At 40.7% G+C, this 244,425-nt stretch overlaps 1 long non-coding RNA gene across 2 annotated transcripts; it reads right to left on the bottom strand.

Moving 5' to 3' along the window:
* Positions 1 to 13,753: 13,753 nt before the first annotated feature.
* Positions 13,754 to 233,525, bottom strand: LOC118920300 (uncharacterized). 2 transcript variants are annotated; one of them, XR_005027856.2, is made up of 5 exons: positions 233,270 to 233,525; positions 231,511 to 231,622; positions 35,007 to 35,107; positions 18,636 to 18,788; positions 13,754 to 14,007 (listed from the first exon to the last, which is right to left on the bottom strand). It is a non-coding gene; the product is annotated as an uncharacterized LOC118920300 (long non-coding RNA). The 2 variants fall into 2 exon arrangements; XR_008997949.1 differs by lacking the exons at positions 13,754 to 14,007; positions 18,636 to 18,788; positions 35,007 to 35,107 and adding exons at positions 197,965 to 199,658; positions 228,106 to 228,172.
* Between the last annotated feature and the right edge of the window lie 10,900 nt (positions 233,526 to 244,425).

The raw sequence follows: 244,425 nt of genomic DNA on the forward strand, positions 1-244,425 counted from the left end.
GAAACTGTTTTACAGAACACTATGTCCAGGAGATACAAATTGATTTTATGAAAAATACATAAATGTGAGGAAAATATCCCATATTTTCATGTTTTGAAAATTTTATATACTCCACCATTTTCTTGAAGATTCTTAGCGAATAAAATGCAATTGGCAGAGTTTCCAAGTAGGCAGGCAGGAGAGGAAACTGAAATTTTGTTGAATGCAAACATTGCCAAATGCCGGTGATTTTTCCTTCTAAGGACCCACATAAATTAATATTCTACAGAATCTCTTTCTGTTGCTTATCAGTTTTGGGAATGGAGGTATAGGAGAGATAACAGGCAGATGCAAAGCTGTGATGTACAGCAGATCATGATCCATCACACGAAGATGTGCAAAGGTGAGTTTCAGAAGCATTCATCTCTGAAAGGAAGTCTCATAGTTGGCTTCAGAGGGAAGGAATGGTAAAGCAGAAGAGGACTTGCTGGAAATCAAGGTGAGGAAATTTCAAACAGAGTCAAGAAAATGTTGAGAAAGTTCTGGAAAACAGCAAAAATCCAACTTGACACCTTCAGTAGTGGGCATGAATGTGAAGAAGCACTGGCTGGAGATTTGGGGACCAGCCTACCTCTTTTTTCTTTTTTTCAAGGGCAGGAAGCATCCTGGGTTCATTTTTACAATTACGATGCCTAGGGCAGGACCGGGGACTAAGTAGGACTCAATAAATGTGCACTGAATTGAGACCAGATCTAAGTGGATGTGAAAAGCCATGATAAGGAATCTGGTGTATTTGGCAGACAGTGGGGAGCCGTCGAAGCTTGCTGCTCAGGGCAGTGACATACGCAGAAATGCACTTTAGAGAGATTGGTTTGGCAGCACATGGGGGAGGGGACCAAGGAGAAAGAAACTGGAGGCAACAATTAACTAAGAATCCACGCACGAAATCAAACAACTGAACTCGGGGATGGACAGTAGGAAATGTCAGTGCCAATGAAAAAGCAGCCACAGAGGCAGCCAATTAAGGACATTTTCTATACCTATAGTTAAATTTATTTTTGAAGTTAAAAGAAAGTTAACAAGCATTTCTAAATGATTTTATATTGTGCAAAAGGAAAGAGATAAATCTGGACGCATGGAGGCTTGGACCCTGGGAAACTGAGAGAAGGTTAATAGTGTCATTGGCAGAAAAAAGGAGGTAGAGAAGTTGGAGTTGATTGAGCTAGGGTGGAGGAGAGCTCAGTTTTGGCGTTGAGGCGAGTTTGAGCTGCTGACAGGGCATCTGAGGGTTCACTCCTCAAAATGCATTTGGGAGTGTGAAATGGAAACATGGAAGATAAAGTAGGAGAGGAGACATAGGTCTGGGATCCATCCGCACAGAGCAGAGATCTGCAGCTCTGGGAGTGCAGAGCAGTGTGGACTTAGAGACTAGAGGGAAGGAAAGAGAAGGTCTAAGACATGGGCATGGCAGACATCAGTGTCCACAGTGGCAGCCTGACATGGCTCGGTTCCTGCCCACTCATGATGGAAAATACTGCCCACAGCCACACCTCTGGCCAGTCCTGGAGTCAGCCTTGTGGGATGGATTTAGCTCCCCCATGGGTGGAGTCTGGACATGATCTTGCTTGTCTGGGTGGGAGGAGCCCAAGACACCCACCTGCCCCCTCAATTGAATGTTTTCCCTGCCTCTGTAGTTGTCTGAAGATGCAGCCTCTGGAATCTGACTGCTTGGATTTGGGTGATCTTAGTGCCAAGAAAGTGCAAGAGTTTTTTAGTCTCTGCATTCTTTTCTATTTTTCTGAAAATTTGAAATAAATATAGCATCTGTATGAAAGCATTTGAACATGAAGAGTAAATGTAAAGCATTTAGAAAATTCTTGACATATAATAGGAACTCAATATATTTTGGCCATTATTATTAGTGCCTTTATCATACCAGTCATTTGTCCCCAGTACTGATGACTGTACTTGGGTCTCAGTTTCCCTACAATAATTATAACCTTCCTGAAGTCCTGCACACTTTGCAGAATCTAAAGTGCTTAGTTTCCCTTGTCCTGGGCATCTGCTGACTCTAACTCTCACCACTCTACTCTTCTCTCCAGACAACGCTACTCACATCACCACAGTCTAAAAACATCAGTGGCTGCATCTCTCCCATTACTCACTCATTCATTTATTTATTGAATTATCTATTCAATTAATATTTATTGAGCTCCCACAGTGTACCAGGTACTCTCTCCACAGCCACCTCTTTGTTTTTCTGGATACTGTGACACTGACTTCCCACTGTAACCACTGATGCAGGAGGAAGGATTGGAAACCTGCCTCATATGAATTCCCAGCATGTTCTGAGGCTGAGCCATCAAAGTCCTACAGCAAAGTAACCTGCTTTCTTGGTTACTCTCCCCAGACTCATGAGCAAATGATGGGCACAGGGGAAAAGCCCAGTAAATTTGTGCTGATGACTTGGGAAGATACACAGCAAGGTCAGCCTTGCTTTACCCCAGGATGACTCAGGCTAGAAGGCATCCATTCCCCTGTATCTGTTGCCATCTGCCCTGACACCTCATAAAACCATCCCCCAGATAGTCATTAACGAGGTGGCAACGTGGATGTCAGGGGCCCTGGGAGACGTTTTGTTTGATGTTCTGCATGAAGGAGACACAGACTGCTCTTTGTGAAAGCACAGGGGTCACTCTGAACCCCTTCTTGAAGTCCCTCCCTGTAAGCTCAGACGCGGAGTCGGGGGAAGCGGAGCGGTGGAGTCCTGGGCTGGGGCACTGGAGGGCTCAAGTGCGGGAGTAGAAGAAGAAAAGCAGATGCAAGACGTCCACGTGTGGCTGACCCGAGATGGTGAATCAGATCCTCGGCAACAGAATGCTCTCTAGTCAGTGTGCGGGCCTGATCCCAGCTGCTGGGTCGACCTCCACACTTCCGACTCCCCACGAAGGCTGGGAAGGGGTTGGGCACTTTTCCTTCAGTAAACTTACACGCATGTGTAATGGCTGTGACCCCCCCACCCCCATTCTTACACAGCACTTAGCACTGTGCCTGGTATGTGCTGAATGCTGAGAACATGTGTTGAATGAATGATCCAAGAATGGACCATTTAGCAGGGAGAAGGGACCTACTTCCATGTTCTTTTCTGTCCATGACACCAGACTGAGGCAAAGCTTGGGGAAGAGGGACCGGGAAACTCCGCTCCAGATGGCGCGGCAGACGCCCAGGTGTGGACAGGCTGCCTCCTGCCAATTCTGGAGGTGCCCTTCCGCTGTCAAGACGGGCGAGCCCCCAGAACAGGCCGGTGTAGGGACACCAGACTCCTCCTTCCAACAGGTGTGGCAAGTCCTCTCTGACACCCAGCCCTTATCCGCACACACTCAGCAGTGGGAAGTAGGCCTTGCTTGGAACGAGGGAGGCCATGTTGTTCCACCGAACGGGGACCATCTAAATCAGATCAACAACAGCCCAGCTGGGACGGCTGCCCATACCTCAGGGTTCTCCTGAATGTATTAGAAACCAAGCATTTCTTTAATCTCTGGAATCAAACTGCAGTTTGGTGGTAAGATCGCTGATGTTGTAACATCAGTAGCAAATGACTTTTGAGCACTCATTTGTACGGGGCATTTAAAAAAATAATATTCTACATTCATTATCTCACTTACTCATCACAACAATCCAAGAGGCGGAGGCTCATTTCCTATGCTGAGCAGTAAAGCCCAGAGAGGTAGGTGAGCTCGCCTGGGGTTCCAAGCAGTCAGTGGCAGAGCTGAGCCCGCCTCCAGGCAGGCAGCCCCCGGCAAAACGCCCTTAAGCCCCACCTAAATGACTACACCCCTGTTCACATCTAATTTCGGCATCTCTTTGCGGTGTTCAGTCTGTTACACGCATTAGACTCTAGTTTTCTCATCCACAAAATGAGAAAAAAAAGTCTTGTGTCTCAAAATTGCAAGGGCGAGGTGTGCCGAGCCCCCAGCCAGCGCAGCGTACGGCGCAGAGGAGCCTCCCGTTCTCCCCACCATCTCGGCCACTGAGACAATCTCAGGACGGACGCTCTGCCACAAGTTTTGCAGAGCGAGTCAGCCTCTCCCTGGATCTAGAACCTTTTTCCTTGGCAAGGGAAGAGCTGCTGAGAAGCGGTCGCCTCGCAGGATAAGGGAGACACCCTCCCCAAGATGTGCCCAGGGCAAGTTCATTCACAAAACAAACATTTATGGAGCGACAGCAAGACACCGGGCTGCAGCCGCAGCCGCAGCCTCGGGGCTCCGCAGTCGGTTCATTAGAAGCCGAAGCCCCCCTGGAGGCCAGCGGGAGCGCGGCGGGTCGGGAGCGCTGCGCAAAGGCCAGCTGGCTCTCTGGCAACAAAGTCAACATCGCCCCAGATGTCTGCCCCGGGGTTCAGGCCATTAGCTCCAGTTTACCTGCTCACTTCATTTTTCAAAATTAGCCACAAAAGCCTCGCACGGAAACACAATGGGCGGCATTGCTCAGTGGGGGTAAAAAGAAAACAAAGCAGATCTTTTCCTAGCACTTGTTTGGAGTTTCTGAATGTCCCCCAGAGCCCTGGGGCCTCGGCAGGCTCCTTCCTGCTGCTGCCCTGTGAATGCCTCTGTGAGCCCCACTCTTCTTTCTGCTTCCAGCAAGGCCAGGCTGCTGTCCCTTTCCTGTCGCCAGCCAGCCTTGCCTGAGCACCCCAACGCTGAGCCCAGCAAGGCACTTTCTCATTTTCTCGCTCCTTTTCCTGGGGGATAATATTACAGTTTAAATTCCTAGGTTCACTTTGAGGGTTGCTTGGAGACGGTATTAGCTTTCAACCACCTGATTTAATCTCTTCTCTCACTCCCACCTTCCCCCACTGCTGCTCAGACAAGGCAGAGGGCAAAGGGGAGAGGTGAGGAGGTTAAACGCTTGTCTGCACTGACATCTTTTCATCAGGTTGTGTTGAGAGCAGGGCCAGACAGGAGTGGCTGGGTGTCGGTGGGCTGTGATGGGTTGTCTGTCTCTTGGCTGCCTGTGCAGCCCAGTGTGAGCTCAAATGGGAGAAATGCTGGGAAGGAGGGCAGAGAGAACGTCCTGGCAAAGGGAAAGAGGAACAAAAATATAAACACTAAAATACAAGACTGTGCAGTTGGAGATGTCTGGTGCAAAGTGCATTTCTGCCCTAGGAAAGTGATTCCAACCTACAAATCAATAGGAGATTATGCAACAACCTACTATGTACTAAAAACAAAAAACCTACTCTAAATAAAAAGGAGCCAAAAACGTTTGCAAGAGAAGAGTCATGTGCAACCCAGGTGATGAGCGAATGCCCAGCTGTGATTTATTGGTTTCTACTTTTCAGTCTCTGGGGAGTCAAGGCAAGAGAGATGCCAGAAAATTGGAAATTGGAGTGTTTTTATTTGCACATAACTTAGTTATTAATTAAGTGTATTGTTAACTGTCCCAGCGGGAAGGCAAACACTGGAGGACAGACTCTGGCTTTTATGTTCTCCACTGATGGATCCCAGCACATGGAACAGGGTCTGATTCACAGCAGGTTCTGAATAATATTTTTTGACTGAGTTAAGACAGGAGAAATGGAGATGAGCCCGTGGCTGCCCCAGTGCCGGTGTCCCTCAGGACTACAACGTGCCGGGTGGCTGGTTGTGAGGGTCCCTTCCGGGCTCAAGCCTCCACTCAGAGTTCCCGAACCTCTCTCGTCACCGTGTAGGTATGTTTGGGTGTGTGTAAAATATACTTTCTTCTATTCAATAAAGATGTTGATGGAAGAGCTTAGTACCCCCAACTCACCAACTTCCCCACTTCAGGGGAACTTTCCTCACACATAACCTTTGACTTTGGCTCAAGTCATTTTCGGAGGTATGGTAGGCTGAATAGTAACCCCCAGAGAAATCTGGTCCTGACTCCTGGAATCTGTAAATGTGACCTTATAAGGAAAAAGGGTCTTTGGGCATGTGATTAAGTTAAGGATCTTGACCTAGGGTCCATATCCTCCTGTATTGTCCAGGGAGCTCCTAAATCTAATCACATGGCTTTGTAATACCCAAGTACAGGAAATTTGATAAACACAGAGGAATATGGAGATGGAGGCAGAGGTTGGAGTGATGAAGCCATAGTCAAGGAGGGCTAGAAGCCACTAGGAGCCAGAAGAAGTTAGGACAGATTCTCCGCTAGAGCCTCAGTAGGGAGTGTGGCCCTGTTAACACCTTGATTTCAGTCCAGTGAAACAGATGTTGAACCTCTGGCCCCCAGAACGGTGAGGAAGTACACGCCTATTGTGTTAAGCCACCCTTTGTGTGGTATTTGCCATGGCTGTCCTAGGAAATGCATCCAGGGAGGAAGCAGGGCTCATGCACATTGGCCCCTCAGAGCAGAGTTTGCGGCTTGGTCAGGGGGAGGCTGGGCAGACCAGGAGAGAGGTTAGCACAGGGGACAAGGTGTAGGAAGGTCAAGTCAGCTGTTGTAAGAGATAAGCTATGAAATCCTAATGCCGTAACAACACACATTTGTATCTTGCTCTTATAAAACCCAGTTGGCAGCAATGGTGATGGTAGAATCCCCATTGCATGAAAAGAACTCAACTTGATGGAGGCTTGGCCATCATTAATGTATAATTTCTGAGGCTGCCTTAGGCATCTACATCCAGGAGTCAGATGGAGAGGGGGAAAATTTGCAACTGGTGGAGGGGGGAAGTTTACAAGTCAAGATTGTAAAATGGTGAATATCATTTCTACCCATATACCATTGGGTGTAACTTAGTCATGTTACCCAAGGGAGGCCAGGAAATTTAGTTCCTGATTGGGTAGCCACGCCCCAAAAACAACACTATTAGGGTGAGGCAGCATGAATTCTTAGTGGACAACTACTCCAGGCCTCAACAAAAAGGAGAAAAATACCTAGAAAGAAAGGCAACGGTATTAAAATAAAAAGTAGGTAATTTAACTCAAAATATGAAACCTCGTTTTTCATGTTAAAACTGACACAAAATCTTCTGAATTAATATACAAAATTCATGTTACTTCTTAACACAGAAAGAGATGTAAAGCGAACTTGCCTTTACTATGCCTTTTTGGGATGGCCTCGATCCAGCGGGCGTAAGTGTCCACTCCCCTCTGACTTGCACTGTTGAAAAATAAATGCAGATCTGGAATCAGAAAGAACAAGGCTCAAATTTTAGCTCCTCTACTTACTTATGTGACCTTGACAAATTATTTCACTGTCCTGAGCCTTCAGTTCCTTATATTTGGAAAGATTGGGATGACTGCAGGTCTCCTGATCTTCAGGATACAAAAACATAATGAAGAGAAGAAAGCTACACAATGTGTTTATTCCTGAACCTGCAGGAGTGGGATGAGCCAGGATCACACATGAAGTTTGATCAAATGTAGAGAGTGATCAAGAAAAAGTTGCACTGTATGCACCCTGCTTTCTGATGAACGGGCCTCCCTTCTGCACATGATGAGGCACTTGTACTCTGGTGAGCACCTCCTAGAGGATGTACTGGGGAACAGCTAAGGTACGGAGGAAGGATGAGATTGTATCTTCTGCTTATAGAACTAACTTGAGGCTGTATGCTGGAAAGAGTTCCTAGGTACTGTTTACCTTTTGTTTCTCCTACTACCTGGAGAGGCTGTAGGTAAGTAATCACTAAGTTGCACAGACACATTCTTTCCCCTGTTCAATTCATCAATGTGATTGCCTAGAAGAAATTGTGGTGTCTAAAATGAAAAAAAAAAACAGAACCCTTGCTCTCTATGGGAAGGCTAGCCTGGAACTGGAAGTATCTAGGCACTCTGCTGCCTGCACATATATTGCTTTCCCTCTCGTTATTACCACCCAAAAGGGGTGTGTTCTTCCTATGGGGCTGCGCAGAGAGCAAGCAGAACCAGAAGTCGGCCTAAAAATTCATAAGGGAGAGTCAATGAGTCAACACACACACACTATAACTCTAGGAATTGAAGATAATATGGCAATGTGAAATAGTCTATAAAATGAAAGTGTGTTAAATGTGATTAAAGATTAAATGTCTTACAGAAAACACAATGAAAATATGGTATAAAAATAGGTATATTGTAAAAGGACCAAGTAATACTTCTAGGAAAGAATAGAGAAAATAAATAGGAAAAAAAGCCTTCATGAACAAATTAAACACCAGAATAGACACAGCTGAAGAGAGAATCCATGAATGGGAAAGGAGGTCTGGATGCAGCAGTGAACAATGAAAAGGTGATTGGTGCCTAATCTCAAGTCCAAAACTGCAAGAGGTGACTGACACTGGTGAAAAAGTAATCCAATAAGAAGCCTGAGAGTATCACTGAGTAAAATATGAGGCATGATTTGGGACCTGGGACTGGGAATGTGAATGAGAGCTGGAGCTTCATTTATCTGTGGTTGCATAGTGATAGCTTTCCTTAACACAAATTCTGTGTGACCACGATCATTTTTCTGTATGATGTGGTCTCGCATGGGATTACTTTGGCTGGTGTTACTGAGAGAGACTGAAATTGGAATTGTTTACTCACTTCATTTTTTTCTTTAAACATAGATCTGTAATTGTTTTAAAAGAAAATAATATGAATAATAAAATTATATTGTACATGCCTCCTCATAGGTGTTTAGTAATGCCAATAATTAGGATAAGACGTTTAAGACTGAGTAGTAATAACTTAGTGAAAATTATAATTATGGCTATAATTACAATGGAAACTTCATAAACCTCCCCCTCTCTCAGTCCTCCAGCTGGCAAGTTTTCTCAGGGCATTGTAGGTGGGTGGAATAAGGGGACCAAACAACTTTATCTCTAGGAACAGGTCCTAGAAGAGAAGGTAGGGTACTCACCTCCTGGTGTGCATTTCCTTGCATATAAAAAGGTCAGTATATGGAGAGGGAAGTTCCTAGCCACCAGGACTTCAACTGGATACTTCCTGCTGAAAAATCTCAGAAGTCTCTAATCCCCATCTCACACTATCAGGGTGGCTATTTCCAGCACTCACTATGCTCTATTTGCTTTCATGCCTCAGAAGGCAGAGAAATCATAGCCAAAGCTTGAGCTAACAAATGGTAATAAAACTGAAGGACTCCCAGGCAGGATTTTGAGCTTGACCTCGGAGCTGTTGGTCAAGCTGCAGATATATTTTTAATGTAAATATTCCTGGTAACATGAGCTTGGGACTCATGCCAGCAAAGCTTCTGAGGGTCGGTTTCTCACCCAGTGTTCTGTGCACGAGTTTTTCCTTCTTAGAGCCTTTTCCTCTGTTTAGAAGCAAACTTTGTTTTATGAACTCTAAAGCAGCTAGCAACCCGATGACTTTTTCAAAGCCAAGATGGAAAGACCATAAAACAGGTTTCAGAGATTGAGTTGAAACCCTTAGGAAACAGTTTTTGGCCTAGATTTGACAAATGTTTGTGAACATTCAGTTCTAGACTGTTTTTAAACATTAGAAAAAGCTTGTTTGCTTATGCATAATGCATTCTAAAATGTACTTGAGCTGGCCAGAACATGTGGCATATAAGAAAGCATTAGAGATATATTCACAAAGATTCAGAATCTTTACAGAATTAAGTAAGTAAATGTGTTACACTTAAGAGTAATGTAGTTGTTAACATTGGGTACTATACTTGAGCTCCTTGGTGATCAGGGTTAAGAACAAAGTCTACCAAAAAGGAGGATATAGGTTGATTCTTAGGGAGAAGCACTAGGTTCCATTTTGTTCTATGTATTTTGCTACTTGTAAAATAAATATGTTACATGAAAGCTTCCAAGGAGGGTATTGATAGTTACAATGGAAAGTGTCCTTCTAGCAACATTAAAACCAAGACAAAAGTAGTTGATAAAACAGCTTTGATAAATACCAAGGGTAAAATGTTGAAGCATGATTTGGTGAAGAATGTCTTCTAAGGTACTGAGGTCACATGGGCTAAGTATACAATCTCCCAATGACAACATCTTACCAAATATACAATTTAGATTACTCAGAATAATGGATAATTAGGATGCCTATTGGTTTATGTTTCTTCAATGTTTTTTCTCCTAGATACCTTTCAAAAGAAATGCTGAAAAGACAGTCTCAACCTAAACTCCTGACTTAACAAAATATCCCATTTTCCTTATACTTTTCCTTCTCCTGTTCCTTCACTGGTCCTCTTCACCATATCTAAGATGTATTGATTTCTTCTACATACCAATCGCTATGCTTCGTGCTCCTCACAGATTATCTTGATCAGTCTTCACAACACTTTGGAAATAAGCAATGCTACGTGCATTTTTGGATGCAAAAATTGAGGCAGAGAGAGATTAAGTAACTTGTCAAAGGTCCCAGAGCTAGTAAGTGTCAGTAGTGGAATTTTCATATTGATAGTTGTCTGTCACCTCCATAATATTCTGCAACAAGCTGCCCCCAACTCTATAGCTCCAAACAATAACCACTTATTGTTAATGAATTTCAGAGTAGGCTAGCCTCTTTTGGTCTTGCCTGGCTCACTCATGTCTCAGAAGTCAACTGTGAGCTAGACAGGTTGGCTCTGCTAATCTTGGCTGGTATCTCTCATTTTCGGGAGTGGGGGTTTACTAGCTGTCAGGTGGTCTAGGATGACCTTGGCTTTTCTCTATGTGTATTTCACATCCTTCCTGGAGCTTAGAACAGCATATGCTCATGACATGGAAGAAGTGTGGAAATAAATAAGCCCCTGTAGGCAGGAAGGGAAAGAGAAACATGCATGTGCTTTCCAAGATGTTGCTTGCATCATGTTTGCAAACAACTCAGGGGCCAAGGAAGTCACACTGGTGGAGCCCAGAGTTGACCTGGGAAAGGACTACAAAGTAAGGGATAGAGGATGTGGATACAGTTAGGCCATAATGCAATAAGTCTACTTCAGAAATTCACCAAGTCCCAGCTTTTAATACCTATGTCTTTTGCCTATCAAAATTATCAATCTTTTGAGTCTTAATGTTGCTACAAGGGCCATGATCCATGGTCTTCCAATTGGGTTCTTTTAGCCAATCTATATTCATGTAGGGATATGGGAAAATCCAAAAATTTTCCACCTAAAAAGGAAGTGAAATGGTTTGGGGATGAGGACATATAGAGGGTGCTTATTTCTTAATTTCTTATTTACCTATTACAGTAAGTAATACTAACTGAAGTACAAACAACCCCTGCATCTTAGAGGCTTCATCAAATAGTGTTTATTTCTCGCTCACCAAAAGTTCAAGCAGGTATTTGGAAGGCAGTCCTCTATCCAGTTCTGGGGTCTGAGAGTCCTATACTAGATGTTCTTCATCACGCCAGAGGACAGGTGAAGAGGGAACGAACTTGGAGGACTGCATGGGACCAAACTTGGAACACCTACATTCCACTGGTGAGAACTCAGTCGTGGGGCTCTACAGCCTGAAACAGAAGAAACAGGCCGTGGTAAACACACAGCAGGCGCACCCATTCATTCAAGCCTTTCCACCTTGGAAGTGGAACGGGATCCTGCTTTGGATGTGCATCCCTTCTCCCTTACCCCATGTACATCTTAGAGAAGCAAGTTCTATCCCTGGTTCTAGGGTTGAAGGGTTCTCTAGAGAAAAGGTGTTCAAGCCAAGACCTTCAGAGTTACGCAGAGGGAAATCTTAGATAAGAGAATCCCAACCAGTGAAAAGATCATGTGGCACAGTCCTGGTGGAGGGGTGAGCACTGACTCTAGCAGGAAATGAGAAAAGACCTCCCGGTCCATGGAGTGGGAGACAGCGATGAGAATAGGGTCGTAAGCAAGGACGACATGTTCTAGTGCATGGCTGCACTGTGAGGCATGTGTTTGGCTGACAACATGGGGGGGACAGTTGGAAGCTTCACTGTGATGAGAAAGACCAGGTAAACATGTGTTATAATAATCTAGGAAAAAAGGAGAGATTTCTGGAATATGGGTTAGAGGCTAGTGAAGAAGTAAGTCTTAGGAAATGCTTAAGGCTTTGGCACTGACTAGACTTCAGAGGAATCTCAGTCATGCTTTTCATACATGGCAACTTTCCTTAAATTCATATTCCCAAACATAAAAGAATGGTATGTGGATTATCCATGGCTAGCCAACTCAGAACAATGCCCTATTGGAGCAGATAATCAAGGCTGTTCTCAAGGCCCCTCTGAAGGTACTGGCCCTTAGAGAATGACGGAGGATACACGAACCCAAGTGCAAAGGGAAACATGTCATTTTGAGCAGAATATTATTATGATTTAGTTGTACTTGAAGAGTAGAATATATTCATTGTAAGTGCTTTGACAATTGGAGGGAAATAGAAAATGGCCTTATTGGAAGGAGCAAGGGGAAAGAACTGCTAGCAGTTGCCTCCATGACATTTCAAAGCAAAGTCTAATATAACTCATGCCAAAAAAAAAAGTCATATAATTGTCCACACAGTGGTGTGCATACAGTGATGACGACTCTATCAAACCCAGATAAAATAAACTCTAAGAGGTTCTATATTTCTACCTGAGGCAGCTCCTTCATCTGTGCCCTGGACATCATTCATTTCTGCTGTTTCAATCATTTTACACCCTCTGGACTGTGGATTATTCTGGAATACCATTTGTTCAACTCTTCCCATTCTTAAAAAAAAATCTTCCCTGATTTTACTTCCCCCTTAACTTTTCTGCTGTGTGCCATCTTTTAATGGCAACATTTCTCAAAAAGACATTTACACAACTCTATCCATATCCTAAAATTGTACTCACTTCTGCAAACATGCCAAATTGGGCTTTCATTCCTATTACTCCAGAAAATAGTCTCTTTTCAATACCATGAGATGCTGCTACATTACTAAATAAAATGGGCTCTTTTCAATCTCTCCTCCCTCCCTTCGTCCCTCCCTCCCTCCTTTCCTTCCTTCCTTCTATAGGAGTGAAACACAATAACAGGCTCAACTGTTTGAGACTTCTCGCTTCCTGATCAAATGGGCTATCATCACTTGCACTGATCTTAAACACCTTTTGATTAGGAGACTGTATTATTTCAAATGGCAAAAACACACTTGACAGTAGATACAATTGAATTTTAGTTAAATCCAATGTGGATCCTTGAAAATTAATTTTTCTGTATGTGCAGATACATGCGTACACATGCAGAGGTGCAACCTGTTAAGCTTAAATTAGTACTATTCTTACTAAAAAAAAAAGAAATAAGGGCTTAAGAGTAATTTATGTTTTCAGTACTGATCCATATATTATTCCCTTCCATGCAAACAATGCAAAATTTCCCAGTTTCAAATCTTAAACTCTGCTGGGTAAAAGAGAGCAATGGAATTCTTCTATGCTTATGTTCAATGTCTGGGCACAAACAGAACATGTTCAAAGGGATCATTTTGTATAAATGTTCTTTTTTAGCTGCTGTGGTGTGGTGGTGTGTCCATCTCTGCTTCACAGCCAGTTTTAGGACAGCCATTCTTGTAGTCTCCAGAAGAATGCCCAAACAGGCAAATAAAGGAAGCTGATCACAGCAACTGAGAGCCTTAGTGTATCTTATAAACGGTGAGCCGTGTTGGGCTCCCCTCCCTGACTCTGTGTCTGAGACCCAGACACTGAAGGCTGCTGGAGTGTGCTGCCTGATAGATGATGGTGAAACTCTTCTTATTTAATTTACCTTTCCGTGGATACACTAAAATCAGAGAGCAAAGTTTAAAAAAAAATTGTGTTGGTTGCAAAAGTTTAGAAAGAAGACTAGAGCAAAAGATGCACTCAAGTGTTAAAGAATTGTGTACATGAATACAAGTCCATGTGGCTTGCAGGTAAATGACAAATGGCAGAAGTTCCCACTACGTGGCTTCTCTTCCTTCAGATTGCTATGGGAGACACACAGACCCATGAAATTACCTGTCCAGAGTATAAGCTCCTTGGAATGTCTTAAAACCATTGCATTCTAAGAGCCTTGCACTTAGTAGGTGCTCAGCAGGGGGCAGTGTGACACAGTGGTTAAAAGCTTGGATGATAAGCTCTCTCTAGACCTCCTCCTCCTCATTTGTAACTTGGAGATGATCAGTCTTTTCATGGAGTCCTGCACAGATTAAATTAGATAATAGATAGTTAGCCTGTGGCACAGAGTAAATATTCAATAAATGGTAACATTTGTTATTTCTGCTTTTTAAATTACAGTGATAAAATGTTCCCCTCCAGCCTAGAACTCTCTTCCAAACAGACCTGCCTATCTGGGAAGTCAGGGAAAGCTTCCAATTCAAAACGTCCAAAATGTAACTCGTGACGGGTCTAACCTCCCAGTCTGATACCTGTTCAGCTCTTCCTGCTTCAGTGAGAAGCATCATCTGGGAAGTCTTAAACTACTCATCATCCTATTTGTAAACTATTTACAAACTTTCCTCTCTCCTGCTCCCGCCTGCTAAGCTAACCTGAGTCCCTTTGATTTTGCCACCTAACTCTCTTGAACAGTCCATTTCTTTTCTTTGTCTCTGAGCATTATGCTCCCTACCTTGCGGGTCTGCAATGCAATCCCACCTGGTCCATATCCTCTCTTGCTCCCCCTCCAATCTGTTCTCCACATTGGCAGAGAGACCACTCTTTGAGGAACACATGCATGGCCCTCTTGCCCCCTGCCGTGAGCCCTCCATTGCCTCCTAGTGCTCTGAGAATGAAGCCCAGCACCCCCACAGTCCCTCCAGACTCAGCTCTTCAGCCCTCCTGCCCTTCCTCCCTTCTCTGAGCCGCACGCATTCCAGCCTGTTTCAGTTCCTCAAAGGGCATCCATTCTCCTGGTCACAGGACTTTAGCACCAGCTGGGCCACCCCTCCCCGTCACACCCGCCTTGGCCTGGTTAACCCTACCCACCCTGCAGTTTTGTTGTTTCTTCAGAGAAAGCTTCCTGAATAGGTCCAGCTTCTTTTTTATCCTCTCATAGCACTTGTCCCTCTCTTTAATGAATGTTTATCACTATTAGCATATGATATTTATGGTTATTTGATTCATATGTTTTCCTTCAAGATTACGTGCCGTGAGTGGTGGAAACACGAATAGGTTTTGTTCACCTTTGGCTCTGCATCGCCCAGTGAAATGAGAGATGCTCAGCATGTGTGTGTGCACATGCATGTGCACACACAGATGGATGACAGCTGCCGCTTACACCCCCAGACTCACCCAGGTTCTTATTCACTGATCTTCCTTCATCTTTTCTCCAGCTATTTGAAACCCAGGGAAATCACGAATTTCACTGTATACTGACGATAATTCAAAATCAAATGATAACTGGGGCAAACTCTTCTCTGACTTTGGGGATTTCTGTTCAGTAAAAGCCTTTAGCATGTACTACCCAAGGCCAGACTTCTTTGTGCCTCTGTCTGAATTCAGGCCCCCAGTGCTCCCTAACTCCCTAAAGATGACAGGCCCCTGACAAAGGGAAGGGATATCAACCAGCGAGAGAAGCTGGAAGATCCAACAGCCTACTCTCTTCAGTGAGTAGAATAGGGAACTGGTATTAGGGGCCCCATTAGCCAAATACCAGGAGCTATGTTTCAACCAGGACCAACAGCCAGGTAGAACTCCAATCCAAAAAAATGACTCAAAGAAGGTATTTATATAAACAAGTTAAACCAGTGATACCAGATGGTGGAGAAATGGAGAGAAGCTGCTAATTTAGAGGGCTTTGGTTCAAGGGGATGTTAAGAGCTTTATCCAGGTATCGATCCTTGGTGGGTGGCAGGCTGAAGGTTGTTTTCTGGAAAACTTCACAAACCTTGGGTATGAATTCCTCTTAATATTGGTGAAGAACAATGCTTCCCAAACTTAATATGCACACAGATTACTTGAGGATTTTGTTACTATTCACTTTCTGATTTGGTGGATCTGAGGTAAGACCACTGATTTATAGTTCTAACAAGCTCACAGATGGTGCCAATGATGCTGGCTGGAGGACTGCAGTTTGAGCACTATGTATGTAGATCACTTCTACCAATCTTGGAGCAGATTCTCAAAGTGAGTGATCATGGCCAGAGGATTCCAAGGGTGATATAAGTCATAGCCCAGGCTGATAAGTTTGCTGTCATCTCTCCTAATAGCTCTGCTATTAGACTCATTTGTGCTGCAATGTTCTGTAAGATGCAAGTCATTCTTAGTTATTAGAAAAAGCAAACTGGGCCACCATCAGCCTGAAATATACACAAGTTAGGAAAGGCTTTTGATAGATTCTGGTGTTTAGGACCTTGGTTGGCTCTATAGCCAAGACAGTGGTCAGCACTCTTTGAAACCAGCTGACAGGTTAAGGCAGAGGTGAAGGATGGAGATGGAGTAAGAATCAAAGATACTTATTAGAGTGAGATTTCTAGAACATTTATCTAATGAGTACTCTGCTTTCTCGACATGTGCCATTTCATTTAAATATCATTGCAGCTTTATAAGGAAGGCAGTTTCACTTTTATCTCTCTTTTATAGGCTGGAAACTGAAACCTAAAGAGACTAAGAAACTTTCCCAAAGTCATGCAGCTGGTAATTGAAGGAGCCCTAATTCTTTGACCCACTAAGACCCCGTTTAAATCTGCTGTTCTTAATCTCACATTAACATTTCTGAGGCTCTTTCAGAAAGTATCCATTTCTTAACCCTCAATAATTCTTATTTCATTGTTTTTAGAAAAAACCTGTCCAATCAATTTAATATATCTCCAGTGTTGAGTATTATTTCCCAGGACCTGACTCTTATCTACTAGGATTTATTTCCTCCAAAAAATAATTCAGCATTCAACCCAAAGCACTAGGAACACTTGATGGAATATTTTGAGAAGGCTGCATTTGGGGTAACAGAGCCCAATGCTAACTCTTGGCCCACTAAGCACTGATTTTATAACTGCAGGATGATTTTCACAGTCTATTTGCTAGGATTCTACATGATGATAGCCATGTAGTGTTTACCGTGTGCTGGGAGACACTATTCTAAGTACTTCACATATTCTGCCTCCTATAATCTTTCAAGACTGTCCTAAATTAGATACCCAGTAACATTCCCCATTGTACAGATGGGGAAACTAAGATTCTGGGAGGTTAAATGCCTTCCCTCATTAAAGGTGGAGCCAGGATTCAAACTCAAGCACTTTGGCCCCAGCCCCAGGGATCAACCTCTTTGCTATACTGTCTGCCACTTCATGGGCTGTACTTATTTCTTACTGGCTTAAATAATGCATATCTTTGCTGCTTTGCATGAGGTAGGAGCAGAAAGGGGCTGAAACAGATTTATTTTATCAGAGAAGGGAGTCCGTATTAGAGAATGGGGCACAGTTTATGGAAGTTTGGGAAACAGATTTCCACTTAAAACCAGGGAAAGTTTTTTATCTGGCAAAGCCATCCAGCAAAAAGAGGGGCCTGGGGCTGGAACAAGCCCCTCCATCGTTAGTATATCAAAGGTTTCCTGGGAACTACAGGATGGCGATGTTATTGAAGGGGTTCTAGGGTTGAATGCGGAGTTGGCATGGTGCTATCCGAGGTCTCTGTTAGGCATGAGTGCTGTGATCTTGTGATCTGACTTCAGTCCTCAGACACTCCATCAGCAAGTAAGGGCTTGATCATTTACAGTTACACAGTGAGATGTTTCCAGGAATGATTTTGCTGTAGCATTTTAATAAGTACTCTATAAATAATAATTTATTGAAGTTGCCTACCATGTTAGCAAAAGAATATATTAAAGAACCCTGGCTAATTGAAGCTGGCAGTTAAGTTCCCAGAATTGAAACCAATCGGTTTATCTCTATGATTCCCAAGATTTGGGATGAAAACTGCTCATTATATTCCAACATCCAAATATCCAAAGATCCAGATGTTTCACAATATATTAACATAACCTTCCAGGAAACCTATGTGCAACACTTGAGTTGAAAATGTTCTGATACAATTAAAAATAAATTGGGTTAGAAAGAGCCTTTCCTTGTCTTTGGGTGGGAGCTGAAGGAACTTGAAAGACACTGAAGGCTATTACCCAAGTCAGCAAGACAGCTTATTCTAACTTGGATGGCCACACAGCTTGAGCTGCTGGTGACTGTCTAATTCATAACTGCAGTCCCAGTGAAGGTTTAACTGAGCACCTTTTTCCTCCCAAAAGTGATGTTGGTGTTCACAGTGCATCAGCAAATATTTACTGAGTTGGATGAGGCAGGGAAAGGGGTAGGAGACAGTCCCTGCTACACGAAGCTCACAACGTCCGGGTGGAATGTCACAAGTCCAGCTGGTACAGAGAGGAGGCAGAATGTGGAAGTGATCCGAGAGGTATAAAGCCCTTTGGAGAGCACTGTGTCCCCTCAAGGAAACCATCAAGAGCTTCTGGAAAAGGGAACATTAGGGGTTGGTTTTGAGCGGTGAGAAAAGGAGAAACAGATAGAAATTGCCTGGCAGAGTGATAGTTCTGAATGGCATTGGCCTGAGGACTAAGCGGCGAGTCTTGGTTTTCAGGTAATCCGTTTGGGAAGGACTGCTGTGAAGGGCAAATGCCTTAATATGACTTTTATGGACTTCCCACCATGGCCGCACACTCTACTTCCCGTTGCACACGTCTCTCCCCTTGTTCTCTTCTCCAGCCACAGCTTTTTATAGTAGAGCTCTCTCTGCTGTGCTGTTTCAGTGTGATACCAGGCATGATATTCTTTCCTCCTGGAATACCCTTTTCTGGATGTTTTCATCTCCTTCATGATTGTTTACTTCAAACATTACTTCCTCAAGGAAGCCTTTTCCGATGTCCTGGGCCAGGTAGTTTCTCTTTACCATGCAGTTCAGTAGCCTCCTAGTAGGTATTCACTGCTATTCCCCAGGCTTGGGACGGAGCAGGAGCTCCAAACAACAAAGTCAGGTCATCTGGAAAGAGAGGCATAGATTAGAGACATGCAGCTTTGAAGCAGGGGTCTAGTCCAAAGATCTTCTAGAGTGGTCTTAGTAAGAACTTAGCACAATATCTTCAAGGATAGCATGAGGGCTCTGAAAGGATTGCTGAGAGGAAGTCCTGGCATGTGGACAAGAATCCCCTTCCAAGTAATTCAGAAAGCAGATTTAGGATGAGTCTACCTAACCTAAGAAATCTCCCTACACTTCTTAAATTTTCTTTTCAAGTGTTTGGCCATTTCTTCATAAGGGAGTTACCCTTGTCCCTGGAAAATCTATGCTGGGAATTGCATTCAGTCAATCAGTCATCCATTCATCCATCAAATGACTGCATGTGACGCACTGTGTACAACTTGATAGCACAGTACCAGAATCCAGGGATGAGCAAGGCTCCTTTCCTCTTCTAGGAAAGAGGGGAGGCTAGTAGAGGAGACAGATGCTTGAAACTGAGGATAAAACCTATTTAAGTACTGAGTCTCCTCTTTTCATTAGGCCCATTTTGGCCTCTGACAACATAGAGTTGACCAGTCAGTCTCCTTTTTTGTGGAACCATCTATCATCTCTCCCCAAAGACTTGCCTACAGGTTCTTCTGATATAAGGCAATTATTTCATATTTTCTGCATTAGTGGTGGCCACTGATAATCCCATGAAGATCTATAAAATGTCAGCTTGTTTTTTCCCAATGTACTTCACTAGTCAGTGTCTTCTTTAGATGAGGGTGTTGAAGTGGTGGTTATGGAGAGAATGTGTAATAGACAGAGGCAATGAGAAATTCAATAAGAACAGACAGAGTGGTCATGTTTTTCAATTATAAGTTTAAAGGCAGAGCCTTGGGAACTGGATTTTCTTAACTTTGGGGAAAGAGTGACATAATAACCTTCATTCTTTTTTTAAGAAATGAAGAGAAATGAGTAGTTTGTTCAGTTCTTGACACACAAAAAAAGTCAACTATAAAAGAATATTTTATTAGAACCATAAGTTTTGTTTGAGAAATTTTAAAACCCAAGGTTTATTTTCCATTGGTACTGCTGGAGAGTCAACAGGAATCGAGATAATTTTTTACTTGTATTTGTGCCCACTTATGAAGCACACATGTGAGGTTGGTTCGTTGCATAGGTGTGAAAGGGATTAGAAGGAGGAAAAAGGGTACAATTTGATCCACTGACCTGTTTCCCTGCCCTCAGGACTCTTTCAAACAGCTGTGAGAAAAAGGAGGAGGAGGAAGGAGGTAATTTAGCAATTCGTATCCAGATGTTCATTTCAAACACACCCTGAACAACTTTTGCATGGTTTATTTCATTTTCTGAAACCATTTTTCACAAGCCTGTTTTCTCAGCTGGGAAACTTCTGGTGTAGTCTTTTCAAACAAATATTGCATTTGGCATTACAAGAAAAAAAAAAAACTTTTGAGACATTCAAAGGACAATCTGTTTGCCTTGGTCTGCAGAAGCAGAACTAGAGGAATGTAGGCATTTTGAACCACCCAAAATATAGGTAGAGGAAAGTTCCGCTCTTACATTCCATTTACGTGGAAATTTGAGACTTCCTTGAGCTTGCTAATTGCAATGCTCTGCCATTTTTTTTTTTTTTTTTAGTTTGGCCTGAAGTGTCAGAGACAAGAAAACTGGCTAGGACAAAAAGGGCCAGTGGAAGAATATACCAGGCTTAACACTAAACCCAAAACTTCCACATGGCACTTCAAACACAGTGACTATTTCCACAAAACCCTGTACTATTCTAGTTCTACCCAGATTCTTAAGCAAAACTGGGAGGACTGGAAGGAAAATGGTTCTGAATGCTGGTGAATCTCTTAGGCAGACTCCCCTAGGACACCATCCCCACGGCTGGTCCCACACCTCAAGGTCTCAGTCCTGGCAACAGATTGTCCCACTAGCATCACAGGAGTTGGGGTCTAGGACAGCCCCTACCCCCACTGTAGAGTGAAGCTTGTCTCCTGACCAACCATGGGAGATAAACCTATTCCTCCTTCATAATTTCTTTAGGTTGAATCAAACCTGGGAAAAATCTCAGGAAGGAACAGACAACCCAAAAGGCTGAGTCCGAATGGGAACACTGAGATCTCTCTTTAAAGACAGGAAGTCAAGCCATGAGGATGAAGGGAATCAGAAGAAACAATGGAACAGAATTTTGATATGGCTGAAATAGAAAATTCAAGGTTTTAAGACCCAAAATATGTTTTGGGTAAGTTTCTTAACCTTTCTAAGGTTCAGTTTTCCCACTTGTGGAATTGGGCACCTAAGTCCTGAGACCCGAGTGTTAAAATGGGGACCAAGTACCAGAATGCCTCCCACAGTACAAGGCTTTCAAGAGGTCCTCATTATTGGTTAGCTCTTCACATACACTCCTTAAAAAGAATAGTAAGATAACACTAGAAGTCTGTATTTCTGTGATTATTTCTATCAAACCCTTGTGTGTGTCTCTAAGATGTTAAAGATTTCCAGGAAGGATAGTCCAAGATGGCAAGGAGGAAGATCATGAACTCACCTCCTCCCAGGGATACACTAAATCTATAGCTACACATGGAACAATATCCTCCGAAAACTAGCTGGGCAGCTCCTTCACTTGGAGCAAGAGTGAAAAGGGCTATGTTGAGGCAGGCAGGAGAGGCTGAGATGGTCTCCAGATAAACCACACCCAGGTATAGTGATCAGGAGTGAACTCACAAGCCTGGGGCTTCTCCCTGAGCAGCAAAGAGTTTGCATCCCATATCAGACATCCCAAATTTTAAGACTTGCATCTGAGAGACAAGCCCCCAAAACATCTGGATGGAGCTCATGTCCAGAAGACCCAAAGGGCTGTGATGAACTGAGAAACAGCTCTTAAACACACGGACTCACTCACCCAGTGCAGGGCCCAGTGGGAAGAGCCCAGACTTCCCATGCAAGTGATTCATTTGCTAACCTTAAAGCCTTGGATGGAGGGGCAGGGGCTTACTGGGACCATCTCCAGGATGCAGGTCCTTGGAGGCACTGTTTTCAAGCTCTCCCTCTATCTTAACAGTGAATGACTTTCTTTTCTATTTTTTCTCTACTTTGTTTTCTCCATTTCTTCTCTCTCCCTCTGTTTTCCTCCGTGGGTGCCCTCTTTACCCTCCAAGCAATAGGCACCACCTTTGTGTTCTCCCTCTGCCTTCCTACAGCTCACCAGTATCTTCCAGAAAGGAACATGTACAAACTCATCTGGAGTTCTGACTTTTGCAACTGTCCCCCAGGAGACATCTCCAGGTCACCTGGTCTGGTGGCCAGCAGGGCTCAGGCTTGGGGTCCACAGGAATGCACCACGTAATTGCATACTGTAAAGGCTGCTGCCTGAGGGTCTGGCTTCCAGTAAGTCTGAATCAAGGTACTGACTGAGACTGCCCCCCGTGGGGACACTGATGGGTCTTAGAAGCTAGTAAAAGCGAAACAGGCTGCGTGGACAATCAAAAAAGTTCGAGAGGCAACCAGGAGTCAGAGCAAGGTTGAAAGATAAGTTTCTCCTCATATATGAGGTCATTCTTTCAGGACCTGGAAAAGATATCCAGTCAGCAGTTGGTTATGCAAGTCTTGGTGTCAGGAGAGAAATCTGCTCTGAGAATATAGATTCAATAATCATAAACCCAGAGATGATGAGCAGCTGCCTGCTTGTGAATGAGGGAGCCTAAGAGATTGGGAGGGGAAAGGGGCGTAGAAGAGAGACCTGGGGACATCAGCTCTGGAGGAACTGCCCCATAAGGAGACCCTGCAAAGAAAATGGAAAAGAAAATTGAATAAGAAATTTAAAGTGAAAATGAATGCGAACAAGGCCAAGAATGTTTCTTATAAAACGAGAGGGAGGATTTTTTAACTTTTAAAATAACTATAACTAACTCAAGATATAAAGTAGCTTGGAAATAATAACAGTTGTCTAAAACTACACATTACACCATGAAATACTGGTAAGGAGAAAGAATGAAAACAAGAAAATGTGCTAAATTTCTTGACTGAAATAGGATAGAGTCAAAAGCTATTGTTTCTTCTTGACCTTGATAATTAGAGGAATATCAGATCAAGTATGTTATTTTGCAAAATTTAGTAGAAACAAAAACAGGATGATTCCTCCCAAATTACTGCAGGAGATGAAAGAAATCAAAGCAGAGTTCAACTCGCAAAAGCCAGGAAATAGAGGAAATGGTAGAAAAGCATGAAATACAGAAAACATAAAATAAGATCATTGAAGGAAGTGCAAATGTATCCCCTATGATGATAAATGTAAATGATTGTAAGACCACAGAAACCATCAGTTCATGTGAAAAACAAAACTACACCTCTTGGAAGATATAATTTTTAAAAAGTGTCTAGAAAGTTTAAACATTTGGAAGTATTTGGAAAATGTGTATTAGAAAAATGCAAATAAAAACAACACAGATGTGTCGGTAGTAATACTGGAGTCGAATCCTGGGTTGAAAATATATACAAAGAGGATGACTTAATTTACTTGGTGATATATTCCATTATGAATAAATAACTGTGATATACTTTCCTATTCTCAACAACAGAGCGTTAAGTAAATATGTAACTTTATCTTTTAGAAATTCAAAGGAAAATTTTTGGAGTATATATATTACTCTCAACTGGACATATCATATAGACAAAGTAAATAAGGATAGATAAGGCTTTATTAATGTGATAAGAATACACTAAACTTGTGCAGTACACCTGGAGAATGAGCACTCATCTGGCCAGCCATGTTTCAGTTTTTTTCCCTCTGAATTTCAGTGATCTCTTCCCAGGACCATCTTCATTTGCCTTAAGGGTGTGGTTTCCAAAAGAATATGAAATTATTCCTTCATTTGTCCTACCATATGGTCATACTTCCCTGATGCCATTCTGGACTCAGCACTGTAGATGTGCTCCCTTACATGCAAGTATCCAGCCTTTTCTAGAAAGATCTTAAACTTGTTCCCTGTGATTAAAGACAAGCTCTTGAGAGACTCATAGATTCTCCAGGTTCCCATTCTGTAAGTAAACTCTTGGGAATATTCATTTAATCCACCTTCACAGGAAACTCTAGGAAAACTGCCTTTTAATTTCTTGTTCTACTGCACATCAGATGAAGACTTAACTCCTGCACAGAATTTTAGAGAAACCCAGTCGTCTCTTAGGCCAGCATCCTATCAGTACCTTTGCATTGCTCCCAAATAATGAATAGGCTCTACCATCAGGAGTAGTGATTGGCTGGCAGTCCCCATGGGCACTTGCTAAGTCCATTTGGGTAGGTCCTCAAAATTGTAATCCTTATTTTTTCCTCCTGACCACAATAGTCTTAAAATACCTTTAGATTTCCAAAATAGTTATAAAACAGCTCTTCTCTGGCTCATTACCCACCAGAATGCCAGAATCAGGATAACTCCACTCAAGACTTTCTTGCTCTGATCAGAATGGTGTATTTCTGACAAGCTTTACACCATGATCTCCTCTTCCTATCACTATCCTCCTCCTCCTCCACATCATCCTATTTTCTGTAAACCATTACACACAAATTATCAACCATGCAGAGCACTTGGCATATACTGTATAATTTTCAAGGTGGATACTATTAAATTTTCTATTTTACTGATGAACAAACTGAGTCTAATGCCCAGGGCCAAAGAGTAACTACATAGAAGAGCTGGTTTTTCGCACAGGAGACACCTCCTTTCTCCAGTGATGTTTAGTGTGGATTCTTACTCAATTTCCAGCTACATGGGGTTCTCAGGTCATTTCAGGCATGCTTCCCTCTTCAATGGCTTCCAGAGTATGCTTGTAGTTTCCCCTTATTTCTGTTCTTCAATGTCCCGAGTGGTTAAGCAACTAATGAGAGAAACCACCCAAGCCCTCTCACTACATGTTGTTGGGAGAGAGACTTAAAGGGAGAATGTTCAGTGTTGTCCTCCATTACAGATTTTTGGAACTATTTTTCACTTAAAATCATTCTCTCACAGTACGTTATCACTAGTTTTTAGGGGCGGACGTAACCAAAATGCCCTCTGAATAACTCAACATGCTGTGTTTTATCCAAAATGGCCTCTCCTTTTATAAATAAAGTCATTTCCTTGGGTCAAACTTGTGAGCTTCTGGCTGTTTGTAACTTATTCATTCATTTGTTCCATGCATATTTATCATGGGTGTTCTATGGGTGAGGCCCTCTGTTGGGTACTGGATGAATACTAATAAAGTAGACATCCTTGAGGACCTCAGTGAATTTAGTATTTAGGGAAGAACCTACAGGCAGGTTAAGCTTAGTATAGTGTAGTTGTTCTCACAGGACTATAGGCCAGATGGGGGGAGAATCACAGGCTGGACTCCCACCCACGAGCCTCCTTGGCTAATGTCCTCCTTGCCTGGCTAACCCTCTGGGCAATCCCAGACATGACTGAACAGTCAGGATGTACAACCCTTTGGCTCCCACTCTAGGCCCCCTCTAGACTGGGAACATCACCAGGCTCTTCTGGGTTGGTATTGTTGCCCAAAAGAGGGTGGAAAAAGAGAAAGTTCTGTATGTGGCAGAAGAGAGATTTCATCCTCATGCTCTCCACTCCTTTCTGGGACTTCCCTGTCCATCCCTCACCTTTTGGGGCTGGGGATCCATCCTAAGCTAGAACCAGAGAAGTGTTACTGGAAAAAAAAAAAAAAGAAACAAGGGAGGCAGCAACCCTGTTATGATAAAAATACAGGGTAATCAAAGTCTAAGAAGAGGTAAATGTTAGCAGGTAAAGGATTTGCTGGTCTTGCATGATACGTCTTCAGGAGATGGGAAGGGAAAGTACATCTGATTTCCTTTGGGAAGGCTTCAGCCTTTTGAATGCCTTACCTGGCCTCTTCTCCTCCCAGTGCAATATGGTCCCTGGAGTGGAAAATTATGAAAACCGTAGCTAAATTTTGGATTTGCTGCTTGACTGAGCATGTATGTTCCAGACTATACTAAGCATTTTCTTTGTATTATTGCACTGCATCCTAAAAAACAACACTGTGAGGAAGGCACTATTTATTAGCAGGCCTGTTTTATAGGGCAAAGGAGACAGAAAAAACAAGGCGACTTGCCCAGGGGCCCACAGGAGAATGTGCAGTCCTAATTCCTATGTGCTATGTACCACATTTGGCTGAAGGAATAGCATTCCTAATTATTGATCTAATTTTATTTTTCAGTTCCTAGTAATAGACTGTATTGTACCTTCGTGTACTTCTAAGGTACGAACAAAAGTGTTACATGGAAATAAGGTGTCTACCTTCCACCATGACACATATTGTTAAAGGTACACCTTCAAAAGGTTTTGTTCCACAAGAAAACTTTAAGAAACATAGTACAAGAAGAGTAATTGAAATCATACAAAGGTGTGGATATCTAAATGTTGAGGTTTGTTTCTTGTATTTAGGATGGAGCTTCATCCCAGTGAAAGAATGTATGGCTCAGTGGCATTGGCCATCCCATAAATCCAGATAAATGCCCAGGATGTTCCTTGTGCTATGACACTGGCTAAGAGCATTGGATCTGGAGCTGAATTGGCTGGATCCGAATCTGGGAGCAACCACTGACTGTGTGGAACTGGGAAACTCACTTAACTGGTCTGGGCTGTCAAATGGAGATACTGACAGTATTGGGCATGTTTTAATTATCAGGACATAGTGCCAGCTGTGAGACAGGGCATGAATGTGAACAGGCAGGCACCCAGAGACAGGCGGAAGAGAGAAGGGCTTTGACACAGCCATTGGCAAGGTTTAAAGACAGGGCTCGGACGGGAGGGAGTGTGGAGCTGGATCCTCAAAGATGCAGGTGTGCCTCTGACAGGCAAGTGGGGAAGGGCACTGTCCATAAAGGAACGGCCATCCAGATGATGAGAGCATGGCCAAGGGTGGCCGCTGCAGGGAGATGCAAATGGAGAGCTGATGCCTGGACTTCGAGGCCTCCAGGGGGCGCTGTAGGGGAGTGAGCCTTCAGAGAGAGACGGCCCCATGGAGGAGGGCCTTGACGCCACACCAAGGAGTCCGGACTTCATTCTGTGGGAAGGGGATCCACCACCAGGCTTCAGGCACAATACATCGTCTTTTTGTTTGTCACTGTTTTTTGTTCATTTGGCTGGTTTGGTTTTTTTTTTACTATTTTTTTTAGTGAAAAGAACATTTCAAAATGTCCTTCCAGCCCTTGAAATATCGTGTAATCACCGTGAACATATTATTCTATCAAAAAATGATAACTAATATTTTTAAATTACCTAAAATCCTGCCACCTTGAGCAAATGACAGCATTTCACTGAACGTCTCTCAGAATGTAAACAATTTCAGTGAACTGATTAACAGTATTTTATAAATGTTTTCATCAATATGTTATGACAACCTTTCCATATCAATAAATAAAGGCGTCCATTTGCATTTCAATGGTGGCAGAGTGCTCTATTTGTGGAGGTAATGCCGTTTCTTTAACCCCAGCCCTCACTGATGAAGAACATTTCCTCTCATTTCTGAACAGGATAAACAGTGCTTCAACAAATAGCTCAGAACACAATGCAACAAAATGATAATGTAATGCATAAATTAGAAAACATAACAAATAGATACTTAAAAATTAAAACAAGCTGCTAACCTGCTGTAGAATGAGAAGAGAAGAGAAGGGAAAGCCATGTCCAGTACCTTGGGTGGAGGTGTATTTATTCAAAAATTCAATTCTTTACCTCTTATGTTTTGAGCATCAATAGTGTGTCTGGTCCTTTTCTAATAATGAGACACAATGGTAAACAAGTCAGAGAACTGCTTTTATTACAGCGTATACCCTTATATTATTGACAAACTAATAAATAAACAGGAACATATAGATTTCCAGAAGCACCATACAAGGAATTAACATAGGGTGCTATGACAGAGTAGGGGACTACTTTAGTTGGATCATCTTGGAAAGCTTCTCTAAGGAGGGGTCACTGAGGCTGAGAAATGAATGACTGAAGGATGTAGGCAGGTGAAAACCAGGAGAGGGGAAATCAGGGAAACAGCAGCTAGTGCAAAGGCCCAAAGAGGGAGGTGAGCTTAGCAGGTGCAAGGCAGAGAGACATCAGAGGCCCATGTAGCTTGCATATGTTCAACAAGAAGGAAGGTGGCATGAGGTGGGAAGCTCAGACCAGGTCAGGGAGCACCTAGAAGGCCCTGCAGGAGTTCAGATTTTACTCTTACTTAACAATGGGAGGCCAGGGAGTTTCAACCAGAGGAGAAACTTTATACTAGACTTTAAAAGTCCACTTTGGCTCTCCTAGTCTAGCAGCTTCTGTAAGGATAAGTTCTTGTTTTATTCAGGTCTACATTCACAAAACCTAGAAAACATCTGGGACACAGTAGGTGCTGCATCAACATTACAACGAGTCAACAAACATTATGTATGGAATCTGACACAGGGAAAATGAGAGTGGAAGCAGGGATTCATTTATTGATCTAACAGTATTTATTAGGCATTTAAAGTACTAGGTACAACTACTCTGCTAGGTACTGTGGTTATAAAGATAAGTGAGACTTAGTCCCTGTCATCAGAAACGAATAAATACCTATGTGAATATTTTACTTCAATTGTAAGCTGGACATTTATTTTTATTGGAAGACAGGGAATATCTTTTCTTGATGCTCCAGCCTATGATCCATTCATTTTTAGGTTGGAGACAGGCCATAGCTGGTAGCATCTATTTTTCATTTCAGGGAGCAAGTCAGGTCTTCTACTTGACCAGAAAGTCTACGAGGAAAGGGAGACTTAGGAGAAAAAACAATCAGTCTATACTGGGATATGGTGGCCTCTTGGTGGCTTTGGCCCTGGGGGTGCAGATGAGCAGTGCAAGTCAGACATGTTAATGTGGAATTCAGGCAGGAGAGTTGGAGATGGAGTCACAGCTATGTGGAGGATAAATAATAAACAGAAGAAAATGCAGTGTGTAAAATAATTGTCATAATTTGCCCTCTCTGTCCCAGTCAGATTCATTGCTCCTTCACCGTTCCCCCAGAGAACCTTATAGTACTTAAGGGAGCATGCACTCTAGAGTTGCACCACCCAGTTGAGCACCACAGTAGGATGCTTGTGAGCAAATGAGCCAATCTGTTGGAGCTTCAGTTTCCTCATCAGTAAAATGCAGATAGTAATAGCACCAATCGCATGCAGTTGATTAAAAGCTTTAATATATTTATAGCCCCTGAGTTATATAAGCGCTTAATAGAGATTATTTAATAGCTTTATTAAATTCAATTGGAAATATTTATCACAAGGTTGTAACTCCTCCTAGACCATCATTCATTGTGATTGTCTGTGTATTACCAATGGCAACCCCAGTAGTCTGTAAAATGTGTGCTTGATAAAATGTTCTTTTAATTAAGATTACTGAAGTCTGCCCTTACCTAAGTCTAAAAGAACCTTCATTATCAAGGATGTTATACACAAAGAGTGTATGGAAGTGTGCATGACGTGCTCTTCTGTCCTGTGTCGTGTCACCAGTAATGTTGGGATCCAATGTATCTGTTCAACAGGAGGGTTCAAGCTGAGATTTACAGAATTTGGTTCAATCAGATATTATCTGTGGGTCCAGGGAGATGGAATCCCCAGTGTAAAGCATTTCAAAGCAGGCCCAGGTGCCATCACAAGTCCTGTGGGTCAGACACTTATTGGGAATGAGACTCTCCCACCTCAACCTTGACTTAGTGATTCACAGCTTATTGTGGGGGGATGAGGGAGAGAACAGCCTGCCTGAAGCTACCTCAAGTGGCCCCCTGTATGTACCATAAAATTCTAAAAACAGAGGAAATCAAGGAGAAAAAAAAGGCATACTTATATTTTTGCTGATGGAAATTATTTCTAGAGGTCATGACACAGGCTGGGTCTGGGAGATCCTGGAATCGATGTTTGTCTTCGTGTAGCTGTGTTTCTTTTTTGAGAGGACATGGGAAGTAGGAAGCAGACAATGCCTCTTGGTGGCAGTCCGAGTTGGCGGGGAGCCCCTTGTTCTGGGCAAAATGTCTCTAGGGCCTACCGAGCCCTCTTTCAGCCTTGACCAGCACACCCATGGGGTGGAGCCTGTCTCTTCCTGTCTCTGGAGAGAGAGCCCTTGATTGATCCGACCCTTGGCTCTGTCAGGTATGGGGGGTGTGACTGAGTGGGATTCGAGAAGAATTTCTGTCTTCTTTTCTGTTTTTTTCTCTTCCCCACATTTCCTCACTGAGTTTCTGCCAAGGCAAAGTGGTACAAACCGACAGCATCAAGAAGGCTCGGGATGGAGCCCAGTTCTCTCCAACACTCCGTACCCAAGGGTATTCCTGCTCTAAATCTGTGTCCAACACTTAGTCAAGCACGGGTTCGTGTAAAAGTCTTATAAAATGAAAACGTGGATCAAAGACACTTTCAATGTGTTGTGTGGCATTGAAATTCTATGTGCGAGAAGCCAGTCACACCACCACCTCGAGGTCAGAACCTCCCGGAGATTCTTTATGCAGGGGTCCCCCAAACCCTTCTCCCCAGACCTCTGAGAGCCTTTGCCACCTCCTCAGCCTTGTGCTCTCCCATGAGAAACGGCAAGAGCAGCCCCCCCGAGGCCCTCTTCCTCGGCAGCACCCTGCATCAGCCAAGCGTCTCCAGCGAGCGTTTCTGGGGGAAGGGCTTCCATCTGGAGCTTGGCAGAGAGAGGAAGTTTCCTTTGAGGTTCTGCCACCCCACCCTCCAGCTCTCCAGAAGGTGCAGCGTGGGGAGGCCCCATCTGATTTCAGGGATGGGGCTGGTGTGCTTCATGCAGTCAGAACGGCTCTTACTCTTTCTCCTCGGCTAGTCTGGAAGGTGCTGAGAGAAGGAATGTTGTTTGTTCTGCCACCACCTCCCATCTCAGTGTGTAACAGGTCACAAGATGTGACAAGTTCATGCGCTAATTCCTTCCTTTTCAGTTAATAGAATAACACAGATGGGAACGTTTATCCTGGGATCAGACATAAACTGGAGTAGCAGCAGAAGGAAGACAGAGGCAGCTTGGACCATTCTCAGGCTTTCACTAAGCAGACATCTTCTTCAGCAGCCCCCTGATCTCAGCTGCGTAGCCCCGAGAAGCTACTCTCCCACAGGAGGACACCGGCCTCAGGCACGGGTCCTCGTCTGCAACCACTCAGCCCGCAAAATGCTCGCAGTGTGTTAAAGAAATAAAAGCCGCAGACAACTTCACTGCTTCCCAGGGCCCTTTGGGCAGCAATGCCCTCGCAATGGTTCTAAAACCACCTTGTAGGCTGTCTGAAAGACGACCAATGCCACACTAAGGAAAGAGGGAGGTTGAGACAGAAATAGAAGACCATGAGCAGTACCACGGCGACATCTCTATCTTGGCCACCGGGCACCTTGAATATTTAAGTACAGAACCAGTTTCAAACGTCTCACCTTTTTTCAGATCATGACCTCAGTTTTGGTTCAAATGTGACAGAGAACCTTTGGCGATACATAGTTAGGGCTTTGAAGTCTAAGAGATACCTTCAAATCCCAAGCGGCAACTCTTCCTAAGCCTCCGTTTTCTCTCCTATGAAAGACTTTGGGACAATGCTTTCCTCTTTCTTCAACTGTTGAGGATCAAACAAGATGTCTAGAGCTATGGCTGGAACATACAAAGAGTGGCTAGAGTTTATGGATATAATTCAAACATGTCAAGCATTGTGCCCACCACTTCATATAAGCATATTTCTAATTGAACTTCACTAAAGTGCTTTGGGCAAGTGCTATTTTCACCCCCTCCACCACACTGCAAATGAGGAAACTAAAGTTCAGTGACAAGATCCTACAACTTGCAAGTGGTAATACTGGTTGGAAGCCAGTTCTACCTATGATTTCAGAGTCCAGATTCACAGCCATACCTCAGGTGCTCAGTAAAGGGTATCTGTGATGCTTCCATCGTTATCACTATCACCAGCCACACTAACCAAACCATGAGGGGCCCTGCTAGACTGTTTGCACATCAGTATTTTAGCATCAGTTATGAGACGATATTAAAATAGATGATAGGGAACAATTCCAAACTTTGAAGAGGACTTTCAGAAATCAAGGAAGAAGAAGACCCCTGCTTCTGGGAATTTAAGTGAGGTTAGGTCCGAAATGTATCTTCATGGACATTCATCAATTACTTTCTGCTTTGAGCCCCTCACTTTCTTTTTATCATAATAGCCTACCCTCCCTCCTGAGAAATAACCTTTCCCCGATTCTCTATGGCTGTGAGGGGGACGACAGGTCATGCTTTCCCACTGCACCAGACCACCAGAGTGGGCTGCAGATCATGGGCCTTGTCCATAGAGATCATACACAGGGTGAGCCTGAGACCCAAGAGGGGCAACAAGATCATTCCAGAAGGTTTCATGTATTGATACTACATGAAATGCAGAAGAATGAAAGTGTCTGTGTCTTCTGCCATTGCGAGGCTGGCATGATGGAAGTCTGGAGTGTTCTGTGGCCATTTCTGTTTCTCTCTTGTTCAAATAAATGGACAAAGACAGCAGTAGAACAGAAAGCAACCAGTATGGGCAGAAGCAAAGGATGTAGGGGGCAGGCAGCGGGGAAGAGGCCACAGAAGTGAAAAAGGAAGGAAAGAGGAGGAAAATGGAAAGTGGAAAGACACAGTTATTTTCTTCTCAGGATCCACTTGTGTCTAAGAAAAATTCTACACCTTGGTTCCATGCTGAGTTTCCATCATTTTACACAGAACAGTGGTTTCCACAGTGTGGACTGGACATGTCAACAGTGGAGTCAGGATGAGTTTGGGGAGAGTGGCTTCAGTAGTCTAGGAGCAATCGGCATTTCAGGGCTTCTCAGAATTTCTAAGTCCCTGTCTCCAGAACCTTTGTTCTTGTCTCTACTGGGACACATGGAAGCACAGCCCAAAGAAGTTCCAATTGGTTCTTTATTTCAATGAGAATGAGCTTTGAAAGCAGACAGACCTAAATTCAAATATTAGCTTTGCCAGAACATAACTCCATGACCTTGGGCAAAATTATTTAAGTGCTGAGCCTCCAGTTTCTCATCTCTACATTGGATATGGGCACTTAAGAGGCATTGAGAATGGAGTTCATGGCAAGCCAAATGATGTAGGGTTAAAAAAAAAGGGCACCCCTGGCATAGTGGTGGGCCCAGCCCATAAAATGCACTCTGAAAATGTTTGTTGTCTTCTATGTAGCTCAAATCACTCAATTCTACTCTTCTCCCATGAAAATATTGCCTAGTGATTAAGGCTAGGTACCAGAAGTCTTTCTGGGAATCCAAGGACCTTCTGTAATTCAGAATAATGCTGTGTCTGTGTGTGATGGAAGTTGTACATGACCATGATATGTAAAATGTCAACAAAACCTCTCACTCTCAACTTTCAGAGTAATTTGCAAAAATTAGCAAAATATATGAAGTGTCTAATTTGTTCACTTAATAAACAATCACACTTCATACTTCATTATTACTTCTCTGGGCTTCCCTGTGCTGTGTAGTACCAGGTTCACAGCTCTCCCTGCCCCTGTTCCTGGGGTGAAGGAGGACATGGTCTGCTGGGCCTCCTCTGACCTCAGGATGTATCTAGCAGCATGTTTAACAGGGCAGGTCCCATGGCTTTAGGAGTGACAGTCCCTCCTTAGTTGATTTGCTTAAAGAAGGGAGGCAGAGCATCCCTGGTGACTTAGGGGATTTATGGTGGGGGTTGTCTGTATGCTCCTCTTACTTTCACATCCTCTACAGCAGTGGGTTCCATAGGGCTTCTCTCTGTTCCTGTCTTTCCTTCTCCTCACCCCCTGCTTCCCTCCTCCCTCCTTCTCTACTTCTTTCTCCTCTCTCTCTCTCTCTCTCTCTCTCTCTCCCCCTTTTATCTTTGTGCCCTAGTCCTAGGCAATGGGGACAAGGCCAATGAATATGACCGAATAACATAACAACATTCTGCCTCAAAGAACTCACAGCCTCTTTAAGGACACAGACCAAGAGAAGTTTCTGATCACTGTTTCTTTAGCTTGCAGCTAGGGAGGTGGAATCAAGAGCCATGCCAGAGTGCAGAGCTGGCCTCCCAGCCTGGGAGAGGGGACATGCCTCACATGGTGCCCAGATGCCTCCCTTTGTACCCTGTGAGCCAGTTAAGAGGGAACTATCTTCCTATAAAAGCAGAGAGCCTTAATGCCTGGCAGACCCTGGATATAAATTTCAAACACGATGATTTAAGTAGAACTTATTTAAAGTGAAAGTTGTGGTCACACTGAAGATACAGCCCATCTTGGTTTTTTGCCTTACAAAAGTTTATATGGAATTCCTTTCTTCCCCATTCTTGATGCACATTGGGTATAGGTATTCTTTTGGCTGACTCAGAACATTCATAGGGGAAATCAGAACCAGAGCCTCATCTCTTATCCTGAAAACAGTTTCTCCTTTTCAAATAAACCTGCTGGTAAAATGTTTACAAGTGTGATATTTCACACATGGAGGAAAGGATCATATTAACTGCAAGTAAAAGGGGGATCTGCCACCTCATTCAAGCAACATCCCTCATACTTTGGGGATCAGGCATATGAAATCCATGGGTCCAGGGAGGAGAGAGATTGGGTATGACTGCAATTTTCTAAGAAAAATTTCAGTAAGGAAGAGTTTGAATCAACTCTCCATCTGAGTCCCAACCTTTTGTGGAAGATGAATATCCATAATTCCATTTTGAATCCAAGGGTAATTTTTTTTTCCCGACCATTTAGGGAAAATAAGTTACTGTTTACTTAGCACCTACTGTGTTTCACAGGAAAAGAGAGAGAGAGAATATTCATGATTTACAGCACCCTATATGAGAGTCTACAGTTCAAATTCTCTTGGCAAATTTGCTACTGAAGTTTCATCTCTACAAAGGGATTTTCCTTACTAAGCATTTCCCAGGTCTTTTTCAGTCTCTGTTTTCTTAATTTCCTAATTTTACGAATTGTTCATGAGGGACCAGGACTGAAAGGACGAAGCCAGCAGAGTGAGGCCATGTGGGATTTGGTTGCCAAGACTCAAGAGGGTCTTGCTCTTACTGGAGCCTCAAGTTCAACAACAGTCTTAGTAACAAAACACAAATAGTTCCCTTGACACTCATTTGAAGGGGGATGGTTGGGTGCTGGAGCAAATGGCTTGTCTTTTAATAGGACTGAAAGCAAAATTCAAGGGAAGTCAATTAAATTTCCGAGTAAAGTAATTTTCGCAGGACTTACCCAGCAGAGAGGAGCAGTCACACTGAAGATCCGTCAGGGGAAACCGGAAGCCTTTCCAACTGGACTCATCAGGCCTCACAAGGGTATTTGAGATCCTAGGACTGGAGGGGATAGTAAAGTTCTATTAAATGTAAATGTTCTGTCCTAGTGAGTCTGCAAGCAATGGAAACTCCTGTCCCTATTCATTGGTGAACTGGTCCAGAAGTCAGGAGAGGGAGTGTGGCCGAGGCTGCACAGATGCTAGGAGAGAAATGGACATGGGATATTGGGAACGTGCCCCAAAGGTGTCTTCCATTATGGCCTCTGGGGTATGAGGACATGGTAGAAAGTTCAATTCAAGTAGAGGTGTGATGGAGCTTGTATAATTCTGGCCAGTAACCAAGACCAAAGACGAGCTGGGAGGGCGGATCTTTAGTCTGCGGTGAGAGGGCTAGCCCTCGAGCCTTAGGCGTACAGAGGGAGGACAAGAAGTCTTCCCCACCTGCTCCTGTGTCAACAGGGCCCACCGTATGAGCGGAGGAGGGGAGAGAGGAACAAGGCCAGCAGAGGTTTCCCAAGGGAGGCAGCTAAATCTGGTGCTGTGATTCACTATGGTATGCAGAACACACCAGATCCACTATCATGTACTAATTGCCTACTGTGGGCCAGACACTGCATAAGACAGTCAAGACTGGGCGAGAGACAAGCTAAGCAACAGTTGCCAAATTATGTTAACAGATAACATGAAAGAGAAGTGCAGAGAATGCTAAGTGCATGTCTACTTGGGCTGTACTGAGGAAGGCCTCCTTCCTACCCCACTGACACCACTCTAGTTTGGGCCATCATTTCTTACCTGGGCACTGCAGGTAACAGTTTTGCACTGGTGTCATCACAGGCACTCATTCACCTTTCCAACACACCTGCTCAAATCACAGGCCATGTTACATGCCTACCTAACACCCTTTAGTGGCAGCCCACTGCTACATAGGTAAGAACACTCTTTGACACAGCCACCATGGCTCTGCTACATCTGACTTGTCTCTCCAATTTAATCTCATTGTACTCTGTCATGCCATCTGAAATGAGGACATGCTGAGGTCAAAATGCCTATAGGACACCCAGGTAAAAATGTGCAGAAAAACATTAGTATTTCTAGAAGGAAGTAAATTCTACCAACAACTGGTGAGCTTAGAAGAGGACTCTGAGCATCAAATGGGAACAGTGGACCAACTCATCCCTTGAATCAGCTCCAAGGGACAATGCAGGGTGAGGGGAAGAAAGGAGTTACATATTCTGTCTGAAATACATGTTGTTGAGTTCTGTTAGGATGCCTGGTAGGCAAAACTTTGTGATGGCCCCCAGGATCTCCAGTCCCTGGCTTATATATAACTAATCCAAGTTAGTAAATCAAACACTAATTTAGATGCTGCTGTGAAGGGATTTTGCAAATGTAATCAAGGTCCCAAATTAATTGGTTGGGAAACTATCCCATGAGCCTGAACTAGTCACATGAGCCCTTTAAGGAAGAGTTTCTGCCAGCACCACAGAAGAGGATGTTGGAGATTTGAAGCCCAAGGATTCAGTGTATCATTGCTACCAAGCAATGTGGGCAGCCTCTTCAGTGAGTGGCCCCTGGCACACGGCAGGGACTTCCGAAGACAGATTTCAGTCCAACAACCACAAGGAAGTGAATTCTACCAACAACTGGTGAGCTTAGAAGAGGACTCTGAGCATCAAATGGGAACAGCAGCCCAAATGACCCCTTGATTCAGCCCATGAGACCCTGAGCTGAGAATCCAATCATGCTGCACCAGACTTCTGACCTATAGAAACTGTGGATAATAAATTTGTGCCATTTTAAGCTGCTACATAGGAATAGAATATTTGAGGCAAAAAGAAAATTCAGCTCTTAAAAGTCCTAGATAGAGAGGACTTGAGTTGCCTGCCATACTCTCCAGCATTAGCCAATGCCCCCTGTGAAGTTTTCCAGGCCGCTGCCTAAAGGGTCGAGGGTATGCATATCACAAATACCATTAGAAATAGTGCAGGGGTTATTTCTACCCTCAATGCAACTTGAAATTAAAAGACCAAATCCTTGAAATATTGGGATCTGAGTTATTCTTGATGCTGGAATAGGGGGAGAAGGGAGGGCAGATATTAGATTACCTTTCTGAGCAGCTAGGATGGAGTAAAAGAGGAGAATGGACTGAAGGCTGCTGTTACAGGCATGGGTACTTCTTCCCATAGAGTAAGTAAATGATGAACTTAATGAGTAAATAAATAACTTCTCAGGTCACAAGTCTACAAGCCCATGAATTCAATGTGAAATATTGGCCTACGCTGAGACCCAAAGTACTTATAGAGAATAAGGAAGAGACAGAGGGACATCCATGCTATCTCTCTTGACACATAGCACACATGGGAAGTCTACAATTCCCTATTAGAAGGGAACTGGGCTAATGTTGACATTTGACCTGTGGCATTGTTCTCCAAATATACACAGCCTGAGTCAAGAAAACTCCTTGCCAAATGAGAACTGCTGGCCCCTTGCCCAATCACCAGGCCCTGTTTGTTTTAGAAAAAATTACCACCATAAAAAAAAGAGAGAAATTATAAAAATCAGGATTCAGTGTTGAGAAATTAATTAGGCCTTTGGCCTTCTCTACTCAGCATTGGTGAAGAGTTTCCTTATATATTTAGCTGGTTCAGTGATAGGGGTTAAATGTGTGTACTCTGGAGATTAACACTTTTATTGGAGCTTTTTCAAGAGGGAAACTATGTTAGAATCAGGAGCCGTTTAGTATTTCCAAAGAACACATCAGGAGAAGGCAACTAAATTGGCTTGGTGGTCCTCAGGAAAGGCTTCCTACTGGAGGCAGCTTTGGGGCTGGGGAAGAATGGTTCATGCATCAGGCTGGGGAGAGACAGGGCAGGCTAGTGAGAGGATGCAGAAGGTACCAAGATGGTAGTATTAATGAGGGTGTTAGATCCAAGAAACTGAGAGGCAGATTGATCATGCCTGGCATAAAGAATCAAGCCAATGGCAGGAAAAGAGGATATGAATCTGGAGATGAAAATGGAAAAGCTGCTAAGTCAGAGAAGCACCTTGATGCCCAAGGTCTGAACTTTAACCTGCAAGTACTAAAGAGTTTTTACCAAGACATGGCATGATCACTCTCATTTTAAAATGCTATCTCTGAGGGTGGTGGTGTGGAGAGGGTGGTATGATATCCAATTTTCTGGCTTTGCCAATCAATGTCATGAATGGAGATAAGGAGTAACGTGGGGGATGGGGATATATTTAGTTAGCTTTGGACATGTTGAATTGCAGTTTCCTGCATTATGTACATGGATATGTCCTGCTGCTGTTAGCCAAAACCCAGACTGTTCTTGGAGACTCAGACTGGACAGCTGTCACATTAAGCAATGTGGAGGTACGAGCTCGTCTCACACACAGTAGTGCTGTTTATTACCTCTGTAAACCAGATTCTCCTTTAGTTCACATGGCACTGGCCAATCACTCTTGAATTTTTGTTGATAAATTCACTCATTCATTAATTAGTTGTCAAAGTTTTAATGCAATCCTACTATGATGGGCACTGTTCCAGGCATCAGACAAGATGGACCAAGTTCCTAGCCTTACAGAGAGCCCATCTTCAAGGAGGTAAAGACAATTAACAAATCACTGCATAAACACATGTCAGACATGTTAAGTGCTACACAGGAAAATAAAACAGGTTAAGGAAATCAAACACAGCTGAGATGATGGTAGCTCTATTTTAGGTAGATAGGCCAGGGAAATTTTCTGTGAGCTGACATTTGAGTAAAGTCCTACAGGAGTCAAGGAGTGAACAACGTCCAGGTCTAAAGGAAGAAAGAGCAAGGTCTGAGCCAGGAATGAGACATTCAAGCCAAAGACAGCCCAGTACATGAGAGGCAGAGGAGGAGAAGGTGAGAATCAGGTCAAGTCAGTGATGACATCTAATGCTCTGTTTAAATGCATTGGGAACCACTATGCATGGTAACTGTGCTAAAAGAGTAAAGCTTCATTATTATTGTTGTTATTATTACTCACTTACTCAATCACTCATTCATCCATTCCAGAAACATGCTCTGAATGCTCTCTCTACACTGGGCATTATGATAAATATTGGGCTCCCAGAGAGTAGGAAGAAGTGATCCCTTCCTTCAGCAGTTTGCAGTGTTACAAGTATATGTATGTACATTACACTTGGCACTCACATTTCTTTAGTGCACTGCCCACCTCTCCATTATGCCTCCATTACAGGAGGTAGGACTATTTAAATGTCATGGATTTGGCATGCTCTTATCATCCATGCAAGACCCCTCACTTAATTTACTTATTTTATTATTTGGTTTTATTCCCATTCCTCATCTCATGGTCCTCCCCTGAAGTTCTCACATACATACATGCATACATATACATATATATATATACATACATACATATATATATATATATACACACACACACACACACATATATATATATTTATGTGTGTATATATATATATATATATATATATATATATATATCGGTTTTTATAAATTCTTTCAAAGTACATGTTTCAGTTTTGTGGCAGCTTTAGGTTTTTTCTTCCAGAGTACACTTTCCAGAGCAGCAGTAGAGAGTACAATGCATTAGATTTTGTGCAGAGGCCAAGAATCTGTATTTTAGAAAAAAAAAATATCTCCAGGTATTGCTAAGGCCTGTCCCAGTTTAGAACTCTTACAAAACAGGACATGCTGAAGTCCAGCGGCATGCAGAAAAACTAACCCCTGGAGGGGAAGAAGGCCCAGACTTGTACTATGTGTTGATTTTCATGGTGTAAATACTCCCACCATGACCAATTCCAAGCCAAGATTCAACAACTAGGTTGCAAAAATCCTGATATTTAACAACCGGCTGGAACCCATTCCCACAGACTACTGTCAACTTCTCCATCCCACCTGAAGAAGTACATGATGAGCAAGCACATAAAGAGAAAGTTACATGGGTCCCAGAAACCCTGATAAGCCCATCTGGAGGTAACATGGCTACTTTTTCTTTTCATAGGTTGAGAAAGTTTGTTATTGGGTCTGCTGTGAACCCCACTGTCGGAGTCTCTTATGGGCACATGATATAAGAGAAACGTTTAATCCTGACTTTGTGAACAATTCTTAGCCAAATTAGAGGGATGGCTTGTGGCCATTTTAAATATTGCTTCAGAAATGTTTACAATTCTTGGGTTATAGAGTTTATTGGAGCCAGTATCAGTTATTGGTGACAAAAAAGCATGGTTGGGCAGACAATGGATCTTGAGAATGTAGAGGATGCTTGGTTTAGAGAGTCTATAAAGAAAGAAGCTGAATCATTTCTGGAAGATTCAACAGTGGTTTTGAGCTATGCAATTGACATGTGGGTTCTGACATCTTTTTCAAAAAATGGGTGTTCCTCCTCCTTTAAGGATATAAATGATGAAATGTAGCTGCTGAAAAGTAGAAATAATGATAATAATAATAATAATACTATGAACTGAATTGTGTTCTTCCCAAAATTACATGTTGAAGTTCTAACCCCAACTATGATGGTATTTGGAGATGGGGCTACTGGGAGGTAATCAGGGTTGGCTGGGGTCAGGAGGGAGGAGCTCTGACCCCGTGAGATCAGTGCTCTTATAAGAGGCACCAGAGAGCTTGCTCACTCCCTTGCCACCATGTGAGGACGCAGTAGAAGGCAGCTCCCTACAAGCCAGGAAGAGAACTCTCACCAGAAACCTTAACCTTGTTGGACTTTGGTCTTGGACTTCCCAACCTCCAGAACTGGGAGAAAATACATTTCTGTTGTTTAAGCCACCCAGTCTATGGTATTTTGTCATGGGAGCCTGAGCAGATTACTACAACTGATGATGATGATAAGCATCTTATGTGTACACTCTCCTGTAATCCTCACAATAATCTGATAAACTGGTTTTGGTATTTTCCTCTTCTCATAAATGAGGAAATAAGATGCAGAGAAGTTAAGGAACACATGTAAGGCCATACAACACGGCAAATGCAGCTGGGGTTTGCAACCAGACTGTCTATGCCCGGAGCTCGCTTCTTCATGGCTAAGCCACACTATTTCCCAATGGCCACATGGTGCCTGGAGGATTGCAGGCACTCAAAATACATTTTTGGGATGACTGAAAATGAATGAATGATGGTTAAACTTCCAAGACAAGAAACTGAGTTCAGAACATATTTTTGAAAATTTTAATGTTGTGAAAGACCATGCATATGAAGTCACAGAAACATTTTCTGATATAAACTTTGAATATTTAGTTCTTTCTTGGAAATCTGGGTGGGGGGGAAAGGAGTGCAAGCCTAAAGTAATTGTCCTTTTATACTGTTATACTTGTCATGGTGCCAGTATCCACATATTTCCCCTAGGGATGAAATTAAAATGCCAAATTTTCATGATTATGAGATGATTATAGAATAAGTGCTCAGAAAATAATCAAAAAGTAGAAAGAAGTTCATCCGCCTTCCCAACAGGTTGAAGGAGGATTCATGCTCCTATATTTCCTGGAGTCTTGCTACATGCAGGTTGTCTTCACATTCCTGCTGCACAGACTATTTATGTCCTGATCATCACAGCGCCCCTGGCTGGATGTGACATGTGTCCTTAGGAAGGAATGCTCGTGAATGCATTTAGCACCATTCAAAAGGCAGTTTATCCCAGCCGCACTCAAGATACCAGGAAAGTCTCACACTGGAGATCCATTGACTTTGGTAATATAAGTGCTCTGGATAAAAACACCTATTCTCCCACTACCACGAACTCTTCTTGGTGATTTGAAAGGGTTTTGCACAAGAAAAGTAGGACAGAGTATGAAAACAAGGCTTACCTTACACCTATAAATATGTGATTCTCTTATGAAATTTAACTGTCCAACTTACTTATTCATGATATGTAAAAGAGAAAGCAATAAGAGAGAGAAGATGAGGCTCTGACTGCATCAGTTTAATCCAGAGAATTTATTTTATTTTATTCTTTAAAAGCTAAGAAAGAGAATGGCAGGCGTAGAAGCCATCCTCTGCTGTTTTGTTTCCCACATCAGTAGGATGCAGCCAGACCTTTGAGGAGCGCTGCAAAAAGCTAGCAAGAGATAACCAGGGCCCACTCCTGGGGCTGACTTTGATTTTACCCTTGCTGACCACAGTTGAAGGAGATGAGAAGGATGAGCATGGTTCTGATGGAGTTCTCTGTTAGTTCTTCCTCTGGGACTGGTGGGAGGGGGCACGTCCATTTGTCCTGTTTAACAAGGGCAATGCTTTTCCCTCTTAAAAGGAAGACATTGCCACGTGCCATCTACCCCACCATTAGTCAAGCAGTGGAAAGAACTCAATATGGGCTAAAAGTACAATGCCCAAAGGGACACCATCAATCGCTTATTACTACAACTTCCTCATTCTCGAGTTGTTTATATTGATTTATCTTTTGCTCAGGTAGAGTGACTTAGAGTAATTTTCTCAGCAAGAGAACACGGATTGCCTCTGTTAGGGCCCATGCCTCTCTGAGAATGTTTCTCATCTGCCCTCTCACAGTAATTGTGCCTGGGATACTGGGACCTTCATCTTGTCCCTCAAAACTCTGTAGCTTCTGTTTATTCAGACATATGTATGGCAGATATCATGTTATGAAGCTACCATCATTTGGGGTCTATTTAAATCAATCTGCCTTTGGTTCTCACTTCCATTTAAGATGTATGCTTGCAGCATGTTACGCGGAAGACTTATCACATACGGGTTTCCTTCATTTTCCTGCCATAAGGACTATTTCTCTCCTGATTATCATAGAGCCCCTGACTGGCTGTGACTTGTGTCCTTAGGAAGGAACTCTTATGTGTTAGCACAACTCAAAAGGCAGCTGTGTGCCAGCATAATACCTGGGCAAATCTTGGGTTTTATCCTCTGTTATTAATTTTATCCAGGATTGGTGAATTATTTTAGTCAACACACTAAGTTACTTTCTTTTACTCAAAAATGTTTTCTTCTATTATTTGTTTAAGTGTTACTTCTGATCTGTCTTTTCAACCTTTAAAATATATCTTTTACATATATGAATATATGCATGAATTATGTGTATTTCACACGCATATACACACATTTTCTTATGAACATATATACTGTATTCCTCTAGGTATCTAATTCTTTGCTTGCTTCTAAGTTTCAATGTTCTTTTTCTATTTCCTCTCTTCTGACATATATTATTTTTAGCATAAAATCTGTCATTTACCATTCTTACCATGGATCCTTACTGCAAAAACCAAGAAAACAATGCATCACTACTTAATTTTCTCCCTTATCTTTCCTGTCGTTCAATCATTTCACTTAATGGATGCTTACTTTGATTTCATAAATTTCATGTCTTATAGAACACTAGGCAGAAATGTTCTAAAATTTCTATTTTGGAGAGTTTTCCTCTAATTCCTGGGGACCAGTAAAATGCAGAGGCTTGTTCTTGAACCCATCTGGAGATCCCTTTTTCCAAGCTTGGATTTGTTTTCACAGGAGACTGGAAGAGAGAGTTTACCCCTTTCCGGTGTCCTTATCTCTAGTATAGTTCCCCCTGGACTCTTTCTTGATACTTGTACAATTCCTGAGTTTTTATATAACCACTAAAATGTTGTTAGCATAGAGAAGGCAAAGACCCAAATCATTCCTCTGAGGTTTTATTTAGTTTAGTTTATTTTCTAGTTGGAAATAAAATCTTGGACTCGCTTCAAAGGAATTTACTAACTTGAAGAAGCCCTGTATTCCAGGGTATGAACTCCAGAAGCAGTCTTTCAGAGAAGAGATATTTTCTACAATAAAATACTAAATAACAAGCTGTTCATGATGCTAAGTGTGTCTACCTGTCACTTAGGCATAAACTCTGCCTCACTAAGAAAAACAGTTCCCTTCCTTTGAGATACACTCATTGGTCTGTACCACCATGGTAGTTGGTATATAACGCAAGTGTAAGATTATCATGCATTCGTTGATTTGTTCTCAGTCTTGCCTGATATTGATCTGCATGCTGTATAAATGAAAGTGTACTAGATAGACACAGCAAGTTAGAATGCAGTTTTAATAACTGTGGGCTTATAGTGGTATTTGCCTCCTGCTTTTTATGTAGGTAATGGTTCCAAGATGCTCTTTTTCCTTTTGTTTGAATAGTTTGGAAATTTATCCACACTGCTCTTCACCTCTAAGTTTAATCATCCACCTATACAATGACTCTTGCCATGGTCCACCCAACATACGGTGACCATTAACCTCACAATCAAAAGCCAGTATTATATTTTCAAATGCACTTTTACAGCCATCAGCACCTACTTTTTTCTGAGGACCTACTTTGAACAGAGCTTGAGAATTTAGGTCTTCTGACATCCAGCCAAGAAAGCTTTAAGTAAACAATGTTTAGGGAGAAGTTAGGCATCACCATTTCTTCTCTTTTTAGAAAATAAGGTGTTATTTGTTCAGAGGAACTTAACTTACCTAAAGTTCTTGTAATTTCTAAAGACACAGTTGCAAAGAGAACATATGAATACCTACCTAGTCCTGGGAAGCTCAGTGTCCTAGAGAAAATTCTGCTTTATCTCTCCGGCAATCCAGAGTGGGACACACTGAGGGCCAGGGGGTATCTGGCTACAGCCCAAACCTCCTCTTCTGACTTTGAATGCAGAAAGGACACATTCAACTTCCAACAGCCCATCTGACAATGATGAGACCATGGCTGACGGGAATTATCTCAAATTTGTCAGGAATGAACACACATTTGCTAATGGCCTACTTCCTTCCCCCACATGCATCCCTTCAGAGGAAGAAGGCAAGAGAGAGCGAGACCCTTGGCTCAGCTTATGCCTTTTCTCCTCTTTCCTTTCCCAAACACCCTCTTCTCTCACCTCAGGATCATTCTTGATTCTTGAATTCCCATCAGGTTTCAGGGGAAGAGGAAATACTATTTCTTGCACTTTTTGTTGGTGAAGAAATTGATGCTATCTGTCTCCCATTGTTCTACCCACCATCCGGTTTGGACCTGACCAAGGGCAGGAATGAAGGTGTGCATCCAGTTGTGTCCCATGTCCTTTGAACAACTCAGTCTTCACACAGAGATACCATGTCAGAAACTGTTCTTATTTACATGAAATACTGGCAGCAAATTTAGTGCATTACCCAATGAGAGCCACTAAAAAGAAAATCTCAGAAAAAAAATCCCCTATCTTGATTAAACTCGCGGATGGCTATAGATATGGAGGATAGGAAGTCATCAGAATGAGGAACAGGCAGAGGAAACTGCTCTCCACCAATGCTGAGGGTTTTGCCACACCATGTGAGTAGTATCTGTATACCACAGTTGAACCATCATACCCTTGGCACATAGTAGGTGCTCAATATATTTGTGAAGGTCAGCACCAGATACCTGGTATACCTGCCTTTCCAGGTGTATCTGGCCTAGAGCTAAAGAGAGGTAAACTGCAATATTTATATTTTGGGGAGGATTTTTAAAAATAATCTTTTTGTTGTGCAGTTATTTTAGACTTACAAAAATGTTCCTAAAGACAGTACAGGTACCCCTACAGCTCTCGCTTAGTCTCAATTTTCCCTAAAGTTACCATCATATATTACCATGGGGTAGTTGTCAAAACTGATAAACCAAAACAAGTACTTTATTGTAACTCCAGACTTCATTTGAATTTCATTACTGTCCTCTGTTGTTGCAGCATTGCGATCCCATCCGGCAAACCACCTTTCGTTTTGTCCCCAGGTCTACTCAGTCTACTCTCTTCTGTGGTACTTGCTTAGTTTTCCTTCATCTTTCCTCATCTTGACTGTTTTGGGGAATACTGGTAAGGTATTTTGTAGAATGTCCCTCACTTTGAGTTTGTCTAATTTTCCTCATGGTTAGAGATTTTTGAAAGAATTCCACAAGGGGCACATGATATTCACATGACATTATTGATGTTAACCTTCCTCACTTGGTTAAGGTCATCTTTACCACTTGGTTGACCTTGGTTGAGGTCGTGCCAGTTCTCCACTATAAAGTTACTATTTTCCCTTTTCAGGGGAGGGATTTAGTTGTGAGTAATTATCATTTCATTTTTCAGAATTTTGTGTGTAAGTCAAGAAATGGTTCTTTATTGTGAAATGAAAGATAAGTGGTTCAATCAGTGACAGAAATACCTTGCTGGAATCCCAGAGGAAGTTTAATCAGTAATTGATTTGTAGTACAAAATAACGCTGAGTATGAGGAAAATTAGAACTGGAGCTTGAATCTGATCCACTCAACTCCTCTGAGCTCTTCCCATGGGCCCCGGGGCTGAGCACTGCCCCCTGTGTAATGCAGCCAACAGAGAAACCCTCACCTGGACCTCTTCCATTTCGCTCTTTGCCTTCTTCTCAACCGTCCCCTCCCTCATGCTCCCAGTGTCCCTCCTACACACAAGGCCCCATCCCGTTGTGTTCTGGCCTCTCAAATGCATTATCGGTTACTACTGTGTCTAGCTCCTAAGCTTAAGAAAGGACAGTAGTGGGCAGGATGTTTATCAGATGCTGAGGCTGTAGAAGGAAGAGGAAAGTAGCCCTCTTTTCGGTCCAATATCTGCAACATAATAAGACCTTCCACTATGTGGAAATTAAGATCTCCACTAGCATATCTCCTATATATTTCATGATGCTCCATGAGAATCTGTCTCCTTACCTATCTTGTATTATTATGTAAAGTGTACCCCTGCATTGTGAAAACTACTTTTCCAGGAGTTGAGCACAGAGGTCTTAGGAGTTAAAATGAAACCTTCTATACATGTTAAATAATATATTCATTTTATCTTTAAGAAAGAAATCTAGGAAAAGCAGGAGCTAGTTTTCTACTCTTATTGGCCTCTGTGGTTTCAATACTTCTGGGTCTGTCTGACTGTGGGAGTAACTCCTTAAGGTTTCCTTGCATGAAGGGTCAATTTCCATCCTAGCTATGGAGAGGGGTTTGCTTAGTCCAGGGAAGAATTCTCAGGGAGATAAAATTAGGGAAAATAATTTCAGCAGCTAATGATTTTGCCATCAAAAATCAATACATAAATTATAAAAGAATGCAACTTTGCTGTGATTTGAAAAATGAAATTGATGAAAGGCATCATAAAATAAAGCAGAAACACGTTGCCATAGTGGAAAAATAAGATGTTTGAGGACAGAGCCAAGAAATCTAATTGGAATCATTGGATTAAGAAGAAGGGAAAAGGGAATAGAGAGAGGAAATAATAATTTTAAAAGAAACATGAAATAATTTATTTGAGTTAAAGGAGAACAAATTTGCAGTTTTAATTTTCTTATCTGGTTGGTCTCAAGAAAAATTCCTGAAAAAAAATCTAAACCTTTGAAATTCCTAAATTCTAAGTTATACACAAACCTTTAAAGTTTCCAGTTTTAAAAAGCTGATTATTTTTACCTATCAAAGTCAGCCAAGTATTGTATTTCTCTTCAATACAGGAAATTATTCTGCAACAAACACTATAGCCCCTTAAGAGTCCACAATGTCAGTACCTCACTCATGGGAAAATGTCATACATCAAATGGCAGGGAAAAAAGAAGCCAATCTTGAAAGGTCTCAGAGTAAACCCATGTCCATTTTCTGAGAAAAAAATCTATTCACTCTAAATTTCAATATAAGACCAGAGATTTCAACATATTGGAGGATAGTGATGGGAAATGACTAAACATACAGCAGGTAGGGACAGATGAAAAGAGAGATGGACACTATACATGTGTATGTAAATATGTCTCATATATATGTATATGTATATATAGCAATTGGATGATAGTAATGCTACTGTGAACTTGTAGCAGAGGTACTAAGTATTCTTGGAAAAGAAGACACGTGTAGCAAGGAAGACCTTTTAATAGAGTGCCCCCAAAATAAAAGCAAAAACAAAACCCAACTCCCAACTCTCAGCGAAATCTGGTAGTGGGACAGGGGAATGGGAGGGAGTAGCAAAGAGCATAATAATAAAATACGATAAAATTCCACCATCATAATAGGATAAGAGTGGTACAAATAATTCAATTGCTGTAAAATGCAGGCCCATGTATTATTAATTTAATGAAACATAGACTCCAGTGTTACTTGGAGATCTGTATTGCCAACAATCACAAAAGTAAAGATAGTGAGAAGTGCACTGTATCAGCTGAAAGTTCCCTGCACTGAGAGCCTCCCAAATGGTCACAATGTAGTTGCATTCTAACCACAACCCGCCCTGACAAAGGATGAGAACTTTAACCCACCCATTTGAGAACTGGAGCTGGTCAGAGGTCAGGAACTACTCGCTAATTGCTTTATCTCCAAATTCATGTTTGGCAGGATTTACTGAAATTCCGAAAGTTTCATATTGAGGTAAAAAGTGACACAGTTCTAAAGTGTTCATCTCAATGGGAGTTGGGGAGTCGGTACATGCAGTGCCAGTGGGACCAGATGAAGACAGGTTTAACTGTGACAATGAGAGGCGGGAATCACTTTCAGACTTAAAAACACAATAGAGCTTCTAAATTACCAAGAGAGAATGATGAAAACATTTATTATTGTGTGTTAGGAGACAAATATAAGTACAGTTAAGTGTGAGAAGAAATACTGATATCAGGACAAAGAAAAATCAAGGCCATATGCACCTAACAGGATAAAGAAGGGTATTCTATAATAACAAACTGTAACCGTCCATAAAAGAGATTTAGAGAGGATCTACATCCTTACATAGCAAACAATGTTGTAGCAAAATGGAAACATTGGATTACAACTCTCAAAACATGGTAATCTGTTAAAATTAATTTATTTGGAAATTTTCAGTGTAAACTATTTTAGGATATAGAACTCCATGTGGGTAAAAATAGAATAGTTGAAGAAATAGTCAATAGCACTATTTAACAAATTTATATAGAATGTATTATCTTAACAAAATATATGTCCTTTTGATGTTCTTGGAACACTGCAAGAAAAATAACTAATATACTTAGCCACAAAAAAACCTTAATAAATTTCCAAAGGACAGATTTTATAGGCCCTATTTTCTAATCCTGTCCTTCTCCTCCTCCCTGAAAAAAGGAAATTAGTAACAAATGATGTCTGCCCCTGAAAAACGTAATTAGCTCATTTCTATTTAAAAACATTTTTCAAACAACATCTGATTAAAGAGGGGAAAATGTAAATCACATATTATTTGTAAAAGGGTGAATGGGAAACTCATAATAAAGCCTGTGGGTCACAGTTAAAGCTGTATTTTTTTTTTCCAGAGGAAACATATAGCCTGAATTTGATTTTACAAATTATTAAAAGAGGAAGCCTGAAAATAAACAAACATCTATTTCAACTGTATAACATATAAAAAGAACAATGAGCAGTTTGCAGTGTCACATAAAGTCAGTATGAATGGTTAGGGAGTGATTAGTGATGGACAAAATGGACAAGGTGGTCAGGAAAGCCCTCTCTGAAGAGCTAACATTGAGCAGGAAATGTAAAAAGTAAACCAGATAAAGATCTGTTACAAGCCACTGACAGACTCCCAGATATTTACAGGGACTTCTCTTCCGTCTACTTATGATTACTTATTTTTGTTTCCTATTGAGGTAGCCAAGAAGGCTTACATAGACAACTGGGAGAAACAAAATAATTTTCTTTCTCCTAGTTTTTCAACAGTGAAACTAGCTTTAGGTTTTCTTATGATTATGTGGTGTGAGTACAGTTTATTGTAAAAGAAAAGGTGAAATACAGAAAGCAAATTCAATGATCTCTTGTGACTCTGCTGTACCAGGTTAACCAAAATCAACATGTTATTGATATTTTCATGCACTTTTTATATATGCATACATACAAATACTAAGATGTATCTTATTTTTGATATTTTAATACACTTCCATTTTTTCGATTTTTGTTATGTGCCTCCTACTTCCCTAGTTCCCCCTCCTCCCTGGTTAGCTAATATTAACCAGATATTGCTAACTTTCTCAAGCCCACCCAGTGCTCACAGAATCCAATACCTACAGTTGTAACTTTAACTGTTGATATAAAGTATTGATATGGATATAGGTAACAAAGGCTTGCCATTATCTTATTTTTAAAAGTGACCCACAGTACACACAGCTTCTCTACAACCCGATTTTCTCCCTTCACCACAGATTATGGAAATCTTTTCTCAAATCATTTGGTCTGAATCTAATATATCCTTTTAGTGATATTAGGGGTAATATGGAATATTTTTTTTTATAACAAGGATTGTACTTTTATTTTTATTTATATTTATTTATTTATTTATTTTTTATGATTTGTTATGCTCTTTTTTTTTTTTATTGAAGGGTAGTTGACAACAGTATTACATTACATTAGTTTCAGGTGTACAACACAGTGATTCAACATTTATATACATGATAATTCTAGGTACCAGCTATCACCATACCAAGTTGTTACAATATTTTGACTATATTCCTTATGCTATACATTACATCCCGGTTACTTATTTATTTTACAATTGGAAGTGTGTTTATATATATATATATATATATATATATATATTTTGTGAGGGCATCTCTCATATTTATTGATCAAATAGTTGTTAACCACAATAAATTTCTGTATAGGGGGGTCAATACTCAATGCACAATCATTAATCCACCCCAAGCCTAATTTTCGTCAGTCTCCAATCTTCTGATACATAACGAACAAATTCTTACATAGTGAATAAGTTACATGGTGAACAGTGCAAGGGCAGTCATCACAGAAGCTTTTGGTTTTGTTCATGCATTATGAACTATACACAGTCAGTTCAAATATGAATATTCATTTGATTTTTAAACTTGATTTATATGTGGATACCACATTTCTCTATTATTATTATTTTTAATAAAATGCTGAAGTGGTAGGTAGATACGAGATAAAGGTAGAAAACAGAGTTTAGTGTTGTAAGAGAGCAAATGTAGATGATCAGGTGTGTGCCTGTAGACTATGTGTTAATCCGAGCTAGACAAGGGCAATAAACATCTATGTATGCAGAAGATTTCTCTCAGAACATGAGGGGGGAGGTTCTAAGCCTCACCTCTGCTGCTCCCCATTTTCTCACCAGATGGCCCCCTGCAACTGTGCCTGTCTTAGGTTGTTCCTCCCTTGAGGAATCTTACCCGTCTCTGGCTAACCAGTCATCTTCCGGGGCCATACAGGGAAATGTTAAGTTGGTAAGTGAGAGAGAAGCCTTATTGTTTGAAATGGTTAGCTTTTTACTTCTTTGCATATTTATGCCCTGTGGCTTCTATGCCCAGCATTTGTCTTGAGGTGTCTTTACCACTTGGAAGAATTATGATACTCGGTAAATTCGACATGTGGCACGAGTTCTATTTAAAGGTTGTGATTAGGTAGGAAGAAGAAAAGCTATAGAAGTAGCAGGCAGAAGAAAACCTGGGAAGATTGATTACTTCTTTGACATATCTTCTTGTAGAGTAACTTCAGCATGGATAGGTTTTAAACTACTAATTAAATTGTGCACACACATTAACATAATAGGAATATAGTTACCTAACCAAAGCATACCTATAATTACCAGCCATCTCCAGTGAAACCAAGAAAACCAGTTAGGCACCTTAGGCATTTGTGAAAACTTATCTATGATATGGTGGATATTGTCCGACTGAACTTAAACAGTCTGAGAGAATTCAGATAAACTAGAACAACCCATTCCTGGGGACTGTTCATATCCCATATGTTCTTTTAACGATAAATAGTCTGTGGTTGTAAGATTTTGGAGTGCTACAATTTGCACTTCTCCTAATTCTTGGTTGAGTTCCAACAGTATAGATTCAGTCCAATTTTTGTTTTACTGTATGCACAGGCCAGCTTAGATATCTCCTTCATCATTCCCATGGCAAGTCCAGGAACTGGTGGGATGAGTGCATCTACACCTGTGACAGTGCGTGGATCTTTGTTGGAGTTTTTTTTTTTTTTGCTGATCATCTTCTGTCATGAGTCTTCCCGAGAGTGCTGATGTTGGAAGTTCTTTTTCATATCGTATCTTAGTTCATTTTCGGGGTAGCCAAATTAGGCTTTGATCCTCTGTATAAACACAAACAAACCCTTTGCCTGCACTTTTATATGCCCTTTATATCATTGTGTAGAATTCATTAGAGGTCACCACATAGGAACTGCTTTTTTTTTTTTTTTAATCATTAATCTACACTTACATGACGAATACTTTCTTTACTAGGCTCTCCCCTATACCAGGTCCCCCCTATATACTCCTTTACAGTCACTGTCCATCAGCATAGCAAACTGTTGTAGAATCACTACTTGTCTTCTCTGTGTTGTACAGCCCTCCCCTTTCTCCCACCCCACTATGGATGCTAATCTTAATACCCCTCTTTTTCTGCCCCCCCTTATCCCTCCCTACCCACCCATCCTCCCCAGTCCCTTTCCCTTTGGTACCTGTTAGTCCATTCTTGAGTTCTGTGATTCTGTTGCTGTTTTGTTCCTTCAGATTTTCCTTCGTTCTTATATTCCACAGATGAGTGAAATCATTTGGTATTTCTCTCTCTCTGCTTGGCTTGTTTCACTGAGCATAATACCCTCCAGCTCCATCCATGTTGCTGCATATGGTTGGATTTGCCCTTTTCTTATGGCTGAGTAGTATTTCATTGTGTATATGTACCACATTTTCTTTATCCATTCATCTATCGATGGACATTTAGGTTGCTTCCAATTCTTGGCTATTGTAAATAGTGCTGCGATAAACATAGGGGTACATTGGTCTTTCTCATACTTCATTGCTGCATTCTTAGGGTAAATTCCTAAGAGTGCAATTCCTGGGTCAAATGGTATGTCTGTTTTGAGCATTTTGATGTACCTCCATACCGCTTTCCACAATGGTTGAACAAGTTTACATTCCCACCAGCAGTGTAGGAGGGTTCCCCTTTCTCCACAGCCTTGCCAACATTTGTTGTTGTTTGTCTTTTGGATGGCAGCCATCCTTACTGGTGTGAGGTGATACCTCATTGTAGTTTTAATTTGCATTTCTCTGATAATTAGCGATGTGGAGCATCTTTTCATGTGTCTGTTGGCCATCTGTATTTCTTTTTTGGAGAACCGTCTGTTCAGTTCCTTTGCCCATTTTTTAATTGGGTTATTTGTTTTTTGTTTGTTGAGGCGTGTGAGCTCTTTATATATTCTGGACGTCAAGCCTTTATTGGATGTGTCATTTTCAAATATATTCTCCCATAATGTAGGGTTCCTTTTTGTTCTATTGATGGTGTCTTTTGCTGTAAAGAAGCTTTTCAGCTTAATATAGTCCCACTTACTCATTTTTGCTGTTGTTTTCTTTGCCCGGGGAGATATGTTCAAGAAGAGGTCACTCATGTTTATGTCTAAGAGGTTTTTGCCTATGTTTTCTTCCAAGAGTTTAATGGTTTCATGACTTACATTCAGGTCTTTGATCCATTTTGAGTTTACTTTTGTATATGGGGTTAGACAATGGTCCAGTTTCATTCTCCTATATGTAGCTGTCCAGTTTTGCCAGCACCATCTGTTGAAGAGACTGTCATTTCGCCATTGTATGTCCATGGCTCCTTTATCAAATATTAATTGACCATATATGTCTGGGTTAATGTCTGGATTGTCTAGTCTGTTCCATTGGTCTGTGGCTCTGTTCTTGTGCCAGTACCAAATTGTCTTGATTACTATGGCTTTATAATAGAGCTTGAAGTTGGGGAGTGAGATCCCCCCTACTTTATTCTTCTTTCTCAGGATTGCTTTGGCTATTCAGGGTCTTTGTTGGTTCCATATGAATTTTTGAATTATTTGTTCCAGTTCATTGAAGAATGTTGCTGGTAGTTTCATAGGGATTGCATCAAATCTGTATATTGCTTTGGGCAGGATGGCCATTTTGACGATATTAATTCTTCCTAGCCATGAGCATGGGATGCGTTTCCATCTGTTAGTGTCCCCTTTAATTTCTCTTAAGAGTGACTTGTAGTTTTCAGAGTATAAGTCTTTCACTTCCTTGGTTAGGTTTATTCCTAGGTATTTTTTTTTTTTTTGATGCAATTGTGAATGGAGTTGTTTTCCTGATTTCTCTTTCTGTTGGTTCATTGTTGGTATATAGGAAAGCCACAGATTTCTGTGTGTTGATTTTGTATCCTGCAACTTTGCTGTATTCCGATATCAGTTCTAGTAGTTCTGGGGTGGAGTCTTTAGGGTTTTTTATGTACAGTATCATGTCATCTGCAAATAGTGACAGTTTGACTTCTTCTTTGCCAATCTGGATTCCTTGTATTTTTTTGTTTTGTCTGATTGCCGTGTCTAGGACCTCCAGTACTATGTTAAATAACAGTGGGGAGAGTGCGCATCCCTGTCTAGTTCCCGATCTCAGCGGAAATGCTTTCAGCTTCTCGCTGTTCAATATAATGTTGGCTGTGGGTTTTTCATAGATGGCCTTTATTATGTTGAGGTACTTGCCCTCTATTCCCATTTTGCTGAGAGTTTTTATCATGAATGGATGTTGAACTTTGTCAAATGCTTTTTCAGCATCTATGGAGATGATCATGTGGTTTTTGTCTTTCTTTTTGTTGATGTGGTGGATGATATTGATGGACTTTCGAATGTTGTGCCATCCTTGCATCCCTGGGATAAATCCCACTTGGTCATGGTGTATGATCCTTTTGATGTATTTTTTAATTCGGTTTGCTAAAATTCTGTTGAGTATTTTTGCGTCTACGTTCATCAGGGATATTGGTCTGTAGTTTTCTTTTTTGGTGGTGTCTTTGCCTGGTTTTGGTATTAGGGTGATGTTAGCTTCATAGAATGAGTTTGGGAGTATCCCCTCCTCTTCTATTTCTTGGAAAACTTTAAGGAGAATGGGTATTATGTCTTCCCTGTATGTCTGATAAAATTCCGAGGTAAATCCATCTGGCCTGGAGGTTTTGTTCTTTGGTAGTTTTTTGATTACCGCTTCAATTTCGTTGCTGGTAATTGGTCTGTTTAGATTTTCTGTTTCTTTTTGGGTCAGTCTTGGAAGGTTGTATTTTTCTAGGAAGTTGTCCATTTCTCCTAGGTTTCCCAGCTTGTTAGCATATAGGTTTTCATAGTATTCTCTAATAATTCTTTGTATTCCTGTGCAGTCCGTTGTGATTTTTCCTTTCTCATTTCTGATACTGTTGATTTGTGTTGACTCTCTTTTCCTCTTAATAAGTCTGGCTAGAGGCTTATCTATTTTGTTTATTTTCTCGAAGAACCAGCTCTTGGTTTCATTGATTTTTGCTATTGTTTTATTCTTCTCAATTTTATTTATTTCTTCTCTGATCTTTATTATGTCCCTCCTTCTGCTGACCTTAGGCCTCATTTGTTCTTCTTTTTCCAATTTCGATAGTTGTGACATTAGACCGTTCATTTGGGATTGCTCTTCCTTTTTTAAATATGCTTGGAGTGCTATATACTTTCCTCTTAAGACTGCTTTTGCTGTGTCCCACAGAAGTTGGGGCTTAGTGTTGTTGTTGTCATTTGTTTCCATATATTGCTGGATCTCCATTTTGATTTGGTCATTGATCCATTGATTATTTAGGAGCGTGTTGTTTAGCCTCCATGTGTTTGTGAGCCTTTTTGCTTTCTTTGAACAGTTTATTTCTAGTTTAATGCCTTTGTGGTCTGAAAAGTTGGTTGGTAGGGTTTCAATCTTTTGGAATTTACTGAGGCTCTTTTTGTGTCCTAGTATGTGGTCTATTCTGGAGAATGTTCCATGTGCACTTGAGAAGAATGTGTATCCTGTTGCTTTTGGATGTAGAGTTCTGTAGATGTCTATTAGGTCCATCTGTTCTAGTGTGTTATTCAGTGCCTCTGTGTCCTTACTTATTTTCTGTCTGGTGGATCTGTCCTTTGGAGTGAGTGGTGTGTTGAAGTCTCCTAGAATGAATGCATTGCATTCTATTTCCTCCTTTAGTTCTATTAATATTTGTTTGAGGTATGTTGGTGCTCCTGTATTGGGTGCATATATATTTATAATGGTTATATCCTCTTGATGGACTGAGCCCTTTATCATTATGTAATGTCCTTCTTTGTCTTTTGTTACTTTCTTTTTTTGAAGTCTGTTTTGTCTGATACCAGAATTGCAACACCTGCTTTCTTCTCTCTGTTGTTTGCTTGAAATATCTTTTTCCATCCGTTGACTTTAAGTCTGTGCGCGTCTTTGGGTTTGAGGTGAGTCTCTTGTAAGCAGCATATGGATGGATCTTGCTTTTTTATCCATTCTATTACTCTGTGTCTTTTGATTGGTGCATTCAGTCCATTTACATTTAGGGTGATTATTGAAAGGTATGAATTTATTGCCATTGCAGGCTTTGAGTTTGTGGTCACCAAAGGTTTAGGGTTAGCTTCTTTACTATCTTACTGTCTAACTTAACTCGCTTGTTGAGCTATTATAAACACAGTCTGATGATTCTTTATTTCTCTCCCTTCTTATTCCTCCTCCTCCCTTCTTCATATGTTGGGTGTTTTGTTGTGTGCTCTTTTTAGGAGTGCTCCCATCTAGAGCAGTCCCTGTAGGATGCCCTGTAGAGGTGGTTTGTGGGAGGCAAATTCCCTCAACTTTTGCTTGTCTGGGAATTGTTTAATCCCTCCTTCATATTTAAATGATATTCGTGCTGGATACAGTAGTCTTGGTTCGAGGCCCTTCTGTTTCATTGCATTAAGTATATCATGCCATTCTCTTCTGGCCTGTAGGGTTTCTGTTGAGAAGTCTGATGATAGCCTGATGGGTTTTCCTTTGTAGGTAACCTTTTTTTTCTCTCTGGCTGCCTGTAATACTTTGTCCTTGTCTTTGATCTTTGCCATTTTAATTATTATGTGTCTTGGTGTTGCCCTCCTTGGATCCCTTGTCATGGGAGTTCTGTGTACCTCTGTGGTCTGAGAGGCCATTTCTTCCCCTAGTTTGGGGAAATTTTCAGCAATTATTTATTCAAAGACATTTTCTATCCCCTTTTCTCTCTCTACTTCTTCTGGAATACCTATAATTCTTATAGTGTTCCTTTTCGATTGGTCACTCAGCTCTCTTAAAATTCTTTCCTTCCTGGAGATCCTTTTATCTCTCTCTGCATCAGCTTCTCTGCATTCCTGTTCTCTGTTTTCTAGTCCATTAATGGTCTCTTGCATCTCGTCCATTCTGTTTTGAAGTCCTTCCAGAGCTTGTTTTATTTCTGAATTCTCCTTCCTTAGTTCTTGCATATTTCTCTGCAAGTCCATCAGCATGGTAATGACTTTTGTTTTGAATTCTTTTTCAGGAAGACTGGCTAAATCTATCTCCCCAGATTCCTTCTCAGGGGAAGATGTAGCAGATGCCGAAGCTGTCTGGGTTAGTCTTGTCTGGATCATATTTTTTTGCCTTTTCATGTTGACAGGTGCTATTGACTGTCAGCTGGGAGGGCCAAAATTTTCACTTGCTACTGGCCTTTCTTTACTGGGACAACTGCGACCCCTAGTGGCTTGTGTTGGGTAATTGCGTGTAGAGTGGGTCTTTGTGTCTTGCCTGGCCGGAAGGGAGAAATTTCCCTTTCTGTGGGCGGAGTTTGTCTCAGGCTGCTTCTCTGCTTTCGCAGCGCCCGGTGGGGTGATGGATGGGGGGGCTGCTTGACTGTTTGCCTCCGTGAGGGGTCTCAGAGCTGTTGCCCAGGGGGTTAGTGCACCCGGTTTTCCCTGTAATTTCCAGCTGCTGTACTGTGACCTGGGTTGTTTCCGTCAAGCTGTTAAGTCCCTGTCCCTTTAAGACTTTCAAAAAGCCCCCGCTTTTCTTTGTCACAGGGGCATCAGCTTCGGCACCCGCTCAGAGGTCTTACTCCCTGTTCCCCCAGTATCCAGGGCCCCCTGGGCACGTACTGTGTCTGCGCTCTGGCCCGGATGGCTGGGGCTGGGTGTTGGGCAGTCCTGGGCTCCGTCTCCCTCCCGCTCTGCCTGTTCTTCTCCCGCCGGGAGCTGGGGGGAGGGGCGCTCGGGTCCCGCCGGGCCGGGGCTTGTATCTTACCCCTTTCACCAGTCGCTGGGTTCTCGCTGGTGTAGCTGCAGTCTGGCCACTGTCCTGCGTCTTCTGGTCTCTCTTTTAGGGCTAGTTGTGTTTGTTGTATTTTCAAAAGTATATATGTTTTTGGGAGGAGATTCCCACTGTCCTACTCACGCCGCCATGTTGGCTCCGCCCTCTGGAATATTATGTACATAATCTATAGTACATCAATCTATAATCCATAATCTATTCAATTTGTGTACTTCTGATTAGGAGTCATTCCCCCACCCAGTTATTGTTACCATTACAAATTCTGCAATAAATATTTATTTCCATGTATGGATCCTTACATATTGTTATTTTTATTACTATAAATTGGATTCTCATGAGTGGGATTATTGGGTCAATGAGTATGCATATTTTCAATTTTTAAAGATCCTTCAAAAATCACTGTCCAAAACAGCTGTACCTACTGACTGATTCACACTGACATCAACAATGTATGAGCTCCATTTTGTCTACATCCTTATTAGCAGTAAACATTTCTTTTTTCTCATCTAGTGGGCATAAAGAACAACCTTGTTAATTTTATTTGCACTTTCCTTGTTAAAAAAGAGATTGGACACCCATTCTTTTGTTTATATTGGTCATTTATGTTTGCTATTGCCTATCCATATTCTTTGTCCATTTTTTCCTACGGGTGTCAATGTATTTTTGTTGTCAATTTGTTATCAATTTATGTTTTAATATCATCTAATGTTTAATCTAACACACATGCAGAATTTGTCCTATTTAATGTGCTTGAGTATTGATTTTTTAAGATATTTAAACAAATATTTAATTTTTATACAGTCAAATGTCTGCATTTTCTTTAATGCTTTTGGGGTTTATTATTTGCATTATAAAGTTTTCCCAAGCCCTTCGGTTTTAACATATTGTCTCCTAACTTTCCATTTGTACTTAAAAAATGTTTTGTTTTTAATCTCAATTAGAATTAAAAAAAATAAAACATGAAGTGGATATCTAACTTTTTTTTTCTTTCTTTTTGTTAAAAAACTGGTTGTGCCGGCATCATTTGTTAAATTTCTGCCGAACTGAAATAATACTTCTTTCATTTATTAAGCAGTCATATATACCGGAATCTGTTTGGGGGCACTCTATTTTGTTTCCCTGACCCCTTTGGAATTATTTTATGTCAATATCAAACTGTTTTTATCGCAGTGGCAATATAGTGTATCTCAGTATCTGGCAAGATAGGTCTTCCCTATTCTTCTGAGCCTGAAGCTGGGGGTTAGGGCTGCCCCTACATCCTGATTTTACATCCTGCAGTTTTCCCAGTGGTTTTGTAAGCTATCCAGTCCCTCCTATAAAGTCATTTTTGCTTAAAAACCTGGAGTGGTTTGTGTGTTCCTGGCTGAACCCAATGGATGCAGTAAGAATATAGCAAGATAGCTGCATATTTCAGTTAACACACAAAAAAAGCCGGCATCCATATAGCTGGCAACAGATATTTATAATAATTAATTTTCAAGGACGTCATTTTCAGTAGCAATAAGGAATATAAGTTGTCTAAGGAATATATCTAAAAAATGTGACAGACACTTTTGGCAGATTTTCTTAAATATATGTAATGAAAAACATTTGATATATTAAAGCATATGAGCATGGAAGTAGGTTGTACAGAAAGCAATGCATGAAATAAAGATATGACAAGCCACAGACTGGACAATGAGCTTGGCCAATCCAGTAACCTTCAGGGTTTTACTATCTAGCATTTAGTTTACCAGTTTGTTACCTTTATTAATGCAGAGCATACAGATGAATAGCCGCTGAGGAGGTACATGGGTGAGGTCAGGAGGGGCGCTAAGCATAGGAACTTCTTTCCCTGTGGACTCAGGGTGTACCACACTATGCCACACTCCTGGCCCACGGATGTGTTCACCGGCCCAGAAGCTCCCCAAACCCTCTATTTTGGGGATTTTTTTTATGGACTCTTCATCACATAAGCATGACTGATTATCAACTCAAACTCCTCTCCCCTTTTTCTCTCCTGGAGGATGGAGCGTGGGGCTGGAAGCTTCTAACCGAGCTGTCAGGGGACCAGCCCCCACCCAGGAGCCCACCAAGAGTCCCTTCATTAGAACAAAAGACATTCTTATCATCCAGGAAATTCCAAGGGATTTAGGAGTTCTGTCAGGAACCCGGGTCAAAGACCAAATATTAGAACAAAAGATGATCCTAGCACCCCTATCCCTCCGGAAATTACAAGGGTTTTTAAGAGCTCTGTGTCAGGAACCAGGGGCAGGGCCCACGTATGTATTTCTTATGGCACAGGGTATAATGAAAGCAGCAACTATTCCTCAAAAAATTCTCAAGACCAACATGAAGAGCCACTTAATTGTGAAATTTCACTGTAATCTTATTTCAGAGTGAGGAAACAGTATATATAGTTCCTTAGAGTCAACTGTTCGCCAGGAAGTGTTAACATTCTGTATCTGGATTTTGGTAGTTAAACGATACTTATTTTCCAAAACTCATACAACTGTGTAACTGAAGAAAGTGACTTTTACTGTATGTGACACTGGATTTTAATTTTTTAAAAAGTGAAGAAAGAGGACATTTTGAAAATGGTGTAAGCTCTTCCTCGTCACCAGCAGTCCATAGGGAGGGAATGGGTATCTCTGCGCCCGGCTGACTTCCCCAGCTTCCAGCTTGAACCTAGAGGTCACTGACCTGGTGAAGCCAGGGTGTGACTATCACAGTCCACCTCCAGGTACAAAATTGGAGGTGGTAATCAGTTATACAGTTTTAAACTGAAGCAGAAGTGAGTCGCCCAGAGTTGTTATCAAACAAATTCATGACCAGAACACGAACCCAAACATTTGACTGACATACATTTTATTGAGCTTTTTTACATTAACCCAACCCCATGGACCAATGGATAGAATTCAATAAAAATAATGTCTGTCAAAAGACTGACATATTTAATTTTAAAACAGTTAATCAGTCTTTCTTTGGACTCCCATAGTCCCCATGTATACCCCTTGATTGCAGCATTTATTAAAATGTGTTTTAATTATTTGTTTGTATCTCAGCCTTTCCCATTAGGACTTTGGGTTCCTTGGGGTCAAGGCTTTTAACTTACTGATTTTTGCACAACAGGTACACAGTGAAGTAAGGCCCAATGCTTTCTGTTGAAAGAATGGAAGGCTGAGAGAGAACTGATTTCTACCACTGCTCCACTGTCTGTCTTCTACTTCTCCATAATTGTCCATTTTCTACACATCTCTAAGTTGTACAGAGTTATCCTGCAAACCACCTGGCCTCGTTCATCACTGCCACAATAGCCCCGTGCCGCCCACGCCTGCTCCTCTTACAATCAGACATCCACATACCATACGGCGTATGGTGATCTTTCTGAATCAGACCCTGCCACTCCCAGGCTTACATCCACCAATGGTTTCCAATCAGGTCTAGAAAAAAAAGCCAGAATCCTTAGGTGGACTTTCCACATCCAACAATTTCTGGTTCCTTCTACCTCTCTGGCCTCTTGTCTAAGCACTCTGCCTCTGGCCAATATGCTGCAGACCGCCAGTTTTCTTTCAATGCCTCAAACATGGGGGGCAGGGTCTGCCTCGGAGCCTTTGTGCAAGCAGCTCCCTGGCCTACCGTGTCTTCACCCTGCTCTTCACATCACTGACTCCTTCTCATCATGCAGATCTTTGCTTCAACATCTCCTCCTCTGAGAGGTCTTTCCTGGCCAGGAACTCGAAGCCCGCTCTCTGTTACAGGGCCTGCTTAAACTTCTCCACGTGGCACTCATGGCAGTGGGGTATTCGCATCAACCACCACATCCTTGGTGATAATGCTGCCTCCCCTTTCGGAATGACAGCAAGGCCTCTGCATTGACCCTGGTCTCCCTGTATCACTGACACATAGTACATGTGTGATGACCGCCTGTTGCGGGATGGATGAATGGACGAACAGATGGATTCATGAAGGAACAGCATCTTTCACTGAAGCATGGTAACCTTCATTATTTTCTAAAAGATGGAGCACCCCATCAGTCTTACCCACACAAGGTTTCCCTACCCTGCATTACAGTGAAACATGTGCCAGACAACCCCCCTGATGCCTGTCATTATCTGCCGTGTGTTATTTGATTGAATTAATAAGAAGGGAAGAGCAAGGAATCAGACATAGCCTTCAGCAGGGTAAGGAAGGATTTTTTTTTTAATGGTAGGGACAAAAATGGGATGGTATCTACTTTATAATTCTTACATCTCCCCCTGATCTATACAGCTCTTAATTCCCTCTTAGATAGTAATTGGAGGCATCTGTTTTTCTTTTATCCTTGTGAAATGAATGCTCACCCTATCTTCCCAGCCTGTCTAGGCCACAGTATCTTCATTACCTTAAAGAAAGCCATATGGACTTTGACTTCATTACCCCTGCTTGGCCAGCCCAAAGCTGTGGTTAGGTTTGGCCTGATAGAGCAGCAGACAAATCAGTGTCATGCTGTTTCCAAACTGTGATTTGCTTTTCTGAGGCTTCTAGAACTTAATATGGTCTCATTGCTTCTCCTCTGTCCAAAAACAATCACTTCTGGATGTTTCATTGTAGCTTAAAAATCAAGGCAGACATATTTTTATTTTGTATGATTCTCTCTCAACAGCTCAGCTGAAGAACAAAAAGCAAAAAAAACCCCTCTGCATCTAACACGAACTGTAAGGGCACCTCGGCAACATTAAAATTAGAATTTCTTCAAAGCCAAACTCCAGGTGAGCAGGTGACCTGATGCTAGAGTTTTTCAGGATGCAGGTTTTAGAGTCACATTGCCTGAGTTCAAACCTCACCAGCTAAAGCTGAGCAAGGCACTCAGTATCTCTGTCTTAGGGTCTTAGCAGTGCAGAGCGTCACAGCCCCTTTTTCAAGCTGGTGTGGATTCCATGGGCAAATGCCATCAAAGCACTTTGTAGAGTGACTGGAATGTAGCATGTGCTTAGCACCTGGTATATCTGCTACAAGTAATCATTGTTGAGAGAAATAGTTCAGATTTTTATCCTTTTCTTCTCCAAATAACATGAACCCTATTCCCTGCTTTGAAGCATCCGTTACTGAAAATTATAATAATGCAGTTTTCTTCTTGGATGGCTCCATATCCTTCCTGCCCTGTGTGTTGTTTGTTTGTTTGTTTGCCAGAGCCTGGAGATGGCAGGGTGCAGGTAGGGTGGGAATGCTCTTTGCCTCATCCGCTAACAGCTGGAGTGAAATTCTAGCAGTCACTCCAAGTCTAGAGCTGGTGAGAATCCAGCAGCAAAGTCCTGCAGGCAGTAAACAAGTCCCACCCACACTACTTCCCTCTGTGTTACATCTGGGGACTCACAGCCACGTCCTGACTCCAGAACCCCCACCCTGCACAGCCAGTCAACTGGCACAGAAAACGTCCTCCACTAACGATGATGTCTTTGCTGCAGACAAAAACTGGTTGAGGCCATGGCAGCAACTTTTCATGGTGGTTCAAGATATCTAACTCTAAAGAGTCCTTGGGAGAAGCCAATGCCTTCTTCAAGGGAAGGGATGGCAAACTGTATGATTTTGATTCACATCCATGAATATCTCTGCAGCTGTTTGAGTTAATTCTGAAATGCAAGTGATCTCAGTCGGAGCCTGAGTTTTCATAAAACAATTCCCCACTGGGCCGGGGCAGCCAGCTCCACCCTAGCTCGTCCACGCACCTCAGTGATGAGGACATGTACAGGAGAGAGTTGTTTTTGCTTATTTACAACACTCACACAGTCTCAGAATAGGCAAACTCACCTTGGCATGATTCCTTCCTGCCTGAAACAAAGCGGAGCTCTACACCAGCATCAGAAAACATGGGTTGGCAGTGCACATCGAGGACCCTAGTCCTGTCCCACCTGGATGAGGTTTCTTTTAACTCTACTTCCCAAACTTCTTTAACTGAAGGCTAAAGGTTGCCTCTAAGCCCTTGTCCGTCCAAGGTGAATCACTGGTCCACATAAACCCACTGAACCAACAACTTCATCAATGTTCCAGGGGGAGTATAGCAAATGTGTCAGGCTCTCACTGAAGCAGTTGCTATGTACTCAGGGGTCCTCACCTGCAGACCCCTGAGCTTGGTCCCTGACTCCCTCACACTTATGATCTCTTCTCCAGGACCAGGATGCTTTACCCTGACATTTTTTTCATTTTTTAAAAAAATCAATGTACAATACACCTAACATAATATTTACCATCTTGACCATATTTAAGTGTAAGTACATTGCGATTGTGCAATTATAACCATCATCCTTCTACAAGAACTCTTTCATCTTGCAAAATGGAAGCTCTGTACCCACGAAACAGTAAATGTCCATTCTTCCCTCCCCACAGCCTCACAACTCTTCCTCTACTTCCTATATCTATACATTTGACTACTCTAGGTAGCTCATAAAAGTGGAATAATGCAGTGTTTGTATATTTATAACTGGCTTATTTCACTTAGCATAATGTACTCAACCTCCATCCATGACATAGCCTATGTCAATGTCAAAACTTTCTTCCTTTTTAAAGCTGCCTAATATTCCAGTTTATGTCCACACCACTTTTTGTCCATCCATTCATCTATCAATGGATACTTGGGTTGTTTCCACATTTTAGCCATTGTGAATAATTCTGTTATGGACATGGGTGGACAAATGTCTCTTTTGAGATTCTGCTTTCAATTCTTTGGGGTATACCCCTGAAATGGAATTGCTGGGTCATATGGTAATTCTATTTTTAATTGTTTGAAGAAATGCAAAACTGGTTTCCACAGGGGTTTTCCAATTTTATGTTCTCACCAAATGTGCACAAAGCTTCTAATTTCTTCACATCCTCACCAACAGTTATTAATTTCCATTTTTCTTTTTCTTTTTTTTTTTGATGGAAGCCATCCTAGGGGGTGTGAGATGGTATCTCATTATGGTTCTGATTTGCATTTCTCTAATGATTAGCAAATGTTAAGCATGTTTTTATGTGCTTAGTGGACATTTGTGTACCTTCTTTGGAGACATGTCTATTCAAATCCTTAGGTCATTTTTTAATTGGATTGTTTGTATTTTTATTGTTGAATTTCAGGAGTTCTCCACATATTCTGGATATTAATCCCTTATCAGAAGATTTACAAATATTTTCTTCCATTTTGTAGCCTGCTGTTTTACTCTGTTGATAGTGTCTTTTGATGAAGAGAAGTTTTTCATTTTCATGAAATCCCATTAACTTTTTTCTCTTGTTTCTTGTGCCTTTGGTCCCACATCCAAGAAATAATTGTCAAATCCAATGTCATAAAGATTTTGTCTTATGTTTTCTTCTAAGAGTTTTATAGTTTTAGCTCTTTCATTTAGTCCTTTGAGCCATTTAAAATTTTTATATGTAAGGTAAGAGTCCCCTAAGCCTTGGTATGTGTGATTTTGTTTTTGTTTGTCTCTAAGTATTTTCTAACTCCCCTTGTGATTTCTTCTTAAATCCACCAGATTTGCTTAGTGTGTGTTGTTGAATCTTCACAGATCTGTGAATTTTCCAGTTTTCCTTCTGTTATGATTTCTAACTATCTCATTGTGATCAGAGAAGATAGTTTGCATGTTATCTTTTTAAATCTACTGAAATTTTATTTGTGACATAACATATGGTTTACCCTGGATAATGTTCCAAGTACAATTAAGAAAAAAATATGTATTCTGTTGTTACTACTGGATATCCAGTTGGTTCATTGTGTTGTTTGAGCCCTCTATTCACTTTTCTTCTGCTTTATTATCCAATCCATTGAGAGTAAAGAGAGAGAAGTCACCAACTACTATTATTATTTTTATTATTGTCTATTTCTTCCTCCAATTATTTCAATTTTTGCTTCATATATTTTGATGGTCTATTTTTAGGTATGCAAATGTTTATAATTCATATCTTCTAGCTGTACTGAAACCTTTTAAACATATACTGTCCTTTGTTTCTTTAACCTGTTTGTTTTTAAAGTCTATTTGGTCTGATATTCATATAACCACTCAGCCCCACTCTCTTTCGGTTATTTTTTTTTATTTGCCTTTCATTTTCAACCAACTTATTTTGGGATCTAAAATAAGTCTATTACAGATAGTACATAGTTAGATCATGGGATTTTCCTTTTTTATCTAGTCAATGTTTGTCTTTTAATTGGAGAGTTTAATCCATTTACATTTAATTAATTACTAGGGAGGGACTTACTTCTTTAATTTTGCTGTTTTCAATATACCCTACAGCAGTCTGTCCCTTATTTCCTGTCTTCTTTTGGGTTTAGTTGACTTTTTTATAGTGAAATGTTTTAATTCCATTCTCATTTCCTTTTGGGTATTCTATAACTATATTCTTTGTGGTTACCATGCAGATTGCATTTAATATCCTAAAGTTATAATACTCTAATTTGAATTTGTACTCACTTTTTTACTTCAATAGCATACAGATATCAAAATGGCTGTGTCCTGCGTCCATTTTGTTCACTGATATCACAAAATTACATCGAAAACAAAATCTAAAGAGAGAAAGATGCTTAGAGTTTCCTCTAAAAGAGACAGGGAATCTCTGACTCAGCTCCTTCCCTGATAGCTTTGTCACCAAAAGCTGTCCTTGTTTCAGGACTCAAGCTATATATAATGTTTTTGAGAAATGATCTAATAACAGAATTAAGAGAACTAAGACAGAAGAGAGTTTTCCCAAATTGGTCATATAGAAGATGATGTCTGCGATAAGATACCAAATGCTATTTCTCCAGGCATCTCCAAAATAGCAGCGGCATGGGCAAGCGATGACATGACGTCATGCCCATAACAGAACTGGAATTCTGAGGATATGTAGCTGGGGTTTTCTCTTTCTGTGCTGGAAATGAAGCCTGCAGGTCTTAGCTGTCTCCCCGACATCATTATTTTCCCTCTCCATTACACTAATAAGAAGGTAGCATTCATTCTATTATAATTTTGGTGTCCTTCCCATGTTATTACTGGCACACTCTGTGCTTTACAACAACAAGAACATGAAACATCCCCCGAGAAACCCCAGGTTAAGTTTATTTGACTTTCTTTTTAAAAAAGATGAATAAAGCCAGAAACGAAGCAGTGTTGTGAGCAGGCGTGTTTTCCTGGCTGAGTTCAGGGAGGCAGCCTGTGGTGCGACCAGAGATGGGCAGGGCTGGCTGCCAGCAGGAAAACACAAGTGATGGCTTTTCTCCTAGGATCTGTGTGAAAATGGGCTGACTATGAAAATGGGCTTATCTGGTCTGGCACTGGGGCTTGGAGCCTCTCCTCCTCATTTTGCAGAAAATGCAGGAGGTTTCTGGTACCCAGCAAGCTCTCAAAGCTGTGTGGGTTTGGTGATTTTCCTAACCTGCTGAAGTTCACAATCTTTGGGGGCTTTCCAAGGCCAGGGAAATGACTCTGAAATGAAAGTTAGTTTAAGCTTAAGAGAATACGTTTGATTATGGCAACAGTTAGGCCTCATGCAATGAAGACAGATGGGGAGATATCCCAGATTGGACTGGTTATTAACACTGCTCTGTACCAGGAAAAGTTAGTTCATCAAAGCAAGCCAGGATTCAGATTCCCTGAGTGACCAGACAAGGGGATACTGGATTCAGGAAGCACGTCTAAATTACTCACAAAAGAGAAGGTCAAAGAGTTTGGGAGTCTACCAGTGCTTGGATCCTCACCACTTCAACAGTGTTCAATGTAACATAAGGGAGTCTCTTCTGAAGGTGAGGAAAAGTATTGGGAAAGGGTGTGATGGGGACAATGATTATGAGAAAATTCATGAAAGAGGTAACTTAAGTATTTGACGTCTCACCAGCCTGCTCCACCTAATAAACAGAGTCTCTTACATCTGGCAGCACCAGGCCCAAGCTATATAATTGGGAAGTTGCATGAATTATAGTCACATGATAAGAAAGAAGTAGAATGTATCAGTTCTGAAAGGGCAAGACTTCAATAGGTCGAGAAAAGTAAATTTTAAGTCAAAGCCACATGTGAATTGCAGGAAGACAAGCCATGTAAACAAAAGGTCAATTTGTTTTTTTAATTTGCTAAATACAGGCTCTATGCCTGGGAGTCTCTGATGATAGATCTCAAAAACAGGGCATTCTGAATTCTGACTAGAGCTTTTTTTACCTTCTCATAGCCATCAGAATGAGACTGGAATCTAAAGAGGAAAGAGAAGATCATTAGATTGCTTAGCTTTTGCTGCATAACAGGCCACTCCAAAATCTCTATAAACATTTACTTCTCATGATTCACTGAGATCCATGACTCTCTGGGTGGTGGGGTTCTTCTGGTTAGGGTTGGCATGGCTGAGGCTGGGTGGTCTAGGATGGTCTCACTTGCACATCCAGTGGTTGGCACAAAACCAGTTGGATACAAGGATTACTTGACCACATGTCTCTCATAACACAATAGGCTGGCTCAGGCTCATTTACACGGCCTTGGTCATGGGGTTCTCAGCTGTGGCCAGAGAGAGCCCAATGGGCATTCACTCTGAGCATCAGCTTGGGTCACATGGACGGACCAAAGCAAGCCATGAAGGCCAACCAGAGACAGCGTGAGAAGCACTGCCAAAGGCATGGGAGGAAAAGGGGAGTCATGTGTAGCCATTTTTACATTCAACCTCAAGTGTTTTCTTCCATCTGCCATCCCAAATCACCTCCTCCTTCCGTTTACAATGACTGACTTGAAATACATTCATCAAAAAGCAATTTCCCCAATGTGTGTGATCAATATTCAGAGATGTTGGCATCTTCAGTTAATAAGGGTCTCTCATGTGTCATGGATTATAGGATTGGTCAGAATGTTCCTAATACTCAACATTTAAACAGAAAGGGTGCACCCGCTTCAGAGTTAAGTCACAAGCTCAACACTACATTTTGCTTTCCATGGGGTAATTGCTGAAGCCACTGCTTTTCCAAGAAGAATCGTTCTGGAGGCTTTTGTTCTTTTGATTGAAACTTAATCAGCTTCTTGTTTGACAAAAATGACAGGCTGCGTGAAAGGGGAAACAAGAGTTTGGGTTCTACCGACCCTAATTCCCATCAAACATGAGAAGAAAATAAGCACTTTCTACATAATGTACTCCACTTCATATTTTAGACTTAATTTTATCACTTAGAAGAAAAAAAAAAACCTAACTGTTTACACTTTGAGGGAGAAAAAAAAGAAAAGGCACAGTTAACTTCCTGCTGGGGTTTTTCACATGAAGTGTTTTGTGACTTTGCCATTTGGTTCTGTGGAGTGAGAGACAGGGAAGAATGAGTTCAGAGATCGCTTGCAGACAGTGTGTCCTGAAGTGTGTCTGCCTTCTGGCACAGGGGATCCACTCACGAGCCAAAGCTCACGGTCTCCCAAGTCTCACTCAGCCCGTGAACTCTGACCCCAAACCCTAGCCCTGAAATTGATTAAAAGAGCAAGAATTTCTAATTCTGTTACTAGGAAAGCACTGGACTTGGAATTAGAAGACACATTTATTTTGGCCAGATACTCAACAGTCGTGTGATCTTAGGTAGTTTAGATTAAGTACATTCTCTGTGATTCTGTTTCTGCATCTACATTACGTCACTTGCAGCGGGTTGGGTGTTTACCTTAGACATCGGGCATCCACATACAAATTCAGGGACCAGAACTTCATAAGTGCTTAGCAAATATTGATTTTATACTATCTCCTTTCTTTTCTTCCTTCCCACTCCACGTTGTTCCCATTTTCCCATTCTGGGGAAAATGCAGCCTAGCATATTCCCTTTGAATGAAAAATAAAGTACAGGAAAGAACACAGTCGATAGTTCTGTAACATCTTGACAGATAGTAACTACACTAGTTGGGGTGAGCACTTGATAATGTAGATAACTGTCAAATCACTATGGTGTTTACTTGACACCAGTGTATTATTGTACATCAACTATACTTCAACAAAAATACCAAAAGTAAGTAAATAAATAAATAGGCCACCCTGTGTGTCTGTGTGATAAGGAACATGGCAGATATTCAAATCAGAGGCAGTTTTAGTACAGTGCCATGAAGTTTCTGGTGCTTTGCCATTGGGAGGTGTGTGGCTCTGTCCTACCTGCCCATGTTCCCATGACTAGGAAGGGGCAGAGCCTGTGTTTGAACCCCAGTGGTCCATTTTCAGATTCCATGAGCTTCTCTACTAAGAAGTCCTCCCTAACATAAATTAATCCACCCATTTATTCCTCCATTGCTCAAAAATATGTGTTATGCATGAATGGCACACATTACTGTGATTGGTGAAACAGAGAAAAGCCGTTAGGGGATTGCAGAGGAGGCTGCACTGAATTTTGTATGGGAGAGTGAGGCAGAACTGATTCAAGTCTTGGTCTCATTTAGATGGTTGTGATATTCTGTATGTTAGCTCAGCTCTATGAATTGCAGTCTCCATGTTTGTTTAATGGGTGGTACGGGTCTGATCCACCTCTCAAGTTTAGTATGAAAACACCTAACCCACAGCCTAGCAGGTGGTAGTCACTCAATAAAGGTTCATGAAGAGACTTCACTTAAGAGGAGGGTCACTGCGCACAAGGATATTTTTGGAGGACCTATGGGAGGAGAAAGAGCTCAGGTAGAGGACTGGAGGCAGGGAGAGAGAACAAAGCATGGGACCAGAAGTAAGCAGGTTGGATGCAGGGGACTGAGGCCAGCCGCCCTGAGCAGTACTGCCCAGCCCTCAGGGGACTGCAGTTGGATCTTCACCTTGACACTTCCGACCATGGGGTCGTGGCCATGTTGCTGAGCATCTGTGAACCTCAGCTTCCTTGTTAATATCATAGGGGTGAGAATGTCTCTTTCCAAGGAGGTGTGGAGGTTAAATGAGGTCATGCAGCCCCATGCAAGTACCATCTTGAAGATAAAGTTCAATAAATGGTGGCTAATATGTTTATTGATGGCAAGGCACAAGAAGAACGGGAGGGGGGCACACAACCTATACTTTGTAGGTCTTTAGAGTCACCATCAATGGCTCAGGCTGATATCACTGTCCAGCCCATTGCAGTAATGCTGGGTTTTCTCATGGCCTTACCCAAGGCCTTTGGACTCCAGGTGAAGGGTCAACCCGCTAGCATCTCTGCCTCAGTGTCTCTCTCTGATATGCCTAGACCCATTTGATGCCTGGCATGCCCTTCTAATAGCCTTCTCTTCTCACACACACAGGGAACTATGCTCTGCCACCTTGAAAGAGAATCCAGTCTCACAGAAGTCCATCTCAAGTTGAGAACCTAAAGCCATAAGGGCTGAAGAGGCACAATGCTCAGAAAACTTCCATTAGCACTTCTTTCTGCCATGCTCCTCAGGAATGTTCTACCCCTGGGTTTGACTTTAAGGCCACCCACTTCTGGCTGGCGTGACACCCTTGCACGGCCAGTCACACCTACCTCCCCACAGTCCACCCTCCCTCCTGACACGCCCATGGTGTCAGGACTTGTTTTGGGTATGTGTCCTCAGGCAGAGGGTGAGTTCTTAAAGAGCAGCTACTCTGTATGAACCACCTGTGGATTCCAAGCCCACACATTGTTGACTCTCTGCAGATAATGGCAACAAATAAATTCATGAATGTAAGTTGCCAGCCCCAGTGCCCCACCCTTGGGAGACACCGCCAGGGGCAGCCGTGCTGGAGGACACAGGCTCAGGAGGCAGGTTCCCAGGCCAAGGCCATTCCCCAGGCAAGGAGCTGAAAGCCTGGGAGCTGAATGTTTCCACCAAATAAATAGGGACAAAGCCATAGAGCTTCAGGCCAACCCCAGGCGAAGAAATACTGGGTCTTTCTAAAGAGCTGAGCCCCACCCAGTGACCACCGTCCATTGTCTCCTGCTCTGCAGGCTGCCTCACAGAACAAGCAGCGGCCCAGCCAGGAGCACCGGGCCAGTACGAGCGGCGCAGGCCACGTGGGGGTATGTGAAGTGAGCAGCCGGGGGTCTCCCCTTCCCCCCGTGTCCATGGGTGGGTCTCTGCCTGCAACCCTGTTACCAGACAGGAGGGTGGGGGAGAGGTGGGAACTGAGACAGGAGAATTTGGGGATATGTGATAAATTAACACCAGACTCTTGAATAAATGACACTGAGTTCTAAGTGGAAACTTTTGTTATGTACCAGCGTCGGACTTGTTTGGGCTTCTAACAGAGATTTTTTTCCTTTAGGTGAACTTTCAGATCCTAATATTTCTATTTCTCCTCAGATGAGGGGAAGAAAGGGAGAGAGGGCAGAAGGGAGGGAGAAAGAAAGACAAGGAGGGAATGAAGGTACAGAGAAAGCGTGGATCTCTCTCAAGAAGAGAAAAGAAACCACTGCAGCTGAGCCACTTTCCTCTTTCCTTTTTAATCTTAGTTCAATGCTCTCCTGGTAAAATCATTACAAAGCCTGTTTATTTTTGAAATTGAAAGATTGGGAAGAATCATAATGAGATATTATGTGTAAAAGTCGCACATAAATTTCCTCTTGTCATATTTTGGGCTTGGCTAACGTATCCCCTTGGCAGGAGGGAGGGAAGCTGATCACTTTAGTATAGATTGTGGGCGCCTCAGAAATATTGCCCTAGGAGAGAGCTGGGTGGCTGACTCGGCTCTGTGCTGATTGGGAAATTAGCTGGGCTTTTGTTGGCCACGCTAAATTGTTCTCGGGAAAAGAAATACATTTTTATTACAGAACAAGGGGCAGATGATTGAAGCAAGCCTGCCTTCTCCTCCGTTTTGAGCTGCGTTTTGGACCGTTAAGTATACTTTCTTCTCTGGGGTTCTTGCTGCTGTTGAATGGGGGCACACAATATCCACCAGCAAAGAAATGACCTCGTTTCCCTCAGTGTCCTCAGGGAATTCCTTATCCCGTAATAACGTTCTGTTTGAATGCTCCCGAGTGCGTGAGTGGGCAGGTGGAGGGAAATGCAGGCTCTGTACTGACACCCTCATCGCGAGGTTCTGGAATAAGAGGAGACTGGGGGTTGTCATGACCAAAGGGGTTAGGGGATGGAATCTGGCCACTGGCTCCAGATCTAGAGCCAAAGTAATTCCACAGAGACACACAGCTCCAATGTGCCACCAGAAGAAGCTCGTCACAGGGCCTACATGACGCCCTTGCATGTGAAGCTGAGCCAATCAGAAGTGACTCTGGATGCAAAGGGATTGATCGTCGGTGGACAACATCCTAACCAACCCTCACACGGTCCCCTTGTCCGGATGACCAGCCCAGCTCCTCTCTGACTCTACTTTCCGATTTGCCGTGGGGCATCAGGTCCTTCCTCAATTCTGGAAAGGCCCTGGAAATACTGTTGTGCCAACTACTGCTCTCCCACACCACTGCCCTCCTGATTCAAACAGACCATCTTGCTCAGAATCTGCTCCAGCTCCAGGTCCCATAACCCTCAGGAGGGATACTGTGTCCATACGGATGGAACAGCTAGTTGATTACTGGAAACTTTCTAAAAATTAGTTTCATTTCTTTAATGCTCAAAGCCAGTAATACAATCGTGTCCAAAGTAAATTTGTAGAGTAACACAGAGTAATCACTGTGTTTGAGGAACGGATTGCTCAGCCAACTGAACCATCTTACTAACCCTCCTAATGCAACCTTTTATTTTTTTAAATAATTCTAAAATGAATAATTGTACCTCCCTGTATTAATACACTATAATATGGAGGAGTCAAGATCTTGGACTCAAGGTCAAGTCAGAACTGAGAATGATATGTGTGCTGTCACACTCCAGATTTGAGTCCTTGGGAAAACCACATATATCATTTACTGACCCTATTTCCTCATCTATACGATGGGGATAATTGCAGTCCTACCGGTGAGGGTTAAGTATATATATATGCATATATATGCATATGTATTTACATATGTATTATGTATACATATTTATTACATATATATTATGTGTATAATACGTGTGCATGTGTATGTACATGTGTGTATGTAAGTATGCAGTAAGTACCATACCTGGTACTTACCAGTAAGAACTCATTAAATGCTAGCTGTTGTCATTACCCACCACCAGCGCTCCTTGGCTGAAAGGTAGATTTATTTCCCCCACAAGCTAAATTCTACAACAGGGCCAAGTCTCACAAGAAGTTAGTGGTTGAGCTAAGACAGAAAACATAACTTTTGATTACTTATCCTCCTCCACTAAACTTCAGACCACACTGCCTCCTATTAAAATTAATTTCTGTTCCCTTCGGGTGGAGATTTAAATTTGTCATGCCTCCCTAAGCCACCGGACCCCAAGCCCTATCAGTGATTGTTCCTTAGGGAAGCCAGAACTGCTCGAGGTAATTAATCCACTACAGGCTCCCCTACCAAGTCTGGGAAGGAAACACCAAATTCTACTTGGTTTCTTTGTAATTAGTAACAGAGAGTGAGAGAGGGAGACAGACTGAGGACGGAAAGGGGCTGAGCTATGCGGGGTGTGGTTCACATGTGTTCTCAATCATGACCACACAATGAAAATGTTTTCTTTCTAGGGCAATCAGGCAAAATCTTGGAAAAATGAACTTTTTTTTCCCCCTGTATGTACAATAATAACAATATCCAAAACTTGAAACATTTCTTTTTCTCCCCTGATCTTGGCACAATTTGGCTTCCAAGAGATTTGGAAAACTTCCAAGCTCTGACGGCCTGTGCACGACCATTTTCTCCAAGGACCAAGGCATTCATTTTGTAATAAAAATAAGCAAACATACATGTATATAATGTGTATTATGGGCCAGGCTCTGCTCTAATTGCTCTACATGCATTGACTAAAACTCAATCTCATTTAGCAGGTCTGCAGTTTGGCAACATTACTACCTCCATTGGACAGGGGAGGAAACTGAGGCAAAAAGAGGTTTAGCAACTTGTCCAGAGTTAATCAGCTGGTACAGGGAGAGGCAAGATTCACATTCAGGCCGGCTGGGTTTTAAGTCTGTGCTCATACCTCTTCCCATCCTTCTGCCATGCAGCCTCCTTGGTAGAGGGGTTAAAGCAGGGCCAGAGGAGCAGGATTTGATGGAAGAGTTAAAAAGGAGATGCAAAAATTAAGATGAGAACTCTCAGGAAAGACAGCCACACCACCAGGCAGCTGGGCATCAGTCCCTCTTGCTCTGGGGCTTTGCCTTTCAGGTTCTGCTCTTTTCCAGCTCATGAAACACACAGCTGTCACCGTTGCTGCTGTTCACTCTGTTTCCCTATGTTCTTCACTTTGATTGACATCCAGACTCCATTCTCTTACACTCTTGACCTTGAATTCCATTTCTAGCCTTTGCTTCCCGCAGGTCCTGACCTCCATATCTCCAGCCCTGACCAAGTACCCTGATCCTGGCACCTAATTGCTCCCTTTGCTTAACGGCCTAGTTTAAAGTTCAGACCCTGCATTGGCCACTGGCTCTGATTAATTGCAGCCTGGGGCTCAGCAGCAGGGGTATGAATCCTTTCCCAGTCACTGGAATAGCCAGACTTGACCTCTGTTGGCTAAGCAATAGAGGATGCCACACCTGTTGGATGTGGAGGAGACCATAAAACCTCCTTCATGAGTCAGTACACACGTCACAGGCACAACTCTGTCAGCAGGAAGACTTTCGGGAGCTGGCTGCCATCTGCTAAAAGGTCAGCATGGATGGGTGGATGGATAGGTGGGACACATGGTCTCTGATCTGCCCTGATTCATTCCAGGGTTAGGATTCTTAGATCATGGTATTCAGGGGCCTGGGGAACCCACCATTCCAGGAACAGCTGGCAGAGCTGCATTGTTGGAGCAATTGATGGTGTTTAGGGGCAGAGTTTAAGTTTAGGCCAGGAAGAGAGGCTCAGGTCTAGAATACAGAGCAGTGATTCAAAGATAATGGGTCTGAGTTGACTAAGGAGAAGGAAAAGAAGTATTTAATCTGGGAGGGATATTGATGGTGGAGATATTCCAGCATGCAGTTCCCAATAAATGCACACAGTTCAACTCAGAGGCCTGACCTTTCCCGTAATACTGGAGGGTATTGGGAGACATATTAATCTCTCAGGGCAGCTGGGAGCAGGGGCCTTGCTCCCTGGATTCTCCAGGCACATACTTTGGGTTAAACTCATTAGAAGTGACATGAAGAGAGAGCACAGAGAAGGTATGCATCTTATATATACTGACTGCCTGCTATGTGTTCAGCTGCTTTCAATGTATTCACTGGCTTCCTAGGTGAGGCTTCTAAAAAGACATACATACACATGCATCTGTCTATCTTCTAAATCACTCAGTAAAACATTAACTCATTGAATTTTACATCTCCCCTTTGAGGTTATGATTATTTTGATGATCATTCTCCAGTGTTGCAAACGAGAGAATTGAAGTACAAACAGGTAAGTGATCTGTCCAAGGTCAGTGGCAGAGCCAACACGTGAATCTAGTCTGGCTCTTGAGCACTACGGTATCCTGCCGTCATGACAGCCACGACAGTCACTGCCTTGCCCACTTCCAAACTCTGTTGCCTTCCCCAGTGGCATGGGAAGCCTATATAAGCAGCAGTGCCATAGACCATAATGGACACCTGGTCCAGCAAGATGAGCATGTGCTCTCACCTGGAATCCATAACTGATCCACTTAGTGAGCAAATGATGGGAGATGTGATGTACAGTCCGAGTAAGAGTTGATAACCAGATCATACATAACCATGTTTACCCCCAAATTCCTGGAGAAGAGGGAGCTATGAGTTTTTCCAAAAGAGCAAACATGGGCTCAGGGCAGAACTGAGGCCAAAGACATCTTGAAGAACCCAGGAGACAGAGGTAGGAGCCTCACTCCCTGATTCTCAATCTGACAGGGCTGTGGCCTGGCTGAAATTTGCTTCCTGTTGTTAGGTGGTCATGTAACTGATCATGCAGACAATCAACACTGACTAATTAAAACAATCCTTGATTAAGAGATGAGCTACTTTACAAATGGAGATTATACCCAAACTAGTGGGGCTGAGATAAAGAATATTAACAAATAATAAGAACTTCTTGACTGTTTAGCAAGTAACAAACATTCCACTCATACTTATATGTATCATCTCAGTAATTCTCATGACAGGCCTACAAAGTAATTACCATTAGTACTCACTCCTATTTTAAAGAAAAGGACATTGGGATTTACAGAGGTTGAGGAATTCGTGTATTCATTCCACAAATATTTACTGAATGCCTGCTATATGCCAGTCTTTTCTAGTGCTTGGAACATATCAACAATGAACTAGATAAAGATCCCTTTGCCCTCTTGAGGATTATGTTCTAAAAGGGCAATCACAAAACAAACAATAGCCACAACAAATAAGTGAACTTGGATAGGATATAAGACAGTGAGAAGTGCGATGGAAATGGAGTGGGAGATCTGAAAGAAGGCTGCCTGGGGGGTCAAGGTGGATGTGGGCTGTGGAGTGCGATTTTAAAAAGAGATTGGGGTGGGCTTCATGAGACAGTGATAGTTGACCAAAGGCTTAGAGGGGGTGAAGGGAAGACCCATGTGAGTTTCTGAGAGAAGAACATTCCAGGCAGAAGAAACAGCACATGTAAGGGCTCTGAGGCAAGACCCACAGCACAGAGGCCAGTGCGGATGGACTAGAAAGGCAGATAGAGAGCAGTAGGGAAGGAGGAAGGCCAGGGAAGTGACGGGGCCAGATGGCAGGACCCTGAAGTCTGTTATAAGTACTTTTCATTCTGCGGGAAATGGTGACCTTTTAGAGTTTTTTTTCACACAAGTGACTTCATCTGACTTCTTGAAAGGACTATTCTTGCTGCTGTAATGTGAAGAGTCAAGACCCCGATCTGTAAGGTCATACCAGCAAGTGGAAGAGCCAGAATTCAAGCCTATTTTACTCTTAAGCATGACACTCTTTTTCATTTTTAGTTATAAAGGTTCCGAAGCAATGAAGGACTATTTCAAATTATTTTCCCCTCACAATGATCTAGTATCTTTCTGTCCTTGCTTGACAAGAAATGCCTCTGCAGACCTCTTACCCCGAACTGCCATCAGAATATCAGTTAACACTGATGATGTATAAGGTCCTTGCTATTTGCCTGGCACTGAACTAAGTTTATAAATGCACTATCTCATTTGGCCCCCACAATAAAGCTATGAAGCAATGGTACAATTGTGACCCTGTAGTGCAGATGAGGACCTGAGTCTTGGCTCACCCTGGCCACCAGGGAACTCTCCGACTTGAAGATTTCCCAGAAGACCTACCTTGGGATAGGAATGGCCTTTCTAGCAACTTCTCACTGAGAAGTGTGCCAGCAACTTAAGACCATGAACCACATCATGTGCTTCTCTTTATTAATCTCTGTTCCCAGGGCAGTATCCTGCACATAGAAAGTCTAATATATTTATTTTGGATGATTAACTTATATTAACAACAACTTCTAGCCTAGTTAAAGTAGATCTTAAAAATACAAACTATTTCCTTAGAAGGTAATTTTGATTCCATTATAAGCCACAAAGGAGTGTGTTCAATATGGAGTCCTTGGATGCCACACGCTAATGAAATTTGAATTGGGTAATGAATTTATGCTTGCCGGTCCACTGATACATTCTAGGGGGCCGCTTGGCCATTAGCATACTCTGCCACTCCCTTCAGTGAGTTATTTACCCAATCTGAGTCTCATTTTCCTCACTCATAACAAGCAACTACTTCTAAGATTGCTGTAATTGCTAAATGATCTAATGAATACAAGACATTTACACACTGCTTTGTCTATAATAGGTGCTCAAGAAATGTTACCTTTTATTCTAACATAAGTTTAGAATTCCTTTGCCCACGCTAGGACTGCTTGGGTAGATCTGAGTCTCACAGAACTAAAATATGCTGGGAAACAGATAATCCACTACTGTCTAGGCCTTTAGAAATATGTTCAGTAGAGACAGTGATATGCTGGAAAATGTTTAACAACTGGTGCTCTAAAACAAACAAACAAAAATGATTGTAGTATTTGCCATTTTCTGAGGTATAAATACTCCCACCATGGCTGATTTCAAGTTCCCGCCGTGATGTCCCTGAATGTGGAACTAGGAAGATAATGTGCATGGCTGGCTCTCACCAATGCAGTTGCAGCTACACGCCACTGTGCTATTTTCCCACCATGCTAGGCCCTCTTCCTGCCAGTTCAAACTGTACTGTCAGCCCATGAGAGGCAGGCTCAGCCTCAGCTTTGCTCCATAGAAGGACCCGTCTTTACCACCTGTATAGATAGCATGATTTCTTACTTTATTTTAATAAGCATTTGCAGAGTATTATGGTCTATGCACATTACACACCTTAAATATCCTTTGAGATGTGATTTTTTACCCTCATTTTAAGGATGAAGAAACTGAGCCAGAGAGATGAAGTAACTTTCCTAGGATCACACAGCTAGTAAATGGCAGAGCCAGAATTTAAATAAAAGTGGCCTGGTCATGTCCGCTCATTGTCATGTCCGCTCTTCTGGCTCAGCGACAGGCCTCTGGTGAACCTGATCAGACCACTGCCCAGGAAGGAAGTTCAGAGAACCCTACTGGTCACTCTCAATCCACTCCACTGGGATGGGATCAGCCTAGGAGCTTTGTTGCTAAATGTTTCTTGCATTTGGTCCCGAGCTGCCAGCCAGCCAGGCAGCACTAACTCACTTCTCCTTTCAGTGCCAGGAGCTCCACTGCGGCACCATGACGCAGGGGCTTGCAGGCTTGGGACTGAGACTCTTTGATAAATATCGCTTTTGCATCTCCCACAGAAGGTACAGTTCCAAAGTCTTCCTTAACTCGCCTTTCACAGGCCTGAACAGAAACTCCTGCTACTTCTGGGACTAGGTTTCCAAACGTTGTTCTGGCAGCCAGAGCACAACAGCTGCTCAGCAATGTGGGGCTCCAGCAGCCCCAGAGGAGGAGGGTGCCGTGAGGCCCATACCCTGTGCCAAGCCCAGCACCTACCAGCTGCCTCCCTCCCCTTCCGTCAGAGCAGGACCCGCGTTAACCCTACCGGCACCAGCCGAGCCACTCAGAGAAGGGAGCTGGGTTTCCCAGAGGCTCACAAACACATAGCTAGTGGCTTCAACTCATCCACACCCTTTTCACTCCGTGATATTTTTCTATTATCCTGTCTTCGCTGATTGTGAACCAGTCTGCGGACCATTGTCTTCTCATCTTGTTTCTTTAACAGTCCTACTTCCCTTCCAGGCCTGCAAGCCATAGCCATTTATGTTGCAGTCTAACCCTTAAGTGATAATAGAGAAAAAACATACATTATAGCAAGTTAAGTGGATTCTAACATTTAGAGGAATCTATAATGATTAAAACGCTCTTTATTACATTGTTTCTCTATCTTTGCACAGAGTCATTAGCATTCTTGGATAGCACAAAGCATGAACAAAAACAGTGAGATTCCCACTTCTTGGGAGGCTGAGCAGGGAATGCCTCACTTCAGATGTTGATCCTATACCAAAAAAATGGAATGGAGAGTTCTGGGTTCCTATCCCTAGGAACCCAGCATAAGCCATGACCCATTTTGGGTGGGGCCTGGATCCCTAAGGACAAGAAGCTCTTAAGCCAAGCAGAAAACAAACAAAACAACACAGGCACAGATGTGAACAAATAAGGCAGACAAATCCACATATGGGGAGGCTCGGCCTCCCATTGTTCCCAGGAGGCAGGCTCCCTGAGGTCTTAAAGATGTCAGAGAGGAATCTACTGGCATGTTCCAAGTTGTGCAAACCCAGTGCTCACTGTGACTCTAGGAAAAATGGAGCAGAGACACAGGAATGCTTCTGATCTGCAAGAGAGATGACCCTCCACAGACACCAACTCAAGTGTGGTTTCCCCATAATTTCACTCAGATTTGCACCTAGAGGCTTTCTTTTATTAGTCCTCTGGCTGTTGGCTGAGTTGACAATTTGCACAGCCCCAATGGCAATGGCAGAAGGCTGGCCTGGGACTGGTTCATAAAGAGAAGGCACGTAGGACTAAATTACTTGGTGGGTTTGAAGGCAGGGAAGGAAAGACAGAGATAAAAAATCAGGAACAGACAGAGGTATCACCACAGAATTGCTTTTCTGCTTTTGTGAAGGCCATGATAACACCATCTTGGTGAATGCACTCTCACGACATAAGCAACAGCGCACTCAATTGTCAGCTCTTAGTTTCCTAAAATTAATTTTCATTTAGTATCAAAATACAAATTGTATTCATTATTAGTGGGGAATTTTTAAGAACAGAAAAATATATAAACACACTGTCCTAGCAGAATAATGATCTGATATCTGCATCTTCTGTTGATCAAGCTCATATGTATGTAATGAAAACATTTTAAATAATTATAAATAAACTTTGTGTTCTATTTTTTAATTGCCTATTTTTTTCATTTAACTTCAGAGTTTACATGTGTTTCATGCTTACAAGAGACTTCTGAGTGACCAGTTTTTAACTGATGCATAACTTTCCAATGACTGGAAGTTCCACCATTGACTAGGCCATTCTCTTACTATCAAATTTTCAGGTTGTGTGCATATTCTTTGTGAAGCCACATTTTGGTTCTGGTGAGCTGTTCCGTTAGGAGAAATTCCACTAAGAGTAAATAAAGGAAAAATAGTATTTTGTGGCTCCTGTTACATAATGTCATGTTGTCCTCTAGAAACATTTACATTGACTTTCAAAACAACCAGCCTCACAAAAATGTTGCCGTCTCTGGGAATTACTGATTTATTTTTTTTTTAATTTTGGCACATTAAAAATCTCCTGTCCTTACCCTTTAAGATGTCCATTATAATAATCATTAGAAAAAACTTTAAAAACCAGCATTCATTATGCTGACCCTAGGAAAACAATTCCGCTTCATTCCGCAAATTCTAAAGAATCCCATCCAGACATAATGCAATTTGGACGAGCCTGGAAGAGGAGGGTAGAGCGGGGTGCACTGTGCTGGTTAGGACAGCTACAGTGTTGCTGAACGTGAGGTAGGCTGAAGATCTCCACTAAAACCCGCACGACTGTAGAAGTGAGTTTGGTGTTATAAATGTGGAAACCTTTCCAGAAAAAAAAAAATTCAACAGAGAAACAGTCTCAAGGACTCCTCTCCAGGACTCTCTATACACACATGGCAATTAATGCTGTTGTTACTGTGGCTGCCAGTAATAATAACAACCTTCTAAGCACTCTAGGACAGGTGAACTCAGTCCTCACCACTCTAGTATGCTCACTCAGGGTGTAACGGAGCAGAAGCACACCGGGCTTAAGAGACTTGCTCAGGACTATACAGCTCATCTGCAAAGTCATACCCATGCCATCTAAATCCACAGCCTTTCCTTTCCTCAGCCACACTGTAGATCATTCTTTCAGTAAATTTTCAGTTCATATTTCTTCCATTTTAACCTCCCTTCCCCAGAAACTTCCACAGATCTTTCTTGGTCGACATACATACTGAGGGTAGGGTAGGGGGGCCATGGCGTCTTAAAAGAGCCCTCCACCTTCATCAGCTAACTACGAACTCAGCACTGACTCTGGGCATCTGATAACTGTGCTCTGTCAAAATGAGCTTCCATCCACCTGGACACCCCTTCACTCTCTGGGTAAGTTTTGCCCCTGCAATATGATGAATTATAAGAAATACGTATTTGGTCACTCAGGTGGCCAAATATATAATCCTCAGGTATATTTGGTCTTCATCCACTGTTCCTGAAAACACTTCAGAGCCTTAAAGTTGAAATGGGTGTCTTGTCATGTTGATGGACCCCCACCCAAGGGCTGGAATGGAGGCTGAGTCAGCCAATGGCCAATGGTTTTAGTTAAACATGACTAGCAATGAAGCCCTGACGAAAACCCATGAAATGAGCATATCTCCCCTTTTACATCCTGCTTCTCCGTTGGAGAGCTCACACTTTAGGGAACCAGAACATTCCACGGGCCACGGAGCTAGGCCCCAAGCTCCATGAGGATAGCAGCTCCTTTACTTGGGACCTTGTACATTACCTATGTATATACTCTATGTATCTTTTCACCTGGTTGTTAACTTGTATCCTTTATTAAATTGGTAAATATAAGTGTTTTCCTGAGTCCTGCAAGCTGATCTAGCAAATTAATGGAACCTAAGGGGAAGGTAGTTGGAACCTCCAATCTGTAGTTGCTAGGTCAGAAGCACAGCTTGGAACCAGCATCTGGAGTGGGCAGTGGAGGGCTGTGTTGTAGTTCAGAGCCCTTAACCTGGGATATCTGGTGCTGTCTCCAGACAGATAGCATCAGAACTGGGTTCTCCAACACCCTGCTGATGTTCCAAAATTGCTTGGTGTTGTGGGTGAGATGATCCCCCTCAAACACACATACACACACATTAGAATTGGGTCCAGGAACCCAAAAGGAGTTGGTATGGAACACAGCCTCCCTTCTCCAACTGAAGTGACTTGACAGGGGGCCAGATAGTAAGTTTAAAGCTTTCACTGTCCCTTCCAAGGAAATCACCAGATACATTTGCAAAAGAAACACTCCTAGTGGCCCACTCTGCCGTACCTGGTTTCTTCCCAATGGTATGGTCACGAGACCCACTTACAACAGTAGCCAAGGCCAGAGGTCCAGCCGAAACCCCACACCTTTGCCAGTGCAGCCCACATGAGCACAGGTCCTTGCTGCACTAGGAGCAGAGCAAACATTTACCCAGCTCTTCTTCAATCCCCTGGCCGTAAGAATATGAGAAATCATGCTCTATTTCCAGGAATTGTTAAAAACATTTATCAGACTAAGAAAGGCCTTGAATAAAGCCATCACAACTTACTTTGAATAAAAAGATAAGGAAAACATATCAAACATCTCAAATGTCCCACATATTTAGTTTGTTCATTTTCCAGATGGATGAAAATTTAGAAATTTATAGCATCGGTTCTATTATTCAAAAGCCCATGGAAGACACTAACTTTTCCCCTTGATTGCTTATTTCAATCAAATTTACATAGAAATAACCTTATACTTTAAAAGACTTTAAAAAAAGAAGAACTGACTAGGCAATACTCTAATTTCCTTTTACAAGTAGTTTTCAACATAGGGTCAGAGCATCAGAAATGCCTGGGTAGCTGGTTAAATGCCAATTACTGGCTTTATCCCAGGCCTACTAAAACAGAATTTCTGGAATAAGAGCTCAGGAATTGCAGATTTTAAGGGTCCCTTGGTTATTCTTACTCACTCTCATGTTTGAGAGCTGCTGTTCTAGCCTATCTAGCTCACATTGCCAGACTTGGAGGGCCTGGACGCAGACTAAAGTGCTAGAAATAACAGAAGCCGACCTGGCAGAGACTCTCCTCCTAAACTCTGGACAGATTTCTGCTCTACTCTGGCTATTCCTAATTTCCCACACTTCGCACAGAATTCACTTAAGTCAGGAGATCACTGGGTAGACTGAACTATGACCCAAAAGGCTTCTAAGGATCTGAACCTGTTCCTGAATGAAGATTTTACAAATGATCTAGAAACACTCATGATGCTTCTTTGTTCAGGAGGAAAACGAAGGGATGTTGATAATTTAGCCACTGAAATCCTGGGAGAGGGCCACGGAAGGGCAGAGGCGAGGTTAGATAGAATTTTAAAAGCCTGGCTGGCCATCTGGCAGGAGTGGCAAGGCCATTCTAATCTCTGGCATTATGTTTCCACGTAGAGAAGTAGCATTAGACTTTAAATAAGAGTTTTATGATTTATCCTTGATCTCAAATATTCTATAATATGCTGCTCACCACAATATTCAGGCCCATTTTAGTTCAAAGGCACCATTTATTTAGAAAATATCAACACAGTAACTATAAGGGATCTCAGAGCTCCTTGGTTTATTTTGCCTTTGTTTTAGAGGCAGGCAAAGGAGAACAATTATTGTAATTTTGATTCCTTAACATGGAGAATCCTGCCTACCTTGCAGACATCTCATTTCCAGTTGCGTTGGAAGGATGTTAATCAAACTCAACAGCACCTGTAATTAATTACTCGTTCATCCTTGTATTCATTCATTTAGCATAGGTATTCTCCTAGTTGTTGGGAAAAAGAGTGGTGAACCAACAGATACAGTCCCTGCTTATATAGAGGACTTGTGGTCTAATGAGGGAGCTTGTAAGTAAACAGGCAGTTTTGATATGGAATGACTGCTATGATAGGTTAATACAATCTCAGTGGGCAGAAGCCAGCTATGAGAACAAAGAAGACAAGAACTGGAGGCAGGGGACTTGTCAGGGGTCTTTGGCAACCATCCAGGTGAAAGAGTGGTACCAATGAGCATGGAGAACCATTGATCTCCTTTGAGGTGTTTTGCTCATTTTTCTAAGTATTGGAGTTAGTTAAGGGAGCCTACTCACTCACTTCGGTTAATGGATTCTAACCAATTAATCAATGGACATAAGGCCAAATGTGTACCAAAATATATTATGAGCTAGTAGAACTAGGCCTCCTCTCTCTGTTATCTCCTTATTCCTAGGACAGTGTCTTAGCCTGTTCGGGCTGTAATAGAACCGTAGACTGGATAGCTCATTATTAACAACAGAAATTTACCTCTCACAGTATGGAAGCCGGAAGTCTGAGATCAGCGTGTCAGTATGCTTGAGTTTTGTTGAGAGTCTCCTCTGGGTTGTAGACTGCTAACAGCTCACTGCATCCTCCCAGGGCAGAGAACAGAGAGGAGAAGCAAGCTCTCTCATGACTCTTACAGGGACGTTAATCCCATGAGGGCTATACTTTCATGACCTCATCTAATTCTAATTACCTCCTTCAGGCCCCACCTCCTGACTCATTATTGGGGAAGGAGTTGGTTTCAATATATGAATTCTGGGGAGATATAAACACTCAGTCTATGACAGGCAGGAAGCAGGAAATAGAAGGGTTGTTCCATAGCAGTCACATGCAACTTCACAAGGCACTCCTGTGGACCACAATTTTTTATGCTCTGCTAAATTCATGCCCTTTGAATACATTCTCCCACAAGACTCTGGGCTTGATTTTGTGTTATTCTTTGACAAAGAGAACACGCTGGAAGTTACAGCATGCCAGCTCTGAGCCTCACCTTCAAAAAGCCCTACGTTCTTCTTCCATGCTCTCTCAAAAATGCTGCTGCCTTGTGAGGAAGCTTGCGCAACATTGTGGAGGATGAGAAAGCTTAAGAAGACCCAGTTGTCCTTCTGGATTAACCTCAGCCAGATGAACTTTCAAAGATGTGTCACAGTCCAGCCAAAATGAGCAGAGTTGCCTACCTGACCCATAGCTGACCACTTACATATCAGTGAGCATAGATGAAATTAGGAGAACCAGCTGGTGGACCCATAAACCCATGTGTGATAATAAATGATGTTATTTTAAGCCACTGAGTTTCTGAGTGGTTTGTGGCACTGCAATATCTAACTGATAACAGTCCCTGAGGTCTAAGACATCCAAGAGATAGAGACTAGACAGAGGAGAGATGGTGCCACTTTCACTGCCATGACTTGTAGCTTATTACTACGGCCCAGTTGACATGAGGCTCTCTCTAGTTTAATCAACCATCACAAGGAGGTGAAGACATTGGAGAGAGGAATCAAATATTCCCTCTTATACTTCTGGAGACAGGATCGGAGGAAAGCCTTACTTGGAGGAAGAGCTTCTTTCTTCTGGGTACCAGGATTAGTGCCACACACTGTAACCCTCTGTGGACTCATCTTCAGATAAGTTTCTCTTTGGAAGATATAATGTCACCTGCTGGCTGTGCACTGGGTCGGACTGAAAAAATAAAAATAAAGACTCACCAAGGAAAGCCAACAGACTAGACTTTTCATCTCATTCCTTTATTTCTCCCCTAAAATACACCCATGCTAAGTGTAACAAAATATATATAAAAACAAGCTGTCAGGCTTCTGACACTGTTGAAGCCTGTAGGCAAATATTTCTGCTAAACTTTTGATAGAGCCCCAGGGACAGCAGGAAAGGGTCCTAAACTGGGAGGGATTGGCAGCTGGGCTGGAGCACAGCCCTCCGCTCCCTTCCCCTTTCACAAAGAAGGTTTTGTTTGGACTGTGGGGCATGGTGAGTGACTCCCAAAGAGCTGTGGGGATATGCCGTGTTCTGAGGGAACATCTGGGCTGTGGCTCAAGCCCAGCTGAAACCCTATCCTGGCTGAGCTGCTGTTCCAATGAATCAGGTGTAGGTATATTTTTCCAGGATGTTCAAAACCGCATCTTACCCTGAGAAACAGGGTTTTGTCCACAGAAGCTTTATTCCAAAGGGCAAATGAACCTCCTCGGTTCCCATGAAGCAGATGTTTACCGAGGCTTCATGCCCAAAGAATCAAATCCGAAGACTGAAAGCATCCTCCACACATCCTTCTTCTAAGTGCTTTAGGAGCCCTCACGAGCAAAATCTCTATTCTCGTCAGCAGATGCGCCCACGTGCCATCCTCACCTTGTGTTTTTAATAAAATCTCAAAAGGTTGATCCATCATTTTGAGCTGAAAGATTAATGTTTAAATCTTTCCCTTTTCTCTTCTTTTCAAGGAAATTTCCCATCACACTGTCAGGTTCTTGACTTCTTATCCCACCTTCGGATTGTGCTATTACTAATAGTAACACTTTTACTTTCAATACTCTTATTTTAATATCTATCACAGACTCCAGGGATGTAGTATGTTATTATACTACAAATATAAATATTTTCATTTAAAGAATCCTTAATATTTAAATTTCAAGTAGTAAATGTTATTTCCTATTTAAATGAGGTAACTGAGTCATGGATAGTTAGAAATGAATTTAGGGCCACATTCTAGGGTCTTGATGTGAATCCTTAACAGTGGATCATTGTGGTTAGGGGATGGTCCCACAAGAAGGTGGGGACCAGAACCAGTCTAGTGGAGTGGAGCAACAAACAGAGGAGAACACCAGGTGGAACAGTGGACTGCGCTCATCAGCAAAGAGCTACCATCAAATCTTGGAGCACCAGGCTAAATGCAGACCGGAGACAAGGTCAATCAGTAATCATGGTCTTCTTGCAGTAATAAACTGATATAAAACTTGTTTAGGAACTGTAATTTATGAGAGAATAATATTTTCCTACATAAAACTAAGTTCCATGAAACATAAGAATATGGATTTCAGATTGTAGCAGTTTTGGGCATGCTAATTTCCATCAGTAACAAATCAGATGCTCTTAAGGAAATGTGTATCTGAGTAGATACATTAGCATCGCACTTGTATTTAACCTACTATATTAGACACCTGCCTCCACAGCTTTCAGTTCCCTCCAAATACTCCTAGTGTCTTGATTCTACTTTGGGGAATTGACCTCTTTTCCATTCTCACTTTTGTAAACAGTTAGAGATGGACCCCATCTTCAACTGTTCATATGGGTCCAGACTGGCTTTAGTCAAGCATATAAACATTTTTTTAATCATTGTGATATATAACTAAATCAGGGCCAATGAAATTCAAGGGGAATATTTTGGGTGACTTCTGGCATAAAGGCATGCACTCTTTCAACAAAATTTTTAAGAAACTGGGTACTTGGTCATGTGCTAGGTTAAAGAGGCATTGATGAACAGAAAACCTTCCCTATCCTCAACATGCTCACAATGAGAGAGACAGTGCTATGAATAAACAATTAGGATAATTAGCACTGGACCAGAGATATTGATGAACTGCAGTGAAAGCAGAAAGGGGAGAATTCTCTTTGGTGTCTATGTTTGAGAAGGGATAAGGCAAGATAGGTGGGGAATCACTGTAGTTATACATATCAGAGTCACTTCCAAAAGGATGATGTGAGCCTCAGGTGTTTTTTTTCTGGCTTCCAATTGGCTGGGGTTACTTCTTTCCTGGATCTTCTGATGTGTCAGGGACTTTGGATATCCATTTCTGATTAGGCCAACTAGTTTATTCCCCAGAACTTGATTTGCTAATATTTGGGGGCCTAAATGAGAAATCTCATCTGACCTGATAATGTCTGTCCAAGGGATGAATACAAAGGAGGACAATTTAACATCACATGCAGGATTACTAAATGGAGAGAACTATAAGGAATAAAAATGGAAATTGAGTTTAAAAGAATAATCAAGTAATAAATTAATATGGAAATAACCTGAAATCTTCTGGAATGCTTACTGAACTGACTTAAAAATTTAAGGAATGCCACTGCAATAGCAATAAAATACAAGTCAGAAGTGATGAGATAAATGATTTTGAATGGGCAGATAGTGAATATTGGAACCTGAACCATAAAATACGTATAGATATTGGAACCTAACACAAGTTAATCAAGCCCTCCATTGATTTTCTTATATTCTGCAGGTATTTAGTGAATGTCTACTAAGTGCCCTGGACGAGTAACTGATTCTTGAACTGGCATCCATAAACTGAATTGGAAAGTAGACCCCTGGTTATTTTATTTTTATTTTGGTATCATTAATCTACGATTACAGAAAGAACATTATGTTTACTAGGTTCCCCCCTTCACCAAGTCCCCCCCACATACCCCTTCACAGTCACTGTCCATCTGTGTAGTAAGATGCTGTAAAATCACTACTTGTCTTCTCTGTGTTGCACAGCCCTCCCTGTGCCCCCCACGCACTATACATGCTAATCGTAATGCCCTGTTTCTTTTTCCCCGCCCTTATGCCTCCCTTTCCACGCATCGTCCCCAGTCCCTTTCCCTTTGGTAACTATTAGTCCCTTCTTGGGTTCTGTGATTCTGCTGCTGTTTTGTTCCTTCATTTTTCCTTTGTTCTTATACTCCACATATGAGTGAAATCATTTGGTACTTGTCCTTCTCCACCTGGCTTATTTCACTGAGCATAATACCCTCTAACTCTATCCATGTTGTTGCAAATGGTAGGATCTGTTTTTTTTCTTATGGCTGCATAATATTCCATTGTGTATATGTACCACATCTTCTTTATCCATTCATCTACTGATGGACATTTAGGTTGCTTCCATATCTTGGCTATTGTAAACAGTACAGTGATAAAGATAGGGGTGCATCTGTCTTTTTCAAACTGGAGTGCTGCATTCTTAGGGTAAATTCCTAGAAGTGGAATTCCTGGGTCAAATGGTATTTCTATTTTGAGCATTCTGAGGAGCCTCCATACTGCTTTCCACAATGGTTGAACTAGTTTACATTCCCACCAGCAGTGTAGGAGGGTTCCCCTTTCTCCACAACCTCACCAACATTTGTTGTTGTTTGTCTTTTCTATGATGGCAATCCTTACTGGTGTGAGGTGATATCTCATTGTGATTTTAATTTGCATTTCTCTGATGATTAGCGATGTGGAGCATCTTTTCATGTGCCTGTTGGCCATCTGGATTTCTTCTTTAGAGAACTGTCTGTTCAGCTCCTCTGCCCATTTTTTAATTGGATTATTTGCTTTTTGTTGGTTGAGGCATGTGAGCTCTTTATATATTTTGGATGTCAGTCCTTTATCGGATCTGTCATTTATGAATATGTTCTCCCATACTGTAGGATACCTTTTTGTTCTATTGATGGTGTCCTTTGCTGTACAGAAGCTTTTTAGCTTGATATAGTCCCACTTGTTCACTTTTGCCTTTGCTTCCCTTGCCCGGGGAGATATGTTCATGAAGAAGTCACCCATGTTTATGTCCATGAGATTTTTGCCTATGTTTTTTTATAAGAGTTTTATGGTTTCATGACTTACATTCAGGTCTTTGATCCATTTGGAGTTTACTTTTGTGTATGGGGTTAGACAGTGATCCAGTTTCATTCTCTTACATGAAGCTGTCCAGTTTTGCCAGCACCATCTGTTGAAGAGACTGTCATTTCCCCATTGTATGTCCATGGCTCCTTTATCAAATATTAATTGACCATATATGTTTGGGTTAATGTCTCGAGTCTCTATTCTGTGCCACAGGTCTGTGGCTCTGTTCTTGTGCCAGTACCAAATTGTCTTGATTACTGTGGCTTTGTAGTAGAGCTTGAAGTTGGGGAGCAAGATCCCCCCCACTTTATTCTCCCTTCTCAGGATTGCATTGGCTATTCGGGGTCTTTGACGGTTCCATATGAATGTTTGAACTATTTGTTCCAGTTCATTGAAGAATGCTGTTGGTAATTTGATAGGGATTGCATCAAAACTGTATATTGCTTTGGGCAGGATGGCCATTTTGACGATATTAATTCTTCCTAGCCAGGAGCATGGGATGAGTTTCCATTTGTTAGTGTCCTCTTTAATTTCTCTTAAGAGTATCTTAGAGTTTTCAGGGTATAGGTCTTCCACTTCTTTGGTTAGGTTTATTCCTAGGTATTTTATACTTTTCGATGCAATTGTGAATGGAATTGTTTTCCTGATTTCTCTTTCTATTGGCTCTTTGTTAATGTATAGGAAAGCCACAGATTTCTCTGTGTTAATTTTGTATCCTGCAACTTTGCTGAATTCCGATATTAGTTCTAGTAGTTTTGCGGTGGAGTTTTTAGGGTCTTTTATGTACAATATCATGTCATCTGTGAATAGTGACAGTTTGACTTCTTTACCAATCTGGATTCCTTGTATTTCTTTTTTTTGTCTGATTGCCGTGGCTAGGACCTCCAGTACCACTTTGAATAACAGTGGGGAGAGTGGGTATCCCTGTCTTGTTCCCGATCTCAGAGGAAAATGTTTCAGCCTCTCGCTGTTCAGTATGATGTTAGCTGTGGGTTTATCATATATGGCCTTTATTATGTTGAGGTACTTGCCCTCTATGCCCATTTTGTTGAAAGTTTTTATCATGAATGGATGTTGAATTTTGTCAAATGCTTTTTCAGCATTTATGGAGATGATCATGTGTTTTTTGTCTTTCCTTTTGTTGATGTGGTGGATGATGTTGATGGATTTTCAAATATTGTACCATCCTTGCATCCCTGGGATGAATCCCACTTGGTCATGGTGTATGATCCTCTTGATGTATTTTGGAATTCAGTTTGCTAATATTTTGTTGAGTATTCTTGCATCTACGTTCATCAGGGATATTGGTCTGTAGTTTTCTTTTTTGGTGGGGTCTTTGTCTGGTTTTGGTATTAGGGTGATGCTGGCTTCATAGAATGAGTTTGGGAGTATTCCCTCCTCTTTTATTTTTTGGAAAACTTTAAGGAGAATGGGTGTTATGTCTTCTCTGTGTGTCTGATAAAATTCCGAGGTAAATCCATCTGGCCCGGGGGTTTCATTCTTGGGTAGTTTTTTGATTACCGATTCAATTTCGTTGCTGGTAATTGGTCTGTTTAGATTTTCTGTTTCTTTCTGTGTCAGTCTTGGAAGGTTGTATTTTTCTAGGAAGTTGTCCATTTCTCCTAGGTTTTCCAGCTTGTTAGCATATAGGTTTTCATAGTATTCTCTAATAATTCTTTGTATTTCTGTGGGGTCTGTCGTGATTTTTCCTTTCTCGTTTCTGATTCTGTTGATGTGTGTTGACTCTCTTTTTTTCTTAATAAGTCTGGCTAGAGGCTTATCTATTTTGTTTATTTTCTCGAAGAACCAGCTCTTGGTTTCATTGATTTTTTCTATTGTTTTATTCTTCGCAATTTTATTTATTTCTTCTCTGATCTTTATTATGTCCCTCCATTTGCTGACCTTAGGCCTCATTTGTTCTTCTTTTTACCAATTTCAATAATTGTGACATTAGGCTATTCATTTGGGATTGTTCTTCCTTCTTTAAATATGCCCGGATTGCTATATACTTTCCTCTTAAGACTGCTTTTGCTGCGTCCCACAGAAGTTGGGGCTTTGTGTTATTGTTGTCATTTGTTTCCATATATTGCTGGATCTCCATTTTAATTTGGTCATTGATCCATTGATTATTTGGGAGCATGTTGTTAAGCCTCCATGTGTTTGTGAGTCTTTTTGCTTTCTTTGTACAATTTATTTCTAGTTTTATACCTTTGTGGTCTGAAAAGTTGGCTGGTAGGATTTCAATTTCTTGGAATTTACTGAGGTTCTTTTTGTGGCCCAGTGTGTGGTCTATTCTGGAGAATGTTCCATATGCACTTGAGAAGAATGTGTATCCTGTTGCTTTTGGGTGTAGAGTTCTATAGATGTCTATTAGGTCCATCTGTTCTAGTGTGTTGTTCAGTGCCTCTGTGTCCTCACTTATTTTCTGTCTGGTGGATCTGTCCTCTGGGGTAAGCAGTGTGTTAAAGTCTCCCAAAATGAATGCATTGCATTCTATTTCCTCCTTTAATTCTGTTAGTATTTGTTTCACATATATTGGTGCTCCTGTATTGGGTGCATATATGTTTATAATGGTTATATCCTCTTGTTGGACCGAGCCATTTATCATTATGAATGTCCTTCTTTATCTCTTGTTACTTTCTTTATTTTGAAGTCTATTTTGTCTGATACTAGTATTGCAACACCTGCTTTTTTCTCTCTGTTGCTTGCATGAAATATCTTTCTCCAACCCTTGACTTTTAATCTGTGCATGTCTTTGGGTTTGAGGTGAGTCTCTTGTAAGCAGCACATAGATGGGTCTTGCTTTTTTCTCCATTCTATTACTCTGTGTCTTTTGATTGGTGCATTCAGTCCATTTACATTTAGGGTGATTATTGAAAGATATGTACTTATTGCCATTGCAGGCTTTAGATTTGTGGTTACCAAAGGTTCAAGGTTAGCTTGTTTACTACCTTACTGTCTGACCTCACTCGCTTATTGAGCTGTTATAAACACAGTCTGATGATTATTTCTTTCCATTCTTTTCCCTCCTCCTCCATTCTTCATATGTTGGGTGTTTTGTTCTGTGCTCTTTTTAGGAGTGCTCCCATCTAGAGCAGTCCCTGTAAGATGTCCTGTAGAGGTGGTTTGTGGGAGGCAAATTCCCTCAACTTTTGCTTGTCTGGGAATTGTTTAATCCCTCCTTGATATTTAAATGATAATCGTGCTGGATACAGTATCCTTGGTTCAAGGCCCTTCTGTTTCATTGCATTAAATATATCATGCCATTCTCTTCTGGCCTGTAAGGTTTCTGTTGAGAAGTCTGATGATAGCCTGATGGGTTTTCCTTTGTAGGTGACCTTTTTACTCTCTCTGGCTGCCTTTAATACTCTGTCCCTGTCCTTGATCTTTGCCATTTTAATTATTATGTGTCTTGGTGTTGACCTCTTTGGATCCCTTCTCTCGGGAGTTCTGTGTGCCTCTGTAGTCTGAGCAACTATTTGCTCCCCCAGTTTTGGGAAGTTCTCAGCAATTATTTCTTCAAAGACACTTTCTACCCCTTTTTCTCTCTCTTCTTCCTTTGGTACCCCTATAATGCGGATATTGTTCCTTTTGGATTGGTCACACAGTTCTCTTAATATTGTTTCATTCCTAGAGATCCTTTTATCTCTCTCTGCATCAGCTTCTATGCGTTCCTGTCCTCTGGTTTCTATTCCATCAATGGCCTCTTGCATCTTATCCATTCTGCTTATAAATCTTTCCAGAGTTTGTTTCACTTCTGTAATCTCCCTCCGGACATCTGTGATCTCCCTCCGGATGTCTGTAATCTCCCTCTGGACTTCGTCCCTTAGCTCTTGCATATTTCTCTGCAGCCCTGTCAGCGTATTTATGATTTTTATTTTGAATTCTTTTTCAGGGAGACTGGTTAGGTCTGCCTCTGCAGATCCTTTCTCAGGTGTAACTATCTTGGACTGGACCAGATTATTTTTGCCTTTTATTGGTGATAGCAGTGGCTGTAGGCAGGTTGCGGGTGTGCCAGCTGGGAGAAGAAAGTCCTTTCCTGCTTGCTGGATGCCTTGCCCTTCTCCACTGCCTGTGACGGCTACCTGCACTACTGGAGCAGCCATCGGGTTAATCTCCTAAGCTGCTGTGTGTGGGGTGTCCGTCAGAGCGGCACGGAGCCCTGCGGGGAGTGGCAGCCATGCCAGGTGCGCTCCTCCGTGCTAGCGGTGACCCTGCCAGGCAGCTGTGTGGCAGCAGCGGCCTTTGGGTCTGGCCCAGGCAGCTGTGCATTGGGCTGGGATTCTGGTTGGCTCCTGGGAGCGTGCCTGCTCCCTCTGGCTCCGCTGCTGGTGCACGTGGGGCTTATCCACGCAGGCTTCTACCGGGCTCTGGCTTCACTGCCGCTGGTGCGCGTGAGCCGCGCCCGGGCTGTTCAGTTGTGCTGCTGCAGGCTAGCACAAGCCTCTCCTGCGGCACACGGATCTGCTCTTGGTTCCTTCCAGCGCTTCCGCCCCCGGTGTGCGCTCCCACTCTCCTACTACCGGGCCCATTTGTCGGGGTCCGCGCCAGTTGGAGGAACGACTGGCAGGCTGCCTAGTCCTGTGAGGGGCTTCAGAGCTGCACTGCCTCTGTTTAGGGCGCCTAAGTTTCCCTGGTATTCCCAGCTGCCAGGACAACTTCGTCCAGCTATGGGGTCCCTGTCCCTTTAAGACTTGCAGAAAGCACTCGCTTTTCTTTTGTCTCAGGGGTGCCAGTTGCGGGGACCTGCCCACAAGTTTTGCTTTTCTGTTTCTCTAGTATCCAGCACCCCGTGCACCTGTGTCTGCGTTCTGGGTGCGGATTTCTAGAGCTGGTTGTTTAGCAGTCCTGGGCTTTCACTCCCTCCTCATTCCGACTCCTTTCTTCCCGCTCGGTTTTGGGGTGGGGGAGCATTCAGGTCCCACCTGGCTGTGGCTTGTATCTTACCCCCTTCATGTGATGCTGAGTTCTCACAGATGTAGATGTATCCTGGCTGTTGTACTGCATCCACTGGTGACTCTTTTAGGAATAGTTGTATTTATTGTATTTTCATAAATATATATATGTTTTGGGGAGGAGATTTCGTATGAACTACTCACGCTGCCATTTTCCCGTGTTCCTCGACCCCTGGTTATTTTTTTAATGGAAAACTAAAATTCAGGCTAAGATATTTATACTGAACAATACATTTACAAAGAACCCTTTACTATACATTTGACTCAAGCACCAATTTTGCATTTTCAGTAATTTTCTATTACCATTAAGTATGTCTTATATGATCACACCTGAATACTGGGAAGAGTTCATAGCTATAGAGAAGCCTATGCAATCTCTCAATTTCATAGATAATGCATTTGATGTGACAGTATTTATTTACATAATGAAAACTTGAGCTCAGAAAATGTTTTCTATGAGCTTGTGATTAAAACTCAGGTTGAGAAGTCAACAATACCTAAGCTAATATCCAGGCTCAGTTAGTTACTAGGTAAGGAAAGTTATCTAAACTTTCTAAGCCTTTATATCTTTATATGTAAAATGGAGAAATAATACCTAAATTTTAGTTATTAAAATGATTAAGGAAGGCACTTTCTTTATAGATTATAGTGCTTGACATACTACAGGGACTCAATGAGAATTGAATGAGTGAGTGAACAGATGAATAAATGAATTATAGAAAGAAACAAGGCAGAGAAATGACATATGACTAGATTTCTTTATTTTGGGAAACTGTTTTTCACCATGGAAAAATGTTAGGTACATTACAGGCATGCGTAGAAGTCTCAAGACTCATGTTATATCCTAAATTCTGGGTAATTGATTTTACCTAATGAGAGTTATACATAAAAATTATCACAAAATGTGATTTAAGTTGTGTGTCATGGTATACTTTTTCATACTTATGAATTTATTTTTCAGGGTATAGTATCTGTGTGCATATAGCTTATTTATATATATCTAAATATAAAAGAATTTGAATTACTGTGCCAGTTTATAGCTGAATAGTTTACAGGCAAATTGCTTCTTGATAACTTTGCTATTTTTTTTATCTATGAGAGGGCTATTTTGCTTACATCTATTTTAAATTATTTCTTAGGCCAAAGGGTATATCTTCGTCTTAAAAAAAGTTTTTTAATAGTTTACAAAAAATGCACTAAGATTTATTACATCTTATGAAACTGGTTTTATTAATTTGTATCCATACTTCAAATAACTTTCTTTTATAAAGTACTTGAATTCAATAATTAAGCAGAAATACTAACAGCAAAAATTTAAAGCAGTAGACATGGGCATTCCAATTTTTACTTTATCAGCTATGAGTCTTTAATATCTACTTTTATATTAAGTTTCAAGCAAGAAAGCAAAGAAGAGGAAGAAGACAATAATTCAGGGGTTCTTTACAGTTTTACAAAGTGTTATCATGTCCTCCTGCAAATATGTAAACCACTGTCTTGTTTCTCATGGATCATCCTTAAGGGCTATACAGAGTGTTTCCAGCTCTACAGAACCACTTATTCTTACTGTCTTGATGTACTGTTCTTAGCCCATCCCTACCTCAAGGCAAGACAAATGTCTAAATGTTTGGGCAGGAGTAGGTCTTAAGTCTTAGCTTTCCATTGCCTGTAAACAGAATCCAACATAACAAGCAAAGTGATCTGTGCAATTCTGTTTCGCAAAGAAAGTTATCTCATTCCTCTGTAATGTGATTAAAAATGTTTTCATTACATTAATAGCAACATAACTTCTCTCATGGAGGAAGCTGTCCTTGTGAAAATATCTTTAAGAGCCAGCTTGGGATGGATGAGATGGCATGGTGAACCAATTGCTAATGTAGCACTTGTTTCTCCTCCCTGTATCTACCCAGCTTACAACGTGTCAATGGGAGATGGAGTCTATTTATTCCCCATTAAATCCAAACTGATCTTATAATTTGCTTTGGCCAACAGAATATGATGGAAGTGACATTTTACCAGTTCTGAAGGCAGTCCTCAAGGGACTGTGCACATTTGTTCTTATTCTCTTGAAATCCAGCTCTGCCATGCAAACCAGTGCCATGCAAGGCTAGCACTTTAGATGGTGCTGGACCCATGGCCCAAGCCCCTTCATTTCCATAGCCACCATTCACATCAGCCATGCCACTGAGGTCATTCTAGATCAAGCAACCTCTAGTTGACCAATCAGCTGACTGCAAATGCATGAGCAAAGCCAGCCATGATCAGCAGAACTTGCATATAAAATACCACTTAGCTAATAAACAGACCAGTGAACAACAAAGTTTATTTTTAAGTCGCTAGATTTTGATGTGGTTTGTTACTCAGCAATAGCTAATAGATTATACCCATAAACAGGAATATCAGCAAGTATCAGGATATCAAAGGCTGTGGAAAGCTGTTCTGCAGGTGCAAGAGAGGAATAATATTATTTCTTGCATAATATAGGTGAGCTGTAAGGACAAGTGGTAGGAAGAAAAGACAGGAGCAATGAGAAAGGAGGACCAGCAAAATGGGGAGCATATGTGACTTATATGGGAAGGCCAGGGACACTCTATGGTGGCAGTGTCCAAAGTGTGTTTAAGAATGATAAGATCTACATAAATCATCAACGCAGCAGATGAGTAGACAGAGGTCCTGTTGTGGTTGGTTGTGACAATGAGCAAGGGGGTAGGGGTGGGCATTTCTATGGAGTAAAGTGATGACATAAAGATAGCATGCTTGGAGATCAGAGCCTGCTATAGGTATATAACTCTCCATTTCTGTTCCATCATATGGAATTCACAAAAAATACTAAGGAGTGTTAGGTCTTCCAGGGACTGTTTCTATAAGGTTGGGAGGAAAAAGTTGAGCTATGTGTGGCTTCATCTTCAGTGAGACAGAAATCTGCAGTGGACAACTGAATAGCATTCCTCTCACTGAAAGGGTTCAGTGACTATATCACAACAAATCAAACACTGAAGCCTTAGCTCATGTAATTCTCCTGACAATCTAAAAAGACATTATTGGTCAGTGAGGGGGAAAAAGATGGCAGCATGAGAAGTGAGGCAGAAACCTCCTATAATCGCACTAGGCTAGCAGGAGGGTGGCCCCACCTGTGGCAGGTACAGGGGCATAATGCAGAGGCTCCTCTCTACACACTCAGCCCACTGGCCCTGGCAATGGAGGCAGGCACTGCAGCCAGGAAGTGGGAAAGAGCTCTTTCCTTCCAGCAGTCACCAGTGCCACTCGCCTGCAACCCCTGGAAATGCTCCAGGTGCTGGGCAGCTCCAGAGAGTAGAGCTTCTGGGCACTGGAGGATGATGCCTACACAAAGCTATTATTAGGAATATGAAACAGCAAAAGAATCCTGTACAAACGACAATCCCTGAAACACCAGGAACAGGGCAAAGTGAAACTGAAATAATCAATCTTCTTGATAAAGATTACAAAATAAAAATTATAAACATGCTTGCAGAGCTACCGAAAAATATTCAAGATCTCAGGGAGGACTTTAAGGAAGAGATAGAAACTTTGAAAAACACAGTAACTCAAATGAAACATACAATGGAAGGATTTAAAAGCAGATTAAATGAGGTAGAGGAGATAGTAAATGAAATATAAATTAGAGAACAGGAATACAAAGAAGCTGAGGCACAGAGAGAAAAAAGGATCTCTAGGAATGAAAGAAAAATAAGAGAATTGTGTGAGCAAATGGAACAATATTTGCATTATAGGGCTATGAGAAGAAGGAGAAAGAGAAAAGGGGATAGAAACTTTATTTGAGGAAATAATTGCTGAAAAATTCCCAAGTCTTGGGAAGGAAATAGTCTCGCAGGCCATGGAAGTGCAGAGATCTCCCAATACGAGGGACCCAAGGAAGACAACACCAAGGCATATAATGATTAAAATGGCAAACATAAAGGAAGAGGACAGAGTATTAAAAGAAGCCAGAGAGAGAAAAAAGATCACCTACAAAGGAAAACCCATCAAGCTATCATCAGACTTCTCAGCAGAAGCCTTACAGGCCAGAAGGGAGTGGCATGATGTATTTAATGCAATGAAACAGAAGGGCCTCCTACCAAGAATACTCTATCTGGCAAGATTATCATTTAAATTTGAAGGAGGGATTAAACAATTTCTAGATAATCAGTAGTTGAGGGAATTCACCACTCACAAACCATCTCTACAGTGTATTTTGGAGGGACCGCTATAGATGGACGTGCTCCTAAGGCTTAATAGCTGTCACCAGAGAAAATAAAACCACAATAGAGAAAGTAGAACAATTAATTATTAAATAGATGCAAAATCAAATCAACTATTACAAAGTCAGTCAAGTGATACACAAAGAGTACAGAATATGATACCTAACATATAAAGAGTACAGGAGGGAGAAAAAGAAGGGAGGGAAAAAAAGAAGAAACTTCAGATTGTGCTTGAAATAGCATACTAAGTGAATTAAGTGAGATGGTTAGATAGTAAAGAAGCTGCCCTTGAACCTTTGGTAACCACCAATCTAAAGCCTGCAGTGGCAATAAGTACATATTTATTGATAATCACCCTAAATGTAAATGGACTGAATGCACCAATCAAAAGACATAGTGTTACTGAATGGATAAAAAATCAAACCTGTCTATATGCTGCCTACAAGAGACCTACTTCAAACCCAAAGACATACACAGACTAAAAGTGAAGGGATGGAAAAAGATGTTTCAGGCAAATAATAAGGAGAAGAGCAGGAATTGCAGTACTTATATCAGACAAAATAGACTCCAAAACAAAGAAAGTAACAAGAGACAAAGAGGACATTACATAATGATAAAGGCATCAGTCCAACAAGAGGATATAACCATTCTAAATATCTATGTACCCAACATAGGAGCACCTACGTATGTGAAACAAATACTAACAAAATTAAAGGGGGAATTAGAATGTAATGCATTCATTTTAGGAGACTTCAACACACCACTCACTCCAAAGGACAGATCAACCAGACCAAAAAGAAGTAAGGAGACAGAGGCACTGAACAACACATAAGAACAGATGGACCTAACAGACATCTACAGTACTCTACACCCAAAAGCAACAGGATAAAAATTCTTCTCAAGTGCATGTGGAACATTTTCCACAACAGATCACATACCAGGCCAAAAAAAGAGCCACAGAAAATTCAGAAGGACTGAAATTGTACCAACCAGCTTCTCAGAACACAAAGGTATGAAACTAGAAATAAATTATGTAAAGAAAACAAAAAAGCCCACAAACACATGGAGGCTTAACAAAATGCTTCTAAATAATCAATGGATCAATGACCAAATAAAAATAGAGATCAACCAATATATGGAGACAAATGAAAACAACAAATCAACACCACAAAATCTGTAGGAGGCAGTGAAGGCCTTTTAAGAGGGAAGTATACAGCAACACAGGCTTATCTTAAGAAAGAAGAACAATCCCAAATGAACAGTCTAAACTCACAATTAATGAAATTACAATAAGAAGACCAAATGAGGCCCAAAGTCAGTAGAAGGAGGGACATAATAAAGATCAAACCATAAATAAATAAAATTCAGAATAATAAAATAATAGAATCAATGAAACCAGGAGCTGGTTCTTTGAGAAAATAAACAAAATAGATAAACCCCTGTCAAAGTTATCAAGAAAAAAAGAGTCTACACACAAACAGAATCAGAAATGAGAAAGGAAAAGTTACTACAGACACCACAGAAATAAAAATAATTATTAGAGAATACTATGAAAACTTATATGCTAACAAATTGGATAACCTAAAAGAAATGGACAACTTTCTAGAAAAATACAACTTTCTAAGACTGACCCAGGAAAAAACAGAAAGTCCGAACAGACCAATTAGCAGCAATGAAATTGAACTGGTAATCAAAAAACTACCTAAGAACAAAACCCATGGACTAGATAGCTTCAGAGCTGAATTTTTCTTTCATGTTCTTTTTATTTTTTTATTTTAGAAGGATCATTTTTTTATTAATGTATTATTGATATACACTCTTATGAAGGTTTCACATGAAAAACAATGTGGTTACTACATTCACCCATATTAACGAGTCCTCACCCGATACCCCATTGCAGTCACTGTCCATCAGTGTAGTAAGATGCCACAGAGCCACTATTTGCCTTCTCTGTGCTACACTGTCTTCCTCAGGATCCCCCTCACACCATGTGTGCTAATAATAATAATAACCCTCAATCTCTTTCTCCCTCCCTCCCCACATGCCCACCCCCATCCCTCCCCTTTGTTAACTGCTAGTCCCATCTTGAAGTCTGTGAGTCTGCTGCTGTTTTGTTCCTTCAGTTTTGCTTCATTGTTACACTCCAAAAATGAGGGAAATCATTTGGTACTTGTTTTTCTCCACCTGGCTTATTACACTGAGCATAATATCCTCCAGCTCCATCCATGTTGTTGCAAATGGTAGGATTTATTTCTTTGTTATGGCTTAATACTATTCCATTGTGTATATGTACCACCTCTTCTTTATCCATTCATTTACTGATGAATACTTAGGTTGCTTCCATATCTGACTATTGTAAATAGCACTACAATAAACATAGGGGTGCATATATCTTTTGAATCTGAGAACTTGTATTCTTTGGTTAAATTCCTAGAAGTGGAATTCCCAGGTCAAATGGTATTTCTATTTTTAGTTTTCTGAGGAACCACCATATTGCTTTCCAAAATGGTTGAATTAACTTACATTCCCACAAACAGGGTAGGAGGTTCCCCTTTCTCCATCAGCATTTGTTGTTCTTAGTCTTTTGGATGTTGGCCATCCTAACTGGTGTGAGGTAATATCTCATTGCAGTTTTAATTTGCATTTCCCTGATAATTAGTGATGTGGAGCATCTTTTTCATGTGCCTGTTGGCCATCTGAATTTCTTCTTTGGAGAATTATCTGTTCATATCCTCCACCCATTTTTTAATCAGGTTATTTGCTTTTTGGGTGTTGAGGCATGTGAGTTCTTTATATATTTTGGATGTTAATCCCTTGTCAGATGTGTCATTTACAAATATATTCTCCCATACTGTAGGATGCCTTTTTGTTCTGTTGATGGTGCCCTTTACTGTACAGAAGCTTTTTAGTTTGATGTAGTCCCACGTGTTCATTTTTGCCTTTGTTTCCCTTGCTTGAGGACATGTGTTCAGGAAAAAGTTGCTCATGTTTATATTCAGAAGATTTTTGTCTGTGTTTTCTTCTAAGAGTTTTATGGTTTCATGACTTACATTCAGGTCTTTGATCCATTTCGAGTTTACTTTTGTGTATGGGGTTAGACAATAATCCAGTTTCACTGTCCTGCATGTAGCTGTCCAGTTTTGCCAACACCAGTTGTTGAAGAGGCTGTCATTTCCAATTGTAAGTCCATGGCTCCTTTATCATATATTAATTGACCATATATGCTTGGGTTTATATCTGGCCTCTCTAATCTGTTCCATTGGTCTATGTTTCCGTTCTTGTGCCAGTACCAAACTGTCTTGATTACTGTAGCATGACTTTGTAGTAGAGCTTGAAGTTGGGGAGTGTAATCCCCCTAGCTTTATTCTTCCTTCTTGGGATTGCTTTGGCTATTTGGGGTCTTTGTGGTTCCATATGAACTTTAGAATTATTTGCTCTAGTTCTTTGAAGAATGCTGTTGGTATTTTGATAGGGATCACATTGAATCTGTAGATCGCTTTAGGCAGGATGGCCATTTTGACAATATTAATTCTTCCCATCCATGAACATGGTATGTGTTTCCATTTACTTGTATCTTCTTAAATTTCTCTCATGAGGGTCTTGTAGTTTACAGAGTATAGGTCTTTCACTCCCTTTGTTACATTTATTCCTAGGTATTTTACTCTTTCTGATGCAATTGTGAATGGAATTGTTTTCCTTCACTGCTGACTTTTATCAAACATTTAGAGAAGACCTAATACCCATCTCCTTAAAGTTTTCCAAAAAGTAGAAGAGGAGGAAATACTTCCAAATTCATTCTATGAGGCCAACATCACTCTAGTACCAAAACTAGGCAAAGATGCCACAAAAAAGAAAATTACAGACCAATATCTGTGATGAACATAGATGCAAAAATACTCAACAAAATATTAGCAAACTGAATTAAGAAATACATCAAAAAGATCATCCATCATGATCAAGTACGATTTATTCCAGGGATGCAAGGATGGTACAACATTTGAAAATCTGTTAACATCATCCAACACATTAACAAAAAACACAAAAAACACATGATCATCTCCATAGATGCTGAAAAAGCATTTAACAAAATTCATCATCCATTCATGATAAAAATTCTCAACAAAATCGGTATAGAGGGCAAGTACCTCAACATAATAAAGGCCATATATGACCAACCCATAGCCAATATCATACTTAACAGTGAGAAGCTGAAAGTTTTTCCTCTAAGATCAGTAACAAGACAAGGATGCCCACTCTCCCTACTTTTATTTAACATAGTACTAGAGGTACTAGTCACAGCAATCAGACAACACAAAGAAATGAAAGGCATCCAGATTGGTAATGAAGTTGTTAAACTGTTACTGTTTCCAGATGACATATTGTACATAAAAACCCTAAATAATCCACCCCCAAACTACGAGATCTAATATCTGAATTCAGCAAAGTTGCAGGATACAAAATTAATACACAGAAATCTGTTGCATTCCTATATACTAACAAACTAGAAGAAAGACAAATCAGGAAAACAACTCCATTTACAATTGCATCAAAAAGAGTAAAATGCCTAGGAATAAACTTAAACAAGGAGGTAAAAGACTTATATCCTGAAAACTACAAGACACTCATGAGAGAAATTTAAGAAGACACTGGTAAATAGAAATACATCCCATGCTCAAGGATAGGAAAAATTAATATTGTCAAAATGGCCATCCTGACTAAAGCAATCTACAGAGTCAGTGCAATCCCTATCAAAATAACAATGGCATTCTTCAATGAACTAGAGCAAGTAGTTCTAACATACACATGGAACCACAAAAGGCCCTGAATAGCCAAAGCAATCCCAGGAAGGAAGAATAAAGCTGGGGGGATTATGCTCCCCAACTTCAAGCTCTACTACAAAGCCGCAGTAATCAAGACAATTTGGTACTGGCACAGAACAGTCTCATGGATCAATGGAACAGAATAGAGAGCCCAGATATAAACCCATACATACATGGCCAATTAATATATGATAAAGGAGCCATGGATATACAGTGGGGAAATGACAACCTCTTCAACAACCGGTGTTGGCAAAACTGGACAGTTACATGTAAGAGAATGAAACTGTATATTGTCTAAGTCCACACACAAAAGTAAACTCGAAAGGAATCGAAGACCTGAATATAAGATATGAAACCATAAAACTGTTAGAAGAAAACACAGGCAAAAATCTCTTGAATATAAACATGAGCAACTTTTTCCTGAACACATCTTCTTGGGCAAGGGAAACAAAAGCAAAAATGAACACATGGGACTACATCAAACTGAAAAGCTTCTGTTCAGCAAAGGACACCATGAGTGGAACAAAAAGGCATCCTGCAGTATGGAAGAATATATTTGTAAACAACATATCCAATAAGGGGTTAACATCCAAAATATATAAAGAACTCACAGACCTCAATACCCCAAAAGCAAATAACCCAATTAAAAATGGGCAGAGGATCTGAACAGACACTTCTCCAAAGAAGAATTCAGATGGCCAACAGGCACATGAAAAGATGCTCCACATCGTTATTTATCAGGGAAATGCAAATTGACACCACAATGCAATACCACGTTACACCAGTTAGAATGGCCAACAACCAAAAGAGAAGGAACAATAAATGCTGGACAGGATGCCGAGTAACGGGGACCCTTCTACCCTGTTGGTGGGAATGTAAATTAATTCAACCATTGTGGAAACCAATATGGAGGTTCCTCAAAAAACTAAAAATAGAAATACCATTTGACCCAGGAATTCCACTCCTAAGAATTTACCCAAATAAAAGAAGATCACAGATTCAAAAAGACAGTATGTACCCCTATGTTTACAGCAGCACTATTTACAGTAGCCAAGATACGGAAGCAACCTAAGTGTCCATCAGTAGATGAATGGATAAAGAAGATGTGGTACATATACACAATGGAATATTATTCAGCCATAAGAAGAACACAAATCCTACCATTTGCAACAACATGGATGGAGCTAGAGGGTATTATGAGCAGTGAAATAAGCCAAGTGGAGAAAGACAAGTACCAAATGATTTCCCTCATTTGTGGAGAATAACAATGAAGCAAAACTTGAAGGAACAAAACAGCAGCAGACTCACAGACTCCAGGAAGGAACTAGCAGTTACCAAAGCGGAGGGGTGGGGAGATTGGGGGAAGGGAGGGAAAAAGGGATTAAGGGGCATTATGATTAGCACACATAATGTAGGAGTGTCATGGGGAAGGCAGTACAGCACAGAGAAGACAAGTAGTGGCTCTATAACATCTTACTACGCTGATGGACAGTGACTGCAATGGGGTGCGGGGGGACTTGATAACATGGGTGAATGTAGTAACCACAATGTTGCTCATGTGAAACCTTCATAAGATTGTATATCAATGGTACTTCATTAAAAAAATAAAAAATAAAAGTTTGTCAGGAAAAAAAAAAGAGACATCATTGGTCATCAGTGTTATATTTAAAAGGGAATGGACTTCCAGAGACGTTAAGAAATGTACTGAATTTCACACAGCTGGTGAGTGATAAGTGGTATTTCAAATCCAGGATTTTTTGACCCCAGCCTCAAATTTTTCAGTTCCACCACAACTGCCAGAAACATTTACACACATCAGGTGCTGTGTATACACCAGCTGTTTTGCTTGCTGTTGCTGAAGTTTAAATATAACACCTCCCTTAGCAACGGAAAAGGCCCTTAGCTACCTATGATGTTTGACAACTACTTTCCACATACACAGCTTCCAAAGGTTTCATCTTACATCACAGTGGGCTCACAAAAGCTTTTATCTGGGCTGATGCAACAGGAGGAATGCCCAGCCTGTGATCTGGGTGGCTGCCTGGGAGGGACTGTCAGGTACTGACCCTTGGGAAGTCCTAGGAGCAGCACTTATTACCCAGAGGGTTGAGACATTTCTCTCACTGGAACACAAGATGTATAATTAGCCCAAATTCCCGGTCTCTAGGATAGAAGGCAGATACTGATATTCTGAAACTATGGTTTCCAACTTTTATTTTTTGGAATCCTTTAACTTGGATGAAATGAAAAATATGTACATATGTATGTGTGTATTTGCACTGATTTCAAACTGAAATTTGCCATGTCCATCAGTTATAAATGTGCAAATCCTAATGGAAATTCAGCGTTTCCTTTGATTTTGTATGTGGTTTTGTTAACGGTACTTAGGATTTCATCACCAATGAAATCATAGGTAGCTTCACAGGAGACTGTGATTATGAAGATACTTCAAAATGATGTTTACACGTACCACTGTTTCAAATTACGAAAATTATGGTAGTTGTTAGAAGTGATACTAGATCTGGTTATGCAATGTGGTTTTTAACACATTAAATTTAAGTTATTTAAGAAAGTTCAGACTGGCAACAGAGTTGACTGCACCCACACACCCATGATTTTTTTTGCATTTCCCCTTCACCATACATTCTCTCTGCTGTTCTATCTGCCTTCCAAGAAGGAGCCTTCTTGGGCAAACCCCTTTCAAGGTGATGGAAGCTGGTTCCCCTTCTCCCACCACATCTGACATCTCCTCTGTGGGAAACACGCACCTTCACCAGTGCCCGGTAGCAGGGCAACTGCTTCCTAGCCATGGCCCCTACCTGTCTGCTCTCTAGGCATGCTGGCCAGCTGGTATGTGCCAGTGGGCACCTTGGCTGTACATGTGTGGAAGTATTCCTATAATGACTCTGTGCACCCCCAAAACCTTCTGCCAGTGCCCTCACCTTTCCAGCCCCTTCTAGGGCCCCCAGACCTCCCACCATTCAGGAACCAAAGAGTCAGTACTCTGCAAAGCTGGGCCCTGCAGGAGCTGACTCCAGCTGCATGGCTGTCATCAGTTCTCATTTGTCAGCGGGCACCCCTCACTGGTGGTCAGAACCTTTTGGAATATCAGCCTCATTCACTGTATCCAGCAGCAACAATTCAGTTCCCTAACTGGGTCTTTCCAACCTCTCTCACTAGACCTGAGGCAAGAAGGCCACATCCCCTCCAAACCCCTCCTTGGAATGGCAGGAGAAAACACATTTCCCAAAGACATTCTCTCTTTGATCTACCACCTTAATGTTTGTTTGCCTTTCAGGTGGCTTTTGAACCATATATATTGAGGGTCCATATTAAATATTCATTCACTGACATCACTGCCAATACAAATCCCCTCCACCACCTGCCCTACACACCACATCCACATGCCTCTACCTCTGCTTGCTTAGGACTTTCCATAGGATTAAACTATTAAACTACATATTTTTCAACATTGGCACTCGAAAAAAAACCTCAAACCTGAAGACAGAGAAAACTCATCGCCCAAGGCCTCCAATCTAAAGATAGAGTTTACTAATCCTGGATGGGCTAATCCGTGGGCAGCTCTGCGGTGGCCCCTCCATGTACCAGGCAACACTGAGCCTCTCCTGTTTCCACTCTCCCGGCTACCTGGCGGGCTCCTCTGGCATCTCTCAGTCCCTGCCTGTTACAAACTAGACACAAATAACCCGGCCAGAGCGCCCGGTGCTAATTTCCTGGTTGACCAGTCTATCGCTCTCCTCTTCAAGTGCCATTTTAAGGAAAAGAAGTCCATAGCGTGGAATCATCAGAGGGAAACCCCTTGCTATAATTGTTCTTAAAATGCCTGTGTTGTGTGTTGTGGGTTTGCCTCTTAGAAGGCAGCCCATTGGTTGTGTCATAGCCATAATCCCCACTACTCCATGGCATTTAACAGGATCTGCTTTCAATGACTCAACCAGGGTTTCCTTAGACAGTAAACAGCCACTTATTGCCTTTTATACCACCAAGAAAATGAGTTTAGTCCTCGAGGAGATGAGCAGCTCCTGGCTGCTGTCGAAAGGGCACTCTGCCTGTTTGTTTGGCTGCAAGGCACCACACGGCCTAGGTTTGTTTAAAATTAGCTTCCCCCATAAATCACTTGCACAATGAAGTCCCCACTGTACCCTCTGACATACTCATGTCTCTATTTATTTTTAATGATGACATGATTTTTTCTGTCTTCATTGGGCTCTTTATCCTCCATGTTCCCAAACACTAAATTCTATACCTAAAATGCAAAATCTAAGAAACTGCAGGGAAGAAAGATTTCCCTTTCTACCAGCACATGAAGGTAATGGGGAAACTGAGTTAGTGCTGAGATCTTTCTGATGGAAATTGTCCCTGTTCTACTTTGTTCTATATTATTATATATTATTATTATATCCTGAGAATGTTCCCTTGTTAAGGGACAAGAGGGTGTTTCTTCGTATACATTTGCAAATCTCAGCAAAGGTGCATTTACTTACGATTTGCATGTTCCATTATATATAAATTTTACATAGGAAACAAAGATAGTTGGAAACAAATAATGAACTAACTCTATCCTATCATCTATGCAGAAGTATTTAGGAGAACCATACTAGTGTCCACAATTAACTTTTAAATTCATCCCAAACTGATGAATTAATTGATGGATAGAGGGATAGAGAGGTGATAAAGTATAGTCAAATGATGGTGGTAAAATACAGGTGGTAGGCATAAGACTGCTCACTGTGAAAGTCTTTTAATTTTGCTGGATGATTGAAATTTTTCATAATAAAATGCTGGAAAAAAATGCTCCCTTGTAAACCTGGACTGAATCCTTGGGGGCACAAGAGGGCTATGGCTTCCAAAATCTTGTCTTCAACCCAAATTTCATTTTTTAAAATCCCTATTTTTTTATACAGTAAGACTTCACATAATTTACAACAACAAGGAAAGAAGGATCATTAAGCCAGTGAAAATTCTAAAAAACAGAATATTCCAAGAGACAAGTAAATTTTACTAGGTACTTTCTTGAATTTAAAATGGCATCTGACTGGGAGAAGTTTCTTGACTCACCTCTCCAATCCAACAAATGAAGAACGGCAAAGGTCACAGCATGACCAAAACTCTTACAAGAGGAATTCAAAGACCTATATGTAATTCATATAGGCTTGGGGTAAAAAACTCCAACAGTGAGGGGGCCCTTCACTTACTACTGGAAACTGAAAATTTACTTAGAAAAATCTGAATCAAGGAGAAAATTGTGGGGTTTCTGTCTAATGAATACTACCTTTATGAAGTAAACAAAGTATTTGTATTTTCTTTTTTTTTTTTTTTTTTTTTTTTTTTTTTTTATTGAAGGGTAGTTGACAACAGCATTGCATTACATTAGTTTCAGGTGTACAACACAGCGACTCAACATTTATATACATGATATTTCTAGGTACCAGGTATCACCATACCAAGTTGTTACAATATTTTGACTATATTCCTTATGCTATACATTACATCCCGGTTACTTATTTATTTTACAATTGGAAGTGTGTTTATATATATATATATATATATATATATATATATATATATATATATATATAGTGAGGGCATCTCTCATATTTATTGATCAAATAGTTGTTAACCAAAACAAATCTCTGTATAGGGGGGTCAATGCTCAATGCACAATCATTAATCCAGCCCAAGCCCAATTTTCGTCAGTCTCCAATCTTCTGATGCATAACGAACAAATTCTTACATGGAGTACAAATTCTTACATAGTGAATAAGTTACATGGTGAACAGTACAAGGGCAGTCATCACAGAAGCTTTCGGTTTTGTTAATGCATTATGAACTATACACAGTCAGTTCAAATATGAATATTCATTTGATTTTTAAACCTGATTTATATGTGGATACCACATTTCTCTATTATTATTATTTTTAATAAAATGCTGAAGTGGTAGGTAGATACGAGATAAAGGTAGAAAACAGAGTTTAGTGTTGTAAGAGAGCAAATGTAGATGATCAGGTGTGTGCCTGTAGACTATGTGTTAATCCGCGCTAGACGAGGGCAATAAACATCCATGTATGCAGAAGATTTCTCTCAGAACATGAGGGGGGAGGTTCTAAGCCTCACCTCTGCTGCTCCCCATTTTCTCACCAGATGGCCCCCTGCGACTGTGCCTGTCTTAGGTTGTTCCTCCCTTGAGGAATCTTACCCGTCTCTGGCTAACCAGTCATCTTCCGGGGCCATACAGGGAAATGTTAAGTTGGTAAGTGAGAGAGAAGCCTTATCGTTTGAAAAGGTTAGCTTTTTACTTCTTTGCATATTTATGCCCTGTGGCTTCTATGCCCAGCATTTGTCTTGAGGTGTCTTTACCACTTGGAAGAATTATGATACTCGGTAAATTCGACATGTGGCACGAGTTCTATTTAAAGGTTGTGATTAGGTAGGAAGAAGAAAAGCTACAGAAGTAGCAGGCAGAAGAAAACCTGGGAAGATTGATTATTTCTTTGACATATCTTCTTGTAGAGTAACTTCAGCATGGATAGGTTTTAAACGACTAATTAAATTGTGCACACACATTAACATAATAGGAATATAGTTACATAACCAAGGCATACCTGTAATTACCAGCCATCTCCAGTGAAACCAAGAAAACCAGTTAGGCACCTTAGGCATTTGTGAAAACTTATCTATGATATGGTGGATATTGTCCGACTGAACTTAAACAGTCTGAGAGAATTCAGATAAACTAGAACAACCCATTCTTGGGGACTGTTCATATCCCATATGTTCTTTTAACGATAAATAGTCTGTGGTTGTAAGATTTTGGAGTGCTACAATTTGCACTTCTCCTAATTCTTGGTTGAGTTCCAACAGTATAGATCCAGTCCAATTTTGTTTTACTGCATGCACAGGCCAGCTTAGATATCTCCTTCATCTTTCCCATGGCAAGTCCAGGAACTGGTGGGATGAGTGCATCTACACCTGTGACAGTGTGTGGATCTTTGTTGAAGTTTTTTTTTTTTTTTTTCTGATCATCTTCTGTCATGAGTCTTCCCGAGAGTGCTGATGTTGGAAGTTCTTTTTCATATCGTATCTTAGTTCATTTTCGGGTTAGCCAAATTAGGCTTTGATCCTCTGTATAAACAAAAACAGACCCTTTGCCTACACTTTTATATGTCCTTTATATCATTGTGTAGAACTCATTAGAGGTCACCACATAGGAACTGCATTTTTTTTTTTAATCATTAATCTACACTTACATGACGAATACTTTGTTTACTAGGCTCTCCCCTATACCAGGTCCCCCCTATATACTCCTTTACAGTCACTGTCCATCAGCGTAGCAACCTGTTGTAGAATCACTACTTGTCTTCTCTGTGTTGTACAGCCCTCCCCTTTCTCCCACCCCCCCATGCATGCTAATCTTAATACCCCCTTACTTCTGCCCCCCTTATCCCTCCCTACCCACCCATCCTCCCAAGTCCCTTTCCCTTTGGTACCTGTTAGTCCATTCTTGAGTTCTGTGATTCTGCTGCTGTTTTGTTCCTTCAGTTTTTCCTTTGTTCTTATATTCCACAGATGAGTGAAATCATTTGGTATTTCTCTTTCTCTGCTTGGCTTGTTTCACTGAGCAAAATACCCTCCAGCTCCATCCATGTTGCTGCAAATGGTTGGATTTGCCCTTTTCTTATGGCTGAGTAGTATTCCATTGTGTATATGTACCACATCTTCTTTATCCATTCATCTATCGATGGACATTTAGGTTGCTTCCAATTCTTGGCTATTGTAAATAGTGCTGCGATAAACATAGGGGTGCACTGATCTTTCTCATACTTGATTGCTGCATTCTTAGGGTAAATTCCTAGGAGTGCAATTCCTGGGTCAAATGGTAAGTCTGTTTTGAGCATTTTGATGTACCTCCATACTGCTTTCCACAATGGTTGAACTAATTTACATTCCCACCAGCAGTGTAGGAGGGTTCCCCTTTCTCCACAGCCTCGCCAACATTTGTTGTTGTTTGTCTTTTGGATGGCAGCCATCCTTACTGGTGTGAGGTGATACCTCATTGTAGTTTTAATTTGCATTTCTCTGATAATTAGCGATGTGGAGCATCTTTTCATGTGTCTGTTGGCCATCTGTATTTCTTTTTTGGAGAACCGTCTGTTCAGTTCCTTTGCCCATTTTTTAATTGGGCTATTTGTTTTTTGTTTGTTGAGGTGTGTGAGCTCTTTATATATTCTGGACGTCAAGCCTTTATCGGATGTGTCATTTTCAAAGATATTCTCCCATACTGTAGGGTTCCTTTTTGTTCTATTGATGGTGTCTTTTGCTGTACAGAAGCTTTTCAGCTTAATATAGTCCCACTTGTTCATTTTTGCTGTTGTTTTCCTTGCCCGGGGAGATATGTTCAAGAAGAGGTCACTCATGTTTATGTCTAAGAGGTTTGTGCCTATGTTTTCTTCCAAGAGTTTAATGGTTTCATGACTTACATTCAGGTCTTTGATCCATTTTGAGTTTACTTTTGTATATGGGGTTAGACGATGGTCCAGTTTCATTCTCCTACATGTAGCTGTCCAGTTTTGCCAGCACCATCTGTTGAAGAGACTGTCATTTCGCCATTGTATGTCCATGGCTCCTTTATCAAATATTAATTGACCATATATGTCTGAGTTAATGTCTGGATTGTCTAGTCTGTTCCATTGGTCTGTGGCTCTGTTCTTGTGCCAGTACCAAATTGTCTTGATTACTATGACTTTATAATAGAGCTTGAAGTTGGGGAGTGAGATCCCCCCTACTTTATTCTTCTTTCTCAGGATTGCTTTGGCTATTCAGGGTCTTTGGTGGTTCCATATGAATTTTTGAATTATTTGTTCCAGTTCATTGAAGAATGTTGCTGGTAGTTTCATAGGGATTGCATCAAATCTGTATATTGCTTTGGGCAGGATGGCCATTTTGACGATATTAATTCTTCCTAGCCATGAGCATGGGATGCGTTTCCATCTGTTAGTGTCCCCTTTAATTTCTTTTAAGAGTGACTTGTAGTTTTCAGAATATAAGTCTTTCACTTCTTTGGTTAGGTTTATTCCTAGGTATTTTATTTTTTCTGATGCAATTGTGAATGGAGTTGTTTTCCTGATTTCTCTTTCTGTTGGTTCATTGTTGGTATATAGGAAAGCCACAGATTTCTGTGTGTTGATTTTGTATCCTGCAACTTTGCTGTATTCCGATATCAGTTCTAGTAGTTCTGGGGTGGAGTCTTTAGGGTTTTTTATGTACAGTATCATGTCATCTGCAAATAGTGACAGTTTGACTTCTTCTTTGCCAATCTGGATTCCTTGTATTTTTTTGTTTTGTCTGATTGCCGTGGCTAGGACCTCCAGTACTATGTTAAATAACAGTGGGGAGAGTGGGCATCCCTGTCTAGTTCCCGATCTCAGCGGAAATGCTTTCAGCTTCTCGCTATTCAATATAATGTTGGCTGTGGGTTTTTCATAGATGGCCTTTATTATGTTGAGGTACTTGCCCTCTATTCCCATTTTGCTGAGAGTTTTTATCATGAATGGATGTTGAACTTTGTCAAATGCTTTTTCAGCATCTATGGAGATGATCATGTGGTTTTTGTCTTTCTTTTTGTTTATGTGGTGGATGATATTGATGGACTTTCGAATGTTGTGCCATCCTTGCATCCCTGGGATGAATCCCACTTGGTCATGGTGTACGATGGTTTTGATGTATTTTTGAATTCGGTTTGCTAAAATTTTGTTGAGTATTTTTGCGTCTACGTTCATCAGGGATATTGGTCTGTAGTTTTCTTTTTTGGTGGTGTCTTTGCCTGGTTTTGGTATTAGGGTGATGTTAGCTTCATAGAATGAGTTTGGGAGTATCCCCTCCTCTTCTATTTCTTGGAAAACTTTAAGGAGAATGGGTATTATGTCTTCCCTGTATGTCTGATAAAATTCCGAGGTAAATCCATCTGGCCCGGAGGTTTTGTTCTTTGGTAGTTTTTTGATTACCGCTTCAATTTCGTTGCTGGTAATTGGTCTGTTTAGATTTTCTGTTTCTTTTTGGGTCAGTCTTGGAAGGTTGTATTTTTCTAGGAAGTTGTCCATTTCTCCTAGGTTTCCCAGCTTGTTAGCATATAGGTTTTCATAGTATTCTCTAATAATTCTTTGTATTTCTGCGGGATCTGTTGTGATTTTTCCTTTCTCATTTCTGATACTGTTGATTTGTGTTGACTCTCTTTTCCTCTTAATAAGTCTGGCTAGAGGCTTATCTATTTTGTTTATTTTCTCGAAGAACCAGCTCTTGGTTTCATTGATTTTTGCTATTGTTTTATTCTTCTCAATTTTATTTATTTCTTCTCTGATCTTTATTATGTCCCTCCTTCTGCTGACCTTAGGCCTCATTTGTTCTTCTTTTTCCAATTTTGATAGTTGTGACATTAGACCGTTCATTTGGGATTGCTCTTCCTTTTTTAAATATGCTTGGAGTGCTATATACTTTCCTCTTAAGACTGCTTTTGCTGCGTCCCACAGAAGTTGGGGCTTAGTGTTGTTGTTGTCATTTGTTTCCATATATTGCTGGATCTCCATTTTGATTTGGTCATTGATCCATTGATTATTTAAGAGCGTGTTGTTTAGCCTCCATGTGTTTGTGAGCCTTTTTGCTTTTTTTGAACAGTTTATTTCTAGTTTAATGCCTTTGTGGTCTGAAAAGTTGGTTGGTAGGATTTCAATCTTTTGGAATTTACTGAGGCTCTTTTTGTGTCCTAGTATGTGGTCTATTCTGGAGAATGTTCCATGTGCACTTGAGAAGAATGTGTATCCTGTTGCTTTTGGATGTAGAGTTCTGTAGATGTCTATTAGGTCCATCTGTTCTAGTGTGTTGTTCAGTGCCTCTGTGTCCTTACTTATTTTCTGTCTGGTGGATCTGTCCTTTGGAGTGAGTGGTGTGTTGAAGTCTCCTAGAATGAATGCATTGCATTCTATTTCCTCCTTTAGTTCTGTTAATATTTGTTTCAGGTATGTTGGTGCTCCTGTATTGGGTGCATATATATTTATAATGGTTATATCCTCTTGATGGACTGAGCCCTTTATCATTATGTAATGTCCTTCTTTGTCTTTTGTTACTTTCTTTATTTTGAAGTCTGTTTTGTCTGATACCAGAATTGCAACACCTGCTTTCTTCTCTCTGTTGTTTGCTTGAAATATCTTTTTCCATCCCTTGACTTTAAGTCTGTGCGCGTCTTTGGGTTTGAGGTGAGTCTCTTGTAAGCAGCATATGGATGGATCTTGCTTTTTTATCCATTCTATTACTCTGTGTCTTTTGATTGGTGCATTCAGTCCATTTACATTTAGGGTGATTATTGAAAGGTATGAATTTATTGCCATTGCAGGCTTTAAGTTTGTGGTTACCAAAGGTTTAGGGTTAGCTTCTTTACTGTCTTAGTGTCTAACTTAACTCGCTTGTTGAGCTATTATAAACACAATCTGATGATTCTTTATTTCTCTCCCTTCTTATTCCTCCTCCTCCCTTCTTCATATGTTGGGTGTTTTGTTGTGTGCTCTTTTTAGGAGTGCTCCCATCTAGAGCAGTCCCTGTAGGATGCCCTGTAGAGGTGGTTTGTGGGAGACAAATTCCCTCAACTTTTGCTTGTCTGGGAATTGTTTAATCCTTCCTTCATATTTAAATGATATTCGTGCTGGATACAGTAGTCTTGGTTCAAGGCCCTTCTGTTTCATTGCATTAAGTATATCATGCCATTCTCTTCTGGCCTGTAGGGTTTCTGTTGAGAAGTCTGATGATAGCCTGATGGGTTTTCCTTTGTAGGTAACCTTTTTTTTCTCTCTGGCTGCTTGTAATACTTTGTCCTTGTCTTTGATCTTTGCCATTTTAATTATTATGTGTCTTGGTGTTGCCCTCCTTGGATCCCTTGTCATGGGAGTTCTGTGTACCTCTGTGGTCTGAGAGGCCATTTCTTCCCCTAGTTTGGGGAAATTTTCAGCAATTATTTCTTCAAAGACATTTTCTATCCCCTTTTCTCTCTCTACTTCTTCTGGAATGCCTATGATTCTTATATTGTTCCTTTTATATTGATCACTCAGCTCTCTTAAAATTCTTTCATTCCTGGAGATCCTTTTATCTCTCTCTGCATCAGCTTCTCTGCGTTCCTGTTCTCTGTTTTCTAGTCCATTAATGGTCTCTTGCATCTCGTCCATTCTGTTTTGAAGTCCTTCCAGAGCTTGTTTTATTTCTGAATTCTCCTTCCTTAGTTCTTGCATATTTCTCTGCAAGTCCATCAGCATGGTTATGACTTTTGTTTTGAATTCTTTTTCAGGAAGACTGGCTAAATCTATCTCCCCAGGTTCCTTCTCAGGGGAAGATGTAGCAGATGCTGAAGCTGTCTGGGTTAGTCTTGTCTGGATCATATTTTTTTGCCTTTTCATGTTGACAGGTGCTATTGACTGTCAGCTGGGAGGGCCAAAATTTTCACTTGCTACTGGCCTTTCTTTACTGGGGCAACTGCGACCCCTAGTGGCTTGTGTTGGGTAATTGCGTGTAGAGTGGGTCTGTGTCTTGCCTGGCCGGAAGGGAGAAATTTCCCTTTCTGTGGGCGGAATTTGTCTCAGGCTGCTTCTCTGCTTTCGCAGCGCCCGGTGGGGTGATGGATGGGGGGGCTGCTTGACTGTTTGCCTCCGTGAGGGGTCTCAGAGCTGTTGCCCAGGGGGTTAGTGCACCCGGTTTTCCCTGTAATTTCCAGCTGCTGTACTGTGACCTGGGTTGTTTCCGTCAAGCTGTTAAGTCCCTGTCCCTTTAAGACTTTCAAAAAGCCCCCGCTTTTCTTTGTCACAGGGGCATCAGCTTCAGCACCCGCTCAGAGGTCTTACTCCCTGTTCCCCCAGTATCCAGGGCCCCCTGGGCATATACTGTGTCTGCGCTCTGGCCCGGATGGCTGGGGCTGGGTGTTCGGCAGTCCTGGGCTCCGTCTCCCTCCCGCTCTGCCTGCTCTTCTCCCGCCGGGAGCTGGGGGGAGGGGCGCTCGGCTCCCGCGGGGCCGGGGCTTGTATCTTACCCCTTTCACCAGTCGCTGGGTTCTCGCTGGTGTAACTGCAGTCTGGCCACTGTCCTGCGTCTTCTGGTCTCTCTTTTAGGGCTAGTTGTGTTTGTTGTATTTTCAAAAGTATATATGTTTTTGGGAGGAGATTCCCACTGTCCTACTCACGCCGCCATGTTGGCTCCCAGTATTTGTATTTTCTTATCAAACTCCAGAGACTTTGACTTCCCACAAATAACTGGAGAATTAGGAAAGGGGGGCTGTTGACACATATTGCTATGGAACACTGCAAAACTCCACTGCTTTGGCAGGAATGTAGACAGGAAAACACATGGTAGTAATAGACACAAAGGACAGTAGTTTGTCATGCATTTATCTCTTTATAGAGTATCAGTTGGCATGGAAGAAGTCACCTCTGTACAGCTGTGCTCAGTTGTATGAATGCTGATTAGATAGTGAAAATTGGTCTAGCTGATCGCCATCAACTTGCCCTCCGAGACAGGGAAGTGTAGCCACCAAAGAGGATCAGGGACTGAACAATAAGCTAATCTATCACAATATCCAAAAATGAGTTTTTTTACAAATAGGGATCTTGTACCCCATTTGTTGACAATCACCAGATCTTAATAAATTTCCCCTCATGCAGGGATGCATGAACTGGAAAACATTTTAAAAGCATTTAATTGTATGTAAGAAAAATAATCTGTAAGAAAGGTATAACAAAATGAGATGGGGAAAAGTGGAAGGATGAGGTAAGGAAAAATTTCAAAGGATAAGACATCTGCATTCAAGGCAGTGAAAAGCAGGATCAACAAGGTTTGAACTTACAATGTAGACATGAAGTACAATTTGAGAAGTACTCTAAGAATGCAGATGGGAAGGACAAAGGGAAAGCCAGCAAAGCAGAATACAAACTGTAGACTTAAATGTATTCCTGAGGAAGTAGCCAAACAGTTGGAAAGGAAACAACAATTAAAATAAATAGTCAGAAAAAACATCTCAGAGTACATTGCCAAAGAGTTCATAACATTTCAGGGAAATTAATGAAAATGATCCAAATGTGGTTTTATGCACACTAACCATGAGGCAAAATGGGTCAAAGATAAAGAAGATGAAGATTAGAGAGTTTTGGTAACTTGATCAAAGCCAAAAGCTAGAATGGGCTCTTAGGAACTTACTCTAGAAAACCCTATTGTAAAAATCAGAAATCAGAAATATCAGGTCTGTGTTTTTATTTAGAAATGCTAACATTCCATATTGATGATTTTCAGTTTCGACACTCACGGTTGTCACCTCTTTCTGAATTTGACTGCCTTTTAATGTTCTTGCCTGAGTACCAGGATTCAGCTTAATAACTTCCTTTGCTTCATTCGTTCATCCATTTTTCTTCACAACAAAAATGCTGTGCACCTTTATTAAACATGGACCAAAAAATGTACAAAGTTCAGTGGAACTAGAAAACAATTTCAAAGTAAAATGTGAAATGCAATGTCAAACATTGAGAGAGAGAGAGAGAGAGAGAGAGAAAGATAAGAGAAAGAGTGCCCACAATAAACTGTGTTTTATGTAGTGCTTTTCCTTATAATTTATGCACATATTTATTACTTTCTTTGTTTTTGTTTCTTCTTGCATCATTCACTTTCCCTTTATAATTTCCAATGGTATCATCTACTAGTGCTAAACTGTCTTTGATTTTTTTAGGTCTTAAAATGCCTTTACTTCACCTTCATTCTTGGAAGGTATTTTCTCTGGGTATGGAGTTGTAGGACAAGGGTTATTTTCTTTTGGCACATGGAATATATCATTTTACTTTTTTCTGGCTTTCATTGTAGCTGTGAAGAAGTCAACTGTCAGTCTAAATGCTGTTTGTATGAAGGTAATCTATACTTTTTTCTGCTTCCTCTTAAAATATTTCTCTCTGTATTTGTTTTTCTTCAGAGTCACTATGGCATGCCTAGAAGATATTTTTTTAATTCCTACTTAAGATTTTACAGATTTCTTGAATTTTTGGGTTAGTGTCTTTCATCAGTTCTCCAAACATTACCTCTGCTTCATTTTCCTCTCCTTTGTTTCTGGTACTCTTATCACATACATGCTTTGCATCATCACTGTTCAGTACATTAACCTCTAGCACAAGTGGCTATATAAATTTAAATTTAACCAAAATTAAATAAAAGTTAAAAGTCAGCTCTTCAATCTCAATAGCCACATTTCAAGTACTCAAGAGTTACTTGTGTCTAGTGCTTATTGTATCGGACAGCACAAAGAAAAAAATTATCATTGCAGAATCTTCTATTGGATATTACTGCTCTATATCTAATATCTGTTGTATATTTTCTACCTTTTGTTTTCTCTCCAGGCTTCATTTTGCAAAGACTGCTGACCTTCCTTTTTGTTTAATGTTTTTCTCTTCTACACTGCCTAACCTACTCTTAAACTCATTCATTCAGTATTTTTTTCTTTTTTAGTATTAGAATGTATATTTGGTTCTTTTTTGAATCTATGATATCACTTTTCATGGTTTCTAGTTCTCTGCCATGATTTAGAGCTTAAATTGCATCTCACTAAACATAGTGAGCAGAGTTGTTGTTCAGTCTGTCTGGTAATTCCATTATTTGGACCCCACTGGACTGGACCTGTCCCTATAGTGAATTATTTCTGCTATTTTTTTTTTCTCATATGGTATTTCATCTTTTCATGTGTCTATTTATCTCTGATTGTGTGTTGGGCATTGTTTTTGAAAATTGACTTTTAATAATAATTTGAAACTTGATTAAAGCTCTCTTCCTGAATTGTCATATGCTTTTGCCTGAATCACTGACATATTATTTAGGGCCATTTTAATCCAGTTTAATGCTTGAGGTTTTCTGGAGAATAAAATGATACAAAGCTGTCACCCTTACTACCAGAGTATAGCCCTTAGAGTTTTAGCCCAAGGTTATAGGAGGCTTAACAAATCCAAAGTCTTGATAGAATCAGCCCAAGATGTGAGTTAACTCCCTGGATCTGCATATGATGAGGGAAAAAGTAGCATCTACTGCTAGACTCCATCTCTGGATTCCCAAACTTTAACAGATCTTTATCAGGTAGCCAGTCACTATCTTATTTGCTCTGATGCTTTTTTTAAAATAAAAAAAAACATATTTACACCCAACTCTGGTATTTTACTGTTTTCCTTGAAAAAAAAAATTCTTAAAATGACTGAATCCATCATTAATCATTAATGGAAATGAAATTACCCATCATTAATTTAAAAGTCTTCATCCCTGGGGTGTAATGATAAATAGCAGAACTCTCACTTATGTTTCTCCAATTTAGTTTAGGACATTATATAAATACAACACTTTGTATTTTCTAAATATTCCACTGAGATCAACTCTACCCATTAAAGGTCTATTGGAGACTTTATATCCATTTATTCAAGCCTCTTGCATTCACTGAGTACTTACTATGATAAGAATTGCAATGTACACTGCAAGTAAATGATGAATTAGATATGTAATAGATATTTTAATGGGAAAGAGGCAAAAAATGTAAACTGATTAATAATAAAATAATTCCACACAGTGGTGTTATGAGGAAGAAGTGAAAAGGTCGTAAGATTGAGAGAATAATGGAAAGTTGGTGTGGGGCCTATTTTAAGTGATATTGTCAGGGAAATGTCCCTGATGTGATATTTGAGGTTAAACCTGATGAATGAGAAAGAACAGCAATGAGTAGACTTGATGAGAATCATATAAAAGGGACTCTAAGTTTGGAAATGGGAAAGAGGACATTGCAGGGGTCGGCAGATGCTGTCTCAGTAAGGCTATTACATGAATGCTTTTCCAGCCAGTGGGTTCATTGTCCATGACTGTTTTCCAAAGCTCTTTAAAGGGAATTTGTGGCTCAATAACCTGGTCCATAAAGAAGGAGACATGTGGTAAATTAAAGGATTTTCTGTAGATGTGCACACCTGCTCATCCTCATTTCTTAGGAAATAAAGCAGGAGGAAATATGGTATAAATTAATAATCATAACAAAGTAATAACTCTACAGGAAGTATTTAGACCTGAATATCTAAACAATTGTTCTGTGAAATTGAGAGTCCTTCAATCTCTCTGAGAATCAATCTGCCTATACAAAATGAAGTATAGCCCTATGCAATGTATACGATCCTTTCCACATTTAAACATAATAGAAGCATTCCACCTTTATTTGCTCAGAACACACTTCCTATTGGCTAACATATTTTAGTGGAGTTTCTCTATTTTGTTACAGCCTATTGGTTTGCCTAGGAATGTTCTATAATTATATACGGTGCCCTTGTTTATTGCAGGGCATTGGATTATGTAGGGATTTTTATCTTATTTAGTAACATGGGAAATGTCCCCAGATTCCAGAAGTTAATAATTTGGAAGTGTTGTCATATGTCTATGAAATGAAAATGGAATAGGGCTCTGTGCAAACACCATAATAAATACCCAAACAAAAGGTCTTGTCAGGTTTGGTTTGGTAATCTGCCTTTTAAAAGCACTAGTATAATAACAAAAGTATACTACATAAAATTTGTGGGACGAAAACAAATTGGTACTCAGAGGGAAATTCATAACCTTAATGCATATTTTTGGATATAAGAAAAATGATGTATTAATGACCTGAGCATTGAACTCAAGGAGTTGAAAAGAAAAGCAGAATACATCTTCCCCCAAAATGTACAGAAGTTACTGATGACAGAAGAGCAAAAAATAAGGAAATAGGAAATAACAAACAATGGAGAAAAGTACTAAAAACAAAAGCTCATTCTTTAGAATTACCAATAATACAGACACCACCCTGGAAGACGGTACAAGTAAAGAGAGAGAAAGCACAAATAGGAAGCATAAGGAATTTGAACAAATAAATGCTAGAAATCTACTTAAAAATGTGACATAACCACAGAAATACAATAAATTGACAATTTACAGGAAAGTTTTATAATACTTAAATAGTAGCATTGTCTCAAGGAAAAATACAAACTATAAAATATCAATAATGAATCGGTACCTTTTCACCCTACAAAAATAGTTTTCTAAGTATGTAACTAAAATTTTAAGAAACAAAATCTTGTTTTCTAAAACTGTCCCAAAGAATAAAAAGTAATGTTTCCAACAAGTATAACTTTTATATCAAAAAACAGAATAAAGATAGCATGAGAAAGAATATACATTTATAAACATATATATCAGTCAATGTCATGTAGAAACTTAATTACAAACATTCTAAGTCAATAACAAAATACTTTTAATGTCCATCAAACTCACATAAATTAAATTCCTAGCACCACCAAGTGCCGTAAAGTTACAGGGGACCTGGGATATTCATAAATTGGCATTTGAAATGTAACTGGTACAACCATTTTGGGGAGCTATTTGGCAATATCTAGTAAATTTGAAGATGCACCTATCCTATGAATCAGCAAATTTACTTGTAGATATGTGTCAGAAAAAAATCCACATATGGATGTGTTCACTGAAAAACTAATGTAATAGAATATAATTGAAAACAATAAATACCCAGTAATGGTAGAATCCATTGTTAAATTTTGTGTATTAATACACAAAAATTTATATAACTGTTATAATTAATATGCTATTTTTATATGACTCATTTACAAATTTCATAAGTGCAAAATTAAGTGAATAAACCAAAGTGCTAGAGAATTACACCATTGGCACAAATTTTAAAACATGTCAATACAGTACCCTGTTAATATATATGTAGATATACACAGTATATGTATTTTTTTAAATAAAAAAGACACACATAGACTGCAAAAGTACAAGATGAAGAGGGGTACAATGGGAACCTGAAGTCTGTCTGAAAAATATTTAAATATTTAAAATTATTTGAAGCAAGTAAAGCTCAATATAATAAGCTTTTTAACATCTCGGTGGAGGCTATCTACTAGATGTAACATTAGACCCTACTTTATAGAGTAACTGTGAAGACTGAGATAATGCATATAAAAGGCTTAAAGAACAGAGTATATTCTCTACACACTATGTGTTGACTGTCATCATTGTTATTTACTAGAAATTGGTCATTTTTAGACAGCAAAGTTAACTTATTTATCACCTTGTCCCTTATGCACAACAGAGTACCTAACACAGAAGAGATATTCAGTAATTTGGTTGACTGAATACACACCTTATACTCCTCACTTCATCCCCAACCCTAATGGTCCTCACCTACATGCATGTGGGTGAATGGGAGAGGGGGTAACGGATGGACGTAAACCACTGGTAGAAATTTTAAGTCAGTATTTGACTCTTACAACCAGTTCCATATGTGACCCAGTTAATGGTTTCAGGGCACATGGTTAGTCTTAAGTAACCAACCAGCAGAATTTAGAACAAGGTTGATTACATAAATGCCAACTACATTAGTATTGATTCCTCAAAGAATTTTCAAAAATTCAGCTGAATTGACTATTTATTATTCCTTCTCTTCTTTACCAATGCAAGAATTTCACAGGGGTGGGGATTTCAAAGCTATTTCAGGAAGCATCATATATTAAGCATTCCTTAGTAGTATATAAGGCCTTAAGGAGGAGAAACGGGCCTTGGCTAACTTTACCCACACGCTGAACTCCATAAATATTGTATAGTTAACACACGATCCACATACTTTAACTTCACAGAGTTCAGGACAGAACAGATTTTGTTTGTGGTGAGTTTTCTGATGTGTTGAATATAAAGTACCAATTAAAGTGTACTCGGAATAGCTGTTCGAGCTTTTGGCAGCGTATCAGAAGGAGTTACGGAAAGCAAGGCCTTTTCAGTGATGGATATGATTTTGCAGAGGTCATGCTATAGTCTGGACAGGGCACATCTGGCATGAATTCAAAACATAAATGCCCTCGAATCTAGTGTGCTGAATCCTTTTCCAGGGCCCAGAGCCTCATTGCTTTGGAATGGTTTCTCCATTCCCAAGGCATTTCTGGTTTTCAGAATACTCTGTCTGGAACCCAATGTCTTCCATGCTAAAGAGCCTTCCTCAGGTCTAGAATGGGTAAGATGTTGGAGCGTTTTATTTTATCATTGCCACTGCCCACTTCCTTGTAGATTTTGATTTAGAAATGTTTTTGACTCATTGGAACCTCAACCTTTCTCCCTGGATTAATTTCTCTCATCGTAAGTTTCCATGTAACTGAGTTCCTTGTCTTCAGAGATTTTATCAGTTTGTAGTTCTTTACCAAGGGTATGAAAGGTTCAGAACTGACAGTAGGAAGGAACTGAGGGGCACTCTGCAATGTTAAGATGAGAAATGGTAAATAAACAGAAAAAGAACAGGGAACAAGGCATGCAAGCAATGGTGAAATAAGAAAGGCACAGGAACTACAGTAATAGGTTCCTGGATATAGAGGAGCTAATAGGACTAACAGTGATGTTAGAGTCTTAGTTAAAAATCTAAAGAGAGAAACCTGACCCAGTCTAAAGATATAGTCAGTGACTAGCTCAAGTTGTAACAGCTTACAAAAACCAAAAACATGCAATTGACCTTGTAACTAGGATTGCATATGGCACCCAGCCAAAACCCACCAGTCTCTCCAGGGCAGAATGACAGCTCTGCAGCCCTGCAGCTGAAACAGGTTGGAACCCATATTAAATTGTGCCAAGTAGGGTCTGCCACTAAGCTGAACACCTGTAATTCACCCATCTGTGTCCCTCAAGTCCTCACCCCAATGTAAATTGATTCTGAGCTCTAACAGCTGTCTAGGGGACTGTGCTGGGCTGTTCACAGCAGGAAAGGCTTTGGGAGATCACAAAAACTGTGGGTTGCGTTTTCAAGGTCAAAACCCTTAGAGGGAAGTTCCTTTGATTCTTTCATGTGTGGAGATGACAGAAGTACCTCTGCGTGGGATCCATAATTTTTAAATCAATCGAGTGATACTACACATTATTTATCCCATAATCTGATTTGAAAGTAAACATGGTTGATTAAAAAAGAAGAAGTCTGGGCAATGATAGTGCCTTTCATCTAGGACTATAAAATAAAGAGTAGAGAGATGGGGTACCAATTTGGGAAGTAAAAGTCACATGCAGTGTCTCTAGAAAGGTAAGAGAATGTCAGGGATGTTGTTAGTATATAATCGCTAAAGGCCATACTCACAGCAATGTAGAAAAATGGATATGTATGTCCTGGCAGCAAAAATTCAGTATTGTTTGGAAGAGAGGCAATAAAAATACACATACTGGTCACCTACTATGGGTGTGCATACATCTTAGTACTTTTAACAGCAGACTCTTGATAACATCAGCAGTCCCTGATACAGATTATTACAACTAAGTGAAATTGTATTCTATATAGGTTATATTTTCAAGTAAAGAATCTTAGAGGCTGAATGACTAAGGCTCCTGTGTGACTTGAGCCTTAATTTTTTTTTACTTTGCAAGCTTGTATATTTTTTCATTTCTTGATTTTTTAAGGCATTTTGAATACAGGCCTTTATTTACTGATTCTTATTTATTTTGGGGTAATGTTTTATCTACTGTTACTAAAATAAGAACTCTTCATTCACTTATTCTTTCAGTGACTGGTCATACATTTATTAATTTAGCTAACAACAGATGTTTATTGTTCAAGTACTGGGAATACAGTGATTGGTAAGACAAATAGTCTCAGTGGGCAGGTGGGTACTCAACAAATGATGACTCTCAATGTAACATTTACATTTTGCATCCTCGAGAAAACTAGAAGCAATAGACATGGTATTGTCAAATGGAAAGCCTTAGGAAACCGGTTTTAAACCAAAGGCACATTATGAGAAGTTTGACTGAACTCCATGCCATTAACACAAACACTTACTGAATAATGACCTGTGCCCGGCCATGTTGAGCAACAAAGACACTAAGATTGATTCACAGGGCCCCATTCTAACTGAGATCAGCCTGGTTGGGCAAGAGACTTTGCAGTTCTGTTTACATGAGCTATTAATTTTTCCTTTTTCTGAATGCAATTGAGTTAATCAGCACATCCATTTAAGTGCCCAGCATATATCAGATACTTTGCAAGACACTGGGCTTGAAGAATGCTGCTAGCATCTATTCATCCACCCACTCAGCCATCCTTCCATCCATTCATCCAACTCAGTACATTTAATAGACGCCAATTATGTGTAAATGCTTATGCTAGGCTGTGGAAATATGGTGGCTGAGAAACAGTAGAAACAAAATCAAAACAATACTATTTACAATCCAAGTAAGAAAAATTTAACCCTTAGGGGAAAATTAACTGTATACATGCAAGTCCTATCAACTGGAAACCACTAAATAAATGGAGCAGTACAGTATGACATGTGACATTTTCATGAATTTGAAGGCTAGTATTTTTACAATGTCAGTTTTTCCCCAAATTAGACTACAGAGTCAACAAAATCCCATTCAAAATCTCTGCATGCCATTTTTCAAATAAAAATGTACAAGTTTACTTTAAAATGTATATGGAAATTCAAAGAATATTCAAGGCAATTTTGTAAAAGGACAAAAAATGAGAGGGCTACTTCATACACTAATTGATTTCAAGAATTACTGCAAGTTACTATGTGTAAACCATTTGCACATAGAAACATAAATCAATAGAGTACTCAGAAATACACCCACCCATGTGTGGTCAGTTGATTTTTGGCATAGATACCAAGGTGATTCAATGGGGGAAATGATAATCCTCAAGAAGTAGCACTGAAATAAAATCTGTATGGAAATAATCTCAAACCTTTCCTCACTAGTATACATAAAAAAAAATTCACTCAAAATGGATTGTAGATCTATGTAAAACTTAAAGCAACAAAAATTCTAGAAGAAAATAGAGAGAAAATCTTCAAGCACTTAAATTTTGCAAAACATTTCTTAGATGGGAAATGGTACGCACTAATCATAAAAGAAAATAAGATGGTAAACTGGACTTTTTCAAAATTAGAGACTTCTTTTTCAAAAAGTACCATTAAAAGATAATGAAAAGGAAAGCTGCACACTGGAGGAAAGTATCTGTCACAAATACATCTGACAAGGGCAGTTAGGAGTGCAAAATAGTATATGGCACCATACTAATGAGATTCTAGGCTTGTCCTTCATACTTGCTATTCAAAGTACCATCTGAGAACCAGTAGTACCAAGTGGTACCAAGCACCACCTGGTAGCTTGTTAAAAATGAAGACTCCCAGGACCCAACGCATACCTACTGCATCAGATTATCATGTTAGCTAGGTTTCAGGTTACTCACACGCGTATTAAAACCGGGAACCCTGCCGCTCTTGACCACATTGGAAACCAGTTTCTTGCTTCTGCTACCTATGAAGGTATGAAAGTGTATCCTGAGGATATCTGGGATGTTTCAGGATGCCAGGCAGCATCACCAAGAGAGCACAGGATCTGATACAGCCTATCCTGGATTTGAAACCAAGTTCTACCGCTTGCTAACCACTTGGAAAACTTTAGGAGGTCATTTGGCATCTTTCAGCCTCAGTTGCCTATCTATAAACTGAGGATGATTAAATCCTCACCGCAGACTTGTTGGAAGGGTTAAATGAGAAAGCACACATGCTCACACACATACAAAACATTCAGGACAGTACCTCACACAGTACTGGCTCTCAATATATGCAGTTCTTTCAAGTGGTCAATAAAGAATGACTTAATTTTACATTAAATAAATCACAGAAGTCAGTGCCTCAAAGCCAATCCGAACTTGTGACCTTTCCCCATATCAGGGAGCAGGAGCATTTGCATCTCTTTCTACACACGCTTTGTGTGTGTGTCTCTCAGCCACCTCAGTCAACGGGGGAGGGCAGGCAGTGTCAGGAAGAGCCTTGCCTTTGGACTGTGCCCCCCCTCCCGCCCATGTCCCCAACAGCCTAATAACAAGAGCAATAACGGGGTCCATTATGCATGCAGCTCTGCAATCATTGCTGAGGAGAAATTAGTTTGATGCCCTGAGCGACAGTTGAACTCTAGAAAATGCCTAAATAAAATAAAAGACAAGGAAAATATATACATATATATACATATAATAAAGAACACAATGAGAAAAGTTATGAAGAGGCAAGTCACGAAACTTACTCTTTTCCTGATCCTGTCTGACTTTTCAGGAGGGTGCTTGGTTTCTAAGAAGTCTGTTCAACCAAGGGTTGCCTTCTCTCTGGCAGTGAGTGGGTCTGAGAGGAGGTCTGAGAGGCTCAAGCGTGTGTGAGTCCACGCATGCACATTTCAACTTTTCTTGCCATAATTTTAGATTTATGAAAGAACTGCAAAGATAGGACACAGTTCCCGTATAGCCTCCACTTAGCTCCCTCTAGTATCCATACCTTATGCAACCGTGGTACATTTATCCAAACCAAGATATTAACATTCACATATACTATTAACCAAACTACAGGACTCTTCAGGTTTCTTCTCTGTTCCTTTTGCTGTTCCTGGATCCAATCCTAGGACACCATGCTAGATTTAGTCCTCATGTGTCCTTAGTCATCTCCAATAGATGAGAGTTTCTGACTTTCCTGGACTTACATGACCTTATTCTTTTATAGAGTCCTGGTCTGATCAATAGAATGTCCCAGTTTGGGTTTGTGTGATGTTTTCTCACTAAGAGAATGAGACTTTTGGTATTTGGGAAGAATACCACAGACCTAATCTGCTATCAGGGGCACATAATAGCAATATGTTTTATTGCTGTGATGTTAAACATGATTACTTGGTTAATGGGATGTCTTCAAATTTCTCCACTGTAAAATTGTTATTTTTCCTTTTTTGTACGCTATTCTTAGAAGCAAGTCACTAAGTCCAGCCACACTCAAGGGGTGAGGAGTTAAGCACCACTTCTTGGAAGGAAGGGTATCAAAGAATTTGTGGTCTTATGTTAAAACCATCACAGTAATTAGTAAATTTGGGAAAAGATACTCCCAGGCGATGCAAATATCCTCTTCCTTAAAGTGGTGCATGCTGATTCTAGCATTTGTCAGTAGATTGTGCTGCCTGCAGCAGTGATTACTGAGGTGTTCCAATAGTGATTGTTACTTTCCTTATTCTTCTAGACTTACGAACTAGAATTCTTTGGTGAGGAAGATTTTTTTCCTTCTTCTCCATTTTATTATTTATTCAATCCTTTATTTATATAGTATGAATTCACGGGTGGTATATTTTTTTATTTTATTTTCAGAGTTATAGTCCAATATTAGCATTACCTATTTTGTTGTTCGAATTGTTCCAGCACTGGCTCTCAGAGGCTCTTTCATGCTAACCCCTGCACCTCTTTGATAGAATTCCATCCTTTTGTTCTTGGAGCACTTCTTTACTTTCTGGCACTGCAAGATGCTCCATAATTTCCCATGAAATCCTACAATTTCCTCTTGCAAGTCCTAGATCAGTCATTTCTCCAAGAAGCTCTGGTTCCTTTTACTAGAGAACAACATTAAGAAACCAAGATCTGGGTGCTAGATGAAAACTTTTAGTTGCACAATTATTGAGTATATACTTAGGTCTGGGCGTTCTGCTGTTTTCATAACCTCGGCCTCCTCAAGTTCTCACTCCAGTCCTCAGAGGAGGTGACTCATTGGCTTTTTTCTCCCATGGAACATTTCTCTTAGGATAGAAGTCTAGTCTCTGTCCAAGCTGTAGGCTGGTCCTCTCTGCCAAGCATGTTTGCATTACATACACAAGCTTCTCTGTCTCCCCAGATTTGCAAATGCTCTTCCTTATTCCTATAATGTCCTTTCTACCTCTGCCTCTTCTTTCTGCCCCTTCTCTTCAAAAGGAAGACACATATATGCATGTGCCTGCACACACACATGTGCTCACACACATACATACACACATTGGCACCTACTATGTATCCTCCTGACTCAACTCTTTCCACCAAATAACCTTCCAAAGACTAGGAGCATGTGTCTGATACCTTAGGGACTTTTGAGAGAGCCATTTCATTAGGTAGAAAAGACACCAACCTATTTTAAGAGGGATAAGGATTTGAAAAAGGGGTATACTCTGAGTAGACTATGTGCTTAAGGAATTTGCTCAGTAAAATTTTCAGGCTGATATGGAGCCGATGGGTATCAGTGACACTGGAACCCTTCATGAATTTATTAATTTTCTCATTTACTCTCCCTCAAATTATAAAGGGTTTAAAAAGTCCAGACATTACGCAGGGGCTGGGATGACAAAGATGTGTAGAGTAACTTCTATCCTTCAGAAGGCTTACAGTCAAAGGCTGAGAGGCACTGAGTGAACTGGGGGTCTTCCAGCAGCTTGCAAAGACTCCAGAAGGGGTGGATGTACTCAGGGGGGCACGCATGGTTGAAACAAGGCCTTTATAAAGGCAGGATCATGTTTAAAGACCATCAATTCATTAATAGGGCATGACAAGATGAGCTTTCTAATCAGGAGTGAGAAATAAAAGCATGCTGGTGACAAACACCACAATGTATTGTGGCCTTGCATGTAAGCAATATTGTTGCTCCCAAATCATGATGATGTTTTTCTCCTCTTTTCTAGTATTTTATGGTGGTGGTTGTTTTAATCTTCTGGTGAATTATCATATATTGATAGCAGTATATTTTGCCTGAGTTTCTGCCTTGTTAAATGCTTTAATTGCTATAGCACATGCACATACATACTCACATGCTCATATACATAATCTCTCTTGCTTATTTTTTCTATTTTTTTCTCTTTCTTTAAAAACCATTTAGTTTTTTGAGCATGCACACTGCTTTTGCTACTGCTTTAAAAGTATCTTAGACATTCCAATATAATTATTTAACCTCTCTTCACTTAGTTCTTCATTTTAGAAGAAATAATGTCTACTAGTGCCCTGCTGAGATGAGCTATGTAGTTCACTTTTATTTTTCCTTACACATACACTCACACAGACACACACACTTCCGGGTTCTGAAAATTAAAGGCTTAGAGCCAGATTTGTGTTATCACAAAATTAATTTTACATTATATATCTTCTTTCCAAAATGCTGAAATTTGTATTTATTATTTTAATCAGACAGAAAGCAGGTAGGTCTGGATTTTTTAAAAACTGTTTTTGGTGCTTTAGTGAGAGTTTGTTTCTTTTTTTCTTAATTTATCTTTACATGAAATTTTGTCTCTTGTGCCAACCAAAAGAAATACCTTTTTGAAATTTATTTTCCCCTCCTTCTACACCTCTGCTCCCTGCCCAAGAGGCAACCATATGTAACATAATTTTCTATATTTTTGTATTTCACAAAGAATATATGGTTTTCCTTGAGTAAAACAACTTGGCTGCATACTTATACAAAAAAAAAAAGCAAAATCTAACACAGACAAGTAGAGAGCCTATCCCATCAAAACTCTTCAGGCATGACTACATTTTATTCTTTAGCATTTCATGTTTTAGTTGTAAAGTCTCAGATTTGGTAGTTTTTTTCCTTCCTAGGCATTAAATATTTCTTTGTTTAAAATTTGCTTGTTTTCATTTTATCAAATGATTTTAGCATTTAAAAATACCTATGGTTAACAACAGGTCTAGGAATGTATGCCTTTCGTTCTAGATTTTTACCTGGTTCTCAGTAAACGTTCAATTTTCAAATGCAGTTTCTCTGCCCTATTACAGAGAATTTTCTTTTACTACAAATATGATTGTTACCCCTTTTTTCATTTCCCTGATCTTTTCCATATGCTTTCCTAAAGAGATATTATTTCAATTTTGGTTCTCCATTCTTTATCCATTCTATAATGTTCTCCCTTCCATTTTTATCTCATTGTTCCTTTTTTTCTTTCAGATGCTTTCTCAAAATATCCTCCACAAAACTGATCCTTACAGAATCAATTATATTCTTTTTCCATACCCATCATGGATTTTACTAATACTTTAACAAAATTTCTACTAATCTTTGCTTAATGTATTAGTTTACCTTTAAAAATGCCGTTATATCTATTTCTATAAGCCTGATAGCTCCTTAATTACTTCTTTTCCCAGCATTTAAGGGTCATGACTTTCTGCATTCTGCATATTTGAGTATAATAATATTTTGACATTTTCTTCTGGATACTGTAGTAGATAATTTTTAGGAGTTTACTTTTCTTTAAGATTTCTGAAACTTTTCCTCCCTACTTATTGAGGCCTCTTGTTTTAATGTTGAGGTCAGTATCTATAATATATCTGTCTACCTAGGGATCTATCTTTCTAGAGAAAGGGGGACTTAAGTTACTTGTAAAGAGTTTTGAATAGCTATCATTTTTTGTGTTTTTCCATCTTTGGAAGTATTGTGGGTAAAAATTGATAATGCTGCTTAAATATGAACTTATTTTAATGATCAGATGTATTAAAATTGATTTACATTTATTAGTTATTAGAATTTTTTATTTTAATCAATTGTCTGTTTATATATTTTCCTGTTTTTCTATTGAGGTGATCATAATTTTATAGTTAAGCAGCAAAACTCTTTGTTGGCCAAGAAAGTTAGTATTTTATCTGAAAAACACCTATCAAATGTTCTTAGTCCATTTAAAAAAATTTTCCACTGCTTTTCATTATTTATAATATAACGACATCTTAGTGCTTTCACATACTCAAACCCATTAATCTCTTCCTTTTTTCTTAGAAAATCTTTCCACAACCCAAGACAAGCTCCCATTTGTGGGAACAATATTGAAGGCCTAGTCTAAGGCAGTAGCCATGGGGAAAGATGGAATGCCAGCATGGTAGTGAATGCTGTTAAGGGGCTGGAATCAATAACACAAGTGCCTGATTAGAAATACAGAGGAATTCATGGTGAGAAGAGAGCTGATGTCCAGATTTCTACCATGAATATGTAGGTAGATGGTGGTAACACCCATTAAGCAAGAAAAAAGGCTGAACAAATTTGGAAAGTAAGAGAACGTATTTCCAATGGGAAATACTGAATTCAAGTTAGAACGCAATATTAGGTATTGCGTTCTAACTTGGTATTAGGAAGGCACAGGTACATTTACAGACAGAAACAAACAAACAAAATAAAAGAAATCAGAAGAGAGGGTAAGAAGAATTGCTTAAAGGCATGTGCAACTGTTAGTTGAGGTCTGAGTGGGGAGCCATCACACTGAGACTCGGATTTGGGGGGAATCAGGACAAGGATGTGTTCCAGAGATCAACCGGGGGGAGAAGAAAATTAATGAACATTAAGAGCCAGGCTTTATATTGAGAAGTGTTATGTCCATACCAATGGTTTTGCAAAAAAAAAAAAAACCCACAAAACTGTTATCATCCTGTTTTTCAGGGTAAGTTCAGAAGAGGTCCAATCAGCTACCCAAAGCCAGACCGTGGTGCACCATCTACTTAAACTCAGATCTCTTTGTCTCTATCTCATACTTTTGTTCCTATCATCATACTACCTCTCAGAAGGATTTCTGCTTCTTTCAAGATCCACCAAACACACCAGGTAGATCTGAAACTTTCCCGCATCAATATCTGTTGCCCCATTCTCTCTAGGCAGGGGAAGTTGGCATCGGAGCACTGATAAGAGTCCTGTTATCTTTAGGTTAAAGTGGATATGTTATCATTACCCTGTAAAGGAATCTGATCATTGCTCTGAAGACAATTTGCTTATCTCTCATTGCAGATGTGATCATTACCCCGAGGGCAGAGATGCAATCACTGCCCTCCAGGAATACCTATCATTACAGCTTAGCAAGTGGAAAAGCAATAATTAACTTGCACAAATAGATGGGATCATTGCGCTACAGATAGAACTGTTACTGCATTTATCTGAGACAGGCAATCTTTAGTGTGCAAAAGACAATGTATTAATTACATTTATGGTAGAGATATGCTAGTTATATTGCCCATAATGATGGTATCAATTGCATTTCAGGTGGAAATCGGTATCATTTCATTGCTGATAAACCTGTTATAATTACATTGCGGGAAGAGATGCAATCATTCCCTTGCATATGGTGCATACAGAGATGGGATCATTACAGGACAGGTGGAGATACAATCCCTATGTTCTTTACAAACCCATTTTCATAGCATGAAACAGCATATGAAGATGGGACTCTCTTTGTTGGAAGACCAACTGCCAGTCAGGCTGCAAATGATGTGCTTATTGCCCTAAACAGGACTGTGGGGTCCTACAACTATTTTAACTGTGTTACACACAAAAATGTGAACATTACATTGAAAATGATGTGAAAGTGATACTGACACTTTCCAAGTATATGCCTTAATCAGTCTTACAGTTTCCAGTTTTATACACCTTTTGCCTTTAGATGCCTCATGAGGAAACCTGAGATAGACTCCTTAAGAGTAATGGCCCATGTGAGTAGAGAGGCCCTGATGGATAGAAGACCAAGAGGGAAGAAAGAAACCTGAGCAGGGCCCAGCCAATCCAGTCATTCTAGCTGAGATACAGACCTGTGCATGAGGCCATCTCAGATCACCCAGGTACCCTAGAGCCACCACCTGACTGTGATTAAATCCAGCGGACACCACATGGAGCAGAGACAAGACACCCAGCTGAGCCCAGCCTGGATTACAGAATCATGAGCAAATAATTAGTTGTTATTTTAATCCATTAAGTTTTGGGCTGATTTGTTACACAGTAGTAGACAACTGAAATAACTGTGTATACTTTAATGATTACATAATCAATCCACAGCGTTATGTAGCCTCTTTAACAGAATCGAAGTGATAGCTTCTCCATTTACAATGCAAAGCAATTTAATGGTAATAGCTACAGCTGCCCTGAAATGACCTAAAGCCTCATGAAGCTGATTTAATATACAGCTATCCAACGTGCCTGATCACATGTCCACCTGATGCATAATGATTGCATCTCCATGAGCAATACAATAGTAAAGGTTCTTTTTCTTTCACTCTGTTTTTTGTCTGATTGTTTTAGTTGAATGATTATATTTACATTGTGGAAAAGTTGAAGTTGCTTGTCCTCCCATGAGTCAACCCTAGGTTCAAATTTCAGCTCTATTTTATGGTACTTGAGTGAATTTTGGTAGGAGCCTTAAACACTTCCAGCCTCCTGTTTTGAGGAAAATAATTCTCAACTCGGAGTCACTGAAAGAACTAAATATAATACTCACGGGAAGCATTTACCATAGTTGGCTGCCACACATGAAGTAGCATTTAAACTGCAACTCTGAGCCATGTTTCCGATGTAATGGGCATTGGTCTTGCTCTTCAAGGATTGATCTGCTAGGATTTCTGTCAGACAGAATGAGTATGACTTGTTCCAGAAGAGAGTTCCCCCTTGGTTTAACTCAGTAGGATACTGGCAGGCATTCTTTGGTTTTGTTTCTGTTAAATCCATTCAATAAGTGATTCATTTATTCATTTATCAAACATTGCATTAACAAAATAATGCCTTTTCTATTTTACGTTGTATTATGGTCACAAAGATGGGTAAGTTATACTCAGATGAAAATATCCAATTGCCCCCCAGAAACAAAGAGAAAACCACAGGGAAATACAGATATTTGTCAAGAAGGAAGGAAGAGGACAGCAGCTTGGGATTTCCTCTAGCTTTGAAGAATATCTTGTAAAGTGGCTACAATTAATATATATAGTATCAGATGTTGGTGAGAAAGTGAAGCATTTGTAACTCTCATTCATTGCTAATGGAGTATACATTGGCTTGACCACTTTGGAAAAATAGAAATAAATCTATTACAGTTAAACCAACTTCTACATTAAGCCCCAGAAATTCCAGGCCTTAGTATACACCCAAGAGAAATTAAGAGTACACATCCTCCAAAAGATACATACAAGAATATTTACAGCAGCTACAGTCAAAATAGCTAAAAACTGTAAATGACCCAAATGTCCATTAACAGGGGAATGAAAAAATAAGTCACGGTATATCTACGCAATGGACTGACATATAGATACATATGTATGTATCTATATATATACATACAACATAAAATGAGCAAATTACTGATATATGCACAACATGGATGAATCTCATAGCCATTATTCTGAGTGAAGTAAGCCAAGATTTTTGTTTTAATTACATGGTGTATTACTTTATTTATATGAAATTTAAAAATAAGTTATTTATGATGATAGAAATCGAAATAACAGTTATTTCTGGCTAGGGGAGGGCACTGACTAAGAAGGTACATGAGAAATCTTGGATGACGATAATGCTCCATATCTTGATCTAGGTTACTGGGCTATATGCCCACATATACACGCATTAACTCATATACTTAAGATGTGTACCCTTTACTATATGTGTGTTATGCATCTAGTACAAATAAATGAAGCGATAAAATGTAATGTCTTTTGGGTTCAGTCTGGGGAGGATCACTGAAGACAGTCTCAAGGGTCCTCGGGATGTGGGTGCATGTGATAAACACTGAGGCAGAGATGCCCCAACACCAAGAGATTAGAGACACACCTATTGGATCTTCCTATCCCAGTGAATGGACAGATGTCATTCTGCTCTACCGGCTACAGAATCAGCGCCAGGCTGGGAAGCAGAACAATCCTTCAACGGCAAGCTAAATCTCCTAGCGTTCTCACAAGAGGCTACCTCACACTGGCCTCCCAATTTTGGCCTGTCCGCTTTGCTTCTCATTCAGGCCTGCAGCACTTTCAGGACTGACCATCCACTCAAGCCAAATGACAAGAAGCATAACCTGCTATTAGACTCCTGTCCTTCATGGAGAAGGGCTGCCCGCTGCTGCTGTGCATCCCCACTCGGGTCCTCTGGCAGTCCCTGGGGACAGGCCAAGGTCTGGTGGTTAGCTCCTCCAGGCTGGCCTTAAAGAGAACTCAGGGATGTCTGGCCTGAACCCTGGAGACAGTGTCCTGAGCCAGAGACCTCTGATCTCCAGGCCAGTGGAGTCACCACACACACAGATTTATGAGCCATAGGCAAGAGAGCTGGCATTCCTGTGGCCATCTTTCTGCCCCTTTCTTTCCACATGACCCCACCCTTAACCAGGTCCTCATGTCCTTAAATGGCTGTTGCCATTTGGCAAATTGGCAATTAAGAAAAATGAGCACATTTATCATGGCCTGTGGTTGCCTATCCTGAATCCTTCAGGGCAGCATGCTTCCTGAATCCTCCTAGTTTGAATTGAGTAACATGGACACAGAGAGAGCATCTTCTCCTAACCAGCTATAATTTCCTCCCCAGGGATCTACTTCTAGGATTAATATGCAGAGAAGGCTATGATTTTCCCAGTGAGAATCGTGTGTTTTCAAGGAGGAATGTAGCACCTTAAAGTCAGATTAGACTGTTTTAAGTCTTTTATCTACCAACTTACTGGTTTTCTAAATATGGGCAAGTAACTTCACCTCTCTGAATCTCAGTCTCCTCATTTTTGAGATTGAGATAATATATGTGAAGTCCTTTACAGGCATTACAATGTTCCAATAAATAGAAGAAACTGAAATTATTATCCACACTTGCAATGGGGCCATTTTTCTTTTTTGGAATTTTCACATATTAAAATATGGGACATTTACAAACTTTCCCCCTTTGTTCCCTAAACTGATGAATTCTCTGGTTCTTCTAATTGCTTAAGTCAAATAATCATCTTTCTCCACATCAGATTCTCACTCTTGTTCACATCTTATGTACAGTCAGCCATGAAGGCCTGTTGGGCTTCCTGGTCCACTTCCCTTCCTCCCCATCCCCAGAGTCATTAACCACACCTGTGCCCTTAGGCACCATGCTGGGATTCCTATCCTCCATTTACACCTCCTTCTCCTCTACTGATATGACACACAGTTTCCAGTCTCATATTCCCTAATCTTAACTTTCATGATAGCACATTCTTATTCTATAGATATAACTTTACATTAATTTCTATCTTTCTACATATATCTAATAACTCTGATGACTGTTTCAGTCCTTCACTTTGGGATTGCCTTTTATCCTTTCTCCCTTCTATGCCCATCAGCAGTCTTCCACTGACAAAATTATCATGAGCATTTTCTTGTAACTGTATGGCCATCGTTCTCCGGTCCACAGATTGGCACCTGAGCTAAGATGAGTCAGTCAGAATCTTTCCTGAGACTCCGTAATCATCAATTCAGAGAGTATAGATATGTTTAATGCTGTGCTGAACAAAGAAAAGATAAGCCATTTTTATGCCATGTGAATTTAGAAATACAGAAAATTGGTCTAGAACATGAAAGAAGAATACTGTTGACCCCTGAACAACAGGGATTTGAATCGTGCGGATTCACTTAAACACAGATTTTTTTTTCAGTAAATACACTGGAAAAGATTTTTGGAGATTTGCAACAATTTGAAAAAGAAACATTTTCTTTTCTCCAGCTTACTTCACTGTAAGAACATATTACATAATTCATACAACATACAAAATATGTGTTTATCAACTGTTTGTTATCAGTAAAGCTTCTCCTCAAGAGTAGAATATTAATAATTAAGTTTTTGGAGAGTAAAATGTTTTACATGGATTTCTGACTGCTTGAGGGGAGGGTTGGCACCCCTAAGTCCTACAATGCCCAATGGTCAGCTATAATATCAACATAAAAGCTGAGGAGAGGAGAGAAAAAGAGAGAAAATGAATCCCTCATTCTGGTTCTTCCTGAGGCCTACATTTGTTATGTCATTGGTTTATGACAAATTCAGTTAGTTTTCAGATTTGTGACCCAAGGAGTCCCATCTATTTTAGGACCCATATACCAACTGTCATTAACTAAATGATAATTAACCACATATCTTTTTCCAATAATATTTAAAAATTTAGAGGTGTTTCCCCAATTTTCCTAAAATGTTTGCAGCATATGGAAGGATATGATTGAAAAACTCTCTTCTGTCAGGACTTTTTTGACTTGAGCTTTCCAACTTACCTCTTATTTCTCTGACCCCCAGCCCAGCATCACCCCCTTCATTTCCATTTCCTTTCTCTGGCTCTCCTTTTCCCACCCATCTTCCAAATATCAGTAATATTCCAAAGAACTGCCCTTGGCCTTATTATCTTCTCTACTTGCCCATTCTCCCTTAGTGGTCTCCTAATTTCAGCTACCATTTTCATGTGATCGTGTCCTGATCTCTACATCTTAACATCTTTTACTGCTCCATTCTTACTACTGACTCCATCAAACATCTCTACCTGCCCCTTAATCTCAAAATGCCCTAAACCAGTGGTTCTCACCTGGGGGTGATTTTGTCCCCTAGGGACTTTTGGCAATATCTAGAGACATTTTTGGTTGTCACAACTGGGTAGAGGGAGTAGAGCAGTGAGCTCCAGTGATCAGAAGCCAGGGATGTTGCTAAACATTTTATATGCACAGAACAGCCCCATGCAACACAGAATTACCTGGCCAAGAGTACCAAGATTGAGAAACATTACCCTACAACATCATTACCATGCCCTCCCTGTATATTCGACCTGCTCTAAGTCTGACCATGTCCCTGTGCCCTTTTTCCTGTTAGCTGCACTTTCAACCTCTAAAACACCCAGGCCATAAACTTCAGTAGATCTTGGTCAACTATTTGAAGGAGATTTATAAAGTATGCCTACAATGGAAAAAAAAAACAATTAAATATCACTTCTAAAATACTTCTCATATTAGGAAATTTGGATAGTATTAACCTTCAGTTGAATTTTTAACATTCAGATATGAATAAATTTAAATGCATAGGATAATAAATTATTTAATTTCAAAGAAGTTACTTTTTGCCAAATAGGTTCTGGTTAGATCAGCCACTCTTCACAGACAGACTTAAATATCAGAGCTTCTCAGGAACACTCATGAATTGCTGTAATTTCCCTGAATATTAAACTAAGGGAAACACAGTACAACTTCTGATGAAGATGGCAAAACTGTTTTGCCCAGAGCTGAGAATGAGGCCGGCTACGAGCCTTTAGGAACACTTTCATATGTGCTTTTAAAGGACAGTCGAAGGCAGATGCAAAGAAGAAGATTTATATTGCCCAGTAGATAAAGTTTTTGCCTTTTGTATCTTTTTTTGGTGAAATGACTATTCAAATGTTTTGGCTCATTTAAAAATTTGCACTTTATAAAAATGAAAATACTTTGTTCCTCAAAAGACACCATTAAGAAAATGAAAATATAAGTCAAAGACTGGGACCAAATATGTTCATATCATATATCTGCTAAAGGACTTGGATCTAGAATACATAAAGAATTTTACAACTCAGTAAGAAGATAAACAACCCAATTTTAAAATGAAAAAACATTTGAATAGACATTCTACCAAAAAAAAAAAAAGGCTAATAAACACTTTAAAGGTGTTTAACATTATTAGACTTTAAGGAAATGCCACTTTACACCCATTAAAATGGCTTAATCCAAAAGACTGACAACAAATGGTGAAGGTATGGAGAAACTAGAACTCTTGTGTCTTTCTGGTGGAATTATAAAATGATACAGCCATTTTGGAAAACAGTTTGGAAGTTTCCTAAAAAACTAAAATAATACATACTTAACCTTACAACTCAGTAATTCCACTTCTAGCTACACATCCAAGAGAAATGAACACATCACACAAAGGCTTCTAAGTGAATATACGTAACAGTATTATTCGTAATAGCCAAAAAGTGAAAATAATCCTAGCATCCATGAACTATAAATAGGCAAAATATGACATATCCCTACAATAGAATACTACACAGCAATGAAAAACAAACTATTGTTACATACTACAACATGGATAAAGCTCAAATCATTATGTTAAGCGAAAGAAGCCAGATGAAAAGTTGCATGTTGTATGATTTCAGTTATAAGAAATTTCTAGAAAAGGCAAATCTATGAGAAAGAAAATCAGCGTTTGCTTGGGACTGAAGTTTTCAGTGAGGATTAACAAAAAATGGACAAAAAAGGATTTTTTTGGATGATGATAATGTCCTAAATATTGGATTTGGTGGTGATCATGCAACTGTATACATATATTAAAAATCATTGAACTAAACATTTAAAATGGCTGATTTTTATGGTATATAAATTGTACCTCAATACAATTTGTTTGTATTTGAAGCAGTAACTAAATGGTATCTAGAACCCCAATCAGGATCTGGTTAAAACAGCTAGAGATGGAGTTGTTTTCCTCTAGAAACAATTCAGAATAATGTTGTTCCTTCCTATTCGGCAACATGTTTGATTTCTTTTCAGCATGTAGCCAACTGATCAACTGGTTATTTTCTTTCTTTCTGCATGCTCTAGTTGTACTTGTGACTTGATATCTTCATTGTATCCCCTCAATTAGGCATTTGCTATTTTTTTAGGTCCATGTCTTCAATTGGCCATGCTCAGTTTGAATTTTGTTCTTAACTGTTAGATTTTATTAAGACCACCACATTTTAAATATCTTACAGTTTATGTGTATGAATAGAAGAAGCATATTCTTGGCTCCCTTTTACAAATTCATGACTAAATAGACTATGAAAGAGAAGGCCAATGACTGATTCTCAGAGATGCCAATTGCTTTATTCTCCCTGATAATGAGCCCCTATCCAGAGGGAATCAGCCAGTGTTAAACCTCGTAATGACAAACAGAAATGTGCAGGATCGTTATCACTAAGCCAACACCATTAAAGGCCAGTATTTATTGACACTTCAGGTGACTGGATGAGGCCTCTCCAGGCTGAGCTAATGAGGAGAACCTCTCCATTACCCCTTATCAAGACTTGGCAGCATCTACAGCTACCCAGTGAAGGTGGAAATTACTGGGCAAGCATTGACATTAGCCAGATGCTGGCCTTCAGTCATAATGCATGAACTCACAAACAGAATTTTAGACTCAGAAATACAGCTGATGGAGGTTTTTGTTTTAGTCTGCTGTTTGCAAAAGCCTGTGCCCTCCAACATTTTGCTGTTTTCCACAGTCAAGTGCAGAAATGATTGTTTTCATGGATCACTCTCCTGCCATGTGTCTTAGGGGTGAAAAAAAACAGAGCATGTAATTCAGAGTCTTCTTGGGTTTTGTGTTTCTTAGAATCCCACAACAGTTTTTATTTACTGATGGGATCTATTTACTTAACTCCAATCATCTATAGGTAATCTTTATAAATTTGCCATTTCTACACACTACCAGCACCATTACAATTAATTACTTTTTCCTTGAAATCACCTCAAATTTAATTATTTGCTCATAAAGGAAATGCAATCTTACTACCGTTAATGAAAGATAAAACTACAACACATTAAACTAAACATGTAACTATTCATTGCTTTCTGCCAACCCTATGTGCTTTCTAACCTTCTATATTAAGAGAATGCTTCTATATAAACAGAAGCATGTTTTGTTTTGTTTTGTTTTGTTTTGCCCTAGAGTAGCAATGGGTCCAGACAGAAAACTGCATTTCCCGATCTCTTTTGTGGTTAGGTTGGCCAAGAATATGAATCTGGCTAACAAGATATACGAAAAATTGCTCAAAGGGGATTCTGGGGAACCTAGAAGGGGGTGAGACAGCTAGCATGTGCCTTTGCCTGTCCTCTTTTTCCTGCTCTGAACATGTGGGGTATAATGTTAGAAATGAAGTTGCCATCTTGGGTTAATGAGGCGCCAACTGTGAGGTTGAAGCTGCACTCAAATGATGGCTAAGCAGAGATCTAGGCAGAGCAGGGCCTCTGGTTATTGTGCAAGAAGAAATTAACTTATCTAAGCAACTTTTAAATCATGTTTGATCTTATGAGAAGCCAATGCAGTCCTAACTGAGATTTTTATTGTTATTCTACTTAAACTCATCTCATGTACCACCACTGGTTTGGGCATAGTACTTTGGTAAACTCTCTGCTAAGTGAATGCAGTGTGTGTAACTGTCTTTCCTAAAGACAAAGGTCATTTTTATGTTTTCACTATCTCCCTCGGCCAGAGCTAGGTTTGTAGGGGCCCAAAGTAGCATCTCTCCCATCTGAATATGTATTATTTGTGAGCAGCTCTTGCACTCTCTGTGTCACTGAAGATTTAATCGGTTATGTAATGAATTCAGATTTGTTCAAATATATATGTACAGCATTAAAGAGCCATATCCTTGTTTCCTAATGCTGCTTTTCTGCAAGGGAATGTAGGCATGAAGATGATGCCATTGGTTTCTTAACTCCTCGCTTACTTCTAGAATAGGGAGTTCCGAACCAGTAAGCAGAAAGAGCAGTGATCTATTTGGTGAAAGGCTCTGAACACACAATCTTTATTTTATCTTACTATGGACACCTAAGCATGTAAAGTTCTTACTCAATGGCAGAACAGAAATTATTTAAAAGATACAATAGGTAATGATAATTTATTGAACTTGTTCTATGTACTAAGTATATATTCATATTTAATTTTAAAGCAACCCTATGATGCAACTATTATCATTATTATTATTATGTCTATTTTATATTTGAGGAACTTGAGTCTTAGAGAAGTCAAATCCTTTGCCCAAGATCACATAGTGAGTAGCAGGAACAAGAAACAAAATTCCTCTCTGTGTGAGCCTAAAGCCAGAGCTTTTAAGTATGGCTACCACTGATGGATTTGAGTATAAAAATATCCTGACATCTTTGGACGTTGGCTAACTTTTATGAATTATTTATATTTAAATGATTATAAAATATTGATGTATATTCATAACTTATATTAATTCAATGCAAGTCTTAATAAACCCTTAATAATATAAACCAACTAACTTACTGACCTTGGGTAAGTTATTTATTTATATTTATTTATATTTAATTAACGCATATGGCCTTAACTATGTGCCAGGCACAGTCCTTAGAACTCTACAAATATTACCCATTTAATTCAGATTTCAACACAGTGAACTAAGTATTCCATTTACAAGAGAGGAAACTCAAACATAGACAGTTACCTTGCCAAAATTCATACAGCTTGTAACAGACTAGATATCAATGCCCTCATCTGCAAAACAAGATAATCACAGTAGATAATCTCCAGGCTTTCGTCACCTCTGGCAGCCTACGAACCGTGAATCTTGAATTTCTGGTTTTATTAATGATTGATAAATTGATTGATTGGTTGATCAGAGAAGAAATATGCTGCTACAGAGTATAACTGGCTTTAATAACCCTTCCACCATGAATACTTCTCCCGGTTCAGAAAGAGGCAGCCCTTTCCTTATGTATTCCTAGAAGTTTAGCTTGTAAACCAGAAGGGGATAGCTGATAAGTAAGTTAAAATCATTACTTCCCAAAGATAGACCTGCAACAAAATGGTTTCTCCACAAATGCTTGAGAACTCCCTTCTAGATGACATTTGGGGTGTCTTTGTGACAGGCTGGCAAGCATCCCCAAGATCAGTCACAACTTTCAGGTCTCATAGAAGACAAGACACAATGACAGAAGTCGGATGGCCTGACAATACATTGACCATAACCTGAACTAGAACCTGGCCCTTGGTCAGCTTTGGGAATTCAAATGTTGGGGCTTTGAGCACATATTTTTAGGAAAATTAGCAGTTTCTTGTATGTGGGAAGTTAGTAATCATTGCTGAAAAAGTGCTATAAATTAATTTCCTAGGGTACTCCTAATGTGTACTTACAGCCCTCATACGTACTTCTGGATGGTAGAATGATATCTTACAGGGTAAACAGTTTTGTTAGTTATTACTGATGTCTGCTTAGATCCTTGGAGCTCTAACCACTGATGAGCTTCACTAGCAGGCCCAGTATGTTCTGCTGTATGAATTCACTCTGCCTAGGTTATTTCAGCAATGGTTGTGAAAGGTGGTGTCGGTTCTCTACCTCGCTCCCCTTTACTGGACTGGAGCCCTTATCTGTTATCTATAGGAAGTGCTGGCTTCTAATGACTCACACTTACACCCTCTTCTGGAGAGTCTTCCTTGGCTGACGGGGGCTGCCTTGTCCAGATGCCTGGGAAGTTATCCTTTCCCTGGAGGTGCCCCATTGCCAGTGGGGTGTCCAACAGTCCAACCTCCTTTGCCTGGGGCTGCAGTGGGAACAGGGGAGGCACAGTAGTGCAATTCATACCCCAGAACACTGTGGGATCAGCATAAGGTGAGACTCCTAAACCCTGTCTTGTCTGTCCTGTTCTTTCACTGCCTGACAGGTTTCTCTTGAAAGTAGTCCCTAAAAACACTCACACAAAGTTCTGAACCTATCCAGGCAAGAGGACTGAGCCAAAGTTCAAAGAATTCCTGTCTTTAACTGCTGAGCGCCTCCCCCTCCGCCCCCTCTCTCCCCACCCTGTTTTTGGCTTACATGTGCCCATCTGAAGTGGCGGAACTCTGCTTCCTGACTGAACATCTTCATCTTTCTTTTCCTTCATATCCTTTTTAAACAATAGAAACTCCTTTCATTGAACAAAACTAAGCAACACTGTTGCTCCTGCAGGAGGAAGAAGGATGGAAATACCATCCCTGAAAGGGGAAGAGCCTGCATTCCCTGGACAACCAATGGCCAATACAGATGATGTTTAATGATATTTAATTCAACCAGAAGCACACATCAGAAAAGAATCCACACTACTTCACAGCAAGGGTCAACTCCAGAATAAGGAAATTAAATAGGTGTTAACTGGAAGCTACTTGCAACATTTGAGAAAGAAGGTGGAACTGAAGCGAAATTCACTTCTATGATGGAAAATACATTTTCCCAGATATCCCGGAACATGACCCTCATAATTCTTAAAGAACCCAGAAATACATGGTCCAAAGGGAAATGACCCAAGTGTGTTAATTTAAATACTGACCAAGAGGCTTCCTGCCTCTAATCATCCTGAAATCTAAAGATTTGGAATATTTGACTAAACCTCTTTAATTCAAATGTCTTGCTGCTGTTTGAACATGAAATTTGTTTCTTATCATCTGTGAGCTTCACACCACACTTTATTTTATAAGAGAAGCAGAGTGATTATTAGCAGTTAGTCTGTTTTAAGTGGAAACAGAATATGAAATAAAAAGAAGCTCATGGAAGGTATTTACCATGTATGTCTCAATGAAAGTAAGTTTCACCCACAAAAAAATCAAGGAAAGGATTTAATGTGCTGATGTCCTAAATTTACTTTTTAGTACAATAAACTACAATTTGCCTATATGTGATTTTTGAATTCAGATAATAACTCCATGGGCAAAGTTCTCTCCCCTAGAAACTGGCAAAGTAAAACGCAAATCATATTACAAATAAACTTAATTCTGATAATTTTCAACAAATATTTACCAAGGCTAAGAGGATATTTTTTTAAATGACAACAAATTGTAAACAGATACAAAGAGTAGATGAGATAAGAAGTACATATCACATTCTGCTGGAGAATATGAAGATGTCATAGAGGAAGCAATAGATGGTGCAGGCCATTCAGAATATGTAGGATTTAGGTAGGTATAAACAGACAGTACAAGGAAGATAACAGTGACAAGAAAGAGCCATATGTTCACAGGAAGGGAAGTATAGGTAAAGTTCAAGGAAGAGGAAAAAGTTTATCTGGCACTTGGGATGCGGTATACAGGAGTGTGAAGAGATCATCTTGAAAGTATGTTGGAGCTACAGAAAGAGAATTACGGGATTTAGTGGTTCAGCAAACATCAGAATTGGGGTGTGTGTGCATGTTGCATTAGAATGAGGAGACCGTAAAGGTCGAACACCAGGCACAGTGATACAGCAATGATCTAAAGTGAGAAATGAAGGCATTAAACAAAGGAGACAGTGAAAGTCAAAGGAAACAGTATTAAATAGAGATGAAAAGATCAACACTGCCAGGTACTACAGAAAAATGGAGAAGGTGAAGGTCAACACAAAGTGATTGGATTTGGTGAATAGGAAGTCATTTGATCAACCAAGAGCTAGTTCTTATTCTATATTGTCACAGTTTGGGCTCCTCCAAAAGCCAACCTCAATACCAGGGCCTGAGTGGTGGTGGTTTATTTGGAAGGTGAATCCCTGGAAGCACGGGGAGGGAATGGGGACAGTGAAGCAGGGATACGAGAAGAGTTTATAAAAGGTACATCAGTGAGCAAGTGGTTGCTCTGGGGGGGATCTGCAGAATGTATCTAAAATTGCCCCATGGAGGAAGGAGTAAATCTGAAGTTTATCCAGTGACTTCAAACCCTGACTGGCTGGGTCTTGTCCCTTATGGGCATTAAATCCTCTCTACTATTGACTGTCCTGCCTGGGTAGAGAAACCATCTATGGCCTTTCTCAGGTAAAGAAGCAGAGAAATTCAAGCACTTGAATTATGCAAGGATTCACCCCCTGAAGCCTAGGATAAACTTAGAAGTAGGTAAAGGGATTTGGAGGAGAATAAACAGCAACTGCTCCAAGGGACAGCCATCTTAAGGTCACCTCATAGTCTAACACGGCTGCTGGAACTCAGCCATCACATCTGCTTTGTGGGCAGCAGGACACAAAAAGGAGCCACTTTTAGAAAAGTCCTACTCATTTATTCAACTTTCATATAAATATCACATAATGTCCAATTCACCAAGAGATGAAAAGTGCCATGAAGAGTCAGAAATTCTCAGACCTCAGTTTTGGGCTTCATCAAAGCAGCAGGCAGCCCAAGCAATGGACACCATAGGTTATTTTACATATTTAATTCTTCAAAATAGTAGGTAAATGTATTACATGGAAACTTTTTAGAACAGAATTTCTTCATTTCTCACCATACACTCATTCATGCACAAACCTACATCACTGTCCTCTGGCCTGAGGCCTGAAATTATTAAATTTATTGAATATTATGAATTTACTAGTTAATTCATATTATTTTTAAAAATACCTTCCATGACACTAGAAATGGCTCTCCAGAAGCAAAGGACTTGGACTCAGTAGGCTAAGGTTAGACACTCCACTGTCTTGACTACCAGCAACCAAGCACTGACAAGCCATTTTCCCTCTCAAGCCCCAGGTCCCTCATCTTTAACAGCAGAATAATCCTATTGCAAGAGTTATTTGAAGGGAAGGAATATTTGAAAAGCTTCTGCATAGCTCTTAGGATAGTAGATGAGCAGAACACGAACGTTAATCGGAATCCCTTCTCTTATGTTCAGGACTACAGAGGATTCTGACTTGATCTTGGGCTCTTGGTATTGATGAATACCCATTATACTGTGAGGAAACCCCTGAAGATTCCTGCACGTCTGTCTCTCAGACCCTTGCACATCTGGCCTTGTCTTTCCCCAGAATGCAAAGGAGGCCTCCAAGTGACAGACCACAGAGGGAGCATTTCTGAATGGTTCTTCCAAGCACAATGAATAAATTCCATCTCCATGCATATTCTGAGAATTAGCAGAGAGCACATACATATTTCAGAGTTACTTCTTAATATGATTATATTTCATTTAGCTAGCAATTATAGTAATAGAAAGATTGGCAACCAGTGAAAATAAATATTAAAGGAATTGATGGCCTGGGCTGCTAAAAATTCATTTTTTTCCAGCTCTAGGTGGGTTTGTAACCCAACATGGGGAGTGGAGGGTGGGGGAGACTAGGCACTCCCACTGAGGTAGGTTGACCTATCATTGTGCCATTTTAAACATTGGCAAGTACTTCTGAAAGCCTTCACCTCCTGTTGCTTATATCTATAGCAGACAAGAGATCTGAATGCTTTGGTTTTAAGAAATTAATGTGAAGAAACAAATGTGTACAGAGCACTAAAAAGTGACTGACTCGGGTGGGAAGGGCTCTAGAGTATCAGTGAGCTCTATATCATTGTGGATCCCCAAATACCCAAATAACTTCACTAAACTTCATGTAAGCCTTTGAAGCCAATTAACCCAAACCATATCTCATTCTCTTAAATTAAAATCCATGCCTGTTTCATCTTCTCTTAAATACTTATGCTCAGACATCTAAATTCAAATGGCATCTAGCTAGAAGACCTCAATACATTCATTATTTTTGTTCCTCACTAATACAGTCACAAAGAAAATGATTTTAAACAAACCACGAAGACTAAAAACAAAAAACAAAAAACGAGAAGATAAAATAGTGTCAGAAAAACTGAAGAGTGAGTGGCATTTGTAAGTAGGCATGTCTGGAAGAAAAAGAGAGAGAAAGGGAGGGACGATGGGAGAGTGGGAGGGTGTAAGGGAGGGAGGGAAGAAAAGGAAGAAAAGCATACCAGCTGCTTGGTATTTTCTCCCTGCTCTGTCTCCTGTCCAGAGACTCAGCGACTTAACAAATTAAAAAGATCCAGCAGCAGATGTATTTCTCTATAGATTTTAAATCTGCATTGACAGGAAGTAAATATTTTAATAGATCCTGAAGAACATGGAATCAGTGAAATGGAAAGTATGCTTGAGATGTTCTCATAAACTGTGGAAGAAAAGGACATATGAAATTGATAAAAGATTAACTGACAGAAATTTGAATAAGAATAACGGAAATTTACTGACAATTGCTTTTCTTGGAGGATACCGTGAAACAAAGAAAAGAAGCAACAATCAAAATATGTCAGAAGACGACAGAAAAAGACACAAAGACACAGAGAGAAAGAGAAGGAAGTCCTTCCCTACATGGAAAATAAAGTCAGGGGCTGCAGATAAAAATAGAGTCATAACTTCTTATATTTCAAATAGTTGAAATATAAGGAAAAGAAAGAATAATTTTTCCAGTCACTGAGGCAGAAAAACATATTCATACTTCACTGAATATTTCACTGTGCATCATACTTCACTGTTGCAACTTTGGTCTGTCACCAGCTTAAACAGTGCTTCTATAATATGATCACAGTAAGCTTCCTACATGTGAATTTGACCATGCTGCCCTCTGAGAACTTTTGACTGATTCTCACAGTCCATTTGGTGAGTCCCTGATCTCTGAGCAAGATGTGGGCTATACCTCTCTCCTGTCTTGTGTCCCCACTGTCTTGAGCAGCCTGGAAAAATCATGCCATTCCAACCTCACACAGATGTCCTTCCCACCTTTCTATGCCCTCCTCCTCTTACTTTTCATCCCTAACTCCTTTCATTTTCCAGCTCCTCCATAGATCCACCCCTGCACTCCCTCTTCAAGTAAGGATACATCTCTGTATCCTTTGCTACAATATAACCAGAACGTAACTATTGTTATAATTCTTTTATTATGTCGAATCTTCCCATGCTTGCCCCATGCAGTTTCTCCCACCAGATTATGGAATGCCCTCAGAGCTGAGGATGTGTTTCAGCACTGAACATGGTCTCTAGTCCAGATATCATGTTACCTAGGGGCAGAGCTATGCTTGTTGACCTGAATCATGGGAAATAATGGGGCCATATAGGAAGTAGAGAAAGAGAACTCAGAATGAGAGAGGCTGTGCTGGGTAAGGTGAGGACTCGACCACTTCACTTGGTCATGGGAAGGCCAACTGTCTTTCCTGGGACTCCAGCAATTTCAGAACTTCTTGGTCAGTAGTTTCAAGTTAGTCCCTTAAACTCTAGTTTTGCAAACCATTTAGAAAGAAAAAAATCAGAAACAAGGTCCTTTGTTTCCATTTTGATCATATTATATTATCACCATTATAGAACAGAGACCCATATTGGATTATTGCAAGTGGAAAGACCCAGTGCCTGGGTGATTTCTAAGAAGGCTTCTGTTTCTGGAGCAGAAGAGGCTAGTGAGGAGAGAAGAATAAGATCAAGTAGAATGGTAATGAGGGGTCAGATCACAGGGACTTGCAGGCTATTAATGGCTTTAGCTTTTATTTTGCATGAGATACAAAGCCATTGAAAAATTTTGAGCAATAGAGTGATAAGATTTGCTAACATTTTATCAGGATCTCTCTGGCTCTCTTAGGTAAGGACAAAGTGGGAGACAGATCAGTTAGAAAGTTTCTGCAGTTATCCAGGTAAGAGATGATAAGGGGCCATGGTGGTAGCAAAGGGGAAAAGTGAAGTGGTTGTATTATGGGTATATGTTAACTGCAGAACCACAGGATTTCCTGGTAGACTGCATGAGAGTTGGTACTTAAAGGAAGATCAGCTGTGGGAGACAAGGAGGCACTGAGCAAAGAAGAGCAGGCATAATGATATGATGGCAGTTCTGTCATTCTAAGAATTCTGCTCAAAAGAACAGAGACAGAGGCTGGTATGGCTTCACAGGCTCTGGAACTGGCAAAACCAAAGAGCCAGTGAGACAGCTGAAACAGGAGAGACCTTCCTCTCTGTCTCAGTCTCCAATCCCTGACGCTACGCCGCAGAAGCTGCACCAGCGGTGCGACTGTTACCCAGTGTGTCAGGAAGGGGTCACCCCGAGGAGACAGTGGGAAGAGGGGTATGGCTGACACACACCACAGCATCTTACAAATGTCTAATACTTTTATCTTTAAGCAACAAGAAACAAAATTACTATTTCCAAGACTCAGAATACATTGGTAAAGAGATCCTGATAAACCGGCGCACGTTCGCCAACTGACGCAAGAGTAACCCGGCAGCCGCAGCTGATGAGCGCTGAGGAGCAGAGGGGCTGAGTCAAGGCTAGGACCTTTCCTCAGCCAGGTTTCTAGCCCCTTAACCTGATGTCCCTCAGTAGCGTTAGGTACAAATAGCTGAATTCGGGCCCCAAGCCATCTTTGTTCTCCCCTGGTCCCAGGCAATGCAGTCCATCTTCCTCACAGTCCTCCGCCAGGCCAGCCCGCAACTTCAAGGCAACTGACCAGAGTTCCTTACCAGTTTCCTCTCCTTCAGATGCAAGTTCAATGCTGTGAATCCAGAGGACTATATCCACTCTATATATCTCCTCCCGTCCTCGGCCGGTGCATCTTACTCTCAAGTGGGAATACCCTCTCCTTGTTTGCTCTTTAGAACTTCACTCCTCTGGGAAATCCTAGGTCAACTCGAACATGAGAGACAAATTTAGATTGGTATGGACTTAGCCATCATTTCTAGGGACAAGTTTAATATTCTCAATTGTCTGATTTTGTGTTGTACAAACCTTATTACAGGTCTCTCTCAGGTCTGACTAGGCAACTCAGAAAAAAAAAATATATATATATACAATATAGATATATTAAGATGAAATATCTCTCCATATTAATATAAAAAATACAAATATATATATACATATACATTATATATTATATATAACAATGTATGTATATATGTATATACATATATAATTTATCTAGTTATATTACACTATCACTGAGGTAACCTGTTTCAAATCAAAACATGAAGCAAACATGAATCGAAAAATGAAACTGTGTTCATTATAACATGATATAACTAAAAAGACAATGAGTTTTAGATTTTTTATTGTTTTTCATAACAATATTGACATTTGCCTCATGCAAGTGCTGGATCACTTTATCATCTCTAGAAAACTTTATTTTACTTCCACTACAGATCCACAGTCTCGATGATATGATGCACATTTTACAGATGACGATGCTGAAGATTGGTCAAAATTGTGTGTTAGCACTGAAATCAAACCTAGATCTGTGTAAAGCCATATCCTGAAATCTTAAAAGAATTCACTGCATATTGTTATCTTATAGTAAGTGTATTTTCTTGGGCCAGAGCATCAATATAGCCCAGTTACATTTGCATTTATTTCCAGACTGAATGTATTTAAATTTGAAACTCTTCACAAAGGAGCAGTTCAGAGTTGGTCTAAGTCTTTGATAAACTGTCTTTGAATGTGGTCCAAAAGACAAAGAATCTGAAAAACCCCTTTCTTTCCAAAGACAGGAAGTGGTCCTAGTAGGTTCTTCTTTTACAGAACTATTTGTCTCAGCAACCAGAACTCTTTGATTGCAACATGCAATGGACCAGTTGCCACTGGTCTTTTTAAGAGATGAAAATGAGGAATAGGTTATTCATTTTACTAAAGAACATATTTCCAAATACAGCAGCCTCAGTAAGAAAACTATTTTGACAAAGAGATAAATGATATATTGATAAGGAGTCATATTTCTGCTGCAGAAGATTGACTTTGTATTGAAGTGTTGGTCCAGATGATTTTAGTGAACTTTCTTGTTAATCCATTTATCCAAAGTTGGGATTTGAAGATTGTGTCCTGGTGGTGTAAAATGCCTTGAAGACAGAGCCCATGTGCAGAGGCTCTGTCCTCCAGGCTGCTAACACACAGCAGCCATGGCCATGTATCAGCAGGGTAAGGACTTCTTAAATCCTTCTGCTGATACCTTGCCGAGTGAAATGCTTGTTCTTGAAACCCCTAGTAAGAAAGCTCAATGGCCAAGCACCAAACCACAGATCACTCTATCCCACTCTTTGTGTTGAAAAGAGAATGCTCTTTGAAATAAATGGGAAAGAGGAAGGAAACTGGTACTTGGCCCCACCCTCATCAGAGAGATTACCAGAAAGACATTTTAGCTTAGACATGAAGCTGTGCCAACACTCACTCATTCATGTAGCAAATATTATGAAACCTATTTTACCAAATGCTAATTCCTTATATATCCTGGGTTTACTGGGGATTCTTTCTGGGCAAACTTCTTGACGAATATATCTATAATCATTGTTCTATGACCTGTAATCCACTCCTCAACCCCCACTGATTTGGCTTTTGTCATCACACTGAAAAACTAACTTCATGATTGTAGTTGCTACCATAACACCTCACTGCTCCTTGGTAAATATAACCCTGATTTTGAGTGGGAAAGATAGGCACCTAAAATTAAACAACTACATTTTCCATCCTTCATTGCATGTATTTCTGGCCAATGAGAGGTTAGCAGTAGTTTTTGCCTGGGATGTCTGGAAAGGTTGTATAAAGTCAGCTGACACCACTGACAGTGTTCCACTGTGTTCTTCTAAACTTACCCCACCTTTGGGTCTTTAGCAACCATCCCGGGCAACAAGGTAAAAAGATGCCTAACTATGATAGATAACAATAAAGAAGGACAGGATCCTATACCCCTGACCTATAAGTCTAGAAAAGGCAAAATTATTTTAAATGAAAACAGAGTCACCAGTTGTTATCTGGATCTTACATACAGTAAATTTGAGTGCAAAAGGAATATGAGGAATATGAGGAAACTTTTTGTGTTTATAGAAAACTTCTGTTACCTTAATTGTGGTGTTGGTTATTGGGGTGTATACATTTGACAAAATTCATTTAACTATATACTTAAGATGGCTGCATTTTATTTTATGTAAATTACACCCCGATATAATTTATAAATGACAAACTTCACAGGAAATATTGTACTTAATTTTTCAATATTAGAACTTTTCTTCTTAATTTAGGGCAAGAAAAGAATGGCCATTGTCATCTCTATGTACTATAATATTGGAGATCTTTTCTGTGGTGAGTAAGAAAAAGTAAATGAGGCCTAGGGGATCTAAATGAAGAAATAAAATAGTATCATTCACAGACTTGATGATTTATTTGTTAAATTCTAATAGGCAGTAGTATTAGGTACACTGATTGTTGTTTTCTATAGTTTTCAATGTGTTTATGATACTAATTAAAACAAAAAATGGTAATAAAAGATTGTAAAATATTTAGTATCAGGAAATAGATTGCTATTTATTGCATTAAGAGATAATAGTTAAGAAACTATATGGACATTTTGACATCTGATAAAAAAATCACTTGATAAAGTGAAGAACCTACTCCTGAAAAAATGCAAAAACAAAAATCAATCAAGCAAAATATACTTTAATAAAACAGAAATATATAAAAACCCTTAACTTATTCAAAGACATCATTTGAAAGTCAGTAGCACTCACCATATAATTTGAAATTTGTCACCCACTGCTATTAAAGTAAATTGTTACACAAGATATTTTGCAATCCTAAACCATGCAATGAAATAATAAAAATAATTAAAAATATAAATATGTGTAGTGAAGGTGTGACTCTAATTCTTTTGGGAAATAAATAATTTTCTTGGATGAACCCAAGGAAATCAATCTCAGATATCTTAAAACTAAAAATTGTAGAAACCATTTGATATTATGTGATTACATGAAAGCCAATTGTTTTCTGATATCCAAGTATTAACCAATGAGAAATTTCAAACAGAAAAAAAAAAAATCCCATTTACAAGGAACCAACAACATGTAGGTCTGATAAAGTGGAAATAAACTATAAAATACTTGAAAATAATAGAAAGCACAAATGCTCAAGATCAAAGAAAAATATTTAATTGTTCATGATTATATTCCCAATGTTTGTAATATATTAGGTTCTCAATGAATAGCTGATGAAAGAATCAATGAATGAAAAAGAAACACTTGAATATATGTGAAGATTTAATTGGTCTTCCATTGGAAGACCCAATATTAAATGACAAATATTATCTTCAAACTCATGTATAAATTCAATGCAATGAGATTACATTTCAATGTGTGAACCATATATAACTTTATAGCAAAGGAACATTTAAAGTCTGTTGACAATGTATTAATATTTTAGTTAACCACTTGGGAAAAATGGCTTAGTTAAATATCATGAATTGAAAACAATGTTGTTTGGGATCTCTATTTTTTATATTCATAACATGTTTATGATATTAATGATTTAATACTAATGAAAAATGTATTTTTGTCACTTTTTTGTTAATTAATTAAATAGAATTCTGACAAAAAGAAAATAATTTCCCAAAATAATTGAGATTCTTGGTGTCATTTTCTTTTTTCTTTGTTTTAATAGGAAAGCCTATAGTGTTTCAACCTTGACCAGGTTGGCCATTGACATAAGAAAACCTTATTGTAGATTGTTAATTATTTTTCAATTCTAGTTTTACTAGTAGTACTTTTTTTGTTATTGGTTAACACTAAATAATGGATTTTTCTCTTTTCGTCATATGCCTTTTGACATCTCCTAATAGGATCTTTTTCTTTCTTCTATTTTCAGAAATGAAAGTGTCATTGTTTCCTGTTTTCTCTCAGTGTTTAAAGCAGAATTATATCAGCTTCATTAAATTAATTTGAAAGCCCATCTTGTATGGTTGAAAAGTTTATGCAATTTAGAAATTATCTGTTCCTTTCAAGTTTAAAATTCTCTATAAGAAAAAGAAAAGCAGCAGTGATTATACTAAAACCAGGTACAATGGAATTAAGGCAATAAAAACATTAAAGAGAGAAAATGTCTGTTTCATAAAAACAACAAACATAATTCACAGTGATGATATGATAGTTATGAAATTTTATGTGCCAAATAATATAATATCAAACTAGATAAAGCAAAAATTCTAAGCAATAAAATGAGATGATGGGAAGTAAAATTATACTAACAACCTTAAACATAATATTCTGTTTATAAAAAATGTCAAGTAGTGAAAATAATTTCACATATAAGAATACTTCTAACATCACTATAAGAGTGATAAATTTAAAAGGTACAAAAGGAGAGTCCTAAAATCATTATGATAAATCTATAATATAAGATACTATGCAGTCTTTTCAAATCTTATTCTAAATAACATTTAGAGATATCAAAATATTATTGTAATATAATTTAATTACAGTCTCTGAAAGATTTTAATACTATAGAAAACTATGAATGAAATGAACAGTATAAAACTATCCAGAAATGTTAAATATAACCCTTTTTAACTAGGTCTCATTCTTACATGAATGGAGTACCACACACACACACATACATACGCTCTCTGTACCAGCTTTATTTTTTTATTTCTCTCCATTCTGACAAGTAATCACTATTAAAAATTTCAACTTTTAAAATCCACTTTATATACTCAAATGTGAATGTAACTCTAAAAACTCAGTGTTTCTTTGTAGACTTTATGTCAATGTAACATACTATAATAGTATCAACTATTAATTTTTCATTAAAAAAATCACATTCCTGGTATCCAGTCACTGGAATACAGTTCTAACTTAGTTCTAGAGTATAGATGATGCACTTTTAAATATCTGTGCTTTTGCTCTACACCACACTAAAACTGCAACATTTTATTATTTTCTATTAAAAGTTGTCCTTGCATATATCTGATGTGATTGTGTTCCAAAATTTTCTGAGATAACTACTTAGCCATAAAACAAGGTTCTAAGGGATCTCTGTGTAAGGCTGGGAGCACTGATGGGAGGAGCAAGCACATCGGACACTGATGACATGCCAAAGTCCCCGGCTGCTGCCCCCTCCCAACCTGAAAAATGTGCCTTGGGCTAGCCAATCCTCGCCCGGCTGTAAATCTAAGCTCTGCCTCCCCCTACCTTCTTTAAAAACTCCCTGCGACTTCCCCAGCCTCCATTTCCATAGACTAGGGAACCTTGCCCGGGGGAATTCAAATAAACTGCCTGGCCCTTTGTTGCCTCTCTTTGCCTGCTTATTTCGGCTAAAATTTATCTTACACGCTGTTTTCAGTCTTCTATATACTGCCAACTTGCTTTACAGAATGGTTGTACCAGCTCACACAGCAAAGTATGAAAGCTCTCTTCCCTCACAGCCTGGTTACATCTGGGTAGTCACACTTCTTGAATTTTTTTCCCATTCAGATGGGAGTACTTCAATGTTGTACTCATTTTCACTTTACTCATTTCTAGTAGGTTTATACATTTTCTAATATGTTTTGGCCTTATGCTCCCAGTTCAACATCCCACCCCCATGAATTGCACAGACACGACCTCTTTCCATTTTCTTAATAGTTTAAATCTATTTTAGAAGTTCTTGGTATAGCCTGGGTTATAAATATTTTTCTTTTACATACTAGGCAAGTGTCTTCTCCCACACAATGTTTTTTTCCCTTTATTTTGCTGATAGTTTTATTTTTTAGTTCACATAAGTTTTTTGTTTCAATGTAGTCAATTGTTCCCACCTCTGCTTTGTGGCTCAAGCTTTCTCTTTCTCAAGAGATCCTTCCTGACTGTTATTTGTTATTGATATCATAAAGCCTTTTCCATCTAACAGATTCTTTTCAATTAAAAGTTTTAATTGCTATTGAATAATATATGTCTTATTAAACATGAATTAATTTTTATATATGGAGAACAATTAACAACTTACTGTACTGAATATTCCATTATTTCTCCAATTTTGTAATGCTGTCTCATTCATATAAAAATTTACATATGATAATTTTATTCACAATAATTTTATCATGTCTTGGCAGCTAATCAAGCCAGTTTCCCCTCTAGTTTTTACTTCTTTTACTATTTTTTAAATTTAGAATTCTTAATTTTATGAATATTACTTCATTTTAGAATATTACGTATTTTTAAGAATTTAAAGATGCCACAGTAATAATTTTGGGAACAATTTATATTAGCTATGATTCCTTTTCTACATTATTCCATCATGTTCTTACAAAGATCATGTTCAAAGATGTATTTCTTCCTACACATTTAATTAATTTATTATAATTGTGAATGAGATTTTTAAGATTCATTTCCTTAATCGTTATTGCAGGTATATTGGAATTCTATTGATTTTTTGAGGTATATATTTTATGTCCAGGCACCTTTCTGGGCAACCTTAACAGTTTTAAGAAAATATACATATTCTTGGGTTTTCTGTGGACAAATAATGACAATTAAAAAAAAAATCTTTCTGATTCTCCTCATTTTTGCTTGTCTTATTACAGACTAGGACTCTTATTAGTACATTGAATAGAACTACTATGTGGTCATTAATATCTTAATTTTCTGATTTAATGGAAATGCCCTAAATGTCTTACTATTACATGTGCTGAAATCTGAAGTTATTAGGTCTATATCGACCTTTATCAAGTTAAGACAAATTCTTTCTGCTTCTATTTAGTTAAACTACACAAAATCATAAATGGAAATTGACTTTTTCTCTTACTTTATTACATCTATTCAAATAAAATTTTCAAAATTTCAAAACTACTCAAATTTCTGTTTTTTCTTTTAATCTACTGAAATATTGAAATATTCTTTAATGTTGACCCATTATTACATACCCAAGACATTTGGGATATACAAATCTGAGATAAGTTCTACTACTCCTTTATGATTTTAAGTGATATTTAAAGCTTTAAATAAAATTTTGAATTTTGACTTGCTAAAATGTACATTGGAGATTTTATAAGAATGTTCGTAAGTCCAACTGGCCTGTAATTCTGCCTTCCTGAAAAAGCTTTGCCTGGTTGATGCTTTACTATTTACTCAAAAATTGTTGAGAAGCTTTTCCTATTTTTTCTTTTTCTGTAAGTATGGAAAAGGCAGAGACTATATTTTCCTTCAATCATAAAATATTCTGAGGTCTAGTAGCTTCAAAATTTTATAGTATAAAATTAATTTTATTTTAAATGTCCTTAATGTTAATCTTTCAATAATTTTCTTTTTCTTCCTGATGCAATTTTAGAAATTTATTTTTCTTCATTTCCAACTTTATCTAATTTTTCTTATTTATTGATATAAAGGTATTCTGTTATTTTTTAACCTCTATTGACCTATTGTTATCTATTCCTCTCCACTCCTTTTAATAGTTAATTTATGATTTCCTCCTATATTTTCTTGATCTGTGTTATTTTTCATTTGCCTTTTCTATGAAACTAGTTTTATTGATATCTAATACACATGCATATTTAAAATTTTTATTATTTGTTTTTCTATTTATTGTTTTCTTTCTTCAGCTCTAATTTCTATGTAGTTTTAAAAGTCTTTTTCTAGTATCTATTAGCTGAGTGCTTAATTCATCAATTTTGAAAGTTTTTGCTTCTAAAAGAATTCCAGTAAAGATCTATGTTTTCCTTTAAATGTCAGTTTAGCTGTACCCCACAATTCTTGACATATAGTAATTTCACTTTCATTAATTCCTAAACATTTCTCTAATTAGGGCATTTCCTTTCTTTTGTTTTTATTTGTGATGATTCCCAGGCATTGCAAAGTTAATGATGTTTTAATCTTCAACTGTTTCAAAGCTCTTCACCAATTGATTCACATCTAGTCACTCAGCCTATGAGTTCCTGCACGGAAGGAAGATCAGAAATGATATGTAAATCCTCTGCCTCGGGTCTGGCTCAGTCCAGCGCATACGCCATAGGAATAGACAAAATACGTGTCATTTCCTCAGACCCATTCACACATTGACTCATTCATAAATGTCCTCATTCATTTAACAGGTATTTCTTGAATTTCTTAGGAGATAACGGGGAATGTTCTAGTCCCTTAGGTTGGTTATACTCTGAATATTGTTGACTTCTGGCAAACTGGGACATGAGTTCATCTGTTTAATGGTGGAATCCAGATATAAGCCACCATACAAATGACATTTTTTCTGTAATTACTTTTCCTTAACCCTTAACTTTGTTATTTTGGCTTCATGTTGGCAGAATCAGAGTCTATATAAATTAATGATGCAATGACATGTTGGGGAGTTTAAAAGAGCGGGAGAGTGAATCCTTTCAGTCTTTCCTTTTATTTGGATGTACATATAAGGCAATTTTATTTCAATTGGGGTCTACTTTTTTCTCTGCTGTCAATAGAATGACCTAGAATGCTTTGAAAACCATGTTATCTGGACACAAACCTAGATTTTAAAAAATGAAAATACAAGTCAGGTGTGGGCCTGGGCATCAGTGTTTTTTCAAAGATGTCAAATGATTGTGTGTACTCAGAGCCATAACAACTGGAACATTTGTTGTGGAGGCTATAGCTTAGTGCCTCTTTCTATTTTATTGTTTGCTCTTAATAGATTTTGCTTACCATTTTCATGTGGTTTCTAAGGAATTAAAATAGGGTGGAATTTGAAAATTGGGTGCATGGAATAGGCAGGCATTGGTAAAACAGTTTTCATTTTGCTTTAAAGTAAGCATGTTTGTTATAAAAACGGACTGTCCCTATGCATGCCTGAAAGAAAGAGCTGGCCAATCTCAGGCTCTCCTCCGTGTCTGAGTACAAAGAAGCAGTGTATTGGAACCAAAGCCTCCATAACAGGTAGACAGGTAAAATCATTGATGGGTGTCTCAGGAAGGTTCAGGAGACCTGAGAAACCTAACCTAGCTCTACATTACCTCCCCTAAGCACCTCAAATCCTATAACTGTCAGTAAGCAGTGAGGAGCAATACAAAATATTGCATCTTTTTCATATTCCTACTGTTCTCAGTACTGGTGGGAACTCTAGAGCCTTGGGTATTCATGAGCACCTTAGCATGGGGCCAAACAGTGAAGTAAGAGCAAGGCTATACTGTCTGCTACTTGGTCATCAGAATGAAAGAAGTGGGCCTCTATTATACAGAAAATAAAATGCAGTGGCTGATTGCTTGTTGACATCCTCGTTGAGCTAAAACTACTTTTAGCAATTGAAACACCAGTAGCAGTAGGGCATTGATTGTCAAATTCTATTAAAGAATTACTAAGGTAAAACTAGCAGCTGGTACAGTCTGCAGGTTAGGGACCCTCATAAGTCACTGGGTGGGTAGTTTCCCTGCAGCCATCAGTAAATCTGCGCTATTAAGGCCCTTTTCCATCAGGGAAGTTTCTTGCTGCTGTCTATCCTTTCCAATAAACTGTTCTAACCTTATGTAATGACCTTAGTTTCTACTTACAGTAGATAGTTCTACAACCCAAACCGTCACAGAGAGAGTGCATTTCATTGAGAAAATTAGTAAGTTTTTGAAGAATCAAATCAGTGTGAACAAAGGCAGACCTTCATCTGGAAGGAATCGTTGGGAAGGTGTTTGATTTCTTCCAAACGATAATTCCTGTCTCCCTTCTGAATCATTTTTTGGAAAAATAGACAGTGATATCTTTTGAGGATCAAATAAGGTCAATTAGAAATGTTAGATCATATACAAATAATTTGTTCTAGTTGTGATGAAAACCCTCAGTTGAATACTCTGTACTTGTTCTAAAAGAAAAAGAGCATTTTCCTATACAGATGGGGCAATTTGAGGAAATTCTCCCATGTAGCTAATGTAAACACATTTTGTGTCATTGTTGAGTCTAGGAAACTGGATTCCCCAAATTATCCCTCTTGTAGAAACGTATTTGCTAAGTAAACTGCAGTCCACACCACTTCCTCAGCCTTGTCCAGAGAAATACATTGCCTAAATAATCAGGGAACTACAGACTTGAAGGAAGATTAAAATTCATCTAACTAAACCAGCCACCAACAGAAGCCACCCTTTCTTCTAAAAATCATGCTTATTTCCCAGAAACTGTTTTGTAAGTAGTATTATGTATAAGCAGTTTGGAAAATACATGAATCTCATTTCAACTATGTTTGTTGGCATTATTTCTGCACCAGGAGCTTTTATTTTCTTCTTATTTTCTCCAACTGGAAGCAGGCTTTGATCTTACAGCAGGCAATATATTTCCAAGGATAAGCAGGAAACATGCCGGAAAGTACAGAAAAATATTACCCAAGATTCCTATCATTAGTGCACAAATGGGTAATTTTCACATGTGTTAACTATTATAATCCTGGGTCCTCAAACTTCATAGATTGAAGGACTTTAATTTTATTCGCTGTCAACCCAAGGCTCATCTGGCTAGAAAGCTTTGAGGTCAAATTTTTTTAGCCATCTGCAACCTTCCCTTCTGTAATGAGTGACAGTAAGGGTAATTTGGGGTGGGTGAGAGAGATGGAGTCTGAGGAACACAGAGACATTAGTTCCGAGAATGGAGATCTTGACGGATGTCTAGCTGGGGACCTCCAGCCCTGTTCTAACATGTAACTTCAAGTGACCGCCCCTGGCTTACTTCACCCACATTGAAAACCTCTGAAACAGCCCTTCCTCCTGGGGAGTAGGTAGACATCCACAGAAAATGTCTGAGGGATCTTACCCACAGGATAAGAAAACCTACCTATATGCCCAACAAAAGTTTGAAAACTCTTCTCCTACTTTATTTTGAGAAGTTATGTCTTAAATTCTGGATTTTAATTACAAGAGATAAACACATCAAACCTGACAAAGATATTCATTCACAGAAGAAAGTGCAGAAGATTTATGATCCTTATCTTCACTAGTTATTGAAATTCATATTTATTTTGTCCTTTGGGTATAGAGTTATTTGCACTAAGAATAATTTATTAATTTAAAGGATGCCAATTACCAGTTTTTAGAACAGACCCACTCCATAATCTATTAGCTTTCATGATTGATAAAGCTCCCTAAAACCTACCTTAATAATGACTATTTAAGCTGAAAGTCTGGCATTGTTAAAGGAAGGAGTAAAACATGTATTTTTCACTGATTATGATTTTAAAAGACTAGGCTTTTGCCAAAATATTTTTTAATGTAGTAGTTGAAAAACTATACACAAGATGTTCATCTTAATATCGTCAGAAGTTTGTATGTATTTGTGTGTGTGTGTGCGTGCGTGCGTGTGTGTGTGTGTGTGTGTGTGTATGTACATCCTCAATAACTATGGAAACAAACAGAATAGGTCCTAAAACTGGGGAAATCTTTGTTTTCCCAGCAGGGAAGGGAGAAGGAAGTCACCCTAAATAAGGAAGTCACAAATGAAACAGTAAAGATGTTTTGAAGAAGAACCAAAATTGAGTCAGAAAACTAAGTAACTGAAACATTATAAATCACATACAGTCATACATATAAATCATATAATTAAAAAAGCATGTATAATCATTCCTTTAATTTTCTAGGTTTTTAAGTAAACCTGTTTTCCTCTTTGCTTTGTCCTCTAGGAAACTTAGAACCAAATTTACAGCCCACCTATGGCAATTGCTGACATTTTATGATACACAGAACTAAGTGCGACTCGCATTCTAACCTTCCAATTCTATCTGTCCCAACTTGATGAGCTAGTTATTGCACGTTATTATGTCATGTTTAATTACAAATTCACTACAGAAAAATGAAGATTATGAAGTAAACAAATAATATGTCATTGGCTTTGAGGTGCATCTATCTAAATACAATGTGGACTTTTAATTACCAATAGAAAAAATATTTGTCTTCTCTGCATGTATGGCGTATGTGATGATAATATTACCTGACTGTTTCTTTCTAGTCTGAATAAGGGCTACTGATCCAGGTGCTACTTTGATCTTAAGAAGGTATTTTGTCTCCAAGGAGAGCATCAATAGCCCGTGGCTCCCCTCTGAGACCCACAACAAGCTGGAATAGGCAGAGTCTCAGAGTGGGTTCCCCAGAATAGACACCGTGAAGGATGTAGGTCTAAGTAGCTTATGTGTAGGATGATCCCAGGAAGCACAGGGAGGGAATGAGAAGGAAGGGAAGGAAGACAAGACAGGGTATTTAACAGGTACTTAATGTATTTGTTAAGTAAACTGCAGTCCACACCACTTCCTACAATGCATAACTAGGGCTCAACCTCATGGTGGACCTTTGGGCAATGGTTACCCAAAGAGAGGTGACCTTGAGAGAGGTCCTAGCAGAAGGCCAAGGAAGCTGGGCTATCTCCCCACCAGCTACCCTCTCTTGTTGACTGAGTGCTGTTCCAAGGTCTGCTGGCTCCCCAGCACCTGCAGCCTGCCTGCAGTGTGGCCTGAGCCTCTGTGGCTGCGAGCTCTCTGTGGACTCGCAGGCATTTTCAAGAGGAAGCGTCTGGCAGGGATGCTGAGTGCCAGGGGATGTGGGCGAGGCAACGATGACTGCTAAGGAGAGCAAGAGAGAGAACTGGAAACAAAGGTAGCTTCCAGACAGTAATGTGGTAACCGAAACTCAGTTTGCTTTGGAGAACAGGCAGGAGGTGAACAGTGGTTCAAAGCTGGGATAATAGCATCCTGTTTCAGCTGTTTTAGACATCAGTGCAAGAATGCACTTCAAGGTTAAACGTAAACACATTTTAGACCTGTCACTGTGGTATATTCCTGCTGCCTCTCTTTAATAGTGTGACTTCAGGACATGCGGCTACTAGCAACAGTCCTGCAAACTGTAGGTTCAAAGGAGAGCATCAGGAAGGAGCCTTTTGCAGCTCCATTGCTCTTTCAGCCCCTGCTACAGGACTCAGCCAGCGAAATTCCATCTAGTTCCCATGCATTGTAACACTTTCTGTAGTTGTCCAGCCCTCTCCTGAGATAAACTTTGGGCTAACTTTTCTTAAGGCCTTCTGTCCTGATCCTTTTATATCTCCATCAGTCAGCTTCTATCAAACTTGCAGGAAATAAAGGATTTCACAGATGCTGAGAAAAGATCAGAGGCACAAACCTACTTAAAAATTCCAAAATCGATATTTAAAAAAAGGGATGAAAAACTCTAGGAAACCCCTAGGTTGTCTAAGAAGTATTGAGTTCAAAGGCAGTAATTCCAGGATGAACCTGAGGATCTGGGTGTCAATAGGATCTTGGTTTGATAGGAAAAGAATGATCTTTTTCAAGGTGCCGTGGGACTATTTGACTTCATGACCACTGTACAAGGTGAAACTATGGAGCACTTGGGTCCTAGGAGGAGTATGCAGAGAAAAGTCATTCATCCTGCTATCCTCAAATGCCCACTCCTTAATTTTGCTGGAGCATAAAAAGCAACAGAGAATAAAGATGTCAGCAGCTAATACAAAGATTCCATTTTAATACATAACCTCACCAGTAGAGTCTGAAATGACCAATTGAATCAGGTAATTTTTCATACCTGCCTTGACTGTGTATTTTGAGGATATTTGCATGGGGCTTGAGTTGTGTATTTATGAAATCTTCTGGAACCTGAATTGTAGTCTGTCTCACTCTTCTAAGCAAAGGTACTAATATCTCAACCTGTAGAGTCTGCCTGATTTTGTCTTGGGCCAGGTGAGGACATCACACTGTTACAGGATGCTTAAGTTGGACATACATGTTCCTCAAATCTATTGAGTCAGCTCTGAATCCTAGAACTTCTGTCCACCGTGCTGGCCCAGACTGCAGAATGGGTCTCAAGACTCTGTTTTCCAAATTCTCCTGGTTTCCTAGAGGTCCAAACCCCTGCCCTGAACATTAGCTCTTTTGTCTTTGCCAACAAGCTCATTCTCTTTGACCAAAGTTCTCCCCAACTCCCCAACCTCTACCCGAATAGGAAAATTGCCCAGATCTCAACATCCTTAGCCAGCTGACTTGGGGTTTTTCTGGTATCAGGGCATCCCTGGAAATAATTCTCAGCACACTAGAATTCTTGCTTTCAGTCTTCCCCAGGTATTGAAACCTTATGAGCCAGGACTTCAACCTCTAATTTGTCTGTACAGGACCAGCCAGCTGCCCCTGCTGAAATAATCCACACAAAAACAAGCATCAGATATGCTGAAACCAGAACCACACGGGAAGTCTGATGCTTAAGGCCAACTTGTTTATGCCAGAGCTCCCTGTGAGGGGGAGGGGGAGATGGAGTCACCTGAAGGGCCCAGGCTGAGGATGGCAAATGCCTGGCACTTGCCACACTACTCCTTATTTCCAAGCAGGGACCCAAGAGAAGTTTTCTAATCAATTAGTGTACACTTTCATATCTAGGCCAGACACAGCCACAGGGCTGTTCTTGCTTTATTATTTCATATAGCTAGTGCCAATAGCTCATAGTTACATGAAACCCACATTGCAACCCTGGCAAAGAGCTGGTTGTGAAAGCACTTAGAAGAGAAGGCACCAGGAGTTGACTCAGAGAATGAGTATATGGGGAGGGACAAAGTCCCTGGGGACATGGCAGGTGGGGAGAGAGTTATCTGGACCACACTGAGGGCTCCTTAGGAAGGAAATCTTTATTGTGGTGGATAGTGCTCAAATCCTTGGTTTTGGCTATATTCACTTCTTCGGCTATTCTGGTTCAGCAGGTCAGTGTCAGGGAAGGCAATTTGATGAGCTGATCCAAATCTCAGGATAGTAATATAAGTCTCTGGACAGCAATGTAAGGAGTCACAAGTGGCTCTTTGGGAAGGACTCACATCCCTTCTACTGAGTATGGGATAACCAGACGGGCAGGGGAGACTCTCCCACCACTCTTGGTCATGATGGCGAGCAGGGCTTATTAAGAGCTATGATTCTTTGCAGACAAGCCCTGTACCAAGCTTCAGAAGTGGCTCTCCTTCACTCTGGAGAGGAGAAACATTCTGGTACATAACCAAAATTCAAACAAGATTGTTTTAATGCCACACTGGCAAAGACCAAGTGGATCTTACTGTAATCTACAAATTCACCACATTTACAATTTTTTTTCATAGAAATCTAATTGCCCCAAGATCTTCTACTCCTAACTCTTTGTAGCTGGGATCACTCATGCCATAGCACCAGTAGACTCTGCAGCCTTCACATCCTGAGCCAATACTACTCAGTCAGGGCTTTCAGCAGGAATCAGTCCCACCATTTGCCTGGGCTTAGATTGTCTTTCTTGGAGACGAGACCCACACTCCTCTCCTCATTACATGGGGAGGAGGGACACCACCCTTAACTATGCCCCTCTCTCTGCCCATTATCATACCTCCATCCCAACAGAAAGAAGATCACTTACCCTGAATGTTCAGAGCCCAGGGTATTCTTTGGACCATGTTTTCCAGTAGATGGTAATACAGAGCCTTCAAGACGTGAAGGCAAGGAAATCATCTTCAGGCTCCTGTGTGGTGAACAGACTCGACCGGCCCTGCCCCACCACGCCCAGTTCTCTGCTTTGCCTGTGAATGGGTAGGACCGGCACTGACAAGGAGTGCTCGGCCAGTTAGGATTTAGTGGGAGAAGCAGGAGGGCCTGTTTATGCCTCGTAGCCTAAAGAAAGTTTGTAAATTTACAAAGCAACTCTGCATTTTAAGAGAGGGTAAGTTTCAAGCCTTTGTCTAGCTTTCAATAAACTGTAGCTTGGCTCCCAGTTTGCTTTGGATCCTTGTCTGAGTACAGGCTCAGCCACGGGACTCCTTGCTGTCACCTCCCTCATTGACTCATGCGGCTGTTACTGAGTGGAGGGCAGTGGCTGAGGTTATAGAATCACTTCAACTCTAATTACCAAAAAGGAGGCTCTATCTCAACATTTGCACAGCACCCCCTCCCCGCAAAAAAAGTAGTCATCATAGTGTCATAGCAAATTTGTTTGAGCACAGAAGTACAGCAAGTTCAATCTCATGGGCTAAGCCCAATAATAGCTATTGGCTACCCAGACAGCTATGCTGAGGAGTATGATACCATATCCAAGATCAGTGTGAAAGAATAGTTTTGATGGTAGATATAAGCCATGAGTACAAGAGAGGGAAATATTACAAATGCCAAATACTTGTCACTTTATGCCTAGAATACAAGCTTCCATGGATGTAGCAAAAATATGGCCAGAACCCAGCTATAACCAGAAATAATATTTACTTCCCTTATTATTCAGGATATAAGGTTATCATATGTCTTTCTTTGCCAGGGACAGATGGGTTTACACTTGTAGTCCTCAGGTGATAACACCTTCCTTTACTCTCAAAAGTGTCCCAGTTTGGACAGCACATAATATGGTCACCCTATGAGATTGGCTCTACTGTATCATAAGTCCTAAAATCTTAGATTGGAAGGTAAGACTCTTCCTAACCTGGAGTAACCCTTTTCATTTTCCAGTGTCTCAAAGAAAAGTAGCCTAAATATATTAAAAGTTGACAAAAAACTCAAATATACTAATGCTAAACTTGGCATATACATATGCAGAACACAACTTCAAAATGTTTCACAATATAACTCAACATTTTATCGCATTGCAATGTTCTAGAATGCAAGGTATTAAGATCTGGGCACATGACCTAGCATGAGAACACAAATAGTTGCTTCTACAGATGTGTGAGTCAGGACATAACACTAAACTCCTAGCTCATGTATGGAAGTGCCAAAATGTCTGCAGAAACTTGGAAAAAACACCTAGCTCAGAGTGTGCACACACACACACACACACACACACACACACACACACACACACACACACACACACACAACACGTTTTCTCAGCTGAACTATTAGGTTTAACATTCATACCTGAAGCAATAAAACTGATGCATATAGAAACTATTTCAGAAACAAGCTCAGCAATGTCTCCTCCAAACTTCATTTTGAGGGCCCAGAATAAAAGGCCTTTCATGTCGCAGCTGAAGCCCCAGTCAATTCTGCAAATGGTCTTGGGAAACTGTCTTCAGGATTGACTCTCCCGGGAGAAGGTTTACTGGTAGAGGAAGCCGAGATACAGGAGGAGTTTTCTAGGCTCTGAAAGAGGCAGAGGAGGAGGTGAAAGGGTAACTTGGAACAGGTGGCTCCAATTTCTTTTTGACCAGTAGTCCTGCTCATTATTAACAGCAACAGTTTCTGCTTCGACGGAGAACAATTTTGTATTAATCCACGGTACCCTGCAGAATCCATGGAGCCCAGGGTCTATGTCCCAGGCATTTCACTGGGGGGAAGTGATTCCTATTTAGGAACAAAGAATTTCTATTTTAGACTCTGACTCTATTAACTCTGACTCAACAAATATCTGAGGGCCCGTTGTATAACACCTCCCACTGTCTATTTTATCATGCCCTCAAGAAGATTAAAATTCACCAAGTCAAAATATATAAAATAAAACAAGGTAGATACCATGATCAGATTTAGTAATTAACTAGTTGCTCAGATGTAAGAAAAACCTTATTCACCTGATATAATTAGGAAAGAACTGAAGAAGGAAATTCCATTTTTGTACTGACCCAAACAGATGGGTAGTTTTTAGTAGAAAGGGAGAGAGTCTGCATTCTTGGGGAAATTCACCCAGCATAAGTAAGGACATAGAAGCAGAGACTTTAAGAGGCTGTGTTGCGAGAGCAAGGTTACTCCACTGGATTGAGAAGATTATTTGGAAATATATGTAAAGTACCAGAAAATTATGACATGTTCAATAACTTTAGTCCAATCTATTTTTAATTTTAATTTATCCAAAAGGTAGATAAGATATTTCTGATCACACTATAATATAAATAGGCAGGAGAATTTAAACAAGTTGGCATTAAAATATTCCAAATAACTCTTAGAAGAAAGAGATGGCAAAAAAATTGGAAATGATGAAAGTAAAGATGCTCCTAATTCAAAGTCAGGGTCTAGAACTAAAGCTGTTCTACCAGGCAAAGTCACATCTATGTGTGGTTTTACTGGATAAAAAATAATGAGAAAATATGACCAAAGTGTTTAAATCAAGAAACATACATATCATTATATATCATATATATATATATATAAAACATAAGTATATATATATATATATATTTCTACCTCAGGAAGAGAGGGAAAGAGAAGAATGACAGCACAAACATATAAAATAAAATTGACAAGGCATACAATATCAGATTAAATAAATTAAAGGAATCTCATGCATCCCTAGATGTAAACCAATCTTAACATCAAAGAATATTTTTCATGAAAAATATGGACTACCAAAATATGCTTAAGAAAAATTTAAAAGCCTGAACAGGTAAATAACCCAGGGAAAATGGTGGCAGGGATGGGGATAGAGTGGGAAGATTAGAATTCACCTAGGATCATTGTGTTTTCCATTGGTTGCTGGAAATTTCAGAGAAATAAATTTCTCAGGATACACATGTAGTTATATTTTATGAAATATGTAATGAGTTTCCATTAAATTTAATCATTTGGAAGAAACCAAATAATGGTTGCAGATACAGAAGACTTAAAAGCATAATTAAAATTTTAATTAAATGGGCATATAAAGAGCATTCTGCCCGAGTTCAAGAATATACTTTCCCTTCCCATATAGTTGAATTATTTACAAAATTGGACTATGGACTTAGATGAAGGTTCTGTCCTACCTAAATCATTTTACAATCAGCCTTCTCCACAAATCACACCGCATACCCTCCTCCAATTACCTATTACATGAAATATCTACCACCTAACTTCTAGAATTCTAAAATACGATGGAAGAGTGGGAAGAGATTATTAGTATCTTACTTCCATCTCATTGAGGATTTCTTCTTGAACAAAACCACTCATGAGATAGTGTCCTCAGTTATTGAACAGTGCTAGGTGTTAAATTCCAATGTTGATTCAAATTCCATCGGCCCATATATTCCCACCTTGGCCTTAAATCTACCCCTAAGAAGAGCAAGAACATGGCTATTCCTCCTCCCATTTTCAGAGCTTGAGAAGTGTTCAGTCAATGCACAATTCCTGGATTTTCCCTCTTCCAAGCTAAGCAGACTGAATTCTTTTGCAAGATCCTTGTAGGATATAGTGTCTTATAATTGGAAAGAATGCTCCAATTTGGATTTGAAAGAGAACAAAGGTATCCTTGCTCTTTCCTTTAGGCTGTTGCCTTCTGAGAAGAATTTAAGAAGAAAATGACCATCACTTAGCGGGAAGTGCCATCCACCTGTGTGCACTCTGGTTTAGGTACCAGCACAGGCAGTGAATTTTGGGCAAGCTCATGGACTCTCCGTTGGTATATTCATTCCTGAGAATGGAGAGAGTATATAGGGAAAATAATTCTACTTGAGAAAAATAGCTCTTAAGTACTGCAAATTTTATTTATTACATGACTTTGGGCAAATCACCACCTTTCTGTATCAGCAGGTTTCTTTCAAGTTGCAGAAAACCCAACTCAAAACAGTTTAAAGTGGGAAGGGGATGTGTTTGCCAATTAAAACAAACATCTAAAATTAGTGACTCATACATGGCTTTATGTATGAACTCAAATAATATCACTGGACTGAGCCTCTCTCACGGCCCCCCTTTCATCTCAGCTCTCCTCTCTGTTGGCCTAACATCGATGGTGAGATGGCTGTCATTATCTTCCCGCTCATATTTATTCTCTCAGCTACCTCAAGGGACAAGACGCTCTCTTTCATTATCAGTTTCAACATAAGTTCCAGACATTAGACTAATTCAAACCCAAAAAGAGATTTACTGCCATTCTACAAATGGCAGGAAGGAAGAAGATTTGGGGGTGGGGCAGTGGTTTGCCTTAAATGTGCTATGGGCCAATGTCCCTGAGATCCAGAATACCTTGAAATCTAGAGTATACCAGAACTGGACAATAACCGACTCAGGTTCCTGGACTCTTTACCCAGGGCCTTAGCTTTCACATCTATGAATTAAGGGGGTTAAAAATTAGGTGATGTGAAGGCCCAGCCTCCAGGAGGCTGTGCCTCTGATTCTCTCAGAGGACTCTGTTTCTGGAGGTTTTGGGTTTCGGGCTCATATGCATTTCTACAGCCAAGACCCTAAAAGCTGAGAGCCCAAAGGATGAGGCCTGCCCCCAGTCACCTTGGAAAAGCCAAGACTTGATTTTATTTATTTTTAAATTTTCAGTCAGATGAACTCTTAACCTTTAGCACTAGGGTATTGATTTTCCTGGCCTGGCCACTGAACTCTGGTAACACAAGCCTCCTGGTCCCTGGGGAACTGTCCCTCCTGGACAGCAGGCCTAAAATGTGGCTTGGAGCTGCCGAAACCCAAGTGGGGCCTTCCATTTTCAGGAAAGACAGAGAAATTTCTAATGGTCTCCTGCATTCCTCTGAGCAATACCACCAACCCTCCCTTTCCCACCAAAGACCATGCAAATGACATGTGTAAGTCTCCTGGGTCTGGCTGCCAACATTCCACATGCTTTAGAGGAAATGTGACCACTCTGGGTGGCTGACTTTGCTGTGAAAGGTCATGGGTAAATGTGGGCTATAAATGGCCTGGCATTAAAACTGTTCTGCTACCCCTGCCCAGAATATCCAGTACCCAGATAGCTTTATTGAATCCGCATAGGTTTAGCTGTCCTGGTTTTACAATTTAAGCAAGATGCTTAGCGTGTAAGAGGGTAGGGGAAGGGTGATGAGAGCTCATATGTAGGGTAAACATAAATACTAGGTTTTCAAGGACAGTCATGGTTTTGTGCCCATTCTTCTTGGTGCTGTTATTAACAAAAGCACCTTTTATTCTCAAAAGTGCCCTGGTTTGGAAGACAAATTACATGGCCACCCTAGATACAAAGAGTTTGTCCAATGTGGCACAGCCAATCAACTTCATACTGAAAATGCAGATCACCCGATTTCAGTACAGTGTTCTTTTTTTCCCCGGGAGCCACAGGCCTTTCTCATCAAAAGCACAACCCTTGTCCCTCAAACCACAGCATGTAGGCTTGAAGGTCCAACTCTCTCTCTGCAAATGCCTAGGATTCAATCTTATTCTTTCCTGTCACCAGCAGGGAAGGTGAAGAGTTTTTCAAGGTTTTATCATTCACACCTGAAAACCATTAGTTCTGCTGAAATGGAAATGTCCAAATTTTAGCACATGCTAACGATTTCCCTACTGTAATTGAGCCTGATATTTATCTTTCACCAGGAAATGTGATTGCTGGTTGGCAAAGGAAAGTAACCGAATGCTTTTGTTGAGGGCAAGAGGAAAAGCTTTGGTTTTAGGATATAACTTTGGCAAAATGTAATCAGAATCTTGCAAGTAGGCATGCATGTGCACCCAAACACATACCCCTCACCTGTTCTACTTCAGCAGCTGTGTTCACAGGAGTTGCCAGAGATGAATACTCCATTAATCTCCCTTAAGAAAATTAGCTAATAAATTCAAACTAATTAGCTAAGTCTGGGTTGAGTCAAGAGGGCAGTTTGTTGGATCTGGAGGAGGACATACAAGCAAAGTTAGAACAAGGTGGTAAGGAAGCCAGGGTTGACAGATTGGAGACTCTGAACTCTAGTTGCTAAAGAAAACTCTCTACAGAGATACCACTGCTCCCCAGGAGCAGGCCAAAGCACCAGCTATTACCGTCTTCTGTGTTCTGAGATCAATTCCAATGTCACCCGGGTGTGGGATGTGTGTTTCCACCACCATAAAGAAATTCTCCAGACACCACCTGGGTGTCCTACAGTACAGCTCATCCTGACACTATGCACCGTGAGAAGGCATCCAATTCCACAGGCTCAGGGTAGAGAACTGGAATGACTTCCCAACCATCCCCAAAGCTTGATTTTGTCCTAAGGAAAGGAGATATGAGTACCTAATATATGCTAGTCATTCATTCCTGTTAGATAGATAAGAAAATTGAATCAAGGAAGAAAGTGACAGCCCAGGATCCCCTGAAGAGTCCTTATGAGAACCAGAAAGTGGGAGCCCTGTTCTATGACAGCCCACTCTCAGTGGGAGCATCCTTCCTAGACTTGTGGGAATCTCAACTACTATGCCCAGGGATGTCCTCATTTAGTAACAAAGTCGAATGAAATGGTATTGAATGCTTTGGGCAAGTCGTGTCAGCTCTCTGAGCATCATTTTCTTCATTTGTCAAATAGAAATTATCCCTTCTTCATAAAGTCATTGTTAAGTTGGGATGAAATTATGATAACAAGAACCACTCCTAGTGTTTACTATGTGCCAAGTACTGTTCTGTGTGCTTTACATACAACTCGTGTGATTGTCACAATATTGTATCTATAAGGTAGCCACCACTACCACTACCAATTTATAGAGGAAACGAAAGCATAGGGAAGGTAAGTCAAGCAGTTATTTCATGAATGAGAGGGGATTCATGCCAAGACAGTCTGATTTGGGGGTCTGTATCCTTCTCTTGCCTTTTCTATTCAGGACACTAGCATTCAGAAGGAATTTAAAATTCCCTTTCATCCACTGATTTTTTTTTTTATTCAGTATATAGAAACCAGGACAGCAAATACGTGATTTTGGAGCCCTTATCCTTAATTTGAACTCAAGATGAAGCAACTCTATCTACAAGCCATCTCCCCTTCCCATACCTGTTAGCAGATAAGCTGCTGGTCTTCCCCTTGGAAATCTAGCATAGTGTTTAGCAAAGCTTCAAGGAATCAAAGAAAATCATAGAATCCTTTTGATATTCCAGGCCCTAAGAGACAGGAGCACATGATAAAGCCTGTAACGAAATTGCAAATAGGGGTTCAAATCACATTTGTTTAGATAAAATAAAACATATATTGATTGAACCAACTCCAGTTGATTCTGGGATTATCTCCTCTCAGTCTCTCTTCAGAAATAAAGTCTTCTTTTTTCTAGACTCTCTCAGAGTAGGGGATGGGGGAATTACCTCCTACAAGAAGGTTTGCCACTACTGACTCCATCTCCAAACATCACCATGAAAGTTTTGCAAATTGGCCCAGCACTTATGAGTAGTCAGCCACAAGCCAAAAGGAAATGGCATGAGCTCTTAGTTCTTTTCTAGCCAGTCCCCTTTCCTCTGATTTCCATCATGCAACATGACATGATTCCTAGTCCATCCTATCAGACACATCAGCCTACAAGCTCAGCCAACACCGCAGCCAAACAAAATCTACTTGAAAGCTCCTACCAACCATCCTGACTTTAAGCCTGGCCCATCATGAGTGTTCCCACTGCATGGAAATAGATGCACTATATGCACTGTTGCATAAGATCCTCATAATGGTCCCTATTATCTCCATTTTACAAGGGAAAAATATTGAATTGCAGGATGATTGAGTAAATTGTCTCTGGTGACATGTGCAGCCGGGATGTGAGTTTAGGTTAAGCATTGTCATTGCTGTGCAATTTTATTTAAATGTGAATGTCTTTTCTCTAAGATGAACCAGGGGTCATTAATTTATCACATTTTCATCCTCCATGACATTTTGGATTCAGAAGAACTTCAACATCATTGGTGCTTGTTCTGATGTGGGAAAGGAGACGGGAATAGGAAAAGGGGTAAAGAGCAGTAAAGAAACATAGAATCATCATTGAATTTCTAATTTTGTCTGAGCCAGCCCTACTAAAGCCAGTACATACTGTTAAGGAACCAAACAGATGAAGAGTATGCAATCACTAAGATGAAGGTTGGGGATTATGTTTACTAATTAAGGTAACTCTAGCTACATAGATTTTGGCTTATTTTGTTGTCGCTCTGCATCCAGTAAATGCACAATACACATTTACTTGAAGTGCACATGGAATATTTACCAAATGGACGAGATGTCAGGATGTAAACTAAGTCTCAACAAATTTCAAAGTATTGAAGTCACATCAAATATGTTCTCTGACTAGAGAAATTAAGCTAGAAATCAATTAAACGAAGTAGATAATGAATAAAAATTCCAAAGTGTTTTAAAAAGAAGCATTTAAAAAATTTAGGTATAATTTACAAACCATAAATATACTCTTTTAGTGTACAGTTTGCAAATTTTGACAAATGCATACATACAGGCATGTAACACCACCGTAAGATGTGGAATGTTTCATCACTCCCAAAGGTTCCCCATATCCTTTTATGGACAACCTCTTCCCACATCCCAGCCTCTGATGTCTGATGACCACTGACCTGATTTCTGTCCTTATAAATTGGCTCTTCAAATATGGCTTACTTTTTGCATATGATGCTGTGAGGCCCCTCCATGTTGAGTATATCAATACTATGTTCCTTTTTGCTGCTGAAAAATATTCCATTGTATGGATATGCCACAGTATGTTTATCCATTTACTATTTGAAGGAAATCTCCAATATTTATTTCCAGTATTGGGTACTTATTAATAAAGTTAAACATTCATATATAGAATTACTGAGCCTTATGGTAGTGCATGTTTAACTTAATAAGAAGCTGCCAATTTCGCATTCCCAAAACAATGTATGAGAATTCCCTCCGTCTACATCCTTATCTGCACAGGCTATTTTATTAGTGTTTTTTAAACATTCTGACAAGTATGTAGTTATGTCTAACTGTGGTTTAATTTGCATTTTATTAATTATTAATTATCTTTTCATCTCCTTTTTTGTCACTGTTATTTCTTCTTTGGTAAAATATTTTGCCCATTTTTAAATTGGGTGTTTTTTTCTTATTACCGAGTTTTCAGAGTCCTTTATGTGACTATCCTTTATTAAATATGTATTTTCCAATATTTTCTCCTAGACTGTGGCTTATCTCATTTCATTAACTAAAATGAACAAAAGCTTTTAATTTTGAGGAAGTCCAGTTTATACATTTTTAAAGTCTTTTTATTTTGTGATTTTATGTCCTAAGAAATCACTGTTTACCACAAGGTTGCAAAGAATTTCTTCATGATCTCACAAAATTATACCAAATTTCTCCTTTCCATCCTTTACCTAATTGTTGTCATACATTTTACATCTGCAAATGGTATGAAGACAAAATATATTGCTACCCTTTTAGATTTAGACAGTCAATTACCCCTTTTTCTATAAATCTGTTTCTGTTTAGTATATTTCTCATCTCTGAAGACATTTCTAGCATTTCTTTTAGTGCAGTTTTGCTGATAATGGATTCCAGTTTTGTCTGTCTGAAAAGTCTTATTTCTCCATTACTGAATTTTGGGGGTGGACTGGGTATAGTTGTCTGGGTTGACAGTGTTTTTGTTTTTCTTTAACTTTATTGGTGTCACTTGCTTTTCTTTTTGGTTGCATAGTTTCTGACTAGGAGTTGGCTTTAATTCTTATATTTGTTCCCCTGCAGATACAAGATTCTTTTTTTCTGATGTCCTTCGAGATTTTCCCTTTATCTTTGAACTTCAGAATTTTGAATATGATGGTTGAAGGGTGTGTGTGTGTGTGTGTGTGTGTGTGTGTGTGTATGAATGCACTTGCTGCATATGCATTTCCTTATCTATCCTGCTTGATGTTCTCTCAGCATCTTGGATTTGTGGATTAGTGTCTTCTTGTTCTGTGATTCTAATCACATTAATTACATATTTGTTACGCTGTAAGATACTGTCCCACACTTTTTGGATATAATCTTTTTTTGCTCTTGTTTTTCTTTGTGTTTTCATTTGGATAAACTGTTCAACAGTCATTTATTATTATTATTATTTTCATTTATATTCAATTTTATTTTTATAATTTCTACTGATCTATCTTCCAGTTCACTGAATCTTTCCTTGGCTGTGTCAAGTGTACAAATGAATTCACTAAAGACATTTTTCATCTCTGCTCCCATCGTTCTGATTTCTATCATAAAGTGTCCATCACTCGGATGAAATTCCTTACCTGTTCATGTATGTTGTCCAAATTTTGCACTGGAGACTTTGTTATAGTAATAATATTTATTTTTCATTTCCAGCTATATCTCGGTGGTATTTGATTTTTGACTGTATCATAAGATTTTATAGAGGGAAGAAATTGAGGCCAAAGAAGGCTGGATGAATAGTTCAAGATCATACAGCTGAGAAATGATACAATGAAATCAGACAGATCTCAGATTCCATCCTCTGTCCACCATATTGTGTTGCCCCATAATATGGGCACTGTAAATGGTGGCTGAACAGATGATTAAATGACCTGGAATTCTTGAACATGCAAAATCTGTTCAAAGTCTTCTAATAGAGATATCTCAGGAGATGTAAGTCTAGGGACATAGATGAGTAGAAAGCCATGAGGAGTTTATGCCTATGTTCCAATAGTGCTGAGCTATTACAAAACCAAGCAAGGAAGTAGACACTTAGGAGGTGAGTGTCACTGTGGCCAGTAACGCTCAAATCTTTACCCAGGCTTGCTCACCTGACCTAAGCTTGCTCACAAAGGACAACTGAAGGTCAGAGCAACATTTGACATAAGTCATGTGGACCTCTATCTCACCCAGACTGTTCACTGGGAAAATGCAGTTTGTTTTTATCACTGAATAATCATTTGTAACTTACAAAATAAGCCCTGTGATTTATCTCTTTGCTTATTAAACAAACAAAAACTGCAGCCCTGTTCTGTCCCACAGTCAGGAATAGGTTGGCTACAAGCCAATGTGGTGGCTCTGCAAGTTCAGGCACTGGGATGAGCCGAGATGGGGCCTGTGGTTTTCACCAGCTCCAGAGGCACAGCTGTCCATAAATTCCTTACAGACTGAGGAATTTTGGGAGGGGCTGGAAGCAACACAATCAGTGGTCTTGCAAATATCTTCTTCCCACTCAAGCAAGTACACAGGGCAGCACATGGCAAAGCCTTTCTCACATGATGTCTCCAAGGCCTGGATCAGGCACTGAATCAGATACATCACCGTCCAGACAGGCAAAGTATAGAAAAGAAGGAAGGTAGCCTCACAAGTGTCTGCAGTACACAGTGACTGCCCCGACCGAGTCTGCCTGTCTGTGACAGCCTCAGGGCTGTGTCTCTGTGTTGTGAATTCTAGATGTGCTTCTTCAGTTTGGAAGACACTTTTCAAAGGGTGATTCTGATATCAGTGGTCTGGATCAAGCAAGTCTATAAAAACCTTTCCAATCTTTAACATAAGAAATGTTATTCCTGAGGAAATAATTCAAAAGAACAATATGTAAAGACATTACTTATAGCAGTCCAAGTTTATAATGTTAGGGCCATGGCCTATCTACTTAAAGACTGTCATGCAGCTATTAACATAAATCTGTCCCATATTTAAAGCTCTGTGAAAAAGAAGAAACTAGGAGTAAAAACATCAAGGTTTCAATATATGAGAGTTTCCCAGAGAAATAAAGGTCAGAAGTATTCATATTGAAGAGATGTATTAAGAGTTCAGTACAATAGTAAAGGAACGTCCAAACCTAGGTACATTACAATAAAATTTCTATCATTAAGAATAAAGAGGAGATCCAAAAACTTCTCAAGGTGTAGAATAGAACTGCCTATAAAGAGATAAAAATTAAACTGGCTTTGGCTCTCTCATCACCAATATTACATGCTTGGGCTATTCTTTAGACATTAGGACATAGGGTCTAGGTCCTTTGAGTCTTTTAAGTTCTATGAAAATGTCTTATAGAAGAGAACTTTATCATATATATATATATACATATATATATATATTCACATATATATATACACACATATTTAATATATATGTATAACATACAAACATATAAATGTATTTTATATATGTGATATATATGATATATATGTAGTATTATATATAACATACAATGTGTATGATACATACAAAAAATCCATCTGTATTGTATATGTGTATATATAGAGACAGAGACTCAAAAATATAAAAATCAAAAATGAAAGGTGATTAAATAAATGCATATAAAATGTAATATTACAGTATTATATTACAATGCTCTGTATTATGTTTCATATGATGACAGGTGGGACTTCCAACACTAAGAGTACCTAGGATCTACAAAAATTTAAAAGTCTTTCAAACTGTTTAACTCTGGGCCTAACAGCCTAACAATTAAAAGGGGAGTATCTCCTTCCCATAGATGAGTGTCTGCAGCCAAACTATCAATCACGTGTAAGGATCTAAGACAGAGATTTTTAGATGTGACAGGACTTGAAAATGCTAAGTTAATTTTAAGTTGCTGTTGGGATTTGAGTAGTGAAAATTAATTATACCTTTCCCCTCTCCCCAAGTTAGTAACCAATTAAGAAATAGACACAAGAAGCTAAGTTTAAAAACTGTCTTTACTGCAGATACTATTGAACTGCCTTATGTACAGCCAGTTGGGTCCCTTAATAAACTCCAGATGGATCCAAAATATAGAGCTTAGGATAAGTCACTTGAGGGGTTTGGTGAGCAGACAATCTTATTAGAAGAGAGCTTTGTCCTTTTGGGTATAGAAAATACCTCCCTATTTTGAAGTCGAGCTTGCTTCTGGACCCAGCATGCTTATGGGCCCAGAATGCCAACAGCCAGTGTAAACCAACTTGAAAGAGAAATCTCAGAAGGGGCTATGCCACAAGTATTGATGACTTCCTTCTTTCTGCATCATTTGCCACAAAGTCAGTCCTTCCCTGCCAACAGGTGAGTGAATGTGGAAGAAAGAGGCCAGAAGTATTTCTCCCATTTATATTCCTTTTCCCCAAGTGCAGTAGTTCTCCGAATACAGTCCTTGAACTAGTAGCCTCAGCATCACCTGAGAACTTGGCAAAAATGTAGAGTTGCAGGTGCCACCCCAGACCGACCAAACCAGGAAGTCTGAAAGTGAAGCCCAGTGATCTGTTTCCAGAAGCCCTCCTGTGTGATTCTGCTGGACAGCCAAGTCTGGGAAGCACTATCCTGAAGCATGTAATAGAAAGTCGGTGTGTGTGTGTGTCTGTGTGTATTATTATTCAGCCTCAAAAAAGGAGATCCTGCCTTTTATGACAACATGGATGAACCTGAAGGACATTATGCTAATTGAAAGAGACAAATGCAGCATAATCTCACTTGTATATGGAATTTTAAAAAGCCAAATACATGGAAACAGAGAGTAGAATGTTGGTTACCAGGGATGGGGGTGGGGTGGGGGTGCTGGGGAAATGTTGGTTAAGGGGTACAAAGTTGCAGTAATATAGGATGAATAAGTCTAGAGATCTAATATGCAGTATGATGACTATACTTAATAGTAATGTATTAAACAGTGAAAATTTGCTAAGAGTGAATTTCAGGTACTCTTATCACAAAAAAAAGTAACAGTGTGAGTAGAAGATATGTTAATTAGCTTGACTGCAGTATTCATTTAACTATGTATGCTTACATCTGTGGATAAAATGAGAGTTCCTGTGGCCAGGAGTCTCACCTGGCCCTGGTTGATTAGCTCACTGCACACCTGTGGGCAATACATGGCTGTTGACTCTACATAAAGAGCTCCACCCAGTGCTCTGGGCGCAACATGGTGGCATAGCTGCAAGGCTGCAGGGGAGCAGAGCAGAGGCTGGAGTGGTGGCAGCGTAGAGGACAGAGGCCTGGAGGATGGCTGTGCAGAATGACTGTGCAGAGAGGCTCAGAGGACGGCTGTGTGGGATGGCTGTGCAGGCAGAGAGGCCCAGAGGATAGCTGTGCAGACAGAGGTGCCCAGAGGCAGAGACGGGCTTGCTGCATGCAGACTCGCTCTGAGTGAATGGGATTCTAGTGACTGACCTGCCACCTGGAAATAAAGTTGGGTATAACCCTTTTACCCCAAGAACGTTTTACTGTCTTTTCTTTGGTCACATTGACTCCATAGCGAACTTGCCGGGGGATGAAACCCATTGGCAAGACAACATCAAACCATCATGTTATATACCTTAAATATGTATCATTTTTATTTTTAAAAAGAGGTGGAGGAGAGAAGACTCCTGATGATATTCCTGAGCAGCCATCTCTTAAGAAGTCTTTTTCTGGCCTTTATATTTTTATTTATTCTAGAGGGAGGAGAGAAAATTAACTCTACTTATTACACTGGTTTTCAGCTTCGACTGCTCACTGTAATAATCTAGGAAGCTTTGCAAATACTGATGTGTACCCCAACTGACTTGGGTTTAATTTGTTTGGAGTGTGTTATAGGCAACAGGACTTCCTAAACATGTCCAAGTGATTCTATAATGTACAGCCAAGGTGGAAAACAATTTGTTCATTGGTTCTGAAAATCTGGTTTCAAGATAAGCAGCATTGGCCTCACCTGCAACCTTTTGGGAACACAGATTCATAGGTCCACCCTAGATCCACCAACTCAAAAACCCTAGGTGGGACCCAGGTAGTATATTTTCACAAGCCCTCCAGGTAATGCTAGTGGATGCACAAGCCTGCGAACCTCTGCTACAGAGAGATGACTTGACAGTTTTAGCCACTGAAGTTTCTGCCATTGTCAGAAACTTACTCCCATGAGAAGAATGGTAGGTGAAGTTTCTTCAGCTCTGGCCATTCTCTGGAGCTAGGGAAAAGTGGAGAGGTAGATGGTGAGTTTCCTGCTGCCCTGCCAAAAGGAGGGAGTGCATCTTGAATAAGTATACTTCAACTCAGGATCAATAAAAAAAATGACCCTTCTCAGAGCAAAACAAGAATCACAACAAGGATGGTGATGGGGAAGCAGAAGTTAGAAGAGGAGCTAGTGGTGGCAGTGGAGAACCCTGGAGGAGGTGTATCCTCAGGGGTATAATATGTAGAGGGATTATGTGGTTCCTGCAATGATGCCAGACAGACCAGAGAAAATTAAAAAACCCTCTTGCCTTCTTCTGGATCAGTGTGGATGTGAAATTGGGTTTTAGTGTATGACTCACCATATCCCCTTCACCAGCCACCTGACAGGACATGACTTGCTAGGTAAGAAGTAGCACAGTAAAGGAAAATTATTAAGGAAGAGAGAACACTCCCAAACTCATTCTGTGCAGCCAGCATTTGGTATCAACCTTGATACCAAAATCAGATACCTTGACTTGGTATCAACCTTGATATCAAAACCAGATAAGAATACCACATGAAAAGAAACTAAAGACCAATACTGCTGATGAATATAGATGTAAAAACTCTCAACAAAATATTAGAAAACCAAATTCAAGAACACATTAAAAGGATTGAACACCGTGACCAAGAGGGTTTTATCTCTGGAATGCAAGGATGGTTCAACATAAGCAAATCAATAAGTGTAATTAATCACATCAGTAAAATGAAAGATAAAAACCACATGATCATCTCACAGATACAGAAAAAGCATTTGACAAAATACAATGTCTTTTCATGATAAAAACTCTTAATAGATTAGGTATAGAAGGAACACACCTCAACATTATAATGGCAATATATGACAAACCCACAGCTAACATTATACTCAATGAAGAAAAACAGGAAGAATTTCCTCTGAGATCAGGAAAAAGACAAAGTTGCCCACTATCACCACTCTTATTCAATATAGTACTAGATAGAGTGATTAGGGATGACAGAAATAAAAGGCATACAAATCAGGAAGGAAGAAATAAAATTGTCCCTATTTGCTGATATGATCTTACATAAAGAGAAAAATCTCAGAGTCAATAAAAAAAGTTGGAATTAATTAATGTTTCAGTTAAGTGACAAGTTACAAAAATCAGTTTAAAGAAATCAGTAGCATTCCTTTATATCAGAAAAAGAAATAAATGAAAAGATCTCAATCACAATAGCATTAAAAGCAATACAATATTTAGAAATAAATTTAACCAAGGAAGTAGAAGATCTGCACAATGAAAGCTTCAAGACTTTGATGAAAGAAATCAAAGAAGACACAAACACATGGAAAGGCATCGCATGTTCATGGATCAGAATAAATATTAAAATACCCATACTACCCAAAACTATCTATTGATTCAATGCAATCTCCATCAAAAATACCAATGGCATTCTCCACAGGAATAGAAGAAACAATCCTAAAATGTGTTTGGATCCACAAAAGGCCCCAAATAGAAAAAGCAATCCTGAGAAAAAAGAGCAAAGTCAGAGATATCATACGTCCTGATTTCAAACTATACTGCAAAGCAATGGTAATACAAACAGTATAGTCCAGGCACAAATACAGACACATAGACCAATGGATCAGAATGGAGAAAGAAGAATCATATCATGGCATGTATGGACAATTGATATTCAACAAGGTTGTCAAGAACACCCAATGGGGAAAGATAGTCTCTTCAACAGGTGGTTTTTGGGAAACTGGAGAAACACATGCAGAACGGATGAAATTGGACCCGTATCTCACACCTCTCACAAAAATTACTTGAATGGATCAAAGATTTAAACATAAGACCTGACACCATAAAACTCCTAGAAGAAAGCATAGGGAAGAAGCTCCTTGATATTGGTCTTGGCAATGATTTTTTTGGACATGATGAAAAAAGTACAAACAATGAAAGCAAAAATTAACAAATGGGACTACACCAAATTCAAAACTTTCTTCACAGTGAAAGAAACAAGTAACAAAATGAAATGTCAACCTACAGAAAGGGAAAACATTTTCCCAAACCAAAATATATTGAATAAAGAGTTAATATTCAAAATACATAACTAACACAACCTAATAAGAACAAAAAAAAATCTGATTTAAAAAAGGGAAGAAGTGGAGGTAGAGCCAAGATGGCAGCATGAGGAGAGCAGCGGAAATCTCCTCCCCAAAAACATATATATTTATTAAAATACAATAAATACAACTATGTCTAAAAGAGACACCAGTGGATACAGTACAACAGCCAGGCTACATCTACATCTGCAAGAACTCAGCATCACATGAAGGGGGTAAGATACAAGCCACGGCCCGGCGGGACCCAAATGCGCCCCCCAGCCCAGAACCCAGTGGGAAGAAAGGAGTTGGAACAGGGAGGGAGTGAGAGCCCAGGTCTGCTAAACAATCAGCTCTAGATATCCGCACCCAGAGCACAGACACACGGTGCACAGGGAGCTGGATATTAGAGAAATGTTAAAGCAAAACCTGTGGGCAGGTCCCCACAACCAGCACCTCTGACACAAAAGAAAAGTGAGTGCTTTTTGCAAGTCTTAAAGAGACAGGGACTCCACAGCTGGACGAAGTCATCCCGACACACTTAGCCAGCAGCTGGGAATCCCGGGGAACGTTAGGCGCCCTAAACCCCTGGGCAGCAGCACAGCACTAAAGCCCCTCACAGCACTAAGCAGCCTGCCAGTTGTTCCCCCAACTGGCACGGACCCCAACACACCAGCCCAGTAGTGGGAGAGCGGCAGCATGCACTGGGGGTGGAGGCGCTAGAGACTGGGAGCGGCCCGCGCATGCTGGCAGTGCCAGAGGGGTCCGGGAGCAGCCAGTGGAAGCCCGCCATGGCAGTGACCGACCGGCCCGGGAGCAGCCCGCAGGCACCAGCAACCGCGGCGCCAGAGGGGTACAGGAGAGGCCCGCGTGCACCTGCCGTGGTGCCAGAGAGACCCAAGTGTGGCCCACAGGTGCCGGCGGACATGGCGCCAGAGGGGCCAGGGAGCAGCCCGCGGGAGCCGGCGGCAGCGGCAAAGGAGCAGCCCAGAAGTAGCCACGCTCCCAGCAGCCAAGTGGAATCCTAGCCCAATGCATAGCCACCAGGGCCAGACCCAAAGGCCGATGCTGGCACACAGCTGCCCAGCAGGGGCGCCGCTATCATGGAGGAACGCACCTGGTCTGCCTGCCACTCCCTGCAGGGCTCTGTGCTGCTCTGACGGAGACCCCGCCCACAACAGCTTAGGGGATTAATCCACAGGCTGCTCCATGAGTGCAAGTAACTGACACAGGCGGCGAAGAAGGGCAAGGTGTCCAGCAAGCAGGAAAGGACTTTCTTCTACCAGCTGACACACCCACAACCTGCCTACAGCCACTGCTATCACCTTGAAAAGGCAGAAAAATTTAGTCCAGTCCAAAATAGTCCAGACAACCCCTGAGAGAGGATCTTCAGAGATAGACTTAACCAGTCTCTTGAAAAAGAATTCAAAATAAAAATCATAAACATGCTGATGGATCTGCAGAGAAATGTGCAAGAGCTAAAGGAGCAAGTACAGAGGGAGACTACAGAAATAAAACAATCTCTGGAAGGACTTAAAAGCAGAATGGATGGGATGAAAGAGGCCATTAATGCATTAGAAACCAGAGAACAGGAACACATAGAAGCTGATGCAGAGAGAGATAAAAGGATCTCCAGAAATGATACAATATTAAGAGAACTGTGGGACCAATCGAAACGGAACAATATTCGCATTATAGGGGTACCAGAAGAAGAAGAGAGAAAAAAAGGGATAGAAAGTGTCTTTGAAGAAATAATTGCTGAAAAGTTCCCCAAACTGGGGGAGGAAATAGTTGCTCAGACCATGGAAGCACACAGAACTCCCAACAGAAGGGACCCAAAGAGGACAACACCAAGACACATAATAATTAAAACGGCAAAGATCAAGGACAAGGACAGAGTATTAAAGGCATCCAGAGAGAGAAAAAAGGTCACCTACAAAGGAAAACCCATCAGGCTATCATCAGACTTCTCAACAGAAACCTTATAGGCCAGAAGAGAATGGCATGATATATTTAATGCAATGAAGCAGAAAGGCCTTGAACCAAGGATACTGAATCCAGCATAATTATCGTTTAAATATGAAGGAAGGATTAAACAATTCCCAGACAAGCAAAAGTTGAGGGAATTTGCCTCCCACAGACCACCTCTACAGGGTGATTTAGAGGGACTGCTCTAGATGGGAGCACTCCTAAAAAGAGCACAGAACAAAACACCCAACATATGAAGAATGGAGGAGGAGTAAAAAGAAGGGAGAGAAATAAAGAATCATCAGACAGTGTTTATAATTGCTCAATAAGTGAGTTAAGTTGGACAGTAAGATAGTAAAGAAGCTAACCTTGAACCTTTGGTAACCACAAACTTAAAGCCTGCAATGGCAGTAACTACATATCTTTCAATAATCACCCTAAATGTAAATGGACTGAATGCACCAATCAAAAGACACAGAGTAATAGAATGGAGAAAAAAGCAAGACCCATCTATATGTGCCTTACAAGAGACTCACCTCAAACTCAAAGACATGCACAGATTAAAAGTCAAGGGATGGAAAAAGATATTTCATGCAAACAACAGGGAGAAAAAAGCAGGTGTTGCAGTACTAGTATCAGACAAAATAGACTTCAAAACAAAGAAAGTAACAAGAGATAAAGAAGGACACAACATAATGATAAACGGCTCAGTCCAAAAAGAGGATATAACCATTATAAATATATATGCACCCAATACAGGAGCACCAACATATGTGAAACAAATACTAACAGAATTAAAGGAGGAAATAGAATGCAATGCATTCATTTTGGGAGACTTCAACACAACACTCACTCCAAAGGACAGATCCACCAGACAGAAAATAAATAAGGACACAGAGGCACTGAACAACACACTAGAACAGATGGACCTAATAGACATCTATAGAACTCTACATCCAAAAGCAACAGGATACACATGCTTCTCAAGTGCACATGGAACATTCTCCAGAATAGACCACATACTAGGCCACAAAAGAGCCTCAGTAAATTCCAAAAGACTGAAATCCTACCAACCAACTTTTCAGACCACAAAGGTATAAAACTAGAAATAAATTGTACAAAGAAAGCAAAAAGGCTCACAAACACATGGAGGCTTAACAACATGCTCCTAAATAATCAATGAATAAATGACCAAATTAAAATGGAGATCCAGCAATATATGGAAACAAATGACAACAACAACACAAAGCCCCAACTTCTGTGGGACGCAGCAAAAGCAGTCTTGAGAGGAAAGTATATGGCAATCCAGGCATATTTAAAGAAGGAAGAACAATCCCAAATGAATAGTCTAACATCACAATTATCGAAATTGGAAAGAGAAGAACAAATGAGGCCTAAGGTCAGCAGAAGGAGGGACATAATAAAGATCAGAGAAGAAATAAATAAAATTGAGAAGAATAAAACAACAGAAACAATCAATGAAACCAAGAGCTGTTTCTTTGAGAAAATAAACAAAATAGATAAGCCTTTAGCCAGACTTATTAAGAAAAAAAGAGAATCAACACACATCAACAGAATCAGAAATGAGAAATGAAAAAATCACAATGGACCCCACAGAAATACAAAGAATTATTAGAGAATACTATGAAAACCTATATGCTAACAAACTGGAAAACCTAGAAGAAATGGACAACTTCCTAAAAAAATACAACCTTCCAAGACTGACCCAGAAAGGAACAGAAAATCTAAACAGACCAATTACCAGCAATGAAATTGAAGCAGTAATAAAAAAACTACCCAAGAACAAAACCCCGGGCCAGATGGATTTACCTCGGAATTTTATCAGACACACAGAGAAGACATAATACCCATTCTCCTTAAAGTTTTCCAAAAAATACAAGAGAAGGGAATACTCCCAAACTCATTCTATGAAGCCAACATTACCCTAATACCAAAACCAGACAAAGACCCCACCAAAAAAGAAAGTTACAGATGAATATCCCTGATGAACGTAGATGCAAAAATACTCAACAAAATATTAGCAAACCGAATTCAAAAATACATCAAGAGGATCATACACCATGATCAAGTGGGATTCATCCCAGGGATGCAAGGATGGTACAACATTCGAAAATCCATCAACATCATCCACCACATCAACAAAAAGAAGGACAAAAACCACATGATCATCTCCATAGATGCTGAAAAAGCATTTGACAAAATTCAACATCCATTCATGATAAAAACTCTCAACAAAATGGGAATAGAGGGCAAGTACCTCAACATAATAAAGGCCATATATGATAAACCCACAGCCAACATCATACTGAACAGCGAGAAGCTGAAAGCTTTTCCTCTGAGATTGGGAACAAGACAGGGATGCCCACTCTCCCCACTGTTATTCAACATAGCACTGGAGGTCCTAGCCACGGCAATCAGACAAAACAAAGAAATACAAGGAATCCAGATTGGTGAAGAAGAAGTCAAACTGTCACTATTTGCAGACGACATGATATTGTACATAAAAAACCCTAAAGACTCCACTGCAAAACTACTAGAACTAATATCGGAATTCAGCAAAGTTGCAGAATACAAAATTAACACACAGAAATCTGTGGCTTTCCTATACTCTAACAATGAACTAATAGAAAGAGAAATCAGGAAAACAATTCCATTCACAATAGCATTAAAAAGAATAAAATACCTAGGAATAAACCTAACCAAGGAAGTGAAAGACCTATACCCTGAAAACTAACAAGACACTCTTAAGAGAAATTAAAGAGGACACTAACAAATGGAAACTCATCCCATGCTCCTGGCTAGGAAGAACTAATATCATCAAAATGGCCATCCTCTCCAAAGCAATATACAGATTCAATGCAATCCCTATCAAATTACCAACAGCATTCTTCAACGAACTGAAACAAACAGTTCAAAAATTCATATGGAACCACCAAAGACCCCGAATAGCCAAAGCAATCCTGAGAAGGAAAAATAAAGTGGGGGGATCTCACTCCCCAACTTCAAGCTCTACTACAAAGCCACAGTAATCAAGACAATTTGGTACTGGCACAAGAATAGAGCCGCAGACCAGTGAAACAGAATAGAGACTCCAAACATTAACCCAAACATATATGGTCAATTAATATACAATAAAGGAGCCGTGGACATACAATGGGGAAATGACAGTCTCTTCAACAGATGGTGCTGGCAAAACTGGACAGCTACATGTAAGAGAATGAAACTGGATCACTGTCTAACCCCATACACAAAAGTAAATTTGAAATGGATCAAAGACCTGAATGTAAGTCATGAAACAATAAAACTCTTAGAAAAAACATAGGCAAAAATCTCTTAGACACAAACATGGGTGACTTCTTCATGAACATATCTCCCCAGGCAAGGGAAACAAAAGCAAAAATGAACAGGTGGGACTATATCAAGCTGAAAAGCTTCTGTACAGCAAAGGACACCATCAATAGAACAAAAAGGCATCCTACAGTATGGGAGAATATATTTATAAATGACATATCCAATAAAGGGTTGACATCCAAAATATATATAGAGCTCAAATACCTTCATGTAATTATAGAATAATGATACCAAAATAAAATAAAATAAAAATGGGAAGAAGAAGTAAACAGATACTTTTCCAAAGAGGATTCAAAATGGCCAACAGGCACATGAAGAGATGTTCAACATTACTGATCATTGGGGAGATGAAAATATTAACCACAGGGAGAAATCACTTCACACCTGTTCGAACGGCTATCATCAGGAAGACAAGAGGTAACAAGCGCCGGCCAGGATACGGTGAGAAGGCAACCCTTATACACTGCTGGGGGGAATGTAAATTAGTCCAACAACTATGGAAAACAATATGGAGCTTCTTCAAAAAAAATAAAAATAGATCTATTATATGATCTAGCAATTCTACTTCTGGCTATATATCCAGAGGAAATGAAAACAGGATTTCAAATATATATGTGCACACCCATGTTTATCCCAGTATTATTCACAATAGCCAAGATATAGAAACAACCCAAATGCCCATCAATAAATGAACAGATTTAAAAAATGTGATCTATAAACACAATGGAAGATTATTCAGCCATGAGAAAGGAGTATATCCTGCCATTTGTGGCGACATGGATGGACCTGGAACACATGATGCTAAGCGAGGTAAGTCAGATGGAGAAAGACAAGTACTGTGTATCATTTATATATGAAATCTGAAAAAGTCAAATTTGCAAAAAAAGCAGTAAAGTGGTGGCTACCAGGGGCTGGGGGCTGGGGGCTGGGGAGGTAAGATTGATGGTGTTTAAGCACATAAACTTATAAGGAGTAGTATATAAGCCATAGAGACCTAATGCATAGTTTAGAGAATATGGACAATAATATTGCATTATAATGATGTAATATGATAAAAACTGCTTCAGTGGCAATCGTATCATAAAGGTATCAAAGTAACCCACTGAACACCTTAAATTCACAAAATGTTAATATGTCAAAATTATTAAATTATAAAAAAACAAAGAAAGGCAGTATGTCATGGTAGAAGGCTAACCTACAGTATCAAGCCAACCTGGGTTTGAATTCCAGGTCTCCCACAACCACTTGTAAGTGTGGCCATTTACAAAAGTCACTTCAAATTCAATTTTTCATCTTTAAATGTTAAGTAATAAAAACTACCACGTTGATTTGTGTAAGGATTAGGTATGCTTAGCTTAAGACGTGGCAGCTAGTAGGCCCTTCATAAGTAGTAGCTTCTATATTATAATTGTTACTATTATTTAGTCTTTTGTGTTCTCTCACCCAGTTTCAATGTGAGGAGTGGGGTTTTTCTCTCCCACACCTCCAACAAGCAGTGCTCTGTCACCAGCTGGGTGTCCTATAACTCAACTCAATTCTAGCACTATCTACCCAGAGATAAGGTCTGAGTCCACAGGCTGAGGGCTCAGTTCTAAAAGACTGTCTCACTTCACCCCCTTCAGAAGCCAGTCACCAGTCCCAAGCCCAGGCTGTTACCTGTGCTTTTGATCTGCTGGCTACAAATTGGAGATTCCACCAAACCCTCTCCTTGGCTTTGATTAACTTGCTAGACTGGCTCACAGAACTCAGAGAAACATTTAGATTACTAGTTGATTATAGAAGGAGGTAACTCTGGGACAGCCAAATGGAAAAGCTGCATAGGGCAAGGCATGGGAAAAGGGTGCAGAGATTCCATGCTCTCTCCAGGTGCACCCATCTCCCCAAACTCCAGGAATTCACCACCAGGAAGCTCTCTGAATGCTCTCCTTCTGGGTCTTTGTGGAGGCTTCATTACATGGGCACGAGTCATTGGCCACTGGCAACCGGTCTCAGTCTCTAGCCCCTCTCCATTCCCTGGAGGTTGGGGAGTGGGACTGAAAGATCAAACCTTCTAATCACCTGGGTGATTTTCCTGGCAACCCACTTCCATTCTTAGGGGCTTTCCCAAAGTCATCTAATTCATATAACAAGACACCTTCACTGCTCTTATCACTTAGAAAACTCCAAGGGTTAGCTCTGTGCCAGAAAAGGGCCGAAGACCAAATATGTATTTCTTATTATAAATCACAGTATCACATTTACCCATTTAGTTAAGAAATAATTATTAGGTACTTACTCTGTGCCAGATTTTGGCAAAAGCTCTAAAAATAAAATGAAGGAAAACTGATACAGTTATTTTCCTTGGAAGCTGAAGTCCTGTAGGATCCCCAAATATTAATCCAATAATCATCACACAAACAAATACAAAGTATATCTATACTAAGTGCTACAAGCAGCAGAGATACAAAACTCTCAATGTGAACAGCAGGGAGTGTGGCCTAATCTGGGAGGAGGGAGTCAGGTATCACAGATTTCCTGAGAAGGGGTCATTTGAACTGATGTCTAAAGGATAAATTGAAGTTGAATAGCATGTTGAAAGCAAATCAACATTTTTCCAAACAGTGACAACAGCTTGTGCAAAAGTCCTGTGGCAAACAGGAACATCAAGGAACCAAAATGATCAATGGGTACTGTGTTCAGAAAGCAAAGGAGGGTATAGCTCAAAATTAATTTGGAGAGAAAGATAAGGGATAGAAATACACATTTTTGCTTTACTTGTTGGTGGTAGTGGTAGTGGTGGAGGGGGTGTGTATTCCTTGATAAATAAATTTCATTCCAAATTTCTTGTCAAGATCAGGAATTTTGTCAAGATCAGTGTCTAGCCACATACATCATGAAGACATGCTGAGAGACAGGAGGCTGCCATGGTCACACCCTGAGATCGTCCTGTCCATGGCAATGTGGGAACCCAGTCTATTTATGGAGGAAAGGAGTGGCCCCAGTGTGGTGAGGTCCACGGCCATGAGGTCATACACCTTTCTTATTTCCTGTCTCTTAGGGGTTTCAACAGTGCATTTAAAGATTGAGTTAACAAATCACGTTGCTGGCCATTCTCTAGCTTTGGCTGTGTCCTGAAAAATTCGGAATCTGGTAGAAAGATGAATTAAATCCTTATTGTTTGCCACACAAAGTTCTTAAGGTATTTATGCATTTGGCCCCTGGGCCTTCTGGCATCCACAGTGACTGGTACTAGCTGGCATGTTTTTTCCTAGCTCATTTTTACTGCCAGTGTCCACTGTTGCTGGAAGACTTGCCAAGATCCTGCATGCACATGGCTTTTGATGGAAAAATGTCTCCCTTGGCACCTCCTCATAGGAACCACATATATCAAAACCCAGCTCCCAGACCACCCTTCCAGGCAAACATTCATAAATGTCCAGGAGGGAAAGAAGTTATGCAGGAAGACTATATCTCTTAATAAAATCTTGAAAGAGTTTCCATTTCATTGCTCATAAATCCTCTGTAAGTGAGTGTGGTACAATACTTTCTGAAGAGGTGAAATTGCCTCCAAATCTTCTCCTGAATTAGGACTACAGAATCATTTGTACCCGCCCAACACATCATAATCCATCTTTGGCTTGACAGGAGGAGACAAGATTTTTTATTTCATTTATTATATTATTATTCAAGCTCATTTTTAATAAATAAGCTTTCACTGAACACAGCTTCTTAATATAAAAGTCTAATAAAGTTTAACATAAATGTCACAACTTCTTCTTAGAGCAGAATTTGTTTTAAAAGGCCTCTGTTCTACATTTTTGCATTTTAGAAAGAAGTAGAAATTTGGGGGAGTTAAAGTAGACCTGTGGGTGTGGGTAGGAATGTAAACTCTGGAATTAAGCACACCCAGGTTCAGACCCAAACTTTTCTATGTGACCTAGAGTGAGTAACTTTACCTCTCTGAATGGGCTTGTTTCCTTGTCTACAGAATGGGGATAATGAGATCACTGTAACAATTGAAAAGGATAATGATCTAAAAGCTTAATGCAGTGCCTGACACATCGTATATACTCATTAAGTTGTATTTCATTATTCCCTCATATCATCTAATATAATAAATAGCCTCTGGTCCTTCTGTCTAATTATAGTAGCGATTGCTATTTTTTGAGCACATACTATATGCCGTGAACTGCCAAGTAGTTTATGTGAATTATCTCATTAAATGTTTTCAGTAACTCTGTTAAGATAGGTATTACTATCATTGCCATTTCACAGATGAGGAAATTGAGAGGTAGAGCTATTAAGTGCCTTATGCAGGTCGCGTGGCTGGTGAGCCATGGAAGTATAGTATCCTTTAGTGCCTGCGCTGTGTGCTGGGAGTCAGAGCAGCAAGGCTGTTCAATGCTCCTTTGCAGGAAGGACCTCTTTATGATGCTCTCTGATCCCCCTCCAAGGGCATGCATGCATGTATCACATCTCAGACTTCAGAGCTAGGGCTTGGCCAGTAGACCACGCCTGCCCCTGGAGGGTCATTCCAAGATCCAATGAAACATTGGAAAGTGCCTGGAATTCTGATTCTGTCAAATCTGCACTCAGATGAGTGGAAGAGGTCCATAACTTTGCTCAATTGTTTAAGTGTTCTAACTGCTAGTTTATTTGTAAAATGGAGAAAGGAATGCTAACTAGCTCTCAGGGACCTTCTGGGGAAGCCACACTATGTTGCAGCTTAAGCAGGCAGGCTCTGAAGTCTGACCACAGGTCACTAGCCACATGACCTTGGGGACGTTACTAGATTGCTTTTTAGCCTCGGTTACAACAGCAGTACTATTACTCTTACCAATACGGAGAACCAGTGGCATTATTACAATAACTTCAACAGAATAGATACAACTGAAATGAGGGTCAGGAACGTATTTTTGCCTACTTTTCTTATGTGAGGAATTCTTCATTATGCCCTGTTACATGTAACCAGTTTTCAGGAATTTAATTTAAATGAACAAAGTACATTGTTAGTTACACTGGACCGAAATGACAATTATTAAGTCATCGAAGGCTCCCGCATCACACTTGGCAGCTTCAGTCATGAGGTAGGAGTGCCAGAGAGTGGTGATGCACAACTGGCTTTTAGGTCCATGAGTCCCAGCACAGCCCCTCAAGTGAGGCAATCTGGGGTTCAGCCTGTGACACCTCTTGAGTCACGACAGCCTTATGCTTATTCTCTACTGAATCAGGGGTCTGCAATCTTTTTTCTGTGAAGGGCCAGAGAGTTCATATTTTAGGCTTTGTGGACCAAGAGGCAATGTCTCCAACTCTTCCAACAACTTTTCTCACACTGTTACTTCTGAAAAAGAAACAACAAACCCCAAAATGGAGTTGTTGCCCCCCAGGAGAGTAAACCATGCCTAACAGATTCCACCTCTCCCAGGAATGTTATTTTCTATTAGTCAATCTGAAATGTCCTGATCAGAACAGTAAGGAAACTTGCATGATAAGAGCCCTCAGCTCCCTTACACCCCAAAACATGTACCAGCCTGAAAAACATCCTTTCTTTTCTTTTGCTAATAGCATCTTTGCCCCCCTCTATCCCATAAAAACCTTCCATTTTGTACAATTCCTTGGAGCATATCTCTACCTGCTAATGGGATGCTGCTCAATTCATGGATCACTTAATAAAGCCAATTAGATCTTCAAATTTACTTGGCTGAATTTTGTTCTTCACACACTGAAGGGCCCCCACCCAGCCTAATAAAAATAGGCAAGCAAGCCGGATTTGGTCTGTGGGTGTAGTTTCCCAGCCTTCGTCCCAGAGTATGGTGGTTGAGGGTGTGAATTCTGGAAACATCCTCCCAGGTTTGTAGGCTATACTTGTTAGTGAGCCTGAGAAAATTATTTAAACTCTCTGTGCCTTAGTTTCCTCATCGATAGGCAGGGAATAAAGATGTCATGGGCATCCCAGAGTTTAGTGAGCAAACACATGCCAAGCACTTAGGGCATCGTTTTCCATGAAATAAGTACTATTACCCTTTGGTTTGTCCCATTTCTCCCAGGTTTGAGAACACATCTAACATCAGCCATTCCTCACTTTGTAGCATTCAACAGTCCTGTGACAAGATTTCTCTCTATGTGTTTCTTTTATACTCTTGCATCTGAACCACCTGGAAAGCCTGTTACAAAGGCAGATTCCTGGGCCCTTCCCCAGACTTGCTGAATCATGGCTTCGGGAGATGGGTCCTAGGAATGAGCATTTGCTATATGTCATTGGTGGTTGCTCTGCACATGAAATTTAGGGTCCACTGCCCTCAAAGTTCCCAATATCCTTCTTCTGATCAAGATTCCAGGCTGGATGATGGGTAGAAAAGAGGAATACCAGCCACTGAATTAGTCTTAATTGCAATGGATCAGTAGCCTTGCTTGAGGCCCCAAATCCAGTGTTGAATATGCATGCTTTCCATTTCCTCCAAGACCAGGAGAGAAAGAAGTAACTGACGGTTAGGAAAACCAGGCACTGTCCCTGTGCAGACTGTGTGTTTGGATCCACGTGAGTTAATTCATTCTGTGCAGAAAATGAACTCAGTGCATCTTGAGGACTTGGGAATCAGCATGGAAAGGCTAACCTTAGAGTGACCCCGGTCTCGATCCAGAGCAGTGGATTTGGGAGACACATAAGCATCTCTGGATTTCCTGAACCTCTATAATGAAAAGCAAGTACCCCAGTATTCAGCTGCCTGGGGAAAAGCCCTCGGGGTTTTACTTTCCCTAAGCGCAACAACTGTCATTTGTTTTTCAATGTCTGAACTAAAAGTGAACATGTGGAGATAGATGACTAGTTTTTTTTAAGAGCAAAACTTCAAAAAGTACCAATTTGTACAAGGTAAAATTTTTAAAAGCACTTTTCTTTCAAAGCACCCTCAGTCCTTGTCACCAAAGATAACTGTAATTTTTATTTTCTTCTGTGTCCTTCTAGAAATGTCTTAAGCATATGCATAGAAACTTGCTGGATGTGTTTGCTAGAAATACATTTTGTTTGCACTAAAAGAATCATACAATATTGACTCTAGGCCACTAGCTCTTTTCACTTAAATGACATCCTGGGCCAAACATCCACTTTTAATTCCAAATACCCACTTCCATCACTTTTGCCCTTTCTAATATACTCCCCTCCTTCCTTCCATTCTATGTTGTTCTGTAGATCACTTAGAAATTATACTAATGGACGTCTAATCATCATCTAAGTACGAGTGAATGCCTATGGGTAGAGACAAATTTCTGAAAACACAATGAATGCTTAGGCAAAGCTCTCCCCTCACTCTCTAAATCAGTCTGCTATTTCCCTGGGTTCTATCAGCAAACACCATACTGCTTCCCATCCCTACTTCCCTCTTGCTCTACGGACAGCTTCCAGAATAGGTGATGTGCTTGCTCCAAGATGTACCCAGCACCCTCTTGCCTGGGGGTCTCCCAGGTCACATTTGGCAGTTCATAATGAGATCTGAAAAGCTGATAGGTAGGGCAGTAAAACATTAGTTTGCTCACAAAATCTATTCCATCCTAAATGCCGCTGTTCGTCACAGTAAGGTAGAAATCTCTAGTGGAGGATAGGAGGCCTTCCAGAGGAGCGACAAGCTGAATTTGTAAGAAAAGAGAAAAAAAAAATGTAGACTCTTCAACCAAGACCACAGCCTGCCATAGCTTATCCGAAGGATTTGACAGTGGGCCAAAGAACTGAAGCCTGGTGAGCACTTAGTGACACAGGAAGCAGCATGACGTCACCAAGAGGGCACCATCCTTCAAAGCCCCAAGAACCACATTCCCTTTTTTGGTGCAGTTGCTAGACTGGCAGATCAGAAAAAGGCCATAAACACTGGAGAACAGGAGTTCAGCAAAGGGCTTTACAAATCCTTCACGAGTGCAGGATGGAATTTCATTTAGTTTCGCTTGTACTCAGATTATCTGCCTGGCCAGAGGTCATTAGTGGCACCTCAAGATTTGCTGAGATACTGGTGGGACCTTACAGACGGCACACCCTAGGGGAAAGGACTACTGAGAATTCTACTCCTGGAAGAATGCAAGGGTTTTAGGTAGTCTGAAACAGTGGGCTGCTTATTACAAGATGGCGTGTGCTGGAGCGGATTGGGTAAGCAAAACCAAGCAGGGATCATGGTCAGTGATGAAGAGCCACGGAGGTGGGGAAACTCATGAGCGAGGAAAGAGGAGAGAGGCCGTCTGTGCCAGGCAGGTGTGTGGCAGAGCCAGTCCCCTCAGGGTCTTTGATCTCCTAGTGTCATCAGTCTGGGATGCACTTCCTAAAGAAAGAGAGCCTTGGTGCTGCAGGAGAGACATCTTACATGCGCTTTAGGAATAGACTGCTCAACAGAAGGGAGCAAATGAAAAGAGGGTCCTTGGGGATTTTTCAAACTCCTTCACAAAGAGTAGGCCAGACAACTGGATCCCAGAGGGTCAAGGACTTCATTACCTTCTGAAAATCTGACCTATCTTGAAAAAATGAACAGTAAGACACTGAGTCATTCAAATCCACTCTCATCAAATACTATCTGCCTTGGACTAGCCTGGTGAGCTGTGCTGGGCAGATAAAAATGTATGCGACATTTCTTACCTTTAATGGTCTCATAGCCAAGACACTGTTTCCTAAGGAATGGTGCACAGATTACTCATCAGAAGCATCTGAATGCATGTGTTTAAAAATGTATATTCCTGGAACCCACCTTAGATCTGCTAAGCCTATATTTCATTAAGTCCCTCAGTCATGGTTATGAACCATGAAATAACTATGAAAGAAAGTTTAACAGCCCCTACCCTGAAGGAGGCATATAAGAATCTTGATCTAAGAATGAGAGCAAATGCATGTATGTGGTGATGGGTGAAGATATATGTGTGCATACACTGTAAGGTCATGAGGGCATGCTATGAGGATATACGCATGAGCACATGTGAGTGTGTAGGGTGAGGAGTGCATGCTGGCAGTGAGCACCATTGTGCATTGTGCCCATTTACCTAATCAGAAGAGAACAAAGGACCTACCCTGAGTTTCTGAAGCTGAAAGTGGCTCTCACTCCATTCAGAGCAAGCTTAAGGATCAGAGGTAGGAAGTAGCCTACCTTTACAATTTAGTTTGTGACCCATGGGATAGAAAGTAAGTGAATATTTGTGTTGTAACAGCAGTTTTGGGAGGAACACAGATCTTGACTTGTGTTCAGACTGTAACACTTACCACCTGTGTGATCCTGATCAAGAAGCACCCTTGAGGAGCCTTCCATCCCTGTCCACAGGGCGAGGGTGGGTGCGCCAACTCTACAGGCCTGTCATCCTGACTTTGCAGTGCGTGTGCAGCCCTGCTGACCAGAGTCCTAGGACCTAAAGGAATGCAGAGTGGCATGGCTTGAGGAGTGAGACCCCAGAAAGGAGGACTGTCCTCTAATAAACATTGTTCTGGGGGTCCTGGGCACCAATGCCTGAATACACAGGGAAGGAGGCTGCATCTTCCTTCCAGAGCAAAGCTTGGTTTTCCTCTGTCCTTTATAAGAGAAGCCATTAAATCATGGACTTCCTTAAGGGATGCTATACTCCCTCTTAGCAGAACTGTTCAAACAGAAACTGGACCATGGAGACGTGTGCCCTGTCCTCCGGCGGTGCTTTGACTTTGGACATCTGTCATCTCCCATTGCAGGATCCCATGCTTCTGAAACCCTAGATTTCTCTAGTTCCCCAGTATCTTTTTTATCAGCTGAATCATGATGACATGCCCTTCGCCCTCAGTGGAGTCTAGTTCTTTACCACTTGCATCACTAAGAATAGCTCTAAAGAGTCAATCAGAGGTTGCCAGGAGAAGGTCATACACACAAACACACGTTTCCAACCAGCTCCCCTCCCCAGTGGAAAGTGCCACACCAGGTTGGAGGAGATGTGGTCCTCGCCACAGGACCTTTCCCAAATGCACCCCAGAACAGGACGGGAACAGCACTCATATCAACTTACCATGTTCCAATGGCTTCCTACCTACCAGGCTGCCATATGTTCAGGATCATTCTACCGCCAGATGTATGTCAAAGTTTCCCTTCTTAAAATGCAATTTTCCCTAGAATTTATTGGCATCCTACATTGCTGTTTCTTGGCTGCCGAAGCGGCTTTTCTGCCATTTGGGCCCAAAATAGAAACCACACGTAACCTTGACAGTAATCATTACCAAGGAGAGAGAATGCACGTCTATAGTTAAGACACCTGAAGGTGAGTTCTTCCATGCTACTGCTTTGAAGATAAGGTCAACAAAGCTGGGAACATCAGCCTTACTGATCGTGAAACATTATTAACACTAATCACAAATATGTGATAAATACTAAAATATCAGACATTATGAATAAAGTTTATTACTTTGAGGTTAAAAATTTGAGATATTCATAAACTAGAGTTTTATTTAGAAGTCACATATTTTGTTCCTGGTATTATCCTTTATTTTTGAGGTTGATGTCACAGGCAGGGTTCCTTATCATCTCATGACTTGAAGGCCTAGGCATGCCTTCATATGGATGAGTGTGCTGCATAGAGAGACGGTAGAAGAATGCTCAAGAATTTAATTCAATAAAAGCACCAACATATATTTTTTTGGCATCCAGAAAGCACTTCTTGGAATGGAAATTACATTCATGGTTTAAAATTCTTCTCATTTTTTGAGTTTGGACAAATCATCAACATTTTTTCTTTTTCAAACCCTGAAAGTTGGGATGGCAGCCTTCATGGACCCAACAGGTAACAGTCAACTCAGCTCTGAGCACAAAGGTGTCCATATATCCCAGGATACTGATGTTCACCTCGACCTCACTGCCTCTCAAAACTGGTCACTTCTTTCCTTTCTGCTATGAGTCTAAGGCTGCTGCCTTCTGGTTTGTTTCCTTGTTACCTGGCTTATTTGTTCACGTGGTGTTGAATGAAAGACAATATTGCCTATTCAAATTAAAAAACAAAACAAAACAATACCACTGACGCACCTTGGGGCAGCCACTGGAAAATTCACTTCTCTGGGACTTTTTCAATGTCAAATGGGAGTGCATTTAAGAAAGAACACACCAAAACAATGTTCTGGACCTTAAGATAATATCAGCCCTGTTCACACTTACCTGTCTCTCCGCTGAGGATTTTGCTGGAGACAGTCTGGGGGCTCTAGGGCATGGTACGGCCCCAGCTGGTGTTGGGGTGGAGTTTTCCCTCCAGAGTAATCAATTACTGTTTCCCAAGACGAGCTTGTGGAAGGCTGCCAGCACAGTGGGCTGAAGAATCTTAGAGTTGGAACTCTTTCCCAGACATAGAGGTCATCCCGTGTACATGCTGGGAGATGAACTAGAGGGGCAGGGATTAGAAATAGTGGCTACTGAAAATAGGTCTTGTGTAAAAAAATGTTATGAAACAGGAAATAATGGTATTATACATACTACACATAAGGTGGTGTCAGCTGGGCGATGTTGAGGAAATCATAGATTTCCAGGGACCAGGGGAGGGAATGGATCTCAGGTATAATCTGTTCCAATTCCCTAATTAGGCAACAGCTTTGATATAGCAACTTCAAGTGCAAAATGCAACACTGGTGCGGAAAAATACAAAGGTCACAACACAGACTCTCCTCAAGGAATTTGCAGGACTTGGATAATGTTCTATGGAGCTACATACAGCAAATTAACAAATCATAATAAAACAAGGGGATATATAACAATAATCACTTCTTTTTATTATTTGAGCACTTACCATGGGTTAAGGACTTTGCCAACACTTTACATGCACAATTTCCATTAATTACTATTTTTCTAAAACTGTAATTATTTTTTAAAAATTATTTCAGATATAAGTAGACACTCCTAAGATTCCCATTTTACAGATGAAAAAACTGAGACCCAGAGCAGTGCCTGAATCACGTGAAGCATGTGAGGCGCTTGCCTTGGGTGTGAAATGACAGAGGAAAGCACCCCCCTAAAAAAAATCCTCAGTAATCAAGATCATAAAAAATCAGAAGTTAAGTAAAAATATTCACAAGGAACAAAAAAACCAAAATTTTAAATAAAGACAGGGTCAGTATTGATAGCTTTTTTTCCCCTTTGCCTGAGGCTCCAGGCTGGTGTGACGCAGTTCTGGTTCAGAGCACTGGTTAGATGACTTTCCAAAGCTCCTGTGTCAGTAAGTGGTGAATCTGGCCTAAAAAATTTAGTTTTCCAGCTTGAACTTTCAACCACTGCTCTTCAAGTGGGAAGGTCAAGTGTCTAGCCTTGCTGATGTGGGTCCTGGGCTGGAGCTGCCAGGGGAAGCCTCTCTTGCCCAGATCTGCAAGTAGGTTAAGACAGAGCAGATGTGCAAAGTCAGGAGAAACGCGGCAGTGGGCCAAGTCCCATCCACTGGAAAGGAAAACCCCAGCTGGGTTGGGGAAACAGATTTTGAAATACTGAGACTGAAAGGCTATTGTTGGGAGCAGAACAGAGGCTGAGTTCACCAATAGGAGTCAGGACTGAATACATCCCTGAGCTAGGAAAGGGCTTCTATGAACTCCAAGAAAAATGATCTGCAGATGAGCAAGCACCTCCATGAAAGGGCCCAAGGATGGAGTAAATGGGCATCTTGGACCACAAAGCCCTGGCTCAAAATCAGTCCAGACTGGCAATCAGTGAAACTGGGCCATGCAACTTAACCAGCCACACCATGCTTTTCCTTCTCCAGAGAAAGGGTGATTGCCTTATTCACTTACATAATTCTACCCACGCCCCAACCCCCACAAATATTTGACCCCTGGAATGAGACAGGGTGGGTTGATAGCACCCTGGGGGCAGGGTGGACCCTGGCTTATAGACACAGAAAGATTCCTTTCTGCTGAACCTCCGAAAGCTTGGTAAGAAGAGCATTTCTTTAATCAGGACTCCATACCTACTTTTTCTTTAGTTTCTAATGCAGTCTTAATCATTCATTGGTGCTTGTCTTCAGAGAGGCAAATGCCTGCTCAGAATCCAAGGACAGACCCAGCAAGGAGTTGCAGGTGGAAGAGAGAGGAAGAGATGGATTTCCAATCTAGGAAATACGGAACTCCACTTATAAGTGAATGGAATGCAAAAGCTGTTGGAATTCCATACCAGAGAGCTCCCCGAGGGGCCTTTCCCAAATGCCCTCACATTAGTGCCTGTTGTGGTGACATCCAGGTTAATGCAAGAGATGTTTCCCCAGGTACTTAGGTAATCTAAAAAACATGTTATTCTGATTTCAGAGGGGATCACCTAACAGGCCTTGAGACGAGAAGCTGTAATTTTCTGCCTTTCTCACCAGTGCACTGACCATCACAAAATAGGTGAGTTTATGAGAAAGATTCGCTCTTATTCTGTATCATGGACTGCACAAGAAGCACTGGGGCCTCTATCCTTCGGGCTCCACCTCCTACATGAAAAAGCTCAGGCACCGAGCCAGCTAACTTGCTTGGCTATTGGCACCTTGAAATGGAAGTAAATCCCTAATCTTCTGATTTATGATTTCCTGTTCTTCAAAGAGAGGGGAAGGCAGCAATGCTTGAAGTATTTAGGCAGTTAGTCACTGAACAAATCCATCTCTTGTCTCACCCCCAATTCAGGGGAATAATTTTTTTTTTTTGCTGAGTTACATAAGGCATGATAGAAAGCATTTCAGAACCTTGTCTGCCTCAGGAACGATTTCTTGCGGTAAATCTCTAGAAAAATCTTTCATAGTTTCTAAAATAAGTGCCCAGGTTTCAGAAATAGGTTTTACAGTGTGTGCACAAGCCGCAGTGCACTCCTGTGCCGACCTGCGTCACTTGCTTTCTTCCCATCATCTCTCTGTCTTCGGTTGAACACAGCTCCATCCAAATCACAGTGCGTCTATCTGTGTGGGTTTGTGTGAGGAGAGCTATGGTCAAGACCTGGGGATGTTTTTATATTAAAGCTCGATGTTAAGTCACAAATAAAAATACCACAGGAATGAGGTTAGATTTAATGTGAACTAGGCAATTTTACCATTAGCCAAAGGACTAAGATCATGACCAAAACTAGAATTTCCTAAACACAAGTTGTCCTGGCTGGACAAGGCAGCTGGTGATGACATTAATTCCTTGTAGTCCAAAGCGTACTCGCTCAATATTTAAGGATATGTTATCGCTAAATGACCAGTACATGCACGTAGGAACCAGGCCCAGTTGGTTCATCCATACGTCCGTATCCCAGCCCTGCTGTGGCTGTACAACGGAGGGTGTTCGTCTGAGAAGGCGGAAGTGGTCTTTGTTCTTAGGCTAAGTGCCTGATAGCCCTTGGCTTCCATTCAGTGTTCAGGGGTGGGAATCAGGGCTCGTCAAGCTGCCACAGCAGAGAGAGCTGAAGCTGGGCCTCAGCATGCTCTGCGCTGCCCTTTCTCTTCTCTCATTTGCCCTTTAAACAATTCTGTACTCCTGTCTGGCTTTTAAATTCATCAATTGACCATTAGCTCATCTCTTGTCTCAGATTTTATCTCTGGATCTCAGAACCCAAAGCCACAATTCCTGGCTGGTGGCTCACAGCTTAACTGATTTTGTATTCCCATCTCTTAATATGACCAACTTTTAATTGCCATTTGGCTACGTGCTTCTGGCCTTGTCTACAACCAGCTTCTTGCCTCTAGGACTGTCAATTCCTGGACCTTGCTGTACCCATGCACAAACACATTGACTCTTGATCACAAACGCAACACATCTGGACAGATTGACTGAGACGCATTTGTCCTTTGTGAATTCAGAGGTACAGTCTACAGGTTAGTGAGTCAACATCTTCTAATCCTGGCAGGAGAATACCAAATTCTGGGCATATGCTCGTTTTACTTCTAAAGCTGAGACCAATCTACTTCCAAAGCTATTGAGACCCTGGGCTGCCATTTGAACTTCACTGAAGTTCAAATCCACTTTGAACCTCTCTCTTGCTCTGACCTTGAAATCTGCCTTCTAAGAAATGGTTCACCTGCTGCCTGGCCTCTGACCCTGGTGCATGGTGTGGGGCTCCAGGAACACTGCTGTGCTTCGGACATACTGCCAGCAGCCTGGCTGCCATTCTGGAGACCCAAGGCCCTTTGTTTGATTTGACTTTCCACTTGCTGGGATTTTACCAGTGTGATCCTGGACCTGCTGAAGGCCAGTCATTATCAAGAAGTGATTTCTGTAGAGCTGGTGGAGGAAGACTGACATGTTCTGAGCCATGTAGGGAAGAGAGAAGAAAAAAAAAAAAACAAAGGATATTGGCTTTTATCCTCTTTACCTTTCTCCTGTCATCTCTTTCTCCCTTCCCCTCCTTTCATCCCTTCTCCCTCCTTCCCAGCCTTCCAATCTCCCTTCATTCAATAAACATAGGGTGCTAACTATACACTTTGCAAGAATTTGCTAATCTAATTGGAAAGAACCTACCCCCGGCCATGTTTGTGCCTCAAACACACACACACACAAACACAGTGAGACAAGTGGTTAAAGAGAATATAACATTAAGCACCAACATGAACACTACAAATAGAAACAGTTCTAATAGCTGGGAGACAGGAAAGCAAAATAGCATCTGAAATAATCTAAGAGTAAAAATTAATAATGTGAGTAATACTCTCTATTAGGTATAGAGTATTCTGTACCTGTCACAGGTGAGGCATTTCTCCATAGCCATCACTGCTCAGGTATTTTCAGCTCACCAAATGATGGCTGTCCTCATCGTCTGTGTGTATGTGTTTGTCCCTGCTTTAAGACTTCTCTGAGCTCACATCTCTGTGAGACAGGTAAATTTACCAATGAGGAAACCGAGGCTTAGAGCGATGAAGTGACTTTTCTAACTGGTAAGTGACAGGGCTGAGTCGGCCGAGGAAGTCCTGAGCAGTGAGACAGAGCATGAGCAGGAAACCATCTGTGGAAGTTCATGAATGCTGGAATGGAGACTTTGAGCTTGAATCAAAGACAATGAGGGGTCCTAGAAAGTGAAGGAGGAGTAACTCAATGACCTCAGTTTTCAAGAGGATTCATTCAGCCCAAAGAGCTAGAAGCACTGGGTGAGAGAAAGCAAAAAAGAAATTGAGCAACAAATGACATGCATTCTACTAGTACAATCCTCTCCCCTCATTACTCCAATCATTGGGAAACAGAGCAAATGACCTTGATAACCTGATAAGGGCAATCCTCCTTCCCATATGCATTTCTAGGAAAACTTTGTTTTGTTTCCTCTGTCCAGTCATTTGCCCTTAAATCAATGCTTCAAAGTGGCTCTTTCCCTCCAATGATAACTACTAAACTATGTAATACCACTCCAAAAATTTTTTGTCAAAGAAAGGAAAGAGATGTATCAAAACAAAAAAGCAGGTCCCTCTGATTTCACACCACATCAGAGGTAGGGGACTCTATGAACCGAGTGAGACGTACTCAAAATTTCACCAATAGAGGATGGGATTTTGCCATGAGCTGGCTTAATTAAGGTGGCTTAGCATTTGTTATTTGATGGAAGGAGTTTCCAAGGGAGACTGCAACTAAGATGGGGAAATCTCTCTTTTTGCTCAGGCAATTTTCTAGGTTATAGGATGGAGTTTTGAAGGACATAGAATGAGTGGGCTTGTAGCCATGGAGGCCAATGCCCTTCCCAGAGGCGTTAAGCTCAGCGGTTTCTCCAGAAGGAAACGGAGGTATCGGGGCTGGCTGGGTGTGCTGACTAATCTATACAGTGAGCACCCCAGGAGGGGCAGAAGTTGAAACCATTTATTTACAATTAGAGATGCAATGGCCTGTGTGACTTGAAATTTCATGATTCAATGTCCTTGGTGAATACATTCAATAATAATTCAGAAAACAATCAAAAGCTTGGGCAAGAAATATTTGAATTGATAGCAGGTATCCTCTTCCCAAGCAAAAATTGGTCTGCAAAATCATCACTTGGAAAACCAAGATTAAACTTCCAAATCTCCTTTCAGGCCCCCCTCTGTCACTAGAGTCATATTATTTAGGGCAGGAGCATCCCAGGTGAGGCTGTGGCACAGGAAGGCAGGCCTGACTTCTGAGGACTTCCTGCCGGGGCTGACCTTTGAAGAGTGTGCCCCCTGGGATTCTAGAGTCTGGAAACAAATGTAACTGACATTATCTGCAACAACAAGAATTAGAGATCAACTCAATGTTTAACATCAGAAAGCATTTGGGGACTTTTGGTCTAAAATTTTCATTAGAGAACAAGAAATATGAAAGCATGTTCACATATGATATAAACAGAAAAATCAGAATGTGAACCTCCTGATTTCAAATATAGATGCTGGTGGACAGAACTAGGACAGAATTTGCAAACATGAAAATAATTTAGGCTTCAGACATGTAAAACATCACAAGGAAATGTTTTATCCAGTGTCATTACATGTTGCTGTTTTATTGATTTTACATTTTTTTAAAGTGGATCAAAAACCCATCATCATATAGAATCGAGTTATCAGTAAATTTGTTTTGAGATCTTCAGCCTTTTTCCACCCTCAAAAGTTTTGTTATATAGGTGAACACATAGTATGCCATATATATGTATGAAGAATAAGTAAGTTAACAATGCACAGCCAATAGCACAGTGCCCAGCACATAGAGGACCATCTTGTCATTTTCATTAACATCATTTCGTAGCATCTCAGGTACAACCCAAGGTGACCACATCTCTTAAGCTTCTATATCTGATTCACTTCCCCCAGTGTCAGTCAGCTTCAGTGCTGGGTATTTCTCCTCTCGTTACTAATAATCCCACCCTGGGGTGCATAAGCCTACCTGGGTGAGTTCTGGCAAGTATGAGCCCCCGTGGGACTTCAGGTGTGGCAGGGTATAGTGAATAGAATCTAAGTGTCTTATTGACTGACATTGTGAATTTATTAGAAAAAAGAACTATGCTGAGAGAACATCTATCTCACAAGATGCCCACTCTTGCCACCACTGCATTTGTTAAAAGTATCTGAAGGGTTTCTGTGTTTGCTGACATCTGTGATGTCTGCTATTCTGGAGACATCCTTTGGACGTCCTTCAGCGTCTTCCAACCTCCAAAGTGAGGCAGGCTATAATAGGGAGCAGAGGGACTCAGGGTTCAAATCAAAAGGTACAGAATAACAGGATGCTTAGAAAGTATAGAAACAGGATGCTTTAAAAGGGACAAACGAACAGGAAGCTTGCAGAACTGACCTGGAACATACCAAAAAAATTAAATCTTGTGCCTACCAAGTCAGTTTCATCTTAAAAGGATACATTTTCTCTTTCCCTCACCAGCCATATGGCAACCCAGTCCATTAGGTAAGCTACCTGACCCTGGACCATGAATATTCATCCCATAGTTAATCAAACCCTTTTTATAAACTCAAACCTAGGCATACCAGGACTGCTCAGCTCTCCAGCATGTTCACACTCCCTCCTTGAGTGTGTACTTTCACTTTAATAAACTCCTCTTGGCTTGCACCTGCTCCACTTGCTCTTGAATTCTTTCTGAAGCAGTCAGGAACCCTCCTCCAGGGGGAGGTCTCACCTAGTGTGCAGGAGACCTCCTCCGACTGGATTTCCTGACAAAAGCGCTCCTTTGATGTCACTTACAGGGACTTTCCTATGTCAAAAATGTCCTGGTAAATATCTTCCATGCACGCCAAGGCCTTTCACTCTAAAAACCAGCTATTAGATTAAAATCAATATTTTTTTCTCTTGCACCCTCTCTAGATGCCAAGCATTTCACTGAAGACTGCTAGCAACCAGGACTCAGAGCACACAGTCTGTTATTAAAACAGCTTTTCCTGTTACTGGGGACTGCCTCAGAAAAGGCTGGAGTTCAATCAAGATCTAAAAAGAAGCAAAATTCTAGGATAGTCCCAAGACCTCCTATCATTAAGGTACATACCACTCGGGATGCTGTAAATGCATTCCCTCAGTGCCCTGATGCTGGGACACTGCAGTGTTGGCTTTAAAACAGAGACATCATCATTCTTTTGTGAATTCAACATGCCTTTATTGATCATTACTTCATCTTACTAACCCTAAGACATAGTTGTTGTGTGTGTTTGTTTCATGTTTAAACACCTCTGAATTCGGGTGTGCAGGGAAACCAGACAGCCAAGGAACACACTTATTACTGCCTGTGCACGACTGTCAACATTTTCAGAATGAATGTCAATGACTTGGAGGAAAATCTCAAGGACACGAGTTGAGCCCTCTCTTAATAAATGTTTCTTGGCCAATATACTTGAAAGCCCAGAAGACAGTATTGTGTGAGAAAAACCTGGGCGACAGAGATTCTGAGTCAGAGTGACTGCCAAGACTCAGACTCAAGCATAAAACAGTTCAAGAATACCTTAACCAATTTACTGTACAATGATTTCCCTTTCTGTTGTGCACAGGCATTATGAACAGCAACGATCTGTATCTAAATAAGTCTAGAAGGGTACTTACAATAAGTAATAGTTATGTCTTTAAGTAAGAATAATCTAGTTAAAAACAAGAAAACCTGTTTGAAGAATAAAGTTTATTCTGTTACCTATGAAATACAGTCTGTTCTCAGGTTTAAGGGCTACACAAGTCAGTGGTATCCAGAAGACACCAGATGAGCCAATACAATGGTCTTCCTATAAATACCCTGTACCTGAGCAATATGATTCCATGGTCTGATGAGTCTTCTACCTGATTTCAGAACATCAGCCTCTTCTGAAATGAATTTTGGGGCAACACCATTTGAATAGGCCACTAACAAAAATGTCCTCAAAATTCACTGACTCAAAAAAAAAAAGGAAATAAAATAATATCACATGTATTGAACATGTGCTAGACACTGTGGTTGGCATTTTGCATACATTAGCTCATTCAGTCCTGACAAGAAATCTGTGAGGTAGATATCAATAACCATAAATTATAGTGAAAAACTTGATGAGCAGAGTTTTCTACTTGCTCCAACTTACCCAACTGGTGCAGTACAAATACGGGGTTTGAGCTCCAAACACTATGTTTTTTATTATATATTCCTAATACAAAGTATTGAATTATCCCTTAATCAATCTACGCCAAGAATCATCCCACACACAAACACACAACTAAATTGCTAAACCCACAAACTAAGAGCACGTAATGAAATGTTTATATAAGTCAAAAGAAATATTGAGCCAAGTAATCACTTATTTCATCAGCAAATGCATTAAAACATAAAATGATTGATGATGATGTAAAAGAAAGTGATCAGTGGACCTCAGGATCTTGACACTCTGTGATACATGAGCCAAACTTGCTATGGAAAGTCCTGAAATTGTTTAACCTGTGTGAGTAAGGGGTGGGAGGTCATGCTTTTCAGGCTGGTGACAGATTTTTCTATTTAAGAGAAAAAAAACACTTCCATATATGTTGTGTTCCCTTCCCCAACAAGAAGCTCAAGATTCATGGGGAGGGAAACACTTTCATAGTGTTCACTTAACCTCACTGAGAATATATACTGATTATAAGGTTTCAGGACTTAAAATAGGTTTCACATACAATGGCTTACATTTAAACACCAGGTATAATTACTGCATCATGAGAACGTGATTTCAACTACAATTTTAGACCCAATAGGCAGGAGAAAATGTTTGAACTGAGAAATCATGCACAGGAGATGCCATTTAAAAAGAAATATTAAAAATGCTCAGCCTTGATAGCCTCCAATGAGAAAACATTAAGCTAGCAAGTAACAGGGCAGAGAAGAATACGGTGAAGCTTATATGCACATATTTTATGTGAAAGAATATCAATCATATTCCTTATAAATAGTGATGTTCGGATTGACATCCTAGTCCCATGCCATCTTCATCACAGCTTACTGCCTCTCTGCAGCACTCATAGACCTTCTTTTGCAGATGGACACAAGCCAGTGGTTTACTGTGTGTGTATTAAGTAAAAAGAGTGTAACAAACTCAGGCATGGTTCACACTGGTAATGAACCATGAGAGAAGGTCAAATCTATGGAAGAAGAAAAGAAACGAGGATCTAGGTAGAGGCACATAAGTGTAGCTACCTTGGAAACACCCCAGGGACAGATCCATGACACTAGGATCCTATGGCTTCAGTTATAAACGAACCCATGAAGGTTCTAGGAAACAGGTTGGAAGAACAACCAAGCACAGGATCAGAGGATAGGTACGTGGGCCTGGTCTCAAGAAACTCAGAAGGGAAATGGAATGCTAACCAGGGAACCTGCAGAAGTTCAGCAGCAGAATTTGGCAAAAAAATAAATAAGAAATAAGAAAAACAAAGGAATATTGTACAAAAAGCTCAGATAAGCCCACATATTGGCTTACAGGTCAGCAATAGGACTCACTCCAAACTTCTAGGTGCCATTGCAAAGACGAGCACCCTGATGCCCTGAGGTTTCAGTGGGGACCTCAATTGCCCCCAGTCTTCCAATGTGTTGCTGGACTATTTTGAATTAAATTATCCCAGACATGGTCTCTTCAGTTTATGTACCTTCCAGAACTGCACCCCTCTGCCCTTCTGTCAGCTGATCTCTGGTGCAGCGCAGGAAGCCCACAGTGCAAAAGCAGAATGGCGGATTGCCTACGCCGTGTGCTTCGAAGGAGTAAAGGGAGACCTCTGTGCCCTTAAATCGCTACCACTGATACGCTGGTGTCTGGAATTTCATTCTCGCTTCGGGGTATTGTTACTTTCCACAGATCTCCTTCTCTTGTATCTATCTATTATTCTACAACAACCTTTCTTCCTATCATGTCTATCGTAACTTGCAATACTATCTGAGAAGGACGACCCCTTTAGCCAACATATGTGATTGTCAGCTTCCACAGAAATAATTTATCATGTGAGAACAAATGGATAGCTAGGCTTTTAACGTAGAAGAAGAAGAATGAAAGCACAAGAATCAGACTGAGAGAGAGGGGAGAATGGAGAGAGAGCGATGGCTATGTTATTTGGGAGGAATGGAGCAGTTGCAGGAATAGTGGAAAAAATAGCACAGTCTCTGTCCTTCTGGGCATGGCTATGATGTACCAGGCACTGTGCCACCTACTTCTGTGTGGCTTTCCACAGACAGCTCTCCCAAGCGATGGTGTTCTCCGTTTTAAAGATGAGGGACTTGGGGATCTGAGAGCCTAAGATTACTCAGTGAGAAACAGAGGTAAGGTTCTAACCGAATTCCATTCACTTTTCCCATCTCCTCTTTCCTCTATGTTGGTCTTTCTCCAAAATATCCCCCAAAGACTTCCCCTGCCTCAAGGAATCACAGATGACACCTCTGAAAGACATGTGTGACCCCTCCTGTCCTGCCCTCCCATTTTCCAGATGGGAGGCCGAGGAAGTGGTGTGGACAGCGCTGAGCAAGGCCTTGAGCTGGGCGGGAAACCAAGGCTCTTCTCCCCACTTCCTCTCAGGAGTCTTCCTATGGGGTCTTGAGGGAAGGCTCAAGGTCATCCTGGAGGAGGCTTGCACCCCGCAGCCAGGCTTTGCATGCTGCCCTCCTACTCTGCTATGCCCAGGTTACACTGTCCACTTTAGGAACCCTGCACCCAAACATTTTCTAAGACGTTATATTTTTTTGTCATCTTCTTTAACACTGCACTTATGTGTAGAAAAAGATCATTTTCTATTTTTTTTTTACTTTTGTCTTTATAAAATATTGGATAAATATTGAATTTACACAAAACAAACAAACTAGTAACAACACTATTCAAAAAAACTATTTGCCTTATTTCTACTCATGCTGTCTCCTTGCTTGTAAGTTTCTGTTCTCTCTAATATTCTTAAACTCAAAAAAAAAACTTTTTTTTTAGCTTTAAAAATGTGCTTATATGTGCTCTGAATATGTTTACTGGAAAAAATTTTAATAGAAATCATTGTTCAGATGTCACTCATATCAATCATTTCCCTGCAACAGTGGGAGAGTATAAATAATTGCAATCTTGTGCCCTGAACTTGAAGGATGCAAATAGGGAAAAAAAACACAAAATAGATTATTTTAACAAGAGTGTGGAAGTGTCCAGCATTTCCAAAGACCATTTCTGCCCATCCATTGCCTCAGAAACACCAGTGACTATTCCTCCAGCAATGTTTCTGATCACATAACATCCCTAGTAATCATCCCCTCCCACCAGTACCCTAAAGCATACCCACACAATCCCACACAACGCTCCTTTTACCAACTCGATTCTCATGCCAGACACCCATCCTAACAGGAGGGTCAGACTGAATCAACAGAGGTGAAAGCAGTGGCAAAACCCACCCAGGACCAAATCTCAAGTTCTCCAAGGCAATCTGTTCTGGGTGATGAGGGACTAACTTTTCACGACCAAATGAAATTTGAAATTTGTTCCTGGGAACTTCTCCCCACATAGACTTTGTGCATGCAAACTATAAGGTCCTTGAGAAAAAATTAACCAAGAGTTTTTTTTGTTTTGTTTTTTTTTTAAAGCTAAGGGGATAAGGGTGGGGAGAAAGAAAGGGGGCCTTACGATTAGCATGTATAATGTCGGGGGGTGCACAGGGAGGGATGGGCAACACAGAGAAGACAAGTAGTGATTCTACAGCATCTTACTACACCGATGGACAGTGACTGTAATGGGGTTTGTGGGGGGGACTTGGTAAAGGGGGGAGTCTAGTAAACATAATGTTCTTCATGTAATTGTAGATTAATGATAAAATGAATATTAAAAAAAAAAAGCTAAGGGGCAGATGGGTTTTATGAGATTCCAATCATGAGTTATTGTCCCAGGTTGAGAAAGCTGTCTTCTGGCCATCTAGAAGTATAAGCTCAAAACCTGTGTCAGCTTTGGGACCCTATCACCTACTACTGCACTCAGGTCTGTGAAAACTATCTTCTCTAAGTCATTTTTTTGGTAGGCATTTGCCCACCTGCAAAAGAAACGTTCACATCCTTCCTGTCCTCCCCACCTCCTCCATGTACCCAAGAACTTCAAGACTACCAACGTCAAAAAGTTTGCCCTTGTTGAGTGGCACTCTTTCCCTGCAAGTGGAGAAGTGCTTTGTGGTATTTGAGTAGGAATTTGGGAGGGTTAATATCAGACCCTGGGGCCCATTTTTATATTTTATGATGCTGGCTGCAAGGTGGCTTCAATTCTCTGAACCTATTACTTCTCTAATAAGACCAAGTACCAGTGATTTTTCACACACAAATATCAAGACCATTTTCACAAAACCCCATTTATAAATGAAGAAAATTGCCTCAGAGAGCTTACTAAGATTTCCTTAAGTCATTAATCATCTATTTCTTTGATGCTGACTATAAACGTGAAGGCACTCCACCCAGATCCCTCTTCAAGGGAAGGCTTGCTGTCCAGCTGCAGGGAATGCAGTCGGCAGAGCTGTCTTGCCCTAGGTGTCACCTTCCCAGGAAGCCTGAATCCAGTGGCTGGGTGAGGTTGGTGATCATTTGGGTCCAACCCATTACCTGCTGACAGACAATATTCACTCTAGAGCCCTCTCTGCTGGGTTGGCCAATGCTCTGGCAAGTCTACGTGGCAGTTGTTGGCTTTCCCCTCTGCCCAATTCTGCTTCCCCTCTCTTCTTTCACAGGTCTTCTCTCTTAGAAATATCTCGCATCTCCACCTCTACTGTGATGTTGGCTTCTGGATGACCCAATTGCCGACACTTACACCACCACTTAACCTCTTACTCTTTACCCAGTTCCAGCCTAGACTCTATGACTCAGCTTGACCCTGAAGAGGAACATTCACACAGTGCACAGCTTACAGCTGACCTGTCAGCACATCCAACTACAGCAGGTGCTACTCAAACTCCAGTATCCCAGACCTGGGCACAGGCTTCCCTCCTAGAAAGTGAATGCCTGCTTTTCTCCCAGGTGTCCAGTGACTCTGCCCTACTGAATGCCTAGCTTCTGAATCTAAGTTTTCTCAGAACTGATTCCCCAATATCTACTCTATGATGGTATTTATGATGCTCATCATCTTTTATCAGGGATCTCAAATTCAAATGCCTGTTGAGGACTCTGCAATAAAATTAATAATTGAAGGTGGTCATGTACAAGGCAATAGATACTAGACTGCTTGTTTTACAGTTAAGTATAACAACTTATTAGTGTTGCCTGACAAAATACTGTATGAGTGAAACCAAACACAACCCATGGACCACCACCAGGTTACCCCTTGCTTTGATGTTTGTCCAATGGCTACTAATAGACAGCCTGAATCCCTAACTTCATGGATCTTTGCACCTTTCCTATACCATCTAGATGAACTGATCTTCTAATGGCAGACATTCCTTGAATCTTCCCTATGGGACTGCTCTTGGAATACTCTGCCCACGCCTTGCTCCCCTGCCTTGTGATAGGAAGTCATCAAATCTGTAAGGGAAAGTTTCCTGTAAATGGCTTGTGGTTGCCTAGTGATTAAGAAGAAACAGTCCAAGAGATGATAATTGGTGAAAACTAGTTCAGACTACAACTCTGAATATAATATTCATATTTGATGTATATTTGTTGATTACCCAACTCAGGTCCCCTTTTGTTCTCAGCAGGATGGTAATCCTTTAGTGATACATGCATTACGTGTAGAGTCCTGAGTTGCTCTCTATAGCTCACTTGTTGTTCACATAGAAAGAGAGCTAATAACCATTCTGTGATCATCAGTCTCTGTTTTCAACTGTTCCAGTAACTACTGTCCAAGGATTCATTCATGATTTCATTTATTTAACAAATGCTAATTCACAACCAACTGAGGTCCCTAGCTGAGTTCTCTTAACTAAGACACATAGCATATAATTCCCATGCCACCTGCTCCCATGAAAACTCCACATCAAACTCAATGGTTTTTTTAACTTTCAGCTGTTCTTCCTCATATTTTCCCCATTTCAGTAAGAGGGACCACATTCACTTAGTTGTTGCAGATGCTGAGTACTCATCTTTGATAGCTCCTTCTCTGTCACTGTCCATGTCTATCTATCCATTTATCTATCCCAAGTGTTTTCAATTATAATGTTTAAATCTCAATCCATGTTCCTTTCCCCAGCTCTGACGTCACCACTGTGGGCTGAGCCACAGTAGCTCTCCCTACGACAATAAAATCTGTTCTGAAATCCTTGCTTCCTCTTGTGTCCTCCTCAAATCCATTCTCCTCTGAGTAGGCAGAGTGATCAACTTAAAACCTAAATCAATTTATATAACTCTGTTGTTTTAGTTAAATAACATCTAGCAGTGCTTAAAGCAAAATCCAAAATCTATGCCACAGTCTACCCAGCCTTGAGCCTCACCCTTACCGACGTGCTGTAACTCACTGAATCCTTCTGTCCTCTGCAGCCACAATGAACTTGTTTCTCAAACCAGCCAAGCATTGACCAGCTTCAGCACCATGTGTTTGCTAGTCTCCTGGCTGGAATGTCCTTTGCCTGGATAGCTGTCATTCTTCTAATACTAATTTAAACGCCACCTCCCCAGAGTGCTTTCTCCAACCACAATAAACTATCCAAAACGGGCCGCTTACCTCCACACCCTGTTCTCCTCTGTTATAGTACCTGATACTTTCTTTCATAGGATGATTTCCAATTCATAATTAGTGAATTTATTTGTTTACTTAATCTTTGTCTCCTCTACTAGACTGGGAAAGCAAGCACATCTTTCTTATTCAACACCTACTCCTAAAGCCTAGCCCAGTGTCTTGTCTGTAACTTTTTGAAGGAATGAACCTTCCTTCTCCTCAGACCCCCTTTTCAAGGCTTCCCATCCAACTGCATGTTTAAGCCTCTCCCCTCATCAGTACAATTCCATCGTTACACTGCTCCCAGCCCTCTCTTCATCCCCCTATGCCCCTGCCTTAATTCAGACACTTGTCATTACATACTTAGTCAACTACACTGCTCTCTGAGAAGGTCTCCCTGGCTATGCTTTCTCCCTTACTCTCCTCCATCCCCTGTCAGAGTGACCTTTCCAATATGCAAATCACTTTCAGGTTTAAAACTTTTAAATGGCTCCCTGTTGCCTACAGGATAAAGTTCAAACTTCTTAGCATGACATTCAGTGTGCTCTGAGATCTCACCCTGCCCACCCTTCTGGTTCATCTCTCAGACCTCTCTGACAACTCCCATCTCACAGTCTCCGAACATTCTCCCTGCCTCCCCCATCCTCTACATTCTACCTCCTAGATACGGCCTTAATTTACTCAGTTCTCTGCATCTCCACAGTAACCAAGCTCACTAATTCCTGGCCTGGATGACCACATCCCTCTCTCTAATTGCTCATTTCCCTGATCAATCCATTTTCCAAACAGCACTGAGTGAGCTTTCACACCCAATTTAATCACAGAAACATCTGCCAACTCTCTTCCTTACTTAGAATGTATCATGGACAGAGCTGAACAGGTCCAGCAAGAATTGGCCTCTGGATATTCTGCTAACCCCTTCCCACACCTCCCTTCCTCACTGTCTGTGCTCAAACCTAATGGCATGCTCCTTCAGCCCCAGGGCCCTTGCTCCTCCTTTCCTCATCTGCCTAAAATATTTGGGACATTTTTTCCCTATGGCTTACATCATACAGCTCAAATTTCGTCTAGGCAAGGCCAAGATTCCCTGAGTGTCCTCTCATAGCTCACTGCATTTTTCTTCAAAGCTCTTATCCAACCACAGAGATTTGGGATACAGGAAAAAGAGCAGGTTCTCAGAAAGCATACAGTGGATTTCAGACCATAAATTTGGGGAAAGAGCAGGAGGACTTGGGTTGCCAGATGCCAATACTATGGGATCTGTTGTCTTGGCTGTGAGTGTTCAGGGGGATGGGAGTGATAATGATAATTTACAATCATTGTGTACATTTTCCCTAATTTCTAGGGGTTTGATATACCAAGGGGAGGCTGGAGCATGCACTCAATTGAAAGTATGGAAAGGATTAAAATCATGGGGTTTTGTTTATTTGTTTAGGTTTGGTTATTGAGGTTTTCAGTATATCTTTCTTATTTTTTCACCTATTAATTAAATGGATGTCCCTTCAACCCCCCAACCTATTCATTCAATGTTTAGTCATTTATTCACTCAGCAAACACTCATTGGATACTACATCCTTTCCTGGGGGAAAGGAGGAGAGAATGGGCTTGGCCCTTTGACTGTAGAACATGGAGGAAAGAAAAAACATGTTTGCATCCTAGGTTTCAGACAGATCAGAAAGCAAACAAAGGTCACGTTTTTGAAGTCCAGAATAATAGATAACAAATAGGAGTCACATCTAAGGGTAACGCGGGGCAGGCAGAAGAGGCTAAGCCAAGAGTGCAAGGGGCAGCGCCATCCAGCAGGAGACAGCCTCCTGCAGCTATTTCAGCCAAGTCAGTGGTTGGAAAAGCATCTCTTTTGAGGGCTTGGCAGGTTCCTATAAACAAATGCATGAGATCAAGGCCCACTAGGCAGTGTCATTTGGCTCCAGAGGAATATTGTATTCCCGGCAGAATTAAAGTCAGTAGCCAAGAATCCTGGGGGCTGGGTGACTGCTGAGAAAGAATATGGGTGAGGGCTGGTAAGGAGTGAGGATCCCAGCAAAATTCTAGGTATGACAAAAGATTAGAGTACCAGACAGGGACACTGAGCAGATTCCTGACCTGACAGATGTAACCAGCTGCACCCTTGTATACCCGTAACACCTAAGACTCATCCAAAAACTGGAACTATCACCACTATTGACTCTACGCACCAAGTACAAGTGAGCTGAGGCTGTGGGTGAGACACACTCAGCTGAGCAAAGCTCACTCCAGCTGAGCCCAGGGGAGGCGGCTGAAGACGGAAGGGCAGAGGAAGTGGGGTGACCCTGGGCGCATCCCACTGCTCCCTGCTTTCCTGTCTTCCTGCAGAACCCCCAGGGGGAAACATCATCTCTGTGAATCAGGGCCTACTGCCTCCGTTTGTTAAGACCCACCTTTTGTCCTTTTTAAATATCACTGTTAATGCCCCCTCGTGGCGCTGTCTTGGTCCTTTACCCTTTCATCCAGATATTATTAAAAACTAGTGTCAAAAATGGAATTCTCCAAGGACCCTGTAAAAGTCAGCTGCGCGGCCATGCTGACAAGAACTCAGGCCCGTCACGGTAGCGAGCCGCGTCCTAAGCCGTGCCTCCTGCGGCTGATGCTTCTCCTTCCCAACCCTGTGATGGGAAACCGAGAGCTAGCTCCCCGCAGTCCCCTCACAGGTCCCCCTGCCTGAGCCGTGACCGCTCTCAGAAGGCCACCGTTATTCCCCAAACTTCTATAAGCTTCAAACTTACGCCTTCCACATAATGTCCTCCGATTCTCCCTCCATCCCCAACCTCGTCCCCCCCATAAGCAATACCCTTTTCTACAGACGTTTCTAGAATATCAGGGATATCCCAGTACTCCGATGAATGGCCCCTTTAAGACTTACTTCCTATTTTGGTGCACAGATCAGAGTGTTTCCAAGGAGCAGTTTTAATTCAGCAGTTTTGATGTGGAAGCAAAAATACATAAAATGGTGTTATATAGCTAGGTGGTGTGTTGTAGTGCCATGAATTGAATCCACAGTAGCCTGACACAAAAGATAATTACACTTATTTTCCCACAAATTAAATTCAACCTGGCTTAAATATGTTTAAAAGAAAACTCAATCTCATATTTAGTGACCCTTCATCTCCCCAAGATCATGAGTAATAATAATTATTATTATTATAATTAACAAAATATGGTAACACATAGCACTTGCTAATTTCAGGCACTATCCTAGGTGCTTTTTCTTTACAAATGCACTTATCACAATAACCTTATGAAGTAAGTAGTTATTTTTACATGTTTTACAGATATTGAGACATAAGAGATTTCAGCCTAAGCCCACATAGAAACAGAGAAGCCAGCATTTGAACCCAGGAGGCTTGTCCTAGAATCTGTGTTCTTAACAACCATGGAAAACAGAAATCCCAGCACTTACAGGTAATGTGGGAAAAAGGGAGAAGGGCCTTATCCTTAATCCAAGGTGTCTGCTTCTATTAGCCTTAGTCTCCTGTTCCATGGGGTGGGAACTGCACCTGAATTCTCTGCCATCTCTTGACCTCTACCCTTCCTGGGGTCCTTCCCTGAGCACAGGCCCAGTCACAAAGCCTTGGTTAAAGTCTGAGGGATTTTGTGTCCAGCTTTCTGTATCCCATACATATCTCACTGTCTGCAATTAGGCCATGGGTCTCCAGCTCTTGGGAAAATCCCTCAATTACTTTTCCCTAATTCACATACCAACCTATAGCTTACCTTCATGCTCAGTGCTAAGCACCAGCCTCTAGCCTCTCTCCCTCTACAACAGTCCAGAACAAGGGAGCCTGACACACAAAGGCTATTTACCTCCTTCCTGGTCATTGTAGATTTGGGAGTGGAACATAAAAAGATCCCTCCTTCCTGGAGTTGGATGGAGACCTGATTTACTCAGCCCTCATGAATGCACAGTATTTTTTCCTCGTCTTTAACACCAATATTTGTGGAACAACCATCTCAGAGCCACACCATCCTCATACTCCATCACTGAACCTGGCTCATCTCTCCCCTCTCTGTTACCCCATCTCTTCATTACTAAGCCTCCAGTCACCCTTCCTCCAGGCAACCCTCACATGCACCCCACACCTTAGGGAGAGTTGCAAAAATTACATCTGCATTTTGGAAATGGTAATTAAAAGGGTCAAGCATTATTTATTTTGCTTTTTCCACATGAACTGTTCCTTCAGGCACCCAAATAGTTGAATATGGACAGGATCCCTATGGAGAAGTATTACATAGAATCAGTGAAGGTGGTATAATAAAATACCACCATTTACAAGACCTAATGAATTAACAGACCTAAAAATACACAACGATCATGAATGGCTCCCAACATCACCAAAAAGAGGAGAGCAGGCCTTCCCCACTTCCTGACAAAACAAGAAAAAAATAAGCCAGAATCTGATCAAGTCTCTAAATCTGTGCTGTTTAACACAGAAGTCACTAGCCACAGTGCACTTGAAATGTGGCTGATACTAGTCAAGATGTGTTGTAAGTATAAACAACACACCAGCTGTCTTAAGATTTAATTTTTAAAAATGCAAAACATCCCAATAATTATATGGTTACACATTAAAATGATAACATTTTGGACACCTTGGGTCAAATAAACATAGTCTTAAAACAAAAGAAATTGCATCTGCAAACCTCACCCCATGCCTTCTTTCTGTCTGATCCTAGAGCCTAATTCTATTTTTAGAAGAGGCAAGGCTCAAAGTAAGATTGGGGTAAAATCTGGCAACAGGTGAAGTTCAGCCCTGGGGTCAGGACTGCTTTTTCTTTAAATGTTAGTAATGTATCAGGTTCTATCAAAATTCCCTGCTTCAAAATGGGACTATACCAATACCAGGTGCTCAGGCTAGTCAGATAAATAGGAGGAAGTGGAGACAAAAAAAACTCTTCCAGAAAGACCCCACGGCAGTAAGAAAAGGCCAGTAGGAATGGCCTGCTCTGTGCAGGTGGCACTACCATCCAGGCTTCCTGTTAGCTCCTACTGGCCTCGGCCCTGAATTCCTTGTGGGAGTTTCACCTTCCCACTTTGCAGCTGAGGTTTGAGCCTATGCCTCATCCCCACCTCTTTGATAGGGAACGCTGCTTGGCTTTTGGATCCAAGACAATTATAAAATTCAGAAAAGCCAAAGAAAATTATTTCTTGGCCGGAACATCATCTGAGCAACTAAGCTCAGGGCTGGGTTGCTCATCTCTGCTCCACTCTTAGCCTCTAGAGGGAGCCATGGAGCGATGCGTGTGCTGCGAGGTCACCTGCCTGGCTCTAGATTCCTGCTCCATCACTCACCAGATTTTCCGCAGCAAGCCTCGACTTTACCGGACTTGCGCAGACAGTGGGTTTAGATGTCTGCAGAGCGCCTTCCACAAGCCCTGGCTGAGAGGCGATGTTGCTGTAACGCTAATGAAAGTTAAACTTCCAGGAGCCTCACACGCAGGAGCCCCATCCAGAGCCCTCGGAGGGGCCTTACCGAGCTTCATTCATTTTTATTCTCTTAGAGGGCTTCAAAATTTTGCTTACACTCAGGTCCCGCAAAACATAGATCCACTCCTGCTTTGGCCCATTTAGCTCCTAACAAATGTGTCCATCTATCCTGTCCCCCCTCATATTCCCTCGACCTTCCCCTACTGCCCTTCTGTGCATCTCTCCAGGGTCAAAGAGTACCTGCATTTCCCACTGTCCATCTTTCCCAGGCCCTGCTTAGGTAGTGGTAGACAGAATAAAGGCCTGTCAGAGATGCCCGTAGCTTAATCCTTGGAACCTGTGAATATGTGAGCTTATGTAGCAAAGAGGCTTTGAAGATGTGCCTAGGGTTTTGGACCTTGAGGTGGGGGATTATACTGGATTATCCAAGTGGAACCAATCTAATCACGAGTTCTTATAAGTGGAAACCTTTCCTGGCTGAGGTCAAAGATAGAAGCACCACTGTTGGATTTGAAGACGAAGTGGCCACAAGCCAAGGAATGCAGACAAGCTGCTAGAAGCTGGAAAGGCAAGGAAACAGATGCCCTTCCGAAGCCTCCAGAGGGAACACAGGTGCTAACACCTTCATTTTAGAACTCTGACTTCCAGAGCTACAGAACAGGAAGTTTATACTCCTTAAAGTAGCCAAATTTGTGGCAATCTGTTATGACAGTGACAGAACAAATACAATACAAATACCTGCTTTCTCTTCGGGTGCCATGTCCCTTACTTATTCACCTGTGATGTCTCTCTCTAATTTTGCTCTCTGACCTTCTGACAATTGCCCCTTTTCTCCTGCGTCATATGTGTTGGGAATAGGGCTTCCTCCCTGGCACCACCCCCTTCAAATGATTCGTAAGTGTCCTCCTCTGAGATGGCTTTGCCTAAATTCCCCTTAAATTAGATTTAACACCCTGATATGTTAAAAATCCATTACTATGAGGCCAATCTAGTTTAAGGGACTATGCCCTGAAGTCAGTGAGAAGTTCAAGGTTTCATTCTCAAATTTTCCATTTTCTACATGACCTTTGTTTGGCAACTTCACTAACCTTTCTGAGTTACACGTTCCCTCTTAGAACAGGAGACTCAGAGGGCATTCCCTTCCATTCCTTGATTGTGAGTTTTATGAAGATACCCATCCACTTAGTGAAAATGGACATTTTACAAGACCCTGTTTTAAAAATTTATTTTATCTTACTTATATCTGGCTGTATAACTCTATACTAAGTGTTCCCACAAGGGTCGTGGCAATGGTGGGCAATGAGGATCACTGCTTGTTTTATAAAGCAAATTCCCCTCGAAGCTCTGGAAAGGATCTGATTAATTAAAGTTTGACACCTCACAGTGGTGATGACCTGAGGGCTAGATAATGATCCCTGTGTCACCAAATTGTTGCAAAATGAAGTGGGGTAACTCATGGAAATTATGGGGCCTGTATATGGGAGGCTTCCTTTGATGGCATTCCAACTCAAAAAGTAAGCCTGTCACTCTTTTGTCAGAAAGTTGTGTGTATTTGAATACTTATAAAATCACCTCCTGGCCTTTGCATTTGCCAACTTAATTATCTGAATCCTCTTAGTGGATCCTCTAGATCAGAGTCTATATGCAAAAGTGCTTTGGGAAGGTAACAAATGCTAGATGTTACTGTAAATGCAATTTTCTGATTCTATATTCATCTTTGTAAATCTTCTATTCCCAGAATAGAAGTGCTTTGTTAGTAGAGTGTGGTATGAAGTGATATGACCTATTGGGAAGGAAATTTAAATTTTTATTTTTGTTCATTGGTGTCACCCCTTCATGATATCTGCATTCCATTCCTGGGATGCAGAGAAAGATTTAGGGAGAGGTGACCTTGTTTCCATTTGTGTCTTCTCAGATCAAAAGGTGATAAATAACAGTGAGTTTTGAAGGTTTTTCTTTCTTTTTTTCCTTTAAAGCATTAGTCACCCTTGGTGAGTTCATTGCAGAGCAGTTGTGGATTTTGACGTCAGGCGGTCCTGAGATCAAACCCCAGATCTATCTCTTGAAAGATAATGGGATCACTGATGAACCACTTTCAAGCTCAACTTTCTTTCATATAAAATGAGACTAATAATCACAGATTTTCAAGGATATTGCAAGAGTGAGATGAAAACATTTCTGTGAAAGAGGGTAGGGTGGCACCTGCACAGGGGTGTTCTACAAGTGTCATTTTCTCCTGTATTAGGACCTCTAGACAGTTTATGCAAACAAATAAATTATTGGCTAAGCATTATGGAGATGGAATAAAAAGAATGCAGATCCCCCAACCACTGATGTTAACAGGCTCAACATCTACTGGGAGAAATTAATGAGTAAAGCAACAATTACAACCTGGTTACATAAATGCTTGTTTGTTGTGATCAGAGAAACACCAACATGCAGGCAAGGCATCTTGAGACATGAGGAGTCAGGCAAGGATCCCTTGGAGGAAATACCATCTTTGCTGAGCCCTGAATGATGTGTCTGAGTTACCAGATAAGATGGAGGGTTTGGAGAGGCTAAGATTCCAGACAGAGGGATCATATGTGGATGTCTAGACCCCAGACATAAGTAGGTGTTTCAAAAAATCTGAGATCTGTATATAAGATGGGGCACTGGGGTTTGGGGTGGGCAGGTGGATTGGGGGTGGTACTGAAAAGTAAAGCTGCAGAGGTGGGGAGATCATGAATAACACTGTAATAACGACCGAACTTTTTGGATTTATCCAAAAGGGAGGCATTGTACAATTGTATATATGAGAGTGACATGAGTATATTTTCTCTTTAAAGGTCACTTTGGCTGCCCTGGAGGATCAAGACTAGAGGCAGGGAGAGTGGTTAGGAGGCTATGGCTCTACTCCAAGTAAGTAGTGACAGTGGTCAAATTAAGACACCACAACAGCACCGGCAAGAAGTGTGCAGATCTGTGTGATAATAAAGCTGACTCAACAGGATCTGACATTTGGGTCACCTATGGGTGCAAGAAATCAGTGGTGATACTTGGATTTCTCAGTTGGGCAACTAGATGAAAGGTGATTCCTTTTACTAAGATATTGTAAAGATGACCAACATGTCTGGTATGTGAAGTTGGATACCAGGAGACAGAGCTACACAGAAGATTAGTAGAGCCAAGGGAAATTACAAAGTGGGAGTTGGCTTAAAACTCTGAAATACACCATTATTTAAGGCATTATATGATTAAGGAAACATCAAAATGGAGCTGGGAAAGAACAGATAGAAGTACTGGAAGAAAATCAAGACTGTGGGGGCTTCGAAGTTATAGTCAAGAATTCTATTTGCAAGCAATAGAATCCAACCCTGGCTGAGTGAGAAAAAAATTAACTTATTGGAAAAACACTGGATAACTCAGGGAATTACTGGGAAATCTTGAAAATGAGGCTGAGTAATACAGAAATGGGCTCAATGCTGGGAACCCCCCAATAAATCAGTGTGTATTACAAAAGCCCATAAATTGGACTTGAAAGAGGGTCAACATCAATAAATACATCTGAATGATCAAGACAAGAAAGAGTTGCTTTAGACAAGACTGTTGCTTGTGGATCTGGTGGAGGCTGAAGCCAGATTTCAGATGATTGAACCCTGGGAATGTCACGAGTAGACAATAGATTCAATATGCTTTACTTAATTTTTGTGAAGTCTCCAAGCACTGCTCCTCACTTTTATTCCTTTCATGATTTGATCTGAGTTTTCATTTGTTATCTACCATAAGAGATGATTTCCTAGGGAAAGGGGATGGCAGGGACCTGCAGAATAGACCAGGGAATCTGATTCCTCTACAACAAACTGTAAGGTCATCAGGGTTACTGTTTCTACACTGATTTCTCTCTGATGTCAGCATCATGACCCTTTTAGAAAAATAAGAGTCACTTGGAGAAAAGAGAGGTATGTATCTTCCTCAGAATAGACACAATTCCCTGAATAATTAATTCTCAAAGTTTGCTGTTCATGTGCATCTCTTAAAGAGTTGTGCTAGAAATATACCTCTCTGGACCCCAATGCTAAAGATTTGATTCTCTAGTTCACGGAGGTACCCAGGCTCCTGTATTCTTAATACCCTTCCTAGGGGGTACTGACGCATAAGGCAGTTTGAAAGCCTCTCCCCTATATTACGCCATATAGATGTATCAAGTTCCTCCCCAATGGGTGCCAGCAGAGAAATAAGCCTCTGTGGGAAAACACCCGTTACCTCTGTCAAGCAACTAGGGGGTTACCTTTGCTGAGTAGCTTTGTTTTCTGCTCTTGGCTATAAAGATTCCCATACTTTGTTCATGGTTCTCCAGATTTATAGACGTTTCTCCAACTGTGTTAAAGTTTCTGCAGGTACATGGGATGTTACACAGAGATATGTAAATTCCCCTGGTCATGTGCAAAGTCTTGCAGGTGTGTGCACCTTATCCCAGACGTGAGTAAGGTTCCCCACCCTCTGAACAGGTCCCCAGCGGGCCTTGCTCTATATCTCACTGGAAGTATCTCACCCTTGGATTTGGGAACTTGTGTGCAAATTACCCTTTTATCCTTGCTCTCTTCCCTATACCTGTGTTTCACTGCCTGGTGTGTGTCCTCTCCTCCTGAAAGAGTTCTATTTAGTTCTAAATTTCCTCCAGAAAGTTAAAGTTAACCCACTGCCTTGCTCTTCTCCATGGAAGTCACATTCACTGCTGAATTTCCCTGAGGATACTGTTTTAGACTGGTGTGTGCAAAAACAGAAAAGGGGAGCTTGGAAAAGAAGAGATTTCCTCCCCGCACAACTCCCCCACCAATTGTTCTGCAGCTATTTGGGCTGATCTCAACCCATAGCAAGTGGGAAATCAAAGTCCTGGCTGGGTCTGAGACCCTTCTGGTTCACTGGCTGTGGAGAAAGCAGGACTATCCCTCCTGTCACTAGATGTGGCGGATTAGCCATTGATCTGGAGCAACTTTCTGGAAAAGGAGCTCACAGTCTAAGCCATTATTCTGGCAATAGACTGGTAGCACTCTGCCACCCCACTGGCCTAGAGCATCAGAGCTTCATTAAGAACCACGTGGCCTGCCGGTGACTGAAATAGATGGTCTTCTAACTGAAACAGAGGAGATTCTAGGATTAGAAGAACGTAACAACTAAAAATAATGCATTAAAGCCAGAATAAATGCACAAATCCTCAACAGGTTGGCATCTGATGTTAGGGCACCAATGCCCCACCCTGTTGAGGACTCCTGGCTCCTTCAGTGAAGCAGCAAAGCTGAGCTCTTTACAGAGAAGGAGAGATTGCAGACAGGAAGGCAGAAGAGGAAAGCAATTGCTCTCATTAGCAGTAAACTACAGAGTCATAGGCTAAGCACAGAGCAGGCTCTTTGCAGCACTGAGAATCCTTAGGAACAATAAAGAATTTAAATCATGGACGCCATTTGGTTTTTGTAGGCAGAGCCTTTTCCTTGCAACCCAGGATTACAAAGCCCCTTGAAGCCATTAATTAGCTTTAAGCGATTCAGGCCTGCCAACTTTTCACACCTCATCAAGGGCTGATATATGTCACCCTAAGGGATATAATCAATAATTCCTCTGCAACCTCTCCCTCCCTCTCCTTTTCTTGCATTTCAAATCCACCTCCCTTTGTCTCTCACAGTGCCTGATGTCCTTGCCTTTTCCTCTCCCTTCCTGTTCTCCCTCCTCTTCCAAGTTTCCTTTTCTTCTCACTTCCCTGCATGGAGTTCCGGGGGAATTTGCAAACCAAGGGATTGGAGCCAGGGTACAAAAGTCCCAGAGTCCCAGGCTTTCACAGCGAAAAGCCCACATGAAGATGAGTTCATGGTCAGGACTTTCCATTTCTCAAGGGAGATGTTGGCTTCTGAGTGATTTGTGAATGCTACTCACCAGTCAGGTAAACCACTGCCCAGGTGCAGGCCTCCTTCAAACTGTTCACCCTCTCGCGGGCAGATCCCTGATTACAAGGGAAGGGGAAAATACAACTCTGTGTCTTTAAATGGGCTCAAGCCCTACTCAGCCCTCAATAAAAGCCAAGTTCCATTCCACGAGAATAAATCACTTAGGAGAGGCACGATAAATCTACTGCACGTTTTGTCAGTCTTACCTCCATGGCTGTGCAGACATCACTAATCAAGCATTGTACTTTCCCCCTGAAACATCAGGCCCAGAAGTGGTCTCAAAAGGAGTATGAAACCTCTCTGTCATCTCTGACCTGGATCTTCATACATTGCTGCTTGCCCTGCTCACACAGCCCATTCCTTTTAAGTTTAAACTTTATTATTTTTCAGGTACTTTTAACTTACAGTTAACCCTTGAACAATGCTGGGGTTAGAGCCACTAAGCCCTGGCATTGTCAAAAAGCCACATGTAACTTTTGACTCCCCAAAACTGAGCTACTAGTAGCCTACTGTTGACTGGAAGCCTTACAGATAACATAAATAGACGACTTACACATACTTTGTGTGTCATGTGTATTATATACTATATTCTAACAATAAAGCAAGAGAAAGTATTTTGTCAAATTGTTGCAAATCTCCAAAAAATATTCCAGTATACTTATTGAAAATAATCTGTATATAAATGGACCTGAGCAGTTCAAACCCGTGTTGTTCAAGGGTCCACTGTAATATATTTTCTAACGTAATGTTTAATACAAAATACTAACAGTTTTATAAGTCATGAAGCTTGTCATAAAATAAATGCCCATTAAGTTACCAACCTAAATAAGAACTAGAATGTTATCAATGATTTGCATCTACTGAAGGGTTTCTCTGCATCCCCCACACCGCCTCCACCCATGAATTGTCCTGCATTTTTTTATTGTACTCTTGCTGCTATATATATATTTTACATTTGTTATATGTATATACAGGCTTCCCCCTCTGTCAGAAAGTAGAGCATTCCTGAGATTGTTTCATAAACCGATATGTAAAGCGAAGAAGCAACTGTTTACTAATTTATATGTAAATTTTTTTTACTGTTCCCAAACCCAAAAGATAACCTCCTCTAGGCATTTCTAATACCTCAGGACACATCTCGCTAACGGATGCACAAAATAACCGGAGATAGAACCCAGATGCTCACGGGCACAGCTCAGGGCTCCCGGGGAAGGAGGCGGTGGGCGCAGGCGCGGCCTCCCTGCAGGCTGGCCGCAAAACACACGCCCAACGCATTTTCACTTTTCGTCTTCTGTCGTAAAAGCGGACGTCCCTAGGATTTCTTGCGGTTAACCAAAACAGGTGCAAATGGAGGCCTTTGGTAAAAGCCAGGTAGCTGTAAGGCAAACTTTTGAAAAGCAGGGGATACCTGTGTATAATTGTCCCACAACAGTATATATTTTTAAAACTCTCTTTTTAGGTTTGCTTTGTTTCTGAACTTTCAGGAATAACATACTATTTTGGATATAGCAATGGTTCATTTATTTTCATGGATGTAAAGTATTCCATAATGCAAACGCAACTCAAGTTTTTTCCAGGTATTATTAGTATTATTAGGTCTTTCCAACCAGACCTGCTGTGATATTGGGATTCATAATAAATATGTTTGGTGTTTGTCCCTGGTTCCTGGCTTACAGCTCCCCAAAACCTTGTAATTTCCTAAGTGCTGAGAGCAAGAACGGTGTATTGTTATGTCAATGAAGTGACTTTTGGAACACCCCTGGGTCATCTAAGGATGGGGGCTGGTTGTCCGGAGAACCTATGTCCTGACTAGAGGGTTGGCACTTTTAGTCCCATCGCCTCCAGACCTCCAGGGAGGGGAAGGGGGCTGGAAGTTGAATCAATTAAAAATGGCCCATGATTTTATCGTGTTGATGTGATGAGACCTCTATAAAAACCCAAAAGTGCAGGGTTTGGAGACTTTCCTGGCTGGTGAACACGTGAAGGTGTTGGGAGAGTGGCATGCCTGGAGAGGACATGGAAGCTCCTGTCTCTTTCCACATTCCTTGCCCTCTGCATCAATTCCATCTGGCTGTTCTGAGTTATATCCTTTTATAGTAAACCAGCAATCTTGTAAGTAAAATGTTTCTCTGAGTTGTGAGAATTAATCAAACCCAAGGAGGGGTCACTGGGGTCCCCAATCTACAGCATGTGTGTCAGAAGCACAGGCGACAACCTGGGCTTGCTACTGGGGTCTGAGATTGGGAACGTAGGGTAGTTCTAGACTTTTAGGACTGAACCTTTAACTTATGGAATCTGATGCCATCTCTGCATAGACAGTGTCAGCACTGAATTGGATTTCAGGACACTCAGCTGGTGTCCTGGAAGTGCTTGGCGGTGTGGGGGAAATTACCACACATACACATTGGAATAGGATTCAGGAACCCAGAAGAGCTGCTATGAAAATGCTCAAACACTGCTTCATGGTTCAAATATACAAGGTTATTTTTAAGGGACTTGCTTTAGAGTAGAATTGTTGGCTTTAAGAATTTGTGAATGTTCAAGTGTACCAGAATATTTGCTTTTCTCATGCATTTTTTTCTTTGTTTTTCCTCTACTGGTTTAGAGTTTATACACTTTATTTCTAGGGCCTTAATCGTTACTCTTAGAATTTTAACATCTATATAACCAATATGTTAAATCCTTGTAACTAATAAAAGGATCTTAGACCCCTGACGGGTCAGGTGTTAATCCTTCCACTTAAATACTACTCTTATCCACTTGCACTTTAAACCCCAAAATCAAACATTATTTTATTATTATCATATAGGGATAATCATTGTTTGTATTTACATGCATATTCATCATTTTATTTGTTCACTGTTGTAGCTTTCTTCAAAGGCAGTCTTCTGGAATATTTGTGTTTTCCTAAAGTGCATTCCTCATTAATGCCCTTACTCATGGTCTATCACTGGTAAATTTCCTCAGTTGTCTGTGAATGTGTGTTTGTGGGTGTGTGTGTTCTTGTAGTGCCTTTTTCATATTCATCAGTAGGCTGAGGGAAATGCAAACACATGATCAAATTCTAAAGGCAAAAATCAAGGAAGAGCCTGATATTTAAACAAGAGAATAAGGTCCAATAAAAATAATGCAATTCTAAATCAGAAGACAGAGGTTAGGTTTAAGTTCTTCTTTTGGCCTTGGATAAATTATTCAGTAATATTCATTAATTTATGTGTGAAATAAACATATGGTTTATGTGTGCTAATAGCTTGGCTCTGTCCTAGGTGTTAATGATTAGAAACAGAAAACATGGTTTCTGGCTACAGTGAGCTCAGCCTGTAAGGGGGATTCAATCACATTAACCAGATAGATAAAAGATCATTTGTAGAGAAATAGAGGAGTATCTGCTTACCGTGTCTTATGAAAACATCCACAGGGACAACTATCTGGGTTCAGGGTGGAGAGGGCTGGTGAAGGTGGGCTTCCTGGAGGCCACATGATAGGTAGGGTTGGGAAAGGTATTCCTAGAAGAGCAAGAAAAGAGAGAAGGAAAAAAAAGAGAAAAAGCACAGTGAGAAAAATTAGGATGACATGTATAGTCAATTAATAACATGGAAGTGGGGCGTACATTTGAGGAGGGAAGCTGTTAGAGACAAGGTCAGAGGTTTAAGCATGGAGCAGGTCATGAAGGGTCATTGATGCCGTGCCAGAGTGTTTAGACTTCATCAGGTGGGTCAGAAAGACTCATTACAGAAGTGAAATGGTGATGACAAGGTCATGTTCATGTTTCAGATGGCTGACCCCAGCAAGTGTGAAGAGGCCAGAGGCGGAATGGGGAGGCAAGAATGGTGTCCCATCTGGCTCTGAAAACATTTGTTAGTCCACACAGGAGCTGGTGAAGACTCTAAATGAATCAGTGATATTATTGATAAACAAGAAGACTACAGATTTTAAAAACAGTAACTAAGAAACAAACCTTGCAGACTTTACTGCTAAAACTGTATGAGTGGTGAGTAAAGAGGAGAAGCAGCACAAAAAATAAGCCATTAATTTCCAGCTCTGCTATAGGATTGATAGGGTGACCACTAACTCGATGAGAGAATTTAGGGAGAAATGCACCTTTAGAACAGAGTTCAGTTTGGAACACCTTGGATTTTAGATGCCAGTGGACCATAAAGTTGAAAATCTTGAATCTGAAATTCTAGTCTCTAAGACTTTAGTTTTCTGACACGGGAGCTGTAACATTAGCCAGTCCCAGAACTACAGCATAAGAGAATATTGGAGTGCTAAGTTATTGGTAGAATATTCCTCATAATACGTTCTAGGATGGTAAAAGCCAAGGCTTAGGCTCTCTGAACTCTTAGAACAAACAAGGCAAGGAGGGATATATTTTGTCAGCCAACTCAGATACAATATTTTTTTCTCCCATAGTCTCTTGTCTCTGAGAATTGAAATTCATTTGGCTTAGATGACCCCATTTAAGATTATCTCTGATACATGTACTGGGGTCTAAGTAACACATGAGGCATTACCCAGAACCCCTTTTTGTTAGATTGATTGTATGCACATCAGACTTTACCTGAAATCCTTCCTCCACCCAAAATTTCTTCCGAGTTTTAAGATTTGGAAAAACCGGGCTCTCTCTCTTCCCTTTTCCTTGCATCTCTATGTCCTTGATCCTCACTGTTACTGAACAGTGTTATGTTAACCTCTGAGAAAATCTCTGTGTGTCCAAGGTCACCCCTGGAAACATCTTGCAGGCAGAAGCAGATATGACTCATCCTTCCCTTTTGGGAAGCCAAATCAATGAAACAGGAATGGGAATTTTGATGCCCCAACCGATGTTTTATCAGACAAGCCTCCAAGCAAGGATTTACCCACTTAAATATTGTACTTTGATAAAAGCTGAGGATCTGTGATTATTGGAGATTTTTTTACAGGGTACTTCATAAGCCATTACATAAAACACTAATTATCCAATATTTCTACCAGCAGGGTCTCTGGTACTAATTAAATTAACACTGAAAACAGCTAACATCATTGATTAAGAGTCCAAAGCTCTGTATATCAGTAACAATTAGGAGAACTTCATTTTGGGCAAGAGTTAAATTTGTCCTTCCCTTGTCCCAGAAGATTAATTATCATCTTTTCCTAGTAACCAAGGATCTTACCTGGGAATAAAGGCTCTCGGGATTTGTCCCCATTTGCCTCCCACTGTGGAGTCTAGTTTGCGGATGGCCTTCTGCAATTTCAAATCTGGCTTTGGATTCGGTTGGGCTTGTTCAAGCCCCAGCCCTGCCACTTAGCAGATGTATAATCCTGAGCAAAGTATGACCTTCTGTGGGGCTCAGTTTCCTTTTCTGTAGTTTGTTGATAAAAACAGTCCCTATCTTAAGGGCTGGGAGAGTGACTAAATGAGGAAAGACATATAGAAAGTTAGTTCCGAGCCTGACACTTGAAAAGAGCTGAGTCAATGGTGTTTATTATTCTCATCAGTCATGTTCCTCATTCTCTTCTGCCAATTGTCTAAGACAGTTCCAATACCTCTCTCCAGAATCTCAAAGTTGGAAGGGAAGATTTGGAGGATTGCCTTAATGGATCTTTAACTTTTTCTGAAAAGCAAAAGTGGTAACATGAATATTATGCAGGGGAGACTCCAATGGTGGATCGTGATACCTGGCTACTTCCCTTTCTGCAAAACCTTTGTGGAAACCATTGAACAGCAACCAACTATGGGAAATCCAGGGGCAAAGATTCCCAGGTCTGCTGCAGAAAAGGAGAAAAACATGGCGGCCACTTCCAGCCCAGTTATGGTGTGAGCAGTCCCCATGCTCCTTTAAGACTTTTGCTCACAGATATGGACAGTCCCTGGAGGTGTTTTGGAGAAGCTGGTTTGGGGAATTATTCTCATAACAATATCAAATAAAAATAACAAGTTAAAGTTTAATCAACCATCCTCTTTGCCAACATTGTGCTAAGCATACTGGCATTATCCCATTTCATCTCCACACAAAGGAAGCATTATAATTATCCCCACAGAAGTATAACCATCCCCTTTCTACAAATGAGTAAACAGTCTGAAAAAGGGTAAGTGCCTCCTCCTAGGTCACAGCCAGCCCATGATCCAGAGGGCATTCAAAGCCATGTCTTCCTGATCCCAGAACCCACGCTCTTAACCACAGAGCACACCGCCTCCTTGTGTGAAAGACTCCCTTCCTTCCTGTGGGCATCCCTGGAAACAGCACACCCAGGAGCTCCCAGGAACCAGTTCCCTGGCCTCTGATGCTCAGAGTCCTAGAGAAAATTTAGCCAACCGTGCATTAGCTTGGGCCTTTTCACAAAAACCCAACAACCCTACTGCAAAACAATGCAAATGACAACAGAAACCATCATTCAAACTGCTCCAACTATGCCTGGCCTTCATTCTTCTTGGAATGTGCTTCTGAGAAGACAGTCGCTATATACCCAGATGTTCTCAAATTATTGAGTCCCCTTCCAGACCCGTCTATTCCTTCAGAAACCCTCCCTTCCCACAACCCATTGTCAATCTCCACCTGAAGCCTCCTTTCCATTCTTTTTCCACCGGAAGCTCAAAGAATTTCCTTCGAATCTAGCCTTTTCCTAGCTGACCTACACCTGCAAGCCCCAATTCCTCCACAGCCCTCTGCTGCCGTTCCTAACTCCTCCCGGAGCCCAGCTTGCTCAGATTCCCTTTCCCCAGCACCCGCGTCCCACACTCCCGCTCCAGCTCAGCCTCCCCGCCCAGGGTTCTGCGCCCACCTCTCCCACAGCTCAGGCCCTAGAACTTCAGCACTCCATCTAATGGGCCTTCTCACTCAGCCTCAATATTTGCTTTCCGATACATTGGATTTATAGAGTGTTTGCCTGAATTAAAATGAGACATTTTAGAGCAAACTGAGTCTTCTCAGCTGCTAAGCTCCATCATGTACTCTAAATAAAGAAAGGGGGGAGTATGGGTGGAGCGGTGCCTGATGCACCCACCTACCCTCTGAATTACCATTTCATTCCAGGCTGCTCCCTTTCCGACCCAGCTGGTGCCAGCCTGGTCCTGCTCGCCTCCCCCAGCTAAGTTAACAAAACGGTTACCGCTCATCCACAGAGCTCTCTCTAATCAACTCCCAGTGAAATAATATTTGCTTTCCATGCCTACTTTGAATCCCACTCACTTTGTTAGGAGATTGCCTCTGGCTATCTCCACTGGCCTAATCTAATAGTTTCTAGTTTGTACAAGCAAAGTGTTTTCAACCACCTATATAAATAACTTCGGCAGGAGAGGACCCTTGCGAGGCCGCAGCACAGGGCTGTAAGACAGGACAAATCCCAAAATGACACCGTGGCTGAGCTCCTGGGGGACCCCGAGAGCGGGAGCCTTCACCACATTGTATCAGGCTGAAAGGACTGTCTGTCTGCCTGCAGAAAGGCTGATTTTTCCAGTGCAGGGGCCCAGCCCAAGTGCCTGTGCCCTGTCGGTGCCACTCCCTGCTGCCTACATCCGTGCAAGCAGAGGGAGCCACAGGAACTGGGGAGAGGTGAAAAGAGTTGAATCAAGCTCCTTTTCCCTGTAAAATATTTATTATGATCAAATATACTTTTTAAAGAACCTGTGGTAAAAGACACAAAATGTACCATCTTAGCCATTTTTAGGGGTACAGTTCAATAATTCACATTGCTGTGCAACCGATCTTCAGAACTTTTTCATCTTGCAAAAGTGACTTTACTCCCATTAAACAGAGCTCCCCACTCCCACCTCCCCTCAGCCTCTGGCAACCACCATTCAGATTTCTATTCCTGCGAGTCTGACTGCTCTAGGTTCCGCATGTAAGTGGAATCGAGCAGTGTTTATCCTTTTGTGACTGACTGATTTCACTTAGCATCATGTCTTCAAGGCCCATCCATGTTGTATCATGGGTCAGAATGTTCTTGCTTTTTAAAGACCAGTTATGTTGCATTCCATGTGCACATCATGTTTTGTTTATCCACTCACCCATCAGACCCTTGGGAGGCTTCCACCTTTGGCTATTGTGACTAGTACTACAGTGAACACAGGCAAGCGAGTATCTCTTCAAGACTGTTGAACACTCAGAAGTGGAGCTTCTGGATCACATGGTAACTCTGTTTTTAATGTTTTGAGGAACTGCCATACTGTTTTCCACAGTGGCTGTACCGTTTTCCCTTCCTACCAACAGGGCACAATTTGTCTACATCTTACCAGCACTGAACATTTTTGATGTGTTTGTGTGTTTTGAGAGCAGCCATCTTGATGGGTATGATCAAGCTATTTTTTTAAGTCTATTTTCTTCTGGGCTGAAATTGTTTAAAAAATCAAAAGTAGGTCAGGTTGGGGATAGCGTTTCTGATGGAAGGGAAGGGACATGTCTCCCTTTGGAAAGAGTCATCTGAAACAGGCGTTGGCAAAGTCAGGCTCAGCAGCCTCTTTTATTAAGTAAAGTTTCATTAGAACACAGCCAGGTCCATTTGTTTACCTGCTGTCTATGGCTACATTCACACTGCCAGGGCAGAGTGGAGAAGTTGCAACAGAGACTGTATTTGGTACACAAAGCCTAAAATATTTAACATCTAGTCCTTGGCCAAAAAATTTACCATCCCCTATTCTGAAATAGAAAGAATCCTGGCACGGAGTCCTTATCAGCGCACTTTAGTGATTGTCCCTCCCTCAGTTCTCTCACTCCCTAAAAAAACCACGCGTCCAACACAAGGCTGGATAATAATGATAATAAAATAAGAAGACAAATAATAGTAATGATAATAATATACACCAGGAGCTGTTCCAAGCTGTTCTCAAAAACTAATTTTCACCAAGCCTGTTTGTTGTATTTTTTTTCCTAAATAGCACCAGAAAAAATCACTTAAAATTGAATATTAGGCAATGTGGTCTCATTTCAGGAGGAACTTAGTTTGTTGCACACCTGGCCCTTTTCCCAGAACCTCTTTCTCCTCTTATTTTGCCCCTCTCCTTTTCCCAGCCTGGGAGACTCCCCCAATGCTGCTAACTTCTCATCAAGAGAATCAAAACTCCTTTTGTATATCTCAGTCTCTTCTCAACATCTTGCCCCGGGGTCTTACTTTCCACATTTAAACCAAGATTAGTCAATCTGTCCTTAATTTCCCAGGGCCTCTTGAAAGGGAGACGCAGCCGCACTGAATGATGACAAATGGTTCACTGTCTTCCTTAAATAGCAGAAGCAAGGCTTTAGAGGATACATTTTCCAGGATATATAAGAGACATCAGAGACTAAAACACCGGGGCCCCACAACTTTTATGCCGTGATAGAGAAAGCAAGCAGTCAGCTTCCGTCAAATGGAGAGGAGTCCAAGAGAATGAGAAGAAGCCAAGGACCTGACTATTCACCTGTGTCCCAGGCTCTGTGCTAAGCTGGGTGTGATCATTCTGTCTTCAAGAAAACCCCGTGAGATTGGCACTGTTATGCAAATAGTACAATTGAATAAAAAGGGTCACAGGGGTTAAGCAACTTGCCCAAAACAACACATTTAGTTGGCAAAAGACTAAGGATTTAAATCTTTGCTCTTTCTGCTGTATCATGCTACCTCATCTAGGTACCTAAGAAAGAAGGGGCTACTTAATGATTTGAGAACACGCCTTAACTTGCTGTGGCTGTCACTTGCAACCCTTCATCTGCAAACACCAAGATCTCTCATTCTCTGTGTCTGACACAGATTTCCCCTCTCACAGATTTCCCACTCTCACCCACATAGGACTGAGTAAATCAACTCTCTGATGGGACTTAATAGCAATAATTTGCAATGTCTTTTGTGTGTCTAATTTCCCTTGTAAAAATCAATAAATGGTTAGTGATGCCATTAATGGAGTGAAAGCAGATTTCTCCCCATTATGAGAATTGCTAGTTGTAGCATTTATCACACACACACACACACACACAACAAAAAAAAGAAAGAAAGAAAGATAAAAGGAAACCACTGAGTTTGTGAAACTCTGAAGACTTGAGGTAAATGCCTGCAATCAAAAGAGAGGGTAATGCATTTGAAAATTCTAGCACATGGGTCAGAAAGCCCCAAATTCAAGTTCTAGTTGCACCTCTTCCCACTTCATAAATCCCCAAACATAACTTCTGATCTTTCTGAAATAACTCCTGATTTAATATGAGAAGTTTTCATTTTCATCATAAGCAAAGAAACATCTTTTGGGGATGATTTTGGCAGCGTGGTCCTAGGGAAATGCATGAGACTTCAGAAATACTGACCAATGCCAGATGATTTCCAAGGGCCAGGCCCTCCCTAATGATGAACAGCCCTCTCGGCCACACCTGGAGAGGGCTGCACAGATGTCAGAGTTGGAACAACCAGCAGGATCATTCCTGAATGGTCACACCCAGTGGGATACTGGGCAAGAAGGGTCAAGTGAGATCAGAAGCCACAAACCCCAAGGAATAAGCACCATACTGGGGAGAAGAAGTACATGAGCACAGTGCGGTCCCCAGACAGGAAAGGGGGGTGAGACAGCTTTTATATTTTCTTTCCACTCTGGATAACTGATATCTTACCCTCTATTAAGAGATTTCCCTTCATACCCTGCAAATGAGGACAAAGAGCCTCAGGAAATCTGGATGTTCAGGGGTGGACCCAGCCTTTGTTCCAGACCTAGGCGACTGAATTGCTTTTCCAGGTCCATTCCTCTGCAAGGAAGGCACTTCTGAGTTAATATCTAGGCCCCCAACTGGAACAAAGTCATGAGATGCCTGCTTCCCTCCCACTCAGACTCTACTGTTTCATATGTATGGGGGAGGAAAATAGGAAAACATCACCCAAGCCCTCCTGGGAGGGTTGCTGGATTCACTGATTTTCAGTGATGCATCCATCTCTGTGATAATTGTGATATAATAAATATATCTTTGGTCCTCATCCCCTGGCACAGAGCTTCTAAAACACTTGCATTTCCCTGAATAATAGGGGCAAAAGGGGCATCTTTTGTTATAATATTTGGTTTCAGTCCCTGGTTCCTGACAGAAAAGCTTCTAAGACCCTTGGAATCTTCTGAGTGATAAGAGCATCTTTCTGTATGCTAATGAGACAACAGGTGCCTGGGGCCCCTTGATAGCTGCAGGATGGGGACCAGAAAGAGCAAGGATCAGAGGGTTATAACACTCAGCCCCACCTCCTGACCTCTGGGGAGAACAGAAGGGCTGAAGATTGAGTTTATCACCAGTGGCCAATGACTCAGTCGAAAAGTGCGTCTTGATGATTTATTCAAAGGCTTGTTGTTAAGGTCTCTGACCTGCTCGTGAGGAGGGTACACTAGAGAATGAAATCCTTCCTCACCATGCATGAGCCTTTAGCTTAGTCCTTTGCTCCAGGAATCAGGGTTGTATTGCAAGCATTTAGCCCACTGTGTTCTGAGCCCCTTCTCTTGCCCTTCTGGCCTCTCTAAGAGCATTAGCACTTCTGGGAAGTACACTGCCTCTGCTCCACACCTTGAGTGAAGTCTGGACAAGATGAGGTGAGACCAACATAGGCCATGTCATGTGGTTCTGTGAGGACTAAACTAGAGTTTGCACAGGTATATGGAGTTACAGTGGGACAAGGACATAAATGAGTAACAGTTCAACTGGGGACAGCTGTCACGACAGTTCAGCAGAGGTGACCCATGGTGTGGGTATTGAGTGGTGAGTAGGTGTCAGCCAAACAGAAAGAGGGGATGGGTCTTTCAAAAGGAGCAGAGTCATCAGGAAATGACGGAACAGGCTGGGCACAGGAAGGGCATCTTTGAGAATTCCATCTTATTGGCGAACACTAGCCCTAGAAGCTGGAGAGGTGAGGTTAAGAAGTCAGAGCATGCAGGGCTTGTAATCCAAGGAAAACAGTATGGACACCATTCTCAGGACCGTAAGGGGCTACTAACAGCTTTAGCAGAATAACATGATCAAGACACTTGATCTGTGACTGGAAGGACACGTGTCTGGAGGCCAGGAGAACATTTGGGAGAATGTTGTTGGTTCCCAGGCCAAAGCCGGTATGTGCAGGTCCAAGGGAGTAGCTGAGAGACAGGAGAGGAGAGATTGTGTGGATAAAGTGAAGGTTCCTGTGGCCAGGATTCTCACCTGGCCCTGGTCGGCTAGCTCACTACACACGTGTGGGCAATACGGTACTACTGACTCTATACAAAGAGCTCCACCCTGTGCTCGGGGTGACATGGTGGCATGGCCACTGCATGGCTGCAAGGCTGCAGGAGAGCAAAGACTGGAGTGCTGGCAGCACCGAGGACAGAGACTGAGACGACTGCAGGGGCAGAGGGGCCCAGATGCAAAGACCGGCAGAGACTTGCTCTGAGTAGATGGGATTCGAGTGATTGACCTGCCACCATGGGAATAAAGTTGGGTATAAATCCTTTCACCCCAATAACATTCCTTTGTCATTTTTCAGTCTCATTGAATCCATAGTGAACTGGCCCAGAGCTGAAACCCATTGGCAAGACAGATGGACAAAGGAGATGTGAGCAAGATGGGGAAGCTGGAGATGACTGATGACTCGGGTGTGGAGCTGAAGATGAGAGGGAGTTGGTAGTGATTTCCAGATTTCTAACTTGGGAGGCAAAAAGGTGATGAGACAAGAAATGGCCACAGGTTCGGGCAAAGGGGAAATCAAGAGGTCACCATTGTAGTGTTTTTCCTCCTGTTCTCTCCCTGTCCACCTTTGCCTCCTTCAACACTACCCTCCATACAGGGCTGCCGTCTGTGTGAGAGACTCTGAACATTGGTGCTGGTGGAACCAGTGATGCTGAGTTAGAGGCTTCAACTGTGGCTGCAAAGAGAGCTCGGACTTCCCAGAGGGGAGAAACTTCAGTGAAGGAAGGAAATTCTGTATGGAGTCTCTAGGACTTTCAGAATTTTCTGGCCTAGAAGTCAGTCTGTCGGGCCTTGGCATGTGACCAGTCAACTGAGAGCACAGAGGTCTCAAGGCTTCCAGAAATCACAGGAATGTCCAAGAAACAACTCCAGAGAAACCTGGTGGGTTGTCAGGGGTTTCTTCTCTGGCAACGGGACACGGCTCATTCTAAGAGTCAGACCCAGAAACTGACTATGAGACAAGAGGGTGGAGAGAGAAAATTCCTCGCCATCAAGGCAACATCACAGTCCTGAGGATGTGGGCACAGCAAGGGATGACATCTCTCTCTAGAGTCCCCTAAAGGTTCTCCAAATCACTGAGCTGACCACATTCTGCAACTGCTACCCATGTCCCCAGATGCCTGGGGTAGAAAGAGGAGAAGTCATATGGCACCTTGGAGTTAGCTGGGTATAACTATTTACCCCATTTCAGACCAGTTCTGTGACCTTCCCCAGTACTTCTGCTCCCTGGGCCTCAAGTTTTTTTCATCTGCAAAATGACATGATGATAGGATCTTTATTTCACAGGGAAAAATGTAAGTTAGATGAAAATACAGTGGCCTGGCAAAAAATTAGGTGCTCAGTAATTTCTAATTCAGGAACTCTTTAACACATTATTATCTACTACGTGTCAGACACTATGCTTGGTGCTTGGGAACAAAACAGAGAAAGATGGAGCTTATCTACGTCTACATGGAGCTTATATTCAGAGTATATGGAGGGAGGATGGAAAACAGACAACATTCAATAAAACATGATCATCTGGTTTGTTAGAAAATGGTAAGTGCTATGAAATGAAGAGAAAGAGCATGGATGGGGAAGGAGTGGCAGGAATGACTTCGAACTAGTCATTTTATTTTTCTAAGGTTTTTGCTTCATTTGCAGATCAAACAATACCTACCTCACTGGGCTGTTGTGAGAAACAATGAACGCAAATATCTACAATGACAGCGAGACCCCAGTGGATGCTTGAGAGCAGTAGTCATCATCGCCGCCATCATCATCGCCATCAGCATTTTCATTATTACTGACTGGTTTCTTCCCTCACATGGCACACATGTTATGAGAAGCTACCACTGAACTGCCAAAATCGCTGACCCAGATCTTTACACGACCTGTTTCCTAGCTTCTTCTTTCAGGTCATTATTTACAGAACTCTCCTCAGAAGAGTTTCCCTGACTACCCACCAACCTGCTTTATGTTACCTCCTTGCACATGTAATTACCTGAAATGATATATATATATAGATAGATAGATAGATATTTTTTGCTTACTTGTTTATTTGTCTACCTCCTCCAGTCAGTGTAAGCTCCACGGGAGAAGAGTGACCTTATTTTGCCTATTTGCTCTGGAATCAGATGTAAACTTTATCTGCTGGGTCTAGGACAATTTTTGCCAGGCCTAATACCAACAAAGTGCTCAGTGAGCATGTGTTGAATGAATAAGTGAATGTACAAATGAATGAACAGGATCTATGCCCTTACAGAGACTAACTCTGCTGAAGTCTGTGTGGAAGGCTTCCCAGAGCAGCGGCCTTTGATCAGGGAGACAGTCCAGCTAAAGAGCAAACCAGGCAGAGGGAAGGGCAAGGGCAAAGGCCTGCCACTGTGACTGTGTGCTGCGGAGCGACCCGGAAGGTCAGCCTCGCTCCCAGGCATCCTGGCGGGTGCTACTACATCTCTACACTTGGCCAGGGAGCACACAGAATGGAAGAAACACCCAAATTTATGACTCTATGCAATTCTCTTCAGTCTTCCAGAAGCACTGGGCTCGCCCTCATTTGCATATATATTGTCATAATTTTTTAATCATAGATAAATGTCACTGTTTGCTTGTCCTTGTGCCTCCCTTGATGGAGAAACAAGTGTGACTTCTGAGTCATGCGTAACAGCAATTGAAATACACATGCACATCTCATCTGATGGACATCTATGTGATGCTTGTTTTAAAGACAATGCTTGTTTTAAAGACAACACTGCTTTGCTTCTTGTATCTCTCTCTCTTAAATTCTTTCTCCATCTCCCCTTCTCCCACCCTTGAATGGCAAGTGGCAAAGATAATGCCATCTTGATTAAGGGGTGGTGGTTTTAAGGAAGGGCCCAGGATTCAAATGACTTGTTTTCAAATCCTAGGTCCTTCACCTACTTTCATGCAGTTTTGACAAGTCACTTCACCTCTGTGTACCAGTTGCATCATTTGTAATATGAATAAGTTATGAAATCAGGTAGGTTTGTCAAAAGGATTAAACAAACAGGCACCTAACGTGCTGACATAAAGCAAGCCCTCAAAATGGGAATTATTATCATGATTACATTGGTAATTTAACATATTGGATGGAGAGAGATATATGTAGATAACTCAATTCAAGACAACAACAGAAATCAAAGGTCTTACTCTCTTAAGAAATGAAGCCACGGTTTTGGAATATTGATATAGACTGGACTTCCATGATGCTCATATTGAGAAAGTCCGTATTTTACCCCTGGAGAAATCTTTATTTGGAAAACAGCTTGGCTGTAACTCAGGAGAACACCTGGTTCCTGAATCTTACTAACACTTGATTCCAAGAACTGGACTGGCTCTAGGGAAATCAACCATCAGTAGATGGTCATCTATGTGATGCTTGTTTTAAAGACAACTGTGTTGATTTCTCTTTCAACCCTTTATTGTTGTTCTGAGATAATATGGGGGGAAAAGGGTGGAGTGGGGAGGGGGTAGAATGGACATTTACTGGGTCCCTCCTGCAGATGTTTTTCTTGCTTTATCTAATCTCATTCTCACACCACCCTATGAGGCAAGGGTTATTATTCTAATTTTCAGATGAAGAATTTGAGGCTTAATAAGATTAAGTCATTTGCTAACAGCTGATGAGGGAGAAACTGGATTTGAAGTCAGGAAGCCAGAACACCTTCATTTGTAGCATGCTTCCCATTCTTCATGAAGATAGAAAGTATGGGATTATTGGTTAGACCCAGTTTATGGACATTTTTTTTTTTGCCAGAAATGATCTCCTAGAAATCTAGAAGCATTTGTCTGACTGCATATCAGCCTCCCGCTGATACAAGGCCCACTAGCACCAAGAAGTCGACGTATCCAAATCTATGCCCAACATCTTCCCACTCCCCTGTGCCCACCCACCCTCCTACCAAAGACCTTCTCCTTTTACATTTTTTACAAATTGTCACCACCAGTCGTCCTTGAATTCTCACTTTACTTAGCTCTCAATATTCCGTAAGTCAATAAGTCTTATTCGCTGTCCCTTTGAAGGTATGTCAAAGTTGCCCAAGCTCCAGCTCAGCCATCAGGCCTCTTCTCGCTTACCCGAAGCAGGTAGCTGCAGCTTAGCCCCTGGTGAAGCATTTGCCCTGGGTATTCACCCTTTTTGCTCTACAGGGTTATTGTCATTTAAAAAAATGTAATCATGCTAC

This window comes from Manis pentadactyla, chromosome 5 (genome assembly GCF_030020395.1).
Source record: "Manis pentadactyla isolate mManPen7 chromosome 5, mManPen7.hap1, whole genome shotgun sequence".
In the NCBI taxonomy this organism is placed as follows: Eukaryota; Metazoa; Chordata; class Mammalia; order Pholidota; family Manidae; genus Manis; species Manis pentadactyla.